Source organism: Staurois parvus, unplaced genomic scaffold (assembly GCF_062004578.1).
Source record: "Staurois parvus isolate SC_StPar_1 unplaced genomic scaffold, SC_StPar_1.0 ptg002140l, whole genome shotgun sequence".
NCBI lineage: Eukaryota > Metazoa > Chordata > Amphibia > Anura > Ranidae > Staurois > Staurois parvus.
Window position 1 is genome coordinate 6,402,855 of NW_028319936.1, and position 271,722 is coordinate 6,674,576.

Here is a 271,722-nt window from a genome sequence, read left to right on the forward strand (position 1 = left end):
TGGCGAGAGAAGTGTGGAGAGGATTGAAAAGTTGGTAGAAGGTTTTAGTGGTGTAAGGAGCGTAATTTATAAAATGGTGCTGTATGGTTATGTAAATTGGGAAAAGAGTAAATGAGTGTTGTGGTTTTTGGTGAACTGTGTAGAGAAAAGCTTGTAGGATGCAAGGAATATTTTGGTTTTTAGAAAGGAGATGGTGGATGTGAGGGAGTGTGTCCATGGAAGGTTGTACTTCTATAGATACTGGGACCTTGAAAAGCTTGGGCAGGAATAAGCACATGCTATTTCAAATTTCAAAAATGGAAACAGTGGTCTGTTTAGTTATTTAATTTTTTGTAATGCCCCAAGCTTTAATATCTAATTATTTCTTTATTTATTAAACATTAAATTATTAGGCTTTGCTTAGCTTGTTTTGTTCTAATATGTGTTTATTTTATATTCTAGGGGGAGTGGAGTGGACCGGTGAAGGAAAAGCATGAAGAGATAGAGAAAGGTTAGATTGTGTATCTTTTTGGGGAGTGCTTTTGTGTGTGGGAAGGAAGGGGTGGTTCTTTATTTATAAAGTTTGGAGACACCCTGCTATAGGGTCGCACATGTGGTAGATTACATCCCACACCCTCCCTCCTCCTCCATGCCCACTAAGCAGCTAAACACAATGGGGGTGGGATATTACAACTTGATTGATGGAGGCTTCACTGTTCTAATATGTGTTTATTTTATATTTTAGGGTGAGTGGAGCAGACCGGTGAAAGAAAAGCATGAAGGGATAGAGAAAGGTTGGATTGTGTTATTGTTGGGATAGAGTGGAAGGAAAATGTGTAGAAGAATAGGCATCTTTGCATAGATAAATGATAGTGGTTGTGGGAATAGTTGTACCTTTTTGGGGAGTGCTTTTGTGTATGGAAAGGAAGGGGTGGGACAGTTATGTATACTGTATATATTTTATGATTTTATGACATTTTAAATAAAATAATTTAAAAAAAATCAACTTTTCAACTGATGAGATGAGTTCTGCCAGCACAGTACAGACTGGAGCAATAATGGCAAGTGCAGCTTCCCAATCCCCTAATAAACAAAGAGCTGTAAGGCTGGGCATAGATGAGTCTTTTTTTTTTTTCGTTCAACCAGTGGACTGATAAAAAAAAAACTTTATTGGATTTCCACATTCACACAAGCGAGGTGGATATAGGAATCCTCTGTGATGTGCTATTGTGTTCTGACAGTGGGGACTCCTCTGCTGTCAGAATACACTGAATACCACTGCAGTCTGCAGTTATTACATTGACTTCTGATGAGTGGGTAATGGCCATAGAAGATTCAAAATTTAGCTGGTCACTGCTGAACTGGCTGATTTTTGATCCATCTATGGCCAGCATTAGTAGAATCTTTCCTTATTGATGTTTCCAGAAAAGAACATCTAAAAAGGAAAGCTGCAAATTTTATTTTTTTTTTAAAAGTATGTATGGAGATATAATACAAATGTGAAATAGGTGTTATTCTAATTTGGATGCAAAAGTGAAAATGGGTTTTAACCACTTGCCCTCCTGAGGATTTACCCCCCTTAATGACCAGGCCTCTTTTTGCTACTCGGTGCTGCACTAATTCAACTGATAATTGTGTGGTCATGCAATGCTGCACCCAAACGAAATTTACATCCTTTTTTTCACACAAATAGAGCTTTCTTTTGGTGGTATTTGATCACCTGTACGCTTTTTATTTTTCATGCTATAAACAAAAAACGACCAACAATTTTGAAGAAAAACAATATTTTTTACTTTCAGCTATAAATAATATATAGTAAACTCAAACTTGGTTATAAATTTAGGCCAAAATGTATTCTGCTACATGTTTTTGGTAAAAAAAATCCCAATAAGTGTATATTGATTTCTTTGTGTGAAAGTTATAGTGTCTACAAACTATGGTATAGATACTGCAATTTACGCCATTTTTTTGCTATACAGTGCTGTGCTAGTTTAACGGACAATTGCGCGGTCATGCAATACGGTACATAAATGAAATTTATGTCCTTTTTATCACACAAATAGAGCTTTCTTTCAGTGGTATTTGATCGCCTGTGCGTTTTTTATTTGTTGTGCTATAAAAAAAAAAGTCTGACAATTTTGAGGAAAAAAAACAATATTTTGGACATTTTGCTATAAAACATGTCCAGTAAAAAAAATGCAAAAATCAAATTTCGTCAGAAATTTCAGCCAAAATGCGTTCTGCGACATGTCTTTGCTAAAAAAAAAAACGTGTAAATTAATTGGTTTACGTGAAAGTTATAGCGTTTACAAACGGCGGGAAAGATTCTGGGATTTTTAATCTTTTTTTATACTAATAATGGCGGCGATTAGCGACTTATGGCGGCGATCAGTGATTTATGGTGGCTATCAGCAACTTATGACTTTTGGTGGGACTGCGGGACTGTGGCGGACATTCTGACACTGGGGGGGAACTGACTTGGGGTCACTGACATCCCCAGTGCAAAAAAAAAAACACTGACACTGTACTAATGGCACTGGGGAGGAAGGGGTTAACTTTTTTATTTACTGAAAGGATTAACTGTGTGAGGGGAGTGTTTTACTAGGGGGTGGGGTGTGTACTGCACAGGGACATGCTGATCGGGAGAGATAAACTCTTCTCTGCTACTGCAGCCCTGCTCTCTGTCAGTGATTGCCGCTAATCGGCAGGACACAGCCCGTAATGAACGGCTGTGACCCGGCGACTGATATCTGCGGCCGTGATCGGCGGGACAGGTAGGGCGGTGGCGTGCCTCGCGTGTGCCCCCTACCTGTTTTGCAAACACATTTTAATACGTGGTTTTGCCCAGCCGTGCCGCCCTGCCGCCGTATTTCTGCAGTGGCTGGGTGGCATGTGGTTAAGAAGTTATAAACATCTAAATATGGTGTAATTTTTTTTTCCATTTTCATGGAAAATAGGAAAGTAAAAACAATCGACCTCCCATTGTTCTTAATTTTTGTAAGCCACATAACAGCAATCCAGCAGTGATACAAGGCGTTACTTAAGAAAACAACACAATCTAAAAGCTTTGATGGTTGTAGTATAGTGAGTGTATTAATGAGTGTATTAAACAGATCCTATCCTTCAGATAATACACATAGGAACCTGTATTAATGTATTAAAAAACGTATAAAACTATTTGAAATGCTCATTATCATTAATTCAAATGGCCTCTGTGTCAGCAATAGTAAGTCTGGGATCACACCATGGCCCAGAGTCTGCAGAGTGCGTAGTCGTTAAACCCACATCATAAAGAAATTATCCCTCCTACTGACACCAACAATGGGGCACTATCCCTCCCATTGACACCAATGATGGGGCACTGTTCCTCCCACTGACACCAACGATGGGGCACTATCGCTCCCATTGACATCAACAATGGGGCACTATCGCTCCCATTGACATCAGCAAAGGGGCACTATCACTCCCATTGACATCAACAATGGGGCACTATTGCTCCCACTGACACTAATGATGGGGCATTGTCACTCCCACTGACACCAATGATGTGGCATTATCCCTCCCCCCTGACAACAATGATGAGGCACTATTCCTCCCCCTGACACCAACGATTGCACTATTTACCCCCACTGAAACAAGGACAGTTTCTACTCCCACTTGCCACAGTCTGGCCCCCCTAAAGTTTAAAGGACAGTAAACTGGTTCTTTGTTTATAATATTTGGAGACCCCTGTTATAGGATCACAAAAGTATACGTATATACAGTGGTAGATTATAGCCCACTCCCTCCTTCCTCCAACATGCCCACTAACCAGCTAAACACAATGGGGATGGGATATTACATCTTGATTGGTGGAGGCTCCACCTCCCTTTTATTCTAAGGCACAGGCTGGAGTGGTGTGACACAGTCTGTCAGTACTGCCAAAAAAATAATAAAGATTTGGTTTCAAATATATATTTGTATGACGATTTAAAACAGTTTATTGATGTTGATTATTTATTTTTACTCTGTATCCCAAAGGCTATTTTTTTATTTTGAACAGGTGACCAGCAGCTGAGGTCCAGAAGCTGAGCTCCTCCTGCCACTGTTTCCCTGCAAACAGGCTGGGAAAGAACTAGATTATATGACAGCTGTATAACGATTAGGAAAAAGGTGCTTAGATTTTTTTTATTGCAATAATTACAGTACCATCATCCATATACAGAAAGGGAAGGAATAAGTGATACTAAACAGTTTTTGTTTAGTATCACTTTAACTGCCCCCAAAGAAAGGGTTGCAAATACTTTATGGTAGCTCCTCTTCTCTCTCTAACAATTTTAGAGGGTTTTTTTTTTCTAGAGAGTGGGTACCTACATCTAGAAGGGGGACCAGCTCAAGTTCCAGCTCAGACCCCTTCTCCCTGCCTGCAACCTCCTGAAACATGTAATGGCTCCCAGGAGGCTGGGGCTCCTTTCCAAAACTCAGTGTGACTCACAGTGTGCCAGGGACCCTAGACTGGTAAGTGTATGTTTATTAAAAGCCAGCAGCTACAGTATTTTTGTAAGTTGTATATAAATGTTAGCACAAAGTTTAAAGGGTCCCAAGTTCAAAATGATAGCTTCACAATATAAACCAGTGTGATAGGCTATAAAACAGTCTAAAATGCCTTACTCCACAATACATTTGAAGGTACTCCCCTTGTATGATTGTGTGATCAGCCCTTACTGCCATTTTTCATCTTGAGATTTTATATGAATGAATAAATTTGCAGTTGGATGACTGGAGATTGAGGAAATGGTATCTACTATGTATAGCAGGTGACATCATCTTAGCATAGGCAAAGTCACATGATTAAGGCCTAAAGGTTTCTAATGATAAAAGTTTGTTATTTTCAAAAATTGTGCTGTTATTGTGATATGACAGTAATTTATTCACACTGGCTAGTAAAGCTAATGAAAAGTCTACTTTGAAAGAAGGTTTCATCTTTCCAAAAATAAGTGCTGTACAGTAAAGGAGCTTCCGTAGGTTTAAAAACATTGTGCTGCTTAGAAAAATGAAGCTTAGTTTACATGCCATACCTGTAGGTTCTTGAAACTGCCTCAAACCCTGTTAAAAAAAAACTACCCTCCTGACTGATCTGCTCCCTCCTGGAATAGAGGTTGAGAGATGTTGATAGTTCATCATTCCCCCAGCATCACAAGAACAAGCGCTCTCCTTCTTCACAGTGTAAAATGTTTGGGGGATTGCCAACACAACATAGCACACCTAAAACTGATATTATTTCTTTATTTACTGCTAATATGTGCTGAAATCACTAACAATGTGGTTTGCTATGGAATGTATGCTTTAATATTTTACCATAGACTCATCAGCCACTTTATTAGGTACACCTGTTCAATTGCTTGGGAACACAAATTGCTAATCAGCCAATCACATGGCAGCAACTCAATGCATTTAGGCATCTAGACGTGGTGAAGATGACTTGCTGAAGTTCAAACTGAGCATCAGAATTGGGAAGAAAGGGCATTTAATTGACATTGACTTTGAACATGACATGGTTGTTGGTGTCAGATGGGCTGGTCTGAGTATTTCCAAAACTGCTGATCCACTGGGATTTTCACACACAACCATCTCTAGGGTTTTCAGAGAATGGTCCGAAAAAGAGAAAATATCAAGTGAGCTGCAATTGTATGGACAAAAATGCCTTACTGATGTCAAAGGTCAATGGAGAATAGGCAGACTGGTTCAAGATGATAGAAAGTCAACAGTAACTCAAATAACCACTCGTTATAACCAAGGTATGCAGAATACCATCTCTGAATGCACAACACGTCGAACCTTGAAGTAGAAAGGCTACAGCAACAGAGGACCACACCAGTTAGCAAGGTGTACCTAATTAAGGAGTCCATGAGTGTATATAAGCAAAGCTTTGGCAAGCCTTAAATAAGGATTTGATTTCTGCAAATGTTTTTGGGTCTACATCTCTTTCACATTCATATCTTGTGTAAGAAGAAAAGGGCACAACATTAGCACTGGTATCATTCAAGGCAACTGTAAAATTAAGAAAGCCATAGTACACATCGTGGTCATAAAGCGTGCATACATTTTTCATACAGTGCTTGGAGTGGAGGTCCCAGTAATCAATGACCAAATATTAGCTGCCTCTTTTGCTCCAATAGTTTAGCAGATTTTTTTTTGACTGGCTGCTTAACTTGGCACACACACAATTCATTGCTTAGCAAACTTCTCTTAAGCCAGCCATATACATCTGAAATTTCAAATCAAGCCATAGGTGTCCCTGTCGTTCCCACTGAACAAACATTGAATCAAAATTAAGAAAGGAGAAGTAGAAAATTGTTGGCCAAACCGTGACTTCATCCAACAAGATGCAGTCAATGTTCCTCCATCCACGCTAAACAGCGTGGATGGAGGAATCTATTTTTCTTGTTCAAACTGTGGGCTGAACATGAGGAATCCATGTGTTTGTGGCTAGACTTATTTTCAGGAAAAATTTTAAAAATGGATTCCTTTGTGCACTTTTTTGGAAATGAAGGCTCGAAACCAGAAGTATTTGGATGTTCTATGTGCAGTGAAAACTAGGACCATGCTGTATGCATTAAACTTTGGTGTAACTAGGATTAAGGATCGCTATACCCGCTTGCTCATGCAAGCCCTCAGTGCAAAAGTACTCAAGTGATTATTGCCTGTTTTAGCTCATTTCCTTTATCATTTTCAATATATTATGATAGATCTGATTAAGTTATATCTATACCCAACAAAAAAATTTTATATATTGCAACTTACCATTTCTTGGATGTGGTGGCTGCATTAGCTGTCTTTTTCAGGCTAGGAACATTCTCAACAAGTACAAAATATACCTGCTGATCTTGCAATAAATGCAGAGCCCTTATCACTTTTGTGAGATCATTTCAAAAAATTTTTTATCTTTCTTCTGAAAACTACTAATTCTCCCACCACTCATCTAATGGAGATGAAGAATGACAGAAAAGTTTTAAGTGCAGCATAGGTGACACCCATGGTTTCCTTAATAGATATAGCAGGTATCTCTGATACTTTACAAGCTCTAAGGCATGTGTATTTTTAGCCAAAACTCTGGAATGGATTGGGGAAGGGTTATACCTTCTATCAGATTTTACTGATGACAAGGCCTCCATTGGAGAGATTTGCCCTTGCTTCCTGTTCTGTTGACACACAGCACGTATGTTCTTTGCTTTCAGGTATAATAAAGGTTTGTATGCACACTTTTCATATAAATGCAACTTTGCACATAGCACAGCTGTCAATTTTCAGCTTGAGAAGCATCAGTTCTGCATGTAAAATCTATTTTGTAATGTGGTTTGCCACTACATAGCTGGCAAATCATAACAAGCCTTAGGCAACACTGAACCGACACTTTAAATTTCAGTCTTTTTTATTGGATTTTCTACTTTTTTACAGAGAGAAACAATAAAATACAAAGATAATCTCTCATACACAATTGGTGTGTAGCTGCCATGTCCCTCTTCTTGTTATAAGACCTGCCCAGTCTAAAGAATCTTAGCTCAACTACCATAAAGAAGCAGCATAAGCATTGCTTATAGGGGTAGTGAATGATATCCATCGTAACAGAATTCCAAATAAGTGCAATGAACAACAAGGCCAGAAGTAAAAACAACAAAAAACAATTTAAGTGATATAATGCAAGGCTGGACACAAACACCAAATGCAAGTCACTCACACTACAAAGGTATGATAAACCAGCATAGTTTATAAGCTTTGTGAGGGACACACTACCAAGTGTAAAGCTGCCCTGGCATATCATGCAGCATTCACTCAGCACCCCAAGAAATAACAGAATCCAACTGCAGTGTTCTTGCACTGTCAAAACTTCCACTTTTATTATCACACAACACACAGGAGGATATATCTTATGGTCATCACAATCTGCATAATAACACATACCAATAGTAATGTGAGTATTGCAGCATGAAACAAACATATCATTTGACAGCCTCACAGCATAGAAATAATACATTACCAAAGCTAAGGGAAGAAGAGAAGGAAGTCCTCATCAAAACCACAGTGCACAGGAGATCATGGAGAAGCCTAGAACACGATCGATCGATGAGGTCATGCAGCTTCGGAAAAAGTCCCAGCGTCAGAGCGTCCCCCACACGCATGTGATGGCCTCTGATCTCATCGTCTCCAGGCCCCTCTTAAATATTCTGGTTCAGTGCCTCCGGCCACATTCCAAGAGCAGTTGGTGCTTTTTTCCATTCCAAGAAGTGTTATTGCCGAAAAACACCAAAAGGTTCTGTGAGGTAACAGAGTCACACCCAGTCACCTAACTGCACAAAGAAGTCTTATCTAATCTAACTTAAACATTTCTAACTACACAAACAAGTCATACTGCATAAACAAGTTTTATCTAATTTAAGCTGTTCTAATGTCTTGTGACACTGTAAGTTTCCCTTAGCCTAGAAAATGACATCAATTGCACTCCCCATGCTTCTGGCATATGGGCAACGATGCTTTATTGTAAAAATTTCCCAAGAAACCAAGGGCCCAAGGCCAACACACTTCATAGGCATTACATTCCACCCCTTGGCATTGGGCCATTGGTTTCCCGGGGTCTGCCACCACTGCGCTATCAAATACAAGCCCAGCTTCCATGTTATTATCAAAGTCAATAAACAACCCCCAATAATAAGAGCCCACATAAGTAAGGTTCCAGCCAGCCTGCTGAACATTTCTCCCAATCCAAAAGTCCAGTCAAAATCCTTAATGAAGTCTGAGATACTTCCTGCTATATTCCAGGTGGTGTCATTAATAGGCTTGAGATGGGCCTGAACCTCCTCCAATCTTTCAATTTCATGGGAGATTCGTCCAGTCTTATCCTCTATAAAAGAACAGGCATCTCCTACCACATGGCAAACTGCCTTGGGCCGCCAGGTAGTCCAGAGCCATCTGGTTCTGAACTACCACATTTGTTCTTGTTCAGCTGAAACTGCAGAAATAGCCTCACCTGTGGCACTAAAAGCTTCTTCTAGAACATTAAGCAAACAATCCATTTTTGTGTATAAATCCCCCACACCTAGCTGGGGAAAGACTGAATTCCAAAACTCTCCAGCTCCTGTGGTTCTGACATTTTGGTACTTGTCCTGGGAGCATTTCTCCCGAGGGGAGATACAGGAATACTGAGACAGTCCTCCTGGGTATTCGGGCAGGGTGTTTACCCTATAGATGGATGGAACCACAAGGTCCAAAACACAGGGGTCCTGTTGCTCACATGGGGGAGTCTTGTAAGCCCAATTTCCACACAACCAATATAAATTGCTTGCAGATGCCTTGCAACGGCTAGTATCATACTTATAGGTATAGTCCGTACGTTTTGTACCAATCCGTGCTGGCTTACGCATAGTTTGTATGTTTCCCCCACATTTATTTAATCTATCCCTTCCTCTACAGTGATATAATGGGAGAGCAAGACCTGAGCTCACTTGTACCTTATCTACATTCCCAAACCACCAATAGCACAACCAAGCATATTCCCCATCTGTCTCCTCCTTAACCCATCATAGTTCCAGTGCCAGGCACATTGCCACTGCAAAAGCACATTACAGTAGTGATATCGACTAATAGTCAATGTCACTGCAATGGGTGTAGTTCTTTTAGCTAGGCCACCTGACCCCAGGTATAGTTTGACTACCGCCTGTTCTTCTTGGATAATCCTCAGGAGGTGAAGTGGGGGAGCAAAGCGAGTCTGATGCACCATCCACCATTCTATGGTAAAATGTTCTATTATCACTTTGATCAGTTCAGGCATAGTCACCAGGTAAGGCATACCTGTCTGGTAACTCCGAGAGGCATGTGCACACATCCAGCATGGTTTGCAGTGGTCCTCAGCCAAGTACACAGCCTGCATTGATTGAATCAATTGTTCTGCGTTTCCCATTGGCTGGGGTTCCTTTGTGGCAATATAGGCCCACAGTTTCTGCTCTGCAGGATTAACACCTCTATCACCCATGGTTGTTCTATTGACCTCCCTAGCGGTCTGATTATGTCAGTACTTCTGTGTTCAAAGCGGTACATTTTTTTGTATGGAAGTATGTCTTTTTTTATTGTAGGTCTGTAATTTTTAGGAATAACTCACTGAAATCTGTCCGAATAAGAGTCTAATAAACATCCCGGGTATGATAATATTTGAAACACAAAATCATAAATTATAATTTAAAAAATAATCATAAAAAATAATAATATAATAATAAATTTATTTCAATAATGTAATCAAACCAAAAACACTGAAATTTGAAATATAGAGCCAAGTTCGCACATCGCTGAGCAAAGTCGCAAAATCGTTTTCAGTGTCTGATGACGAATTTCGCCACGAATCATTATCACTCAATTCTGCAAGTGGTTCTAATTTACTATCGCTGTTCTCTAGCTGGTCTAAAACCACTTTTGACCAAAAGGGACGCTTTTTGGACGCCATGGACATTTCTCAGTTTCCAGGCAGAAAGAACAGTAAAAATGCAGGCAGGGCACAGGACAAAGCACTAGGGACAAAAAATGTATGTGAAATGCTTTGATACAGTAATGTTTTACTATGTGATTTTAGTGATTTTAGTGAATGTCACTTTTTGAAATTTTAACATTTCCTGCCGGTTACGTCCCCCGTACATCCTGACGTCGCAGGGAACGGAACCCGGAAGACAGATGCCGGCATTGGCCGGAGGAGATGGCAGGGGACACTGCAGGAGACACATCGTGGGAGCGAAGGTCAAGGTAAGCGCAGAAGGAATCCCGGAGCAACGCTGCAGGGTATTCCCGATTGTAGCTCGGAGTTACTGTTTGTGGTGCTGAAACTTTACCCCGAGCTACACGCGGTAATACCTCCAGGGAGGTTAAGGTAGCATTAATACAAAAATACAATCCTTCGTTTTCTTTTACTTCAAACGTGTATGTTGCTTGACCCTCTAGAGTAGTGTCCATTTTCCCACCAAATGTCCCTGCATCTCCTGACTCCCAGCAATGATGGACCATCTCTACCATCCATAAGACCTCTCCATACCCTCCTGATGGCTGTGAATAACAACACACAAGGGGGTGAGAGTGCTCTGCTTGAATCAGAGGCACATCTTTCCGGAACAGGAGTCCCATTGTCAGATATCACGCTTTCCTTATTAAGCATCAGAAGTGCCAATGCAGTTCCTGTAGCAGTTCCTTCAAGAGTCTTAATGTCCAACCTCACTTGCCCTCCGACTGAGGGTGTTGATGAGCTTTGATCCGGGGCATGAGATGAACTCTTCTCTTGGTTTGCATCCTCTGTAGGCATAGGGATGTCAGGGATCTCCCCATCATCTGCTTCCACTCGCAGCCTTGGATTGCTGGACAACAGAATCAACACCAGATTTATCCATAGTAGGTGCATGGCCGTCTCCTGAATTTTCCCAATGGAGTGGCATATGCACATGCGTCAAAATAGCACGTTACAGGATGGTCTTCATTTCCTATAGAAGAAATCATTCTTGTGAATACTAGATAAAGCTTTTATCTTAACACTAACTCTAAGGGTTCATTTTACTCCTTAAACTTATTTCTATTATCTTATCTTATTGTTCCTAAAGTGAGAAAGAAACTTTTGCGTTAACGTCTTTCATTCTTATAAGAAAGGAAAAAACAAACAAGGTACCTTATTACTCTTATAAATAGTATTGTCATACAGCCGCTTACCCTTCTAACTCCTGTGAGATGCTTCCTGGAGTTTTTTAGGTCCTATAAAGCTGCCATAAGGCTGTGAGGTGGAAAGAGCCCTTACCACACCACAGTTAGTGTATCTATTCCCTGAGGAAGAATTTTCCAGATGGTACATGCCGTCACTTGTCATCCACTAAAATAATCAGGGTACTGTCATCACCGGAGGCTATGATTTCAGCTTGCAATGGGGGACCATTACCCGGGCGCCCGCTCTCCGGATTCCTTTACCTGTAACAGGTAAAGGAGCCAATGTAGGAGGCTTTTCCTCCACCCGTTGGTCACCTGTAGACAGGACTGAATGCCTGTGGTCTGTACAGTCATGGTTCAGCATCCTATGTAGCGGGTAAAACCACTAGCCAGTGGTCTGTCATTGAGTTGCTTAACTGCTAGGGGAAGGTGAGTCCTCCAAGCACGCAACTCTTCTCCTCCTAGTTTCCTCAGTTGTTGTTTACGTAGGCCTACCATGCTTTCCGCGAGGCCTGAGGCCTGTGGGTAATATGGGATATGGTATACCCACTGAATATCATTTTCCTCAGCATATAGCTTAACTTTGTTCCCTGTAAAGTGCGTACCATTATCAGATTGTACTTGCTGAGGTGATCCATACATAGCTGCTACTCTCTCCAGAGTAACAATGGTGTTATCCGGATTGGCCTTGCGGCAGGGTTGGAACACAAATAGTCCTGAAAAGCTGTCTGCAGCAACACAAATGTATTGGCAGTTTTTGCTAATGGGCAGGGGCCTGCATAGTCTATTTGCCATATCTGCGCAGGCCCTTTTCCTCTCAACAATTTACCATAGGGCTGGAGACAGGACGTTGTTGTATTGTTGACAAACAGGGCATTTAGCGATCACATTTTTAATTACATCAGTGGTGAGTCCCAACCCTCTTTGTTGCGCCCACCTGTAAGTAGCTTTTTCTCCCAGGTGTCTGCATTTCCCATGAGTCCAAGCAGCCAGCCCTTCCACCGCATCCATGTCCGAGGGGACGGCCACTTCAGCCACTTTGGCCCTTTGGTCAGCTGTAGAATTATGTTCCAATGAGTCAGTCCCACAATGGGCATCTACATGATGCACCGTGATGGTACCTAGGGATGCCAAGTCCCAAATCTGCTGCCACAATTCCTTTCCCCACACTTTTTAGAGTGAATCATAAAATCCTTAGCAGCCCACATGGGCATCCGTATGGCCAGGCCATTAGCCACTGATGATGAGTCTGTATACAGGTGACATTGACCAGGCATTTCTTTGGCAAGGGCTAAATACACTGCATACAATTCTGCATATTGGCTGCTCTTACCTTTTCTTTCTTTCTGCACAAATTGTTTGCTAATAGGCCCATAAGCCACAGCTTTCCAGTTTCGCTCTGCTCCTTTATATTTATCAGAGCCATCAGTGAACCAAGCATGGTGCTGCTCCTCAGATGTGAGTTTACTGAAAGGCTTACCCCATTTCACAGGTGATTCCACTTGCTGATGTAGATTATCTAAAGGGGTTACTAGGCCTTACGTGCTACCTGTTCATGAAGAGTAGAGAGACCTGCAGGCCCTACTTTAGCTCTATTTTGTATGTACCATTTCCATTTAATGACACTGGCCTCTTGGGCATGGCCATGGCCAATCTTGTAAGACTTTGGGGAACTTATTACCCACTGCATAATTGGGATTTCTGCTCTGTGTCTATCAGTGCCCAATAGCAAGCTAGCAATTGTTTCTCAAATGCAGTATATCTTTCTCCGACCTCTGGCAATTTACGGGTCCAAAATACCAAAGGGACCCGCTTCCTGTCCTGTTTCTGCCATAAGCTCCAGCTAGCCCACTTATCCTGCACTTATACTTGCAATGCTACATCCCCCGGGCGTAAGGACCATATGTCCAGGGCTTGCTGGACTATCTGTTTGGATGTTTCAAAAGCCAACTGTTGTTCCCTACCCCAATCAAATTCTTTCTATTTATGGATAACCTGATACAGGGGCACTAAAACCTGGCCCAAATGAGGGATGTGCTGTCTCCAAAATCCAAGAGCCCAATGTACCTTTGTGCTGTTTTATTTTGTGACTCTTTGATATCTAGTATCTTCTGTCTAGCTTTGGGGGGTATTTCTCTGTTTCCACAGTGCCATTGAATAACCAGAAACTTCACTGTTTGTGAGGGGCCTTGTATCTTATCTGGGTTAATCTCCCACTCTTTCTGTTTCATATGGTCAACTATCATGGCTAGAGTGTCTGCTACCCCTTGCTCATCTGAGACTTGAATGAGAATGTCATCTATGTAATGTTGTATCTGTTGATCTGGAGGGAGGGTTAACTCAGCCAGATGTTTTGCCACCAGCCGGTGGCAGATGGTGGGAGAATGTACATAGCATTGGGGTACCCTGGTAAAGGTAAATTGTCTGCCATTCCACGTAAAACTGAATTGTTCCTGGCTTTCTTCAGCTATAGGAATGGTGAAAACGACCTGGGCCAGATATAATGCCACATACCAAACACCAGAATGTCTTTGTATATTTTCTATGATTGTGACCACATCAGGGACCGCTGCTGTCAATGGTGGAGTCACCTTGACAGCATGTCATGTATCTCCGCTGCGGCATTATGATACTTTGTCACTTGCTCCTCTAGCTGACAACAGACAGCATGCTGTTGCTGATAAGCCATGAGCAAAATCTGCCCTCTATCTCCCGCCACCCTCCCAGGATTTTTTTAGGTGACAGGACAGCCTTCATAGCTTGCAGGAGCATAGCAGGCTTTTTAATGTCTATTGGGATCTCAGGTATGTCACTAAACCCCATTATATGTGCCCACTCCCTAGCCAGTATGGTGTATTATACCATCCTGGTATGTTAGGAGCTGGAACACAGAAAGCACACTTGCAAGCCTTTTTCTTAAACATTTTATCTGAGAGCTTTAAAACAATAATAAAACTTCGTCGCCTGACCTAAATCCAATAGAACACTTCTGGGATACTATGTTTCGGACCAACCGACACCGCCAGGTTGCACCTCAGACCGTCCAGGAGCTCAGTGATGCTCTGGTCCAGATCTGGGAGGAAATAGCCCAGGACACCATTCGTTGTCTCATTAGGCGCATGCCCCGACGTTGTCAGGCATACATACAAGCACGTAGGGGCCATACAAAACTACTGAGTACCATTTTGAGTTGCTGCAATGAAATTTCAGCAAAATGGACTAGCCTGCTGCATAATGTTTTCACTTTGACTCTGGGGTGTCTGTGATCTGATGTATTTTCAGTGTTCCTTTTATTTTTTTGAGCAGTGTATTTGCTTATGGATATATATATATATGTATATATATATATATACTGTATATATATGTGGATGTGCAGATATATGTGTACATACAGTATAGATATTTTTTTTCTTTTGTTAATAAATGTATATATATATATATATATATATAAAGGGGAGAGAGAGATCTTTATTTGTACTATTGAGAGGACAGTTGTTTTTGGATTACATCTTGGAGTTGCATAGTTGAAAAAGCAGTGTTATACCTGCACTCTATTTGCTTTAGTGGAGAGAGAGAGTGCTGCAATCATAAGATAATTCTCCTATGAGAAGTAAAGCCACTACAGTGGCTAGATTGGATTGTGAAGAGGTTTGTTAAATTGTCACTACTCTGGCAGTTTGAGAAACGCTGGCTTTTCCTTTGGTTATTTTTTTGAGTTGGAGTTCTCCACTCCTTTCACTACTTCCTTATCCATTTACAACCTGTTGAAAAAAGCCTATAGTTTGCAGATCTCAGTCGTTCACGGTTAAATTTACACTTTGCCGAATGACTCACAGCAGTCACTCATAAGCTGGCCATAGGTGGATTGAATTTGGACTGGTTCAGCAGGAATTGGCCAAATTTTGATCAATCTATGGCCATTCCCATTCAAGAACTGTCAATCTAACAATAGGCTGCTTCAATCAGCACTGCAGCAAATCAGCTGCAGGGATGACCAGTGTATTTTGACTCAGAGGAGATCCCTCTGTTAGAATAAAATGACACAGCAAGGGAGCATTCCCCATCCACTTTGGTCGTGTTGCCACGGGCTGATAAAAAAAACTGATGCGTGTATGGCCAGCTTTACTCTAAAGTCTCAGTTAGACAATGCAGATTGCTACTGTCATGCTACCTTAAATAACACATGGTGCTCTGGGAATTTTTTGTTATTATTGAATGTTTATTTGAAAAAGGAATATTGCTTACAAATAGGAGTCTATTTATCTATGTTTTCACTTAAAGGATACGTTCACCTTTGGTACCATGTTACACTAGGGTGGTACAGACAGACAGCTATGCTGAGATTCTGTGGAATCCTGATATTGCACCTTTTTAAGGCAAATTTAGTCTTTAAAATGTACACAACTTTCACCCAAGATTTATTCATTTTTTACAATAAGATTTTGTTGGATAAATAGGTGAATCTTGGATGAAATTTGTGTGAATCATGCGTAAAACATTGACAGCCCATAGTAAAACGATACAAAATAAGAGTTTAAAATTGTAAGCAAGTAAAAAGTCAATTGTTCTAAAAAGTCAAGAAAAAGTCTAAAATTGCTATAGATTTAATTTAAATTACTTCAACAGTGCTGGAGCAGCACTATAACCAAATGAATTTTATATATATATATATATATATATATATATATATATATATATATAAATATGATATGTGCTATGCAAACGTGTTCATAAATACATGAATTAGATAAAAAATGTTAATCCAATAGCCTCAAAACTTAGATAATGCAACCAAATATAAAAAGTGAAAAAAGAAAACTAGTGTTCAGTGTTGTGGGCCCATGCAGTGATCGCTCCTTTTTATAAACATATACACTCTTCAATATTCTTAGTGTGCCAGCTGGATTATAAACTGTGCATCAACAGCAATCCAAAAATGTTACAGGTAGTCAGGAAATTAGATGTGCAAAATTCATGCCCCTGGAACACCTGAAGGATTTTGGGCCCCTCTGTTCATCCAGGCTGTGAAAAAGTCTCACGCATGTGGTATCGCAATACTTAGGGGGAGTAGCAGAATATATTATGGATTGTGATTATAAGTACCTCTGTGCTTTGTGTTAGCAATATCCTATTAATTGACAATTTTGTGTAAAAAAAAAAATATATTTTCATTTTCTTGGCTGCACTTTTCCAAAAACTTGTGGCAAGAAAATTGTATTTTTATGCCTACAGTAAAAATAGATTGAAGTGTTTGCTTTTCAAAATGGGGTCCACTATCTTGGTGCTCCAGGTCCTCCAAAAATGTAATACGTAGTCAGGATATTAGATGTGCAATTTATGTCCCTGGAACGCCTGAAGGTGCTCCTTGGATGTATGGCACCTCTATACACCTAGGCTGTGAAAAAAACTTTTATACTTGGGAGGCATAGCAGAATGTGTTTTATAGTGTAATTGCAAGTGTCCCTATGCTATGTGTGAGAAAAAAACTTGTTAAAATGACAACTCAAATGACAACAAAAAAAAAAACTTAATTAAATTTCTTCATTTGCCAAAAAATTGTGACAAAAATTGCAACTTAAAAAAATTCACCCTGCCTTATACTAAATACCTTGGGCTGCCTACTTTCTAAAAAGAGTATTTGTACTGTCCTTGCATTTTAGGGCCTCAAGAAGTGAGATAGGCAGTCAGTACATCACTGATAAACTTTCAGTGTATATGTATACCACTATTTGTAGATTCTATAACTTTCACACAGACTAAATAATATACACTGATTTGAGTTATTTTTACCAAAGAAATGTAGCAGAATACATTTTGGCCCAAATTTATGAAGAAAAATTATTTATTTACAAAATTTTATAACAGTAACTAAGGAAATGTTGGGTATTTTTTTTCTTTATATCGCAAAATATAAAAAAACATTGTGGTATTAATACCACCAAAGGAATGCTCTATCCATCTCAAAAAAATGATAAACATTTGGGTGCAGTGGTACATGCCTAAGTAATTGTTATTCAAAGTGTGACAGCATTGAAAACTGAAAAATTGACTAGGCAGTAAGGGGTTGCATGTTTCTGGTCTTGAGGTGTTTAAGATTGTTAGGAAGGAGGTTTATATACTGTGTATACCTATTTAAGATGTTGATGGTTTTAATTTGTCAGTGTATATAAACACCTCTACCCCTATTCTTTGCTATCTCTATGATAAAGCCCAACAGGGTGAAATGTATTAGAGGGGCATGCGAGATTTGCTGCTTTGTTCAAAAAAGTATGCTGGACAAAATTACGCTACTGGAATGCAGCCCTTTGTGTATGGCATTTAGAAGGTGTGGAAATGGGCTCCGGTGACCAGCACTTGGTGCACCCACAGTAGAGGGTCACCTGTTTGGAGCTTGGGATCAGTTACTGTAGACCTGAGATGATCATTCTTCTTAAAATTCTAGTTTTATGGTTGCTATGCAGTGCTTGAAGCAAATATGCACATCAAACTCAAAGTAATATGGTCAGAGGGTTATCATGACAACTAGATATATAACAAAATATTAAGGATTAAGGAGGAGTATTATTTTAAGACTGCAAGCATTGCAAGGAATTATTGTTTAAAAATTAAAAAAAATAAAATTATTCTGTATGCAGTGGGTTTGAATTTCAACTGTGCAACCAGTAGAAATGCAAACTCTGGCATCAAAGGCAACTCCCCACAGCTAGTATTACAGAGAAAAGTTTCTTATTTTACTTGACCTACCTTGGTTTACTGGTTCATCCAGCCCTGACCATGTAGTTTATAGGAATGAGAATTATATTCTTAGTTTGTTTCTGATAGTACTGATTAATACATTCTCATACCAATTACAGGCAGTCATGATTCATGAACCAAATTATTCTCTACAGACAGTCAACTCTGCACATACAGCCAAAAAAGACACAACTATTGCTATTCCGTGATTCACCTAATTTTTAAACCAACTGATGAAACTTATGTTGCATACCGAGGTAAAATATAAACAATTAAAATGAGCAATGCAATATGGGAATCATTGCTTCTGTTTGAAATTGGTTGCAGCTGTGGAATATGGAAAGAATAACCAGTCTAATTGAATTTTTGCTCATTGTGGGGAAAAGGGAAAAATGTGATTGCCTATTTTTCCTATGTAAATCTCTCATTAAGAAGCAGCAGCTGCCATCTTCATAAGGCAATGCTTTAAATTCAGACTCGTGCTTCTACTTTTCATTTACCACATAACACATTTCATTATTTGTTTTTGAAGAACAGATCAAGAAGTTGACTTAGAACTTTACATTTATTTTTAATATGGCTGCAAATAACCGTGTTTCCATTTTCCAAAGAACAACTTCATAGAAAAAAAAATGTATAAATGAAATACAGGCACATTTAGCATAAAGATATATGGCAACATTTCTTCTCAACAATATTCAAATCATTTTATGGAATTCCCTACATTTCTTCAGCAAATTACCAACAGTGTGGACATTTGTAAATTGGAATTGGTGCATTTAGCAGCGATATAACAAATGCTATATGATTTAGGAAGCATTGTGCTAATGTACAGTAATTTATGACTGAAATAACAAAACACTACTTACTGCTTATTTTTTCCTGCACAATTTTTTTCAGCTTTTCTGCAAGACAAAATATTACCGTATATACTCGAGTATAAGCCGACCCGAATATAAGCCGAGGTACCTAATTTTACCACAAAAAACTGGGAAAAACTATTGACTCGAGTATAAACCGAGGGTGGGAACACCAGTGGGAAGAATCGTGCCTCATCATTGGTGTCAGTGGGAGGAATAGTGCCCCATCATTGGTGTCAGTGGGAGGAATAGTGCCCCATCATTGGTATCAGTGGGAGGAATAGTGTCTCATCATTGGTATCAGTGGGAGGAATAGTGCCCCATCATTGGTGTCAGTGGGAGGAATAGTGCCCCATCATTGGTGTCAGTGGGAGGAATAGTGCCCCATCATTGGTGTCAGTGGGAGGAATAGTGCCCCATCATTGGTATCAGTGGGAGGAATAGTGCCCCATCATTGGTGTCAGTGGGAGGAATAGTGCCCCATCATTGGTATCAGTGGGAGGAATAGTGCCCCATCATTGGTGTCAGTGGGAGGAATAGTGCCCCATCATTGGTGTCAGTGGGAGGAATAGCGCCCCATCATTGGTGTCAGTGGGAGGAATAGTGCCCCATCATTGGTATCAGTGGCAGGAATAGTGCCCCATCATTAGTATCAGTGGGGGGAATAGCACCCCATTATTGGTGTCAGTGGAATAGTGCCCCATCTTTGGTGTCAGTGGGAGGAATAGTGTCCCATCATTGGTGTCAGTGGGAGGAATAGTGTCCCAACATTGGTGTCAGTGGGAGGAATAGTATCCCATCATTGGTGTCAGTGGGGGGGTGGAGGAATAGTGCCCTATCGTTGGTGTCAGTGGGGGGGAGGAAAAGTGCCCCATCATTGGTGTCAGTGGGGGGGAGGAATAGTATCCCATGATTGGTGTCAGTGGGGGGTGGAATAGTGCTCCATGATTGGTGTCAGTGGGGGGTGGAATAGTGCCCCATCATTGGTGTCAGTGGGGGGGGGAGGAATAGTGCCCAATCATTGGTGTCAGTGGGGGGGAGGAAAAGTGCCCCATCGTTGGTGTCAGTGGGAGGAATAATGCCCCATCATTGGTATCAGTGACACCAATGATGGGGCACTATTCCTCCCACTGACACTTGCTGACCCCTGTTCCAGTATGGTGCTGCTGCAGCCAGCATATGTGGTTGCAGCAGCACCTAAGCATGGCACACTTACCTGCATCTCCTTCACTCGATTTTCGCGGGGCCGCTCAGCTCCGCCTCCTCGCCGGTGATTGGCCGCCTGTGTGCCTTTCCTGAGCTACAGTTCTGGCGGCCAATCACCGGTGAGAAGGCGGAACCAAGCAGCCGCGCGAACATCCAGTGGACGAACCAAATGAAGGAGCAGCCGCGCTTCCTGGACCAGATCGTCGTGGGACCGGAGCCAGGTAAGAGACAGCAGCTCCCTGCCCACCCCTGTACTTAGTTTCCCTTCTGTTGGAAGGGGGGGGGAGCCATCTGCAGACGTTGACTCGAGTATAAGCCGAGGGGGCGTTTTTCAGCACAAAAAATGTGCTGAAAAACTCGGCTTATACTCGAGTATATACGGTACATGTCATGTCTGCCTTATACGCACTAGTGATTAAACACACAAATTGCATAATCTTTATGCCATGCTCATGCTATTATGAAAATATGCAGAAAGATAGTTAATGCGTATGCAATCCCTAATAACAGCAGTAGTAGAGAATTGTATCATAGCCATTAATTAATGCAAAAAGTGTGGAGTTTAAAGCAGTTGTTCACTCTGGAAAAAATAAATAAATGTCAGCATCTACAAATCCTGTAACTGCTTTCTTTTAATAAAAGGATACTTACACCCATCTTGACTAGCCTTTGGGATCCCAGCATCAGCATACTAACTGTGGGCAGCTGGCTATGCTGATTTTGGCTTCAGAGCCGACTGCCTGCTGTGCAAATGGTTCCACAGTTTTCTGGGACCTGCAATGTGTCCCAGAAGATTGCGAGGATGGAGGGGGGAAAGAAAACTTTATACTAAACAATATGGTAGTGTGACAAGAGCATCACTACACAGAAAAAAGAGGTTACTAAGAAATCCACGCGGAGTAATATGGGTTCAAAAATTACAAACAGTACTTTATTTGATCACATAGATCATAGGGAGGTTAAACAAGAGCACGGTGAACATATCAGACAGATAAAATCATTTTAAAAGCACTTGGCGTCCTCATTTCTGGGTAATTTTGGCACATAGAGAACCATATAAGGCAATATAAGGAAATGGTGTGGTTTGATCCTAGGTTTCCATAAATTTCCGACTTGTATTTGAATAAACCATGTATTCATCAGGCGTGTTCTTAATAAGAGCCAGGCTATGTAGAATAGCTTCCTGGTATGTGGAAACTGGAACAAAAACTTTCCCATTTAGATCACCTAGGTGATCTGAGTGGAATTGGGAGCGGGTACCTGTCAAAACTAGATATCCACTCTCCCCTCCCCCCCCCCCCAAAGAAAAAAAAATATATGCCAAATATGATAGAGGGGGAGAGGAGGTCTTAAAGCGGACTGTCCCCTGTTGGGTGACGTTCCGCTTTAAGAAATAACTTTTATTGGTTAACTCAATTTATTAATGATACAAGCTCTCAAGATGCCTTGGATCTCCTCTTCATGCTTTATACATTTACGGAAATGAACAAAACGCTTCCATGCTAAAATAAAAATTCACCCCAATGTAAAAGTGTGAAAAACAATATTAATCAGCAGCGAAATATAAATCAAACCTCAGAAATATGTACCAGAACAGCTCCGATTATAACCAATAAGTTAACAATCTACAAATCCTTATGAGAATTTTTTTTGTGCAAATAAAACATGTAAAGAAAAAATAAATTAATTATTTGAAAAAAAAAAAATAATAATAATATAAAAATAATAAATAAATAAATAAATAAATAATTATATATATATATATATATATATATATATATATATATATATAAGCTCAATGGTGTATAGTCCATCAAGTTTCTCCACCAAAATAAATAATAATGTTGTGACAACAAAAAAGTTGTGACAACAAGAAAGTGCAATGGTGTATGATTCTTAACCCCTTTGCGCCAGTGCCTTCTGGCCTTTTAAGGCATTTTAGAAGCCAGGAGGCGTGATTTGTGATCATGTGACCACCGTGATTGGCTGTCACAGCGGTCACAGGATCAGAAAGCTCCTGATCACAAGTAGCCACCAGTAACTGTGCCGGGAGCATGCACGCTGCATGCTCTAGGCACATTTCTATTTTTTATACCACCAGCCACTGGCTGCGCCTCTGAACAAAACAGGATCCACAGATAGAAACACAGCAAAAGCAAATCTCAGCTCCCAGTGTTAGACTCCACTCCCTATGTGAGTTTCGTCGCTACTAACTTTTTCAAGGGGGATGCCTAACACTGGAAACACCTCCTAGAAATACTCTCAGACCATCCCTGCTGGATGAATCCCTTGAGCTAATCACTGTTAGATGGAACCCTGGAGTTCCAGGGATCAATCCAGCAGGGATGGGCTGAATTTTGTCTAGGCAGTGTTTCCAGTGTTGGGCATCCCCCTTGAATAAATAAGCCAGTGATCGATGGTACACTCTGCATAGCCTGACTAAGTGTTTATTTTATTGGAAAAAAGGTTCCTCCATAAAGTTGTACAAATAATAATAAAAAACATAATACTATAATAAAAAATGCTACATGAAAATTATCAAACTAAATCTTAACTAGGGGGTCAGTGACAAAGTGGAACGTGATGAAAAGCGTTGGGGCATGGCTGCGCGGCAAGCGGAGGTGATATCAGGACCAGAACTGGAAGTTATGTGGCAATGCGATACGGGTATACCAGAGGTGGTGAGACAACATAGTATTATTAGTAACATTAATCCTGATGGCTTTCCATGTAATAACAAAGATGGGCAAATTAATGATTTTAACTTTGTGAGTGGCTTTTCACTTTTATTAAAGTATTGTACTTGGATTACTGGACCATTGGAGGCATCTGTTTCTTTGTTTATGTTGATGATATATGGTGGTCTGGGTTGAGGAATGTGGTGGAAAACAGCTATCAGAGAGCAGATGTGGAATTTCTAAAGTCAGCTATGCTAACCATGAGAATACGAGGCATGGCAATTTGGTAAGTGTTTGTCCATAGGGGAGTCTGCAGGAGCACAAACAGTGTTTTGGTGGAAAAAAAGTAGTTTTTGGGAAGGAAAGAAGGAAGAAGACGAATAAGAAGGAGGAGGAGGAGAAGAAGAAGACTGTTGGTGGGGGGGTTATTGGAATCTGAGCCCCCTCATGTGTATGAGTATCAGTGGGGAACCCCGCTGACAGCTGATATATTAACGCATGTTTTCACTACTACAATACAGCATGACTTAATAAAATAACTCATGCGGTATTTTAGTAACTTTTTATAGTGAATGCCGTTTTTTTTTTTTTTTATTTATGTGCAGTATCTTTTAACATACGTGGATGCAGTAAGATACCGCTTAGTGAATTGTCCCCAGGATCACCCAATGCATTTCAGAGAGATAACTCCTTCTTCAGGAATATACAAGAGGGAGGGTATTCCAAATGCTGCAAGAAATGCAGGGATAAAAATACAGACGTCACTTTACAAGTAAAAGGTTGCCATCACCCACTGCCCGGAGCACTACTAAGGGACTACCAAATAGCCACTGGGGCCACCCACACACGTCTTCAGTGTCCATCCCCACATAATTTCTGCCCAGAAGATCTGAGAGGATGGACACTGAAGACGTGTGCGGGTGGCCCCAGTGGCTATTTGCAGCATATGGTATACCCATCCTCTTGTGCAACTCTGAAAAATGAGTTATCTCTCTGAAAATAAATAAACAATAAGCATAGATTACAATTTTGAGCAAAACGCAAGCTTCAAGACTCACTTTCACAAAAAGAAGACCTTTAGTTTTTTTACAAAGCATTGAAACAACCTCTGTAACTGATCTCCCTTCCGTCATCTTCCATTCTAGAAAAATGGCAAAGTCATCAAATAGAAGCAACACTATCAAAAGGAGTCCTAATTAGATGACAAATCTAAAATTCATGATCGTGGAGAGTGAGGTTGGACAGTTTCAAGCACATCTCTTCCATAGAATCAGTTCTGGAAATTTTATTGGTAGGCAACTCCAATCCTCATATTGATCTGTGGTTCGAAATTAATAATAACTACTGCAGTAGGTAACAGACACAAAAAGATATCCGGCATGTTTCCAAATCACTGTTCTGCTTATTCGGTGCAATTGAATTTTTTGTTTATACACATGCTTTCACACTGTAGGTATCATAATAATATTATATTTGTACTTTTAAGGTAACATGGGATGTTACATAGGCAAGCTAATTTCCTATCAGGACTCAAAAGAATGCAAATACGTAATCAAAACATTATTAGTGTTGTGTGCACAATGAATGCATTGTGCAATATATAAGCAAAGCATAAAACATTTGCAAAATTTACAATTTTTTTATAATCTCCCTCTTTTGATCAATATTTTACATTTCTCATTAACCGTATCTGCTATCACCTTTAACCTGGAGCCTCCTTACATTCAGGCAGAGCTAGTCCCGGCCTAGAAGGCTCTCTCAGCTCTCTACCTCCTCATTGTCTCAGATGCAGCTAGTGACGAGGGAGCATGGGGTGGGGCCAAACCATGCTCTGTGGGTCTTATGGATACACAGAGTGGGACTTGGGAGCGAATTGATATGGGGGCATTCATCAGAGAGGAGGAGCCAGGAGTACCAGTGGAAAACCCAAGAAGTGGAAGAGTGAGGTTGCTCTGTGCAAAACCATTGCACAGAGCAGGTAGGTATCACATGTTTATTTTAACACAAAAATTAACCTTTAATATTACTTTATCTGTAAACATACTAACTTAACAACATAGGTAAATGCAGACAATTTCTATATAACATGGAAGACATATAAAAGACACTAAGACTTAAGCATTGCTGAACTAGTTACAAACTGTTAGGACCTGGAATTGGGAAAAAAACACATAAATAAGATTGTGAAAAAACCTTTGCAGACCAGCAACATTCTTTGTAAAATCTGAGTGGAGGCCTTCAGCTGAGAAAAATGTAAGCAAGTCTAATGCACACTCCCAAACAAAAGCTTAGGGGTAAATGATCCAGTATTCCCCTTTGGGGCCATTCTAACTTAATATAAAATGTTACAAGGCATTCAGATATTTTTCTAGTTTCAGACATCACCTTAGCTGCTCTTTTTTTTCCCCATTAGGTCTTTCTATTTTTCCACTACAATGTGGACAGTAGGGGGTGTAAAAAAAAGTAAAATCTCTCCTATAACAATAGTTTCTTGTTAACTCTTTCTGCAGTATCTGTGACTCTTACTTCTAATCCTTTTTTTTTGCTGTGGCCTTTCCAGTTGCGTTTTCCACTGACCAAAGTTCTGGCTATCCAGAAAATGTGTCCACATAGACAAGTGAATATTCATAAAATCATGACCTGGGTTCCTGGAAATATCAATTTGTAATCTCTGAAAGGGATGTTCAGTTTTTGGTAACACATCTGGTAAAGTAAGAAATGGTATATTTTAAAACAACTGTGATGAACCCAGTCACTAGCTCATGCTCAATTACTAAGGTGGCCATCACTGTGTTTGACTGATGTCATTTGTCCATGCGTCAAGCTGGCCATCATGGGGAAAAAAAAGTGTCTGGGAGACATAAAAGATCACCATTTTCCCAAAGTTCTGTTTCATAAGAAGCTGCCCACAAGGCGGACCATGTGTTCTTCTCATTCTGGGGTAGTCAAAGTTTAAATATTAACCCCCGCTCTAATGACCTAGAACTAGAAGTGGAATCTGTGAGTTGCACTGACCCATCAGGTTTCCTGGGGCTGCAATGCAGCATTATTAGTCCCTGATCTATTTTATGATTTTCCCTGGCCTCTGTTTTACTCCATGTGCACATTTTATCTTTTATTTTGGCTATCTCAGCAAGATCCTGGAAGGCTGAAAACAGCCAATCAATTAACTTCGCATGTTTGGTTGGTTTGCCTGCTGAAGGAATAAAAAAAACTTCAAGCCCCCCAAATGGAACCAAAATCATGCACAGCCACAAAAGCATCTCTACTAGCTATATAAATGTATACTCTCTTGTTCACTCATAGGCATTGGGCTATGCTTCTTGAGCTGAGGCAGAATGACTTTGAATACGGAGTGCCCTCCTGAATGACAACTGCATATACACTCATTGGCCACTTTATTAGTTACACCTTGCTACCCGGTGTGGTCTTCTGCTGCTGTAGCCCATCTACTTCAAGGTTCAACGTGTTGTGTATTCAGAGATGGAAAGCAATGTAATCTTACGTTGCTTTCTATTTCGGACTGTGAACACGCCTGCTCCCCCCCTCCCACGTCGGTCCAGGGAGAGAAGAGAGAACACCACACCGAGTAAAAGCACTACATTTTACACACACAAACGTTAGATTACCACATTTAACCCTTTGATCATCCCGTCACCCAGCCAGTGCCATTAGTACAGTGTCAGTATATAGAATTTTTCACTGATCACTGTATTCCTGAGACTAGCCACAACATCAGATAGTGTCAGGGTCTTTTAGCGCCCCTCCCAGCCAAGGTCAGCTAGCATTGCCCGCACATTATCACACTCACATTATAGGTTGCTGATCACCCCCATTACTAGTATTGTGTTTGTACGGATCAATATAATGATCATGAACAAAACTATACTATTGTCTGCTTTGTATAGTGTCCCCAAAACCATAGTGTTAGCAGGATCGGCCCCATTCGCTGTCAGCACTAACGTTTAGCCCATGGAAGATTTGTACCAACTGACTGTGGGTCAAAATAATTTATACGCACAACAATACATCACTGCCCACCCAAATTCAGCTCTTGCCAGACAATTCACATGGAAACTTATCACAGTTTCTGAAATTGAAACTTTTTGAGGCCTAACTTTCAACATGGGCATAACAGAAAAGAACGAACTGCGGTCATATTGGTCCACCGACCTGCTTAATCATAAGCCCGCATTCTCTGCTGTTACATATATGAGCATATAAATATATCCAACATGGTCCACTTTAAGGAACAGGATATGCCAGGCATGTGGTTAACTTCCTTCAGGGTATTATACAGCACAGCAGAAACTCTCAGGGTTGGGTAGATGGTCAGCTCATCCAGAGGTCCCCTTTAAGGATGGATGGGTCTGCAGTGTGTATTACAGGGACTCCTTCCTCTGGGTACTTGAATGGGCCAGGCTCAAAAGTAAGCTCTGTGATGGACGCGGGACCGCTGCCACCAATATGTGACGATCCCACGATCGCTGTCACCAATATGTGACGGACGCGGCGTCAGACCCCTGACCTTCTCACCAAACTCGTTACCGAAGGACTGACCAATCTGAAGCCGCGATGTCACGTGCGTAACAATGCCACACCCAGCTGCACCCTGCACAACTAATTGGACCACAATCGATGTACCGGCAGCCTGAATGCGCTTGTTATTGGGTCAGGTTAATTACGCAATTAACCCTTCACACTGCCACCACCTCCTTTTTTATACAGAGAAAGAGGAAACTCAGCGATATCAGCTATAACGCTATAATGATTGAGGTAATCGTCTGTATAACACGGTCACTGCAGGCCGGTTATACAGAGTTAAATAAACACAGTAGCGTTCTCTTTAGAGGCAGGAATTCGTAAATTGCAATAAAGAGCTATAGAAACAGTTCAACACTTTCAGAAGGAAAGATTTATTACTAAAAGGTCAAACGGATGCACTAAAAATATTTACAGAAAAAGATGTAACTAAGATATACATATAAATATACAGAGACCAACAGCACAGCAAAGAGATATCAGAGAGAGGTGAAAGGGTTAAGGTACCAGCAAAAGCCCTGGGTTAGCAGATCCAAGTTTCAGAGCGAAAGGGCACGGGTCTCCCCAGATGGTACTGATGTTATAATGGGAGATGTCTTCAACTTAGCTCTCTTAGGCCTGACAGCCCATTTTGTAGTTCCCCAGCAGGGGGTGTCTCTGAAGGCAAGGACCAATACCCCGTTTAGGGCATGGAGGTCTGGGCGGATACCTCAACTAGAACCAAAATCTCCCATCTTTCCATCTGTACAAGTGACATTCCACCCACGGGTAGATTATAATGCAGACACGTCTGAATTATACACTGCCTGGTTCACGAGATCTACTTTTCTGCTTTCCTATGTATTCGAGACAAGGCGAGTGACCTACCAAACTGTTCGTCTTTTCGTGGCCAATCTGGCGATATGTCTAGTTTTTATGTAAGTCTCACATATTCCAAGATATGATACATAGGGAAAAAGTGGATTTTAACAAAGGTTATCTGGTCGTGTTTCCTTGGAATGTTCTTTTAACTCCAGGGAAAGCTTGCCTTATCTTATACGAGGTGTTAAATTGCACAGGTTCTTTGGACAGCTAGGCCCCGGCTCCCTTGGGGGTCCTATAGCTCATAGCCCCCCTGCTGGGCTCAGGCCTGTCACACTTTTAACACACACACTCTGCCATATGTCACTGTGCCTCTCAGAGAGGGAGGGGGGAAGAATGAGGGAATAACATGGACACTCTTAACAAAATGGAGGCTGCGTCCTTCACAGTGTGTACGCTGGTTACAGGCTCTGTGAATCAATAGCTCCATATAGGAGCCAAACAAAAAGTGCCCATAGAGTAGTATTTAAAATGAATGATAATTTATTCCATGGAAAATAGTTTAAAACAAATGGATAAAAGTGACAGTATTGCAGAGTTAACGCAGCACTGACCAAAATCAAAGATGGCTGCCGGACCTTCACGAAGCTCCGGTGGTGTGGCGTCACGGTTTGTTGGTTCCCCCTAAAGCTTTTGTGCCATGCACGTCCTCAGAGGGGAGACCAACACTGCCATGACATGTGCCGATTCAATATAATAGCAAAATGGCGCATGCACATTATCTCGCCGCCATTTTGGTGAAGAATATGAAGTGCGCATGCACTCACTATAAGTGCCATTTTGCCATGGATCAAGATCACATAAACAACAGAATGTTGTTGCTCAAGAATCACTTGCTCTGAATATGGGATGCATACTAAATAGAAACTGGAAAAACTGGCAAAAGAAGCGGCAATAGTTAAACCCTATTCCCACGGACTGGATATATAAATAAATTAATTAAGCCTTAGAGTTATGCGTTAATGCATTTCAAATGGTGATAAACAGCGGGGCAAATTTCAGAAAACATATAGGCTTAATAAGAAAATTGTAACTAAGAATAGACATATCCATAAAAAGTCACACTGGTCATGGCATAATACCAACATTATTTTAATTATGATTATTTATATCATGATCGTATCCATAATATTATATAAAAAAAGACGTATCCAAAGAATGTTAAATATTGAGGACCAGGTGAGATAAATTTGATTAAATATATCATAAAATATAATATATTGATAATGTATATAAAAAAAATATATATATAAAAAATAGATAATGATCCATAGCAAAAAATAAACGCATTAAGTCTATAATAAATAATGTTTAAAATTCATATAGCATAATAATAATGAATGATGTAAGGTCGATAAGACCAGCATAAATAAGGGTAAATATATAAAAAATCTCCATATAATAAAATTCATAAATAAATCATAAAATAGTAGAATAGAATAGGTATAGGTAGAATAGGTATGAATCATAAAAGGTCATATAACATAAAATTAGTGAATGATATAAAATCAATAAGACCAGCATAGGTAAGTATAGGTATATAAAAGACTATCCATATAATAAAATTCCATAAATAAATAGTCATTAGAAAATAGAATAGGTATGAAATATAATAAAAGCCAAATAGCATATAAAAATTGTGAAATCACATAGACAGAGATGCATAGTAATTATGAATTCATGGATTTAGCTATTGTCTATGAAGCAATTCACATTGACCTCAACATTGTTTCCTGTAGGATATAAAGTGCCAATCTTAAAGATCCATTTGGTTTCCACCTGCGAGACAGCTCGCTTTTTGTGTACACCTCTCCAGTGTGGAGTAACCATATCTATACCTACAAATTTGAGGGTGGAGGGATCTTTGTTATGACAGATCTTATAATGTTTGGATAGTGAGTGCTCCTTTTACCCCCTTCCTGCCCAGGCCATTTTTCAGGTTTCAGCGCTCTCACAATTTGAATGAAAATTGTGCAGTAATAGAACATTGTACCTAAACTTAAATTTTATCATTTTCTTCACACAAATAGAGCTTTCTTTTGGTGGTATTTAATCAAAACTGGGCTTTTTATTTTTTGCTAAATTAACAAAAAAAGACCAAAAATTTTGAAAAAAAACACATTTTTCTTTGTTTCTGTTTTAAACATTTGCAAATAAATAATTGTTCTTCATAAATTTAGGCCAAGATGTATTATGCTACATGTCTTTGGTGAAAATAACCCAAATTAGGATGTATTTTTTAGTTTGTAGGAAAGTTATAGAGTTCACAAACTATGGGATATACCTGAATATTGATCAATCCTGAAGTGCTGACAGCCAATATAATTTCTTGAGGTCCAAGAATACCAAAACAGTACAGATATCCCCCAAATGACCCCTTTTTCCAAAGTAGACAGTCCGACGTAATTCATAAGAGGCATGGCGAGATTTTTTTGTCAAAATTTTTCGGAAAATGAAAAAATTTAAAAAATTATTTTCACTAATTTTTTTTCCATACTGTCACCAGTGCAGTACAGCGTAATCATATAACTGGCATGGCGGTGATCAGGGACACTGACTGGTGAATGTATGAAAAAAAAAATATATAATTTAAAAAAATTTTTTTTATTATTTTTAATTTTTATTACTTTTTTTTTTTTTTTAAGATTTTTTTTTCATATTTCACTATGCCCAAAGTAGTACAATGTTACCATATTAACATTGTACTACTTTGGGGAAGTAATCAGTATTTTTTTTTTTTTTACATAATTTGCTTATAGCCAAGAATTACTTTGCTATAAGCAAGCATTTACCTGAATGACATCGATTCATTCAGAGTTTTTTTGTTTTTTGTGCTTAACTGTGATTTGGCCACGGCTAATCACATGACACAGCTGGGCTGTGATTGGCCCAGCATTTGCATATGATCTCTGTGACCATTCACAGCTAGACACACTAGTATACAATGGATGGCATGAATGAAGCCATCCATTGTATACAACTGTAATTTGACCTACTGTGATTGGTAAAACCAGGTCACATGGTACCGTCAACGGGACCGGTACTCAGATCTGTCATCGGCTGTGTCGACGGTACACAGCCGGTGACAGATAGCGCACTGCGCGGCTCTGCTGGAGCGCAAACTGTGCATGCCCGAAAGGAAGCCACCTGCAACGGTGAGGGTTTTTGCCGACCGCCATTCGGCCATAGGCTGGGTGGAAACCGGTTAAATCCCCTTTTAATATTATAAACATGTTCACGGAGTCTATCCCTCAAACTTCTGGTTATACGCCCAATATACTGCTTGTGGCAGGGGCATTCAAACATGTAAACAACATAGCGACTATTGCAAAAAATACATTTATCAATAGTGTAAGATCTACCGGTAGAATTAGATGAGAAGAATTTCATTTTCTGTTTCCTAATATTATTATATTTACAAAAAATACACCTATTACACAGATAAAAGCCTTTTAAATCAGAAAATACTGAGATGTTCTCAGGTGGGTCCACCACATTAGGTGCTATCTGATTCTGTAGGGCTTCCGAAAGATAAGGTTTGTCTGGAAAAACACGGGATAAAATGGGGACTGTTTTAAGAATGCCCCAATTATTCCTAATACTTCTACTGATGGCCCTGTGTTGCGTAGAAAAGGAGGTGATAAAGGGGCACTCATAGGCCCTAATCCTCAAAAATAGATTTCATGAAAAGGGCTATGCTGAAACCACCTTGACTGACACTTTAAATGCTATGGCAAACCTGAACAGAGATTAAATGTTAATGAATAGTAAAAAACAGGTACAAATCCGGATATGCCCCTATATCACCACCTTTTCTACGCCACACAAGGAAATTAGTAGAATGCCCAAGTCCTATTCTACAGAAAAAGAATATTGCAATTCTTTTCTCTCAAACCATCAAATTGATTAACACCCTTCATTGGCTACTTTGATTTTCAGACATCCTTTGGGTAACCCGAGCAAAGATTGAAAAGCACCTCACAGTCTTGTTCAGAGCGGTCACTGGCGAGACTACAACACAGATGGCGTATTTTTGTTTTCACCTCTTTTCAAAACATAATGCTATGGCAAGTTTCCTTTGGTTCCAAAAGCCTAGTTTCTCAGTGCGGACAATGTTTTCTTGGTCTTTCGAACATAGAAAACCCCCGCATCTTTCTTTGAGTTCCATGAGCGGTGTTTCCATTTGGCATTTCTTCCTAAGGCGGGAGCAAAAGAAGAAACATTGGCAGGTGACTGCCTCTCGCCCTATCAGTAATCCAGCCAATTCTTTTTTTGTTCTTACAAACAATAATCGTGTCAATTGGTTTGAACTTTTCCATCGAAGCAATTGGTAGAAAAAGGCAAGCCTCGTTGATAGTTTGGAGTAAAGCACAAGCTTGGAAACTCAGCTGTCTTGCAAACAAAAGAAGACTCTAAGTCTTCCTACAAAGCACTGAAGGAACCACTCTGAATGAGCTCTCTCCTGCCATCTTCCCATCTAGAAAGATGACCAAGTCATCCAATGGTGGCAGCAACTGCATAGAGAAGCACTACAACAGGAGTCCTAATGAGAGGAGAGCCCTACAAATCATCATCGTGGACAGTGAGTTTGGACACTTTCAAGCACATTTCTCCCATCGGCTCCTACAGAAATGTTTCCTGAAAGTATAATCTTGCCAGGACACGTCAAAGATTTCGGCAACACCTTAGGTTCTATTCCTTCAACAAATGGTGAACATGTTTGTCAAGCTCTAATGTAAACTATTTGTACAAATCAAGTAGCAATTCTTAAGAGGCCTGTTTGCCCAAGTCCTATTCGAAAGAAAAAGAATATTGCAATTCTTTTCTCTCAAACCATCAAATTGATTAACACCCTTCATTGGCTACTTTGATTTTCAGACATCCTTTTGGTAACCCGAGCAAAGATTGAAAAGCACCTCACAGTCTTGTTCAGAGCGGTCACTGGCGAGACTACAACACAGATGGCGTTTTCACCTCTTTTCAAAACGTAATGCTCTGGCAAGTTTCCTTTGGTTCCAAAAGCCTGGTTTCTCAGTGCGGACAATGTTTTCTTGGTCTTTCGAACATAGAAAACCCCCGCATCTTTCTTTGAGTTCCATGAGCGTTGTTTCCATCTGGCATTTCTTCCTAAGGCGGGAGCTAAAGAAGAAACATTGGCAGGTGACTGCCTCTCGCCCTATCAGTAATCCAGCCAATTCTTTTTTTCTTCTTACAAACAATAATCGTGTCAATTGGTTTGAACTTTTGCATCGAAGCAATTGGTAGAAAAAGGCAAGCCTCGTTGATAGTTTGGAGTAAAGCACAAGCTTGGAAACTCAGCTGTCTTGCAAACAAAAGAAGACTCTAAGTCTTCCTACAAAGCACTGAAGGAACCACTCTGAATGAGCTCTCTCCTGCCATCTTCCCATCTAGAAAGATGACCAAGTCATCCAATGGTGGCAGCAACTGCATAGAGCAGCACTACAACAGGAGTCCTAATGAGAGGAGAGCCCTACAAATCATCATCGTGGACAGTGAGTTTGGACACTTTCGAGCACATTTCTCCCATCGGCTCCTACAGAAATGTTTCCTGAAAGTATAGTCTTGCCAGGACACGTCAAAGATTTCGGCAACACCTTAGGTTCTATTCCTTCAACAAATGGTGAACATGTTTGTCAAGCTCTAATGTAAACAATTTGTACAAATCAAGTAGCAATTCTTAAGAGGCCTGTTTGCCCAAGTCCTATTCGAAAGAAAAAGAATATTGCAATTCTTTTCTCTCAAACCATCAAATTGATTAACACCCTTCATTGGCTACTTTGGTTTTCAGACATCCTTTTGGTAACCCGAGCAAAGATTGAAAAGCACCTCACAGTCTTGTTCAGAGCGGTCACTGGCGAGACTACAACACAGATGGCGTATTTTTGTTTTCACCTCTTTTCAAAACGTAATGCTCTGGCAAGTTTCCTTTGGTTCCAAAAGCCTGGTTTCTCAGTGCGGACAATGTTTTCTTGTTCTTTCGAACATAGAAAACCCCCGCATCTTTCTTTGAGTTCCATGAGCGTTGTTTCCATCTGGCATTTCTTCCTAAGGCGGGAGCTAAAGAAGAAACATTGGCAGGTGACTGCCTCTCGCCCTATCAGTAATCCAGCCAATTCTTTTTTTCTTCTTACAAACAATAATCGTGTCAATTGGTTTGAACTTTTCCATCTAAGTAATTGGTAGAAAAAGGCAAGCCTCGTTGATAGTTTGGAGTAAAGCACAAGCTTGGAAACTCAGCTGTCTTGCAAACAAAAGAAGACTCTAAGTCTTCCTACAAAGCACTGAAGGAACCACTCTGAATGAGCTCTCTCCTGCCATCTTCCCATCTAGAAAAATGATAAAGTCATCCAATGGTGTCAGCAACTGCATAGAGCAGCACTAAAACAGGAGTCCTAATGAGAGGAGAGCCCTACAAATCATCATCGTGGACAGTGAGTTTGGACACTTTCAAGCCCATTTCTCCCATCGGCTCCTACAGAAATGATCCCTGAAAGTCTAGTCTTGCCAGGACACGTCAAAGATTTCGGCAACACCTTAGGTTCTATTCCTTCAACAAATGGTGAACATGTTTGTCAAGCTCTAATGTAAACTATTTGTACAAATCAAGTAGCAATTCTTAAGAGGCCTGTTTGCCCAAGTCCTATTCGAAAGAAAAAGAATATTGCAATTCTTTTCTCTCAGACCATCAAATTGATTAACACCCTTCATTGGCTACTTTGATTTTCAGACATCCTTTTGGTAACCCGAGCAAAGATTGAAAAGCACCTCACAGTCTTGTTCAGAGCGGTCACTGGCGAGACTACAACACAGATGGCGTATTTTTGTTTTCACCTCTTTTCAAAACGTAATGCTCTGGCAAGTTTCCTTTGGTTCCAAAAGCCTGGTTTCTCAGTACGGACAATGTTTTCTTGGTCTTTCGAACATAGAAAACCCCTGCATCTTTCTTTGAGTTCCATGAGCGTTGTTTCCATCTGGCATTTCTTCCTAAGGCGGGAGCTAAAGAAGAAACATTGGCAGGTGACTGCCTCTCGCCCTATCAGTAATCCAGCCAATTCTTTTTTTCTTCTTACAAACAATAATCGTGTCAATTGGTTTGAACTTTTCCATCGAAGCAATTGGTAGAAAAAGGCAAGCCTCGTTGATAGTTTGGAGTAAAGCACAAGCTTGGAAACTCAGCTGTCTTGCAAACAAAAGAAGACTCTAAGTCTTCCTACAAAGCACTGAAGGAACCACTCTGAATGAGCTCTCTCCTGCCATCTTCCCATCTAAAAAGATGACCAAGTCACCCAATGGTGGCAGCAACTGCATAGAGCAGCACTATAACAGGAGTCCTAATGAGAGGAGAGCCCTACAAATCATCATTGTGGACAGTGAGTTTGGACACTTTCGAGCACATTTCTCCCATCCGCTCCTACAGAAATGATCCCTGAAAGTATCGTCTTGCCAGGACACGTCAAAGATTTCGGCAACAACTTGGGTTCTATTCCTTCAACAAATGGTGAACATGTTTGTCAAGCTCTAATGTAAACAATTTGTACAAATCAAGTAGCAATTCTTAAGAGGCCTGTTTGCCCAAGTCCTATTCAAAAGAAAAAGAATATTGCAATTCTTTTCTCTCAAACCATCAAATTGATTAACACCCTTCATTGGCTACTTTGATTTTCAGACATCCTTTTGGTAACCCGAGCAAAGATTGAAAAGCACCTCACAGTCTTGTTCAGAGCGGTCACTGGCGAGACTACAACACAGATGGCGTATTTTTGTTTTTTTCCTCTTTTCAAAACGTAATGCTCTGGCAAGTTTCCTTTGGTTCCAAAAGCCTGGTTTCTCAGTACGGACAATGTTTTCTTGGTCTTTCGAACATAGAAAACCCCCGCATCTTTCTTTGAGTTCCATGAGCGTTGTTTCCATCTGGCATTTCTTCCTAAGGCGGGAGCTAAAGAAGAAACATTGGCAGGTGACTGCCTCTCGCCCTATCAGTAATCCAGCCAATTCTTTTTTTCTTCTTACAAACAATAATCGTGTCAATTGGTTTGAACTTTTCCATCTAAGCAATTGGTAGAAAAAGGCAAGCCTCGTTGATAGTTTGGAGTAAAGCACAAGCTTGGAAACTCAGCTGTCTTGCAAACAAAAGAAGACTCTAAGTCTTTCTAAAAAGCACTGAAGGAACCACTCTGAATGAGCTCTCTCCTGCCATCTTCCCATCTAGAAAGATGACCAAGTCATCCAATGGTGGCAGCAACCGCATAGAGCAGCACTACAACAGGAGTCCTAATGAGAGGAGAGCCCTACAAATCATCATTGTGGACAGTGAGTTTGGACACTTTCGAGAACATTTCTCCCATCGGCTCCTACAGAAATGATCCCTGAAAGTATTGTCTTGCCAGGACACGTCAAAGATTTCGGCAACACCTTAGGTTCTATTCCTTCAACAAATGGTGAACATGTTTGTCAAGCTCTAATGTAAACTATTTGTACAAATCAAGTAGCAATTCTTAAGAGGCCTGTTTGCCCAAGTCCTATTCGAAAGAAAAAGAATATTGCAATTCTTTTCTCTCAAACCATCAAATTGATTAACACCCTTCATTGGCTACTTTGATTTTCAGACATCCTTTTGGTAACCCGAGCAAAGATTGAAAAGCACCTCACAGTCTTGTTCAGAGCGGTCACTGGCGAGACTACAACACAGATGGCGTATTTTTGTTTTCACCTCTTTTCAAAACGTAATGCTCTGGCAAGTTTCCTTTGGTTCCAAAAGCCTGGTTTCTCAGTGCGGACAATGTTTTCTTGGTCTTTCGAACATAGAAAACCCCCGCATCTTTCTTTGAGTTCCATGAGCGTTGTTTCCATCTGGCATTTCTTCCTAAGGCGGGAGCTAAAGAAGAAACATTGGCAGGTGACTGCCTCTCTCCCTATCAGTAATCCAGCCAATTCTTTTTTTCTTCTTACAAACAATAATCGTGTCAATTGGTTTGAACTTTTGCATCGAAGCAATTGGTAGAAAAAGGCAAGCCTCGTTGATAGTTTGGAGTAAAGCACAAGCTTGGAAACTCAGCTGTCTTGCAAACAAAAGAAGACTCTAAGTCTTCCTACAAAGCACTGAAGGAACCACTCTGAATGAGCTCTCTCCTGCCATCTTCCCATCTAAAAAGATGACCAAGTCATCCAATGGTGGCAGCAACTGCATAGAGCAGCACTACAACAGGAGTCCTAATGAGAGGAGAGCCCTACAAATCATCATCGTGGACAGTGAGTTTGGACACTTTCAAGCACATTTCTCCCATCGGCTCCTACAGAAATGATCCCTGAAAGTATCGTCTTGCCAGGACACGTCAAAGATTTCGGCAACACCTTAGGTTCTATTCCTTCAACAAACATGTTGGACCCTGAGGGAGGAGCCTGAACATGGCGGCAGTGGGGAGTGAGCGGCACTAGCTATCGGCTAGGTTCCGCTCCCCGACCTCCCTAGTGACCTTTAGGACCTGACTCACCGGAGTCTGGAGGGACGCTGAATAGAGCCCGGAGAGCCGGTGATGGAAGCCGGACGAAGGTTGCAGTGAAGCGCCAGCCCCTCCGGAGCTTCACGAGAGAGAGACCCGGACCGCTGGAGGACGAGGTGACGTGGCGGGGGCGTGTGGTAGCCGCGGAGGATCTCTGGGAGAAGAGGAAGCCAGCTGGCCGCCTGACTGACAGGGAGACGCCGGCTTGGGTTACCGGCTCTCTGTCGCCCACAACCCCCTGGCCAACTGCTGCCCATAAACTCCGGTTACTTACTGTCTGCAGCCCCCCGGTTCACTGCTGCCTGGAGCCCCCGGCCAGCTGACTGCTCGATCTTGGGCCAGGTAGACCCGGGAGTGCCAGGAGACCCACCCTGCATCCCTTGGACGAAATCCTGACAGAGAAAAAGAGCTACAGCGTTGGAAGCCCAGAGGAACCCCCCCCCAGGACAGAGCTGTTGTGAAGGCCCTCCACCCAAACTTGGAGCTACCGTCCTGGGAAGAGAAGGGTGAGTGAGAGCTGCTGGGGGTCTATTGTCTGGTTGACTCCTGAGTGACATTGGGGTCCAAGGGGTTAAGGAGGAGAGGGGAGGATTCCCTGGGTTCAGAAGAGAAGAGTCCCACACACCCCTAGGAGAGCATAAGCAAAAGTAGTAAACCCGTCTGGATCATAAATCATAAGAGAGAGGTACAATTTCCATCTAGAGAATATAGAAGGCAAAAGACTAAAAGAGGATATGAAGAATAAAGGTCCTAAGGGAGCAGGGCTCAAAGGGTCCCAATCAGGCACGATAAAGAAATTTACATCATATGGAAACATTACGCCAGAAAGGGCCCAAGGTACAAGCGCTAAAGGGGAAATGGACACTAGCTCAGGAAACAGCCCGAGACTATCACTGGGTATGAACAGCAGTTGTAGCCAACAAATAGCGGATGGCCCGGGAAAAAAAGAACTTGATGGTGAACTACAAGTACCGAATAAGAAGGAGATGATAGAAATGTTTCAAAGTTTGGAGAAAATGATAAAACATGAAATGACAGCTATTCGAAACGACTTAGGCCATCTGCTATCGAGAATGGAAGAAACAGAGGAGAAAGTCAAAACCCAGGCCCAAACCATAGATAATCTAAGGAAAAAAATAATCCATTTGGAGAAAACCCAGAAAAAATTGTTTTATAGGATGGAAATTCAAGAAAATAAAGAAAGAAGGTGTAACCTTAGGGTGCGAGGAATTCCAGAATCTGCAAAAGGGGAAATATTATATGAACTAGTTAATAAAATCTTAAACTCCATAAGAAACAGACCTGAAACAGAAGTGATTGAACTGGATAGAGTGTTCAGAATAGGAAAATTTAAACAAGATACTGAGAGGGAAAGATCGAGAGATATAGTTGTCCAGTTCCAGAAGTTTGGGGTCAAAAATGAGATTTGGGAAAAGATCAAGGGAAGATCGTTAATTAAGTATGGAGACTTGACTATTCAAATTTTTGCGGATTTAACATCAGAGACTCTATGGAGAAGGAGATCCCTGAGACTTCTATTAGAGCAAATGAGAAAACAGAATGTGCAATATAGATGGGGTACTTCGGCATCTCTAATTGGCTGGAAAAATGGGGTCACAGCATACCTGAGATTCCCGGAGGAACTGAGAGATTTTTGTGATAGACTGGACTTGCAAAGAATGGAGATAATTGGGTGGGAAGAAGAAAAAGAAGATACGGATGATACAAGACAGGGGGACTGGCAGCGGGTCGGGGGGAGGGGGAGGGAGGTTCTGGCGTTGGGGAGAAAGGGGAGGGAGAATTAAGTAAAATATATGCTTTTTCTTTTCTCTATCTTTTCCCTAGCCCCTTTTGTAGCCCCCTTGTTGAAGTGGAAGTCCATCTGGAAGCTCCGGTTAAGGGAGGGAAGTAAAGGGTATTGTTGAGCCCAGTTGATAGAGAAAGGGGAGCTAGGGAGTTCGGAGGAGAGGTGAGCAGTCCATGGGCGGAGCTTAATCCCAGTATTTTAAATCAACCGTGGAAATAGTTCCACAAATGATTTATAGGCAGTTTATAAGCCTAAATATGGGTAGGGGAAAAACAAGAGAGGGGGGGTGGGGGCGGGGGGGGGGGGGAGACAGGGATTGGGTGGGGGGAAGGGGGGGGAGGGGCCGTGGGGCTAATATTCTGCAAGATATTCGGGCCTAATAGGAAGAGACGAATTAGAAGAGAGAGAGACAGAATTAAGAAGGATGGAAGAAATACAGTTTATAACATATAATGTGAATGGGTTGAATTGTCCTGGGAAAAGATTTAAAATGTTTAAAGAGTTACATCACAGGGCAACGTCAGTGGTATTTCTACAGGAGACACATTTTGAGATAGAATCAAATGTGAAATTAAAATCCAAATATTATCCAACATGGTATTATGCTGACTCTCCAATCAAAAGAGCAAAGGGGGTGGCAATAGGATTGGCAAAGAACATGAGATTTGAGTTGGAAGATAGAAAGACTGACCCGGAAGGGAGATTCCTGTTTTTGAAGGGTAAACTTCAGGGAATTGAATGTACACTAGCCAATATATACTGCCCCAACAAGAAACCTGAGATCTTTTTGAAGGGTTTGTTGAAAAAATTAATAGACTTTAAAAAAGGGCATTTGATAATAGCAGGAGATTTAAATCTTTGTATGGACCCACAAAAGGATGCAACCTCCCTTGTGCAGAGAGAGGGGGGTAGGTCTCTGAGAGCCTTGAAGAAGGCGATCCACGAGTACCAACTGGTGGACACCTGGAGAATGATGCATATGAAAGACAGAGACTATACCTTCTTCTCTAATGCACACGAGATATACTCGAGACTGGATTATATTCTAATAGATCATCAACTCATTGAAATGCTGGTTAAAATAGAAATAGAGACAAGAACTTTTTCGGACCATGCCCCAGTCATAATGAAAATAGGATGGGGGAAAAGGTGGACGGGAGGTCTAGGATGGAGATTAAATGAGGCTCTTCTCTTTGATGAGGATATTGTGCAGAAGATCAAGGAAGAGATTAAGGTATATTTCAAAGAGAATGAGACAGAGGAAGTATCGACAGCTACAGTATGGGAAAGTCATAAGGTATATATAAGAGGAATCTTGATTGCGATGGGAGCAAGGAAAAAAAAAGAAAGAAGAGAGAGGGTTAGTGGACTTTTAAAGGAAATCCTGGAGTTGGAGCAGATACATAAGAAGAAAATAACAATAGAAACAAGACAGAAGCTAATGGATAAAAGAGATGAATTAGAGAGATTGATGGAGGAGGAGAGGAGAAGAGTATATAACAAGGTATTGGGTGAAAGATATAGATGGGGCGATCGACCAGGAAAAAACTTAATGAGAGCCCTGAATAAAAAGAAAAACAGGAATTATATAGAAAAGATAAAAAGCCCTAAGGGGGAGTTGGTCCACTCAACTAAAGAAATCATTAAAGTATTCACAGAGTACTATAGAAAGTTGTACAACATCAGCCACCAAGGTTCACCAAAAGAAAATAGAGAAGGTATTAATGAAAAAAGGATGATATATTTAAAAAATGCGGGATTGCCAAAGCTCAGTGAAACACTATTGAACTCCTTGGAATCAGAAATTTCTCAGGAAGAAATAGAAGTAGCATTAAGAAATACAGGGGGAGGGAAAAGCCCAGGCCCGGATGGTTATACAATTAAGTACTATAAAAAATTTTGTGAAGTACTGTTACCAAAGTTAAAGAAATATATGAATGACTTGGGAGGTGGGATGGAGGGGAGGAGGGAATCCCTTCAGGCCCATGTTGTTCTCATTCACAAGGAGGGAAAAGATCCTTCTCAGTGCTCTAGCTACAGACCAATTTCATTATTGAACACTGATACCAAGTTGTACACAAAGGTCCTAGCAAACAGGATGAAAGAGCTAATGCCCGAATGGATCCATGGAGACCAGGTGGGATTTGTCCGGGGAAGAGAGGGTAGAGACAATGGGTTGAGAACTTTGATGCTTATTCAGAAAAGCAGAAAAGGGAAAGCCCCGGTGGTGCTCTTGTCAATTGATGCCGAAAAGGCGTTTGATAGAGTGGACTGGGGCTTTATGATGGACAACTTGGAAGTGTTGGGGATTGGAGAGAGAATGCGTGAGTGGATAGGTAAATTATATAGGGAGCCCACCGCAATCATCACGGTAAATGGGGAGAGGTCGGAATCCATCGGGATGTCCAATGGAACAAGACAAGGATGTCCATTGTCCCCCTTGCTGTATGTTTTGACATTGGAACCCCTGCTATCAATAATAAGGAATAGTGGAGCGATAAAGGGAATACAGATAGAAAACATAGAACATAAAGTAGCGGCCTTTGCGGACGACCTTCTGTTTTATGTAGGCAACCCCTGAATAACACTACCAAGTATAATGAAGATCTTGAAGGAATATGGTGAACTATCAAATCTAAAAATTAACCCAACAAAAACAGAGATTCTGAACATTAATATACCAAAGAGCGAAAAAGAAAAACTACAAAAAGAATTCCCCTTTATTTGGAGAGAAAAAGATATAAAATACCTAGGAATAAAACTTGCTACCTCACATAAACAACTGTATAGATTAAACTATATTTCTCTGATAAATGAGACGAAGGACGAACTAAAAAGATTAGAAGGAGGAAACCCATCATGGCTAGGACGTATAAACCTAATTAAAATGGTAATTATACCTAAAATACTCTATAGATTTCAAATGATCCCAATCAAACTCCCAGAGGCGTTTTTTAAGATAATGAGAAGAATGCTAACAAGATATATATGGAGGAATAAAAAACCAAGAATATCATATGAAACACTAAGTAGGACTAAAGAGAAAGGGGGGATGGGACTACCTGATGTTAAGAGATATTACAAAGCTGTAATTTTAGCAAGAATTTATGATTGGACTTTAAACTATAAGGGGAAAAGTTGGGTAAAAATAGAAAACGAACTGAGTGGAATTAAGTTGAGTAAGATGATATGGGTTCCAGCACATCATAGAACAATTAAAGAAAGCACAAGCACTTACACTTTAAATGTGTTAAAGCTATGGGATAATTTACACAAACATATGAAATGGGAATTCAATTCTATATTAATGCCTCTTGCAAACACGGAATTTTTCCCTCCAGGAAAAGAGGAGATATCAGGGAGATGGTTTAAAAAGGAAGATATCCAATTGAGAGACGTATTGATAGAGGGGGAACTGAAAACATTTAAAGAACTAAAAGAGAGGGGAGGAGATATGTTTACTAAAATAGATGAGTGGAAATATCAACAATTAAAATGTTTTATTGGAACTCTCCCAAAACCCTTGAGATTAAAAAATGAGTGGAATATGTTTGAAAGGCTACTAGAAACACGGCGAGATGGGAAACACGGTGTTACAAAAATGTATAAAATACTCACAGAATTAGACACAGACACAAAGTTAATTTTTATAACAAATTGGGAAAGAGACATGGAGGTGGAGATAGATGAAGATCAACAGAATAAGATATTTAGATTAGTTCACGAGAGTGTTAGTATGAGAGACGTTGAGATCAACTATAAATGTCTGACGCGATGGCATATTACACCGAGCACTGAGCACAGGATGAGGGGGGAGAAGTCAAAAATGTGTTGGAGAGGATGTGGGGAGGAGGGCACGGTGTTTCATATTTGGTGGCAATGTCCAAAAATTCAGGATTTCTGGAAGACAATAGTCAATTTAATAGAAATAATAACTGGAAATAACATAGGATTAGACCCAAACATGTGTCTCCTACATAATGTTGAGACAGCAGTAAATAGATACAAAGAATCAGGAGTATGGTACTACTTAAGTGCTGCAAAAGGGTTGATCCCCAAGTTTTGGTGGAAGACAGAGGTGCCGACGGAGGAGGATTGGATCAATAGGGTAAACCAGATCAGTAGAATGGAAAAATCTTATTATACTCAGGAAGACAGGTTGAAATTATACTACTCGCGATGGGAAAAATGGGAAAAATGGGAAAAATCAGGACTAAAAGAGAAATATAGAAAACTCTAAACTAGGAAAGTTATTTAAAGTTATCGGGCCTTGAGAGATTGGAGATCTTGCAGAGGGGAGGGAGGGGGGAAGGGGGGAAAAGGTGGGTTGGGAGGGAAGGGAAAGAAAAGAGGTAAATAGGAAGGACAAAGTAGAAATGTATGGATTATTTATATGTATTGTGTTTCTTCTTATGGAATTTTTGTAATAACATGAAAAAATTAATAAATATTTAAATTTAAAAAAAAAAAAAAAAAATGGTGAACATGTTTGTCAAGCTCTAATGTAAACTATTTGTACAAATCAAGTAGCAATTCTTAAGAGGCCTGTTTGCCCAAGTCCTATTCGAAAGAAAAAGAATATTGCAATTCTTTTCTCTCAAACCATCAAATTGATTAACACCCTTCATTGGCTACTTTGATTTTCAGACATCCTTTTGGTAACCCGAGCAAAGATTGAAAAGCACCTCACAGTCTTGTTCAGAGCGGTCACTGGCGAGACTACAACACAGATGGCGTATTTTTGTTTTCACCTCTTTTCAAAACGTAATGCTCTGGCAAGTTTCCTTTGGTTCCAAAAGCCTGGTTTCTCAGTGCGGACAATGTTTTCTTGGTCTTTCGAACATAGAAAACCCCCGCATCTTTCTTTGAGTTCCATGAGCGTTGTTTCCATCTGGCATTTCTTCCTAAGGCGGGAGCTAAAGAAGAAACATTGGCAGGTGACTGCCTCTCGCCCTATCAGTAATCCAGCCAATTCTTTTTTTCTTCTTACAAACAATAATCATGTCAATTGGTTTGAACTTTTCCATCGAAGCAATTGGTAGAAAAAGGCAAGCCTCGTTGATAGTTTGGAGTAAAGCACAAGCTTGGAAACTCAGCTGTCTTGCAAACAAAAGAAGACTCTAAGTCTTCCTACAAAGCACTGAAGGAACCACTCTGAATGAGCTCTCTTCTGCCATCTTCCCATCTAGAAAGATGACCAAGTCATCCAATAGTGACAGCAACTGCATAGAGCAGCACTACAACAGGAGTCCTAATGAGAGGAGAGCCCTACAAATCATCATCATCATGGACAGGGAGTTTGGGCACTTTCGAGCACATTTCTCCCATCGGCTCCTACAGAAAAGATCCCTGAAAGTATCATCTAGCCAGGACACGTCAAAGATTTCGGCAACACCTTAGGTTCTATTCCTTCAACAAATGGTGAACATGTTTGTCAAGCTCTAATTAGAGATGAGCGAATTATTCAAAAATTCGATTCGGCTGATTCGGCGAATTTGCGGAATAAATTTGATTCGAGTCGAATATATTCGCTGCGAATTTAACTTATAAAAAGGGTGTTTCTAGGCTTCAGAGAGCCTTTATATTAGTGCAGAACACTGTACCTTTAATTTAAATGCCCTTGGAGTCTGCTGGGGAAGAGAAATAATACTGTCAGTCAGTATGACATGCAGATGAGTGCCTTCGATCTTAGAATCACCGCACACTTCACTCATTTGGGCAGTCACGGGGCCAAAACCAGAGTGTGGAGCCACAGTGTGGCGGTGGAGGCAGCAGCAATGGGAGGCCATACAGCACCCTATGAAAAAATGGAACCCACCAGCAGTGTGAGGAGACCTGAAAGTGGCACATGGCAGAGTGTGGCGATGGAGACAGCAGCAATGGGAGGCCGTACAGGGACCCATGACACACATGGTACGGGGGCCCATGGCAGATTACGGGCCTGGCAGCAGCAATGGGAGGCCCGTAATCTGCCAGCACCCTATGACAAAATGGAACCCACCAGCAGTGTGAGGAGACCTGAAAGTGGCACATGGCACATGGCAGAGTGTGGCGATGGAGACAGCAGCAATGGGAGACCGTACAGGGACCCATGACACACTCTGGACCTGGCAGCAGCATGAGGAGGCGGTACAGGGGCCCATGACAGACTACGGGCCTGGCAGCAGCATGAGGAGTCGGTACGGGGGCCCATGGCAGATTACGGGCCTGGCAGCAGCAATGGGATGCCCGTAATCTGCCAGCACCCTATGACAAAATGGAACCCACCAGCAGTGTGAGGAGACCTGAAGTGGCACATGGCAGAGTGTGGCGATGGAGACAGCAGCAATGGGAGGCCGTACAGGGACCCATGACACACTCTGGACCTGGCAGCAGCATGAGGAGGCGGTACAGGGGCCCATGACAGATTACGGGCCTGGCAGCAGCATGAGGAGTTGGTACGGGGGCCCATGGCAGATTACGGGCCTGGCAGCAGCATTGGGAGGCTGTACAGGGACCCATGACACACTCTGGACCTGGCAGCAGCATGAGGAGGTGGTACAGGGGCCCATGACAGATTACGGGCCTGGCAGCAGCATGAGGAGTCGGTACGGGGGCCCATGGCAGATTACGGGCCTGGCAGATGACGACAAGGCAGCCTCATCATCATCAATTAGGGTCTCCGCCTCACTACTTGCCCCCTCGGCTGTGTGTGGGTCAGGAGACAGACCTGTCTCTAGACTGGCTACCGAGCCACTCTCCTCGCCAGTACTTCTTCGCCTGGCTGCTGAAGAGGCGGCTGTCTCCCCCCGTTCCTGACCGCCCTCTGTTAGCTCTTCCTCACTGTACAGTGGGGCTGAGCCCACAGCATGCAATACTTCGCTTGGTGAGGGAACACCAAAGGACAGGGGCAGGTAGAGGACACGTGATTTCAGTGGGCTTACTCCCGGGCCATGCCAACTAACGGTTGTGTCTGACGTACCCACCGACCGTTGGCTGTAGGTGTCAGAGGTGGCCTGGGAAGAGGAAGACGACCAAGCCAACCAATCGATGACAGCAGGGTTGTCGGTGGAGACACGACCGCTGGATGACACCGGATGACTAGTGCTGCCTCGACCCCTTCCTCTGCTGCCACGTCTGCTCGCTCCTGAAACATTGCCTCCTCTGCCACTCCTCTGCGTGTTGTCTGACATACTCTTTAATTCAACGATTCTGTGTCCCTGAGTAACGATTCTGTGTCCCTGAGTAACAATTCTGTGTCCCTGAGTAACAATTCTGTGTCCCTGAGTAACTATTCTGTGTCCCTGAGTAACAATTCTGTGTCCCTGAGTAACAATTCTGTGTCCCTCAGTAACGATTCTGTGTCCCTCAGTAACGATTCTGTGTCCCTCAGTAACGATTCTGTGTCCCTCAGTATCGATTCTGTGTCCCTGAGTAACAATTCTGTGTCCCTCAGTAACGATTCTGTGTCCCTCAGTAACGATTCTGTGTCCCTGAGTAACGATTCTGTGTTCCTGAGTAACAATTCTGTGTCCCTGAGTAACGATTTTGTGTCCCTGAGTAACGATTCTGTGTCCCTCAGTAACGATTCTGTGTCCCTGAGTAACAATTCTGTGTCTGTCCCTGAGTAACAATTCTGTGTCCCTGAGTAACAATTCTGTGTCCCTAAGTAACAATTCTGTGTCCCTCAGTAACGATTCTGTGTCCCTCAGTAACAATTCTGTGTCCCTGAGTAACAATTCTGTGTCCCTGAGTAACGATTCTGTGTCCCTGAGTAACAATTCTGTGTCCCTGAGTAACGATTCTATGTCCCTGAGTAACGATTCTGTGTCCCTCAGTAACAATTCTTTGTCCCGAGTAACAATTCTGTGTCCCTGAGTAACAATTCTGTGTCCCTGAGTAACGATTCTGTGTCCCTCAGTAACAATTATGTGTCCCTGAGTAACAATTTTGTGTCCCTGAGTAACGATTCTGTGTCCCTCAGTAACAATTCTGTGTCCCTGAGTAACAATTCTGTGTCCCTGAGTAACGATTCTGTGTCCCTCAGTAACAATTCTGTGTCCCTGAGTAACAATTCTGTGTCCCTGAGTAACAATTCTGTGTCTGTCCCTGAGTAACAATTCTGTGTCCCTGAGTAACGATTCTGTGTCCCTGAGTAACAATTCAGTGTCCCTAACGATTCTGTGTCCCTCAGTAACAATTCTGTGTCCCTGAGTAACAATTCTGTGTCTGTCCCTGGGTAACGAATCTGTGTCCCTGAGTAACAATTCTGTGTCCTTGAGTAACAATTCTGTGTCCCTGAGTAACGATTCTGTGTCCCTAAGTAACGATTCTGTGTCCCTAAGTAACGATTCTGTGGCCCTAAAGTCTCTCTGGCCCTAACTCTGTCCCTAATACAGACAGGTCTGTCTCTCTTGAATGACCGGAGGCTAATGGAGAATTGTAAGATGGCCGCAATTTATAGCTCCACCATTACACAATGCTGGCTGGCTGGATGCTGATTGGCTAATGCTATCACATGTCATGAATGAATGCATTATGGGTCAGCGCGCCTTGTCTGTGCGCCTTCCCAGAGATCCCCGCTCCGTCGCCACACATGTCGCCACCATTTTTGGGAAAATTCGATTCGTGCATCCGATGTTTGCTAATTTTCGGATTCGGCGCGAATCGAATTTTTCCTGATCTTTGAAACGAATTCCACTTCGCCATGTTCGATTCGCTCATCTCTAGCTCTAATGTAAACTATTTGTACAAATCAAGTAGCAGTTCTTAAGAGGCCTGTTTGCCCAAGTCCTATTCGAAAGAAAAAGAATATTGCAATTCTTTTCTCTCAAACCATCAAATTGATTAACACCCTTCATTGGCTACTTTGATTTTCAGACATCCTTTTGGTAACCCGAGCAAAGATTGAAAAGCACCTCACAGTCTTGTTCAGAGCGCTCACTGGCAAGACTACAACACAGATGGCGTATTTTTGTTTTCACCTCTTTTCAAAACGTAATGCTCTGGCAAGTTTCCTTTGGTTCCAAAAGCCTGGTTTCTCAGTGTGGACAATGTTTTCTTGGTCTTTCGAACATAGAAAACCCCTGCATCTTTCTTTGAGTTCCATGAGCGTTGTTTCCATCTGGCATTTCTTCCTAAGGCGGGAGCTAAAGAAGAAACATTGGCAGGTGACTGCCTCTCGCCCTATCAGTAATCCAGCCAATTCTTTTTTTCTTCTTACAAACAATAATCGTGTCAATTGGTTTGAACTTTTCCATCGAAGCAATTGGTAGAAAAAGGCAAGCCTCGTTGATAGTTTGGAGTAAAGCACAAGCTTGGAAACTCAGCTGTCTTGCAAACAAAAGAAGACTCTAAGTCTTCCTACAAAGCACTGAAGGAACCACTCTGAATGAGCTCTCTCCTGCCATCTTCCCATCTAGAAAGATGACCAAGTCATCCAATGGTGGCAGCAACTGCATAGAGCAGCACTACAACAGGAGTCCTAATGAGAGGAGAGCCCTACAAATCATCATCGTGGACACTGAGTTTGGACACTTTCGAGCACATTTCTCCCATCGGCTCCTACAGAAATGATCCCTGAAATTCTCTTCTTGCCAGGACACGTCAAAGATTTCGGCAACACCTTAGGTTCTATTCCTTCAACAAATGGTGAACATGTTTGTCAAGTTCTAATGTAAACTATTTGTACAAATCAAGTAGCAATTCTTAAGAGGCCTGTTTGCCCAAGTCCTATTCGAAAGAAAAAGAATATTGCAATTCTTTTCTCTCAAACCATCAAATTGATTAACACCCTTTATTGGCTACTTTGGTTTTCAGACATCCTTTTGGTAACCCGAGCAAAGATTGAAAAGCACCTCACAGTCTTGTTCAGAGCGGTCACTGGCGAGACTACAACACAGATGGCGTATTTTTGTTTTCACCTCTTTTCAAAACGTAATGCTCTGGCAAGTTTCCTTTGGTTCCAAAAGCCTGGTTTCTCAGTGCGGACAATGTTTTCTTGGTCTTTCGAACATAGAAAACCCCCGCATCTTTCTTTGAGTTCCATGAGCGTTGTTTCCATCTGGCATTTCTTCCTAAGGCGGGAGCTAAAGAAGAAACATTGGCAGGTGACTGCCTCTCGCCCTATCAGTAATCCAGCCAATTCTTTTTTTCTTCTTGCAAACAATAATCGTGTCAATTGGTTTGAACTTTTCCATCAAAGCAATTGGTAGAAAAAGGCAAGCCTCGTTGATAGTTTGGAGTAAAGCACAAGCTTGGAAACTCAGCTGTCTTGCAAACAAAAGAAGACTCTAAGTCTTCCTACAAAGCACTGAAGGAACCACTCTGAATGAGCTCTCTCCTGCCATCTTCCCATCTAGAAAGATGACCAAGTCATCCAATGGTGGCAGCAACTGCATAGAGCAGCACTACAACAGGAGTCCTAATGAGAGGAGAGCCCTACAAATCATCATCGTGGACAGTGAGTTTGGACACTTTCGAGCACATTTCTCCCATCGGCTCCTACAGAAATGTTTCCTGAAAGTATAGTCTTGCCAGGACACGTCAAAGATTTCGGCAACACCTTAGGTTCTATTCCTTCAACAAATGGTGAACATGTTTGTCAAGCTCTAATGTAAACAATTTGTACAAATCAAGTAGCAATTCTTAAGAGGCCTGTTTGCCCAAGTCCTATTCGAAAGAAAAAGAATATTGCAATTCTTTTCTCTCAAACCATCAAATTGATTAACACCCTTCATTGGCTACTTTGGTTTTCAGACATCCTTTTGGTAACCCGAGCAAAGATTGAAAAGCACCTCACAGTCTTGTTCAGAGCGGTCACTGGCGAGACTACAACACAGATGGCGTATTTTTGTTTTCACCTCTTTTCAAAACGTAATGCTCTGGCAAGTTTCCTTTGGTTCCAAAAGCCTGGTTTCTCAGTGCGGACAATGTTTTCTTGTTCTTTCGAACATAGAAAACCCCCGCATCTTTCTTTGAGTTCCATGAGCGTTGTTTCCATCTGGCATTTCTTCCTAAGGCGGGAGCTAAAGAAGAAACATTGGCAGGTGACTGCCTCTCGCCCTATCAGTAATCCAGCCAATTCTTTTTTTCTTCTTACAAACAATAATCGTGTCAATTGGTTTGAACTTTTCCATCTAAGTAATTGGTAGAAAAAGGCAAGCCTCGTTGATAGTTTGGAGTAAAGCACAAGCTTGGAAACTCAGCTGTCTTGCAAACAAAAGAAGACTCTAAGTCTTCCTACAAAGCACTGAAGGAACCACTCTGAATGAGCTCTCTCCTGCCATCTTCCCATCTAGAAAAATGATAAAGTCATCCAATGGTGTCAGCAACTGCATAGAGCAGCACTAAAACAGGAGTCCTAATGAGAGGAGAGCCCTACAAATCATCATCGTGGACAGTGAGTTTGGACACTTTCAAGCCCATTTCTCCCATCGGCTCCTACAGAAATGATCCCTGAAAGTCTAGTCTTGCCAGGACACGTCAAAGATTTCGGCAACACCTTAGGTTCTATTCCTTCAACAAATGGTGAACATGTTTGTCAAGCTCTAATGTAAACTATTTGTACAAATCAAGTAGCAATTCTTAAGAGGCCTGTTTGCCCAAGTCCTATTCGAAAGAAAAAGAATATTGCAATTCTTTTCTCTCAGACCATCAAATTGATTAACACCCTTCATTGGCTACTTTGATTTTCAGACATCCTTTTGGTAACCCGAGCAAAGATTGAAAAGCACCTCACAGTCTTGTTCAGAGCGGTCACTGGCGAGACTACAACACAGATGGCGTATTTTTGTTTTCACCTCTTTTCAAAACGTAATGCTCTGGCAAGTTTCCTTTGGTTCCAAAAGCCTGGTTTCTCAGTACGGACAATGTTTTCTTGGTCTTTCGAACATAGAAAACCCCTGCATCTTTCTTTGAGTTCCATGAGCGTTGTTTCCATCTGGCATTTCTTCCTAAGGCGGGAGCTAAAGAAGAAACATTGGCAGGTGACTGCCTCTCGCCCTATCAGTAATCCAGCCAATTCTTTTTTTCTTCTTACAAACAATAATCGTGTCAATTGGTTTGAACTTTTCCATCGAAGCAATTGGTAGAAAAAGGCAAGCCTCGTTGATAGTTTGGAGTAAAGCACAAGCTTGGAAACTCAGCTGTCTTGCAAACAAAAGAAGACTCTAAGTCTTCCTACAAAGCACTGAAGGAACCACTCTGAATGAGCTCTCTCCTGCCATCTTCCCATCTAAAAAGATGACCAAGTCACCCAATGGTGGCAGCAACTGCATAGAGCAGCACTATAACAGGAGTCCTAATGAGAGGAGAGCCCTACAAATCATCATTGTGGACAGTGAGTTTGGACACTTTCGAGCACATTTCTCCCATCCGCTCCTACAGAAATGATCCCTGAAAGTATCGTCTTGCCAGGACACGTCAAAGATTTCGGCAACAACTTGGGTTCTATTCCTTCAACAAATGGTGAACATGTTTGTCAAGCTCTAATGTAAACAATTTGTACAAATCAAGTAGCAATTCTTAAGAGGCCTGTTTGCCCAAGTCCTATTCAAAAGAAAAAGAATATTGCAATTCTTTTCTCTCAAACCATCAAATTGATTAACACCCTTCATTGGCTACTTTGATTTTCAGACATCCTTTTGGTAACCCGAGCAAAGATTGAAAAGCACCTCACAGTCTTGTTCAGAGCGGTCACTGGCGAGACTACAACACAGATGGCGTATTTTTGTTTTTTTCCTCTTTTCAAAACGTAATGCTCTGGCAAGTTTCCTTTGGTTCCAAAAGCCTGGTTTCTCAGTACGGACAATGTTTTCTTGGTCTTTCGAACATAGAAAACCCCCGCATCTTTCTTTGAGTTCCATGAGCGTTGTTTCCATCTGGCATTTCTTCCTAAGGCGGGAGCTAAAGAAGAAACATTGGCAGGTGACTGCCTCTCGCCCTATCAGTAATCCAGCCAATTCTTTTTTTCTTCTTACAAACAATAATCGTGTCAATTGGTTTGAACTTTTCCATCTAAGCAATTTGTAGAAAAAGGCAAGCCTCGTTGATAGTTTGGAGTAAAGCACAAGCTTGGAAACTCAGCTGTCTTGCAAACAAAAGAAGACTCTAAGTCTTTCTAAAAAGCACTGAAGGAACCACTCTGAATGAGCTCTCTCCTGCCATCTTCCCATCTAGAAAGATGACCAAGTCATCCAATGGTGGCAGCAACCGCATAGAGCAGCACTACAACAGGAGTCCTAATGAGAGGAGAGCCCTACAAATCATCATTGTGGACAGTGAGTTTGGACACTTTCGAGAACATTTCTCCCATCGGCTCCTACAGAAATGATCCCTGAAAGTATTGTCTTGCCAGGACACGTCAAAGATTTCGGCAACACCTTAGGTTCTATTCCTTCAACAAATGGTGAACATGTTTGTCAAGCTCTAATGTAAACTATTTGTACAAATCAAGTAGCAATTCTTAAGAGGCCTGTTTGCCCAAGTCCTATTCGAAAGAAAAAGAATATTGCAATTCTTTTCTCTCAAACCATCAAATTGATTAACACCCTTCATTGGCTACTTTGATTTTCAGACATCCTTTTGGTAACCCGAGCAAAGATTGAAAAGCACCTCACAGTCTTGTTCAGAGCGGTCACTGGCGAGACTACAACACAGATGGCGTATTTTTGTTTTCACCTCTTTTCAAAACGTAATGCTCTGGCAAGTTTCCTTTGGTTCCAAAAGCCTGGTTTCTCAGTGCGGACAATGTTTTCTTGGTCTTTCGAACATAGAAAACCCCCGCATCTTTCTTTGAGTTCCATGAGCGTTGTTTCCATCTGGCATTTCTTCCTAAGGCGGGAGCTAAAGAAGAAACATTGGCAGGTGACTGCCTCTCTCCCTATCAGTAATCCAGCCAATTCTTTTTTTCTTCTTACAAACAATAATCGTGTCAATTGGTTTGAACTTTTGCATCGAAGCAATTGGTAGAAAAAGGCAAGCCTCGTTGATAGTTTGGAGTAAAGCACAAGCTTGGAAACTCAGCTGTCTTGCAAACAAAAGAAGACTCTAAGTCTTCCTACAAAGCACTGAAGGAACCACTCTGAATGAGCTCTCTCCTGCCATCTTCCCATCTAAAAAGATGACCAAGTCATCCAATGGTGGCAGCAACTGCATAGAGCAGCACTACAACAGGAGTCCTAATGAGAGGAGAGCCCTACAAATCATCATCGTGGACAGTGAGTTTGGACACTTTCAAGCACATTTCTCCCATCGGCTCCTACAGAAATGATCCCTGAAAGTATCGTCTTGCCAGGACACGTCAAAGATTTCGGCAACACCTTAGGTTCTATTCCTTCAACAAACATGTTGGACCCTGAGGGAGGAGCCTGAACATGGCGGCAGTGGGGAGTGAGCGGCACTAGCTATCGGCTAGGTTCCGCTCCCCGACCTCCCTAGTGACCTTTAGGACCTGACTCACCGGAGTCTGGAGGGACGCTGAATAGAGCCCGGAGAGCCGGTGATGGAAGCCGGACGAAGGTTGCAGTGAAGCGCCAGCCCCTCCGGAGCTTCACGAGAGAGAGACCCGGACCGCTGGAGGACGAGGTGACGTGGCGGGGGCGTGTGGTAGCCGCGGAGGATCTCTGGGAGAAGAGGAAGCCAGCTGGCCGCCTGACTGACAGGGAGACGCCGGCTTGGGTTACCGGCTCTCTGTCGCCCACAACCCCCTGGCCAACTGCTGCCCATAAACTCCGGTTACTTACTGTCTGCAGCCCCCCGGTTCACTGCTGCCTGGAGCCCCCGGCCAGCTGACTGCTCGATCTTGGGCCAGGTAGACCCGGGAGTGCCAGGAGACCCACCCTGCATCCCTTGGACGAAATCCTGACAGAGAAAAAGAGCTACAGCGTTGGAAGCCCAGAGGAACCCCCCCCCAGGACAGAGCTGTTGTGAAGGCCCTCCACCCAAACTTGGAGCTACCGTCCTGGGAAGAGAAGGGTGAGTGAGAGCTGCTGGGGGTCTATTGTCTGGTTGACTCCTGAGTGACATTGGGGTCCAAGGGGTTAAGGAGGAGAGGGGAGGATTCCCTGGGTTCAGAAGAGAAGAGTCCCACACACCCCTAGGAGAGCATAAGCAAAAGTAGTAAACCCGTCTGGATCATAAATCATAAGAGAGAGGTACAATTTCCATCTAGAGAATATAGAAGGCAAAAGACTAAAAGAGGATATGAAGAATAAAGGTCCTAAGGGAGCAGGGCTCAAAGGGTCCCAATCAGGCACGATAAAGAAATTTACATCATATGGAAACATTACGCCAGAAAGGGCCCAAGGTACAAGCGCTAAAGGGGAAATGGACACTAGCTCAGGAAACAGCCCGAGACTATCACTGGGTATGAACAGCAGTTGTAGCCAACAAATAGCGGATGGCCCGGGAAAAAAAGAACTTGATGGTGAACTACAAGTACCGAATAAGAAGGAGATGATAGAAATGTTTCAAAGTTTGGAGAAAATGATAAAACATGAAATGACAGCTATTCGAAACGACTTAGGCCATCTGCTATCGAGAATGGAAGAAACAGAGGAGAAAGTCAAAACCCAGGCCCAAACCATAGATAATCTAAGGAAAAAAATAATCCATTTGGAGAAAACCCAGAAAAAATTGTTTTATAGGATGGAAATTCAAGAAAATAAAGAAAGAAGGTGTAACCTTAGGGTGCGAGGAATTCCAGAATCTGCAAAAGGGGAAATATTATATGAACTAGTTAATAAAATCTTAAACTCCATAAGAAACAGACCTGAAACAGAAGTGATTGAACTGGATAGAGTGTTCAGAATAGGAAAATTTAAACAAGATACTGAGAGGGAAAGATCGAGAGATATAGTTGTCCAGTTCCAGAAGTTTGGGGTCAAAAATGAGATTTGGGAAAAGATCAAGGGAAGATCGTTAATTAAGTATGGAGACTTGACTATTCAAATTTTTGCGGATTTAACATCAGAGACTCTATGGAGAAGGAGATCCCTGAGACTTCTATTAGAGCAAATGAGAAAACAGAATGTGCAATATAGATGGGGTACTTCGGCATCTCTAATTGGCTGGAAAAATGGGGTCACAGCATACCTGAGATTCCCGGAGGAACTGAGAGATTTTTGTGATAGACTGGACTTGCAAAGAATGGAGATAATTGGGTGGGAAGAAGAAAAAGAAGATACGGATGATACAAGACAGGGGGACTGGCAGCGGGTCGGGGGGAGGGGGAGGGAGGTTCTGGCGTTGGGGAGAAAGGGGAGGGAGAATTAAGTAAAATATATGCTTTTTCTTTTCTCTATCTTTTCCCTAGCCCCTTTTGTAGCCCCCTTGTTGAAGTGGAAGTCCATCTGGAAGCTCCGGTTAAGGGAGGGAAGTAAAGGGTATTGTTGAGCCCAGTTGATAGAGAAAGGGGAGCTAGGGAGTTCGGAGGAGAGGTGAGCAGTCCATGGGCGGAGCTTAATCCCAGTATTTTAAATCAACCGTGGAAATAGTTCCACAAATGATTTATAGGCAGTTTATAAGCCTAAATATGGGTAGGGGAAAAACAAGAGAGGGGGGGTGGGGGCGGGGGGGGGGGGGGAGACAGGGATTGGGTGGGGGGAAGGGGGGGGAGGGGCCGTGGGGCTAATATTCTGCAAGATATTCGGGCCTAATAGGAAGAGACGAATTAGAAGAGAGAGAGACAGAATTAAGAAGGATGGAAGAAATACAGTTTATAACATATAATGTGAATGGGTTGAATTGTCCTGGGAAAAGATTTAAAATGTTTAAAGAGTTACATCACAGGGCAACGTCAGTGGTATTTCTACAGGAGACACATTTTGAGATAGAATCAAATGTGAAATTAAAATCCAAATATTATCCAACATGGTATTATGCTGACTCTCCAATCAAAAGAGCAAAGGGGGTGGCAATAGGATTGGCAAAGAACATGAGATTTGAGTTGGAAGATAGAAAGACTGACCCGGAAGGGAGATTCCTGTTTTTGAAGGGTAAACTTCAGGGAATTGAATGTACACTAGCCAATATATACTGCCCCAACAAGAAACCTGAGATCTTTTTGAAGGGTTTGTTGAAAAAATTAATAGACTTTAAAAAAGGGCATTTGATAATAGCAGGAGATTTAAATCTTTGTATGGACCCACAAAAGGATGCAACCTCCCTTGTGCAGAGAGAGGGGGGTAGGTCTCTGAGAGCCTTGAAGAAGGCGATCCACGAGTACCAACTGGTGGACACCTGGAGAATGATGCATATGAAAGACAGAGACTATACCTTCTTCTCTAATGCACACGAGATATACTCGAGACTGGATTATATTCTAATAGATCATCAACTCATTGAAATGCTGGTTAAAATAGAAATAGAGACAAGAACTTTTTCGGACCATGCCCCAGTCATAATGAAAATAGGATGGGGGAAAAGGTGGACGGGAGGTCTAGGATGGAGGTTAAATGAGGCTCTTCTCTTTGATGAGGATATTGTGCAGAAGATCAAGGAAGAGATTAAGGTATATTTCAAAGAGAATGAGACAGAGGAAGTATCGACAGCTACAGTATGGGAAAGTCATAAGGTATATATAAGAGGAATCTTGATTGCGATGGGAGCAAGGAAAAAAAAAGAAAGAAGAGAGAGGGTTAGTGGACTTTTAAAGGAAATCCTGGAGTTGGAGCAGATACATAAGAAGAAAATAACAATAGAAACAAGACAGAAGCTAATGGATAAAAGAGATGAATTAGAGAGATTGATGGAGGAGGAGAGGAGAAGAGTATATAACAAGGTATTGGGTGAAAGATATAGATGGGGCGATCGACCAGGAAAAAACTTAATGAGAGCCCTGAATAAAAAGAAAAACAGGAATTATATAGAAAAGATAAAAAGCCCTAAGGGGGAGTTGGTCCACTCAACTAAAGAAATCATTAAAGTATTCACAGAGTACTATAGAAAGTTGTACAACATCAGCCACCAAGGTTCACCAAAAGAAAATAGAGAAGGTATTAATGAAAAAAGGATGATATATTTAAAAAATGCGGGATTGCCAAAGCTCAGTGAAACACTATTGAACTCCTTGGAATCAGAAATTTCTCAGGAAGAAATAGAAGTAGCATTAAGAAATACAGGGGGAGGGAAAAGCCCAGGCCCGGATGGTTATACAATTAAGTACTATAAAAAATTTTGTGAAGTACTGTTACCAAAGTTAAAGAAATATATGAATGACTTGGGAGGTGGGATGGAGGGGAGGAGGGAATCCCTTCAGGCCCATGTTGTTCTCATTCACAAGGAGGGAAAAGATCCTTCTCAGTGCTCTAGCTACAGACCAATTTCATTATTGAACACTGATACCAAGTTGTACACAAAGGTCCTAGCAAACAGGATGAAAGAGCTAATGCCCGAATGGATCCATGGAGACCAGGTGGGATTTGTCCGGGGAAGAGAGGGTAGAGACAATGGGTTGAGAACTTTGATGCTTATTCAGAAAAGCAGAAAAGGGAAAGCCCCGGTGGTGCTCTTGTCAATTGATGCCGAAAAGGCGTTTGATAGAGTGGACTGGGGCTTTATGATGGACAACTTGGAAGTGTTGGGGATTGGAGAGAGAATGCGTGAGTGGATAGGTAAATTATATAGGGAGCCCACCGCAATCATCACGGTAAATGGGGAGAGGTCGGAATCCATCGGGATGTCCAATGGAACAAGACAAGGATGTCCATTGTCCCCCTTGCTGTATGTTTTGACATTGGAACCCCTGCTATCAATAATAAGGAATAGTGGAGCGATAAAGGGAATACAGATAGAAAACATAGAACATAAAGTAGCGGCCTTTGCGGACGACCTTCTGTTTTATGTAGGCAACCCCTGAATAACACTACCAAGTATAATGAAGATCTTGAAGGAATATGGTGAACTATCAAATCTAAAAATTAACCCAACAAAAACAGAGATTCTGAACATTAATATACCAAAGAGCGAAAAAGAAAAACTACAAAAAGAATTCCCCTTTATTTGGAGAGAAAAAGATATAAAATACCTAGGAATAAAACTTGCTACCTCACATAAACAACTGTATAGATTAAACTATATTTCTCTGATAAATGAGACGAAGGACGAACTAAAAAGATTAGAAGGAGGAAACCCATCATGGCTAGGACGTATAAACCTAATTAAAATGGTAATTATACCTAAAATACTCTATAAATTTCAAATGATCCCAATCAAACTCCCAGAGGCGTTTTTTAAGATAATGAGAAGAATGCTAACAAGATATATATGGAGGAATAAAAAACCAAGAATATCATATGAAACACTAAGTAGGACTAAAGAGAAAGGGGGGATGGGACTACCTGATGTTAAGAGATATTACAAAGCTGTAATTTTAGCAAGAATTTATGATTGGACTTTAAACTATAAGGGGAAAAGTTGGGTAAAAATAGAAAACGAACTGAGTGGAATTAAGTTGAGTAAGATGATATGGGTTCCAGCACATCATAGAACAATTAAAGAAAGCACAAGCACTTACACTTTAAATGTGTTAAAGCTATGGGATAATTTACACAAACATATGAAATGGGAATTCAATTCTATATTAATGCCTCTTGCAAACACGGAATTTTTCCCTCCAGGAAAAGAGGAGATATCAGGGAGATGGTTTAAAAAGGAAGATATCCAATTGAGAGACGTATTGATAGAGGGGGAACTGAAAACATTTAAAGAACTAAAAGAGAGGGGAGGAGATATGTTTACTAAAATAGATGAGTGGAAATATCAACAATTAAAATGTTTTATTGGAACTCTCCCAAAACCCTTGAGATTAAAAAATGAGTGGAATATGTTTGAAAGGCTACTAGAAACACGGCGAGATGGGAAACACGGTGTTACAAAAATGTATAAAATACTCACAGAATTAGACACAGACACAAAGTTAATTTTTATAACAAATTGGGAAAGAGACATGGAGGTGGAGATAGATGAAGATCAACAGAATAAGATATTTAGATTAGTTCACGAGAGTGTTAGTATGAGAGACGTTGAGATCAACTATAAATGTCTGACGCGATGGCATATTACACCGAGCACTGAGCACAGGATGAGGGGGGAGAAGTCAAAAATGTGTTGGAGAGGATGTGGGGAGGAGGGCACGGTGTTTCATATTTGGTGGCAATGTCCAAAAATTCAGGATTTCTGGAAGACAATAGTCAATTTAATAGAAATAATAACTGGAAATAACATAGGATTAGACCCAAACATGTGTCTCCTACATAATGTTGAGACAGCAGTAAATAGATACAAAGAATCAGGAGTATGGTACTACTTAAGTGCTGCAAAAGGGTTGATCCCCAAGTTTTGGTGGAAGACAGAGGTGCCGACGGAGGAGGATTGGATCAATAGGGTAAACCAGATCAGTAGAATGGAAAAATCTTATTATACTCAGGAAGACAGGTTGAAATTATACTACTCGCGATGGGAAAAATGGGAAAAATGGGAAAAATCAGGACTAAAAGAGAAATATAGAAAACTCTAAACTAGGAAAGTTATTTAAAGTTATCGGGCCTTGAGAGATTGGAGATCTTGCAGAGGGGAGGGAGGGGGGAAGGGGGGAAAAGGTGGGTTGGGAGGGAAGGGAAAGAAAAGAGGTAAATAGGAAGGACAAAGTAGAAATGTATGGATTATTTATATGTATTGTGTTTCTTCTTATGGAATTTTTGTAATAACATGAAAAAATTAATAAATATTTAAATTTAAAAAAAAAAAAAAAAAATGGTGAACATGTTTGTCAAGCTCTAATGTAAACTATTTGTACAAATCAAGTAGCAATTCTTAAGAGGCCTGTTTGCCCAAGTCCTATTCGAAAGAAAAAGAATATTGCAATTCTTTTCTCTCAAACCATCAAATTGATTAACACCCTTCATTGGCTACTTTGATTTTCAGACATCCTTTTGGTAACCCGAGCAAAGATTGAAAAGCACCTCACAGTCTTGTTCAGAGCGGTCACTGGCGAGACTACAACACAGATGGCGTATTTTTGTTTTCACCTCTTTTCAAAACGTAATGCTCTGGCAAGTTTCCTTTGGTTCCAAAAGCCTGGTTTCTCAGTGCGGACAATGTTTTCTTGGTCTTTCGAACATAGAAAACCCCCGCATCTTTCTTTGAGTTCCATGAGCGTTGTTTCCATCTGGCATTTCTTCCTAAGGCGGGAGCTAAAGAAGAAACATTGGCAGGTGACTGCCTCTCGCCCTATCAGTAATCCAGCCAATTCTTTTTTTCTTCTTACAAACAATAATCATGTCAATTGGTTTGAACTTTTCCATCGAAGCAATTGGTAGAAAAAGGCAAGCCTCGTTGATAGTTTGGAGTAAAGCACAAGCTTGGAAACTCAGCTGTCTTGCAAACAAAAGAAGACTCTAAGTCTTCCTACAAAGCACTGAAGGAACCACTCTGAATGAGCTCTCTTCTGCCATCTTCCCATCTAGAAAGATGACCAAGTCATCCAATAGTGACAGCAACTGCATAGAGCAGCACTACAACAGGAGTCCTAATGAGAGGAGAGCCCTACAAATCATCATCATCATGGACAGGGAGTTTGGGCACTTTCGAGCACATTTCTCCCATCGGCTCCTACAGAAAAGATCCCTGAAAGTATCATCTAGCCAGGACACGTCAAAGATTTCGGCAACACCTTAGGTTCTATTCCTTCAACAAATGGTGAACATGTTTGTCAAGCTCTAATTAGAGATGAGCGAATTATTCAAAAATTCGATTCGGCTGATTCAGCGAATTTGCGGAATAAATTTGATTCGAGTCGAATATATTCGCTGCGAATTTAACTTATAAAAAGGGTGTTTCTAGGCTTCAGAGAGCCTTTATATTAGTGCAGAACACTGTACCTTTAATTTAAATGCCCTTGGAGTCTGCTGGGGAAGAGAAATAATACTGTCAGTCAGTATGACATGCAGATGAGTGCCTTCGATCTTAGAATCACCGCACACTTCACTCATTTGGGCAGTCACGGGGCCAAAACCAGAGTGTGGAGCCACAGTGTGGCGGTGGAGGCAGCAGCAATGGGAGGCCATACAGCACCCTATGAAAAAATGGAACCCACCAGCAGTGTGAGGAGACCTGAAAGTGGCACATGGCAGAGTGTGGCGATGGAGACAGCAGCAATGGGAGGCCGTACAGGGACCCATGACACACATGGTACGGGGGCCCATGGCAGATTACGGGCCTGGCAGCAGCAATGGGAGGCCCGTAATCTGCCAGCACCCTATGACAAAATGGAACCCACCAGCAGTGTGAGGAGACCTGAAAGTGGCACATGGCACATGGCAGAGTGTGGCGATGAAGACAGCAGCAATGGGAGACCGTACAGGGACCCATGACACACTCTGGACCTGGCAGCAGCATGAGGAGGCGGTACAGGGGCCCATGACAGACTACGGGCCTGGCAGCAGCATGAGGAGTCGGTACGGGGGCCCATGGCAGATTACGGGCCTGGCAGCAGCAATGGGATGCCCGTAATCTGCCAGCACCCTATGACAAAATGGAACCCACCAGCAGTGTGAGGAGACCTGAAGTGGCACATGGCAGAGTGTGGCGATGGAGACAGCAGCAATGGGAGGCCGTACAGGGACCCATGACACACTCTGGACCTGGCAGCAGCATGAGGAGGCGGTACAGGGGCCCATGACAGATTACGGGCCTGGCAGCAGCATGAGGAGTCGGTACGGGGGCCCATGGCAGATTACGGGCCTGGCAGCAGCATTGGGAGGCTGTACAGGGACCCATGACACACTCTGGACCTGGCAGCAGCATGAGGAGGTGGTACAGGGGCCCATGACAGATTACGGGCCTGGCAGCAGCATGAGGAGTCGGTACGGGGGCCCATGGCAGATTACGGGCCTGGCAGATGACGACAAGGCAGCCTCATCATCATCAATTAGGGTCTCCGCCTCACTACTTGCCCCCTCGGCTGTGTGTGGGTCAGGAGACAGACCTGTCTCTAGACTGGCTACCGAGCCACTCTCCTCGCCAGTACTTCTTCGCCTGGCTGCTGAAGAGGCGGCTGTCTCCCCCCGTTCCTGACCGCCCTCTGTTAGCTCTTCCTCACTGTACAGTGGGGCTGAGCCCACAGCATGCAATACTTCGCTTGGTGAGGGAACACCAAAGGACAGGGGCAGGTAGAGGACACGTGATTTCAGTGGGCTTACTCCCGGGCCATGCCAACTAACGGTTGTGTCTGACGTACCCACCGACCGTTGGCTGTAGGTGTCAGAGGTGACCTGGGAAGAGGAAGACGACCAAGCCAACCAATCGATGACAGCAGGGTTGTCGGTGGAGACACGACCGCTGGATGACACCGGATGACTAGTGCTGCCTCGACCCCTTCCTCTGCTGCCACGTCTGCTCGCTCCTGAAACATTGCCTCCTCTGCCACTCCTCTGCGTGTTGTCTGACATACTCTTTAATTCAACGATTCTGTGTCCCTGAGTAACGATTCTGTGTCCCTGAGTAACAATTCTGTGTCCCTGAGTAACAATTCTGTGTCCCTGAGTAACTATTCTGTGTCCCTGAGTAACAATTCTGTGTCCCTGAGTAACAATTCTGTGTCCCTCAGTAACGATTCTGTGTCCCTCAGTAACGATTCTGTGTCCCTCAGTAACGATTCTGTGTCCCTCAGTAACGATTCTGTGTCCCTCAGTATCGATTCTGTGTCCCTGAGTAACAATTCTGTGTCCCTCAGTAACGATTCTGTGTCCCTCAGTAACGATTCTGTGTCCCTGAGTAACGATTCTGTGTTCCTGAGTAACAATTCTGTGTCCCTGAGTAACGATTTTGTGTCCCTGAGTAACGATTCTGTGTCCCTCAGTAACGATTCTGTGTCCCTGAGTAACAATTCTGTGTCTGTCCCTGAGTAACAATTCTGTGTCCCTGAGTAACAATTCTGTGTCCCTGAGTAACAATTCTGTGTCCCTCAGTAACGATTCTGTGTCCCTCAGTAACAATTCTGTGTCCCTGAGTAACAATTCTGTGTCCCTGAGTAACGATTCTGTGTCCCTGAGTAACAATTCTGTGTCCCTGAGTAACGATTCTATGTCCCTGAGTAACGATTCTGTGTCCCTCAGTAACAATTCTTTGTCCCGAGTAACAATTCTGTGTCCCTGAGTAACAATTCTGTGTCCCTGAGTAACGATTCTGTGTCCCTCAGTAACAATTATGTGTCCCTGAGTAACAATTTTGTGTCCCTGAGTAACGATTCTGTGTCCCTCAGTAACAATTCTGTGTCCCTGAGTAACAATTCTGTGTCCCTGAGTAACGATTCTGTGTCCCTCAGTAACAATTCTGTGTCCCTGAGTAACAATTCTGTGTCCCTGAGTAACAATTCTGTGTCTGTCCCTGAGTAACAATTCTGTGTCCCTGAGTAACGATTCTGTGTCCCTGAGTAACAATTCAGTGTCCCTAACGATTCTGTGTCCCTCAGTAACAATTCTGTGTCCCTGAGTAACAATTCTGTGTCTGTCCCTGGGTAACGAATCTGTGTCCCTGAGTAACAATTCTGTGTCCTTGAGTAACAATTCTGTGTCCCTGAGTAACGATTCTGTGTCCCTAAGTAACGATTCTGTGTCCCTAAGTAACGATTCTGTGGCCCTAAAGTCTCTCTGGCCCTAACTCTGTCCCTAATACAGACAGGTCTGTCTCTCTTGAATGACCGGAGGCTAATGGAGAATTGTAAGATGGCCGCAATTTATAGCTCCACCATTACACAATGCTGGCTGGCTGGATGCTGATTGGCTAATGCTATCACATGTCATGAATGAATGCATTATGGGTCAGCGCGCCTTGTCTGTGCGCCTTCCCAGAGATCCCCGCTCCGTCGCCACACATGTCGCCACCATTTTTGGGAAAATTCGATTCGTGCATCCGATGTTTGCTAATTTTCGGATTCGGCGCGAATCGAATTTTTCCTGATCTTTGAAACGAATTCCACTTCGCCATGTTCGATTCGCTCATCTCTAGCTCTAATGTAAACTATTTGTACAAATCAAGTAGCAGTTCTTAAGAGGCCTGTTTGCCCAAGTCCTATTCGAAAGAAAAAGAATATTGCAATTCTTTTCTCTCAAACCATCAAATTGATTAACACCCTTCATTGGCTACTTTGATTTTCAGACATCCTTTTGGTAACCCGAGCAAAGATTGAAAAGCACCTCACAGTCTTGTTCAGAGCGCTCACTGGCAAGACTACAACACAGATGGCGTATTTTTGTTTTCACCTCTTTTCAAAACGTAATGCTCTGGCAAGTTTCCTTTGGTTCCAAAAGCCTGGTTTCTCAGTGTGGACAATGTTTTCTTGGTCTTTCGAACATAGAAAACCCCTGCATCTTTCTTTGAGTTCCATGAGCGTTGTTTCCATCTGGCATTTCTTCCTAAGGCGGGAGCTAAAGAAGAAACATTGGCAGGTGACTGCCTCTCGCCCTATCAGTAATCCAGCCAATTCTTTTTTTCTTCTTACAAACAATAATCGTGTCAATTGGTTTGAACTTTTCCATCGAAGCAATTGGTAGAAAAAGGCAAGCCTCGTTGATAGTTTGGAGTAAAGCACAAGCTTGGAAACTCAGCTGTCTTGCAAACAAAAGAAGACTCTAAGTCTTCCTACAAAGCACTGAAGGAACCACTCTGAATGAGCTCTCTCCTGCCATCTTCCCATCTAGAAAGATGACCAAGTCATCCAATGGTGGCAGCAACTGCATAGAGCAGCACTACAACAGGAGTCCTAATGAGAGGAGAGCCCTACAAATCATCATCGTGGACACTGAGTTTGGACACTTTCGAGCACATTTCTCCCATCGGCTCCTACAGAAATGATCCCTGAAATTATCTTCTTGCCAGGACACGTCAAAGATTTCGGCAACACCTTAGGTTCTATTCCTTCAACAAATGGTGAACATGTTTGTCAAGTTCTAATGTAAACTATTTGTACAAATCAAGTAGCAATTCTTAAGAGGCCTGTTTGCCCAAGTCCTATTCGAAAGAAAAAGAATATTGCAATTCTTTTCTCTCAAACCATCAAATTGATTAACACCCTTTATTGGCTACTTTTATTTTCAGACATCCTTTTGGTAACCCGAGCAAAGATTGAAAAGCACCTCACAGTCTTGTTCAGAGCGGTCACTGGCGAGACTACAACACAGATGGCGTATTTTTGTTTTCACCTCTTTTCAAAACGTAATGCTCTGGCAAGTTTCCTTTGGTTCCAAAAGCCTGGTTTCTCAGTGCGGACAATGTTTTCTTGGTCTTTCGAACATAGAAAACCCCCGCATCTTTCTTTGAGTTCCATGAGCGTTGTTTCCATCTGGCATTTCTTCCTAAGGCGGGAGCTAAAGAAGAAACATTGGCAGGTGACTGCCTCTCGCCCTATCAGTAATCCAGCCAATTCTTTTTTTCTTCTTGCAAACAATAATCGTGTCAATTGGTTTGAACTTTTCCATCAAAGCAATTGGTAGAAAAAGGCAAGCCTCGTTGATAGTTTGGAGTAAAGCACAAGCTTGGAAACTCAGCTGTCTTGCAAACAAAAGAAGACTCTAAGTCTTCCTACAAAGCACTGAAGGAACCACTCTGAATGAGCTCTCTCCTGCCATCTTCCCATCTAGAAAGATGACCAAGTCATCCAATGGTGGCAGCAACTGCATAGAGCAGCACTACAACAGGAGTCCTAATGAGAGGAGAGCCCTACAAATCATCATCATGGACACTGAGTTTGGACACTTTCGAGCACATTTCTCCCATCGGCTCCTACAGAAATGATCCCTGAAAGTATCGTCTTGCCAGGACACGTCAAAGATTTCGGCAACACCTTAGGTTCTATTCCCTCAACAAATGGTGAACATGTTTGTCAAGCTCTAATGTAAACTATTTGTACAAATCAAGTAGCAATTCTTAAGAGGCCTGTTTGCCCAAGTCCTATTCGAAAGAAAAAGAATATTGCAATTCTTTTCTCTCAAACCATCAAATTGATTAACACCCTTCATTGGCTACTTTGATTTTCAGACATCCTTTTGGTAACCCGAGCAAAGATTGAAAAGCACCTCACAGTCTTGTTCAGAGCGGTCACTGGCGAGACTACAACACAGATGGCGTATTTTTGTTTTCACCTCTTTTCAAAACGTAATGCTCCGGCAAGTTTCCTTTGGTTCCAAAAGCCTGGTTTCTCAGTGCGGACAATGTTTTCTTGGTCTTTCGAACATAGAAAACCCCCGCATCTTTCTTTGAGTTACATGAGCGTTGTTTCCATCTGGCATTTCTTCCTAAGGCGGGAGCTAAAGAAGAAACATTGGCAGGTGACTGCCTCTCGCCCTATCAGTAATCCAGCCAATTCTTTTTTTCTTCTTTCAAACAATAATCGTGTCAATTGGTTTGAACTTTTCCATCGAAGCAATTGGTAGAAAAAGGCAAGCCTCGTTGATAGTTTGGAGTAAAGCACAAGCTTGGAAACTCAGCTGTCTTGCAAACAAAAGAAGACTCTAAGACTTCCTACAAAGCACTGAAGGAACCACTCTGAATGAGCTCTCTCCTGCCATCTTCCCATCTAGAAAGATGACCAAGTCATCCAATGGTGGCAGCAACTGCATAGAGCAGCACTACAACAGGAGTCCTAATGAGAGGAGAGCCCTACAAATCATCATCGTGGACAGTGAGTTTGTTTTTTTTTTTTTTTTCTTTTTTTTGCCGTCAGACTGAATCATAAACCCGGGCTGTACACACCCAACCACTAGTTCACGTTCCTTGCATCATACTGGCAAAGCGTAGTATCAAAACACACACATTAAAAACATTACATATATACACTACTATCCAACCCCCCCCCACCCTCCCCCCACATTCCAAATCCCATCAGCCACCTCCTCCCCCAACCTCCGTCTATCAAGCGCTAATACATATGTGAGCTTCGCCATACACCACCTCACACAACCCTCCTCGGTTAACAACACCTTCTTTCTATACCATACACACCGTGCATCCCATACCACTTCCTTCACCACAGCAGAAACCACATACATTTTCCTCTTCACTTCCCGATCACCACCCACCAACCCCAACACTCCAGCCTCAAAATTAACTCTCCGCACCCCCACCACCTTTAGCACAAACTTATTCAACAACCTCCACACCTCTATTACAAAGCTGCATTCCCAAAACACATGTCTCACTGTTTCACACCCACCACACCCCTCTCTTGGGCACCGTTCACTCCTAACCAAGTCTCTCGCCTTTAAGAAGGCCAAAGAGGACAGGCAGTTATGGTAAGTCTGCCACGTAATCTCTTTCTGTCTATTTGTTACTCCCTTGACAGCCAAATTCCTCCAACACAAGTCCGCCACCCTAGTCCTCAAACCGCAAATGTTAGTCACTAGTTCCCCTCTCCGTAGCCACTTCCATAGCAATCCTTTATTTACAGCACCAAGCCCCAACTCACCCAACCTATTCTGCTCAAAAAAGGTCCTCATGCCTAAATAATAAGCGGGGGATACCAACGACAGTGGCTTCCTCAATCGTGTCAATTGGTTTGAACTTTTCCATCGAAGCAATTGGTAGAAAAAGGCAAGCCTCGTTGATAGTTTGGAGTAAAGCACAAGCTTGGAAACTCAGCTGTCTTGCAAACAAAAGAAGACTCTAAGTCTTCCTACAAAGCACTGAAGGAACCACTCTGAATGAGCTCTCTCCTGCCATCTTCCCATCTAGAAAGATGACCAAGTCATCCAATGGTGGCAGCAACTGCATAGAGCAGCACTACAACAGGAGTCCTAATGAGAGGAGAGCCCTACAAATCATCATCGTGGACACTGAGTTTGGACACTTTCGAGCACATTTCTCCCATTGGCTCCTACAGAAACGATCCCTGAAAGTATCGTCTTGCCAGGACACGTCAAAGATTTCGGCAACACCTTAGGTTCTATTCCTTCAACAAATGGTGAACATGTTTGTCAAGCTCTAATGTAAACTATTTGTACAAATCAAGTAGCAATTCTTAAGAGGCCTGTTTTCCCAAGTCCTATTCGAAAGAAAAAGAATATTGCAATTCTTTTCTCTCAAACCATCAAATTGATTAACACCCTTCATTGGCTACTTTGATTTTCAGACATCCTTTTGGTAACCCGAGCAAAGATTGAAAAGCACCTCACAGTCTTGTTCAGAGCGGTCACTGGCGAGACTACAACACAGATGGCGTATTTTTGTTTTCACCTCTTTTCAAAACGTAATGCTCCGGCAAGTTTCCTTTGGTTCCAAAAGCCTGGTTTCTCAGTGCGGACAATGTTTTCTTGGTCTTTCGAACATAGAAAACCCCCGCATCTTTCTTTGAGTTACATGAGCGTTGTTTCCATCTGGCATTTCTTCCTAAGGCGGGAGCTAAAGAAGAAACATTGGCAGGTGACTGCCTCTCGCCCTATCAGTAATCCAGCCAATTCTTTTTTTCTTCTTTCAAACAATAATCGTGTCAATTGGTTTGAACTTTTCCATCGAAGCAATTGGTAGAAAAAGGCAAGCCTCGTTGATAGTTTGGAGTAAAGCACAAGCTTGGAAACTCAGCTGTCTTGCAAACAAAAGAAGACTCTAAGTCTTCCTACAAAGCACTGAAGGAACCACTCTGAATGAGCTCTCTCCTGCCATCTTCCCATCTAGAAAGATGACCAAGTCATCCAATGGTGGCAGCAACTGCATAGAGCAGCACTACAACAGGAGTCCTAATGAGAGGAGAGCCCTACAAATCATCATCGTGGACAGTGCGTTTGGACACTTTCGAGCACATTTCTCCCATCAGCTCCTACAGAATTGATCCCTGAAAGTATCATCTTGCCAGGACACGTCAAAGATTTCGGCAACACCTTAGGTTCTATTCCTTCAACAAATGGTGAACATGTTTGTCAAGTTCTAATGTAAACTATTTGTACAAATCAAGTAGCAATTCTTAAGAGGCCTGTTTGCCCAAGTCCTATTCAAAAGAAAAAGAATATTGCAATTCTTTTCTCTCAAACCATCAAATTGATTAACACCCTTCATTGGCTACTTTGATTTTCAGACATCCTTTTGGTAATCCGAGCAAAGATTGAAAAGCACCTCACAGTCTTGTTCAGAGCGGTCACTGGCGAGACTACAACACAGATGGCGTATTTTTGTTTTCACCTCTTTTCAAAACGTAATGCTCTGGCAAGTTTCCTTTGGTTCCAAAAGCCTGGTTTCTCAGTGCGGACAATGTTTTCTTGGTCTTTCGAACATAGAAAACCCCCGCATCTTTCTTTGAGTTCCATGAGCGTTGTTTCCATCTGGCATTTCTTCCTAAGGCGGGAGCTAAAGAAGAAACATTGGCAGGTGACTGCCTCTCGCCCTATCAGTAATCCAGCCAATTCTTTTTTTCTTCTTGCAAACAATAATCGTGTCAATTGGTTTGAACTTTTCCATCGAAACAATTGGTAGAAAAAGGCAAGCCTCGTTGATAGTTTGGAGTAAAGCACAAGCTTGGAAACTCAGCTGTCTTGCAAACAAAGAAGACTCTAAGTCTTCCTACAAAGCACTGAAGAAACCACTCTGAATGAGCTCTCTCCTGCCATCTTCCCATCTAGAAAGATGACCAAGTCATCCAATGGTGGCAGCAACTGCATAGAGCAGCACTACAACAGGAGTACTAATTAGAGGAGAGTCCTACAAATCATCATCGTGGACAGTGAGTTTGGACACTTTCGAGCACATTTCTCCCATCGGCTCCTACAGAAATGATCCATGAAAGTATCGTCTTGCCAGGACACGTCAAAGATTTCGGCAACACCTTAGGTTCTATTCCTTCAACAAATGGTGAACATGTTTGTCAAGCTCTAATGTAAACTATTTGTACAAATCAAGTAGCAATTCTTAAGAGGCCTGTTTGCCCAAGTCCTATTCGAAAGAAAAAGAATATTGCAATTCTTTTCTCTCAAACCATCAAATTGATTAACACCCTTCATTGGCTACTTTGATTTTCAGACATCCTTTTGGTAACCCGAGCAAAGATTGAAAAGCACCTCACAGTCTTGTTCAGAGCGGTCACTGGCGAGACTACAACACAGATGGCGTATTTTTGTTTTCACCTCTTTTCAAAACGTAATGCTCTGGCAAGTTTCCTTTGGTTCCAAAAGCCTGGTTTCTCAGTGCGGACAATGTTTTCTTGGTCTTTCGAACATAGAAAACCCCCGCATCTTTCTTTGAGTTCCATGAGCGTTGTTTCCATCTGGCATTTCTTCCTAAGGTCGGGAGCTAAAGAAGAAACATTGGCAGGTGACTGCCTCTCGCCCTATCAGTAATCCAGCCAATTCTTTTTTTCTTCTTACAAACAATAATCGTGTCAGTTGGTTTGAACTTTTCCATCGAAGCAATTGGTAGAAAAAGGCAAGCCTCGTTGATAGTTTGGAGTAAAGCACAAGCTTGGAAACTCAGCTGTCTTGCAAACAAAAGAAGACTCTAAGGCCCTGATTCACTATTGGGCGTGGGCGCATATTTATGGGCTTAAGCCCAATTTTCATGGGCGTCCGTCCATTTTTGACCCTGCAACCTAATTCACTATTGAGCAGAGCCCATAAGCAGACGCCCAATCTAATTCACAAAAAGACACACGCCCGGAATCAGACTCACAAAAGCAGACTTGCTAAGAAGCACGTCTAACACCATGAAAAATCACTGTAGAGACATGTTCACTTAGAAATTTGCTTTGCCAAATATCAGGACTTCACTTTAAACAATATCTGCTATTTCCAAAAAAATTAAGAATGTGTTAAAAAACGTTTTTCTCAAGGAAATCGACACAGTAAAAATCTAGATGCCCGTGCAGTGTCTTTGGCAGATAGAACTGAGCATGTGCAGAACACATTTTAGTCCTCTGCCATGGGCGTTTGCTTTTTAGCCACTGACTAATAGTGAATCTGATTGTGGATTCCTCTGACAGCCGGCACTCGGTCGCGACTACTGTGTTTAATAAACAGCATTAAGCATATCTTCATGTAATCTAATTAGATTTCCTTCGTTTTAGTGATTATATTTTTGTTTCTTATCCTTTATAATTATTTCTGTTATGATTTTACTTATTTTGAAGGTCTAGATAAAATTTATTTTGAAAGCTGAATGTAAAAATAAAGGTCCGCAATAAAAAAAAAATAAAATAAAAATAACAGCGTGGGTCCCCCCTCTCATCCATACCAAGCCCTTCGGGTCTGGTATGGATATCAAGGGGGAACTCCATGCTGAAATTTTAAAAAAAAACAGCGTGGGTCCCCCTCAATATCTATACCAGACCTTTATCCGAGCATGCAGCCCGGCAGGTCAGGAAAGGGGGGGGGGGACGAGCGAGCGCCCCCCCCTCCTGAACCATACCAGGCCACATGCCCTCAACATGGGGGGGGTGCTTTGGGGCAGGGGGGCTCCCCCCCCCAAAGCACCTTGTCCCCATGTTGATGAGGACAAGGGCCTCTTCCCCACAACCCTGGCCGGTGGTTGTGGGGGTCTGCGGGCGGGGGGCTTATCAGAATCTGGAAGCCCCCTTTAACAAGGGGGCCCCCAGATCCCGCCCCCCCCCCCTACGTGAATGATTCTGCGGTACACGGTCCGCAGACTCATTCACAAAAAAACTAAGTGTGGTGTAAAAAAAACACAGTACAGGGTCTTTGACAAGTCCTTTATTAAAACAATGTCCCCCGAAGTAGATCCAACGTCAATCACGGCGGCGGCGGCGGCGGCAGGGACCCGAAAAAAGAAAAAAAAAAAAAGGTTCCGCTCCAGTCTGAGGCTTCCAGCCTAGTGAAGAAGAGGCTAGCTGACAGTTCTTATATAGGTATGGGGCGGGGCCAGCCAGGCACATCATCCCCGCCCCTTACCTATTTGAGAAATGTCACCCTGTCTCTCCACTGAGGCTAACTAGCTGAATGCAGGAGACAGTCTGACATTTCTTATATAGGTATGGGGCGGGGCCAGCCGGGAACAGCAAGCATGTGACATGGGGCGGGTCACTCAGATGATGTCCCCGGCTGGCCCCGCCCCATACCTATATAAGAACTGTCAGCTAGCCTCTTCTTCACTAGGCTGGAAGCCTCCGACGGGAGCGGAACTTTTATTTTTTTTTCGGGTCCCTGCCGCCGCCGCGATTGACGTTGGATCTACTTCGGGGGACATTGTTTTAATAAAGGACTTGTCAAAGACCCTGTACTGTGTTTTTTTTACACCACACTTAGTTTTTTTGTGAATGAGTCTGCGGACCGTGTACCGCAGAATCATTCACGTAGGGGGGGGGGCGGGATCTGGGGGCCCCCTTGTTAAAGGGGGCTTCCAGATTCTGATAAGCCCCCCGCCCGCAGACCCCCACAACCACCGGCCAGGGTTGTGGGGAAGAGGCCCTTGTCCTCATCAACATGGGGACAAGGTGCTTTGGGGGGGGAGCCCCCCCTGCCCCAAAGCACCCCCCCCATGTTGAGGGCATGTGGCCTGGTATGGTTCAGGAGGGGGGGTGCTCGCTCGTCCCCCCCCCCCTTCCCTGACCTGCCGGGCTGCATGCTTGGATAAGGGTCTGGTATGGATATTGAGGGGACCCACGCTGTTTTTTTTTTTACATTTCGACGTGGAGTTCCCCCTTAATATCCATACTAGATCCGAAGGGCTTGGTACAGATGGGAGGGGGGACCCACGCTTTTTTTCTATTATTTATGCAATAAAGGGAATTATTTTACATTCAGCTGTCAGTGGGGAACCCCGCTGACAGATGAAACATTAACTCATGGCTGTCGCTCCTACAATCCCGCATGAGTTATGTTATCAACTCATGCGGCGTTTTAGTAGTGAAAACCAATGCAGCGCTCATGTTTCAGCTGTCGGCGGATTTCCCCACTGACAGTTGAATGTCAAAGTATTGCAGGGATTTAGAAACAGTTCTTTAAATAACTGGCGTGGGGTCCCCCCTCCCATCCATACTAAGCCCTTCGGGTCTCGTATGGATGTTAAGGGGTACCTCCACGCTGAAATTAAATAAAAAACAGCATGGGGTACCCCCCAAAATCCATAACACATACTTATCCGAGCATGCAGCCCGGCAGGTCAGGAAAGGGGGGGGGGACGAGCGAGCGCCTCCCCCCCTCCTGAACCATACCAGGCCACATGCCCATACCAAATTATTCAAACATTTGTAAACAGACCAATTAACTGAAATGGTTTGGCATTTGTACCCCAAATATGACGTTCCCTGAGGCGTTGGTAAACCGAGGTACGCCTGTATTAGTATTGCAATCCTTTGTATTGGGATACATAGAACCATCATACATGTGAATTGGCAACATAGCACAACATTTGTGTCACATTGGAGATATCTGGCTAGTTAAACTGACCATGCCCAGGGACCTAGGATTGATTCACAGCACAGAAATACAGGCTGGGTTAGCAATGTAGCTCCGTGGGTTAGTGGTTAGCACTGCTGCCTCACAACTCTAGGGTTGTCGGTTCGAATCCCAACCCCGGCGAGGTAGTAGCATGATCTCCGTGTGTGGCTGTCTTCACATACATGTTCTGGCAACATCTTTGCATTCTGTCTAAATGATCCCTAAAATGTGAATTAGAATGAGGCCTTGTCTGTTGAAACACCTTCAAAGCTGCACCTTATGTGAATGTCATACAATGGTATAAGATAAGGGCCTGAATCACTAATAGATTTGATAATGATGGTTTACACTCCACCCACTTTTGTGAAGGATTTGGCAAGCAAAGAGCTGACAGAGAGAGAGAAGAGTGAGACGAAGAAGAGTGAGCAAGAGATACATATGAAGAGTGATAAAGAGAGACATTCAGAAGAGTGAGCGAGAGAGAAGAGCGAGCCAGTGAGACGAAGAAGAGTGAGCGAGAGAGAAGAGCGAGCCAGTGAGACGAAGAAGAGTGAGCGAGAGATACATACTGAGGAGTGATAAAGAGAGACATTCAGAAGAGTGAGCGAGAGAGAAAAGACTCGGTTGGTGAATCCACACATCAAACTTGTCACAAATCCTGGCGTGCATTTTTCCCCCAAATGCATAGCAGACCCTTATCCCAGCAGGCAGGTACCGCACGCCTTCAAAGATTTATTTCCTTTGTTGATTTTCCTGCTTCGCTCACACTATATGCAATTGAAAATTACTCTTTAAGTTGCCAATTTTACTGTGTTTTCTAGAGAATTACTAACTAGTTGTGTTTTCAATTGTGTGTAGCATTGCGATTTCTATTTGAGTCTAGATGTTAAATTGCTAATAAATGGCCACAATTCTCAAATACCTTAGAACTCTCGCTGCAACAAATGGTGTATGTTAATACACTCACATTCATTATATCCAATATCAGGTATGATGTCAATGCACAAATCGCACCTGAAATTGCACACCCTGGATGTGACTTGTCATGTGATTGGCATGGCCAGCAGCTTGCTCTTTGCATGGCAAATTGCACCCAATGTTACTGGGGGCCAACACCACTGTCACATCTAATCCGATGCGGCAATTGTCCAACTTACAGTGAAGTTGCACGAGTTCACAATCCAATTGGATGTGAACAGAGCCTACAGTGGCCAATAGGGTGCGACTTGGTCTACGATTTGCAAGTCGCCTGTCATGCCAATTGCATGGCAATCGCAAACAATGTTACTGGGGGCTACCCGGTCACATTAAAGCAGATTTCTAAGTGGTGTTATTGACACCACAGTCACATCATGTGACTTGCATAGAAGTTGCATGATTTCAAAGTCGGGGTACATGGTGATTTCAAGTGCAATTTGCAAGACATTCGACATCGATCTCTCAGCAAATTGCATGAAAAGTAGTGTATTCATTACTCTATTATTACTTGCGGCTCCTACCAAGTTTGAACCACAACAATATGAACGCTCCAATAGCGTGCTCATTGAGTGGGACTTGGCATGTGATTTGCACAACATGCAAGCTGTAAATCATCTGCAAAGTCGCACCCTATTGTCTGCTATTAGAGTGACCACATGGGTGCGTTTCAAACACTGATTTCTATAGTAGTACATGTACTACTTTAGTGGCAATTTGCATAGAGATCTGTGTCAGATGTCTTGAAAATTGCATTGAAATGGTCAACTTTACTGTAAGTTGCATGATTTGTAAATCAGCTTTGCCCAGAGTGTAATGTTTGGTGATGTTTGATTTCTGGAGTGTTTTACAAATTGATGGGAAATTCACCATACTAGTCAAATCGATTTGTCATTTTCAGTATTGCATACAAGATGTGGTCATGTGACTGTCTTAACTCATGCGAGAATCTGGAGGGAATTGTGACCATAGTAGCAATAAAGGTTCCAATTGGGGTTCCCTTTCACATCCCTGCTCAATGTTCTGTTGTATGCTGCACACGTACATTTCACTGTATATATCTTTCTGATTTGTGGGGCCTGTATACCAAGGGTTAATGCAGGTAGGAAGCGGATTCATCAGGTGAAAACACTTTCACTGACCAAACTAAGGTCAGTGGTGGGTGTGGCTTCATTGGGTGTGGGGCCTTGTTTTGGCACGCTCCAAATACAACCTAGCTTATATAAAGATGTGCAGTAGGGAGTGATTTGGCCTGTTACTAGGCCGGGTGGTTTGTGACTAAGTCCTTGCTTGTAGTGGTTTGGGGGAGGAAGAGATTTTGTGCTGAATTGCCCCAGACACCACTCAGGCTGTGTTTGGAAGTGGGCTGGAAATGTTTGCATATTTTTGGCCTTGTAAAGTGTGTTTGTGTGTTATTGCACAATGATTGTGTTTTTTTCTCTTTGCATTGAAAGCCTCACACATGTCAATCGTTTTGTTTAAAATCTGCTCTTGTTTTTAATTTTGCTTGCTTATTTAGACTCAAATGCTTTTTTCTTACAAACCTGCTGACAAATGTATGTGTAGGGTGTTTGTAGAGGTGGGAGGGGTTTTTCACATATGTCTTGTTTTCTTTATATTTTGATGTGTAGACTTTTTTTGTGAATGGATCTTTATACTAAATGATTGTGTAAGTAAACCTTATGTGCACGAAAATGTTACTTGATTCATCTTCCCCTTTGTTTCCTGCTATAACCTGAGCACACACAGTTCATTAGAAGTATCTTTAGATTGTAAGCTCTTATGAGCAGGAGTGTTTTATTTTTGCCACATCAATCCTATTTTTGTGACTCACCAAGATATTGACTGTACCTACTTGTTCCTGCTGACCAAATAAATGAAGATATATTTGATCAATAAATGTTTCACCGATGTTTTTGTGTTTATTTTATGTTCAATATATGAACAACCTTAATAGTTACTTTGTATACTTATATAATCTGCTCAAATGTAGCTTGTAAGAGCGTGAATATGCAAGTGGGTGCAAACTGGCTTTTTCAAAACCAAACAAAAAAATAAAAAACCTGCTTGCACCACAATATTGTTATGTACTAATGAATATGTCACATTCACTGTGCAGCCAGCTACAGGTTCTCTACAATTTGATTTACAGTAATAAAATAGTCCCCACTGTATGTTGATTTTTGGCCTTTGGCAACAAATATATATTAGCCAAGGTTTAAAAAGAAAAAAATCACTAAAACACACATTCGCGAAAGCTATCATAGCCGTGCATAGAAATGAGCGATCGTGCATAGATATGCGCGATCGTGCACAAATAAACGCCAAACAGGTGTCCCCCATGGCGCACGAGCAGCTATCCTCCTGGAAGTCCGTCATCTGGTGCGCGCGCACCCGGAAGTGGTTGTTGGGAGTGTAAGTGGATGAGAAGTGGTTGGAGGTTTTGTGTTGGTTGAAAATTTTGATAACTTTATTGGCATTTGGACATGGCGAGAGCACAGTTCTCAACTGAGGAGATGATCCTTATATGTAAAGTAACTGTGGCCATTGCAAATATGTTTATAACATGTGAGGGACAAGTAATTGTAATTTTGTGGGTGGGGCCTAGCAGAATCTCACTTGGTGCACATGCTACTTATCTGTACATTAGCTCCTGGGTATTGATGGGTCAATTATATTAACCACTTGCCTACTGGGTACTCATACCCCCTTCCTGGCCAATTTTCATCTTTCTGCACTGTTACCCTTTGAATGACAATTGTGCGGTCATGCCACATTGTACCCATCTTAAATTTGTATCAGTTTTTTCAGACAAATAGAGCTTTCTTTGGGTGGTATTGACTTGCTGCTGTGAGTTTCACTTTTTGCTCGATAAACCACAAAATAGCTCATAATGAATAAAAGTCTGTTTATATTATAACATTTGGTAAACTGGTAATTTAGCAACACTGATGTGCGTTGATGAGGCGGCACTGCTGGCCACAGGTGGGCGGAACTGTTGGGTGGCACTGGTGGGCACTGATCATCGGGGCCGACCCCTGCTTTGATAACTGCTGGTTCTCGGCAGTACTTTCCACACATTCTGACAGCGTGATGAAAGTGCAGCCAAGACCCGGCAAATGCATTTCCCGGTGATCAGCGTGTCATTGGACATGGCTGATCACATGGTAAAAAGCCGCTGTGATTGGTCTTTACCACATCACGTGATCAGCTGTGTCCTTAGGACACAGCAATCATGGAGAGCGCGTTCTGCCAGGATGTCATATGACACCCTCCCAGAGCTGCCTGGATGCAGTGTAGCATTATTCGGCTATCTGCGGTCGCCAAATAGGTAACCAGCTAGGCCTTCATGGCTAATCTTTGAATATCTGGACATGTATACTGCGTATAATGCATTACATTCTACAATGTGTTGGTGTACATGGTATAACAGTGTGCAATGCGTTGCTGGATTCTGCATGACAGTGGACAGCGTATCACAGTGTGCAATGCGTAGCTCCAGCCTGCATGACAGTGTACAGTGCATTACAGTCTACAATGTGTGGGTGTACACGGTATCACAGTGTGCAATGCGTTGCTCCATCCTGCATGACAGAGTACAGTGCATTACAGTCTACAATGTGTGGGTGTACACGGTATTACTTTGTACAGAGTATTACAGTGTGCAATGCGTTGTACACTGCAGTGTGCACTAAAGCATTTTACACTCATGCACTGTACACACTAACGCATTTGACATTTCTAGTGTGCAATGCGTTAGTGTGCAATGCCTTGGACAGTACAATGCATTTGCAGTATTGGTGTATGTTTATTAAGCACAGATAATTCATCTGATTTTAGTTATCAAGGAGAAGTCTTCTCTGTCCCCCTGTTTATGAGGTGGAGGACAATTGTTTTCCGAAGAGGAGAGGAGACTTTTTTTCAAGGAGATCTGTATAGATTTCCAGAGATATGTGTAGATGGTTGAGGGGCTGCATGTGATCTCCGGAGATAATTGTGATTAATGATCACCTGAGTTAAACCAGTGAATGAAAAGTGTAAAAAAACATGGATTGAAAATAATCTGCACTGACCACTGTGCTTTGTCAAGCCACATATTGGCACATTCTGGTGTCACACAGATGCGATGTGAAATTTGCAGTGTTTTCTGTGCAAGCGCTGCACCGCATCACAACCGCAACCCCTTCATGCCACCTGCTGCGGCTTTCTAGGTGAAGTTACCAACACACCAATATTGGTACACAAAGCGTATTGCGATTTGCCAAATTGGATGGCATGCCTATTCACACCCATGTGCATACCCTGAAAAAGGGTCCTGCACATTTTTGGCCCGGATGCGGTGCAATTTGAGGTGTACAAAATGTTTGTCTCTAATTGCAACGCACACAAATTGCATGTGATTTGCCCAGGAGTGCGGTGTTAGACCACAATGCATGTATGTGAAGCCAGAATAAAAGGATGTGGATTTTGTCTATTTTTACTTGCGCATGTTAACATTATGGAAGTGCGTTATTCTTCTGTTTAACATGCTATAGAAATGCAACATGCATTTGGATGTAGTGTTTTTGTATGTGCATTTTGGAAGTATTCTAAACACACATTGACCCTAGGGCCACACCATATCTTATGCAGGCCATAGATGGGTCGAAAATCGGCCGATTTTTCGGCCGAAAATAAAATCGGCCGATTTTCGGATCGTTAGTGGGCTATTTGTTCGGCCGTTTTTCGGTATTTTGGCAGATTTTTTTTTTTGGTAAAGTTGGAAAAAAACGGCCGAATTTGCCGATCGGCCGATTTTCGCGGCAATGATGGGCAAATCGGCCGATTTTTTTACTGATAAAAAATCTGCACATGAGCAGTGACCTGCAAGAGGAAGACAAAAAGAAGAAAAAGAAGAAGAGGATGATGATGATGAAGAAGAAGAAGAAGAAGATGATGAAGAGGAAGAAGAGGATGATGATGAAGAAGAAGAGGAAGAAGAAGAGGAAGAAGAAGGATGAAAAATGAGAGGAATTCCAGTATGGCAAAAAGTGTCCCTGCAGAGAGCTCCGCTATTTCTTTGACAGTTCCTTGACATTTACAGCGGTTGCAACATTGTATCTATTTGTTTCCGAATAAAAACATCTGTATCCGAAATGGATACAAATACATTGTTGCAACCGCTATAAATGTCAAAGAACTGTCAAAGAAATAGCGGAGCTCTCTGCAGGGACACTTTTTGCCGGCTGTAGACGGGATGAAAATCGGCCGATTTTTTTTTTACCATTGCTGGTAACGTCGGCCGCTTGAACAACCGATTTTTCATTTTTTAAAAGAAAAATCGGCTGTTTTTCTCCCCGTCTATGGCCTGCATAAGCATTAGTGTGCCTGGGGGAGGGGGGGGCCTTTGGCCTTTCCAAACACAGTAGATGCTCCAAGAATGTTTCCTTGAACTCTTGAAATGGTTAAAAAGGAAAGACACTCTAGATAGCCTGCACTGAGAATTGACTGTCATGATGACGTGTCAATGATTATTTGCTCTCATTTTTCAGGAGTGGTACTGCTTGCGGTTGAAGCTGGTAGAAATCCACCTTCACGTCCTCCACTCACCTTCACTTGTGGCCAGTGGATATTTTGTGGCCGCAGGCAAGAACTGGCATCGAGGACCTGCATAATGACCCTGGCATGCCAGAGGTGGTTTGGAAGCAGCACAGCAATTTGACCATCCCTTTCCTCTATGTTGGTTTTAGGGTGCAGAATTGCTTCTCGTTCGTGAACGGACTGTCGCCGGATATCAGAGTCCCCATATTTTCAAGATATGTTTTAGCCATGTTGGCTTATTTTTATGTTATTTTCCAAGTGTGTCGCACCTAACCGCACAATAGTGTGGTGCCATGCGTATTTGTGGCTGTGAATGGGGCTGTTTTTAATAGACGTGTGTAGGTGCAACAACGTTTTCATCATGGTACCTGCGCACATCTACATAGGGCATTGCATTTCTTTGCTGTGCTGGAAAATGTGTGTTCTTGCATGCGTTTCTGCACCACCAATGGTGTGAACAAGTCCTAAGGGCTGGTTCACACTATAGAAACAGTCTAGATGTGTTCCTGATGGGGTTTTTTCATGCCCTTTTGGCATGCATGTTTAGTGTGTTCCAGTACATTTTGGATGCGTTTTGGACATGTTTACATTGCATTTTTGTATCCCTTCCACTTATTTTTTTCTATTTTCTTTGTATTCAATGTAGTTAGGGACATGTGCGTTTTAGTACATTCAAGGACGTTTCAATGTGTTCCAGTACAGTTCTGTGCAGAAACAATGCAGCGCTGATGTGAACTATGACATTGACAACCATATAACCTTCTTTCTGTGCGTTTGTGATGCTGAAAAAGCAACTGAAACACATGTAGTGTGAACTGGCCCTAAAGGTTATTAGAGGTCAGGGAACAGGACTGACCAGGAATTGTGAATTCAATCAGACTAGTGGTGAGATACAATCAGCAATTGTATAATAATGTGAGATCTGAGCTGTAGCTGATAGAAAATGAGACACATTCACTTGATCAGTAAATAGATAGTTAAAGAGTGGGGCGGTGATCCATAGATTTGCATATGGGACAGGTGATGATGGGGTGGGGGAGGGGGTCAAGTTGTATAAGGAGACAGATTTAAAAGAGAAAAAAATTACAATGAAATATACACGGCATGAAACTTGCACATGACCTAATTGGCAGAAGAACAGTACGCAAGTAACATTCATCCACTTTCTAGTCACTAGGCAAAATCATAATTGATTGATCAATATTCCTGCCACAACCCAGAAAATTGATCTCCATTTTTTTGGGATGTTGCTAAGACTGGGATTAGAACCCATGACCCAAGTGCTGTAAGTTCTGAGCTCTAACCACTAAACCACTGTGGGAAACACAGTTTGAGCTATAATGTAGAATAGTTACATTGTTTAAAAATGATAAAGCGAGCGCTGGTCAAATGATATAGACTAGTAAAATGGTATTACACAAGATAAATATAACCACGAACAGTAGTGCATGAACTCGTGAAAGGTCATCCACCCCTGTGACAGTGTACTACACTATTGAGCACCTTTCTGGCTCCTGTGGCTGAGGTAATTCCTCCCCAGGACCATTTGGGCACCCACCCTGATGGATGGATGGATGGAGCTGGATGACTAACCCATAGCTGCCAGCATACCGCTGCACCCCCAGATGTGCGATGTGTATAACCCATGCACATTAATACTTTTTTTCTGGTGAGTGTAGACCAGTCCCAAGGGTGGTTTACCTTTCACGAGTTCATGCACTACTGTCCGTCACGGAGAGACCACACGTGCCATTCATAGGCACTCTCTGAGTTGGTACTCTCACACGAAGGACATTCCATTATTCAGGAATGATTCTATGAACTTATTTTAGCACGATTTACCAGTTTACATCATTATTGCAATTCTTTGCACTTTTTGGTTTTTACATGCGTTCATTATTGATCACATGCATTTATAGCGCTGCACTTGTCTTTAACATAGAATAGTTATGTGATTAAAGAGAATGAAGATATATAACTATATTGGGAAATTAGAAGTATATAAATTATTTGAGATATAAGTGTGAAAATGTTTAACATTTGAATATAGAATGTATGACATTCATTAGTAAATGCAATACTTTCCTGATCATTTTGGAGAAACAGCAAAAAAAAAAAAATAGCAAAAGAGAATTTTCAGAATGTAATAGTACAGCTGTATTAGAATTTTCTATCAGGAAAACGCCAATGTTAATAAAGCCCGCGCTTATGCGCCATCTAGCGAATATATCCGGTATTGCACCTAAAGATGTGCCAGACGGGATACCTCATTCACTAATGGCAAAGTAGTCAGTAGACGCTCGTTAATGAGCTTGCTAGACGCTGGTCAGACGACTGATTGATTGACCGGAGTCTGCCTGAATGGTCAGACTCTGCTGATAGACTCACATCTTAGTGAATCAGGGCCCAAGTCTTCCTACAAAGCACTGAAGGAACCACTCTGAATGAGCTCTCTCCTGCCATCTTCCCATCTAGAAAGATGACCAAGTCATCCAATGGTGGCAGCAACTGCATAGAGCAGCACTACAACAGGAGTCCTAATGAGAGGAGAGCCCTACAAATCATCATCGTGGACAGTGAGTTTGGACACTTTCGAGCACATTTCTCCCATCGGCTCCTACAGAAACGATCCCTGACAGTATCGTCTTGCCAGGACACGTCAAAGATTTCGGCAACACCTTAGGTTCTATTCCTTCAACAAATGGTGAACATGTTTGTCAAGCTCTAATGTAAACTATTTGTACAAATCAAGTAGCAATTCTTAAGAGGCCTGTTTGCCCAAGTCCTATTCGAAAGAAAAAGAATATTGCAATTCTTTTCTCTCAAACCATCAAATTGATTAACACCCTTCATTGGCTACTTTGATTTTCAGACATCCTTTTGGTAACCCGAGCAAAGATTGAAAAGCACCTCACAGTCTTGTTCAGAGCGGTCACTGGCGAGACTACAACACAGATGGCGTATTTTTGTTTTCACCTCTTTTCAAAACGTAATGCTCTGGCAAGTTTCCTTTGGTTCCAAAAGCCTGGTTTCTCAGTGCGGACAATGTTTTCTTGGTCTTTCGAACATAGAAAACCCCCGCATCTTTCGTTGAGTTCCATGAGCGTTGTTTCCATCTGGCATTTCTTCCTAAGGCGGGAGCTAAAGAAGAAACATTGGCAGGTGACTGCCTCTCGCCCTATCAGTAATCCAGCCAATTCTTTTTTTCTTCTTACAAACAATAATCGTGTCAATTGGTTTGAACTTTTCCATCGAAGCAATTGGTAGAAAAAGGCAAGCCTCGTTGATAGTTTGGAGTAAAGCACAAGCTTGGAAACTCAGCTGTCTTGCAAACAAAAGAAGACTCTAAGTCTTCCTACAAAGCACTGAAGGAACCACTCTGAATGAGCTCTCTCCTGCCATCTTCCCATCTAGAAAGATGACCAAGTCATCCAATGGTGGCAGCAACTGCATAGAGCAGCACTACAACAGGAGTCCTAATAAGAGGAGAGCCCTACAAATCATCATCGTGGACAGTGAGTTTGGACACTTTCGAGCACATTTCTCCCATCGGCTCCTACAGAAATGATCACTGAAAGTATCGTCTTGCCAGGACACGTCAAAGATTTCGGCAACACCTTAGGTTCTATTCCTTCAACAAATGGTGAACATGTTTGTCAAGCTCTAATGTAAACTATTTGTACAAATCAAGTAGCAATTCTTAAGAGGCCTGTTTGCCCAAGTCCTATTCGAAAGAAAAAGAATATTGCAATTCTTTTCTCTCAAACCATCAAATTGATTAACACCCTTCATTGGCTACTTTGATTTTCAGACATCCTTTTGGTAACCCGAGCAAAGATTGAAAAGCACCTCACAGTCTTGTTCAGAGCGGTCACTGGCGAGACTACAACACAGATGGCGTATTTTTGTTTTCACCTCTTTTCAAAACGTAATGCTCTGGCAAGTTTCCTTTGGTTCCAAAAGCCTGGTTTCACAGTGCGGACAATGTTTTCTTGGTCTTTCGAACATAGAAAACCCCCGCATCTTTCTTTGAGTTCCATGAGCGTTGTTTCTATCTGGCATTTCTTCCTAAGGCGGGAGCTAAAGAAGAAACATTGGCAGGTGACTGCCTCTCGCCCTATCAGTAATCCAGCCAATTCTTTTTTTCTTCTTACAAACAATAATCATGTCAATTGGTTTGAACTTTTCCATCGAAGCAATTGGTAGAAAAAGGCAAGCCTCGTTGATAGTTTGGAGTAAAGCACAAGCTTGGAAACTCAGCTGTCTTGCAAACAAAAGAAGACTCTAAGTCTTCCTACAAAGCACTGAAGGAACCACTCTGAATGAGCTCTCTCCTGCCATCTTCCCATCTAGAAAGATGACCAAGTCATCCAATGGTGGCAGCAACTGCATAGAGCAGCACTACAACAGGAGTCCTAATGAGAGGAGAACCCTACAAATCATCATCATGGACAGTGAGTTTGGACACTTTCGAGCACATTTCTCCCATCGGCTCCTACAGAAATGATCCCTGAAAGTATCGTCTTGCCAGGACACGTCAAAGATTTCGGCAACACCTTAGGTTCTATTCCTTCAACAAATGGTGAACATGTTTGTCAAGCTCTAATGTAAACTATTTGTACAAATCAAGTAGCAATTCTTAAGAGGCCTGTTTGCCCAAGTCCTATTCGAAAGAAAAAGAATATTGCAATTCTTTTCTCTCAAACCATCAAATTGATTAACACCCTTCATTGGCTACTTTGATTTTCAGACATCCTTTTGGTAACCCGAGCAAAGATTGAAAAGCACCTCACAGTCTTGTTCAGAGCGGTCACTGGCGAGACTACAACACAGATGGCGTATTTTTGTTTTCACCTCTTTTCAAAACGTAATGCTCTGGCAAGTTTCCTTTGGTTCCAAAAGCCTGGTTTCTCAGTGCGGACAATGTTTTCTTGGTCTTTCGAACATAGAAAACCCCCGCATCTTTCTTTGAGTTCCATGAACGTTGTTTCCATCTGGCATTTCTTCCTAAGGCGGGAGCTAAAGAAGAAACATTGGCAGGTGACTGCCTCTCGCCCTATCAGTAATCCAGCCAATTCTTTTCTTCCTCTTACAAACAATAATCGTGTCAATTGGTTTGAACTTTTCCATCGAAGCAATTGGTAGAAAAAGGCAAGCCTCGTTGATAGTTTGGAGTAAAGCACAAGCTTGGAAACTCAGCTGTCTTGCAAACAAAAGAAGACTCTAAGTCTTCCTACAAAGCACTGAAGGAACCACTCTGAATGAGCTCTCTCCTGCCATCTTCCCATCTAGAAAGATGACCAAGTCATCCAATGGTGGCAGCAACTGCATAGAGCAGCACTACAACAGGAGTCCTAATGAGAGGAGAGCCCTACAAATCATCATCGTGGACAGTGAGTTTGGCCACTTTCGAGCACATTTCTCCCATCGGCTCCTACAGAAATGATCCCTGAAAGTATCGTCTTGCCAGGACACGTCAAAGATTTCGGCAACACCTTAGGTTCTATTCCTTCAACAAATGGTGAACATGTTTGTCAAGCTCTAATGTAAACTATTTGTACAAATCAACTAGCAATTCTTAAGAGGCCTGTTTGCCCAAGTCCTATTCGAAAGAAAAAGAATATTGCAATTCTTTTCTCTCAAACCATCAAATTGATTAACACCCTTCATTGGCTACTTTGATTTTCAGACATCCTTTTGGTAACCCGAGCAAAGATTGAAAAGCACCTCACAGTCTTGTTCAGAGCGGTCACTGGCGAGACTACAACACAGATGGCGTATTTTTGTTTTCACCTCTTTTCAAAACGTAATGCTCTGGCAAGTTTCCTTTGGTTCCAAAAGCCTGGTTTCTCAGTGCGGACAATGTTTTCTTGGTCTTTCGAACATAGAAAACCCCCGCATCTTTCTTTGAGTTCCATGAGCGTTGTTTCCATCTGGCATTTCTTCCTAAGGCGGGAGCTAAAGAAGAAACATTGGCAGGTGACTGCCTCTCGCCCTATCAGTAATCCAGCCAATTCTTTTTTTCTTCTTACAAACAATAATCGTGTCAATTGGTTTGAACTTTTCCATCGAAGCAATTGGTAGAAAAAGGCAAGCCTCGTTGATAGTTTGGAGTAAAGCACAAGCTTGGAAACTCAGCTGTCTTGCAAACAAAAGAAGACTCTAAGTCTTCCTACAAAGCACTGAAGGAACCACTCTGAATGAGCTCTCTCCTGCCATCTTCCCATCTAGAAAGATGACCAAGTCATCCAATGGTGGCAGCAACTGCATAGAGCAGCACTACAACAGGAGTCCTAATGAGAGGAGAGCCCTACAAATCATCATCGTGGACAGTGAGTTTGGACACTTTCGAGCACGTTTCTCCCATCGGCTCCTACAGAAATGATCCCTGAAAGTATCATCTTGCCAGGACACGTCAAAGATTTCGGCAACACCTTAGGTTCTATTCCTTCAACAAATGGTGAACATGTTTGTCAAGCTCTAATGTAAACTATTTGTACAAATCAAGTAGCAATTCTTAAGAGGCCTGTTTGCCCAAGTCCTATTCGAAAGAAAAAGAATATTGCAATTCTTTTCTCTCAAACCATCAAATTGATTAACACCCTTCATTGGCTACTTTGATTTTCAGACATCCTTTTGGTAACCCGAGCAAAGATTGAAAAGCACCTCACAGTCTTGTTCAGAGCGGTCACTGGCGAGACTACAACACAGATGGCGTATTTTTGTTTTCACCTCTTTTCAAAACGTAATGCTCTGGCAAGTTTCCTTTGGTTCCAAAAGCCTGGTTTCTCAGTGCGGACAATGTTTTCTTGGTCTTTCGAACATAGAAAACCCCCGCATCTTTCTTTGAGTTCCATGAGCGTTGTTTCCATCTGGCATTTCTTCCTAAGGCGGGAGCTAAAGAAGAAACATTAGCAGGTGACTGCCTCTCGCCCTATCAGTAATCCAGCCAATTCTTTTTTTCTTCTTACAAACAATAATCGTATCAATTGGTTTGAACTTTTCCATCAAAGCAATTGGTAGAAAAAGGCAAGCCTCGTTGATAGTTTGGAGTAAAGCACAAGCTTGGAAACTCAGCTGTCTTGCAAACAAAAGAAGACTCTAAGTCTTCCTACAAAGCACTGAAGGAACCACTCTGAATGAGCTCTCTCCTGCCATCTTCCCATCTAGAAAGATGACCAAGTCATCCAATGGTGGCAGCAACTGCATAGAGCAGCACTACAACAGGAGTCCTAATGAGAGGAGAGCCCTACAAATCATCATCGTGGACAGTGAGTTTGGACACTTCCAAGCACATTTCTCCCATCAGCTCCTACAGAAATGATCCCTGAAAGTATCGTCTTGCCAGGACACGTCAAAGATTTCGGCAACACCTTAGGTTCTATTCCTTCAACAAATGGTGAACATGTTTGTCAAGCTCTAATGTAAACTATTTGTACAAATCAAGTAGCAATTCTTAAGAGGCCTGTTTGCCCAAGTCCTATTCGAAAGAAAAAGAATATTGCAATTCTTTTCTCTCAAACCATCAAATTGATTAACACCCTTCATTGGCTACTTTGATTTTCAGACATCCTTTTGGTAACCCGAGCAAAGATTGAAAAGCACCTCACAGTCTTGTTCAGAGCGGTCACTGGCGAGACTACAACACAGATGGCGTATTTTTGTTTTCACCTCTTTTCAAAACGTAATGCTCTGGCAAGTTTCCTTTGGTTCCAAAAGCCTGGTTTCTCAGTGCGGACAATGTTTTCTTGGTCTTTCGAACATAGAAAACCCCCGCATCTTTCTTTGAGTTCCATGAGCGTTGTTTCCATCTGGCATTTCTTCCTAAGGCGGGAGCTAAAGAAGAAACATTGGCAGGTGACTGCCTCTCGCCCTATCAGTAATCCAGCCAATTCTTTTTTTCTTCTTACAAACAATAATCGTGTCAATTGGTTTGAACTTTTCCATCGAAGCAATTGGTAGAAAAAGGCAAGCCTCGTTGATAGTTTGGAGTAAAGCACAAGCTTGGAAACTCAGCTGTCTTGCAAACAAAAGAAGACTCTAAGTCTTCCTACAAAGCACTGAAGGAACCACTCTGAATGAGCTCTCTCCTGCCATCTTCCCATCTAGAAAGATGACCAAGTCATCCAATGGTGGCTGCAACTGCATAGAGCAGCACTACAACAGGAGTCCTAATGAGAGGAGAGCCCTACAAATCATCATCGTGGACAGTGAGTTTGGCCACTTTCGAGCACATTTCTCCCATCGGCTCCTACAGAAATGATCCCTGACAGTATCGTCTCGCCAGGACACGTCAAAGATTTCGGCAACACCTTAGGTTCTATTCCTTCAACAAATGGTGAACATGTTTGTCAAGCTCTAATGTAAACTATTTGTACAAATCAAGTAGCAATTCTTAAGAGGCCTGTTTGCCCAAGTCCTATTCGAAAGAAAAAGAATATTGCAATTCTTTTCTCTCAAACCATCAAATTGATTAACACCCTTCATTGGCTACTTTGATTTTCAGACATCCTTTTGGTAACCCGAGCAAAGATTGAAAAGCACCTCACAGTCTTGTTCAGAGCGGTCACTGGCGAGACTACAACACAGATGGCGTATTTTTGTTTTCACCTCTTTTCAAAACGTAATGCTCTGGCAAGTTTCCTTTGGTTCCAAAAGCCTGGTTTCTCAGTGCGGACAATGTTTTCTTGGTCTTTCGAACATAGAAAACCCCCGCATCTTTCTTTGAGTTCCATGAGCGTTGTTTCCATCTGGCATTTCTTCCTAAGGCGGGAGCTAAAGAAGAAACATTGGCAGGTGACTGCCTCTCGCCCTATCAGTAATCCAGCCAATTCTTTTTTTCTTCTTACAAACAATAATCGTGTCAATTGGTTTGAACTTTTCCATCGAAGCAATTGGTAGAAAAAGGCAAGCCTCGTTGATAGTTTGGAGTAAAGCACAAGCTTGGAAACTCAGCTGTCTTGCAAACAAAAGAAGACTCTAAGTCTTCCTACAAAGCACTGAAGGAACCACTCTGAATGAGCTCTCTCCTGCCATCTTCCCATCTAGAAAGATGACCAAGTCATCCAATGGTGGCAGCAACTGCATAGAGCAGCACTACAACAGGAGTCCTAATGAGAGGAGAGCCCTACAAATCATCATCGTGGACAGTGAGTTTGGACACTTTCGAGCACATTTCTCCCATCGGCTCCTACAGAAATGATCCCTGAAAGTATCGTCTTGCCAGGACACGTCAAAGATTTCGGCAACACCTTAGGTTCTATTCCTTCAACAAATGGTGAACATGTTTGTCAAGCTCTAATGTAAACTATTTGTACAAATCAAGTAGCAATTCTTAAGAGGCCTGTTTGCCCAAGTCCTATTCGAAAGAAAAAGAATATTGCAATTCTTTTCTCTCAAACCATCAAATTGATTAACACCCTTCATTGGCTACTTTGATTTTCAGACATCCTTTTGGTAACCCGAGCAAAGATTGAAAAGCACCTCACAGTCTTGTTCAGAGCGGTCACTGGCGAGACTACAACACAGATGGCGTATTTTTGTTTTCACCTCTTTTCAAAACGTAATGCTCTGGCAAGTTTCCTTTGGTTCCAAAAGCCTGGTTTCTCAGTGCGGACAATGTTTTCTTGGTCTTTCGAACATAGAAAACCCCCGCATCTTTCTTTGAGTTCCATGAGCGTTGTTTCCATCTGGCATTTCTTCCTAAGGCGGGAGCTAAAGAAGAAACATTGGCAGGTGACTGCCTCTCGCCCTATCAGTAATCCAGCCAATTCTTTTTTTCTTCTTACAAACAATAATCGTGTCAATTGGTTTGAACTTTTCCATCGAAGCAATTGGTAGAAAAAGGCAAGCCTCGTTGATAGTTTGGAGTAAAGCACAAGCTTGGAAACTCAGCTGTCTTGCAAACAAAAGAAGACTCTAAGTCTTCCTACAAAGCACTGAAGGAACCACTCTGAATGAGCTCTCTCCTGCCATCTTCCCATCTAGAAAGATGACCAAGTCATCCAATGGTGGCAGCAACTGCATAGAGCAGCACTACAACAGGAGTCCTAATGAGAGGAGAGCCCTACAAATCATCATCGTGGACAGTGAGTTTGGCCACTTTCAAGCACATTTCTCCCATCGGCTCCTACAGAAATGATCCCTGAAAGTATCGTCTTGCCAGGACACGTCAAAGATTTCGGCAACACCTTAGGTTCTATTCCTTCAACAAATGGTGAACATGTTTGTCAAGCTCTAATGTAAACTATTTGTACAAATCAAGTAGCAATTCTTAAGAGGCCTGTTTGCCCAAGTCCTATTCGAAAGAAAAAGAATATTGCAATTCTTTTCTCTCAAACCATCAAATTGATTAACACCCTTCATTGGCTACTTTGATTTTCAGACATCCTTTTGGTAACCCGAGCAAAGATTGAAAAGCACCTCACAGTCTTGTTCAGAGCGGTCACTGGCGAGACTACAACACAGATGGCGTATTTTTGTTTTCACCTCTTTTCAAAACGTAATGCTCTGGCAAGTTTCCTTTGGTTCCAAAAGCCTGGTTTCTCAGTGCGGACAATGTTTTCTTGGTCTTTCGAACATAGAAAACCCCCGCATCTTTCTTTGAGTTCCATGAGCGTTGTTTCCATCTGGCATTTCTTCCTAAGGCGGGAGCTAAAGAAGAAACATTGGCAGGTGACTGCCTCTCGCCCTATCAGTAATCCAGCCAATTCTTTTTTTCTTCTTACAAACAATAATCGTGTCAATTGGTTTGAACTTTTCCATCGAAGCAATTGGTAGAAAAAGGCAAGCCTCGTTGATAGTTTGGAGTAAAGCACAAGCTTGGAAACTCAGCTGTCTTGCAAACAAAAGAAGACTCTAAGTCTTCCTACAAAGCACTGAAGGAACCACTCTGAATGAGCTCTCTCCTGCCATCTTCCCATCTAGAAAGATGACCAAGTCATCCAATGGTGGCAGCAACTGCATAGAGCAGCACTACAACAGGAGTCCTAATGAGAGGAGAGCCCTACAAATCATCATCGTGGACAGTGAGTTTGGACACTTCCAAGCACATTTCTCCCATCGGCTCCTACAGAAATGATCCCTGAAAGTATCGTCTTGCCAGGACACGTCAAAGATTTCGGCAACACCTTAGGTTCTATTCCTTCAACAAATGGTGAACATGTTTGTCAAGCTCTAATGTAAACTATTTGTACAAATCAAGTAGCAATTCTTAAGAGGCCTGTTTGCCCAAGTCCTATTCGAAAGAAAAAGAATATTGCAATTCTTTTCTCTCAAACCATCAAATTGATTAACACCCTTCATTGGCTACTTTGATTTTCAGACATCCTTTTGGTAACCCGAGCAAAGATTGAAAAGCACCTCACAGTCTTGTTCAGAGCGGTCACTGGCGAGACTACAACACAGATGGCGTATTTTTGTTTTCACCTCTTTTCAAAACGTAATGCTCTGGCAAGTTTCCTTTGGTTCCAAAAGCCTGGTTTCTCAGTGCGGACAATGTTTTCTTGGTCTTTCGAACATAGAAAACCCCCGCATCTTTCTTTGAGTTCCATGAGCGTTGTTTCCATCTGGCATTTCTTCCTAAGGCGGGAGCTAAAGAAGAAACATTGGCAGGTGACTGCCTCTCGCCCTATCAGTAATCCAGCCAATTCTTTTTTTCTTCTTACAAACAATAATCGTGTCAATTGGTTTGAACTTTTCCATCGAAGCAATTGGTAGAAAAAGGCAAGCCTCGTTGATAGTTTGGAGTAAAGCACAAGCTTGGAAACTCAGCTGTCTTGCAAACAAAAGAAGACTCTAAGTCTTCCTACAAAGCACTGAAGGAACCACTCTGAATGAGCTCTCTCCTGCCATCTTCCCATCTAGAAAGATGACCAAGTCATCCAATGGTGGCAGCAACTGCATAGAGCAGCACTACAACAGGAGTCCTAATGAGAGGAGAGCCCTACAAATCATCATCGTGGACAGTGAGTTTGGCCACTTTCAAGCACATTTCTCCCATCGGCTCCTACAGAAATGATCCCTGAAAGTATCGTCTTGCCAGGACACGTCAAAGATTTCGGCAACACCTTAGGTTCTATTCCTTCAACAAATGGTGAACATGTTTGTCAAGCTCTAATGTAAACTATTTGTACAAATCAAGTAGCAATTCTTAAGAGGCCTGTTTGCCCAAGTCCTATTCGAAAGAAAAAGAATATTGCAATTCTTTTCTCTCAAACCATCAAATTGATTAACACCCTTCATTGGCTACTTTGATTTTCAGACATCCTTTTGGTAACCCGAGCAAAGATTGAAAAGCACCTCACAGTCTTGTTCAGAGCGGTCACTGGCGAGACTACAACACAGATGGCGTATTTTTGTTTTCACCTCTTTTCAAAACGTAATGCTCTGGCAAGTTTCCTTTGGTTCCAAAAGCCTGGTTTCTCAGTGCGGACAATGTTTTCTTGGTCTTTCGAACATAGAAAACCCCCGCATCTTTCTTTGAGTTCCATGAGCGTTGTTTCCATCTGGCATTTCTTCCTAAGGCGGGAGCTAAAGAAGAAACATTGGCAGGTGACTGCCTCTCGCCCTATCAGTAATCCAGCCAATTCTTTTTTTCTTCTTACAAACAATAATCGTGTCAATTGGTTTGAACTTTTCCATCGAAGCAATTGGTAGAAAAAGGCAAGCCTCGTTGATAGTTTGGAGTAAAGCACAAGCTTGGAAACTCAGCTGTCTTGCAAACAAAAGAAGACTCTAAGTCTTCCTACAAAGCACTGAAGGAACCACTCTGAATGAGCTCTCTCCTGCCATCTTCCCATCTAGAAAGATGACCAAGTCATCCAATGGTGGCAGCAACTGCATAGAGCAGCACTACAACAGGAGTCCTAATGAGAGGAGAGCCCTACAAATCATCATCGTGGACAGTGAGTTTGGCCACTTTCAAGCACATTTCTCCCATCGGCTCCTACAGAAATGATCCCTGAAAGTATCGTCTTGCCAGGACACGTCAAAGATTTCGGCAACACCTTAGGTTCTATTCCTTCAACAAATGGTGAACATGTTTGTCAAGCTCTAATGTAAACTATTTGTACAAATCAAGTAGCAATTCTTAAGAGGCCTGTTTGCCCAAGTCCTATTCGAAAGAAAAAGAATATTGCAATTCTTTTCTCTCAAACCATCAAATTGATTAACACCCTTCATTGGCTACTTTGATTTTCAGACATCCTTTTGGTAACCCGAGCAAAGATTGAAAAGCACCTCACAGTCTTGTTCAGAGCGGTCACTGGCGAGACTACAACACAGATGGCGTATTTTTGTTTTCACCTCTTTTCAAAACGTAATGCTCTGGCAAGTTTCCTTTGGTTCCAAAAGCCTGGTTTCTCAGTGCGGACAATGTTTTCTTGGTCTTTCGAACATAGAAAACCCCCGCATCTTTCTTTGAGTTCCATGAGCGTTGTTTCCATCTGGCATTTCTTCCTAAGGCGGGAGCTAAAGAAGAAACATTGGCAGGTGACTGCCTCTCGCCCTATCAGTAATCCAGCCAATTCTTTTTTTCTTCTTACAAACAATAATCGTGTCAATTGGTTTGAACTTTTCCATCGAAGCAATTGGTAGAAAAAGGCAAGCCTCGTTGATAGTTTGGAGTAAAGCACAAGCTTGGAAACTCAGCTGTCTTGCAAACAAAAGAAGACTCTAAGTCTTCCTACAAAGCACTGAAGGAACCACTCTGAATGAGCTCTCTCCTGCCATCTTCCCATCTAGAAAGATGACCAAGTCATCCAATGGTGGCAGCAACTGCATAGAGCAGCACTACAACAGGAGTCCTAATGAGAGGAGAGCCCTACAAATCATCATCGTGGACAGTGAGTTTGGCCACTTTCAAGCACATTTCTCCCATCGGCTCCTACAGAAATGATCCCTGAAAGTATCGTCTTGCCAGGACACGTCAAAGATTTCGGCAACACCTTAGGTTCTATTCCTTCAACAAATGGTGAACATGTTTGTCAAGCTCTAATGTAAACTATTTGTACAAATCAAGTAGCAATTCTTAAGAGGCCTGTTTGCCCAAGTCCTATTCGAAAGAAAAAGAATATTGCAATTCTTTTCTCTCAAACCATCAAATTGATTAACACCCTTCATTGGCTACTTTGATTTTCAGACATCCTTTTGGTAACCCGAGCAAAGATTGAAAAGCACCTCACAGTCTTGTTCAGAGCGGTCACTGGCGAGACTACAACACAGATGGCGTATTTTTGTTTTCACCTCTTTTCAAAACGTAATGCTCTGGCAAGTTTCCTTTGGTTCCAAAAGCCTGGTTTCTCAGTGCGGACAATGTTTTCTTGGTCTTTCGAACATAGAAAACCCCCGCATCTTTCTTTGAGTTCCATGAGCGTTGTTTCCATCTGGCATTTCTTCCTAAGGCGGGAGCTAAAGAAGAAACATTGGCAGGTGACTGCCTCTCGCCCTATCAGTAATCCAGCCAATTCTTTTTTTCTTCTTACAAACAATAATCGTGTCAATTGGTTTGAACTTTTCCATCGAAGCAATTGGTAGAAAAAGGCAAGCCTCGTTGATAGTTTGGAGTAAAGCACAAGCTTGGAAACTCAGCTGTCTTGCAAACAAAAGAAGACTCTAAGTCTTCCTACAAAGCACTGAAGGAACCACTCTGAATGAGCTCTCTCCTGCCATCTTCCCATCTAGAAAGATGACCAAGTCATCCAATGGTGGCAGCAACTGCATAGAGCAGCACTACAACAGGAGTCCTAATGAGAGGAGAGCCCTACAAATCATCATCGTGGACAGTGAGTTTGGACACTTCCGAGCACATTTCTCCCATCGGCTCCTACAGAAATGATCCCTGAAAGTATCGTCTTGCCAGGACACGTCAAAGATTTCGGCAACACCTTAGGTTCTATTCCTTCAACAAATGGTGAACATGTTTGTCAAGCTCTAATGTAAACTATTTGTACAAATCAAGTAGCAATTCTTAAGAGGCCTGTTTGCCCAAGTCCTATTCGAAAGAAAAAGAATATTGCAATTCTTTTCTCTCAAACCATCAAATTGATTAACACCCTTCATTGGCTACTTTGATTTTCAGACATCCTTTTGGTAACCCGAGCAAAGATTGAAAAGCACCTCACAGTCTTGTTCAGAGCGGTCACTGGCGAGACTACAACACAGATGGCGTATTTTTGTTTTCACCTCTTTTCAAAACGTAATGCTCTGGCAAGTTTCCTTTGGTTCCAAAAGCCTGGTTTCTCAGTGCGGACAATGTTTTCTTGGTCTTTCGAACATAGAAAACCCCCGCATCTTTCTTTGAGTTCCATGAGCGTTGTTTCCATCTGGCATTTCTTCCTAAGGCGGGAGCTAAAGAAGAAACATTGGCAGGTGACTGCCTCTCGCCCTATCAGTAATCCAGCCAATTCTTTTTTTCTTCTTACAAACAATAATCGTGTCAATTGGTTTGAACTTTTCCATCGAAGCAATTGGTAGAAAAAGGCAAGCCTCGTTGATAGTTTGGAGTAAAGCACAAGCTTGGAAACTCAGCTGTCTTGCAAACAAAAGAAGACTCTAAGTCTTCCTACAAAGCACTGAAGGAACCACTCTGAATGAGCTCTCTCCTGCCATCTTCCCATCTAGAAAGATGACCAAGTCATCCAATGGTGGCAGCAACTGCATAGAGCAGCACTACAACAGGAGTCCTAATGAGAGGAGAGCCCTACAAATCATCATCGTGGACAGTGAGTTTGGCCACTTTCAAGCACATTTCTCCCATCGGCTCCTACAGAAATGATCCCTGAAAGTATCGTCTTGCCAGGACACGTCAAAGATTTCGGCAACACCTTAGGTTCTATTCCTTCAACAAATGGTGAACATGTTTGTCAAGCTCTAATGTAAACTATTTGTACAAATCAAGTAGCAATTCTTAAGAGGCCTGTTTGCCCAAGTCCTATTCGAAAGAAAAAGAATATTGCAATTCTTTTCTCTCAAACCATCAAATTGATTAACACCCTTCATTGGCTACTTTGATTTTCAGACATCCTTTTGGTAACCCGAGCAAAGATTGAAAAGCACCTCACAGTCTTGTTCAGAGCGGTCACTGGCGAGACTACAACACAGATGGCGTATTTTTGTTTTCACCTCTTTTCAAAACGTAATGCTCTGGCAAGTTTCCTTTGGTTCCAAAAGCCTGGTTTCTCAGTGCGGACAATGTTTTCTTGGTCTTTCGAACATAGAAAACCCCCGCATCTTTCTTTGAGTTCCATGAGCGTTGTTTCCATCTGGCATTTCTTCCTAAGGCGGGAGCTAAAGAAGAAACATTGGCAGGTGACTGCCTCTCGCCCTATCAGTAATCCAGCCAATTCTTTTTTTCTTCTTACAAACAATAATCGTGTCAATTGGTTTGAACTTTTCCATCGAAGCAATTGGTAGAAAAAGGCAAGCCTCGTTGATAGTTTGGAGTAAAGCACAAGCTTGGAAACTCAGCTGTCTTGCAAACAAAAGAAGACTCTAAGTCTTCCTACAAAGCACTGAAGGAACCACTCTGAATGAGCTCTCTCCTGCCATCTTCCCATCTAGAAAGATGACCAAGTCATCCAATGGTGGCAGCAACTGCATAGAGCAGCACTACAACAGGAGTCCTAATGAGAGGAGAGCCCTACAAATCATCATCGTGGACAGTGAGTTTGGCCACTTTCAAGCACATTTCTCCCATCGGCTCCTACAGAAATGATCCCTGAAAGTATCGTCTTGCCAGGACACGTCAAAGATTTCGGCAACACCTTAGGTTCTATTCCTTCAACAAATGGTGAACATGTTTGTCAAGCTCTAATGTAAACTATTTGTACAAATCAAGTAGCAATTCTTAAGAGGCCTGTTTGCCCAAGTCCTATTCGAAAGAAAAAGAATATTGCAATTCTTTTCTCTCAAACCATCAAATTGATTAACACCCTTCATTGGCTACTTTGATTTTCAGACATCCTTTTGGTAACCCGAGCAAAGATTGAAAAGCACCTCACAGTCTTGTTCAGAGCGGTCACTGGCGAGACTACAACACAGATGGCGTATTTTTGTTTTCACCTCTTTTCAAAACGTAATGCTCTGGCAAGTTTCCTTTGGTTCCAAAAGCCTGGTTTCTCAGTGCGGACAATGTTTTCTTGGTCTTTCGAACATAGAAAACCCCCGCATCTTTCTTTGAGTTCCATGAGCGTTGTTTCCATCTGGCATTTCTTCCTAAGGCGGGAGCTAAAGAAGAAACATTGGCAGGTGACTGCCTCTCGCCCTATCAGTAATCCAGCCAATTCTTTTTTTCTTCTTACAAACAATAATCGTGTCAATTGGTTTGAACTTTTCCATCGAAGCAATTGGTAGAAAAAGGCAAGCCTCGTTGATAGTTTGGAGTAAAGCACAAGCTTGGAAACTCAGCTGTCTTGCAAACAAAAGAAGACTCTAAGTCTTCCTACAAAGCACTGAAGGAACCACTCTGAATGAGCTCTCTCCTGCCATCTTCCCATCTAGAAAGATGACCAAGTCATCCAATGGTGGCAGCAACTGCATAGAGCAGCACTACAACAGGAGTCCTAATGAGAGGAGAGCCCTACAAATCATCATCGTGGACAGTGAGTTTGGCCACTTTCAAGCACATTTCTCCCATCGGCTCCTACAGAAATGATCCCTGAAAGTATCGTCTTGCCAGGACACGTCAAAGATTTCGGCAACACCTTAGGTTCTATTCCTTCAACAAATGGTGAACATGTTTGTCAAGCTCTAATGTAAACTATTTGTACAAATCAAGTAGCAATTCTTAAGAGGCCTGTTTGCCCAAGTCCTATTCGAAAGAAAAAGAATATTGCAATTCTTTTCTCTCAAACCATCAAATTGATTAACACCCTTCATTGGCTACTTTGATTTTCAGACATCCTTTTGGTAACCCGAGCAAAGATTGAAAAGCACCTCACAGTCTTGTTCAGAGCGGTCACTGGCGAGACTACAACACAGATGGCGTATTTTTGTTTTCACCTCTTTTCAAAACGTAATGCTCTGGCAAGTTTCCTTTGGTTCCAAAAGCCTGGTTTCTCAGTGCGGACAATGTTTTCTTGGTCTTTCGAACATAGAAAACCCCCGCATCTTTCTTTGAGTTCCATGAGCGTTGTTTCCATCTGGCATTTCTTCCTAAGGCGGGAGCTAAAGAAGAAACATTGGCAGGTGACTGCCTCTCGCCCTATCAGTAATCCAGCCAATTCTTTTTTTCTTCTTACAAACAATAATCGTGTCAATTGGTTTGAACTTTTCCATCGAAGCAATTGGTAGAAAAAGGCAAGCCTCGTTGATAGTTTGGAGTAAAGCACAAGCTTGGAAACTCAGCTGTCTTGCAAACAAAAGAAGACTCTAAGTCTTCCTACAAAGCACTGAAGGAACCACTCTGAATGAGCTCTCTCCTGCCATCTTCCCATCTAGAAAGATGACCAAGTCATCCAATGGTGGCAGCAACTGCATAGAGCAGCACTACAACAGGAGTCCTAATGAGAGGAGAGCCCTACAAATCATCATCGTGGACAGTGAGTTTGGACACTTTCAAGCACATTTCTCCCATCGGCTCCTACAGAAATGATCCCTGAAAGTATCGTCTTGCCAGGACACGTCAAAGATTTCGGCAACACCTTAGGTTCTATTCCTTCAACAAATGGTGAACATGTTTGTCAAGCTCTAATGTAAACTATTTGTACAAATCAAGTAGCAATTCTTAAGAGGCCTGTTTGCCCAAGTCCTATTCGAAAGAAAAAGAATATTGCAATTCTTTTCTCTCAAACCATCAAATTGATTAACACCCTTCATTGGCTACTTTGATTTTCAGACATCCTTTTGGTAACCCGAGCAAAGATTGAAAAGCACCTCACAGTCTTGTTCAGAGCGGTCACTGGCGAGACTACAACACAGATGGCGTATTTTTGTTTTCACCTCTTTTCAAAACGTAATGCTCTGGCAAGTTTCCTTTGGTTCCAAAAGCCTGGTTTCTCAGTGCGGACAATGTTTTCTTGGTCTTTCGAACATAGAAAACCCCCGCATCTTTCTTTGAGTTCCATGAGCGTTGTTTCCATCTGGCATTTCTTCCTAAGGCGGGAGCTAAAGAAGAAACATTGGCAGGTGACTGCCTCTCGCCCTATCAGTAATCCAGCCAATTCTTTTTTTCTTCTTACAAACAATAATCGTGTCAATTGGTTTGAACTTTTCCATCGAAGCAATTGGTAGAAAAAGGCAAGCCTCGTTGATAGTTTGGAGTAAAGCACAAGCTTGGAAACTCAGCTGTCTTGCAAACAAAAGAAGACTCTAAGTCTTCCTACAAAGCACTGAAGGAACCACTCTGAATGAGCTCTCTCCTGCCATCTTCCCATCTAGAAAGATGACCAAGTCATCCAATGGTGGCAGCAACTGCATAGAGCAGCACTACAACAGGAGTCCTAATGAGAGGAGAGCCCTACAAATCATCATCGTGGACAGTGAGTTTGGCCACTTTCAAGCACATTTCTCCCATCGGCTCCTACAGAAATGATCCCTGAAAGTATCGTCTTGCCAGGACACGTCAAAGATTTCGGCAACACCTTAGGTTCTATTCCTTCAACAAATGGTGAACATGTTTGTCAAGCTCTAATGTAAACTATTTGTACAAATCAAGTAGCAATTCTTAAGAGGCCTGTTTGCCCAAGTCCTATTCGAAAGAAAAAGAATATTGCAATTCTTTTCTCTCAAACCATCAAATTGATTAACACCCTTCATTGGCTACTTTGATTTTCAGACATCCTTTTGGTAACCCGAGCAAAGATTGAAAAGCACCTCACAGTCTTGTTCAGAGCGGTCACTGGCGAGACTACAACACAGATGGCGTATTTTTGTTTTCACCTCTTTTCAAAACGTAATGCTCTGGCAAGTTTCCTTTGGTTCCAAAAGCCTGGTTTCTCAGTGCGGACAATGTTTTCTTGGTCTTTCGAACATAGAAAACCCCCGCATCTTTCTTTGAGTTCCATGAGCGTTGTTTCCATCTGGCATTTCTTCCTAAGGCGGGAGCTAAAGAAGAAACATTGGCAGGTGACTGCCTCTCGCCCTATCAGTAATCCAGCCAATTCTTTTTTTCTTCTTACAAACAATAATCGTGTCAATTGGTTTGAACTTTTCCATCGAAGCAATTGGTAGAAAAAGGCAAGCCTCGTTGATAGTTTGGAGTAAAGCACAAGCTTGGAAACTCAGCTGTCTTGCAAACAAAAGAAGACTCTAAGTCTTCCTACAAAGCACTGAAGGAACCACTCTGAATGAGCTCTCTCCTGCCATCTTCCCATCTAGAAAGATGACCAAGTCATCCAATGGTGGCAGCAACTGCATAGAGCAGCACTACAACAGGAGTCCTAATGAGAGGAGAGCCCTACAAATCATCATCGTGGACAGTGAGTTTGGCCACTTTCAAGCACATTTCTCCCATCGGCTCCTACAGAAATGATCCCTGAAAGTATCGTCTTGCCAGGACACGTCAAAGATTTCGGCAACACCTTAGGTTCTATTCCTTCAACAAATGGTGAACATGTTTGTCAAGCTCTAATGTAAACTATTTGTACAAATCAAGTAGCAATTCTTAAGAGGCCTGTTTGCCCAAGTCCTATTCGAAAGAAAAAGAATATTGCAATTCTTTTCTCTCAAACCATCAAATTGATTAACACCCTTCATTGGCTACTTTGATTTTCAGACATCCTTTTGGTAACCCGAGCAAAGATTGAAAAGCACCTCACAGTCTTGTTCAGAGCGGTCACTGGCGAGACTACAACACAGATGGCGTATTTTTGTTTTCACCTCTTTTCAAAACGTAATGCTCTGGCAAGTTTCCTTTGGTTCCAAAAGCCTGGTTTCTCAGTGCGGACAATGTTTTCTTGGTCTTTCGAACATAGAAAACCCCCGCATCTTTCTTTGAGTTCCATGAGCGTTGTTTCCATCTGGCATTTCTTCCTAAGGCGGGAGCTAAAGAAGAAACATTGGCAGGTGACTGCCTCTCGCCCTATCAGTAATCCAGCCAATTCTTTTTTTCTTCTTACAAACAATAATCGTGTCAATTGGTTTGAACTTTTCCATCGAAGCAATTGGTAGAAAAAGGCAAGCCTCGTTGATAGTTTGGAGTAAAGCACAAGCTTGGAAACTCAGCTGTCTTGCAAACAAAAGAAGACTCTAAGTCTTCCTACAAAGCACTGAAGGAACCACTCTGAATGAGCTCTCTCCTGCCATCTTCCCATCTAGAAAGATGACCAAGTCATCCAATGGTGGCAGCAACTGCATAGAGCAGCACTACAACAGGAGTCCTAATGAGAGGAGAGCCCTACAAATCATCATCGTGGACAGTGAGTTTGGCCACTTTCAAGCACATTTCTCCCATCGGCTCCTACAGAAATGATCCCTGAAAGTATCGTCTTGCCAGGACACGTCAAAGATTTCGGCAACACCTTAGGTTCTATTCCTTCAACAAATGGTGAACATGTTTGTCAAGCTCTAATGTAAACTATTTGTACAAATCAAGTAGCAATTCTTAAGAGGCCTGTTTGCCCAAGTCCTATTCGAAAGAAAAAGAATATTGCAATTCTTTTCTCTCAAACCATCAAATTGATTAACACCCTTCATTGGCTACTTTGATTTTCAGACATCCTTTTGGTAACCCGAGCAAAGATTGAAAAGCACCTCACAGTCTTGTTCAGAGCGGTCACTGGCGAGACTACAACACAGATGGCGTATTTTTGTTTTCACCTCTTTTCAAAACGTAATGCTCTGGCAAGTTTCCTTTGGTTCCAAAAGCCTGGTTTCTCAGTGCGGACAATGTTTTCTTGGTCTTTCGAACATAGAAAACCCCCGCATCTTTCTTTGAGTTCCATGAGCGTTGTTTCCATCTGGCATTTCTTCCTAAGGCGGGAGCTAAAGAAGAAACATTGGCAGGTGACTGCCTCTCGCCCTATCAGTAATCCAGCCAATTCTTTTTTTCTTCTTACAAACAATAATCGTGTCAATTGGTTTGAACTTTTCCATCGAAGCAATTGGTAGAAAAAGGCAAGCCTCGTTGATAGTTTGGAGTAAAGCACAAGCTTGGAAACTCAGCTGTCTTGCAAACAAAAGAAGACTCTAAGTCTTCCTACAAAGCACTGAAGGAACCACTCTGAATGAGCTCTCTCCTGCCATCTTCCCATCTAGAAAGATGACCAAGTCATCCAATGGTGGCAGCAACTGCATAGAGCAGCACTACAACAGGAGTCCTAATGAGAGGAGAGCCCTACAAATCATCATCGTGGACAGTGAGTTTGGACACTTCCGAGCACATTTCTCCCATCGGCTCCTACAGAAATGATCCCTGAAAGTATCGTCTTGCCAGGACACGTCAAAGATTTCGGCAACACCTTAGGTTCTATTCCTTCAACAAATGGTGAACATGTTTGTCAAGCTCTAATGTAAACTATTTGTACAAATCAAGTAGCAATTCTTAAGAGGCCTGTTTGCCCAAGTCCTATTCGAAAGAAAAAGAATATTGCAATTCTTTTCTCTCAAACCATCAAATTGATTAACACCCTTCATTGGCTACTTTGATTTTCAGACATCCTTTTGGTAACCCGAGCAAAGATTGAAAAGCACCTCACAGTCTTGTTCAGAGCGGTCACTGGCGAGACTACAACACAGATGGCGTATTTTTGTTTTCACCTCTTTTCAAAACGTAATGCTCTGGCAAGTTTCCTTTGGTTCCAAAAGCCTGGTTTCTCAGTGCGGACAATGTTTTCTTGGTCTTTCGAACATAGAAAACCCCCGCATCTTTCTTTGAGTTCCATGAGCGTTGTTTCCATCTGGCATTTCTTCCTAAGGCGGGAGCTAAAGAAGAAACATTGGCAGGTGACTGCCTCTCGCCCTATCAGTAATCCAGCCAATTCTTTTTTTCTTCTTACAAACAATAATCGTGTCAATTGGTTTGAACTTTTCCATCGAAGCAATTGGTAGAAAAAGGCAAGCCTCGTTGATAGTTTGGAGTAAAGCACAAGCTTGGAAACTCAGCTGTCTTGCAAACAAAAGAAGACTCTAAGTCTTCCTACAAAGCACTGAAGGAACCACTCTGAATGAGCTCTCTCCTGCCATCTTCCCATCTAGAAAGATGACCAAGTCATCCAATGGTGGCAGCAACTGCATAGAGCAGCACTACAACAGGAGTCCTAATGAGAGGAGAGCCCTACAAATCATCATCGTGGACAGTGAGTTTGGCCACTTTCAAGCACATTTCTCCCATCGGCTCCTACAGAAATGATCCCTGAAAGTATCGTCTTGCCAGGACACGTCAAAGATTTCGGCAACACCTTAGGTTCTATTCCTTCAACAAATGGTGAACATGTTTGTCAAGCTCTAATGTAAACTATTTGTACAAATCAAGTAGCAATTCTTAAGAGGCCTGTTTGCCCAAGTCCTATTCGAAAGAAAAAGAATATTGCAATTCTTTTCTCTCAAACCATCAAATTGATTAACACCCTTCATTGGCTACTTTGATTTTCAGACATCCTTTTGGTAACCCGAGCAAAGATTGAAAAGCACCTCACAGTCTTGTTCAGAGCGGTCACTGGCGAGACTACAACACAGATGGCGTATTTTTGTTTTCACCTCTTTTCAAAACGTAATGCTCTGGCAAGTTTCCTTTGGTTCCAAAAGCCTGGTTTCTCAGTGCGGACAATGTTTTCTTGGTCTTTCGAACATAGAAAACCCCCGCATCTTTCTTTGAGTTCCATGAGCGTTGTTTCCATCTGGCATTTCTTCCTAAGGCGGGAGCTAAAGAAGAAACATTGGCAGGTGACTGCCTCTCGCCCTATCAGTAATCCAGCCAATTCTTTTTTTCTTCTTACAAACAATAATCGTGTCAATTGGTTTGAACTTTTCCATCGAAGCAATTGGTAGAAAAAGGCAAGCCTCGTTGATAGTTTGGAGTAAAGCACAAGCTTGGAAACTCAGCTGTCTTGCAAACAAAAGAAGACTCTAAGTCTTCCTACAAAGCACTGAAGGAACCACTCTGAATGAGCTCTCTCCTGCCATCTTCCCATCTAGAAAGATGACCAAGTCATCCAATGGTGGCAGCAACTGCATAGAGCAGCACTACAACAGGAGTCCTAATGAGAGGAGAGCCCTACAAATCATCATCGTGGACAGTGAGTTTGGCCACTTTCAAGCACATTTCTCCCATCGGCTCCTACAGAAATGATCCCTGAAAGTATCGTCTTGCCAGGACACGTCAAAGATTTCGGCAACACCTTAGGTTCTATTCCTTCAACAAATGGTGAACATGTTTGTCAAGCTCTAATGTAAACTATTTGTACAAATCAAGTAGCAATTCTTAAGAGGCCTGTTTGCCCAAGTCCTATTCGAAAGAAAAAGAATATTGCAATTCTTTTCTCTCAAACCATCAAATTGATTAACACCCTTCATTGGCTACTTTGATTTTCAGACATCCTTTTGGTAACCCGAGCAAAGATTGAAAAGCACCTCACAGTCTTGTTCAGAGCGGTCACTGGCGAGACTACAACACAGATGGCGTATTTTTGTTTTCACCTCTTTTCAAAACGTAATGCTCTGGCAAGTTTCCTTTGGTTCCAAAAGCCTGGTTTCTCAGTGCGGACAATGTTTTCTTGGTCTTTCGAACATAGAAAACCCCCGCATCTTTCTTTGAGTTCCATGAGCGTTGTTTCCATCTGGCATTTCTTCCTAAGGCGGGAGCTAAAGAAGAAACATTGGCAGGTGACTGCCTCTCGCCCTATCAGTAATCCAGCCAATTCTTTTTTTCTTCTTACAAACAATAATCGTGTCAATTGGTTTGAACTTTTCCATCGAAGCAATTGGTAGAAAAAGGCAAGCCTCGTTGATAGTTTGGAGTAAAGCACAAGCTTGGAAACTCAGCTGTCTTGCAAACAAAAGAAGACTCTAAGTCTTCCTACAAAGCACTGAAGGAACCACTCTGAATGAGCTCTCTCCTGCCATCTTCCCATCTAGAAAGATGACCAAGTCATCCAATGGTGGCAGCAACTGCATAGAGCAGCACTACAACAGGAGTCCTAATGAGAGGAGAGCCCTACAAATCATCATCGTGGACAGTGAGTTTGGACACTTTCAAGCACATTTCTCCCATCGGCTCCTACAGAAATGATCCCTGAAAGTATCGTCTTGCCAGGACACGTCAAAGATTTCGGCAACACCTTAGGTTCTATTCCTTCAACAAATGGTGAACATGTTTGTCAAGCTCTAATGTAAACTATTTGTACAAATCAAGTAGCAATTCTTAAGAGGCCTGTTTGCCCAAGTCCTATTCGAAAGAAAAAGAATATTGCAATTCTTTTCTCTCAAACCATCAAATTGATTAACACCCTTCATTGGCTACTTTGATTTTCAGACATCCTTTTGGTAACCCGAGCAAAGATTGAAAAGCACCTCACAGTCTTGTTCAGAGCGGTCACTGGCGAGACTACAACACAGATGGCGTATTTTTGTTTTCACCTCTTTTCAAAACGTAATGCTCTGGCAAGTTTCCTTTGGTTCCAAAAGCCTGGTTTCTCAGTGCGGACAATGTTTTCTTGGTCTTTCGAACATAGAAAACCCCCGCATCTTTCTTTGAGTTCCATGAGCGTTGTTTCCATCTGGCATTTCTTCCTAAGGCGGGAGCTAAAGAAGAAACATTGGCAGGTGACTGCCTCTCGCCCTATCAGTAATCCAGCCAATTCTTTTTTTCTTCTTACAAACAATAATCGTGTCAATTGGTTTGAACTTTTCCATCGAAGCAATTGGTAGAAAAAGGCAAGCCTCGTTGATAGTTTGGAGTAAAGCACAAGCTTGGAAACTCAGCTGTCTTGCAAACAAAAGAAGACTCTAAGTCTTCCTACAAAGCACTGAAGGAACCACTCTGAATGAGCTCTCTCCTGCCATCTTCCCATCTAGAAAGATGACCAAGTCATCCAATGGTGGCTGCAACTGCATAGAGCAGCACTACAACAGGAGTCCTAATGAGAGGAGAGCCCTACAAATCATCATCGTGGACAGTGAGTTTGGACACTTTCGAGCACATTTCTCCCATCGGCTCCTACAGAAATGATCCCTGAAAGTATCGTCTTGCCAGGACACGTCAAAGATTTCGGCAACACCTTAGGTTCTATTCCTTCAACAAATGGTGAACATGTTTGTCAAGCTCTAATGTAAACTATTTGTACAAATCAAGTAGCAATTCTTAAGAGGCCTGTTTGCCCAAGTCCTATTCGAAAGAAAAAGAATATTGCAATTCTTTTCTCTCAAACCATCAAATTGATTAACACCCTTCATTGGCTACTTTGATTTTCAGACATCCTTTTGGTAACCCGAGCAAAGATTGAAAAGCACCTCACAGTCTTGTTCAGAGCGGTCACTGGCGAGACTACAACACAGATGGCGTATTTTTGTTTTCACCTCTTTTCAAAACGTAATGCTCTGGCAAGTTTCCTTTGGTTCCAAAAGCCTGGTTTCTCAGTGCGGACAATGTTTTCTTGGTCTTTCGAACATAGAAAACCCCCGCATCTTTCTTTGAGTTCCATGAGCGTTGTTTCCATCTGGCATTTCTTCCTAAGGCGGGAGCTAAAGAAGAAACATTGGCAGGTGACTGCCTCTCGCCCTATCAGTAATCCAGCCAATTCTTTTTTTCTTCTTACAAACAATAATCGTGTCAATTGGTTTGAACTTTTCCATCGAAGCAATTGGTAGAAAAAGGCAAGCCTCGTTGATAGTTTGGAGTAAAGCACAAGCTTGGAAACTCAGCTGTCTTGCAAACAAAAGAAGACTCTAAGTCTTCCTACAAAGCACTGAAGGAACCACTCTGAATGAGCTCTCTCCTGCCATCTTCCCATCTAGAAAGATGACCAAGTCATCCAATGGTGGCAGCAACTGCATAGAGCAGCACTACAACAGGAGTCCTAATGAGAGGAGAGCCCTACAAATCATCATCGTGGACAGTGAGTTTGGCCACTTTCGAGCACATTTCTCCCATCGGCTCCTACAGAAATGATCCCTGAAAGTATCGTCTTGCCAGGACACGTCAAAGATTTCGGCAACACCTTAGGTTCTATTCCTTCAACAAATGGTGAACATGTTTGTCAAGCTCTAATGTAAACTATTTGTACAAATCAAGTAGCAATTCTTAAGAGGCCTGTTTGCCCAAGTCCTATTCGAAAGAAAAAGAATATTGCAATTCTTTTCTCTCAAACCATCAAATTGATTAACACCCTTCATTGGCTACTTTGATTTTCAGACATCCTTTTGGTAACCCGAGCAAAGATTGAAAAGCACCTCACAGTCTTGTTCAGAGCGGTCACTGGCGAGACTACAACACAGATGGCGTATTTTTGTTTTCACCTCTTTTCAAAACGTAATGCTCTGGCAAGTTTCCTTTGGTTCCAAAAGCCTGGTTTCTCAGTGCGGACAATGTTTTCTTGGTCTTTCGAACATAGAAAACCCCCGCATCTTTCTTTGAGTTCCATGAACGTTGTTTCCATCTGGCATTTCTTCCTAAGGCGGGAGCTAAAGAAGAAACATTGGCAGGTGACTGCCTCTCGCCCTATCAGTAATCCAGCCAATTCTTTTCTTCTTCTTACAAACAATAATCGTGTCAATTGGTTTGAACTTTTCCATCGAAGCAATTGGTAGAAAAAGGCAAGCCTCGTTGATAGTTTGGAGTAAAGCACAAGCTTGGAAACTCAGCTGTCTTGCAAACAAAAGAAGACTCTAAGTCTTCCTACAAAGCACTGAAGGAACCACTCTGAATGAGCTCTCTCCTGCCATCTTCCCATCTAGAAAGATGACCAAGTCATCCAATGGTGGCAGCAACTGCATAGAGCAGCACTACAACAGGAGTCCTAATGAGAGGAGAGCCCTACAAATCATCATCGTGGACAGTGAGTTTGGCCACTTTCGAGCACATTTCTCCCATCGGCTCCTACAGAAATGATCCCTGAAAGTATCGTCTTGCCAGGACACGTCAAAGATTTCGGCAACACCTTAGGTTCTATTCCTTCAACAAATGGTGAACATGTTTGTCAAGCTCTAATGTAAACTATTTGTACAAATCAACTAGCAATTCTTAAGAGGCCTGTTTGCCCAAGTCCTATTCGAAAGAAAAAGAATATTGCAATTCTTTTCTCTCAAACCATCAAATTGATTAACACCCTTCATTGGCTACTTTGATTTTCAGACATCCTTTTGGTAACCCGAGCAAAGATTGAAAAGCACCTCACAGTCTTGTTCAGAGCGGTCACTGGCGAGACTACAACACAGATGGCGTATTTTTGTTTTCACCTCTTTTCAAAACGTAATGCTCTGGCAAGTTTCCTTTGGTTCCAAAAGCCTGGTTTCTCAGTGCGGACAATGTTTTCTTGGTCTTTCGAACATAGAAAACCCCCGCATCTTTCTTTGAGTTCCATGAGCGTTGTTTCCATCTGGCATTTCTTCCTAAGGCGGGAGCTAAAGAAGAAACATTGGCAGGTGACTGCCTCTCGCCCTATCAGTAATCCAGCCAATTCTTTTTTTCTTCTTACAAACAATAATCGTGTCAATTGGTTTGAACTTTTCCATCAAAGCAATTGGTAGAAAAAGGCAAGCCTCGTTGATAGTTTGGAGTAAAGCACAAGCTTGGAAACTCAGCTGTCTTGCAAACAAAAGAAGACTCTAAGTCTTCCTACAAAGCACTGAAGGAACCACTCTGAATGAGCTCTCTCCTGCCATCTTCCCATCTAGAAAGATGACCAAGTCATCCAATGGTGGCAGCAACTGCATAGAGCAGCACTACAACAGGAGTCCTAATGAGAAGAGAGCCCTACAAATCATCATCGTGGACAGTGAGTTTGGACACTTTCGAGCACGTTTCTCCCATCGGCTCCTACAGAAATGATCCCTGAAAGTATCGTCTTGCCAGGACACGTCAAAGATTTCGGCAACACCTTAGGTTCTATTCCTTCAACAAATGGTGAACATGTTTGTCAAGCTCTAATGTAAACTATTTGTACAAATCAAGTAGCAATTCTTAAGAGGCCTGTTTGCCCAAGTCCTATTCGAAAGAAAAAGAATATTGCAATTCTTTTCTCTCAAACCATCAAATTGATTAACACCCTTCATTGGCTACTTTGATTTTCAGACATCCTTTTGGTAACCCGAGCAAAGATTGAAAAGCACCTCACAGTCTTGTTCAGAGCGGTCACTGGCGAGACTACAACACAGATGGCGTATTTTTGTTTTCACCTCTTTTCAAAACGTAATGCTCTGGCAAGTTTCCTTTGGTTCCAAAAGCCTGGTTTCTCAGTGCGGACAATGTTTTCTTGGTCTTTCGAACATAGAAAACCCCCGCATCTTTCTTTGAGTTCCATGAGCGTTGTTTCCATCTGGCATTTCTTCCTAAGGCGGGAGCTAAAGAAGAAACATTAGCAGGTGACTGCCTCTCGCCCTATCAGTAATCCAGCCAATTCTTTTTTTCTTCTTACAAACAATAATCGTATCAATTGGTTTGAACTTTTCCATCAAAGCAATTGGTAGAAAAAGGCAAGCCTCGTTGATAGTTTGGAGTAAAGCACAAACTTGGAAACTCAGCTGTCTTGCAAACAAAAGAAGACTCTAAGTCTTCCTACAAAGCACTGAAGGAACCACTCTGAATGAGCTCTCTCCTGCCATCTTCCCATCTAGAAAGATGACCAAGTCATCCAATGGTGGCAGCAACTGCATAGAGCAGCACTACAACAGGAGTCCTAATGAGAGGAGAGCCCTAAAAATCATCATCGTGGACAGTGAGTTTGGCCACTTTCGAGCACATTTCTCCCATGGGCTCCTACAGAAATGATCCCTGAAAGTATCGTCTTGCCAGGACACGTCAAAGATTTCGGCAACACCTTAGGTTCTATTCCTTCAACAAATGGTGAACATGTTTGTCAAGCTCTAATGTAAACTATTTGTACAAATCAAGTAGCAATTCTTAAGAGGCCTGTTTGCCCAAGTCCTATTCGAAAGAAAAAGAATATTGCAATTCTTTTCTCTCAAACCATCAAATTGATTAACACCCTTCATTGGCTACTTTGATTTTCAGACATCCTTTTGGTAACCCGAGCAAAGATTGAAAAGCACCTCACAGTCTTGTTCAGAGCGGTCACTGGCGAGACTACAACACAGATGGCGTATTTTTGTTTTCACCTCTTTTCAAAACGTAATGCTCTGGCAAGTTTCCTTTGGTTCCAAAAGCCTGGTTTCTCAGTGCGGACAATGTTTTCTTGGTCTTTCGAACATAGAAAACCCCCGCATCTTTCTTTGAGTTCCATGAGCGTTGTTTCCATCTGGCATTTCTTCCTAAGGCGGGAGCTAAAGAAGAAACATTGGCAGGTGACTGCCTCTCGCCCTATCAGTAATCCAGCCAATTCTTTTTTTCTTCTTACAAACAATAATCGTGTCAATTGGTTTGAACTTTTCCATCGAAGCAATTGGTAGAAAAAGGCAAGCCTCGTTGATAGTTTGGAGTAAAGCACAAGCTTGGAAACTCAGCTGTCTTGCAAACAAAAGAAGACTCTAAGTCTTCCTACAAAGCACTGAAGGAACCACTCTGAATGAGCTCTCTCCTGCCATCTTCCCATCTAGAAAGATGACCAAGTCATCCAATGGTGGCTGCAACTGCATAGAGCAGCACTACAACAGGAGTCCTAATGAGAGGAGAGCCCTACAAATCATCATCGTGGACAGTGAGTTTGGACACTTTCGAGCACATTTCTCCCATCGGCTCCTACAGAAATGATCCCTGAAAGTATCGTCTTGCCAGGACACGTCAAAGATTTCGGCAACACCTTAGGTTCTATTCCTTCAACAAATGGTGAACATGTTTGTCAAGCTCTAATGTAAACTATTTGTACAAATCAAGTAGCAATTCTTAAGAGGCCTGTTTGCCCAAGTCCTATTCGAAAGAAAAAGAATATTGCAATTCTTTTCTCTCAAACCATCAAATTGATTAACACCCTTCATTGGCTACTTTGATTTTCAGACATCCTTTTGGTAACCCGAGCAAAGATTGAAAAGCACCTCACAGTCTTGTTCAGAGCGGTCACTGGCGAGACTACAACACAGATGGCGTATTTTTGTTTTCACCTCTTTTCAAAACGTAATGCTCTGGCAAGTTTCCTTTGGTTCCAAAAGCCTGGTTTCTCAGTGCGGACAATGTTTTCTTGGTCTTTCGAACATAGAAAACCCCCGCATCTTTCTTTGAGTTCCATGAGCGTTGTTTCCATCTGGCATTTCTTCCTAAGGCGGGAGCTAAAGAAGAAACATTGGCAGGTGACTGCCTCTCGCCCTATCAGTAATCCAGCCAATTCTTTTTTTCTTCTTACAAACAATAATCGTGTCAATTGGTTTGAACTTTTCCATCGAAGCAATTGGTAGAAAAAGGCAAGCCTCGTTGATAGTTTGGAGTAAAGCACAAGCTTGGAAACTCAGCTGTCTTGCAAACAAAAGAAGACTCTAAGTCTTCCTACAAAGCACTGAAGGAACCACTCTGAATGAGCTCTCTCCTGCCATCTTCCCATCTAGAAAGATGACCAAGTCATCCAATGGTGGCAGCAACTGCATAGAGCAGCACTACAACAGGAGTCCTAATGAGAGGAGAGCCCTACAAATCATCATCGTGGACAGTGAGTTTGGCCACTTTCGAGCACATTTCTCCCATCGGCTCCTACAGAAATGATCCCTGAAAGTATCGTCTTGCCAGGACACGTCAAAGATTTCGGCAACACCTTAGGTTCTATTCCTTCAACAAATGGTGAACATGTTTGTCAAGCTCTAATGTAAACTATTTGTACAAATCAAGTAGCAATTCTTAAGAGGCCTGTTTGCCCAAGTCCTATTCGAAAGAAAAAGAATATTGCAATTCTTTTCTCTCAAACCATCAAATTGATTAACACCCTTCATTGGCTACTTTGATTTTCAGACATCCTTTTGGTAACCCGAGCAAAGATTGAAAAGCACCTCACAGTCTTGTTCAGAGCGGTCACTGGCGAGACTACAACACAGATGGCGTATTTTTGTTTTCACCTCTTTTCAAAACGTAATGCTCTGGCAAGTTTCCTTTGGTTCCAAAAGCCTGGTTTCTCAGTGCGGACAATGTTTTCTTGGTCTTTCGAACATAGAAAACCCCCGCATCTTTCTTTGAGTTCCATGAACGTTGTTTCCATCTGGCATTTCTTCCTAAGGCGGGAGCTAAAGAAGAAACATTGGCAGGTGACTGCCTCTCGCCCTATCAGTAATCCAGCCAATTCTTTTCTTCTTCTTACAAACAATAATCGTGTCAATTGGTTTGAACTTTTCCATCGAAGCAATTGGTAGAAAAAGGCAAGCCTCGTTGATAGTTTGGAGTAAAGCACAAGCTTGGAAACTCAGCTGTATTGCAAACAAAAGAAGACTCTAAGTCTTCCTACAAAGCACTGAAGGAACCACTCTGAATGAGCTCTCTCCTGCCATCTTCCCATCTAGAAAGATGACCAAGTCATCCAATGGTGGCAGCAACTGCATAGAGCAGCACTACAACAGGAGTCCTAATGAGAGGAGAGCCCTACAAATCATCATCGTGGACAGTGAGTTTGGACACTTTCGAGCACGTTTCTCCCATCGGCTCCTACAGAAATGATCCCTGAAAGTATCGTCTTGCCAGGACACGTCAAAGATTTCGGCAACACCTTAGGTTCTATTCCTTCAACAAATGGTGAACATGTTTGTCAAGCTCTAATGTAAACTATTTGTACAAATCAAGTAGCAATTCTTAAGAGGCCTGTTTGCCCAAGTCCTATTCGAAAGAAAAAGAATATTGCAATTCTTTTCTCTCAAACCATCAAATTGATTAACACCCTTCATTGGCTACTTTGATTTTCAGACATCCTTTTGGTAACCCGAGCAAAGATTGAAAAGCACCTCACAGTCTTGTTCAGAGCGGTCACTGGCGAGACTACAACACAGATGGCGTATTTTTGTTTTCACCTCTTTTCAAAACGTAATGCTCTGGCAAGTTTCCTTTGGTTCCAAAAGCCTGGTTTCTCAGTGCGGACAATGTTTTCTTGGTCTTTCGAACATAGAAAACCCCCGCATCTTTCTTTGAGTTCCATGAGCGTTGTTTCCATCTGGCATTTCTTCCTAAGGCGGGAGCTAAAGAAGAAACATTAGCAGGTGACTGCCTCTCGCCCTATCAGTAATCCAGCCAATTCTTTTTTTCTTCTTACAAACAATAATCGTATCAATTGGTTTGAACTTTTCCATCAAAGCAATTGGTAGAAAAAGGCAAGCCTCGTTGATAGTTTGGAGTAAAGCACAAGCTTGGAAACTCAGCTGTCTTGCAAACAAAAGAAGACTCTAAGTCTTCCTACAAAGCACTGAAGGAACCACTCTGAATGAGCTCTCTCCTGCCATCTTCCCATCTAGAAAGATGACCAAGTCATCCAATGGTGGCAGCAACTGCATAGAGCAGCACTACAACAGGAGTCCTAATGAGAGGAGAGCCCTACAAATCATCATCGTGGACAGTGAGTTTGGACACTTTCGAGCACATTTCTCCCATGGGCTCCTACAGAAATGATCCCTGAAAGTATCGTCTTGCCAGGACACGTCAAAGATTTCGGCAACACCTTAGGTTCTATTCCTTCAACAAATGGTGAACATGTTTGTCAAGCTCTAATGTAAACTATTTGTACAAATCAAGCAGCAATTCTTAAGAGGCCTGTTTGCCCAAGTCCTATTCGAAAGAAAAAGAATATTGCAATTCTTTTCTCTCAAACCATCAAATTGATTAACACCCTTCATTGGCTACTTTGATTTTCAGACATCCTTTTGGTAACCCGAGCAAAGATTGAAAAGCACCTCACAGTCTTGTTCAGAGCGGTCACTGGCGAGACTACAACACAGATGGCGTATTTTTGTTTTCACCTCTTTTCAAAACGTAATGCTCTGGCAAGTTTCCTTTGGTTCCAAAAGCCTGGTTTCTCAGTGCGGACAATGTTTTCTTGGTCTTTCGAACATAGAAAACCCCCGCATCTTTCTTTGAGTTCCATGAGCGTTGTTTCCATCTGGCATTTCTTCCTAAGGCGGGAGCTAAAGAAGAAACATTGGCAGGTGACTGCCTCTCGCCCTATCAGTAATCCAGCCAATTCTTTTTTTCTTCTTACAAACAATAATCGTGTCAATTGGTTTGAATTTTTCCATCGAAGCAATTGGTAGAAAAAGGCAAGCCTCATTGATAGTTTGGAGTAAAGCACAAGCTTGGAAACTCAGCTGTCTTGCAAACAAAAGAAGACTCTAAGTCTTCCTACAAAGCACTGAAGGAACCACTCTGAATGAGCTCTCTCCTGCCATCTTCCCATCTAGAAAGATGACCAAGTCATCCAATGGTGGCAGCAACTGCATAGAGCAGCACTACAACAGGAGTCCTAATGAGAGGAGAGCCCTACAAATCATCATCGTGGACAGTGAGTTTGGACACTTTCGAGCACATTTCTCCCATCAGCTCCTACAGAAATGATCCCTGAAAGTATCATCTTGCCAGGACACGTCAAAGATTTCGGCAACACCTTAGGTTCTATTCCTTCAACAAATGGTGAACATGTTTGTCAAGCTCTAATGTAAACTATTTGTACAAATCAAGTAGCAATTCTTAAGAGGCCTGTTTGCCCAAGTCCTATTCGAAAGAAAAAGAATATTGCAATTCTTTTCTCTCAAACCATCAAATTGATTAACACCCTTCATTGGCTACTTTGATTTTCAGACATCCTTTTGGTAACCCGAGCAAAGATTGAAAAGCACCTCACAGTCTTGTTCAGAGCGGTCACTGGCGAGACTACAACACAGATGGCGTATTTTTGTTTTCACCTCTTTTCAAAACGTAATGCTCTGGCAAGTTTCCTTTGGTTCCAAAAGCCTGGTTTCTCAGTGCGGACAATGTTTTCTTGGTCTTTTGAACATAGAAAACCCCCGCATCTTTCTTTGAGTTCCATGAGCGTTGTTTCCATCTGGCATTTCTTCCTAAGGCGGGAGCTAAAGAAGAAACATTGGCAGGTGACTGCCTCTCGCCCTATCAGTAATCCAGCCAATTCTTTTTTTCTTCTTACAAACAATAATCGTGTCAATTGGTTTGAACTTTTCCATCGAAGCAATTGGTAGAAAAAGGCAAGCCTCGTTGATAGTTTGGAGTAAAGCACAAGCTTGGAAACTCAGCTGTCTTGCAAACAAAAGAAGACTCTAAGTCTTCCTACAAAGCACTGAAGGAACCACTCTGAATGAGCTCTCTCCTGCCATCTTCCCATCTAGAAAGATGACCAAGTCATCCAATGGTGGCAGCAACTGCATAGAGCAGCACTACAACAGGAGTCCTAATGAGAGGAGAGCCCTACAAATCATCATCGTGGACAGTGAGTTTGGCCACTTTCAAGCACATTTCTCCCATCGGCTCCTACAGAAATGATCCCTGAAAGTATCGTCTTGCCAGGACACGTCAAAGATTTCGGCAACACCTTAGGTTCTATTCCTTCAACAAATGGTGAACATGTTTGTCAAGCTCTAATGTAAACTATTTGTACAAATCAAGTAGCAATTCTTAAGAGGCCTGTTTGCCCAAGTCCTATTCGAAAGAAAAAGAATATTGCAATTCTTTTCTCTCAAACCATCAAATTGATTAACACCCTTCATTGGCTACTTTGATTTTCAGACATCCTTTTGGTAACCCGAGCAAAGATTGAAAAGCACCTCACAGTCTTGTTCAGAGCGGTCACTGGCGAGACTACAACACAGATGGCGTATTTTTGTTTTCACCTCTTTTCAAAACGTAATGCTCTGGCAGGTTTCCTTTGGTTCCAAAAGCCTGGTTTCTCAGTGCGGACAATGTTTTCTTGGTCTTTCGAACATAGAAAACCCCCGCATCTTTCTTTGAGTTCCATGAGCGTTGTTTCCATCTGGCATTTCTTCCTAAGGCGGGAGCTAAAGAAGAAACATTGGCAGGTGACTGCCTCTCGCCCTATCAGTAATCCAGCCAATTCTTTTTTTCTTCTTACAAACAATAATCGTGTCAATTGGTTTGAACTTTTCCATCGAAGCAATTGGTAGAAAAAGGCAAGCCTCGTTGATAGTTTGGAGTAAAGCACAAGCTTGGAAACTCAGCTGTCTTGCAAACAAAAGAAGACTCTAAGTCTTCCTACAAAGCACTGAAGGAACCACTCTGAATGAGCTCTCTCCTGCCATCTTCCCATCTAGAAAGATGACCAAGTCATCCAATGGTGGCAGCAACTGCATAGAGCAGCACTACAACAGGAGTCCTAATGAGAGGAGAGCCCTACAAATCATCATCGTGGACAGTGAGTTTGGCCACTTTCGAGCACATTTCTCCCATCGGCTCCTACAGAAATGATCCCTGAAAGTATCGTCTTGCCAGGACACGTCAAAGATTTCGGCAACACCTTAGGTTCTATTCCTTCAACAAATGGTGAACATGTTTGTCAAGCTCTAATGTAAACTATTTGTACAAATCAAGTAGCAATTCTTAAGAGGCCTGTTTGCCCAAGTCCTATTCGAAAGAAAAAGAATATTGCAATTCTTTTCTCTCAAACCATCAAATTGATTAACACCCTTCATTGGCTACTTTGATTTTCAGACATCCTTTTGGTAACCCGAGCAAAGATTGAAAAGCACCTCACAGTCTTGTTCAGAGCGGTCACTGGCGAGACTACAACACAGATGGCGTATTTTTGTTTTCACCTCTTTTCAAAACGTAATGCTCTGGCAAGTTTCCTTTGGTTCCAAAAGCCTGGTTTCTCAGTGCGGACAATGTTTTCTTGGTCTTTCGAACATAGAAAACCCCCGCATCTTTCTTTGAGTTCCATGAGCGTTGTTTCCATCTGGCATTTCTTCCTAAGGCGGGAGCTAAAGAAGAAACATTGGCAGGTGACTGCCTCTCGCCCTATCAGTAATCCAGCCAATTCTTTTTTTCTTCTTACAAACAATAATCGTGTCAATTGGTTTGAACTTTTCCATCGAAGCAATTGGTAGAAAAAGGCAAGCCTCGTTGATAGTTTGGAGTAAAGCACAAGCTTGGAAACTCAGCTGTCTTGCAAACAAAAGAAGACTCTAAGTCTTCCTACAAAGCACTGAAGGAACCACTCTGAATGAGCTCTCTCCTGCCATCTTCCCATCTAGAAAGATGACCAAGTCATCCAATGGTGGCAGCAACTGCATAGAGCAGCACTACAACAGGAGTCCTAATGAGAGGAGAGCCCTACAAATCATCATCGTGGACAGTGAGTTTGGACACTTTCGAGCACATTTCTCCCATCGGCTCCTACAGAAATGATCCCTGAAAGTATCGTCTCGCCAGGACACGTCAAAGATTTCGGCAACACCTTAGGTTCTATTCCTTCAACAAATGGTGAACATGTTTGTCAAGCTCTAATGTAAACTATTTGTACAAATCAAGTAGCAATTCTTAAGAGGCCTGTTTGCCCAAGTCCTATTCGAAAGAAAAAGAATATTGCAATTCTTTTCTCTCAAACCATCAAATTGATTAACACCCTTCATTGGCTACTTTGATTTTCAGACATCCTTTTGGTAACCCGAGCAAAGATTGAAAAGCACCTCACAGTCTTGTTCAGAGCGGTCACTGGCGAGACTACAACACAGATGGCGTATTTTTGTTTTCACCTCTTTTCAAAACGTAATGCTCTGGCAAGTTTCCTTTGGTTCCAAAAGCCTGGTTTCTCAGTGCGGACAATGTTTTCTTGGTCTTTCGAACATAGAAAACCCCCGCATCTTTCTTTGAGTTCCATGAGCGTTGTTTCCATCTGGCATTTCTTCCTAAGGCGGGAGCTAAAGAAGAAACATTGGCAGGTGACTGCCTCTCGCCCTATCAGTAATCCAGCCAATTCTTTTTTTCTTCTTACAAACAATAATCGTGTCAATTGGTTTGAACTTTTCCATCGAAGCAATTGGTAGAAAAAGGCAAGCCTCGTTGATAGTTTGGAGTAAAGCACAAGCTTGGAAACTCAGCTGTCTTGCAAACAAAAGAAGACTCTAAGTCTTCCTACAAAGCACTGAAGGAACCACTCTGAATGAGCTCTCTCCTGCCATCTTCCCATCTAGAAAGATGACCAAGTCATCCAATGGTGGCTGCAACTGCATAGAGCAGCACTACAACAGGAGTCCTAATGAGAGGAGAGCCCTACAAATCATCATCGTGGACAGTGAGTTTGGACACTTTAGAGCACATTTCTCCCATCGGCTCCTACAGAAATGATCCCTGAAAGTATCGTCTTGCCAGGACACGTCAAAGATTTCGGCAACACCTTAGGTTCTATTCCTTCAACAAATGGTGAACATGTTTGTCAAGCTCTAATGTAAACTATTTGTACAAATCAAGTAGCAATTCTTAAGAGGCCTGTTTGCCCAAGTCCTATTCGAAAGAAAAAGAATATTGCAATTCTTTTCTCTCAAACCATCAAATTGATTAACACCCTTCATTGGCTACTTTGATTTTCAGACATCCTTTTGGTAACCCGAGCAAAGATTGAAAAGCACCTCACAGTCTTGTTCAGAGCGGTCACTGGCGAGACTACAACACAGATGGCGTATTTTTGTTTTCACCTCTTTTCAAAACGTAATGCTCTGGCAAGTTTCCTTTGGTTCCAAAAGCCTGGTTTCTCAGTGCGGACAATGTTTTCTTGGTCTTTCGAACATAGAAAACCCCCGCATCTTTCTTTGAGTTCCATGAGCGTTGTTTCCATCTGGCATTTCTTCCTAAGGCGGGAGCTAAAGAAGAAACATTGGCAGGTGACTGCCTCTCGCCCTATCAGTAATCCAGCCAATTCTTTTTTTCTTCTTACAAACAATAATCGTGTCAATTGGTTTGAACTTTTCCATCGAAGCAATTGGTAGAAAAAGGCAAGCCTCGTTGATAGTTTGGAGTAAAGCACAAGCTTGGAAACTCAGCTGTCTTGCAAACAAAAGAAGACTCTAAGTCTTCCTACAAAGCACTGAAGGAACCACTCTGAATGAGCTCTCTCCTGCCATCTTCCCATCTAGAAAGATGACCAAGTCATCCAATGGTGGCAGCAACTGCATAGAGCAGCACTACAACAGGAGTCCTAATGAGAGGAGAGCCCTACAAATCATCATCGTGGACAGTGAGTTTGGCCACTTTCAAGCACATTTCTCCCATCGGCTCCTACAGAAATGATCCCTGAAAGTATCGTCTTGCCAGGACACGTCAAAGATTTCGGCAACACCTTAGGTTCTATTCCTTCAACAAATGGTGAACATGTTTGTCAAGCTCTAATGTAAACTATTTGTACAAATCAAGTAGCAATTCTTAAGAGGCCTGTTTGCCCAAGTCCTATTCGAAAGAAAAAGAATATTGCAATTCTTTTCTCTCAAACCATCAAATTGATTAACACCCTTCATTGGCTACTTTGATTTTCAGACATCCTTTTGGTAACCCGAGCAAAGATTGAAAAGCACCTCACAGTCTTGTTCAGAGCGGTCACTGGCGAGACTACAACACAGATGGCGTATTTTTGTTTTCACCTCTTTTCAAAACGTAATGCTCTGGCAAGTTTCCTTTGGTTCCAAAAGCCTGGTTTCTCAGTGCGGACAATGTTTTCTTGGTCTTTCGAACATAGAAAACCCCCGCATCTTTCTTTGAGTTCCATGAGCGTTGTTTCCATCTGGCATTTCTTCCTAAGGCGGGAGCTAAAGAAGAAACATTGGCAGGTGACTGCCTCTCGCCCTATCAGTAATCCAGCCAATTCTTTTTTTCTTCTTACAAACAATAATCGTGTCAATTGGTTTGAACTTTTCCATCGAAGCAATTGGTAGAAAAAGGCAAGCCTCGTTGATAGTTTGGAGTAAAGCACAAGCTTGGAAACTCAGCTGTCTTGCAAACAAAAGAAGACTCTAAGTCTTCCTACAAAGCACTGAAGGAACCACTCTGAATGAGCTCTCTCCTGCCATCTTCCCATCTAGAAAGATGACCAAGTCATCCAATGGTGGCAGCAACTGCATAGAGCAGCACTACAACAGGAGTCCTAATGAGAGGAGAGCCCTACAAATCATCATCGTGGACAGTGAGTTTGGACACTTCCAAGCACATTTCTCCCATCGGCTCCTACAGAAATGATCCCTGAAAGTATCGTCTTGCCAGGACACGTCAAAGATTTCGGCAACACCTTAGGTTCTATTCCTTCAACAAATGGTGAACATGTTTGTCAAGCTCTAATGTAAACTATTTGTACAAATCAAGTAGCAATTCTTAAGAGGCCTGTTTGCCCAAGTCCTATTCGAAAGAAAAAGAATATTGCAATTCTTTTCTCTCAAACCATCAAATTGATTAACACCCTTCATTGGCTACTTTGATTTTCAGACATCCTTTTGGTAACCCGAGCAAAGATTGAAAAGCACCTCACAGTCTTGTTCAGAGCGGTCACTGGCGAGACTACAACACAGATGGCGTATTTTTGTTTTCACCTCTTTTCAAAACGTAATGCTCTGGCAAGTTTCCTTTGGTTCCAAAAGCCTGGTTTCTCAGTGCGGACAATGTTTTCTTGGTCTTTCGAACATAGAAAACCCCCGCATCTTTCTTTGAGTTCCATGAGCGTTGTTTCCATCTGGCATTTCTTCCTAAGGCGGGAGCTAAAGAAGAAACATTGGCAGGTGACTGCCTCTCGCCCTATCAGTAATCCAGCCAATTCTTTTTTTCTTCTTACAAACAATAATCGTGTCAATTGGTTTGAACTTTTCCATCGAAGCAATTGGTAGAAAAAGGCAAGCCTCGTTGATAGTTTGGAGTAAAGCACAAGCTTGGAAACTCAGCAGTCTTGCAAACAAAAGAAGACTCTAAGTCTTCCTACAAAGCACTGAAGGAACCACTCTGAATGAGCTCTCTCCTGCCATCTTCCCATCTAGAAAGATGACCAAGTCATCCAATGGTGGCAGCAACTGCATAGAGCAGCACTACAACAGGAGTCCTAATGAGAGGAGAGCCCTACAAATCATCATCGTGGACAGTGAGTTTGGACACTTTCGAGCACATTTCTCCCATCGGCTCCTACAGAAATGATCCCTGAAAGTATCGTCTTGCCAGGACACGTCAAAGATTTCGGCAACACCTTAGGTTCTATTCCTTCAACAAATGGTGAACATGTTTGTCAAGCTCTAATGTAAACTATTTGTACAAATCAAGTAGCAATTCTTAAGAGGCCTGTTTGCCCAAGTCCTATTCGAAAGAAAAAGAATATTGCAATTCTTTTCTCTCAAACCATCAAATTGATTAACACCCTTCATTGGCTACTTTGATTTTCAGACATCCTTTTGGTAACCCGAGCAAAGATTGAAAAGCACCTCACAGTCTTGTTCAGAGCGGTCACTGGCGAGACTACAACACAGATGGCGTATTTTTGTTTTCACCTCTTTTCAAAACGTAATGCTCTGGCAAGTTTCCTTTGGTTCCAAAAGCCTGGTTTCTCAGTGCGGACAATGTTTTCTTGGTCTTTCGAACATAGAAAACCCCCGCATCTTTCTTTGAGTTCCATGAGCGTTGTTTCCATCTGGCATTTCTTCCTAAGGCGGGAGCTAAAGAAGAAACATTGGCAGGTGACTGCCTCTCGCCCTATCAGTAATCCAGCCAATTCTTTTTTTCTTCTTACAAACAATAATCGTGTCAATTGGTTTGAACTTTTCCATCGAAGCAATTGGTAGAAAAAGGCAAGCCTCGTTGATAGTTTGGAGTAAAGCACAAGCTTGGAAACTCAGCTGTCTTGCAAACAAAAGAAGACTCTAAGTCTTCCTACAAAGCACTGAAGGAACCACTCTGAATGAGCTCTCTCCTGCCATCTTCCCATCTAGAAAGATGACCAAGTCATCCAATGGTGGCAGCAACTGCATAGAGCAGCACTACAACAGGAGTCCTAATGAGAGGAGAGCCCTACAAATCATCATCGTGGACAGTGAGTTTGGCCACTTTCAAGCACATTTCTCCCATCGGCTCCTACAGAAATGATCCCTGAAAGTATCGTCTTGCCAGGACACGTCAAAGATTTCGGCAACACCTTAGGTTCTATTCCTTCAACAAATGGTGAACATGTTTGTCAAGCTCTAATGTAAACTATTTGTACAAATCAAGTAGCAATTCTTAAGAGGCCTGTTTGCCCAAGTCCTATTCGAAAGAAAAAGAATATTGCAATTCTTTTCTCTCAAACCATCAAATTGATTAACACCCTTCATTGGCTACTTTGATTTTCAGACATCCTTTTGGTAACCCGAGCAAAGATTGAAAAGCACCTCACAGTCTTGTTCAGAGCGGTCACTGGCGAGACTACAACACAGATGGCGTATTTTTGTTTTCACCTCTTTTCAAAACGTAATGCTCTGGCAAGTTTCCTTTGGTTCCAAAAGCCTGGTTTCTCAGTGCGGACAATGTTTTCTTGGTCTTTCGAACATAGAAAACCCCCGCATCTTTCTTTGAGTTCCATGAGCGTTGTTTCCATCTGGCATTTCTTCCTAAGGCGGGAGCTAAAGAAGAAACATTGGCAGGTGACTGCCTCTCGCCCTATCAGTAATCCAGCCAATTCTTTTTTTCTTCTTACAAACAATAATCGTGTCAATTGGTTTGAACTTTTCCATCGAAGCAATTGGTAGAAAAAGGCAAGCCTCGTTGATAGTTTGGAGTAAAGCACAAGCTTGGAAACTCAGCTGTCTTGCAAACAAAAGAAGACTCTAAGTCTTCCTACAAAGCACTGAAGGAACCACTCTGAATGAGCTCTCTCCTGCCATCTTCCCATCTAGAAAGATGACCAAGTCATCCAATGGTGGCAGCAACTGCATAGAGCAGCACTACAACAGGAGTCCTAATGAGAGGAGAGCCCTACAAATCATCATCGTGGACAGTGAGTTTGGCCACTTTCGAGCACATTTCTCCCATCGGCTCCTACAGAAATGATCCCTGAAAGTATCGTCTTGCCAGGACACGTCAAAGATTTCGGCAACACCTTAGGTTCTATTCCTTCAACAAATGGTGAACATGTTTGTCAAGCTCTAATGTAAACTATTTGTACAAATCAAGTAGCAATTCTTAAGAGGCCTGTTTGCCCAAGTCCTATTCGAAAGAAAAAGAATATTGCAATTCTTTTCTCTCAAACCATCAAATTGATTAACACCCTTCATTGGCTACTTTGATTTTCAGACATCCTTTTGGTAACCCGAGCAAAGATTGAAAAGCACCTCACAGTCTTGTTCAGAGCGGTCACTGGCGAGACTACAACACAGATGGCGTATTTTTGTTTTCACCTCTTTTCAAAACGTAATGCTCTGGCAAGTTTCCTTTGGTTCCAAAAGCCTGGTTTCTCAGTGCGGACAATGTTTTCTTGGTCTTTTGAACATAGAAAACCCCCGCATCTTTCTTTGAGTTCCATGAGCGTTGTTTCCATCTGGCATTTCTTCCTAAGGCGGGAGCTAAAGAAGAAACATTGGCAGGTGACTGCCTCTCGCCCTATCAGTAATCCAGCCAATTCTTTTTTTCTTCTTACAAACAATAATCGTGTCAATTGGTTTGAACTTTTCCATCGAAGCAATTGGTAGAAAAAGGCAAGCCTCGTTGATAGTTTGGAGTAAAGCACAAGCTTGGAAACTCAGCTGTCTTGCAAACAAAAGAAGACTCTAAGTCTTCCTACAAAGCACTGAAGGAACCACTCTGAATGAGCTCTCTCCTGCCATCTTCCCATCTAGAAAGATGACCAAGTCATCCAATGGTGGCAGCAACTGCATAGAGCAGCACTACAACAGGAGTCCTAATGAGAGGAGAGCCCTACAAATCATCATCGTGGACAGTGAGTTTGGCCACTTTCGAGCACATTTCTCCCATCGGCTCCTACAGAAATGATCCCTGAAAGTATCGTCTTGCCAGGACACGTCAAAGATTTCGGCAACACCTTAGGTTCTATTCCTTCAACAAATGGTGAACATGTTTGTCAAGCTCTAATGTAAACTATTTGTACAAATCAAGTAGCAATTCTTAAGAGGCCTGTTTGCCCAAGTCCTATTCGAAAGAAAAAGAATATTGCAATTCTTTTCTCTCAAACCATCAAATTGATTAACACCCTTCATTGGCTACTTTGATTTTCAGACATCCTTTTGGTAACCCGAGCAAAGATTGAAAAGCACCTCACAGTCTTGTTCAGAGCGGTCACTGGCGAGACTACAACACAGATGGCGTATTTTTGTTTTCACCTCTTTTCAAAACGTAATGCTCTGGCAAGTTTCCTTTGGTTCCAAAAGCCTGGTTTCTCAGTGCGGACAATGTTTTCTTGGTCTTTTGAACATAGAAAACCCCCGCATCTTTCTTTGAGTTCCATGAGCGTTGTTTCCATCTGGCATTTCTTCCTAAGGCGGGAGCTAAAGAAGAAACATTGGCAGGTGACTGCCTCTCGCCCTATCAGTAATCCAGCCAATTCTTTTTTTCTTCTTACAAACAATAATCGTGTCAATTGGTTTGAACTTTTCCATCTAAGCAATTGGTAGAAAAAGGCAAGCCTCATTGATAGTTTGGAGTAAAGCACAAGCTTGGAAACTCAGCTGTCTTGCAAACAAAAGAAGACTCTAAGTCTTCCTACAAAGCACTGAAGGAACCACTCTGAATGAGCTCTCTCCTGCCATCTTCCCATCTAGAAAGATGACCAAGTCATCCAATGGTGGCAGCAACTGCATAGAGCAGCACTACAACAGGAGTCCTAATGAGAGGAGAGCCCTACAAATCATCATCGTGGACAGTGAGTTTGGCCACTTTCAAGCACATTTCTCCCATCGGCTCCTACAGAAATGATCCCTGAAAGTATCGTCTTGCCAGGACACGTCAAAGATTTCGGCAACACCTTAGGTTCTATTCCTTCAACAAATGGTGAACATGTTTGTCAAGCTCTAATGTAAACTATTTGTACAAATCAAGTAGCAATTCTTAAGAGGCCTGTTTGCCCAAGTCCTATTCGAAAGAAAAAGAATATTGCAATTCTTTTCTCTCAAACCATCAAATTGATTAACACCCTTCATTGGCTACTTTGATTTTCAGACATCCTTTTGGTAACCCGAGCAAAGATTGAAAAGCACCTCACAGTCTTGTTCAGAGCGGTCACTGGCGAGACTACAACACAGATGGCGTATTTTTGTTTTCACCTCTTTTCAAAACGTAATGCTCTGGCAAGTTTCCTTTGGTTCCAAAAGCCTGGTTTCTCAGTGCGGACAATGTTTTCTTGGTCTTTCGAACATAGAAAACCCCCGCATCTTTCTTTGAGTTCCATGAGCGTTGTTTCCATCTGGCATTTCTTCCTAAGGCGGGAGCTAAAGAAGAAACATTGGCAGGTGACTGCCTCTCGCCCTATCAGTAATCCAGCCAATTCTTTTTTTCTTCTTACAAACAATAATCGTGTCAATTGGTTTGAACTTTTCCATCGAAGCAATTGGTAGAAAAAGGCAAGCCTCGTTGATAGTTTGGAGTAAAGCACAAGCTTGGAAACTCAGCTGTCTTGCAAACAAAAGAAGACTCTAAGTCTTCCTACAAAGCACTGAAGGAACCACTCTGAATGAGCTCTCTCCTGCCATCTTCCCATCTAGAAAGATGACCAAGTCATCCAATGGTGGCAGCAACTGCATAGAGCAGTACTACAACAGGAGTCCTAATGAGAGGAGAGCCCTACAAATCATCATCGTGTACAGTGAGTTTGGCCACTTTCAAGCACATTTCTCCCATCGGCTCCTACAGAAATGATCCCTGAAAGTATCGTCTTGCCAGGACACGTCAAAGATTTCGGCAACACCTTAGGTTCTATTCCTTCAACAAATGGTGAACATGTTTGTCAAGCTCTAATGTAAACTATTTGTACAAATCAAGTAGCAATTCTTAAGAGGCCTGTTTGCCCAAGTCCTATTCGAAAGAAAAAGAATATTGCAATTCTTTTCTCTCAAACCATCAAATTGATTAACACCCTTCATTGGCTACTTTGATTTTCAGACATCCTTTTGGTAACCCGAGCAAAGATTGAAAAGCACCTCACAGTCTTGTTCAGAGCGGTCACTGGCGAGACTACAACACAGATGGCGTATTTTTGTTTTCACCTCTTTTCAAAACGTAATGCTCTGGCAAGTTTCCTTTGGTTCCAAAAGCCTGGTTTCTCAGTGCGGACAATGTTTTCTTGGTCTTTCGAACATAGAAAACCCCCGCATCTTTCTTTGAGTTCCATGAGCGTTGTTTCCATCTGGCATTTCTTCCTAAGGCGGGAGCTAAAGAAGAAACATTGGCAGGTGACTGCCTCTCGCCCTATCAGTAATCCAGCCAATTCTTTTTTTCTTCTTACAAACAATAATCGTGTCAATTGGTTTGAACTTTTCCATCGAAGCAATTGGTAGAAAAAGGCAAGCCTCGTTGATAGTTTGGAGTAAAGCACAAGCTTGGAAACTCAGCTGTCTTGCAAACAAAAGAAGACTCTAAGTCTTCCTACAAAGCACTGAAGGAACCACTCTGAATGAGCTCTCTCCTGCCATCTTCCCATCTAGAAAGATGACCAAGTCATCCAATGGTGGCAGCAACTGCATAGAGCAGCACTACAACAGGAGTCCTAATGAGAGGAGAGCCCTACAAATCATCATCGTGGACAGTGCGTTTGGACACTTTCGAGCACATTTCTCCCATCGGCTCCTACAGAAATGATCCCTGAAAGTATCGTCTTGCCAGGACACGTCAAAGATTTCGGCAACACCTTAGGTTCTATTCCTTCAACAAATGGTGAACATGTTTGTCAAGCTCTAATGTAAACTATTTGTACAAATCAAGTAGCAATTCTTAAGAGGCCTGTTTGCCCAAGTCCTATTCGAAAGAAAAAGAATATTGCAATTCTTTTCTCTCAAACCATCAAATTGATTAACACCCTTCATTGGCTACTTTGATTTTCAGACATCCTTTTGGTAACCCGAGCAAAGATTGAAAAGCACCTCACAGTCTTGTTCAGAGCGGTCACTGGCGAGACTACAACACAGATGGCGTATTTTTGTTTTCACCTCTTTTCAAAACGTAATGCTCTGGCAAGTTTCCTTTGGTTCCAAAAGCCTGGTTTCTCAGTGCGGACAATGTTTTCTTGGTCTTTCGAACATAGAAAACCCCCGCATCTTTCTTTGAGTTCCATGAGCGTTGTTTCCATCTGGCATTTCTTCCTAAGGCGGGAGCTAAAGAAGAAACATTGGCAGGTGACTGCCTCTCGCCCTATCAGTAATCCAGCCAATTCTTTTTTTCTTCTTACAAACAATAATCGTGTCAATTGGTTTGAACTTTTCCATCGAAGCAATTGGTAGAAAAAGGCAAGCCTCGTTGATAGTTTGGAGTAAAGCACAAGCTTGGAAACTCAGCTGTCTTGCAAACAAAAGAAGACTCTAAGTCTTCCTACAAAGCACTGAAGGAACCACTCTGAATGAGCTCTCTCCTGCCATCTTCCCATCTAGAAAGATGACCAAGTCATCCAATGGTAGCAGCAACTGCATAGAGCAGCACTACAACAGGAGTCCTAATGAGAGGAGAGCCCTACAAATCATCATCGTGGACAGTGAGTTTGGCCACTTTCGAGCACATTTCTCCCATCGGCTCCTACAGAAATGATCCCTGAAAGTATCGTCTTGCCAGGACACGTCAAAGATTTCGGCAACACCTTAGGTTCTATTCCTTCAACAAATGGTGAACATGTTTGTCAAGCTCTAATGTAAACTATTTGTACAAATCAAGTAGCAATTCTTAAGAGGCCTGTTTGCCCAAGTCCTATTCGAAAGAAAAAGAATATTGCAATTCTTTTCTCTCAAACCATCAAATTGATTAACACCCTTCATTGGCTACTTTGATTTTCAGACATCCTTTTGGTAACCCGAGCAAAGATTGAAAAGCACCTCACAGTCTTGTTCAGAGCGGTCACTGGCGAGACTACAACACAGATGGCGTATTTTTGTTTTCACCTCTTTTCAAAACGTAATGCTCTGGCAAGTTTCCTTTGGTTCCAAAAGCCTGGTTTCTCAGTGCGGACAATGTTTTCTTGGTCTTTCGAACATAGAAAACCCCCGCATCTTTCTTTGAGTTCCATGAGCGTTGTTTCCATCTGGCATTTCTTCCTAAGGCGGGAGCTAAAGAAGAAACATTGGCAGGTGACTGCCTCTCGCCCTATCAGTAATCCAGCCAATTCTTTTTTTCTTCTTACAAACAATAATCGTGTCAATTGGTTTGAACTTTTCCATCAAAGCAATTGGTAGAAAAAGGCAAGCCTCGTTGATAGTTTGGAGTAAAGCACAAGCTTGGAAACTCAGCTGTCTTGAAAACAAAAGAAGACTCTAAGTCTTCCTACAAAGAACTGAAGGAACCACTCTGAATGAGCTCTCTCCTGCCATCTTCCCATCTAGAAAGATGACCAAGTCATCCAATGGTGGCAGCAACTGCATAGAGCAGCACTACAACAGGAGTCCTAATGAGAGGAGAGCCCTACAAATCATCATCGTGGACAGTGAGTTTGGCCACTTTCGAGCACATTTCTCCCATGGGCTCCTACAGAAATGATCCCTGAAAGTATCGTCTTGCCAGGACACGTCAAAGATTTCGGCAACACCTTAGGTTCTATTCCTTCAACAAATGGTGAACATGTTTGTCAAGCTCTAATGTAAACTATTTGTACAAATCAAGTAGCAATTCTTAAGAGGCCTGTTTGCCCAAGTCCTATTCGAAAGAAAAAGAATATTGCAATTCTTTTCTCTCAAACCATCAAATTGATTAACACCCTTCATTGGCTACTTTGATTTTCAGACATCCTTTTGGTAACCCGAGCAAAGATTGAAAAGCACCTCACAGTCTTGTTCAGAGCGGTCACTGGCGAGACTACAACACAGATGGCGTATTTTTGTTTTCACCTCTTTTCAAAACGTAATGCTCTGGCAAGTTTCCTTTGGTTCCAAAAGCCTGGTTTCTCAGTGCGGACAATGTTTTCTTGGTATTTCGAACATAGAAAACCCCCGCATCTTTCTTTGAGTTCCATGAGCGTTGTTTCCATCTGGCATTTCTTCCTAAGGCGGGAGCTAAAGAAGAAACATTGGCAGGTGACTGCCTCTCGCCCTATCAGTAATCCAGCCAATTCTTTTTTTCTTCTTACAAACAATAATCGTGTCAATTGGTTTGAACTTTTCCATCGAAGCAATTGGTAGAAAAAGGCAAGCCTCGTTGATAGTTTGGAGTAAAGCACAAGCTTGGAAACTCAGCTGTCTTGCAAACAAAAGAAGACTCTAAGTCTTCCTACAAAGCACTGAAGGAACCACTCTGAATGAGCTCTCTCCTGCCATCTTCCCATCTAGAAAGATGACCAAGTCATCCAATGGTGGCAGCAACTGCATAGAGCAGCACTACAACAGGAGTCCTAATGAGAGGAGAACCCTACAAATCATCATCGTGGACAGTGAGTTTGGACACTTTCAAGCACATTTCTCCCATCGGCTCCTACAGAAATGATCCCTGAAAGTATCGTCTTGCCAGGACACGTCAAAGATTTCGGCAACACCTTAGGTTCTATTCCTTCAACAAATGGTGAACATGTTTGTCAAGCTCTAATGTAAACTATTTGTACAAATCAAGTAGCAATTCTTAAGAGGCCTGTTTGCCCAAGTCCTATTCGAAAGAAAAAGAATATTGCAATTCTTTTCTCTCAAACCATCAAATTGATTAACACCCTTCATTGGCTACTTTGATTTTCAGACATCCTTTTGGTAACCCGAGCAAAGATTGAAAAGCACCTCACAGTCTTGTTCAGAGCGGTCACTGGCGAGACTACAACACAGATGGCGTATTTTTGTTTTCACCTCTTTTCAAAACGTAATGCTCTGGCAAGTTTCCTTTGGTTCCAAAAGCCTGGTTTCTCAGTGCGGACAATGTTTTCTTGGTCTTTCGAACATAGAAAACCCCCGCATCTTTCTTTGAGTTCCATGAGCGTTGTTTCCATCTGGCATTTCTTCCTAAGGCGGGAGCTAAAGAAGAAACATTGGCAGGTGACTGCCTCTCGCCCTATCAGTAATCCAGCCAATTCTTTTTTTCTTCTTACAAACAATAATCGTGTCAATTGGTTTGAACTTTTCCATCGAAGCAATTGGTTGAAAAAGGCAAGCCTCGTTGATAGTTTGGAGTAAAGCACAAGCTTGGAAACTCAGCTGTCTTGCAAACAAAAGAAGACTCTAAGTCTTCCTACAAAGCACTGAAGGAACCACTCTGAATGAGCTCTCTCCTGCCATCTTCCCATCTAGAAAGATGACCAAGTCATCCAATGGTGGCAGCAACTGCATAGAGCAGCACTACAACAGGAGTCCTAATGAGAGGAGAGCCCTACAAATCATCATCGTGGACATGGAGTTTGGCCACTTTCGAGCACATTTCTCCCATGGGCTCCTACAGATATGATCCCTGAAAGTATCGTCTTGCCAGGACACGTCAAAGATTTCGGCAACACCTTAGGTTCTATTCCTTCAACAAATGGTGAACATGTTTGTCAAGCTCTAATGTAAACTATTTGTACAAATCAAGTAGCAATTCTTAAGAGGCCTGTTTGCCCAAGTCCTATTCGAAAGAAAAAGAATATTGCAATTCTTTTCTCTCAAACCATCAAATTGATTAACACCCTTCATTGGCTACTTTGATTTTCAGACATCCTTTTGGTAACCCGAGCAAAGATTGAAAAGCACCTCACAGTCTTGTTCAGAGCGGTCACTGGCAAGACTACAACACAGATGGCGTATTTTTGTTTTCACCTCTTTTCAAAACGTAATGCTCTGGCAAGTTTCCTTTGGTTCCAAAAGCCTGGTTTCTCAGTGCGGACAATGTTTTCTTGGTATTTCGAACATAGAAAACCCCCGCATCTTTCTTTGAGTTCCATGAGCGTTGTTTCCATCTGGCATTTCTTCCTAAGGCGGGAGCTAAAGAAGAAACATTGGCAGGTGACTGCCTCTCGCCCTATCAGTAATCCAGCCAATTCTTTTTTTCTTCTTACAAACAATAATCGTGTCAATTGGTTTGAACTTTTCCATCGAAGCAATTGGTAGAAAAAGGCAAGCCTCGTTGATAGTTTGGAGTAAAGCACAAGCTTGGAAACTCAGCTGTCTTGCAAACAAAAGAAGACTCTAAGTCTTCCTTCAAAGCACTGAAGGAACCACTCTGAATGAGCTCTCTCCTGCCATCTTCCCATCTAGAAAGATGACCAAGTCATCCAATGGTGGCAGCAACTGCATAGAGCAGCACTACAACAGGAGTCCTAATGAGAGGAGAGCCCTACAAATCATCATCGTGGACAGTGAGTTTGGACACTTTCGAGCACATTTCTCCCATCGGCCCCTACAGAAATGATCCCTGAAAGTATCGTCTTGCCAGGACACGTCAAAGATTTCAGGAACACCTTAGGTTCTATTCCTTCAACAAATGGTGAACATGTTTGTCAAGCTCTAATGTAAACTATTTGTACAAATCAAGTAGCAATTCTTAAGAGGCCTGTTTGCCCAAGTCCTATTCGAAAGAAAAAGAATATTGCAATTCTTTTCTCTCAAACCATCAAATTGATTAACACCCTTCATTGGCTACTTTGATTTTCAGACATCCTTTTGGTAACCCGAGCAAAGATTGAAAAGCACCTCACAGTCTTGTTCAGAGCGGTCACTGGCGAGACTACAACACAGATGGCGTATTTTTGTTTTCACCTCTTTTCAAAACGTAATGCTCTGGCAAGTTTCCTTTGGTTCCAAAAGCCTGGTTTCTCAGTGCGGACAATGTTTTCTTGGTCTTTCGAACATAGAAAACCCCCGCATCTTTCTTTGAGTTCCATGAGCGTTGTTTCCATCTGGCATTTCTTCCTAAGGCGGGAGCTAAAGAAGAAACATTGGCAGGTGACTGCCTCTCGCCCTATCAGTAATCCAGCCAATTCTTTTTTTCTTCTTACAAACAATAATCGTGTCAATTGGTTTGAACTTTTCCATCGAAGCAATTGGTAGAAAAAGGCAAGCCTCGTTGATAGTTTGGAGTAAAGCACAAGCTTGGAAACTCAGCTGTCTTGCAAACAAAAGAAGACTCTAAGTCTTCCTACAAAGCACTGAAGGAACCACTCTGAATGAGCTCTCTCCTGCCATCTTCCCATCTAGAAAGATGACCAAATCATCCAATGGTGGCAGCAACTGCATAGAGCAGCACTACAACAGGAGTCCTAATGAGAGGAGAGCCCTACAAATCATCATCGTGGACAGTGAGTTTGGCCACTTTCGAGCACATTTCTCCCATCGGCTCCTACAGAAATGATCCCTGAAAGTATCGTCTTGCCAGGACACGTCAAAGATTTCGGCAACACCTTAGGTTCTATTCCTTCAACAAATGGTGAACATGTTTGTCAAGCTCTAATGTAAACTATTTGTACAAATCAAGTAGCAATTCTTAAGAGGCCTGTTTGCCCAAGTCCTATTCGAAAGAAAAAGAATATTGCAATTCTTTTCTCTCAAACCATCAAATTGATTAACACCCTTCATTGGCTACTTTGATTTTCAGACATCCTTTTGGTAACCCGAGCAAAGATTGAAAAGCACCTCACAGTCTTGTTCAGAGCGGTCACTGGCGAGACTACAACACAGATGGCGTATTTTTGTTTTCACCTCTTTTCAAAACGTAATGCTCTGGCAAGTTTCCTTTGGTTCCAAAAGCCTGGTTTCTCAGTGCGGACAATGTTTTCTTGGTCTTTCGAACATAGAAAACCCCCGCATCTTTCTTTGAGTTCCATGAGCGTTGTTTCCATCTGGCATTTCTTCCTAAGGCGGGAGCTAAAGAAGAAACATTGACAGGTGACTGCCTCTCGCCCTATCAGTAATCCAGCCAATTCTTTTTTTCTTCTTACAAACAATAATCGTGTCAATTGGTTTGAACTTTTCCATCGAAGCAATTGGTAGAAAAAGGCAAGCCTCGTTGATAGTTTGGAGTAAAGCACAAGCTTGGAAACTCAGCTGTCTTGCAAACAAAAGAAGACTCTAAGTCTTCCTACAAAGCACTGAAGGAACCACTCTGAATGAGCTCTCTCCTGCCATCTTCCCATCTAGAAAGATGACCAAGTCATCCAATGGTGGCAGCAACTGCATAGAGCAGCACTACAACAGGAGTCCTAATGAGAGGAGAGCCCTACAAATCATCATCGTGGACAGTGAGTTTGGACACTTTCGAGCACATTTCTCCCATCGGCTCCTACAGAAATGATCCCTGAAAGTATCGTCTTGCCAGGACACGTCAAAGATTTCGGCAACACCTTAGGTTCTATTCCTTCAACAAATGGTGAACATGTTTGTCAAGCTCTAATGTAAACTATTTGTACAAATCAAGTAGCAATTCTTAAGAGGCCTGTTTGCCCAAGTCCTATTCGAAAGAAAAAGAATATTGCAATTCTTTTCTCTCAAACCATCAAATTGATTAACACCCTTCATTGGCTACTTTGATTTTCAGACATCCTTTTGGTAACCCGAGCAAAGATTGAAAAGCACCTCACAGTCTTGTTCAGAGCGGTCACTGGCGAGACTACAACACAGATGGCGTATTTTTGTTTTCACCTCTTTTCAAAACGTAATGCTCTGGCAAGTTTCCTTTGGTTCCAAAAGCCTGGTTTCTCAGTGCGGACAATGTTTTCTTGGTCTTTCGAACATAGAAAACCCCCGCATCTTTCTTTGAGTTCCATGAGCGTTGTTTCCATCTGGCATTTCTTCCTAAGGCGGGAGCTAAAGAAGAAACATTGGCAGGTGACTGCCTCTCGCCCTATCAGTAATCCAGCCAATTCTTTTCTTCTTCTTACAAACAATAATCGTGTCAATTGGTTTGAACTTTTCCATCGAAGCAATTGGTAGAAAAAGGCAAGCCTCGTTGATAGTTTGGAGTAAAGCACAAGCTTGGAAACTCAGCTGTCTTGCAAACAAAAGAAGACTCTAAGTCTTCCTACAAAGCACTGAAGGAACCACTCTGAATGAGCTCTCTCCTGCCATCTTCCCATCTAGAAAGATGACCAAGTCATCCAATGGTGGCAGCAACTGCATAGAGCAGCACTACAACAGGAGTCCTAATGAGAGGAGAGCCCTACAAATCATCATCGTGGACAGTGAGTTTGGCCACTTTCGAGCACATTTCTCCCATCGGCTCCTACAGAAATGATCCCTGAAAGTATCGTCTTGCCAGGACACGTCAAAGATTTCGGCAACACCTTAGGTTCTATTCCTTCAACAAATGGTGAACATGTTTGTCAAGCTCTAATGTAAACTATTTGTACAAATCAAGTAGCAATTCTTAAGAGGCCTGTTTGCCCAAGTCCTATTCGAAAGAAAAAGAATATTGCAATTCTTTTCTCTCAAACCATCAAATTGATTAACACCCTTCATTGGCTACTTTGATTTTCAGACATCCTTTTGGTAACCCGAGCAAAGATTGAAAAGCACCTCACAGTCTTGTTCAGAGCGGTCACTGGCGAGACTACAACACAGATGGCGTATTTTTGTTTTCACCTCTTTTCAAAACGTAATGCTCTGGCAAGTTTCCTTTGGTTCCAAAAGCCTGGTTTCTCAGTGCGGACAATGTTTTCTTGGTCTTTCGAACATAGAAAACCCCCGCATCTTTCTTTGAGTTCCATGAGCGTTGTTTCCATCTGGCATTTCTTCCTAAGGCGGGAGCTAAAGAAGAAACATTGGCAGGTGACTGCCTCTCGCCCTATCAGTAATCCAGCCAATTCTTTTTTTCTTCTTACAAACAATAATCGTGTCAATTGGTTTGAACTTTTCCATCGAAGCAATTGGTAGAAAAAGGCAAGCCTCGTTGATAGTTTGGAGTAAAGCACAAGCTTGGAAACTCAGCTGTCTTGCAAACAAAAGAAGACTCTAAGTCTTCCTACAAAGCACTGAAGGAACCACTCTGAATGAGCTCTCTCCTGCCATCTTCCCATCTAGAAAGATGACCAAGTCATCCAATGGTGGCAGCAACTGCATAGAGCAGCACTACAACAGGAGTCCTAATGAGAGGAGAGCCCTACAAATCATCATCGTGGACAGTGAGTTTGGACACTTTCGAGCACATTTCTCCCATCGGCTCCTACAGAAATGATCCCTGAAAGTATCGTCTTGCCAGGACACGTCAAAGATTTCGGCAACACCTTAGGTTCTATTCCTTCAACAAATGGTGAACATGTTTGTCAAGCTCTAATGTAAACTATTTGTACAAATCAAGTAGCAATTCTTAAGAGGCCTGTTTGCCCAAGTCCTATTCGAAAGAAAAAGAATATTGCAATTCTTTTCTCTCAAACCATCAAATTGATTAACACCCTTCATTGGCTACTTTGATTTTCAGACATCCTTTTGGTAACCCGAGCAAAGATTGAAAAGCACCTCACAGTCTTGTTCAGAGCGGTCACTGGCGAGACTACAACACAGATGGCGTATTTTTGTTTTCACCTCTTTTCAAAACGTAATGCTCTGGCAAGTTTCCTTTGGTTCCAAAAGCCTGGTTTCTCAGTGCGGACAATGTTTTCTTGGTCTTTCGAACATAGAAAACCCCCGCATCTTTCTTTGAGTTCCATGAGCGTTGTTTCCATCTGGCATTTCTTCCTAAGGCGGGAGCTAAAGAAGAAACATTGACAGGTGACTGCCTCTCGCCCTATCAGTAATCCAGCCAATTCTTTTTTTCTTCTTACAAACAATAATCGTGTCAATTGGTTTGAACTTTTCCATCGAAGCAATTGGTAGAAAAAGGCAAGCCTCGTTGATAGTTTGGAGTAAAGCACAAGCTTGGAAACTCAGCTGTCTTGCAAACAAAAGAAGACTCTAAGTCTTCCTACAAAGCACTGAAGGAACCACTCTGAATGAGCTCTCTCCTGCCATCTTCCCATCTAGAAAGATGACCAAGTCATCCAATGGTGGCAGCAACTGCATAGAGCAGCACTACAACAGGAGTCCTAATGAGAGGAGAGCCCTACAAATCATCATCGTGGACAGTGAGTTTGGACACTTTCGAGCACATTTCTCCCATCGGCTCCTACAGAAATGATCCCTGAAAGTATCGTCTTGCCAGGACACGTCAAAGATTTCGGCAACACCTTAGGTTCTATTCCTTCAACAAATGGTGAACATGTTTGTCAAGCTCTAATGTAAACTATTTGTACAAATCAAGTAGCAATTCTTAAGAGGCCTGTTTGCCCAAGTCCTATTCGAAAGAAAAAGAATATTGCAATTCTTTTCTCTCAAACCATCAAATTGATTAACACCCTTCATTGGCTACTTTGATTTTCAGACATCCTTTTGGTAACCCGAGCAAAGATTGAAAAGCACCTCACAGTCTTGTTCAGAGCGGTCACTGGCGAGACTACAACACAGATGGCGTATTTTTGTTTTCACCTCTTTTCAAAACGTAATGCTCTGGCAAGTTTCCTTTGGTTCCAAAAGCCTGGTTTCTCAGTGCGGACAATGTTTTCTTGGTCTTTCGAACATAGAAAACCCCCGCATCTTTCTTTGAGTTCCATGAGCGTTGTTTCCATCTGGCATTTCTTCCTAAGGCGGGAGCTAAAGAAGAAACATTGGCAGGTGACTGCCTCTCGCCCTATCAGTAATCCAGCCAATTCTTTTTTTCTTCTTACAAACAATAATCGTGTCAATTGGTTTGAACTTTTCCATCAAAGCAATTGGTAGAAAAAGGCAAGCCTCGTTGATAGTTTGGAGTAAAGCACAAGCTTGGAAACTCAGCTGTCTTGAAAACAAAAGAAGACTCTAAGTCTTCCTACAAAGAACTGAAGGAACCACTCTGAATGAGCTCTCTCCTGCCATCTTCCCATCTAGAAAGATGACCAAGTCATCCAATGGTGGCAGCAACTGCATAGAGCAGCACTACAACAGGAGTCCTAATGAGAGGAGAGCCCTACAAATCATCATCGTGGACAGTGAGTTTGGCCACTTTCGAGCACATTTCTCCCATGGGCTCCTACAGAAATGATCCCTGAAAGTATCGTCTTGCCAGGACACGTCAAAGATTTCGGCAACACCTTAGGTTCTATTCCTTCAACAAATGGTGAACATGTTTGTCAAGCTCTAATGTAAACTATTTGTACAAATCAAGTAGCAATTCTTAAGAGGCCTGTTTGCCCAAGTCCTATTCGAAAGAAAAAGAATATTGCAATTCTTTTCTCTCAAACCATCAAATTGATTAACACCCTTCATTGGCTACTTTGATTTTCAGACATCCTTTTGGTAACCCGAGCAAAGATTGAAAAGCACCTCACAGTCTTGTTCAGAGCGGTCACTGGCGAGACTACAACACAGATGGCGTATTTTTGTTTTCACCTCTTTTCAAAACGTAATGCTCTGGCAAGTTTCCTTTGGTTCCAAAAGCCTGGTTTCTCAGTGCGGACAATGTTTTCTTGGTCTTTCGAACATAGAAAACCCCCGCATCTTTCTTTGAGTTCCATGAGCGTTGTTTCCATCTGGCATTTCTTCCTAAGGCGGGAGCTAAAGAAGAAACATTGGCAGGTGACTGCCTCTCGCCCTATCAGTAATCCAGCCAATTCTTTTTTTCTTCTTACAAACAATAATCGTGTCAATTGGTTTGAACTTTTCCATCGAAGCAATTGGTAGAAAAAGGCAAGCCTCGTTGATAGTTTGGAGTAAAGCACAAGCTTGGAAACTCAGCTGTCTTGCAAACAAAAGAAGACTCTAAGTCTTCCTACAAAGCACTGAAGGAACCACTCTGAATGAGCTCTCTCCTGCCATCTTCCCATCTAGAAAGATGACCAAGTCATCCAATGGTGGCAGCAACTGCATAGAGCAGCACTACAACAGGAGTCCTAATGAGAGGAGAGCCCTACAAATCATCATCGTGGACAGTGAGTTTGGCCACTTTCGAGCACATTTCTCCCATCGGCTCCTACAGAAATGATCCCTGAAAGTATCGTCTTGCCAGGACACGTCAAAGATTTCGGCAACACCTTAGGTTCTATTCCTTCAACAAATGGTGAACATGTTTGTCAAGCTCTAATGTAAACTATTTGTACAAATCAAGTAGCAATTCTTAAGAGGCCTGTTTGCCCAAGTCCTATTCGAAAGAAAAAGAATATTGCAATTCTTTTCTCTCAAACCATCAAATTGATTAACACCCTTCATTGGCTACTTTGATTTTCAGACATCCTTTTGGTAACCCGAGCAAAGATTGAAAAGCACCTCACAGTCTTGTTCAGAGCGGTCACTGGCGAGACTACAACACAGATGGCGTATTTTTGTTTTCACCTCTTTTCAAAACGTAATGCTCTGGCAAGTTTCCTTTGGTTCCAAAAGCCTGGTTTCTCAGTGCGGACAATGTTTTCTTGGTCTTTCGAACATAGAAAACCCCCGCATCTTTCTTTGAGTTCCATGAGCGTTGTTTCCATCTGGCATTTCTTCCTAAGGCGGGAGCTAAAGAAGAAACATTGGCAGGTGACTGCCTCTCGCCCTATCAGTAATCCAGCCAATTCTTTTTTTCTTCTTACAAACAATAATCGTGTCAATTGGTTTGAACTTTTCCATCGAAGCAATTGGTAGAAAAAGGCAAGCCTCGTTGATAGTTTGGAGTAAAGCACAAGCTTGGAAACTCAGCTGTCTTGCAAACAAAAGAAGACTCTAAGTCTTCCTACAAAGCACTGAAGGAACCACTCTGAATGAGCTCTCTCCTGCCATCTTCCCATCTAGAAAGATGACCAAGTCATCCAATGGTGGCAGCAACTGCATAGAGCAGTACTACAACAGGAGTCCTAATGAGAGGAGAGCCCTACAAATCATCATCGTGGACAGTGAGTTTGGACACTTTCGAGCACATTTCTCCCATCGGCTCCTACAGAAATGATCCCTGAAAGTATCGTCTTGCCAGGACACGTCAAAGATTTCGGCAACACCTTAGGTTCTATTCCTTCAACAAATGGTGAACATGTTTGTCAAGCTCTAATGTAAACTATTTGTACAAATCAAGTAGCAATTCTTAAGAGGCCTGTTTGCCCAAGTCCTATTCGAAAGAAAAAGAATATTGCAATTCTTTTCTCTCAAACCATCAAATTGATTAACACCCTTCATTGGCTACTTTGATTTTCAGACATCCTTTTGGTAACCCGAGCAAAGATTGAAGAGCACCTCACAGTCTTGTTCAGAGCGGTCACTGGCGAGACTACAACACAGATGGCGTATTTTTGTTTTCACCTCTTTTCAAAACGTAATGCTCTGGCAAGTTTCCTTTGGTTCCAAAAGCCTGGTTTCTCAGTGCGGACAATGTTTTCTTGGTCTTTCGAACATAGAAAACCCCCGCATCTTTCTTTGAGTTCCATGAGCGTTGTTTCCATCTGGCATTTCTTCCTAAGGCGGGAGCTAAAGAAGAAACATTGGCAGGTGACTGCCTCTCGCCCTATCAGTAATCCAGCCAATTCTTTTTTTCTTCTTACAAACAATAATCGTGTCAATTGGTTTGAACTTTTCCATCGAAGCAATTGGTAGAAAAAGGCAAGCCTCGTTGATAGTTTGGAGTAAAGCACAAGCTTGGAAACTCAGCTGTCTTGCAAACAAAAGAAGACTCTAAGTCTTCCTACAAAGCACTGAAGGAACCACTCTGAATGAGCTCTCTCCTGCCATCTTCCCATCTAGAAAGATGACCAAGTCATCCAATGGTGGCAGCAACTGCATAGGGCAGCACTACAACAGGAGTCCTAATGAGAGAAGAGCCCTACAAATCATCATCGTGGACAGTGAGTTTGGCCACTTTCAAGCACATTTCTCCCATCGGCTCCTACAGAAATGATCCCTGAAAGTATCGTCTTGCCAGGACACGTCAAAGATTTCGGCAACACCTTAGGTTCTATTCCTTCAACAAATGGTGAACATGTTTGTCAAGCTCTAATGTAAACTATTTGTACAAATCAAGTAGCAATTCTTAAGAGGCCTGTTTGCCCAAGTCCTATTCGAAAGAAAAAGAATATTGCAATTCTTTTCTCTCAAACCATCAAATTGATTAACACCCTTCATTGGCTACTTTGATTTTCAGACATCCTTTTGGTAACCCGAGCAAAGATTGAAAAGCACCTCACAGTCTTGTTCAGAGCGGTCACTGGCGAGACTACAACACAGATGGCGTATTTTTGTTTTCACCTCTTTTCAAAACGTAATGCTCTGGCAAGTTTCCTTTGGTTCCAAAAGCCTGGTTTCTCAGTGCGGACAATGTTTTCTTGGTCTTTCGAACATAGAAAACCCCCGCATCTTTCTTTGAGTTCCATGAGCGTTGTTTCCATCTGGCATTTCTTCCTAAGGCGGGAGCTAAAGAAGAAACATTGGCAGGTGACTGCCTCTCGCCCTATCAGTAATCCAGCCAATTCTTTTTTTCTTCTTACAAACAATAATCGTGTCAATTGGTTTGAACTTTTCCATCGAAGCAATTGGTAGAAAAAGGCAAGCCTCGTTGATAGTTTGGAGTAAAGCACAAGCTTGGAAACTCAGCTGTCTTGCAAACAAAAGAAGACTCTAAGTCTTCCTACAAAGCACTGAAGGAACCACTCTGAATGAGCTCTCTCCTGCCATCTTCCCATCTAGAAAGATGACCAAGTCATCCAATGGTGGCAGCAACTGCATAGAGCAGCACTACAACAGGAGTCCTAATGAGAGTAGAGCCCTACAAATCATCATCGTGGACAGTGAGTTTGGACACTTTCAAGCACATTTCTCCCATCGGCTCCTACAGAAATGATCCCTGAAAGTATCGTCTTGCCAGGACACGTCAAAGATTTCGGCAACACCTTAGGTTCTATTCCTTCAACAAATGGTGAACATGTTTGTCAAGCTCTAATGTAAACTATTTGTACAAATCAAGTAGCAATTCTTAAGAGGCCTGTTTGCCCAAGTCCTATTCGAAAGAAAAAGAATATTGCAATTCTTTTCTCTCAAACCATCAAATTGATTAACACCCTTCATTGGCTACTTTGATTTTCAGACATCCTTTTGGTAACCCGAGCAAAGATTGAAAAGCACCTCACAGTCTTGTTCAGAGCGGTCACTGGCGAGACTACAACACAGATGGCGTATTTTTGTTTTCACCTCTTTTCAAAACGTAATGCTCTGGCAAGTTTCCTTTGGTTCCAAAAGCCTGGTTTCTCAGTGCGGACAATGTTTTCTTGGTCTTTCGAACATAGAAAACCCCCGCATCTTTCTTTGAGTTCCATGAGCGTTGTTTCCATCTGGCATTTCTTCCTAAGGCGGGAGCTAAAGAAGAAACATTGGCAGGTGACTGCCTCTCGCCCTATCAGTAATCCAGCCAATTCTTTTTTTCTTCTTACAAACAATAATCGTGTCAATTGGTTTGAACTTTTCCATCAAAGCAATTGGTAGAAAAAGGCAAGCCTCGTTGATAGTTTGGAGTAAAGCACAAGCTTGGAAACTCAGCTGTCTTGCAAACAAAAGAAGACTCTAAGTCTTCCTACAAAGCACTGAAGGAACCACTCTGAATGAGCTCTCTCCTGCCATCTTCCCATCTAGAAAGATGACCAAGTCATCCAATGGTGGCAGCAACTGCATAGAGCAGTACTACAACAGGAGTCCTAATGAGAGGAGAGCCCTACAAATCATCATCGTGGACAGTGAGTTTGGACACTTTCGAGCACATTTCTCCCATCAGCTCCTACAGAAATGATCCCTGAAAGTATCGTCTTGCCAGGACACGTCAAAGATTTCGGCAACACCTTAGGTTCTATTCCTTCAACAAATGGTGAACATGTTTGTCAAGCTCTAATGTAAACTATTTGTACAAATCAAGTAGCAATTCTTAAGAGGCCTGTTTGCCCAAGTCCTATTCGAAAGAAAAAGAATATTGCAATTCTTTTCTCTCAAACCATCAAATTGATTAACACCCTTCATTGGCTACTTTGATTTTCAGACATCCTTTTGGTAACCCGAGCAAAGATTGAAAAGCACCTCACAGTCTTGTTCAGAGCGGTCACTGGCGAGACTACAACACAGATGGCGTATTTTTGTTTTCACCTCTTTTCAAAACGTAATGCTCTGGCAAGTTTCCTTTGGTTCCAAAAGCCTGGTTTCTCAGTGCGGACAATGTTTTCTTGGTCTTTCGAACATAGAAAACCCCCGCATCTTTCTTTGAGTTCCATGAGCGTTGTTTCCATCTGGCATTTCTTCCTAAGGCGGGAGCTAAAGAAGAAACATTGGCAGGTGACTGCCTCTCGCCCTATCAGTAATCCAGCCAATTCTTTTTTTCTTCTTACAAACAATAATCGTGTCAATTGGTTTGAACTTTTCCATCGAAGCAATTGGTAGAAAAAGGCAAGCCTCGTTGATAGTTTGGAGTAAAGCACAAGCTTGGAAACTCAGCTGTCTTGCAAACAAAAGAAGACTCTAAGTCTTCCTACAAAGCACTGAAGGAACCACTCTGAATGAGCTCTCTCCTGCCATCTTCCCATCTAGAAAGATGACCAAGTCATCCAATGGTGGCAGCAACTGCATAGAGCAGCACTACAACAGGAGTCCTAATGAGAGGAGAGCCCTACAAATCATCATCGTGGACAGTGAGTTTGGACACTTTCAAGCACATTTCTCCCATCGGCTCCTACAGAAATGATCCCTGAAAGTATCGTCTTGCCAGGACACGTCAAAGATTTCGGCAACACCTTAGGTTCTATTCCTTCAACAAATGGTGAACATGTTTGTCAAGCTCTAATGTAAACTATTTGTACAAATCAAGTAGCAATTCTTAAGAGGCCTGTTTGCCCAAGTCCTATTCGAAAGAAAAAGAATATTGCAATTCTTTTCTCTCAAACCATCAAATTGATTAACACCCTTCATTGGCTACTTTGATTTTCAGACATCCTTTTGGTAACCCGAGCAAAGATTGAAAAGCACCTCACAGTCTTGTTCAGAGCGGTCACTGGCGAGACTACAACACAGATGGCGTATTTTTGTTTTCACCTCTTTTCAAAACGTAATGCTCTGGCAAGTTTCCTTTGGTTCCAAAAGCCTGGTTTCTCAGTGCGGACAATGTTTTCTTGGTCTTTCGAACATAGAAAACCCCCGCATCTTTCTTTGAGTTCCATGAGCGTTGTTTCCATCTGGCATTTCTTCCTAAGGCGGGAGCTAAAGAAGAAACATTGGCAGGTGACTGCCTCTCGCCCTATCAGTAATCCAGCCAATTCTTTTTTTCTTCTTACAAACAATAATCGTGTCAATTGGTTTGAACTTTTCCATCGAAGCAATTGGTAGAAAAAGGCAAGCCTCGTTGATAGTTTGGAGTAAAGCACAAGCTTGGAAACTCAGCTGTCTTGCAAACAAAAGAAGACTCTAAGTCTTCCTACAAAGCACTGAAGGAACCACTCTGAATGAGCTCTCTCCTGCCATCTTCCCATCTAGAAAGATGACCAAGTCATCCAATGGTGGCAGCAACTGCATAGAGCAGCACTACAACAGGAGCCCTAATGAGAGGAGAGCCCTACAAATCATCATCGTGGACAGTGAGTTTGGACACTTTCGAGCACATTTCTCCCATCGGCTCCTACAGAAATGATTCCTGAAAGTATCGTCTTGCCAGGACATGTCAAAGATTTCGGCAACACCTTAGGTTCTATTCCTTCAACAAATGGTGAACATGTTTGTCAAGCTCTAATGTAAACTATTTGTACAAATCAAGTAGCAATTCTTAAGAGGCCTGTTTGCCCAAGTCCTATTCGAAAGAAAAAGAATATTGCAATTCTTTTCTCTCAAACCATCAAATTGATTAACACCCTTCATTGGCTACTTTGATTTTCAGACATCCTTTTGGTAACCCGAGCAAAGATTGAAAAGCACCTCACAGTCTTGTTCAGAGCGGTCACTGGCGAGACTACAACACAGATGGCGTATTTTTGTTTTCACCTCTTTTCAAAACGTAATGCTCTGGCAAGTTTCCTTTGGTTCCAAAAGCCTGGTTTCTCAGTGCGGACAATGTTTTCTTGGTCTTTCGAACATAGAAAACCCCCGCATCTTTCTTTGAGTTCCATGAGCGTTGTTTCCATCTGGCATTTCTTCCTAAGGCGGGAGCTAAAGAAGAAACATTGGCAGGTGACTGCCTCTCGCCCTATCAGTAATCCAGCCAATTCTTTTTTTCTTCTTACAAACAATAATCGTGTCAATTGGTTTGAACTTTTCCATCGAAGCAATTGGTAGAAAAAGGCAAGCCTCGTTGATAGTTTGGAGTAAAGCACAAGCTTGGAAACTCAGCTGTCTTGCAAACAAAAGAAGACTCTAAGTCTTCCTACAAAGCACTGAAGGAACCACTCTGAATGAGCTCTCTCCTGCCATCTTCCCATCTAGAAAGATGACCAAGTCATCCAATGGCGGCAGCAACTGCATAGAGCAGCACTACAACAGGAGTCCTAATGAGAGGAGAGCCCTACAAATCATCATCGTGGACAGTGAGTTTGGCCACTTTCGAGCACATTTCTCCCATGGGCTCCTACAGAAATGATCCCTGAAAGTATCGTCTTGCCAGGACACGTCAAAGATTTCGGCAACACCTTAGGTTCTATTCCTTCAACAAATGGTGAACATGTTTGTCAAGCTCTAATGTAAACTATTTGTACAAATCAAGTAGCAATTCTTAAGAGGCCTGTTTGCCCAAGTCCTATTCGAAAGAAAAAGAATATTGCAATTCTTTTCTCTCAAACCATCAAATTGATTAACACCCTTCATTGGCTACTTTGATTTTCAGACATCCTTTTGGTAACCCGAGCAAAGATTGAAAAGCACCTCACAGTCTTGTTCAGAGCGGTCACTGGCGAGACTACAACACAGATGGCGTATTTTTGTTTTCACCTCTTTTCAAAACGTAATGCTCTGGCAAGTTTCCTTTGGTTCCAAAAGCCTGGTTTCTCAGTGCGGACAATGTTTTCTTGGTCTTTCGAACATAGAAAACCCCCGCATCTTTCTTTGAGTTCCATGAGCGTTGTTTCCATCTGGCATTTCTTCCTAAGGCGGGAGCTAAAGAAGAAACATTGGCAGGTGACTGCCTCTCGCCCTATCAGTAATCCAGCCAATTCTTTTTTTCTTCTTACAAACAATAATCGTGTCAATTGGTTTGAACTTTTCCATCGAAGCAATTGGTAGAAAAAGGCAAGCCTCGTTGATAGTTTGGAGTAAAGCACAAGCTTGGAAACTCAGCTGTCTTGCAAACAAAAGAAGACTCTAAGTCTTCCTACAAAGCACTGAAGGAACCACTCTGAATGAGCTCTCTCCTGCCATCTTCCCATCTAGAAAGATGACCAAGTCATCCAATGGTGGCAGCAACTGCATAGAGCAGCACTACAACAGGAGTCCTAATGAGAGGAGAGCCCTACAAATCATCATCGTGGACAGTGAGTTTGGCCACTTTCGAGCACATTTCTCCCATCGGCTCCTACAGAAATGATCCCTGAAAGTATCGTCTTGCCAGGACACGTCAAAGATTTCGGCAACACCTTAGGTTCTATTCCTTCAACAAATGGTGAACATGTTTGTCAAGCTCTAATGTAAACTATTTGTACAAATCAAGTAGCAATTCTTAAGAGGCCTGTTTGCCCAAGTCCTATTCGAAAGAAAAAGAATATTGCAATTCTTTTCTCTCAAACCATCAAATTGATTAACACCCTTCATTGGCTACTTTGATTTTCAGACATCCTTTTGGTAACCCGAGCAAAGATTGAAAAGCACCTCACAGTCTTGTTCAGAGCGGTCACTGGCGAGACTACAACACAGATGGCGTATTTTTGTTTTCACCTCTTTTCAAAACGTAATGCTCTGGCAAGTTTCCTTTGGTTCCAAAAGCCTGGTTTCTCAGTGCGGACAATGTTTTCTTGGTCTTTCGAACATAGAAAACCCCCGCATCTTTCTTTGAGTTCCATGAGCGTTGTTTCCATCTGGCATTTCTTCCTAAGGCGGGAGCTAAAGAAGAAACATTGGCAGGTGACTGCCTCTCGCCCTATCAGTAATCCAGCCAATTCTTTTTTTCTTCTTACAAACAATAATCGTGTCAATTGGTTTGAACTTTTCCATCGAAGCAATTGGTAGAAAAAGGCAAGCCTCGTTGATAGTTTGGAGTAAAGCACAAGCTTAGAAACTCAGCTGTCTTGCAAACAAAAGAAGACTCTAAGTCTTCCTACAAAGCACTGAAGGAACCACTCTGAATGAGCTCTCTCCTGCCATCTTCCCATCTAGAAAGATGACCAAGTCATCCAATGGTGGCAGCAACTGCATAGAGCAGCACTACAACAGGAGTCCTAATGAGAGGAGAGCCCTACAAATCATCATCGTGGACAGTGAGTTTGGCCACTTTCGAGCACATTTCTCCCATCGGCTCCTACAGAAATGATCCCTGAAAGTATCGTCTTGCCAGGACACGTCAAAGATTTCGGCAACACCTTAGGTTCTATTCCTTCAACAAATGGTGAACATGTTTGTCAAGCTCTAATGTAAACTATTTGTACAAATCAAGTAGCAATTCTTAAGAGGCCTGTTTGCCCAAGTCCTATTCGAAAGAAAAAGAATATTGCAATTCTTTTCTCTCAAACCATCAAATTGATTAACACCCTTCATTGGCTACTTTGATTTTCAGACATCCTTTTGGTAACCCGAGCAAAGATTGAAAAGCACCTCACAGTCTTGTTCAGAGCGGTCACTGGCAAGACTACAACACAGATGGCGTATTTTTGTTTTCACCTCTTTTCAAAACGTAATGCTCTGGCAAGTTTCCTTTGGTTCCAAAAGCCTGGTTTCTCAGTGCGGACAATGTTTTCTTGGTCTTTCGAACATAGAAAACCCCCGCATCTTTCTTTGAGTTCCATGAGCGTTGTTTCCATCTGGCATTTCTTCCTAAGGCGGGAGCTAAAGAAGAAACATTGGCAGGTGACTGCCTCTCGCCCTATCAGTAATCCAGCCTATTCTTTTTTTCTTCTTACAAACAATAATCGTGTCAATTGGTTTGAACTTTTCCATCGAAGCAATTGGTAGAAAAAGGCAAGCCTCGTTGATAGTTTGGAGTAAAGCACAAGCTTGGAAACTCAGCTGTCTTGCAAACAAAAGAAGACTCTAAGTCTTCCTACAAAGCACTGAAGGAACCACTCTGAATGAGCTCTCTCCTGCCATCTTCCCATCTAGAAAGATGACCAAGTCATCCAATGGTGGCAGCAACTGCATAGAGCAGCACTACAACAGGAGTCCTAATGAGAGGAGAGCCCTACAAATCATCATCGTGGACAGTGAGTTTGGACACTTTCGAGCACATTTCTCCCATCGGCTCCTACAGAAATGACCCCTGAAAGTATCGTCTTGCCAGGACACGTCAAAGATTTCGGCAACACCTTAGGTTCTATTCCTTCAACAAATGGTGAACATGTTTGTCAAGCTCTAATGTAAACTATTTGTACAAATCAAGTAGCAATTCTTAAGAGGCCTGTTTGCCCAAGTCCTATTCGAAAGAAAAAGAATATTGCAATTCTTTTCTCTCAAACCATCAAATTGATTAACACCCTTCATTGGCTACTTTGATTTTCAGACATCCTTTTGGTAACCCGAGCAAAGATTGAAAAGCACCTCACAGTCTTGTTCAGAGCGGTCACTGGCGAGACTACAACACAGATGGCGTATTTTTGTTTTCACCTCCTTTCAAAATGTAATGCTCTGGCAAGTTTCCTTTGGTTCCAAAAGCCTGGTTTCTCAGTGCGGACAATGTTTTCTTGGTATTTCGAACATAGAAAACCCCCGCATCTTTCTTTGAGTTCCATGAGCGCTGTTTCCATCTGGCATTTCTTCCTAAGGCGGGAGCTAAAGAAGAAACATTGGCAGGTGACTGCCTCTCGCCCTATCAGTAATCCAGCCAATTCTTTTTTTCTTCTTACAAACAATAATCGTGTCAATTGGTTTGAACTTTTCCATCGAAGCAATTGGTAGAAAAAGGCAAGCCTCGTTGATAGTTTGGAGTAAAGCACAAGCTTGGAAACTCAGCTGTCTTGCAAACAAAAGAAGACTCTAAGTCTTCCTACAAAGCACTGAAGGAACCACTCTGAATGAGCTCTCTCCTGCCATCTTCCCATCTAGAAAGATGACCAAGTCATCCAATGGTGGCAGCAACTGCATAGAGCAGCACTACAACAGGAGTCCTAATGAGAGGAGAGCCCTACAAATCATCATCGTGGACAGGGAGTTTGGCCACTTTCGAGCACATTTCTCCCATGGGCTCCTACAGATATGATCCCTGAAAGTATCGTCTTGCCAGGACACGTCAAAGATTTCGGCAACACCTTAGGTTCTATTCCTTCAACAAATGGTGAACATGTTTGTCAAGCTCTAATGTAAACTATTTGTACAAATCAAGTAGCAATTCTTAAGAGGCCTGTTTGCCCAAGTCCTATTCGAAAGAAAAAGAATATTGCAATTCTTTTCTCTCAAACCATCAAATTGATTAACACCCTTCATTGGCTACTTTGATTTTCAGACATCCTTTTGGTAACCCGAGCAAAGATTGAAAAGCACCTCACAGTCTTGTTCAGAGCGGTCACTGGCGAGACTACAACACAGATGGCGTATTTTTGTTTTCACCTCTTTTCAAAACGTAATGCTCTGGCAAGTTTCCTTTGGTTCCAAAAGCCTGGTTTCTCAGTGCGGACAATGTTTTCTTGGTATTTCGAACATAGAAAACCCCCGCATCTTTCTTTGAGTTCCATGAGCGTTGTTTCCATCTGGCATTTCTTCCTAAGGCGGGAGCTAAAGAAGAAACATTGGCAGGTGACTGCCTCTCGCCCTATCAGTAATCCAGCCAATTCTTTTTTTCTTCTTACAAACAATAATCGTGTCAATTGGTTTGAACTTTTCCATCGAAGCAATTGGTAGAAAAAGGCAAGCCTCGTTGATAGTTTGGAGTAAAGCACAAGCTTGGAAACTCAGCTGTCTTGCAAACAAAAGAAGACTCTAAGTCTTCCTTCAAAGCACTGAAGGAACCACTCTGAATGAGCTCTCTCCTGCCATCTTCCCATCTAGAAAGATGACCAAGTCATCCAATGGTGGCAGCAACTGCATAGAGCAGCACTACAACAGGAGTCCTAATGAGAGGAGAGCCCTACAAATCATCATCGTGGACAGTGAGTTTGGACACTTTCGAGCACATTTCTCCCATCGGCTCCTACAGAAATGATCCCTGAAAGTATCGTCTTGCCAGGACACGTCAAAGATTTCAGGAACACCTTAGGTTCTATTCTTTCAACAAATGGTGAACATGTTTGTCAAGCTCTAATGTAAACTATTTGTACAAATCAAGTAGCAATTCTTAAGAGGCCTGTTTGCCCAAGTCCTATTCGAAAGAAAAAGAATATTGCAATTCTTTTCTCTCAAACCATCAAATTGATTAACACCCTTCATTGGCTACTTTGATTTTCAGACATCCTTTTGGTAACCCGAGCAAAGATTGAAAAGCACCTCACAGTCTTGTTCAGAGCGGTCACTGGCGAGACTACAACACAGATGGCGTATTTTTGTTTTCACCTCTTTTCAAAACGTAATGCTCTGGCAAGTTTCCTTTGGTTCCAAAAGCCTGGTTTCTCAGTGCGGACAATGTTTTCTTGGTCTTTCGAACATAGAAAACCCCCGCATCTTTCTTTGAGTTCCATGAGCGTTGTTTCCATCTGGCATTTCTTCCTAAGGCGGGAGCTAAAGAAGAAACATTGGCAGGTGACTGCCTCTCGCCCTATCAGTAATCCAGCCAATTCTTTTTTTCTTCTTACAAACAATAATCGTGTCAATTGGTTTGAACTTTTCCATCGAAGCAATTGGTAGAAAAAGGCAAGCCTCGTTGATAGTTTGGAGTAAAGCACAAGCTTGGAAACTCAGCTGTCTTGCAAACAAAGAAGACTCTAAGTCTTCCTACAAAGCACTGAAGGAACCACTCTGAATGAGCTCTCTCCTGCCATCTTCCCATCTAGAAAGATGACCAAGTCATCCAATGGTGGCAGCAACTGCATAGAGCAGCACTACAACAGGAGTCCTAATGAGAGGAGAGCCCTACAAATCATCATCGTGGACAGTGAGTTTGGCCACTTTCGAGCACATTTCTCCCATCGGCTCCTACAGAAATGATCCCTGAAAGTATCGTCTTGCCAGGACACGTCAAAGATTTCGGCAACACCTTAGGTTCTATTCCTTCAACAAATGGTGAACATGTTTGTCAAGCTCTAATGTAAACTATTTGTACAAATCAAGTAGCAATTCTTAAGAGGCCTGTTTGCCCAAGTCCTATTCGAAAGAAAAAGAATATTGCAATTCTTTTCTCTCAAACCATCAAATTGATTAACACCCTTCATTGGCTACTTTGATTTTCAGACATCCTTTTGGTAACCCGAGCAAAGATTGAAAAGCACCTCACAGTCTTGTTCAGAGCGGTCACTGGCGAGACTACAACACAGATGGCGTATTTTTGTTTTCACCTCTTTTCAAAACGTAATGCTCTGGCAAGTTTCCTTTGGTTCCAAAAGCCTGGTTTCTCAGTGCGGACAATGTTTTCTTGGTCTTTCGAACATAGAAAACCCCCGCATCTTTCTTTGAGTTCCATGAGCGTTGTTTCCATCTGGCATTTCTTCCTAAGGCGGGAGCTAAAGAAGAAACATTGACAGGTGACTGCCTCTCGCCCTATCAGTAATCCAGCCAATTCTTTTTTTCTTCTTACAAACAATAATCGTGTCAATTGGTTTGAACTTTTCCATCGAAGCAATTGGTAGAAAAAGGCAAGCCTCGTTGATAGTTTGGAGTAAAGCACAAGCTTGGAAACTCAGCTGTCTTGCAAACAAAAGAAGACTCTAAGTCTTCCTACAAAGCACTGAAGGAACCACTCTGAATGAGCTCTCTCCTGCCATCTTCCCATCTAGAAAGATGACCAAGTCATCCAATGGTGGCAGCAACTGCATAGAGCAGCACTACAACAGGAGTCCTAATGAGAGGAGAGCCCTACAAATCATCATCGTGGACAGTGAGTTTGGCCACTTTCGAGCACATTTCTCCCATGGGCTCCTACAGAAATGATCCCTGAAAGTATCGTCTTGCCAGGACACGTCAAAGATTTCGGCAACACCTTAGGTTCTATTCCTTCAACAAATGGTGAACATGTTTGTCAAGCTCTAATGTAAACTATTTGTACAAATCAAGTAGCAATTCTTAAGAGGCCTGTTTGCCCAAGTCCTATTCGAAAGAAAAAGAATATTGCAATTCTTTTCTCTCAAACCATCAAATTGATTAACACCCTTCATTGGCTACTTTGATTTTCAGACATCCTTTTGGTAACCCGAGCAAAGATTGAAAAGCACCTCACAGTCTTGTTCAGAGCGGTCACTGGCGAGACTACAACACAGATGGCGTATTTTTGTTTTCACCTCTTTTCAAAACGTAATGCTCTGGCAAGTTTCCTTTGGTTCCAAAAGCCTGGTTTCTCAGTGCGGACAATGTTTTCTTGGTCTTTCGAACATAGAAAACCCCCGCATCTTTCTTTGAGTTCCATGAGCGTTGTTTCCATCTGGCATTTCTTCCTAAGGCGGGAGCTAAAGAAGAAACATTGGCAGGTGACTGCCTCTCGCCCTATCAGTAATCCAGCCAATTCTTTTTTTCTTCTTACAAACAATAATCGTGTCAATTGGTTTGAACTTTTCCATCGAAGCAATTGGTAGAAAAAGGCAAGCCTCGTTGATAGTTTGGAGTAAAGCACAAGCTTGGAAACTCAGCTGTCTTGCAAACAAAAGAAGACTCTAAGTCTTCCTACAAAGCACTGAAGGAACCACTCTGAATGAGCTCTCTCCTGCCATCTTCCCATCTAGAAAGATGACCAAGTCATCCAATGGTGGCAGCAACTGCATAGAGCAGCACTACAACAGGAGTCCTAATGAGAGGAGAGCCCTACAAATCATCATCGTGGACAGTGAGTTTGGCCACTTTCGAGCACATTTCTCCCATCGGCTCCTACAGAAATGATCCCTGAAAGTATCGTCTTGCCAGGACACGTCAAAGATTTCGGCAACACCTTAGGTTCTATTCCTTCAACAAATGGTGAACATGTTTGTCAAGCTCTAATGTAAACTATTTGTACAAATCAAGTAGCAATTCTTAAGAGGCCTGTTTGCCCAAGTCCTATTCGAAAGAAAAAGAATATTGCAATTCTTTTCTCTCAAACCATCAAATTGATTAACACCCTTCATTGGCTACTTTGATTTTCAGACATCCTTTTGGTAACCCGAGCAAAGATTGAAAAGCACCTCACAGTCTTGTTCAGAGCGGTCACTGGCGAGACTACAACACAGATGGCGTATTTTTGTTTTCACCTCTTTTCAAAACGTAATGCTCTGGCAAGTTTCCTTTGGTTCCAAAAGCCTGGTTTCTCAGTGCGGACAATGTTTTCTTGGTCTTTCGAACATAGAAAACCCCCGCATCTTTCTTTGAGTTCCATGAGCGTTGTTTCCATCTGGCATTTCTTCCTAAGGCGGGAGCTAAAGAAGAAACATTGGCAGGTGACTGCCTCTCGCCCTATCAGTAATCCAGCCAATTCTTTTTTTCTTCTTACAAACAATAATCGTGTCAATTGGTTTGAACTTTTCCATCGAAGCAATTGGTAGAAAAAGGCAAGCCTCGTTGATAGTTTGGAGTAAAGCACAAGCTTGGAAGCTCAGCTGTCTTGCAAACAAAAGAAGACTCTAAGTCTTCCTACAAAGCACTGAAGGAACCACTCTGAATGAGCTCTCTCCTGCCATCTTCCCATCTAGAAAGATGACCAAGTCATCCAATGGTGGCAGCAACTGCATAGAGCAGCACTACAACAGGAGTCCTAATGAGAGGAGAGCCCTACAAATCATCATCGTGGACAGTGAGTTTGGCCACTTTCGAGCACATTTCTCCCATGGGCTCCTACAGAAATGATCCCTGAAAGTATCGTCTTGCCAGGACACGTCAAAGATTTCGGCAACACCTTAGGTTCTATTCCTTCAACAAATGGTGAACATGTTTGTCAAGCTCTAATGTAAACTATTTGTACAAATCAAGTAGCAATTCTTAAGAGGCCTGTTTGCCCAAGTCCTATTCGAAAGAAAAAGAATATTGCAATTCTTTTCTCTCAAACCATCAAATTGATTAACACCCTTCATTGGCTACTTTGATTTTCAGACATCCTTTTGGTAACCCGAGCAAAGATTGAAAAGCACCTCACAGTCTTGTTCAGAGCGGTCACTGGCGAGACTACAACACAGATGGCGTATTTTTGTTTTCACCTCTTTTCAAAACGTAATGCTCTGGCAAGTTTCCTTTGGTTCCAAAAGCCTGGTTTCTCAGTGCGGACAATGTTTTCTTGGTCTTTCGAACATAGAAAACCCCCGCATCTTTCTTTGAGTTCCATGAGCGTTGTTTCCATCTGGCATTTCTTCCTAAGGCGGGAGCTAAAGAAGAAACATTGGCAGGTGACTGCCTCTCGCCCTATCAGTAATCCAGCCAATTCTTTTTTTCTTCTTACAAACAATAATCGTGTCAATTGGTTTGAACTTTTCCATCGAAGCAATTGGTAGAAAAAGGCAAGCCTCGTTGATAGTTTGGAGTAAAGCACAAGCTTGGAAACTCAGCTGTCTTGCAAACAAAAGAAGACTCTAAGTCTTCCTACAAAGCACTGAAGGAACCACTCTGAATGAGCTCTCTCCTGCCATCTTCCCATCTAGAAAGATGACCAAGTCATCCAATGGTGGCAGCAACTGCATAGAGCAGCACTACAACAGGAGTCCTAATGAGAGGAGAGCCCTACAAATCATCATCGTGGACAGTGAGTTTGGACACTTTCGAGCACATTTCTCCCATCGGCTCCTACAGAAATGATCCCTGAAAGTATCGTCTTGCCAGGACACGTCAAAGATTTCGGCAACACCTTAGGTTCTATTCCTTCAACAAATGGTGAACATGTTTGTCAAGCTCTAATGTAAACTATTTGTACAAATCAAGTAGCAATTCTTAAGAGGCCTGTTTGCCCAAGTCCTATTCGAAAGAAAAAGAATATTGCAATTCTTTTCTCTCAAACCATCAAATTGATTAACACCCTTCATTGGCTACTTTGATTTTCAGACATCCTTTTGGTAACCCGAGCAAAGATTGAAGAGCACCTCACAGTCTTGTTCAGAGCGGTCACTGGCGAGACTACAACACAGATGGCGTATTTTTGTTTTCACCTCTTTTCAAAACGTAATGCTCTGGCAAGTTTCCTTTGGTTCCAAAAGCCTGGTTTCTCAGTGCGGACAATGTTTTCTTGGTCTTTCGAACATAGAAAACCCCCGCATCTTTCTTTGAGTTCCATGAGCGTTGTTTCCATCTGGCATTTCTTCCTAAGGCGGGAGCTAAAGAAGAAACATTGGCAGGTGACTGCCTCTCGCCCTATCAGTAATCCAGCCAATTCTTTTTTTCTTCTTACAAACAATAATCGTGTCAATTGGTTTGAACTTTTCCATCGAAGCAATTGGTAGAAAAAGGCAAGCCTCGTTGATAGTTTGGAGTAAAGCACAAGCTTGGAAACTCAGCTGTCTTGCAAACAAAAGAAGACTCTAAGTCTTCCTACAAAGCACTGAAGGAACCACTCTGAATGAGCTCTCTTCTGCCATCTTCCCATCTAGAAAGATGACCAAGTCATCCAATGGTGGCAGCAACTGCATAGAGCAGCACTACAACAGGAGTCCTAATGAGAGGAGAGCCCTACAAATCATCATCGTGGACAGTGAGTTTGGACACTTTCGAGCACATTTCTCCCATCGGCTCCTACAGAAATGATCCCTGAAAGTATCATCTTGCCAGGACACGTCAAAGATTTCGGCAACACCTTAGGTTCTATTCCTTCAACAAATGGTGAACATGTTTGTCAAGCTCTAATGTAAACTATTTGTACAAATCAAGTAGCAATTCTTAAGAGGCCTGTTTGCCCAAGTCCTATTCGAAAGAAAAAGAATATTGCAATTCTTTTCTCTCAAACCATCAAATTGATTAACACCCTTCATTGGCTACTTTGATTTTCAGACATCCTTTTGGTAACCCGAGCAAAGATTGAAAAGCACCTCACAGTCTTGTTCAGAGCGGTCACTGGCGAGACTACAACACAGATGGCGTATTTTTGTTTTCACCTCTTTTCAAAACGTAATGCTCTGGCAAGTTTCCTTTGGTTCCAAAAGCCTGGTTTCTCAGTGCGGACAATGTTTTCTTGGTCTTTCGAACATAGAAAACCCCCGCATCTTTCTTTGAGTTCCATGAGCGTTGTTTCCATCTGGCATTTCTTCCTAAGGCGGGAGCTAAAGAAGAAACATTGGCAGGTGACTGCCTCTCGCCCTATCAGTAATCCAGCCAATTCTTTTTTTCTTCTTACAAACAATAATCGTGTCAATTGGTTTGAACTTTTCCATCGAAGCAATTGGTAGAAAAAGGCAAGCCTCGTTGATAGTTTGGAGTAAAGCACAAGCTTGGAAACTCAGCTGTCTTGCAAACAAAAGAAGACTCTAAGTCTTCCTACAAAGCACTGAAGGAACCACTCTGAATGAGCTCTCTCCTGCCATCTTCCCATCTAGAAAGATGACCAAGTCATCCAATGACGGCAGCAACTGCATAGAGCAGCACTACAACAGGAGTCCTAATAAGAGGAGAGCCCTACAAATCATCATCGTGGACAGTGAGTTTGGCCACTTTCGAGCACATTTCTCCCATCGGCTCCTACAGAAATGATCCCTGAAAGTATCGTCTTGCCAGGACACGTCAAAGATTTCGGCAACACCTTAGGTTCTATTCCTTCAACAAATGGTGAACATGTTTGTCAAGCTCTAATGTAAACTATTTGTACAAATCAAGTAGCAATTCTTAAGAGGCCTGTTTGCCCAAGTCCTATTCGAAAGAAAAAGAATATTGCAATTCTTTTCTCTCAAACCATCAAATTGATTAACACCCTTCATTGGCTACTTTGATTTTCAGACATCCTTTTGGTAACCCGAGCAAAGATTGAAAAGCACCTCACAGTCTTGTTCAGAGCGGTCACTGGCGAGACTACAACACAGATGGCGTATTTTTGTTTTCACCTCTTTTCAAAACGTAATGCTCTGGCAAGTTTCCTTTGGTTCCAAAAGCCTGGTTTCTCAGTGCGGACAATGTTTTCTTGGTCTTTCGAACATAGAAAACCCCCGCATCTTTCTTTGAGTTCCATGAGCGTTGTTTCCATCTGGCATTTCTTCCTAAGGCGGGAGCTAAAGAAGAAACATTGGCAGGTGACTGCCTCTCGCCCTATCAGTAATCCAGCCAATTCTTTTTTTCTTCTTACAAACAATAATCGTGTCAATTGGTTTGAACTTTTCCATCAAAGCAATTGGTAGAAAAAGGCAAGCCTCGTTGATAGTTTGGAGTAAAGCACAAGCTTGGAAACTCAGCTGTCTTGCAAACAAAAGAAGACTCTAAGTCTTCCTACAAAGCACTGAAGGAACCACTCTGAATGAGCTCTCTCCTGCCATCTTCCCATCTAGAAAGATGACCAAGTCATCCAATGGTGGCAGCAACTGCATAGAGCAGCACTACAACAGGAGTCCTAATGAGAGGAGAGCCCTACAAATCATCATCGTGGACAGTGAGTTTGGCCACTTTCGAGCACATTTCTCCCATCGGCTCCTACAGAAATGATCCCTGAAAGTATCGTCTTGCCAGGACACGTCAAAGATTTCGGCAACACCTTAGGTTCTATTCCTTCAACAAATGGTGAACATGTTTGTCAAGCTCTAATGTAAACTATTTGTACAAATCAAGTAGCAATTCTTAAGAGGCCTGATTGCCCAAGTCCTATTCGAAAGAAAAAGAATATTGCAATTCTTTTCTCTCAAACCATCAAATTGATTAACACCCTTCATTGGCTACTTTGATTTTCAGACATCCTTTTGGTAACCCGAGCAAAGATTGAAAAGCACCTCACAGTCTTGTTCAGAGCGGTCACTGGCGAGACTACAACACAGATGGCGTATTTTTGTTTTCACCTCTTTTCAAAACGTAATGCTCTGGCAAGTTTCCTTTGGTTCCAAAAGCCTGGTTTCTCAGTGCAGACAATGTTTTCTTGGTCTTTCGAACATAGAAAACCCCCGCATCTTTCTTTGAGTTCCATGAGCGTTGTTTCCATCTGGCATTTCTTCCTAAGGCGGGAGCTAAAGAAGAAACATTGGCAGGTGACTGCCTCTCGCCCTATCAGTAATCCAGCCAATTCTTTTTTTCTTCTTACAAACAATAATCGTGTCAATTGGTTTGAACTTTTCCATCGAAGCAATTGGTAGAAAAAGGCAAGCCTCGTTGATAGTTTGGAGTAAAGCACAAGCTTGGAAACTCAGCTGTCTTGCAAACAAAAGAAGACTCTAAGTCTTCCTACAAAGCACTGAAGGAACCACTCTGAATGAGCTCTCTCCTGCCATCTTCCCATCTAGAAAGATGACCAAGTCATCCAATGGTGGCAGCAACTGCATAGAGCAGCACTACAACAGGAGTCCTAATGAGAGGAGAGCCCTACAAATCATCATCGTAGACAGTGAGTTTGGCCACTTTCGAGCACATTTCTCCCATCGGCTCCTACAGAAATGATCCCTGAAAGTATCGTCTTGCCAGGACACGTCAAAGATTTCGGCAACACCTTAGGTTCTATTCCTTCAACAAATGGTGAACATGTTTGTCAAGCTCTAATGTAAACTATTTGTACAAATCAAGTAGCAATTCTTAAGAGGCCTGTTTGCCCAAGTCCTATTCGAAAGAAAAAGAATATTGCAATTCTTTTCTCTCAAACCATCAAATTGATTAACACCCTTCATTGGCTACTTTGATTTTCAGACATCCTTTTGGTAACCCGAGCAAAGATTGAAAAGCACCTCACAGTCTTGTTCAGAGCGGTCACTGGCGAGACTACAACACAGATGGCGTATTTTTGTTTTCACCTCTTTTCAAAACGTAATGCTCTGGCAAGTTTCCTTTGGTTCCAAAAGCCTGGTTTCTCAGTGCGGACAATGTTTTCTTGGTCTTTCGAACATAGAAAACCCCCGCATCTTTCTTTGAGTTCCATGAGCGTTGTTTCCATCTGGCATTTCTTCCTAAGGCGGGAGCTAAAGAAGAAACATTGGCAGGTGACTGCCTCTCGCCCTATCAGTAATCCAGCCAATTCTTTTTTTCTTCTTACAAACAATAATCGTGTCAATTGGTTTGAACTTTTCCATCGAAGCAATTGGTAGAAAAAGGCAAGCCTCGTTGATAGTTTGGAGTAAAGCACAAGCTTAGAAACTCAGCTGTCTTGCAAACAAAAGAAGACTCTAAGTCTTCCTACAAAGCACTGAAGGAACCACTCTGAATGAGCTCTCTCCTGCCATCTTCCCATCTAGAAAGATGACCAAGTCATCCAATGGTGGCAGCAACTGCATAGAGCAGCACTACAACAGGAGTCCTAATGAGAGGAGAGCCCTACAAATCATCATCGTGGACAGTGAGTTTGGCCACTTTCGAGCACATTTCTCCCATCGGCTCCTACAGAAATGATCCCTGAAAGTATCGTCTTGCCAGGACACGTCAAAGATTTCGGCAACACCTTAGGTTCTATTCCTTCAACAAATGGTGAACATGTTTGTCAAGCTCTAATGTAAACTATTTGTACAAATCAAGTAGCAATTCTTAAGAGGCCTGTTTGCCCAAGTCCTATTCGAAAGAAAAAGAATATTGCAATTCTTTTCTCTCAAACCATCAAATTGATTAACACCCTTCATTGGCTACTTTGATTTTCAGACATCCTTTTGGTAACCCGAGCAAAGATTGAAAAGCACCTCACAGTCTTGTTCAGAGCGGTCACTGGCAAGACTACAACACAGATGGCGTATTTTTGTTTTCACCTCTTTTCAAAACGTAATGCTCTGGCAAGTTTCCTTTGGTTCCAAAAGCCTGGTTTCTCAGTGCGGACAATGTTTTCTTGGTCTTTCGAACATAGAAAACCCCCGCATCTTTCTTTGAGTTCCATGAGCGTTGTTTCCATCTGGCATTTCTTCCTAAGGCGGGAGCTAAAGAAGAAACATTGGCAGGTGACTGCCTCTCGCCCTATCAGTAATCCAGCCAATTCTTTTTTTCTTCTTACAAACAATAATCGTGTCAATTGGTTTGAACTTTTCCATCGAAGCAATTGGTAGAAAAAGGCAAGCCTCGTTGATAGTTTGGAGTAAAGCACAAGCTTGGAAACTCAGCTGTCTTGCAAACAAAAGAAGACTCTAAGTCTTCCTACAAAGCACTGAAGGAACCACTCTGAATGAGCTCTCTCCTGCCATCTTCCCATCTAGAAAGATGACCAAGTCATCCAATGGTGGCAGCAACTGCATAGAGCAGCACTACAACAGGAGTCCTAATGAGAGGAGAGCCCTACAAATCATCATCGTGGACAGTGAGTTTGGACACTTTCGAGCACATTTCTCCCATCGGCTCCTACAGAAATGACCCCTGAAAGTATCGTCTTGCCAGGACACGTCAAAGATTTCGGCAACACCTTAGGTTCTATTCCTTCAACAAATGGTGAACATGTTTGTCAAGCTCTAATGTAAACTATTTGTACAAATCAAGTAGCAATTCTTAAGAGGCCTGTTTGCCCAAGTCCTATTCGAAAGAAAAAGAATATTGCAATTCTTTTCTCTCAAACCATCAAATTGATTAACACCCTTCATTGGCTACTTTGATTTTCAGACATCCTTTTGGTAACCCGAGCAAAGATTGAAAAGCACCTCACAGTCTTGTTCAGAGCGGTCACTGGCGAGACTACAACACAGATGGCGTATTTTTGTTTTCACCTCTTTTCAAAACGTAATGCTCTGGCAAGTTTCCTTTGGTTCCAAAAGCCTGGTTTCTCAGTGCGGACAATGTTTTCTTGGTCTTTCGAACATAGAAAACCCCCGCATCTTTCTTTGAGTTCCATGAGCGTTGTTTCCATCTGGCATTTCTTCCTAAGGCGGGAGCTAAAGAAGAAACATTGGCAGGTGACTGCCTCTCGCCCTATCAGTAATCCAGCCAATTCTTTTTTTCTTCTTACAAACAATAATCGTGTCAATTGGTTTGAACTTTTCCATCGAAGCAATTGGTAGAAAAAGGCAAGCCTCGTTGATAGTTTGGAGTAAAGCACAAGCTTGGAAACTCAGCTGTCTTGCAAACAAAAGAAGACTCTAAGTCTTCCTACAAAGCACTGAAGGAACCACTCTGAATGAGCTCTCTCCTGCCATCTTCCCATCTAGAAAGATGACCAAGTCATCCAATGGTGGCAGCAACTGCATAGAGCAGCACTACAACAGGAGTCCTAATGAGAGGAGAGCCCTACAAATCATCATCGTGGACAGTGAGTTTGGCCACTTTCGAGCACATTTCTCCCATCGGCTCCTACAGAAATGATCCCTGAAAGTATCGTCTTGCCAGGACACGTCAAAGATTTCGGCAACACCTTAGGTTCTATTCCTTCAACAAATGGTGAACATGTTTGTCAAGCTCTAATGTAAACTATTTGTACAAATCAAGTAGCAATTCTTAAGAGGCCTGTTTGCCCAAGTCCTATTCGAAAGAAAAAGAATATTGCAATTCTTTTCTCTCAAACCATCAAATTGATTAACACCCTTCATTGGCTACTTTGATTTTCAGACATCCTTTTGGTAACCCGAGCAAAGATTGAAAAGCACCTCACAGTCTTGTTCAGAGCGGTCACTGGCGAGACTACAACACAGATGGCGTATTTTTGTTTTCACCTCTTTTCAAAACGTAATGCTCTGGCAAGTTTCCTTTGGTTCCAAAAGCCTGGTTTCTCAGTGCGGACAATGTTTTCTTGGTCTTTCGAACATAGAAAACCCCCGCATCTTTCTTTGAGTTCCATGAGCGTTGTTTCCATCTGGCATTTCTTCCTAAGGCGGGAGCTAAAGAAGAAACATTGGCAGGTGACTGCCTCTCGCCCTATCAGTAATCCAGCCAATTCTTTTTTTCTTCTTACAAACAATAATCGTGTCAATTGGTTTGAACTTTTCCATCGAAGCAATTGGTAGAAAAAGGCAAGCCTCGTTGATAGTTTGGAGTAAAGCACAAGCTTGGAAACTCAGCTGTCTTGCAAACAAAAGAAGACTCTAAGTCTTCCTACAAAGCACTGAAGGAACCACTCTGAATGAGCTCTCTCCTGCCATCTTCCCATCTAGAAAGATGACCAAGTCATCCAATGGTGGCAGCAACTGCATAGAGCAGTACTACAACAGGAGTCCTAATGAGAGGAGAGCCCTACAAATCATCATCGTGGACAGTGAGTTTGGACACTTTCGAGCACATTTCTCCCATCGGCTCCTACAGAAATGATCCCTGAAAGTATCGTCTTGCCAGGACACGTCAAAGATTTCGGCAACACCTTAGGTTCTATTCCTTCAACAAATGGTGAACATGTTTGTCAAGCTCTAATGTAAACTATTTGTACAAATCAAGTAGCAATTCTTAAGAGGCCTGTTTGCCCAAGTCCTATTCGAAAGAAAAAGAATATTGCAATTCTTTTCTCTCAAACCATCAAATTGATTAACACCCTTCATTGGCTACTTTGATTTTCAGACATCCTTTTGGTAACCCGAGCAAAGATTGAAAAGCACCTCACAGTCTTGTTCAGAGCGGTCACTGGCGAGACTACAACACAGATGGCGTATTTTTGTTTTCACCTCTTTTCAAAACGTAATGCTCTGGCAAGTTTCCTTTGGTTCCAAAAGCCTGGTTTCTCAGTGCGGACAATGTTTTCTTGGTCTTTCGAACATAGAAAACCCCCGCATCTTTCTTTGAGTTCCATGAGCGTTGTTTCCATCTGGCATTTCTTCCTAAGGCGGGAGCTAAAGAAGAAACATTGGCAGGTGACTGCCTCTCGCCCTATCAGTAATCCAGCCAATTCTTTTTTTCTTCTTACAAACAATAATCGTGTCAATTGGTTTGAACTTTTCCATCGAAGCAATTGGTAGAAAAAGGCAAGCCTCGTTGATAGTTTGGAGTAAAGCACAAGCTTGGAAACTCAGCTGTCTTGCAAACAAAAGAAGACTCTAAGTCTTCCTACAAAGCACTGAAGGAACCACTCTGAATGAGCTCTCTCCTGCCATCTTCCCATCTAGAAAGATGACCAAGTCATCCAATGGTGGCAGCAACTGCATAGAGCAGCACTACAACAGGAGTCCTAATGAGAGGAGAGCCCTACAAATCATCATCGTGGCCAGTGAGTTTGGCCACTTTCGAGCACATTTCTCCCATCGGCTTCTACAGAAATGATCCCTGAAAGTACCATCTCGCCAGGACACGTCAAAGATTTCGGCAACACCTTAGGTTCTATTCCTTCAACAAATGGTGAACATGTTTGTCAAGCTCTAATGTAAACTATTTGTACAAATCAAGTAGCAATTCTTAAGAGGCCTGTTTGCCCAAGTCCTATTCGAAAGAAAAAGAATATTGCAATTCTTTTCTCTCAAACCATCAAATTGATTAACACCCTTCATTGGCTACTTTGATTTTCAGACATCCTTTTGGTAACCCGAGCAAAGATTGAAAAGCACCTCACAGTCTTGTTCAGAGCGGTCACTGGCGAGACTACAACACAGATGGCGTATTTTTGTTTTCACCTCTTTTCAAAACGTAATGCTCTGGCAAGTTTCCTTTGGTTCCAAAAGCCTGGTTTCTCAGTGCGGACAATGTTTTCTTGGTCTTTCGAACATAGAAAACCCCCGCATCTTTCTTTGAGTTCCATGAGCGTTGTTTCCATCTGGCATTTCTTCCTAAGGCGGGAGCTAAAGAAGAAACATTGGCAGGTGACTGCCTCTCGCCCTATCAGTAATCCAGCCAATTCTTTTTTTCTTCTTACAAACAATAATCGTGTCAATTGGTTTGAACTTTTCCATCGAAGCAATTGGTAGAAAAAGGCAAGCCTCGTTGATAGTTTGGAGTAAAGCACAAGCTTGGAAACTCAGCTGTCTTGCAAACAAAAGAAGACTCTAAGTCTTCCTACAAAGCACTGAAGGAACCACTCTGAATGAGCTCTCTCCTGCCATCTTCCCATCTAGAAAGATGACCAAGTCATCCAATGGTGGCAGCAACTGCATAGAGCAGCACTACAACAGGAGTCCTAATGAGAGGAGAGCCCTACAAATCATCATCGTGGACAGTGAGTTTGGCCACTTTCGAGCACATTTCTCCCATCGGCTCCTACAGAAATGATCCCTGAAAGTATCGTCTTACCAGGACACGTCAAAGATTTCGGCAACACCTTAGGTTCTATTCCTTCAACAAATGGTGAACATGTTTGTCAAGCTCTAATGTAAACTATTTGTACAAATCAAGTAGCAATTCTTAAGAGGCCTGTTTGCCCAAGTCCTATTCGAAAGAAAAAGAATATTGCAATTCTTTTCTCTCAAACCATCAAATTGATTAACACCCTTCATTGGCTACTTTGATTTTCAGACATCCTTTTGGTAACCCGAGCAAAGATTGAAAAGCACCTCACAGTCTTGTTCAGAGCGGTCACTGGCGAGACTACAACACAGATGGCGTATTTTTGTTTTCACCTCTTTTCAAAACGTAATGCTCTGGCAAGTTTCCTTTGGTTCCAAAAGCCTGGTTTCTCAGTGCGGACAATGTTTTCTTGGTCTTTCGAACATAGAAAACCCCCGCATCTTTCTTTGAGTTCCATGAGCGTTGTTTCCATCTGGCATTTCTTCCTAAGGCGGGAGCTAAAGAAGAAACATTGGCAGGTGACTGCCTCTCGCCCTATCAGTAATCCAGCCAATTCTTTTTTTCTTCTTACAAACAATAATCGTGTCAATTGGTTTGAACTTTTCCATCGAAGCAATTGGTAGAAAAAGGCAAGCCTCGTTGATAGTTTGGAGTAAAGCACAAGCTTGGAAACTCAGCTGTCTTGCAAACAAAAGAAGACTCTAAGTCTTCCTACAAAGCACTGAAGGAACCACTCTGAATGAGCTCTCTCCTGCCATCTTCCCATCTAGAAAGATGACCAAGTCATCCAATGGTGGCAGCAACTGCATAGAGCAGCACTACAACAGGAGTCCTAATGAGAGGAGAGCCCTACAAATCATCATCGTGGACAGTGAGTTTGGACACTTTCGAGCACATTTCTCCCATCGGCTCCTACAGAAATGATCCCTGAAAGTATCGTCTTGCCAGGACACGTCAAAGATTTCGGCAACACCTTAGGTTCTATTCCTTCAACAAATGGTGAACATGTTTGTCAAGCTCTAATGTAAACTATTTGTACAAATCAAGTAGCAATTCTTAAGAGGCCTGTTTGCCCAAGTCCTATTCGAAAGAAAAAGAATATTGCAATTCTTTTCTCTCAAACCATCAAATTGATTAACACCCTTCATTGGCTACTTTGATTTTCAGACATCCTTTTGGTAACCCGAGCAAAGATTGAAAAGCACCTCACAGTCTTGTTCAGAGCGGTCACTGGCGAGACTACAACACAGATGGCGTATTTTTGTTTTCACCTCTTTTCAAAACGTAATGCTCTGGCAAGTTTCCTTTGGTTCCAAAAGCCTGGTTTCTCAGTGCGGACAATGTTTTCTTGGTCTTTCGAACATAGAAAACCCCCGCATCTTTCTTTGAGTTCCATGAGCGTTGTTTCCATCTGGCATTTCTTCCTAAGGCGGGAGCTAAAGAAGAAACATTGGCAGGTGACTGCCTCTCGCCCTATCAGTAATCCAGCCAATTCTTTTTTTCTTCTTACAAACAATAATCGTGTCAATTGGTTTGAACTTTTCCATCGAAGCAATTGGTAGAAAAAGGCAAGCCTCGTTGATAGTTTGGAGTAAAGCACAAGCTTGGAAACTCAGCTGTCTTGCAAACAAAAGAAGACTCTAAGTCTTCCTACAAAGCACTGAAGGAACCACTCTGAATGAGCTCTCTCCTGCCATCTTCCCATCTAGAAAGATGACCAAGTCATCCAATGGTGGCAGCAACTGCATAGAGCAGCACTACAACAGGAGTCCTAATGAGAGGAGAGCCCTACAAATCATCATCGTGGACAGTGAGTTTGGACACTTTCGAGCACATTTCTCCCATCGGCTCCTACAGAAATGATCCCTGAAAGTATCGTCTTGCCAGGACACGTCAAAGATTTCGGCAACACCTTAGGTTCTATTCCTTCAACAAATGGTGAACATGTTTGTCAAGCTCTAATGTAAACTATTTGTACAAATCAAGTAGCAATTCTTAAGAGGCCTGTTTGCCCAAGTCCTATTCGAAAGAAAAAGAATATTGCAATTCTTTTCTCTCAAACCATCAAATTGATTAACACCCTTCATTGGCTACTTTGATTTTCAGACATCCTTTTGGTAACCCGAGCAAAGATTGAAAAGCACCTCACAGTCTTGTTCAGAGCGGTCACTGGCGAGACTACAACACAGATGGCGTATTTTTGTTTTCACCTCTTTTCAAAACGTAATGCTCTGGCAAGTTTCCTTTGGTTCCAAAAGCCTGGTTTCTCAGTGCGGACAATGTTTTCTTGGTCTTTCGAACATAGAAAACCCCCGCATCTTTCTTTGAGTTCCATGAGCGTTGTTTCCATCTGGCATTTCTTCCTAAGGCGGGAGCTAAAGAAGAAACATTGGCAGGTGACTGCCTCTCGCCCTATCAGTAATCCAGCCAATTCTTTTTTTCTTCTTACAAACAATAATCGTGTCAATTGGTTTGAACTTTTCCATCGAAGCAATTGGTAGAAAAAGGCAAGCCTCGTTGATAGTTTGGAGTAAAGCACAAGCTTGGAAACTCAGCTGTCTTGCAAACAAAAGAAGACTCTAAGTCTTCCTACAAAGCACTGAAGGAACCACTCTGAATGAGCTCTCTCCTGCCATCTTCCCATCTAGAAAGATGACCAAGTCATCCAATGGTGGCAGCAACTGCATAGAGCAGCACTACAACAGGAGTCCTAATGAGAGGAGAGCCCTACAAATAATCATCGTGGACAGTGAGTTTGGACACTTTCGAGCACATTTCTCCCATCGGCTCCTACAGAAATGATCCCTGAAAGTATCGTCTTGCCAGGACACGTCAAAGATTTCGGCAACACCTTAGGTTCTATTCCTTCAACAAATGGTGAACATGTTTGTCAAGCTCTAATGTAAACTATTTGTACAAATCAAGTAGCAATTCTTAAGAGGCCTGTTTGCCCAAGTCCTATTCGAAAGAAAAAGAATATTGCAATTCTTTTCTCTCAAACCATCAAATTGATTAACACCCTTCATTGGCTACTTTGATTTTCAGACATCCTTTTGGTAACCCGAGCAAAGATTGAAAAGCACCTCACAGTCTTGTTCAGAGCGGTCACTGGCGAGACTACAACACAGATGGCGTATTTTTGTTTTCACCTCTTTTCAAAACGTAATGCTCTGGCAAGTTTCCTTTGGTTCCAAAAGCCTGGTTTCTCAGTGCGGACAATGTTTTCTTGGTCTTTCGAACATAGAAAACCCCCGCATCTTTCTTTGAGTTCCATGAGCGTTGTTTCCATCTGGCATTTCTTCCTAAGGCGGGAGCTAAAGAAGAAACATTGGCAGGTGACTGCCTCTCGCCCTATCAGTAATCCAGCCAATTCTTTTTTTCTTCTTACAAACAATAATCGTGTCAATTGGTTTGAACTTTTCCATCGAAGCAATTGGTAGAAAAAGGCAAGCCTCGTTGATAGTTTGGAGTAAAGCACAAGCTTGGAAACTCAGCTGTCTTGCAAACAAAAGAAGACTCTAAGTCTTCCTACAAAGCACTGAAGGAACCACTCTGAATGAGCTCTCTCCTGCCATCTTCCCATCTAGAAAGATGACCAAGTCATCCAATGGTGGCAGCAACTGCATAGAGCAGCACTACAACAGGAGTCCTAATGAGAGGAGAGCCCTACAAATCATCATCGTGGACAGTGAGTTTGGACACTTTCGAGCACATTTCTCCCATCGGCTCCTACAGAAATGATCCCTGAAAGTATCGTCTTGCCAGGACACGTCAAAGATTTCGGCAACACCTTAGGTTCTATTCCTTCAACAAATGGTGAACATGTTTGTCAAGCTCTAATGTAAACTATTTGTACAAATCAAGTAGCAATTCTTAAGAGGCCTGTTTGCCCAAGTCCTATTCGAAAGAAAAAGAATATTGCAATTCTTTTCTCTCAAACCATCAAATTGATTAACACCCTTCATTGGCTACTTTGATTTTCAGACATCCTTTTGGTAACCCGAGCAAAGATTGAAAAGCACCTCACAGTCTTGTTCAGAGCGGTCACTGGCGAGACTACAACACAGATGGCGTATTTTTGTTTTCACCTCTTTTCAAAACGTAATGCTCTGGCAAGTTTCCTTTGGTTCCAAAAGCCTGGTTTCTCAGTGCGGACAATGTTTTCTTGGTCTTTCGAACATAGAAAACCCCCGCATCTTTCTTTGAGTTCCATGAGCGTTGTTTCCATCTGGCATTTCTTCCTAAGGCGGGAGCTAAAGAAGAAACATTGGCAGGTGACTGCCTCTCGCCCTATCAGTAATCCAGCCAATTCTTTTTTTCTTCTTACAAACAATAATCGTGTCAATTGGTTTGAACTTTTCCATCGAAGCAATTGGTAGAAAAAGGCAAGCCTCGTTGATAGTTTGGAGTAAAGCACAAGCTTAGAAACTCAGCTGTCTTGCAAACAAAAGAAGACTCTAAGTCTTCCTACAAAGCACTGAAGGAACCACTCTGAATGAGCTCTCTCCTGCCATCTTCCCATCTAGAAAGATGACCAAGTCATCCAATGGTGGCAGCAACTGCATAGAGCAGCACTACAACAGGAGTCCTAATGAGAGGAGAGCCCTACAAATCATCATCGTGGACAGTGAGTTTGGCCACTTTCGAGCACATTTCTCCCATCTGCTCCTACAGAAATGATCCCTGAAAGTATCGTCTTGCCAGGACACGTCAAAGATTTCGGCAACACCTTAGGTTCTATTCCTTCAACAAATGGTGAACATGTTTGTCAAGCTCTAATGTAAACTATTTGTACAAATCAAGTAGCAATTCTTAAGAGGCCTGTTTGCCCAAGTCCTATTCGAAAGAAAAAGAATATTGCAATTCTTTTCTCTCAAACCATCAAATTGATTAACACCCTTCATTGGCTACTTTGATTTTCAGACATCCTTTTGGTAACCCGAGCAAAGATTGAAAAGCACCTCACAGTCTTGTTCAGAGCGGTCACTGGCAAGACTACAACACAGATGGCGTATTTTTGTTTTCACCTCTTTTCAAAACGTAATGCTCTGGCAAGTTTCCTTTGGTTCCAAAAGCCTGGTTTCTCAGTGCGGACAATGTTTTCTTGGTCTTTCGAACATAGAAAACCCCCGCATCTTTCTTTGAGTTCCATGAGCGTTGTTTCCATCTGGCATTTCTTCCTAAGGCGGGAGCTAAAGAAGAAACATTGGCAGGTGACTGCCTCTCGCCCTATCAGTAATCCAGCCAATTCTTTTTTTCTTCTTACAAACAATAATCGTGTCAATTGGTTTGAACTTTTCCATCGAAGCAATTGGTAGAAAAAGGCAAGCCTCGTTGATAGTTTGGAGTAAAGCACAAGCTTGGAAACTCAGCTGTCTTGCAAACAAAAGAAGACTCTAAGTCTTCCTACAAAGCACTGAAGGAACCACTCTGAATGAGCTCTCTCCTGCCATCTTCCCATCTAGAAAGATGACCAAGTCATCCAATGGTGGCAGCAACTGCATAGAGCAGCACTACAACAGGAGTCCTAATGAGAGGAGAGCCCTACAAATCATCATCGTGGACAGTGAGTTTGGACACTTTCGAGCACATTTCTCCCATCGGCTCCTACAGAAATGACCCCTGAAAGTATCGTCTTGCCAGGACACGTCAAAGATTTCGGCAACACCTTAGGTTCTATTCCTTCAACAAATGGTGAACATGTTTGTCAAGCTCTAATGTAAACTATTTGTACAAATCAAGTAGCAATTCTTAAGAGGCCTGTTTGCCCAAGTCCTATTCGAAAGAAAAAGAATATTGCAATTCTTTTCTCTCAAACCATCAAATTGATTAACACCCTTCATTGGCTACTTTGATTTTCAGACATCCTTTTGGTAACCCGAGCAAAGATTGAAAAGCACCTCACAGTCTTGTTCAGAGCGGTCACTGGCGAGACTACAACACAGATGGCGTATTTTTGTTTTCACCTCTTTTCAAAACGTAATGCTCTGGCAAGTTTCCTTTGGTTCCAAAAGCCTGGTTTCTCAGTGCGGACAATGTTTTCTTGGTCTTTCGAACATAGAAAACCCCCGCATCTTTCTTTGAGTTCCATGAGCGTTGTTTCCATCTGGCATTTCTTCCTAAGGCGGGAGCTAAAGAAGAAACATTGGCAGGTGACTGCCTCTCGCCCTATCAGTAATCCAGCCAATTCTTTTTTTCTTCTTACAAACAATAATCGTGTCAATTGGTTTGAACTTTTCCATCGAAGCAATTGGTAGAAAAAGGCAAGCCTCGTTGATAGTTTGGAGTAAAGCACAAGCTTGGAAACTCAGCTGTCTTGCAAACAAAAGAAGACTCTAAGTCTTCCTACAAAGCACTGAAGGAACCACTCTGAATGAGCTCTCTCCTGCCATCTTCCCATCTAGAAAGATGACCAAGTCATCCAATGGTGGCAGCAACTGCATAGAGCAGCACTACAACAGGAGTCCTAATGAGAGGAGAGCCCTACAAATCATCATCGTGGACAGTGAGTTTGGCCACTTTCGAGCACATTTCTCCCATCGGCTCCTACAGAAATGATCCCTGAAAGTATCGTCTTGCCAGGACACGTCAAAGATTTCGGCAACACCTTAGGTTCTATTCCTTCAACAAATGGTGAACATGTTTGTCAAGCTCTAATGTAAACTATTTGTACAAATCAAGTAGCAATTCTTAAGAGGCCTGTTTGCCCAAGTCCTATTCGAAAGAAAAAGAATATTGCAATTCTTTTCTCTCAAACCATCAAATTGATTAACACCCTTCATTGGCTACTTTGATTTTCAGACATCCTTTTGGTAACCCGAGCAAAGATTGAAAAGCACCTCACAGTCTTGTTCAGAGCGGTCACTGGCGAGACTACAACACAGATGGCGTATTTTTGTTTTCACCTCTTTTCAAAACGTAATGCTCTGGCAAGTTTCCTTTGGTTCCAAAAGCCTGGTTTCTCAGTGCGGACAATGTTTTCTTGGTCTTTCGAACATAGAAAACCCCCGCATCTTTCTTTGAGTTCCATGAGCGTTGTTTCCATCTGGCATTTCTTCCTAAGGCGGGAGCTAAAGAAGAAACATTGGCAGGTGACTGCCTCTCGCCCTATCAGTAATCCAGCCAATTCTTTTTTTCTTCTTACAAACAATAATCGTGTCAATTGGTTTGAACTTTTCCATCGAAGCAATTGGTAGAAAAAGGCAAGCCTCGTTGATAGTTTGGAGTAAAGCACAAGCTTGGAAACTCAGCTGTCTTGCAAACAAAAGAAGACTCTAAGTCTTCCTACAAAGCACTGAAGGAACCACTCTGAATGAGCTCTCTCCTGCCATCTTCCCATCTAGAAAGATGACCAAGTCATCCAATGGTGGCAGCAACTGCATAGAGCAGTACTACAACAGGAGTCCTAATGAGAGGAGAGCCCTACAAATCATCATCGTGGACAGTGAGTTTGGACACTTTCGAGCACATTTCTCCCATCGGCTCCTACAGAAATGATCCCTGAAAGTATCGTCTTGCCAGGACACGTCAAAGATTTCGGCAACACCTTAGGTTCTATTCCTTCAACAAATGGTGAACATGTTTGTCAAGCTCTAATGTAAACTATTTGTACAAATCAAGTAGCAATTCTTAAGAGGCCTGTTTGCCCAAGTCCTATTCGAAAGAAAAAGAATATTGCAATTCTTTTCTCTCAAACCATCAAATTGATTAACACCCTTCATTGGCTACTTTGATTTTCAGACATCCTTTTGGTAACCCGAGCAAAGATTGAAGAGCACCTCACAGTCTTGTTCAGAGCGGTCACTGGCGAGACTACAACACAGATGGCGTATTTTTGTTTTCACCTCTTTTCAAAACGTAATGCTCTGGCAAGTTTCCTTTGGTTCCAAAAGCCTGGTTTCTCAGTGCGGACAATGTTTTCTTGGTCTTTCGAACATAGAAAACCCCCGCATCTTTCTTTGAGTTCCATGAGCGTTGTTTCCATCTGGCATTTCTTCCTAAGGCGGGAGCTAAAGAAGAAACATTGGCAGGTGACTGCCTCTCGCCCTATCAGTAATCCAGCCAATTCTTTTTTTCTTCTTACAAACAATAATCGTGTCAATTGGTTTGAACTTTTCCATCGAAGCAATTGGTAGAAAAAGGCAAGCCTCGTTGATAGTTTGGAGTAAAGCACAAGCTTGGAAACTCAGCTGTCTTGCAAACAAAAGAAGACTCTAAGTCTTCCTACAAAGCACTGAAGGAACCACTCTGAATGAGCTCTCTCCTGCCATCTTCCCATCTAGAAAGATGACCAAGTCATCCAATGGTGGCAGCAACTGCATAGAGCAGCACTACAACAGGAGTCCTAATGAGAGAAGAGCCCTACAAATCATCATCGTGGACAGTGAGTTTGGCCACTTTCAAGCACATTTCTCCCATCGGCTCCTACAGAAATGATCCCTGAAAGTATCGTCTTGCCAGGACACGTCAAAGATTTCGGCAACACCTTAGGTTCTATTCCTTCAACAAATGGTGAACATGTTTGTCAAGCTCTAATGTAAACTATTTGTACAAATCAAGTAGCAATTCTTAAGAGGCCTGTTTGCCCAAGTCCTATTCGAAAGAAAAAGAATATTGCAATTCTTTTCTCTCAAACCATCAAATTGATTAACACCCTTCATTGGCTACTTTGATTTTCAGACATCCTTTTGGTAACCCGAGCAAAGATTGAAAAGCACCTCACAGTCTTGTTCAGAGCGGTCACTGGCGAGACTACAACACAGATGGCGTATTTTTGTTTTCACCTCTTTTCAAAACGTAATGCTCTGGCAAGTTTCCTTTGGTTCCAAAAGCCTGGTTTCTCAGTGCGGACAATGTTTTCTTGGTCTTTCGAACATAGAAAACCCCCGCATCTTTCTTTGAGTTCCATGAGCGTTGTTTCCATCTGGCATTTCTTCCTAAGGCGGGAGCTAAAGAAGAAACATTGGCAGGTGACTGCCTCTCGCCCTATCAGTAATCCAGCCAATTCTTTTTTTCTTCTTACAAACAATAATCGTGTCAATTGGTTTGAACTTTTCCATCGAAGCAATTGGTAGAAAAAGGCAAGCCTCGTTGATAGTTTGGAGTAAAGCACAAGCTTGGAAACTCAGCTGTCTTGCAAACAAAAGAAGACTCTAAGTCTTCCTACAAAGCACTGAAGGAACCACTCTGAATGAGCTCTCTCCTGCCATCTTCCCATCTAGAAAGATGACCAAGTCATCCAATGGTGGCAGCAACTGCATAGAGCAGCACTACAACAGGAGTCCTAATGAGAGGAGAGCCCTACAAATCATCATCGTGGACAGTGAGTTTGGCCACTTTCGAGCACATTTCTCCCATCGGCTCCTACAGAAATGATCCCTGAAAGTATCGTCTTGCCAGGACACGTCAAAGATTTCGGCAACACCTTAGGTTCTATTCCTTCAACAAATGGTGAACATGTTTGTCAAGCTCTAATGTAAACTATTTGTACAAATCAAGTAGCAATTCTTAAGAGGCCTGTTTGCCCAAGTCCTATTCGAAAGAAAAAGAATATTGCAATTCTTTTCTCTCAAACCATCAAATTGATTAACACCCTTCATTGGCTACTTTGATTTTCAGACATCCTTTTGGTAACCCGAGCAAAGATTGAAAAGCACCTCACAGTCTTGTTCAGAGCGGTCACTGGCGAGACTACAACACAGATGGCGTATTTTTGTTTTCACCTCTTTTCAAAACGTAATGCTCTGGCAAGTTTCCTTTGGTTCCAAAAGCCTGGTTTCTCAGTGCGGACAATGTTTTCTTGGTCTTTCGAACATAGAAAACCCCCGCATCTTTCTTTGAGTTCCATGAGCGTTGTTTCCATCTGGCATTTCTTCCTAAGGCGGGAGCTAAAGAAGAAACATTGGCAGGTGACTGCCTCTCGCCCTATCAGTAATCCAGCCAATTCTTTTTTTCTTCTTACAAACAATAATCGTGTCAATTGGTTTGAACTTTTCCATCGAAGCAATTGGTAGAAAAAGGCAAGCCTCGTTGATAGTTTGGAGTAAAGCACAAGCTTGGAAACTCAGCTGTCTTGCAAACAAAAGAAGACTCTAAGTCTTCCTACAAAGCACTGAAGGAACCACTCTGAATGAGCTCTCTCCTGCCATCTTCCCATCTAGAAAGATGACCAAGTCATCCAATGGTGGCAGCAACTGCATAGAGCAGCACTACAACAGGAGTCCTAATGAGAGGAGAGCCCTACAAATCATCATCGTGGACAGTGAGTTTGGCCACTTTCGAGCACATTTCTCCCATCGGCTCCTACAGAAATGATCCCTGAAAGTATCGTCTTGCCAGGACACGTCAAAGATTTCGGCAACACCTTAGGTTCTATTCCTTCAACAAATGGTGAACATGTTTGTCAAGCTCTAATGTAAACTATTTGTACAAATCAAGTAGCAATTCTTAAGAGGCCTGTTTGCCCAAGTCCTATTCGAAAGAAAAAGAATATTGCAATTCTTTTCTCTCAAACCATCAAATTGATTAACACCCTTCATTGGCTACTTTGATTTTCAGACATCCTTTTGGTAACCCGAGCAAAGATTGAAAAGCACCTCACAGTCTTGTTCAGAGCGGTCACTGGCGAGACTACAACACAGATGGCGTATTTTTGTTTTCACCTCTTTTCAAAACGTAATGCTCTGGCAAGTTTCCTTTGGTTCCAAAAGCCTGGTTTCTCAGTGCGGACAATGTTTTCTTGGTCTTTCGAACATAGAAAACCCCCGCATCTTTCTTTGAGTTCCATGAGCGTTGTTTCCATCTGGCATTTCTTCCTAAGGCGGGAGCTAAAGAAGAAACATTGGCAGGTGACTGCCTCTCGCCCTATCAGTAATCCAGCCAATTCTTTTTTTCTTCTTACAAACAATAATCGTGTCAATTGGTTTGAACTTTTCCATCGAAGCAATTGGTAGAAAAAGGCAAGCCTCGTTGATAGTTTGGAGTAAAGCACAAGCTTGGAAACTCAGCTGTCTTGCAAACAAAAGAAGACTCTAAGTCTTCCTACAAAGCACTGAAGGAACCACTCTGAATGAGCTCTCTCCTGCCATCTTCCCATCTAGAAAGATGACCAAGTCATCCAATGGTGGCAGCAACTGCATAGAGCAGCACTACAACAGGAGTCCTAATGAGAGGAGAGCCCTACAAATCATCATCGTGGACAGTGAGTTTGGCCACTTTCGAGCACATTTCTCCCATCGGCTCCTACAGAAATGATCCCTGAAAGTATCGTCTTGCCAGGACACGTCAAAGATTTCGGCAACACCTTAGGTTCTATTCCTTCAACAAATGGTGAACATGTTTGTCAAGCTCTAATGTAAACTATTTGTACAAATCAAGTAGCAATTCTTAAGAGGCCTGTTTGCCCAAGTCCTATTCGAAAGAAAAAGAATATTGCAATTCTTTTCTCTCAAACCATCAAATTGATTAACACCCTTCATTGGCTACTTTGATTTTCAGACATCCTTTTGGTAACCCGAGCAAAGATTGAAAAGCACCTCACAGTCTTGTTCAGAGCGGTCACTGGCGAGACTACAACACAGATGGCGTATTTTTGTTTTCACCTCTTTTCAAAACGTAATGCTCTGGCAAGTTTCCTTTGGTTCCAAAAGCCTGGTTTCTCAGTGCGGACAATGTTTTCTTGGTCTTTCGAACATAGAAAACCCCCGCATCTTTCTTTGAGTTCCATGAGCGTTGTTTCCATCTGGCATTTCTTCCTAAGGCGGGAGCTAAAGAAGAAACATTGGCAGGTGACTGCCTCTCGCCCTATCAGTAATCCAGCCAATTCTTTTTTTCTTCTTACAAACAATAATCGTGTCAATTGGTTTGAACTTTTCCATCGAAGCAATTGGTAGAAAAAGGCAAGCCTCGTTGATAGTTTGGAGTAAAGCACAAGCTTGGAAACTCAGCTGTCTTGCAAACAAAAGAAGACTCTAAGTCTTCCTACAAAGCACTGAAGGAACCACTCTGAATGAGCTCTCTCCTGCCATCTTCCCATCTAGAAAGATGACCAAGTCATCCAATGGTGGCAGCAACTGCATAGAGCAGCACTACAACAGGAGTCCTAATGAGAGGAGAGCCCTACAAATCATCATCGTGGACAGTGAGTTTGGCCACTTTCGAGCACATTTCTCCCATCGGCTCCTACAGAAATGATCCCTGAAAGTATCGTCTTGCCAGGACACGTCAAAGATTTCGGCAACACCTTAGGTTCTATTCCTTCAACAAATGGTGAACATGTTTGTCAAGCTCTAATGTAAACTATTTGTACAAATCAAGTAGCAATTCTTAAGAGGCCTGTTTGCCCAAGTCCTATTCGAAAGAAAAAGAATATTGCAATTCTTTTCTCTCAAACCATCAAATTGATTAACACCCTTCATTGGCTACTTTGATTTTCAGACATCCTTTTGGTAACCCGAGCAAAGATTGAAAAGCACCTCACAGTCTTGTTCAGAGCGGTCACTGGCGAGACTACAACACAGATGGCGTATTTTTGTTTTCACCTCTTTTCAAAACGTAATGCTCTGGCAAGTTTCCTTTGGTTCCAAAAGCCTGGTTTCTCAGTGCGGACAATGTTTTCTTGGTCTTTCGAACATAGAAAACCCCCGCATCTTTCTTTGAGTTCCATGAGCGTTGTTTCCATCTGGCATTTCTTCCTAAGGCGGGAGCTAAAGAAGAAACATTGGCAGGTGACTGCCTCTCGCCCTATCAGTAATCCAGCCAATTCTTTTTTTCTTCTTACAAACAATAATCGTGTCAATTGGTTTGAACTTTTCCATCGAAGCAATTGGTAGAAAAAGGCAAGCCTCGTTGATAGTTTGGAGTAAAGCACAAGCTTGGAAACTCAGCTGTCTTGCAAACAAAAGAAGACTCTAAGTCTTCCTACAAAGCACTGAAGGAACCACTCTGAATGAGCTCTCTCCTGCCATCTTCCCATCTAGAAAGATGACCAAGTCATCCAATGGTGGCAGCAACTGCATAGAGCAGCACTACAACAGGAGTCCTAATGAGAGGAGAGCCCTACAAATCATCATCGTGGACAGTGAGTTTGGCCACTTTCGAGCACATTTCTCCCATCGGCTCCTACAGAAATGATCCCTGAAAGTATCGTCTTGCCAGGACACGTCAAAGATTTCGGCAACACCTTAGGTTCTATTCCTTCAACAAATGGTGAACATGTTTGTCAAGCTCTAATGTAAACTATTTGTACAAATCAAGTAGCAATTCTTAAGAGGCCTGTTTGCCCAAGTCCTATTCGAAAGAAAAAGAATATTGCAATTCTTTTCTCTCAAACCATCAAATTGATTAACACCCTTCATTGGCTACTTTGATTTTCAGACATCCTTTTGGTAACCCGAGCAAAGATTGAAAAGCACCTCACAGTCTTGTTCAGAGCGGTCACTGGCGAGACTACAACACAGATGGCGTATTTTTGTTTTCACCTCTTTTCAAAACGTAATGCTCTGGCAAGTTTCCTTTGGTTCCAAAAGCCTGGTTTCTCAGTGCGGACAATGTTTTCTTGGTCTTTCGAACATAGAAAACCCCCGCATCTTTCTTTGAGTTCCATGAGCGTTGTTTCCATCTGGCATTTCTTCCTAAGGCGGGAGCTAAAGAAGAAACATTGGCAGGTGACTGCCTCTCGCCCTATCAGTAATCCAGCCAATTCTTTTTTTCTTCTTACAAACAATAATCGTGTCAATTGGTTTGAACTTTTCCATCGAAGCAATTGGTAGAAAAAGGCAAGCCTCGTTGATAGTTTGGAGTAAAGCACAAGCTTGGAAACTCAGCTGTCTTGCAAACAAAAGAAGACTCTAAGTCTTCCTACAAAGCACTGAAGGAACCACTCTGAATGAGCTCTCTCCTGCCATCTTCCCATCTAGAAAGATGACCAAGTCATCCAATGGTGGCAGCAACTGCATAGAGCAGCACTACAACAGGAGTCCTAATGAGAGGAGAGCCCTACAAATCATCATCGTGGACAGTGAGTTTGGCCACTTTCGAGCACATTTCTCCCATCGGCTCCTACAGAAATGATCCCTGAAAGTATCGTCTTGCCAGGACACGTCAAAGATTTCGGCAACACCTTAGGTTCTATTCCTTCAACAAATGGTGAACATGTTTGTCAAGCTCTAATGTAAACTATTTGTACAAATCAAGTAGCAATTCTTAAGAGGCCTGTTTGCCCAAGTCCTATTCGAAAGAAAAAGAATATTGCAATTCTTTTCTCTCAAACCATCAAATTGATTAACACCCTTCATTGGCTACTTTGATTTTCAGACATCCTTTTGGTAACCCGAGCAAAGATTGAAAAGCACCTCACAGTCTTGTTCAGAGCGGTCACTGGCGAGACTACAACACAGATGGCGTATTTTTGTTTTCACCTCTTTTCAAAACGTAATGCTCTGGCAAGTTTCCTTTGGTTCCAAAAGCCTGGTTTCTCAGTGCGGACAATGTTTTCTTGGTCTTTCGAACATAGAAAACCCCCGCATCTTTCTTTGAGTTCCATGAGCGTTGTTTCCATCTGGCATTTCTTCCTAAGGCGGGAGCTAAAGAAGAAACATTGGCAGGTGACTGCCTCTCGCCCTATCAGTAATCCAGCCAATTCTTTTTTTCTTCTTACAAACAATAATCGTGTCAATTGGTTTGAACTTTTCCATCGAAGCAATTGGTAGAAAAAGGCAAGCCTCGTTGATAGTTTGGAGTAAAGCACAAGCTTGGAAACTCAGCTGTCTTGCAAACAAAAGAAGACTCTAAGTCTTCCTACAAAGCACTGAAGGAACCACTCTGAATGAGCTCTCTCCTGCCATCTTCCCATCTAGAAAGATGACCAAGTCATCCAATGGTGGCAGCAACTGCATAGAGCAGCACTACAACAGGAGTCCTAATGAGAGGAGAGCCCTACAAATCATCATCGTGGACAGTGAGTTTGGACACTTTCGAGCACATTTCTCCCATCGGCTCCTACAGAAATGATCCCTGAAAGTATCATCTTGCCAGGACACGTCAAAGATTTCGGCAACACCTTAGGTTCTATTCCTTCAACAAATGGTGAACATGTTTGTCAAGCTCTAATGTAAACTATTTGTACAAATCAAGTAGCAATTCTTAAGAGGCCTGTTTGCCCAAGTCCTATTCGAAAGAAAAAGAATATTGCAATTCTTTTCTCTCAAACCATCAAATTGATTAACACCCTTCATTGGCCTCAAGACCATGGTTTTGGGAGGGGGGCGGAGCCTAAACATGGCGGCGTCGGAGAGCACGATGTGAGTGCTCTCCGATAAACCTCCAAACTAACCTCCCGAGACCCTCATGGAGTGAAGCCCTACCTGCTTGAGGAGGGCTCCAAGTGGGGAGAGACTGGCGCGGGGAGAGGAGAGCGGGCACGGACCTCCGGAAGGTGATCTCGCTGTGGAGACTCCAGTGCAGCTGTCGGGTTGCCGGGGAGACGAAGCAGGGCGGTGTGAGCACGCTGCTCACCGCAAGGCATCACTGGGAGGCAGAGATGCCGGCCGGCTCCCTGTCAGAGCGGCAGTGACACGACGGCTACCCCTGTGCTACAGGACTGGAAAGCCGTGCGGCCAGTGGAGGAGTGAAGCAGGAGAAAGGGACCAGCTGAGGAGGACCTCGGAGGGAAAGAGGAGGCTGGTTGGTGCTTAAATAAAATAAAGTGCCGCCAGCTTATAGTTGACTGCATCCCCCGGGCCGGCTGTTTGATCCTGGGTCAGGGAGACCCACAAATATCAGAACATTTATTCTTCTTCCCCAAGACCATCCTCAAGGAGAGAGAAAGGAGGTGGAAAGAAAGAAACAAAGTATCGGATACCCCGAGGAATCCCCCCCAGGACTGAGCAGCAGTGAAGGCCCTCCACATAAGCCTGGAACCACCGTCCTGAGAAGAGAAGGGTGAGTGAAAACTGTTGGGGGCTTATTGCATGGTGAACCCCTGAGTGATACAGGTGTCCAAGGGGTCAAAGAGGGGAGGATTCCCAGGGGATAGAAGAGAAGAAGAAAGGAGGCCCAGGTGTCCCAGGAGAGTAAAGGATATAGGAAAAATCGCAAGGCTATCAAGACATATAGAAGATATGAAGAACAAAGGTCCCAAGGGAGCAGGGCCCAAAGGGGCCCAAACAGGAACAATAAAGAAATTTACATCATATGGAAATACTACGCCAGAAAGGGCCCAAGGTGCAAAGGGGGAAATGGACACTAGTTCAGGAAATAGCCCTAGATTATCATGGAGCACGAACAGCAGCGGTAGCCAACAAATAGTGGAGGGCTTGGGAAAAAAAGAATTAGATGGTGAACTACAATTACCAAATAAGAAGGAGATGGCAGAAATGTTTCAAAATTTGGAAAAAACGATAAAACAGGAAATGACAGCTATTCGAAATGATTTAGGTCACCTTCTATTAAGAGTGGAAGAAACGGAGGAGAAAGTTAAAATCCAGGCCCAGAAAATAGATAATTTAAGGGAAAGAATAAGTCAATTAGAAAATAACCAGAAAAAAATGATCTTTAGGATGGAAGTTCAAGAAAATAAAGAAAGAAGGAGTAATCTTAGAATACGAGGAATCCCAGAGACCGCTAAAGGGGAAATACTATATGAACTAGTTAAAAAAACCCTAAACTCCATAAGAGATAAACCGGAATCTGATGGGATCGATTTGGACGGAGTGTTTAGGGTAGGAAAGTTCAAACGGGCTAATGAGAAGGAAAGACCGAGGGACATAATTGTCCAGTTCCAAAATTTTGGAGCCAAAGACGAGATCTGGAAGAAGATCAAGGGAAGATCATTAATTAAGTGTGGAGACTTGACTATCCAAATCTATGCGGACTTAACAGTAGAGACCCTAAGGAGAAGGAGATCCCTGAAACCCCTGTTGGAGCAAATGAGAAAACAGAATGTACAGTATAGATGGGGTACCTCAGCATTTCTGATTGGCTGGAAAAATGGGGTCACAGCGTATTTGAGATTTCCGGATGAATTAAGAGATTTCTGTGATAGACTGGACTTGCAAAGAATGGAGATACCTGGGTGGGAAGAAGAAAAAGAAGATATAGGAAACATAAATGTTATAAGAAAAGAGGACTGGCAACAGGTCGGGCTGAGGGAGGCCCCGGGGGTGGAGGGGGAGGGGAGGGAGAATTAAGTGGAAAATGAATTTTTTTTTTTTTTTTTTTTTTTTTCCCTCTTACTTCTCTCTCTCGCCTCTGGCCTTCCCCCTCCAGATGCTGAGACCTGCTTGGAGGCTCCGATTAAGGCAGGGAGGTAAAGAGTAAAGACTCTTGTTGAATCTAGATGACAGAGAGAGGGAATCGGGGCGGCTGGAGGAGAGGTGAACCGTACATAGGCGGAGCTGACGCCCCAAATTTTAAATCAATGGTGGAAATAGATCCACAAATGATTTGTAGGCAGTTTATAGGCCTAAAAACGGGTAGGGGAAAGGGAGGGGAGGATGGGAGGGGTGGTGGGAGAGGGGGGAGGGAGGGAGGGGGGGGGATGAGAGTTGGATGGGAGGAAGGGAGGGGAGGAGGTATTGGGTCAATACTCTGCAGGACAGAAGAGATAAAGAGGAAGAGGCAATCTGGAAGAGAGATGGACTTAATTGGGAAAGATGGAAGAATTACAGTTTATAACCTATAATGTGAACGGGCTGAGTTGTCCAGGGAAGAGATTTAGGTTGTTTAACGAGTTACATCACAGGGCTACGTCAGTGGTATTTTTACAGGAGACGCATTTTGAGATAGAGGCAAACGTGAAATTGAAATCCAAATACTATCCAACATGGTACTATGCAGATTCTCCAATTAAAAGAGCAAAAGGGGTTGCAATAGGTTTGGCAAAGAGCATGAGATTTGAGTTGGAGGATAGAAGAACCGACCCGGAGGGGAGGTTCTTATTTTTAAAAGGTAGACTTCAGGGGATTGAGTGTACTTTAGCCAATATATATTGTCCCAATAAAAACTCGGAGAAGTATATGAAGGGCTTGTTGAAAAAATTAATGGACTTTAAAAAAGGGCGCTTGATAGTAGCTGGTGACCTAAACTTCTGTATGGACCCACAAAAGGATAATACCTCTCCTGTGCAAAGAGAGGGGAGTAGGTCTCTGAGAGCTTTGAAAAAAGAGATGCATGAATATCAACTGGTGGATACCTGGAGAATAATGCATATGAAAGACAGAGACTATACCTTCTTCTCTAATACACATGAGACTTACTCGAGGTTAGATTACATCTTAATAGAACATCAACTAATAGATCATCTGGTAAAAATTGACATAGAGACAAGGACGTTCTCGGATCATGCTCCGGTCGCGATGAAGTTGAGATGGGGAAGAAGGTGGACGGGAGGATTAGGGTGGAGGTTAAATGAGGTTCTTCTACTGGATGAGGATATAGTTCAGAAAATTGAGAAAGAGATTAAGGTATACTTTAAGGAGAACGAAACAGAGGAAGTATCGATAGCTACAGTCTGGGAAAGTCATAAGGTATTCATAAGAGGAATCTTGATTGCGGCTGGAGCAAGGAAGAAAAAGGAAAGAAGAGAGAGGGTCAGTGGGCTCTTAAAAGAAATATTGGACTTGGAGCAGATCCATAAGAAGAAAATAACAAAAGATACGAGACAGAATTTACTGGATAAAAAAGAGGAGCTAGAGAGGTTGATGGATGAGGAGAAGAGAAGAGTATACAACAGGGTTTTGAACGAGAGGTATAGATGGGGAGACAGACCAGGAAGATATCTAATGAGAGCTTTGAATAAAAAGAAAAATAGGAATTATATAGAAAAGATAAAAAGTTCAAAGGGGGAGCTGGTCCACTCAAATAAAGAGATTATTAAAGTGTTTACGGAGTATTACAAAAAGTTATATAATATTAGCCCCCAAGACCCTCTAAAAGAAGCCCAAGAGGGAATGAAGGAAAAAAAGAAGACATACTTAAAAAATGCGGGATTACCAAAACTAAGTGAGGCACAGTTGAACTCCCTAGACGCAGAAATCTCCCAGGAAGAAATTAAAATAGCATTAAGAAGTACAGGAGGGGGAAAAAGTCCAGGTCCGGATGGCTATACAGTTAGGTACTATAAGAAATTTAGTGAAGTATTGTTACCCAAGCTGGAGAAATATATGAATGCTCTGGGAGGTGGGATGGAAGTGAGGAGAGAATCCCTACAGGCACATGTAGTACTTATTCACAAGGAGGGAAAGGATCCATCGCAGTGCTCCAGCTATAGACCTATCTCACTATTGAACACAGACACTAAATTGTATGCAAAGGTGTTAGCAAACAGGCTGAGAGATCTGATGCCTGAATGGATCCACGGAGATCAGGTGGGCTTTGTACCGGGGAGAGAAGGTAGAGATAACGGCTTGAGAACCCTGATGCTTATTCAGAAGAGTAGAAGAGGGAAAGCCCCGGTGGTGCTCTTGTCAATTGATGCGGAGAAGGCATTTGATAGAGTGGACTGGGGCTTTATGATGGATAACTTAAAAGTGTTGGGGATAGGAGATAGAATGCGAGAGTGGATAAGTAAACTATATAGGGAGCCTACTGCAATCATCACGGTAAATGGGGAGAGATCAGAACCCATTGGAATGTCAAATGGTACAAGACAGGGCTGTCCTCTGTCCCCCCTGCTGTATGTATTGTCACTCGAACCTCTGTTGTCAATAATAAGAAATAGCGGATCGGTAAAGGGAATTCAGATAGAATCCATAGAACATAGAGTAGCGGCCTTTGCGGACGACTTATTGTTCTACGTGGGGAATCCCCGAATAACTCTCCCAAATATAATGAAGATTCTGAAGGAGTACGGTGAACTATCAAATTTAAAAATTAATCCAACGAAAACAGAGATTCTGAATATTAATATATCAAAGAACGAAAAAGAAAAATTACAAAAAGAATTCCCCTTTATATGGAGAGAAAAAGAGATAAAATACCTAGGAATAAAACTCACTACCTCATCTAAGCATTTGTATAGATTAAACTATATCTCATTGATAAATGAGATCAGGGAAGATTTAAAAAGACTAGAAGGAGGAAATCCATCCTGGATAGGACGTATAAACTTAGTCAAAATGGTAATTATGCCTAAAATACTGTATAGATTTCAAATGGTACCAATTAAAATTCCAGAAGCCTTCTTTAAGATAATGAAAAAAATGTTAACAAGATACATATGGAAGAATAAAAAACCTAGAATAGCATATGAAACATTGAGTAGGACTAAAGAGAAAGGGGGATTGGGTTTACCAGATGTCAAGAGATACTATAAAGCAGTGGTTTTGGCAAGAATATATGACTGGACATTTAACCATAAGGGGAAAAGTTGGGTAACAATTGAAAATGATCTTAGTGGCATTAGATTGAGTCAGATGATATGGGTCCCACCACAGTTCAGGGGAACTAAAGAAACCACAAGTATTTACACTTTAAATGTTTTTAGGGTATGGGACAATTTACATAAAAATATGAAATGGGAATTTAATTCAATATTAATGCCTCTCACGAATTCTGAGTACTTTCCTCCGGGAAAGAACAAGATATCGGGGAGATGGTTTAGAAAGGAGGATACCCAACTGAGAGATGTATTGGTGGAGGGAGAATTGAGACCACTTAAAGAGTTAATAGAGAAGAAGGGAGACATTTTTATTAGAATGGATGAGTGGAAATACCATCAATTGAAAAGTTTTATTGGAAAACTACCGAAACCTTTGAGAATAAAACAGGAGTGGAATATGTTTGAAAGGTTGTTGGAGACACGAAGGGATGGGAAACACGGTATTTCAAAAGTGTATAGAATACTCACAGAATTAGACACAAACACAAAGTTAAACTTTATGACAAAATGGGAAAGAGATATGGGAGTTGGGTTTGATGAAGATAGACAGAGAAAGATGTTTAGATTGATACACGATAATGTTAGTATGAGAGAGGTGGAGGTTAATTATAAGTGCGTGACACGATGGCACATCACACCGAGTGTAGAACACAAGATGAATGGGGAAAGTTCAAATAAGTGTTGGAGAGGATGTGGAGATATAGGCACGGTGTTTCACATATGGTGGGAATGTCCGAAAATCCAGGCTTTTTGGAAGACAATAGTCAAGTTGATTAAAGAAATAACGGAAATTGACATAGGATTAGACCCAACGACGTGTCTTCTACACAATGTGGAGACATCTGTAAATAAATATAAAGATTCAGGTATTTGGTACCTCTTGAATGCGGCGAAAGGGTTGATACCCAAGTTTTGGCGGAGAGTCGAGGTACCGAAGGAGGTGGACTGGATTAACAGAGTAAACCAGATAAGTAGAATGGAAAGATCATATCATATGCAGGAAGATAGAATGAGAGTTTATCTCAGGAGATGGGAAAAGTGGGAAAGAGCAGGAATGAAAGAGAAATATAGGAAAACATGAACTAGGATGTTAACAAAAAATTAAAAAGCCTCAAGAGAATAGAATGGGTTAGAGTCTGCAGAGGGGGAGGAGGGGTGGGAAGAAGGGGTAGTGGGATGGGAAAGAAAAGAGTTTTTAGTAAGGGAAAGGCAGAAATGTTATAAATGTCTATCTGTATGAGAATTACTTCCCTTTTTGGAGTTTTTGTATTAATATGAAAAATTTAATAAATATTTAAATTAAAAAAAAAAACAAAAAAAAAAAACACCCTTCATTGGCTACTTTGATTTTCAGACATCCTTTTGGTAACCCGAGCAAAGATTGAAAAGCACCTCACAGTCTTGTTCAGAGCGGTCACTGGCGAGACTACAACACAGATGGCGTATTTTTGTTTTCACCTCTTTTCAAAACGTAATGCTCTGGCAAGTTTCCTTTGGTTCCAAAAGCCTGGTTTCTCAGTGCGGACAATGTTTTCTTGGTCTTTCGAACATAGAAAACCCCCGCATCTTTCTTTGAGTTCCATGAGCGTTGTTTCCATCTGGCATTTCTTCCTAAGGCGGGAGCTAAAGAAGAAACATTGGCAGGTGACTGCCTCTCGCCCTATCAGTAATCCAGCCAATTCTTTTTTTCTTCTTACAAACAATAATCGTGTCAATTGGTTTGAACTTTTCCATCGAAGCAATTGGTAGAAAAAGGCAAGCCTCGTTGATAGTTTGGAGTAAAGCACAAGCTTGGAAACTCAGCTGTCTTGCAAACAAAAGAAGACTCTAAGTCTTCCTACAAAGCACTGAAGGAACCACTCTGAATGAGCTCTCTCCTGCCATCTTCCCATCTAGAAAGATGACCAAGTCATCCAATGGTGGCAGCAACTGCATAGAGCAGCACTACAACAGGAGTCCTAATGAGAGGCGAGCCCTACAAATCATCATCGTGGACAGTGAGTTTGGCCACTTTCGAGCACATTTCTCCCATCGGCTCCTACAGAAATGATCCCTGAAAGTATCGTCTTGCCAGGACACGTCAAAGATTTCGGCAACACCTTAGGTTCTATTCCTTCAACAAATGGTGAACATGTTTGTCAAGCTCTAATGTAAACTATTTGTACAAATCAAGATAGCAATTCTTAAGAGGCCTGATTGCCCAAGTCCTATTCGAAAGAAAAAGAATATTGCAATTCTTTTCTCTCAAACCATCAAATTGATTAACACCCTTCATTGGCTACTTTGATTTTCAGACATCCTTTTGGTAACCCGAGCAAAGATTAAAAAGCACCTCACAGTCTTGTTCAGAGCGGTCACTGGCGAGACTACAACACAGATGGCGTATTTTTGTTTTCACCTCTTTTCAAAACGTAATGCTCTGGCAAGTTTCCTTTGGTTCCAAAAGCCTGGTTTCTCAGTGCGGACAATGTTTTCTTGGTCTTTCGAACATAGAAAACCCCCGCATCTTTCTTTGAGTTCCATGAGCGTTGTTTCCATCTGGCATTTCTTCCTAAGGCGGGAGCTAAAGAAGAAACATTGGCAGGTGACTGCCTCTCGCCCTATCAGTAATCCAGCCAATTCTTTTTTTCTTCTTACAAACAATAATCGTGTCAATTGGTTTGAACTTTTCCATCGAAGCAATTGGTAGAAAAAGGCAAGCCTCGTTGATAGTTTGGAGTAAAGCACAAGCTTGGAAACTCAGCTGTCTTGCAAACAAAAGAAGACTCTAAGTCTTCCTACAAAGCACTGAAGGAACCACTCTGAATGAGCTCTCTCCTGCCATCTTCCCATCTAGAAAGATGACCAAGTCATCCAATGGTGGCAGCAACTGCATAGAGCAGCACTACAACAGGAGTCCTAATGAGAGGAGAGCCCTACAAATCATCATCGTGGACAGTGAGTTTGGACACTTTCGAGCACATTTCTCCCATCGGCTCCTACAGAAATGATCCCTGAAAGTATCGTCTTGCCAGGACACGTCAAAGATTTCGGCAACACCTTAGGTTCTATTCCTTCAACAAATGGTGAACATGTTTGTCAAGCTCTAATGTAAACTATTTGTACAAATCAAGTAGCAATTCTTAAGAGGCCTGTTTGCCCAAGTCCTATTCGAAAGAAAAAGAATATTGCAATTCTTTTCTCTCAAACCATCAAATTGATTAACACCCTTCATTGGCTACTTTGATTTTCAGACATCCTTTTGGTAACCCGAGCAAAGATTGAAAAGCACCTCACAGTCTTGTTCAGAGCGGTCACTGGCGAGACTACAACACAGATGGCGTATTTTTGTTTTCACCTCTTTTCAAAACGTAATGCTCTGGCAAGTTTCCTTTGGTTCCAAAAGCCTGGTTTCTCAGTGCGGACAATGTTTTCTTGGTCTTTCGAACATAGAAAACCCCTGCATCTTTCTTTGAGTTCCATGAGCGTTGTTTCCATCTGGCATTTCTTCCTAAGGCGGGATCTAAAGAAGAAACATTGGCAGGTGACTGCCTCTCGCCCTATCAGTAATCCAGCCAATTCTTTTTTTCTTCTTACAAACAATAATCGTGTCAATTGGTTTGAACTTTTCCATCGAAGCAATTGGTAGAAAAAGGCAAGCCTCGTTGATAGTTTGGAGTAAAGCACAAGCTTGGAAACTCAGCTGTCTTGCAAACAAAAGAAGACTCTAAGTCTTCCTACAAAGCACTGAAGGAACCACTCTGAATGAGCTCTCTCCTGCCATCTTCCCATCTAGAAAGATGACCAAGTCATCCAATGGTGGCAGCAACTGCATAGAGCAGCACTACAACAGGAGTCCTAATGAGAGGAGAGCCCTACAAATCATCATCGTGGACAGTGAGTTTGGCCACTTTCGAGCACATTTCTCCCATCGGCTCCTACAGAAATGATCCCTGAAAGTATCGTCTTGCCAGGACACGTCAAAGATTTCGGCAACACCTTAGGTTCTATTCCTTCAACAAATGGTGAACATGTTTGTCAAGCTCTAATGTAAACTATTTGTACAAATCAAGTAGCAATTCTTAAGAGGCCTGTTTGCCCAAGTCCTATTCGAAAGAAAAAGAATATTGCAATTCTTTTCTCTCAAACCATCAAATTGATTAACACCCTTCATTGGCTACTTTGATTTTCAGACATCCTTTTGGTAACCCGAGCAAAGATTGAAAAGCACCTCACAGTCTTGTTCAGAGCGGTCACTGGCGAGACTACAACACAGATGGCGTATTTTTGTTTTCACCTCTTTTCAAAACGTAATGCTCTGGCAAGTTTCCTTTGGTTCCAAAAGCCTGGTTTCTCAGTGCGGACAATGTTTTCTTGGTCTTTCGAACATAGAAAACCCCCGCATCTTTCTTTGAGTTCCATGAGCGTTGTTTCCATCTGGCATTTCTTCCTAAGGCGGGAGCTAAAGAAGAAACATTGGCAGGTGACTGCCTCTCGCCCTATCAGTAATCCAGCCAATTCTTTTTTTCTTCTTACAAACAATAATCGTGTCAATTGGTTTGAACTTTTCCATCGAAGCAATTGGTAGAAAAAGGCAAGCCTCGTTGATAGTTTGGAGTAAAGCACAAGCTTGGAAACTCAGCTGTCTTGCAAACAAAAGAAGACTCTAAGTCTTCCTACAAAGCACTGAAGGAACCACTCTGAATGAGCTCTCTCCTGCCATCTTCCCATCTAGAAAGATGACCAAGTCATCCAATGGTGGCTGCAACTGCATAGAGCAGCACTACAACAGGAGTCCTAATGAGAGGAGAGCCCTACAAATCATCATCGTGGACAGTGAGTTTGGCCACTTTCGAGCACATTTCTCCCATCGGCTCCTACAGAAATGATCCCTGAAAGTATCGTCTTGCCAGGACATGTCAAAGATTTCGGCAACACCTTAGGTTCTATTCCTTCAACAAATGGTGAACATGTTTGTCAAGCTCTAATGTAAACTATTTGTACAAATCAAGTAGCAATTCTTAAGAGGCCTGTTTGCCCAAGTCCTATTCGAAAGAAAAAGAATATTGCAATTCTTTTCTCTCAAACCATCAAATTGATTAACACCCTTCATTGGCTACTTTGATTTTCAGACATCCTTTTGGTAACCCGAGCAAAGATTGAAAAGCACCTCACAGTCTTGTTCAGAGCGGTCACTGGCGAGACTACAACACAGATGGCGTATTTTTGTTTTCACCTCTTTTCAAAACGTAATGCTCTGGCAAGTTTCCTTTGGTTCCAAAAGCCTGGTTTCTCAGTGCGGACAATGTTTTCTTGGTCTTTCGAACATAGAAAACCCCCGCATCTTTCTTTGAGTTCCATGAGCGTTGTTTCCATCTGGCATTTCTTCCTAAGGCGGGAGCTAAAGAAGAAACATTGGCAGGTGACTGCCTCTCGCCCTATCAGTAATCCAGCCAATTCTTTTTTTCTTCTTACAAACAATAATCGTGTCAATTGGTTTGAACTTTTCCATCGAAGCAATTGGTAGAAAAAGGCAAGCCTCGTTGATAGTTTGGAGTAAAGCACAAGCTTGGAAACTCAGCTGTCTTGCAAACAAAAGAAGACTCTAAGTCTTCCTACAAAGCACTGAAGGAACCACTCTGAATGAGCTCTCTCCTGCCATCTTCCCATCTAGAAAGATGACCAAGTCATCCAATGGTGGCAGCAACTGCATAGAGCAGCACTACAACAGGAGTCCTAATGAGAGGAGAGCCCTACAAATCATCATCGTGGACAGTGAGTTTGGCCACTTTCGAGCACATTTCTCCCATCGGCTCCTACAGAAATGATCCCTGAAAGTATCGTCTTGCCAGGACACGTCAAAGATTTCGGCAACACCTTAGGTTCTATTCCTTCAACAAATGGTGAACATGTTTGTCAAGCTCTAATGTAAACTATTTGTACAAATCAAGTAGCAATTCTTAAGAGGCCTGTTTGCCCAAGTCCTATTCGAAAGAAAAAGAATATTGCAATTCTTTTCTCTCAAACCATCAAATTGATTAACACCCTTCATTGGCTACTTTGATTTTCAGACATCCTTTTGGTAACCCGAGCAAAGATTGAAAAGCACCTCACAGTCTTGTTCAGAGCGGTCACTGGCGAGACTACAACACAGATGGCGTATTTTTGTTTTCACCTCTTTTCAAAACGTAATGCTCTGGCAAGTTTCCTTTGGTTCCAAAAGCCTGGTTTCTCAGTGCGGACAATGTTTTCTTGGTCTTTCGAACATAGAAAACCCCCGCATCTTTCTTTGAGTTCCATGAGCGTTGTTTCCATCTGGCATTTCTTCCTAAGGCGGGAGCTAAAGAAGAAACATTGGCAGGTGACTGCCTCTCGCCCTATCAGTAATCCAGCCAATTCTTTTTTTCTTCTTACAAACAATAATCGTGTCAATTGGTTTGAACTTTTCCATCGAAGCAATTGGTAGAAAAAGGCAAGCCTCGTTGATAGTTTGGAGTAAAGCACAAGCTTGGAAACTCAGCTGTCTTGCAAACAAAAGAAGACTCTAAGTCTTCCTACAAAGCACTGAAGGAACCACTCTGAATGAGCTCTCTCCTGCCATCTTCCCATCTAGAAAGATGACCAAGTCATCCAATGGTGGCAGCAACTGCATAGAGCAGCACTACAACAGGAGTCCTAATGAGAGGAGAGCCCTACAAATCATCATCGTGGACAGTGAGTTTGGCCACTTTCGAGCACATTTCTCCCATCGGCTCCTACAGAAATGATCCCTGAAAGTATCGTCTTGCCAGGACACGTCAAAGATTTCGGCAACACCTTAGGTTCTATTCCTTCAACAAATGGTGAACATGTTTGTCAAGCTCTAATGTAAACTATTTGTACAAATCAAGTAGCAATTCTTAAGAGGCCTGTTTGCCCAAGTCCTATTCGAAAGAAAAAGAATATTGCAATTCTTTTCTCTCAAACCATCAAATTGATTAACACCCTTCATTGGCTACTTTGATTTTCAGACATCCTTTTGGTAACCCGAGCAAAGATTGAAGAGCACCTCACAGTCTTGTTCAGAGCGGTCACTGGCGAGACTACAACACAGATGGCGAATTTTTGTTTTCACCTCTTTTCAAAACGTAATGCTCTGGCAAGTTTCCTTTGGTTCCAAAAGCCTGGTTTCTCAGTGCGGACAATGTTTTCTTGGTATTTCGAACATAGAAAACCCCCGCATCTTTCTTTGAGTTCCATGAGCGTTGTTTCCATCTGGCATTTCTTCCTAAGGCGGGAGCTAAAGAAGAAACATTGGCAGGTGACTGCCTCTCGCCCTATCAGTAATCCAGCCAATTCTTTTTTTCTTCTTACAAACAATAATCGTGTCAATTGGTTTGAACTTTTCCATCGAAGCAATTGGTAGAAAAAGGCAAGCCTCGTTGATAGTTTGGAGTAAAGCACAAGCTTGGAAACTCAGCTGTCTTGCAAACAAAAGAAGACTCTAAGTCTTCCTACAAAGCACTGAAGGAACCACTCTAAATGAGCTCTCTCCTGCCATCTTCCCATCTAGAAAGATGACCAAGTCATCCAATGGTGGCAGCAACTGCATAGAGCAGCACTACAACAGGAGTCCTAATGAGAGAAGAGCCCTACAAATCATCATCGTGGACAGTGAGTTTGGCCACTTTCGAGCACATTTCTCCCATTGGCTCCTACAGAAATGATCCCTGAAAGTATCGTCTTGCCAGGACACGTCAAAGATTTCGGCAACACCTTAGGTTCTATTCCTTCAACAAATGGTGAACATGTTTGTCAAGCTCTAATGTAAACTATTTGTACAAATCAAGTAGCAATTCTTAAGAGGCCTGTTTGCCCAAGTCCTATTCGAAAGAAAAAGAATATTGCAATTCTTTTCTCTCAAACCATCAAATTGATTAACACCCTTCATTGGCTACTTTGATTTTCAGACATCCTTTTGGTAACCCGAGCAAAGATTGAAGAGCACCTCACAGTCTTGTTCAGAGCGGTCACTGGCGAGACTACAACACAGATGGCGTATTTTTGTTTTCACCTCTTTTCAAAACGTAATGCTCTGGCAAGTTTCCTTTGGTTCCAAAAGCCTGGTTTCTCAGTGCGGACAATGTTTTCTTGGTCTTTCGAACATAGAAAACCCCCGCATCTTTCTTTGAGTTCCATGAGCGTTGTTTCCATCTGGCATTTCTTCCTAAGGCGGGAGCTAAAGAAGAAACATTGGCAGGTGACTGCCTCTCGCCCTATCAGTAATCCAGCCAATTCTTTTTTTCTTCTTACAAACAATAATCGTGTCAATTGGTTTGAACTTTTCCATCGAAGCAATTGGTAGAAAAAGGCAAGCCTCGTTGATAGTTTGGAGTAAAGCACAAGCTTGGAAACTCAGCTGTCTTGCAAACAAAAGAAGACTCTAAGTCTTCCTACAAAGCACTGAAGGAACCACTCTGAATGAGCTCTCTCCTGCCATCTTCCCATCTAGAAAGATGACCAAGTCATCCAATGGTGGCAGCAACTGCATAGAGCAGCACTACAACAGGAGTCCTAATGAGAGGAGAGCCCTACAAATCATCATCGTGGACAGTGAGTTTGGCCACTTTCGAGCACATTTCTCCCATCGGCTCCTACAGAAATGATCCCTGAAAGTATCGTCTTGCCAGGACACGTCAAAGATTTCGGCAACACCTTAGGTTCTATTCCTTCAACAAATGGTGAACATGTTTGTCAAGCTCTAATGTAAACTATTTGTACAAATCAAGTAGCAATTCTTAAGAGGCCTGTTTGCCCAAGTCCTATTCGAAAGAAAAAGAATATTGCAATTCTTTTCTCTCAAACCATCAAATTGATTAACACCCTTCATTGGCTACTTTGATTTTCAGACATCCTTTTGGTAACCCGAGCAAAGATTGAAAAGCACCTCACAGTCTTGTTCAGAGCGGTCACTGGCGAGACTACAACACAGATGGCGTATTTTTGTTTTCACCTCTTTTCAAAACGTAATGCTCTGGCAAGTTTCCTTTGGTTCCAAAAGCCTGGTTTCTCAGTGCGGACAATGTTTTCTTGGTCTTTCGAACATAGAAAACCCCCGCATCTTTCTTTGAGTTCCATGAGCGTTGTTTCCATCTGGCATTTCTTCCTAAGGCGGGAGCTAAAGAAGAAACATTGGCAGGTGACTGCCTCTCGCCCTATCAGTAATCCAGCCAATTCTTTTTTTCTTCTTACAAACAATAATCGTGTCAATTGGTTTGAACTTTTCCATCGAAGCAATTGGTAGAAAAAGGCAAGCCTCGTTGATAGTTTGGAGTAAAGCACAAGCTTGGAAACTCAGCTGTCTTGCAAACAAAAGAAGACTCTAAGTCTTCCTACAAAGCACTGAAGGAACCACTCTGAATGAGCTCTCTCCTGCCATCTTCCCATCTAGAAAGATGACCAAGTCATCCAATGGTGGCAGCAACTGCATAGAGCAGCACTACAACAGGAGTCCTAATGAGAGGAGAGCCCTACAAATCATCATCGTGGACAGTGAGTTTGGCCACTTTCGAGCACATTTCTCCCATCGGCTCCTACAGAAATGATCCCTGAAAGTATCGTCTTGCCAGGACACGTCAAAGATTTCGGCAACACCTTAGGTTCTATTCCTTCAACAAATGGTGAACATGTTTGTCAAGCTCTAATGTAAACTATTTGTACAAATCAAGTAGCAATTCTTAAGAGGCCTGTTTGCCCAAGTCCTATTCGAAAGAAAAAGAATATTGCAATTCTTTTCTCTCAAACCATCAAATTGATTAACACCCTTCATTGGCTACTTTGATTTTCAGACATCCTTTTGGTAACCCGAGCAAAGATTGAAAAGCACCTCACAGTCTTGTTCAGAGCGGTCACTGGCGAGACTACAACACAGATGGCGTATTTTTGTTTTCACCTCTTTTCAAAACGTAATGCTCTGGCAAGTTTCCTTTGGTTCCAAAAGCCTGGTTTCTCAGTGCGGACAATGTTTTCTTGGTCTTTCGAACATAGAAAACCCCCGCATCTTTCTTTGAGTTCCATGAGCGTTGTTTCCATCTGGCATTTCTTCCTAAGGCGGGAGCTAAAGAAGAAACATTGGCAGGTGACTGCCTCTCGCCCTATCAGTAATCCAGCCAATTCTTTTTTTCTTCTTACAAACAATAATCGTGTCAATTGGTTTGAACTTTTCCATCGAAGCAATTGGTAGAAAAAGGCAAGCCTCGTTGATAGTTTGGAGTAAAGCACAAGCTTGGAAACTCAGCTGTCTTGCAAACAAAAGAAGACTCTAAGTCTTCCTACAAAGCACTGAAGGAACCACTCTGAATGAGCTCTCTCCTGCCATCTTCCCATCTAGAAAGATGACCAAGTCATCCAATGGTGGCAGCAACTGCATAGAGCAGCACTACAACAGGAGTCCTAATGAGAGGAGAGCCCTACAAATCATCATCGTGGACAGTGAGTTTGGCCACTTTCGAGCACATTTCTCCCATCGGCTCCTACAGAAATGATCCCTGAAAGTATCGTCTTGCCAGGACACGTCAAAGATTTCGGCAACACCTTAGGTTCTATTCCTTCAACAAATGGTGAACATGTTTGTCAAGCTCTAATGTAAACTATTTGTACAAATCAAGTAGCAATTCTTAAGAGGCCTGTTTGCCCAAGTCCTATTCGAAAGAAAAAGAATATTGCAATTCTTTTCTCTCAAACCATCAAATTGATTAACACCCTTCATTGGCTACTTTGATTTTCAGACATCCTTTTGGTAACCCGAGCAAAGATTGAAAAGCACCTCACAGTCTTGTTCAGAGCGGTCACTGGCGAGACTACAACACAGATGGCGTATTTTTGTTTTCACCTCTTTTCAAAACGTAATGCTCTGGCAAGTTTCCTTTGGTTCCAAAAGCCTGGTTTCTCAGTGCGGACAATGTTTTCTTGGTCTTTCGAACATAGAAAACCCCCGCATCTTTCTTTGAGTTCCATGAGCGTTGTTTCCATCTGGCATTTCTTCCTAAGGCGGGAGCTAAAGAAGAAACATTGGCAGGTGACTGCCTCTCGCCCTATCAGTAATCCAGCCAATTCTTTTTTTCTTCTTACAAACAATAATCGTGTCAATTGGTTTGAACTTTTCCATCGAAGCAATTGGTAGAAAAAGGCAAGCCTCGTTGATAGTTTGGAGTAAAGCACAAGCTTGGAAACTCAGCTGTCTTGCAAACAAAAGAAGACTCTAAGTCTTCCTACAAAGCACTGAAGGAACCACTCTGAATGAGCTCTCTCCTGCCATCTTCCCATCTAGAAAGATGACCAAGTCATCCAATGGTGGCAGCAACTGCATAGAGCAGCACTACAACAGGAGTCCTAATGAGAGGAGAGCCCTACAAATCATCATCGTGGACAGTGAGTTTGGCCACTTTCGAGCACATTTCTCCCATCGGCTCCTACAGAAATGATCCCTGAAAGTATCGTCTTGCCAGGACACGTCAAAGATTTCGGCAACACCTTAGGTTCTATTCCTTCAACAAATGGTGAACATGTTTGTCAAGCTCTAATGTAAACTATTTGTACAAATCAAGTAGCAATTCTTAAGAGGCCTGTTTGCCCAAGTCCTATTCGAAAGAAAAAGAATATTGCAATTCTTTTCTCTCAAACCATCAAATTGATTAACACCCTTCATTGGCTACTTTGATTTTCAGACATCCTTTTGGTAACCCGAGCAAAGATTGAAGAGCACCTCACAGTCTTGTTCAGAGCGGTCACTGGCGAGACTACAACACAGATGGCGTATTTTTGTTTTCACCTCTTTTCAAAACGTAATGCTCTGGCAAGTTTCCTTTGGTTCCAAAAGCCTGGTTTCTCAGTGCGGACAATGTTTTCTTGGTATTTCGAACATAGAAAACCCCCGCATCTTTCTTTGAGTTCCATGAGCGTTGTTTCCATCTGGCATTTCTTCCTAAGGCGGGAGCTAAAGAAGAAACATTGGCAGGTGACTGCCTCTCGCCCTATCAGTAATCCAGCCAATTCTTTTTTTCTTCTTACAAACAATAATCGTGTCAATTGGTTTGAACTTTTCCATCGAAGCAATTGGTAGAAAAAGGCAAGCCTCGTTGATAGTTTGGAGTAAAGCACAAGCTTGGAAACTCAGCTGTCTTGCAAACAAAAGAAGACTCTAAGTCTTCCTACAAAGCACTGAAGGAACCACTCTAAATGAGCTCTCTCCTGCCATCTTCCCATCTAGAAAGATGACCAAGTCATCCAATGGTGGCAGCAACTGCATAGAGCAGCACTACAACAGGAGTCCTAATGAGAGAAGAGCCCTACAAATCATCATCGTGGACAGTGAGTTTGGCCACTTTCGAGCACATTTCTCCCATCGGCTCCTACAGAAATGATCCCTGAAAGTATCGTCTTGCCAGGACACGTCAAAGATTTCGGCAACACCTTAGGTTCTATTCCTTCAACAAATGGTGAACATGTTTGTCAAGCTCTAATGTAAACTATTTGTACAAATCAAGTAGCAATTCTTAAGAGGCCTGTTTGCCCAAGTCCTATTCGAAAGAAAAAGAATATTGCAATTCTTTTCTCTCAAACCATCAAATTGATTAACACCCTTCATTGGCTACTTTGATTTTCAGACATCCTTTTGGTAACCCGAGCAAAGATTGAAAAGCACCTCACAGTCTTGTTCAGAGCGGTCACTGGCGAGACTACAACACAGATGGCGTATTTTTGTTTTCACCTCTTTTCAAAACGTAATGCTCTGGCAAGTTTCCTTTGGTTCCAAAAGCCTGGTTTCTCAGTGCGGACAATGTTTTCTTGGTCTTTCGAACATAGAAAACCCCCGCATCTTTCTTTGAGTTCCATGAGCGTTGTTTCCATCTGGCATTTCTTCCTAAGGCGGGAGCTAAAGAAGAAACATTGGCAGGTGACTGCCTCTCGCCCTATCAGTAATCCAGCCAATTCTTTTTTTCTTCTTACAAACAATAATCGTGTCAATTGGTTTGAACTTTTCCATCGAAGCAATTGGTAGAAAAAGGCAAGCCTCGTTGATAGTTTGGAGTAAAGCACAAGCTTGGAAACTCAGCTGTCTTGCAAACAAAAGAAGACTCTAAGTCTTCCTACAAAGCACTGAAGGAACCACTCTGAATGAGCTCTCTCCTGCCATCTTCCCATCTAGAAAGATGACCAAGTCATCCAATGGTGGCAGCAACTGCATAGAGCAGCACTACAACAGGAGTCCTAATGAGAGGAGAGCCCTACAAATCATCATCGTGGACAGTGAGTTTGGCCACTTTCGAGCACATTTCTCCCATCGGCTCCTACAGAAATGATCCCTGAAAGTATCGTCTTGCCAGGACACGCCAAAGATTTCGGCAACACCTTAGGTTCTATTCCTTCAACAAATGGTGAACATGTTTGTCAAGCTCTAATGTAAACTATTTGTACAAATCAAGTAGCAATTCTTAAGAGGCCTGTTTGCCCAAGTCCTATTCGAAAGAAAAAGAATATTGCAATTCTTTTCTCTCAAACCATCAAATTGATTAACACCCTTCATTGGCTACTTTGATTTTCAGACATCCTTTTGGTAACCCGAGCAAAGATTGAAAAGCACCTCACAGTCTTGTTCAGAGCGGTCACTGGCGAGACTACAACACAGATGGCGTATTTTTGTTTTCACCTCTTTTCAAAACGTAATGCTCTGGCAAGTTTCCTTTGGTTCCAAAAGCCTGGTTTCTCAGTGCGGACAATGTTTTCTTGGTCTTTCGAACATAGAAAACCCCCGCATCTTTCTTTGAGTTCCATGAGCGTTGTTTCCATCTGGCATTTCTTCCTAAGGCGGGAGCTAAAGAAGAAACATTGGCAGGTGACTGCCTCTCGCCCTATCAGTAATCCAGCCAATTCTTTTTTTCTTCTTACAAACAATAATCGTGTCAATTGGTTTGAACTTTTCCATCGAAGCAATTGGTAGAAAAAGGCAAGCCTCGTTGATAGTTTGGAGTAAAGCACAAGCTTGGAAACTCAGCTGTCTTGCAAACAAAAGAAGACTCTAAGTCTTCCTACAAAGCACTGAAGGAACCACTCTGAATGAGCTCTCTCCTGCCATCTTCCCATCTAGAAAGATGACCAAGTCATCCAATGGTGGCAGCAACTGCATAGAGCAGCACTACAACAGGAGTCCTAATGAGAGGAGAGCCCTACAAATCATCATCGTGGACAGTGAGTTTGGCCACTTTCGAGCACATTTCTCCCATCGGCTCCTACAGAAATGATCCCTGAAAGTATCGTCTTGCCAGGACACGTCAAAGATTTCGGCAACACCTTAGGTTCTATTCCTTCAACAAATGGTGAACATGTTTGTCAAGCTCTAATGTAAACTATTTGTACAAATCAAGTAGCAATTCTTAAGAGGCCTGTTTGCCCAAGTCCTATTCGAAAGAAAAAGAATATTGCAATTCTTTTCTCTCAAACCATCAAATTGATTAACACCCTTCATTGGCTACTTTGATTTTCAGACATCCTTTTGGTAACCCGAGCAAAGATTGAAAAGCACCTCACAGTCTTGTTCAGAGCGGTCACTGGCGAGACTACAACACAGATGGCGTATTTTTGTTTTCACCTCTTTTCAAAACGTAATGCTCTGGCAAGTTTCCTTTGGTTCCAAAAGCCTGGTTTCTCAGTGCGGACAATGTTTTCTTGGTCTTTCGAACATAGAAAACCCCCGCATCTTTCTTTGAGTTCCATGAGCGTTGTTTCCATCTGGCATTTCTTCCTAAGGCGGGAGCTAAAGAAGAAACATTGGCAGGTGACTGCCTCTCGCCCTATCAGTAATCCAGCCAATTCTTTTTTTCTTCTTACAAACAATAATCGTGTCAATTGGTTTGAACTTTTCCATCGAAGCAATTGGTAGAAAAAGGCAAGCCTCGTTGATAGTTTGGAGTAAAGCACAAGCTTGGAAACTCAGCTGTCTTGCAAACAAAAGAAGACTCTAAGTCTTCCTACAAAGCACTGAAGGAACCACTCTGAATGAGCTCTCTCCTGCCATCTTCCCATCTAGAAAGATGACCAAGTCATCCAATGGTGGCAGCAACTGCATAGAGCAGCACTACAACAGGAGTCCTAATGAGAGGAGAGCCCTACAAATCATCATCGTGGACAGTGAGTTTGGCCACTTTCGAGCACATTTCTCCCATCGGCTCCTACAGAAATGATCCCTGAAAGTATCGTCTTGCCAGGACACGTCAAAGATTTCGGCAACACCTTAGGTTCTATTCCTTCAACAAATGGTGAACATGTTTGTCAAGCTCTAATGTAAACTATTTGTACAAATCAAGTAGCAATTCTTAAGAGGCCTGTTTGCCCAAGTCCTATTCGAAAGAAAAAGAATATTGCAATTCTTTTCTCTCAAACCATCAAATTGATTAACACCCTTCATTGGCTACTTTGATTTTCAGACATCCTTTTGGTAACCCGAGCAAAGATTGAAGAGCACCTCACAGTCTTGTTCAGAGCGGTCACTGGCGAGACTACAACACAGATGGCGTATTTTTGTTTTCACCTCTTTTCAAAACGTAATGCTCTGGCAAGTTTCCTTTGGTTCCAAAAGCCTGGTTTCTCAGTGCGGACAATGTTTTCTTGGTATTTCGAACATAGAAAACCCCCGCATCTTTCTTTGAGTTCCATGAGCGTTGTTTCCATCTGGCATTTCTTCCTAAGGCGGGAGCTAAAGAAGAAACATTGGCAGGTGACTGCCTCTCGCCCTATCAGTAATCCAGCCAATTCTTTTTTTCTTCTTACAAACAATAATCGTGTCAATTGGTTTGAACTTTTCCATCGAAGCAATTGGTAGAAAAAGGCAAGCCTCGTTGATAGTTTGGAGTAAAGCACAAGCTTGGAAACTCAGCTGTCTTGCAAACAAAAGAAGACTCTAAGTCTTCCTACAAAGCACTGAAGGAACCACTCTGAATGAGCTCTCTCCTGCCATCTTCCCATCTAGAAAGATGACCAAGTCATCCAATGGTGGCAGCAACTGCATAGAGCAGCACTACAACAGGAGTCCTAATGAGAGGAGAGCCCTACAAATCATCATCGTGGACAGTGAGTTTGGCCACTTTCGAGCACATTTCTCCCATCGGCTCCTACAGAAATGATCCCTGAAAGTATCGTCTTGCCAGGACACGTCAAAGATTTCGGCAACACCTTAGGTTCTATTCCTTCAACAAATGGTGAACATGTTTGTCAAGCTCTAATGTAAACTATTTGTACAAATCAAGTAGCAATTCTTAAGAGGCCTGTTTGCCCAAGTCCTATTCGAAAGAAAAAGAATATTGCAATTCTTTTCTCTCAAACCATCAAATTGATTAACACCCTTCATTGGCTACTTTGATTTTCAGACATCCTTTTGGTAACCCGAGCAAAGATTGAAAAGCACCTCACAGTCTTGTTCAGAGCGGTCACTGGCGAGACTACAACACAGATGGCGTATTTTTGTTTTCACCTCTTTTCAAAACGTAATGCTCTGGCAAGTTTCCTTTGGTTCCAAAAGCCTGGTTTCTCAGTGCGGACAATGTTTTCTTGGTCTTTTGAACATAGAAAACCCCCGCATCTTTCTTTGAGTTCCATGAGCGTTGTTTCCATCTGGCATTTCTTCCTAAGGCGGGAGCTAAAGAAGAAACATTGGCAGGTGACTGCCTCTCGCCCTATCAGTAATCCAGCCAATTCTTTTTTTCTTCTTACAAACAATAATCGTGTCAATTGGTTTGAACTTTTCCATCGAAGCAATTGGTAGAAAAAGGCAAGCCTCGTTGATAGTTTGGAGTAAAGCACAAGCTTGGAAACTCAGCTGTCTTGCAAACAAAAGAAGACTCTAAGTCTTCCTACAAAGCACTGAAGGAACCACTCTGAATGAGCTCTCTCCTGCCATCTTCCCATCTAGAAAGATGACCAAGTCATCCAATGGTGGCAGCAACTGCATAGAGCAGCACTACAACAGGAGTCCTAATGAGAGGAGAGCCCTACAAATCATCATCGTGGACAGTGAGTTTGGCCACTTTCGAGCACATTTCTCCCATCGGCTCCTACAGAAATGATCCCTGAAAGTATCGTCTTGCCAGGACACGTCAAAGATTTCGGCAACACCTTAGGTTCTATTCCTTCAACAAATGGTGAACATGTTTGTCAAGCTCTAATGTAAACTATTTGTACAAATCAAGTAGCAATTCTTAAGAGGCCTGTTTGCCCAAGTCCTATTCGAAAGAAAAAGAATATTGCAATTCTTTTCTCTCAAACCATCAAATTGATTAACACCCTTCATTGGCTACTTTGATTTTCAGACATCCTTTTGGTAACCCGAGCAAAGATTGAAAAGCACCTCACAGTCTTGTTCAGAGCGGTCACTGGCGAGACTACAACACAGATGGCGTATTTTTGTTTTCACCTCTTTTCAAAACGTAATGCTCTGGCAAGTTTCCTTTGGTTCCAAAAGCCTGGTTTCTCAGTGCGGACAATGTTTTCTTGGTCTTTCGAACATAGAAAACCCCCGCATCTTTCTTTGAGTTCCATGAGCGTTGTTTCCATCTGGCATTTCTTCCTAAGGCGGGAGCTAAAGAAGAAACATTGGCAGGTGACTGCCTCTCGCCCTATCAGTAATCCAGCCAATTCTTTTTTTCTTCTTACAAACAATAATCGTGTCAATTGGTTTGAACTTTTCCATCGAAGCAATTGGTAGAAAAAGGCAAGCCTCGTTGATAGTTTGGAGTAAAGCACAAGCTTGGAAACTCAGCTGTCTTGCAAACAAAAGAAGACTCTAAGTCTTCCTACAAAGCACTGAAGGAACCACTCTGAATGAGCTCTCTCCTGCCATCTTCCCATCTAGAAAGATGACCAAGTCATCCAATGGTGGCAGCAACTGCATAGAGCAGCACTACAACAGGAGTCCTAATGAGAGGAGAGCCCTACAAATCATCATCGTGGACAGTGAGTTTGGCCACTTTCGAGCACATTTCTCCCATCGGCTCCTACAGAAATGATCCCTGAAAGTATCGTCTTGCCAGGACACGTCAAAGATTTCGGCAACACCTTAGGTTCTATTCCTTCAACAAATGGTGAACATGTTTGTCAAGCTCTAATGTAAACTATTTGTACAAATCAAGTAGCAATTCTTAAGAGGCCTGTTTGCCCAAGTCCTATTCGAAAGAAAAAGAATATTGCAATTCTTTTCTCTCAAACCATCAAATTGATTAACACCCTTCATTGGCTACTTTGATTTTCAGACATCCTTTTGGTAACCCGAGCAAAGATTGAAAAGCACCTCACAGTCTTGTTCAGAGCGGTCACTGGCGAGACTACAACACAGATGGCGTATTTTTGTTTTCACCTCTTTTCAAAACGTAATGCTCTGGCAAGTTTCCTTTGGTTCCAAAAGCCTGGTTTCTCAGTGCGGACAATGTTTTCTTGGTCTTTCGAACATAGAAAACCCCCGCATCTTTCTTTGAGTTCCATGAGCGTTGTTTCCATCTGGCATTTCTTCCTAAGGCGGGAGCTAAAGAAGAAACATTGGCAGGTGACTGCCTCTCGCCCTATCAGTAATCCAGCCAATTCTTTTTTTCTTCTTACAAACAATAATCGTGTCAATTGGTTTGAACTTTTCCATCGAAGCAATTGGTAGAAAAAGGCAAGCCTCGTTGATAGTTTGGAGTAAAGCACAAGCTTGGAAACTCAGCTGTCTTGCAAACAAAAGAAGACTCTAAGTCTTCCTACAAAGCACTGAAGGAACCACTCTGAATGAGCTCTCTCCTGCCATCTTCCCATCTAGAAAGATGACCAAGTCATCCAATGGTGGCAGCAACTGCATAGAGCAGCACTACAACAGGAGTCCTAATGAGAGGAGAGCCCTACAAATCATCATCGTGGACAGTGAGTTTGGCCACTTTCGAGCACATTTCTCCCATGGGCTCCTACAGAAATGATCCCTGAAAGTATCGTCTTGCCAGGACACGTCAAAGATTTCGGCAACACCTTAGGTTCTATTCCTTCAACAAATGGTGAACATGTTTGTCAAGCTCTAATGTAAACTATTTGTACAAATCAAGTAGCAATTCTTAAGAGGCCTGTTTGCCCAAGTCCTATTCGAAAGAAAAAGAATATTGCAATTCTTTTCTCTCAAACCATCAAATCGATTAACACCCTTCATTGGCTTTAGTCTTCCTACAAAGCACTGAAAAATAAGGAAAATCTTAAATACTTCACCAATTCTTTTGATCCAATTCAGTGGGTTCAGCCAAGTCACCCAAGATAGATATCATCCTCCCCAGTCAGATAAATCCAACATATGGTTAATTGTATCATGTACATTCCCCTGTAACCTTTGGACTGCTTCTAAGTGTGCATTTATTTTTTAGCTATTGTTAACCATACTGGTGCAACATTCTTGGTCTATCACAGCACACAGTCCCCCTTGGGAGGCAAATATAATTGGCAATAGCTCGTTCTTGCATTTCTACCAATTCTTCTGCCTCCTCTTTCAAGGCTTTCAGAACATGACCCATCATTATATTTAGAGATGAGCGAATCGAAGTATCCGAAGTGGAATTCGAGTCGAATTTCGGAAAAATTTCGATTCGTGCCGAATCCGAAAAACAGCCTAATTCGGACGCGCGAATCGAAATTTTTCCGAAAATGGCGGCTGACATGTGCGGCGACGGAGCGGGGATGTCGGGGAAGGCGCGCAGACAAGGCGCGCTGCCCCATAATGCATTCCTCAACGACATGTGATCGCATCAGCCAATCAGCAGCCAGCCAGCCAGCACTGTGTAATGGTCGAGGTATATATAGCGGCCATTTTGGAAATCTTCATTTGCCTGCAGTCATTGAACAGAGGCAGACCGCTCTGTACTAGGGACAGGGACAGAGTTAGGGCCACAGAAACGAGAATTGGGGACAGAGAGAAGTTACTTAGGGACAGAGAACCATTACTCAGGGACACAGACTTGTTAATGAGGGCCACAGAATCGTTATTTAGGGACAAAGAAACGCTAGTTAGGGCCACAGAATTCATACTCAGGGACAGACAGAATTGTTACTCAGTGCCAGAGAATTGTTACTTAGGGCCACAGAAACGTTATTAGGGCCACAGAATTTTTACTCAGGGACAGACAGAATTGTTACTGAGTGCCAGAGAATTGTTACTCAGGGACAGACAGAATTGTTACTGAGTGCCAGAGAATTCTTACTCAGGGCCACAGAATTCATTCTCAGGGACAGACAGAATTGTTACTCAGGGACAGACAGAATTGTTACTGAGTGCCAGAGAATTGTTACTCAGGGACAGACAGAATTGTTACTGAGTGCCAGAGAATTGTTACTCAGGGACAGACAGAATTGTTACTGAGTGCCAGAGAATTGTTACTCAGGGACAGACAGAATTGTTACTGAGTGCCAGAGAATTGTTACTCTCACAGACACAAAATTGTTACTTGCACAGACACAGAATTGTTACTTGCACAGACACACAATTGTTACTCAGGGCCACAGAATTCATACTCAGGGACAGACAGAATTGTTACTGAGTGCCAGAGAATTCTTACTCAGGGCCACAGAATTCATACTCAGGGACAGACAGAATTGTTACTCAGGGACAGACAGAATTGTTACTGAGTGCCAGAGAATTGTTACTCAGGGACAGACAGAATTGTTACTGAGTGCCAGAGAATTCTTACTCAGGGACAGACAGAATTGTTACTGAGTGCCAGAGAATTGTTACTCTCACAGACACAAAATTGTTACTTGCACAGACACAGAATTGTTACTCGCACAGAGACAGAATTGTTACTCAGGGCCACAGAATTCATACTCAGGGACAGACAGAATTGTTACTGAGTGCCAGAGAATTGTTACTCAGGGACAGACAGAATTGTTACTGAGTGCCAGAGAATTGTTACTCTCACAGACACAAAATTGTTACTTGCACAGACACAGAATTGTTACTTGCACAGACACACAATTGTTACTCAGGGCCACAGAATTCATACTCAGGGACAGACAGAATTGTTACTGAGTGCCAGAGAATTCTTACTCAGGGCCACAGAATTCATACTCAGGGACAGACAGAATTGTTACTCAGGGACAGACAGAATTGTTACTGAGTGCCAGAGAATTGTTACTCAGGGACAGACAGAATTGTTACTGAGTGCCAGAGAATTGTTACTCTCACAGACACAAAATTGTTACTTGCACAGACACAGAATTGTTACTTGCACAGACACACAATTGTTACTCAGGGCCACAGAATTCATACTCAGGGACAGACAGAATTGTTACTGAGTGCCAGAGAATTGTTACTCAGGGACAGACAGAATTGTTACTGAGTGCCAGAGAATTGTTACTCTCACAGACACAAAATTGTTACTTGCACAGACACAGAATTGTTACTCGCACAGAGACAGAATTGTTACTCAGGGCCACAGAATTCATACTCAGGGACAGACAGAATTGTTACTGAGTGCCAGAGAATTGTTACTCAGGGAAGACAGAATTGTTACTGAGTGCCATAGAATTGTTACTCAGGGACAGACAGAATTGTTACTGAGTGCCAGAGAATTGTTACTCTCACAGACACAAAATTGTTACTTGCACAGACACAGAATTGTTACTCGCACAGAGACAGAATTGTTACTCAGGGCCACAGAATTCATACTCAGGGACAGACAGAATTGTTACTGAGTGCCAGAGAATTGTTACTCAGGGACAGACAGAATTGTTACTGAGTGCCAGAGAATTGTTACTCTCACAGACACAAAATTGTTACTTGCACAGACACAGAATTGTTACTTGCACAGACACACAATTGTTACTGAGTGCCAGAGAATTGTTACTCAGGGACAGACAGAATTGTTACTGAGTGCCAGAGAATTGTTACTCAGGGACAGACAGAATTGTTACTGAGTGCCAGAGAATTGTTACTCAGGGACAGACAGAATTGTTACTGAGTGCCAGAGAATTGTTACTCTCACAGACACAAAATTGTTACTTGCACAGACACAGAATTGTTACTCGCACAGAGACAGAATTGTTACTCAGGGCCACAGAATTCATACTCAGGGACAGACAGAATTGTTACTGAGTGCCAGAGAATTGTTACTCAGGGACAGACAGAATTGTTACTGAGTGCCAGAGAATTGTTACTCTCACAGACACAAAATTGTTACTTGCACAGACACAGAATTGTTACTTGCACAGACACACAATTGTTACTCAGGGCCACAGAATTCATACTCAGGGACAGACAGAATTGTTACTGAGTGCCAGAGAATTGTTACTCAGGGACAGACAGAATTGTTACTGAGTGCCAGAGAATTGTTACTCAGGGACAGACAGAATTGTTACTGAGTGCCAGAGAATTGTTACTCTCACAGACACAAAATTGTTACTTGCACAGACACAGAATTGTTACTCGCACAGAGACAGAATTGTTACTCAGGGCCACAGAATTCATACTCAGGGACAGACAGAATTGTTACTGAGTGCCAGAGAATTGTTACTCAGGGACAGACAGAATTGTTACTGAGTGCCAGAGAATTGTTACTCTCACAGACACAAAATTGTTACTTGCACAGACACAGAATTGTTACTTGCACAGACACACAATTGTTACTCAGGGCCACAGAATTCATACTCAGGGACAGACAGAATTGTTACTGAGTGCCAGAGAATTGTTACTCAGGGACAGACAGAATTGTTACTGAGTGCCAGAGAATTGTTACTCTCACAGACACAAAATTGTTACTTGCACAGACACAGAATTGTTACTCGCACAGAGACAGAATTGTTACTCAGGGCCACAGAATTCATACTCAGGGACAGACAGAATTGTTACTGAGTGCCAGAGAATTGTTACTCAGGGAAGACAGAATTGTTACTGAGTGCCATAGAATTGTTACTCAGGGACAGACAGAATTGTTACTGAGTGCCAGAGAATTGTTACTCTCACAGACACAAAATTGTTACTTGCACAGACACAGAATTGTTACTCGCACAGAGACAGAATTGTTACTCAGGGCCACAGAATTCATACTCAGGGACAGACAGAATTGTTACTGAGTGCCAGAGAATTGTTACTCAGGGACAGACAGAATTGTTACTGAGTGCCAGAGAATTGTTACTCTCACAGACACAAAATTGTTACTTGCACAGACACAGAATTGTTACTTGCACAGACACACAATTGTTACTGAGTGCCAGAGAATTGTTACTCAGGGACAGACAGAATTGTTACTGAGTGCCAGAGAATTGTTACTCAGGGACAGACAGAATTGTTACTGAGTGCCAGAGAATTGTTACTCAGGGACAGACAGAATTGTTACTGAGTGCCAGAGAATTGTTACTCTCACAGACACAAAATTGTTACTTGCACAGACACAGAATTGTTACTCGCACAGAGACAGAATTGTTACTCAGGGCCACAGAATTCATACTCAGGGACAGACAGAATTGTTACTGAGTGCCAGAGAATTGTTACTCAGGGACAGACAGAATTGTTACTGAGTGCCAGAGAATTGTTACTCTCACAGACACAAAATTGTTACTTGCACAGACACAGAATTGTTACTTGCACAGACACACAATTGTTACTCAGGGCCACAGAATTCATACTCAGGGACAGACAGAATTGTTACTGAGTGCCAGAGAATTCTTACTCAGGGCCACAGAATTCATACTCAGGGACAGACAGAATTGTTACTCAGGGACAGACAGAATTGTTACTGAGTGCCAGAGAATTGTTACTCAGGGACAGACAGAATTGTTACTGAGTGCCAGAGAATTGTTACTCTCACAGACACAAAATTGTTACTTGCACAGACACAGAATTGTTACTTGCACAGACACACAATTGTTACTCAGGGCCACAGAATTCATACTCAGGGACAGACAGAATTGTTACTGAGTGCCAGAGAATTGTTACTCAGGGACACCTAATCGTTGAATTAAATAGTATGTCAGACAACATGCAGAGGAGTGGCAGAGGAGGCAATGTTTTAGGAGCGAGCAGACGTGGCAGCAGAGGAAGGGGTCGAGGCAGCAGTATTCGCAGCCAGAGGCCAGTGCTCCCGGTGTCATCCAGCGGTCGTGTCTCCACCGACAACCCTGCCGTCATTGATTGGTTGGCTCGGTCGTCTTCCTCTTCCCAGGTCACCTCTGACACCTACAGCCAACGGTCGGTGGGTACGTCAGACACAACCGTTAGTTGGCATGGCCCGGGACCAAGCCCACTGAAATCACGTGTCCTCTACCTGCCCCTGTCCTTTGCTGTTCCCTCACCAAGCGAAGTATCGCATGCTGTGGGCTCAGCCCCACTGTACAGTGAGGAAGAGCTAACAGAGGGCGGTCAGGAACGGGGGGAGACATCGGCCTTTTCAGCAGCCAAGCGAACAAGTACTGGCGAGGAGAGTGGCTCGGTAGCCGGTCTAGAGACAGGTCTGTCTCCTGACCCAGACGCAGCCGAGGGGGCTAGTAGTGAGGCGGAGACCCTACTTGATGATGAGGAGGTTGATCGCACTTGGCAGCCTCGTCGTCATCAGGCAATTTCTTCCGCATCATCAGGAGAAGAGGGTGGCAGCTTGGCAGCGAGCAAAACAGTCGGTGGGTTGCCCAGGAGACAGCAGCAGGGTCGCATCAGTGTCAGTGGAGCCAAACGTCCACGGAGTAGAGCACCAGCTCCACTGCAGCCTACCACCACGGCCAGTAGTGGTGCCGGTGCGCACGGAGGAAGTAGCAGTCAGCCAGTGAAGAGTAGCGGGGGCAAAGTTTCCTACTCGGTGGTGTGGCAATTTTTCCTCAAGCCGCCCGAGGAAGTAAACGTAGCCGTATGTCGACTATGTGGCCAGAAATGCAAGCGTGGCCAGGGGGCCCATGTTGGGACTACAGCGTTGCGTCAGCATATGCAGCGTCACCATTCGGTGGCCTGGGAAAACCGTGATAAACATACGGCGGTTCTGCCTGCCCCAGCCCCCGCTCCATCACCCGCTCCGTTACTTGCTCCGTCACCCGACGTCGTCAATCGCCCTCTATCAGCCAGTCAAGGCTCCAACACCTCTGCTGAGGGGAGTTGTCGCTCATTGGCATCTTCCGCTCGTTCAGATGCTCCTTCTCCTGCTACTCCTCTTCTCGGATTCCGTCAACAGTCTTTCTTGGAATCCGTATCCAAGAGACAACAGTTTGCGAGCACGCACCCGACGGTGCAAAAGCTGAACGTCCTCCTGTCCAAGTTGCTGGTGCTGCAGTCCCTCCCTTTCCAACTGGTGGACTCAGCACCTTTCCGAGAAATGATGGCTTGTGCCGCGCCGCGGTGGAGAGTGCCAAGCCGTCATTTCTTTGCCCAAAAGGCAGTGCCAGCCCTGCATTCACATGTAGAAGAGATGGTGGGCCAGTCTTTGAGCATGTCGGTCTCTGCCAAAGTGCACGGCAGCGCCGACGTGTGGAGCTGTAACTACGGTCAGGGACAGTACATGTCATTTACGGCCCACTGGGTGAACGTGGTGCCGGCACAGCCGCACCAGCAACTTGGACAGGTCACGACGCTTTTGCCTCCACGTTTGCACGTCCTTGGTCCAGCAAGCATGTCCGCCTCTACCACCTCTTTTTCCGCCGTGTCCTCAGCCGCCACCCCCGTGCCAAGTCCCATTACCCGACCGGCATATCACATGTGCAGGGCGCAACGGTGTCACGCTGTGCTGCACCTGGTATGCCTTGGCGAACGTAGTCACACAGGGGAGGAACTGCTGAGTGTAATGAACAGAGAAATCGACAGATGGCTGTCTCCGCGCAAACTAAAAATCGGAACCATGTTGACTGACAACGGAAAGAACATGGTGTCTGCTCTGCGTCAAGGAAGGTTGTGCCATGCGCCATGCATGGCTCACGTGTTCAATCTGGTTGTCAAGCGGTTCCTAAAATCCACCATCCCACTGCAAGACATCCTTAAAATGTCACGTAAACTGTGCATGCATTTCAGCCATTCCTACACCGCAAAGAACACCCTCATTGAGCTGCAGCGGCAGAACGGAATTCCACAGCATCGCCTGATCTGCGACGTTGCAACAAGGTGGAATTCAACCCTACACATGTTAGACCGCCTTTACGAGCAGCGAAAGGCCATCACCGATTTCCTGATGTTACAAGCGGATAAAGGTACTCCCCTGTGTAACTTAGATGTCAGCCATTGGCAGCTCATGCGTGACACCTGCCGCTTGCTCAGGCCCTTTGAGGAGGCCACGCTATTCGTGAGTCGGCAGGACTATGGGATGAACGACGTCATTCCTCTGTTGCACGTCCTGGAACAAATGCTGTTAACAATGGCTGGTCAGGGTGCGGTAGACGTGGCGCACAGATCTCAACGCCACATGACCCCTGTGGGGGCAGGACAGGAAGAAGAGGAGGAGGTAGAGGAGGACATTTGTGCTCAGGAATTATTGAGTGAAATGGGTGGTTTTTCCACTCAGCGGACAGGAGTGGAGGAGCAGGAGCATCTGGTAGAGGAGGAGGAGGAGGAGACAGAGGACCCAGACGCACCGTGGCAGTATGCTGTGGAGATGGAGGCAGGGAGTCCCTCGCATTCCTTGGCACAAATGGCCCATAGCATGCTCGGTTGCTTGCGTAGCGACAGCCGAATAATAACCATCAGACAGAGGGATGACTTTTGGCTGTCCACCTTGTTGGACCCTCGCTACCGGTCCAAAATGGTGGCCTTTTTCACACCTGCTGAGAGGGAGGCCAAAATTACGTACTATAAAAACCACCTATGTAGTCAGTTGGTCTCTGCCTTTGTGCGCCAACGTCCATCCTCAGACACTGTGGGCCCTGTGCGCTCGCGTTCCGCTGGCATGGCAGCAGGGGAGGGGTGGGGTGGTAGGAGCAGTGGCAGCTCCACCAGCAGCGGCTGCCTCAGTCTGCAGTCGATGATGAGTAGCTTTCTTCACCAGCGCAGTGAGGAAACTACTAACCAGCCGCAGCAGCAGCAGCAGCATCAGGTGGACCTGGAGCAGGAGCTCAAACAACAGGCTTGGGCCTACTTGGACAGCACCCTGCCAACCGAGGTAGACAATCCCCTTGACTACTGGGCAACGAAACTTGACCTTTGGCCCCAACTAGCTGAATTTGCCCTTGAAAGGCTGTCATGCCCGGCCAGTAGCGTGGCATCGGAGCGCGTGTTTAGTGCGGCAGGAGGTATTGTAACTCCGCGGAGGACACGACTGTCCACCCAAAGTGTGGAGAGACTCACGTTTGTGAAAATGAATCAGGCGTGGATTAGTCTGGATTTCAAACCACCAGTTCCTGACACAACTGACTAAATCCGCCATGAATCATGCCTCAAACATGTGCCACTTTCAGGTCTCCTCACACTGCTGGTGTGTTGAATTTTTTGACATAGGGTGCTGGCAGATTACGGGCCTCCTATAGCTGCTGCCAGGCCCCTAATCTGCCATAGGCCCCTATATACCGCCTCCTCCTGCTGCTGCCAGGTCCAGAGTCTCTCATGGGTCCCTGTACGGCCTCCCATTGCTGCTGTCTCCATCGCCACACTCTGCTGCCATGTGCCACTTTCAGGTCTCTTCACACTGCTGGTGTGTTAAATTTTTTGACATAGGGTGCAGGCAGATTACGGGCCTCACATAGCTGCTGCCAGGCCCCTAATCTGCCATGGGCCCCTATATACCGCCTCCTCATGCTGCTGCCAAGTCTAGAGTCTCTCATGGGTCCCTGTACGGCCTCCCATTGCTGCTGTCTCCATCGCCACACTCTGCTGCCATGTGCCACTTTCAGGTCTCTTCACACTGCTGGTGTGTTAAATTTTTTGACATAGGGTGCAGGCAGATTACGGGCCTCACATAGCTGCTGCCAGGCCCCTAATCTGCCATGGGCCCCTATATACCACCTCCTCCTGCTGCTGCCAGGTCCAGAGTCTCTCATGGGTCCCTGTACGGCCTCCCATTGCTGCTGTCTCCATCGCCACACTCTGCTGCCATGTGCCACTTTCAGGTCTCTTCACACTGCTGGTGTGTTAAATTTTTTGACATAGGGTGCTGCAAGATAACGGGCCTCACATAGCTGCTGCCAGGCCCCTAATCTGCCATGGGCCCCTATATACCGCCTCCTCATGCTGCTGCCAAGTCCAGAGTCTGTCATGGTCCCTGTACGGCCTCCCATTGCTGCTGTCTCCATCGCCACACTCTGCTGCCATGTGCCACTTTCAGGTCTCTTCACACTGCTGGTGTGTTAAATTTTTTGACATAGGGTGCAGGCAGATTACGGGCCTCACATAGCTGCTGCCAGGCCCCTAATCTGCCATGGGCCCCTATATACCGCCTCCTCATGCTGCTGCCAAGTCTAGAGTCTCTCATGGGTCCCTGTACGGCCTCCCATTGCTGCTGTCTCCATCGCCACACTCTGCTGCCATGTGCCACTTTCAGGTCTCTTCACACTGCTGGTGTGTTAAATTTTTTGACATAGGGTGCAGGCAGATTACGGGCCTCACATAGCTGCTGCCAGGCCCCTAATCTGCCATGGGCCCCTATATACCACCTCCTCCTGCTGCTGCCAGGTCCAGAGTCTCTCATGGGTCCCTGTACGGCCTCCCATTGCTGCTGTCTCCATCGCCACACTCTGCTGCCATGTGCCACTTTCAGGTCTCTTCACACTGCTGGTGTGTTAAATTTTTTGACATAGGGTGCTGCAAGATAACGGGCCTCACATAGCTGCTGCCAGGCCCCTAATCTGCCATGGGCCCCTATATACCGCCTCCTCATGCTGCTGCCAAGTCCAGAGTCTGTCATGGTCCCTGTACGGCCTCCCATTGCTGCTGTCTCCATCGCCACACTCTGCTGCCATGTGCCACTTTCAGGTCTCTTCACACTGCTGGTGTGTTAAATTTTTTGACATAGGGTGCAGGCAGATTACGGGCCTCACATAGCTGCTGCCAGGCCCCTAATCTGCCATGGGCCCCTATATACCGCCTCCTCATGCTGCTGCCAAGTCTAGAGTCTCTCATGGGTCCCTGTACGGCCTCCCATTGCTGCTGTCTCCATCGCCACACTCTGCTGCCATGTGCCACTTTCAGGTCTCTTCACACTGCTGGTGTGTTAAATTTTTTGACATAGGGTGCAGGCAGATTACGGGCCTCACATAGCTGCTGCCAGGCCCCTAATCTGCCATGGGCCCCTATATACCGCCTCCTCATGCTGCTGCCAAGTCTAGAGTCTCTCATGGGTCCCTGTACGGCCTCCCATTGCTGCTGTCTCCATCGCCACACTCTGCTGCCATGTGCCACTTTCAGGTCTCTTCACACTGCTGGTGTGTTAAATTTTTTGACATAGGGTGCAGGCAGATTACGGGCCTCACATAGCTGCTGCCAGGCCCCTAATCTGCCATGGGCCCCTATATACCGCCTCCTCATGCTGCTGCCAAGTCCAGAGTCTGTCATGGTCCCTGTACGGCCTCCCATTGCTGCTGTCTCCATCGCCACACTCTGCTGCCATGTGCCACTTTCAGGTCTCTTCACACTGCTGGTGTGTTAAATTTTTTGACATAGGGTGCAGGCAGATTACGGGCCTCACATAGCTGCTGCCAGGCCCCTAATCTGCCATGGGCCCCTATATACCGCCTCCTCATGCTGCTGCCAAGTCTAGAGTCTCTCATGGGTCCCTGTACGGCCTCCCATTGCTGCTGTCTCCATCGCCACACTCTGCTGCCATGTGCCACTTTCAGGTCTCTTCACACTGCTGGTGTGTTAAATTTTTTGACATAGGGTGCAGGCAGATTACGGGCCTCACATAGCTGCTGCCAGGCCCCTAATCTGCCATGGGCCCCTATATACCGCCTCCTCATGCTGCTGCCAAGTCTAGAGTCTCTCATGGGTCCCTGTACGGCCTCCCATTGCTGCTGTCTCCATCGCCACACTCTGCTGCCATGTGCCACTTTCAGGTCTCTTCACACTGCTGGTGTGTTAAATTTTTTGACATAGGGTGCAGGCAGATTACGGGCCTCACATAGCTGCTGCCAGGCCCCTAATCTGCCATGGGCCCCTATATACCGCCTCCTCATGCTGCTGCCAAGTCTAGAGTCTCTCATGGGTCCCTGTACGGCCTCCCATTGCTGCTGTCTCCATCGCCACACTCTGCTGCCATGTGCCACTTTCAGGTCTCTTCACACTGCTGGTGTGTTAAATTTTTTGACATAGGGTGCAGGCAGATTACGGGCCTCACATAGCTGCTGCCAGGCCCCTAATCTGCCATGGGCCCCTATATACCGCCTCCTCCTGCTGCTGCCAGGTCCAGAGTCTCTCATGGGTCCCTGTACGGCCTCCCATTGCTGCTGTCTCCATCGCCACACTCTGCTGCCATGTGCCACTTTCAGGTCTCTTCACACTGCTGGTGTGTTAAATTTTTTGACATAGGGTGCTGCAAGATAACGGGCCTCACATAGCTGCTGCCAGGCCCCTAATCTGCCATGGGCCCCTATATACCGCCTCCTCATGCTGCTGCCAAGTCCAGAGTCTGTCATGGTCCCTGTACGGCCTCCCATTGCTGCTGTCTCCATCGCCACACTCTGCTGCCATGTGCCACTTTCAGGTCTCTTCACACTGCTGGTGTGTTAAATTTTTTGACATAGGGTGCAGGCAGATTACGGGCCTCACATAGCTGCTGCCAGGCCCCTAATCTGCCATGGGCCCCTATATACCACCTCCTCCTGCTGCTGCCAGGTCCAGAGTCTCTCATGGGTCCCTGTACGGCCTCCCATTGCTGCTGTCTCCATCGCCACACTCTGCTGCCATGTGCCACTTTCAGGTCTCTTCACACTGCTGGTGTGTTAAATTTTTTGACATAGGGTGCTGCAAGATAACGGGCCTCACATAGCTGCTGCCAGGCCCCTAATCTGCCATGGGCCCCTATATACCGCCTCCTCATGCTGCTGCCAAGTCCAGAGTCTGTCATGGTCCCTGTACGGCCTCCCATTGCTGCTGTCTCCATCGCCACACTCTGCTGCCATGTGCCACTTTCAGGTCTCTTCACACTGCTGGTGTGTTAAATTTTTTGACATAGGGTGCAGGCAGATTACGGGCCTCACATAGCTGCTGCCAGGCCCCTAATCTGCCATGGGCCCCTATATACCGCCTCCTCATGCTGCTGCCAAGTCTAGAGTCTCTCATGGGTCCCTGTACGGCCTCCCATTGCTGCTGTCTCCATCGCCACACTCTGCTGCCATGTGCCACTTTCAGGTCTCTTCACACTGCTGGTGTGTTAAATTTTTTGACATAGGGTGCAGGCAGATTACGGGCCTCACATAGCTGCTGCCAGGCCCCTAATCTGCCATGGGCCCCTATATACCGCCTCCTCATGCTGCTGCCAAGTCTAGAGTCTCTCATGGGTCCCTGTACGGCCTCCCATTGCTGCTGTCTCCATCGCCACACTCTGCTGCCATGTGCCACTTTCAGGTCTCTTCACACTGCTGGTGTGTTAAATTTTTTGACATAGGGTGCAGGCAGATTACGGGCCTCACATAGCTGCTGCCAGGCCCCTAATCTGCCATGGGCCCCTATATACCGCCTCCTCATGCTGCTGCCAAGTCCAGAGTCTGTCATGGTCCCTGTACGGCCTCCCATTGCTGCTGTCTCCATCGCCACACTCTGCTGCCATGTGCCACTTTCAGGTCTCTTCACACTGCTGGTGTGTTAAATTTTTTGACATAGGGTGCAGGCAGATTACGGGCCTCACATAGCTGCTGCCAGGCCCCTAATCTGCCATGGGCCCCTATATACCGCCTCCTCATGCTGCTGCCAAGTCTAGAGTCTCTCATGGGTCCCTGTACGGCCTCCCATTGCTGCTGTCTCCATCGCCACACTCTGCTGCCATGTGCCACTTTCAGGTCTCTTCACACTGCTGGTGTGTTAAATTTTTTGACATAGGGTGCAGGCAGATTACGGGCCTCACATAGCTGCTGCCAGGCCCCTAATCTGCCATGGGCCCCTATATACCGCCTCCTCATGCTGCTGCCAAGTCTAGAGTCTCTCATGGGTCCCTGTACGGCCTCCCATTGCTGCTGTCTCCATCGCCACACTCTGCTGCCATGTGCCACTTTCAGGTCTCTTCACACTGCTGGTGTGTTAAATTTTTTGACATAGGGTGCAGGCAGATTACGGGCCTCACATAGCTGCTGCCAGGCCCCTAATCTGCCATGGGCCCCTATATACCGCCTCCTCCTGCTGCTGCCAGGTCCAGAGTCTCTCATGGGTCCCTGTACGGCCTCCCATTGCTGCTGTCTCCATCGCCACACTCTGCTGCCATGTGCCACTTTCAGGTCTCTTCACACTGCTGGTGTGTTAAATTTTTTGACATAGGGTGCTGCAAGATAACGGGCCTCACATAGCTGCTGCCAGGCCCCTAATCTGCCATGGGCCCCTATATACCGCCTCCTCATGCTGCTGCCAAGTCCAGAGTCTGTCATGGTCCCTGTACGGCCTCCCATTGCTGCTGTCTCCATCGCCACACTCTGCTGCCATGTGCCACTTTCAGGTCTCTTCACACTGCTGGTGTGTTAAATTTTTTGACATAGGGTGCAGGCAGATTACGGGCCTCACATAGCTGCTGCCAGGCCCCTAATCTGCCATGGGCCCCTATATACCGCCTCCTCATGCTGCTGCCAAGTCTAGAGTCTCTCATGGGTCCCTGTACGGCCTCCCATTGCTGCTGTCTCCATCGCCACACTCTGCTGCCATGTGCCACTTTCAGGTCTCTTCACACTGCTGGTGTGTTAAATTTTTTGACATAGGGTGCAGGCAGATTACGGGCCTCACATAGCTGCTGCCAGGCCCCTAATCTGCCATGGGCCCCTATATACCACCTCCTCCTGCTGCTGCCAGGTCCAGAGTCTCTCATGGGTCCCTGTACGGCCTCCCATTGCTGCTGTCTCCATCGCCACACTCTGCTGCCATGTGCCACTTTCAGGTCTCTTCACACTGCTGGTGTGTTAAATTTTTTGACATAGGGTGCTGCAAGATAACGGGCCTCACATAGCTGCTGCCAGGCCCCTAATCTGCCATGGGCCCCTATATACCGCCTCCTCATGCTGCTGCCAAGTCCAGAGTCTGTCATGGTCCCTGTACGGCCTCCCATTGCTGCTGTCTCCATCGCCACACTCTGCTGCCATGTGCCACTTTCAGGTCTCTTCACACTGCTGGTGTGTTAAATTTTTTGACATAGGGTGCTGCAAGATAACGGGCCTCACATAGCTGCTGCCAGGCCCCTAATCAGCCATGGGCCCCTATACCGCCTCCTCCTGCTGCTGCCAGGTCCAGAGTCTCTCATGCCATGTGCCACTTTCAGGTCTCTTCACACTGCTGGTGTGTTTAATTTTTTGACATAGGGTGCAGGCAGATTACGGGCCTCACATAGCTGCTGCCAGGCCCCTAATCTGCCATGGGCCCCTATATACCGCCTCCTCATGCTGCTGCCAAGTCTAGAGTCTCTCATGGGTCCCTGTACGGCCTCCCATTGCTGCTGTCTCCATTGCCACACTCTGCTGCCATGTGCCACTTTCAGGTCTCTTCACACTGCTGGTGTGTTAAATTTTTTGACATAGGGTGCTGGCAGATTACGGGCCTCCTATAGCTGCTGCCAGGCCCCTAATCTGCCATGGGCCCCTATATACCGCCTCCTCATGCTGCTGCCAAGTTCAGAGTCTGTCATGGGTCCCTGTACGGCCTCCCATTGCTGCTGTCTCCATCGCCACACTCTGCCATGTGCCACTTTCAGGTCTCCTCACACTGCTGGTGTGTTGAATTTTTTGACATAGGGTGCTGGCAGATTACGGGCCTCCTATAGCTGCTGCCAGGCCCCTAATCTGCCATAAGCCCCTATATACCGCCTCCTCATGCTGCTGCCAAGTCCAGAGTCTGTCATGGGTCCCTGTACGGCCTCCCATTGCTGCTGTCTCCATCGCCACACTCTGCCATGTGCCACTTTCAGGTCTCCTCACACACTGCTGGTGTGTTGAATTTTTTGACATAGGGTGCTGGCAGATTACGGGCCTCCTATAGCTGCTGCCAGGCCCCTAATCTGCCGTAGGCCCCTATATACCGCCTCCTCATGCTGCTGCCAGGTCCAGAGTCTCTCATGGGTCCCTGTACGGCCTCCCATTGCTGCTGTCTCCATCGCCACACTCTGCCATGTGCCACTTTCAGGTCTCCTCACACTGCTGGTGTGTTCCATTTTTTGTCATAGGGTGCTGGCAGATTATGGGCCTCCCATAACTGCTGCCAGGCCCCTAATCTGCCATGGGCCCCTATACCGACTCCTCATGCTGTGACGTTGCAACAAGGTGGAATTCAACCCTACATATGTTAGACCGCCTTTACGAACAGCAAAAGGCCATCACAGATTTCCTGATGTTAAAAGCAGATAAAGGTACTCCCTGTGTAACTTAGATGTCAGCCATTGGCAGCTCATGCGTGACACCTGCGCTTGCTCAGGCCCTTTGAGGAGGCCACGCTATTCGTGAGTCGGCAGGACTATGGGATGAACGACGTCATTCCTCTGTTGCACGTCCTGGAACAAATGCTGTTAACAATGGCTGGTCAGGGTGCGGTAGACGTGGCGCACAGATCTCAACGCCACATGGCCCCTGTGGGGGCAGGACTGGAAGAAGAGGAGGAGGTAGAGGAGGACATTGGTGCTCAGGAATTATTGAGTGAAATGGGTGGTTTTTCCACTCAGCGGACAGGAGTGGAGGAGCAGGAGCATCTGGTAGAGGAGGAGGAAGAGGAGACAGAGGACCTAGACGCACCGTGGCAGTATGCTGTGGAGATGGAGGCAGGGAGTCCCTCGCATTCCTTGGCACAAATGGCCCATAGCATGCTCGGTTGCTTGCGTAGCGACAGCCGAATAATAACCATCAGACAGAGGGATGACTTTTGGCTGTCCACCTTGTTGGACCCTCGCTACCGTTCAAAAATGGTGGCCTTTTTCACACCTGCTGAGAGGGAGGCCAAAATAACGTACTATAAAAAACACCTATGTAGTCAGCTGGTCTCTGCCTGTCTGCGCCAACGTCCATCCTCAGACACTGTGGGCCCTGTGCGCTCGTGTTCCGCTGCCATGGCAGCAGGGGAGGGGTGGGGTGGTAGGAGCAGTGGCAGCTCCACCAGCAGCGGCTGCCTCAGTCTGCAGTCGATGATGAGTAGCTTTCTTCACCAGCGCAGTGAGGAAACTACTAACCAGCCGCAGCAGCAGCAGCAGCATCAGGTGGACCTGGAGCAGGACCTCAAACAACAGGCTTAGGCCTACTTGGACAGCACCCTGCCAACCGAGGTAGACAATCCCCTTGACTACTGGGCAACGAAACTTGACCTTTGGCCCCAACTAGCTGAATTTGCCCTTGAAAGGCTGTCATGCCCGGCCAGTAGCGTGGCATCGGAGCGCGTGTTTAGTGCGGCAGGAGGTATTGCAACTCCGCGGAGGACACGACTGTCCACCCAAAGTGTGGAGAGACTCACGTTTGTGAAAATGAATCAGGCGTGGATTAGTCTGGATTTCAAACCACCAGTTCCTGACACAACTGACTAAATCCGCCATGAATCATGCCCCAAACATGTGCCACTTTCAGGTCTCCTCACACTGCTGGTGTGTTCCATTTTTTGTCATAGGGTGCTGGCAGATTACGGGCCTCCCATAGCTGCTGCCAGGCCCCTAATCTGCCATGGGCCCCTATACCGCCTCCTCATGCTGCTGCCAAGTCCAGAGTCTCTCATGGGTCCCTGTACGGCCTCCCATTGCTGCTGCCTCCATCGCCACACTCTGCCATGTGCCACTTTCAGGTCTCCTCACACTGCTGGTGTGTTCCATTTTTTGTCATAGGGTGCTGGCAGATTACGGGCCTCCCATAGCTGCTGCCAGGCCCCTAATCTGCCATGGGCCCCTATACCGCCTCCTCATGCTGCTGCCAGGTCCAGAGTCTCTCATGGGTCCCTGTACGGCCTCCCATTGCTGCTGTCTCCATCGCCACACTCTGCCATGTGCCACTTTCAGGTCTCCTCACACTGCTGGTGGGTTCCATTTTTTGTCATAGGGTGCTGGCAGATTACGGGCCTCCCATAGCTGCTGCCAGGCCCGTAATCTGCCATGGGCCCCCGTACCGACTCCTCATGCTGCTGCCAGGCCCGTAATCTGTCATGGGCCACTGTTGTCGCTTGTTGGCATATTCCGCTCGTTCAGATGCTCCTTCTCCTGCTACTCCTCTTCACGGATTCCGTCAGCAGTCTTTCTTGGAATCCGTTTCCAAGAGACAACAGTTTGCGAGCACGCACCCGACGGTGCAGAAGCTGAACGTCCTCCTGTCCAAGTTGCTGCTGCCAGGCTCGTAATCTGTCATGCGCCCCTGTACCGCCTCCTCATGCTGCTGCCAGGTCCAGAGTGTGTCATGGGCCCCCGTACCGACTCCTCATGCTGCTGCCAGGCCCGTAATCTGTCATGGGCCCCTGTACCGCCTCCCCATGCTGCTGCCAGGTCCAGAGTGTGTCATGGGTCCCTGTACGGCCTCCCATTGCTGCTGCCAGGCCCGTAATCTGCCATGGGCCCCTGTACCGACTCCTCATGCTGCTGCCAGGCCCGTAATCTGTCATGGGCCCCTGTACCGCCTCCTCATGCTGCTGCCAGGTCCAGAGTGTGTCATGGGTCCCTGTACGGCCTCCCATTGCTGCTGTCTCTATCGCCACACTCTGCCATGTGCCACTTTCAGGTCTCCTCACACTGCTGGTGGTTTCCATTTTTGTCATAGGGTGCTGTATGGCCTCCCATTGCTGCTGCCTCCACCGCCACACTGTGGCTCCACACTCTGGTTTTGGCCCCGTGACTGCCCAAATGAGTGAAGTGTGCGGTGATTCTAAGATCGACGGCACTCATCTGCATGTCATACTGACTGACAGTATTATTTCTCTTCCCCAGCAGACTCCAAGGGCATTTAAATTAAAGGTACAGTGTTCTGCACTAATATTAAGTCTCTCTGAAGCCTAGAAACACCCTTTTTTAAGTTAAATTCACAGCGAATTTATTCGACTCGAATCGAATATTGTCCACGAATTCGCCGAATCAGTCGAATCGAATTTTTCATTTCTTCGCTCATCTCTAATTATATTAGTAATATTTGCAAAACTATTTAGTCTAGTTACCATTTCATGTCTCCATTCTTTAAATTAGGGAGCATAAGTCAATGCTTTAAATGATTTCACAAATAAAGATAGGTTATATTTCTGTTCAATTTGAGTTATTGTATCTGAAGCATCATTGAGGGATTGCATTTTATTATCTACAGACTTTCTGGCCCTGATTTGCTAATGTACATATACAGCGTCTAGGCCCACGACTGTAGGCTAAAGTCTATTTATCTTTGGAATCCATCTACTTTTAGATGGCAAGGACATTTACTAAAGAAAGAGTCTAACATATAGATGCGAATGCAAATTTTCTCATTGACACAATAAAGGAATCCGTCTAAAAAGGCAGACATCCTAGAAGCACATCTAAAGGAACGTACAATCGCTGTAGAAACATGTTCACATTGAAATTTGCTTTCCCAAATATCTGGAATATATTCCTTTGCAAAAAAAATTTTCAGTGGGTAAAATATAGATTTTTTAGGGATTTCATGATTGTCAAGAAATAGACGCCTTTCCAACATCTATGCACTGATAGAAATGCGCATGTGCAGAACAAAGTATAACCATCTGCCGCACGCGTTTTTCTTTTAGACTGTGTCTTATAGTAAATCTCTGTGTGGAGTCCTCTGGAAGATGGAAATCGCGAACGTCAACTGAGTTTGAGAAACAGCACTATTTTTAGCTAGGCATATCTTTCTGTATTCTAATTTGTTTTCCATAGTTCTATTGATTCTATTTTTGTTTCTTATCCTTTATAATGATTTTCTGTAATGGTTTTACATGACATTTATTCATATTTCTGTATATTTTGCTTGAAATGTTGTGAATTTTATATATCATATTTTGAAGATCTAGATAATATATATTGACAGCTGAATCTAAAAATAAAGGTCAGCAATCAAAAAAAAAAGTTTGGGGTACCCCCTCCCATTCATACCAAACCCTTCGGGTCTGGTTCTGATTATGAGGGGAAGCCCCATGCCAAAATTAATTTAGAAAATGGTGTAGGGTCCCCCCCAAAATCCTTACCAGACCCTTATCCGAGCATGCAGGTCAGGAAAGGGAGGGACAAGCGAGCGCCCCCCCCTCTTGAACCATACCAGACCACATGCCCTCAACATGGGAGGGTGCTTTGGGGCATGGGGGTGCTTTGGAGCATGGGGGCGCTCCCCTCCACAAAGCACCTTGTCCCCTTGCTGATGGGGACAAGGGCTTTTTCCCCTCAACCCTGGTCTGTGGTTGTGGGGGTCCGTGGGGGTATGTGGGGGTCTGCGGGCCGAGGGCTTATCGGTATCTGGAAGCCCCCTTTAGCAAGGGGGCCCCCACATCCCACCTCCCCATGTGAATGATTATGGGGTACATGGTACTGCTACCCATTCACCAAAAAACAAAAAGTGTAGTCTGAAAAAAAACAGGACACGGTCTTTGACAAGTCCTTTATTAAAAGCATGAGTAAAAGAATGTCCCCCGAAGTAGATCCAATATCAATCACGATGCCCACCGTCATCACTTGAAAAAAGACTAAAAAGAATTGACTCCGCTCCTGACGCTTGCTCCAGGTCGTCTGTCTGCGCCACTGGCTTGACAGTTCTTAAATATGTAAGGGGCAGGGCCTCCCGGGGACATCACCTGTGTGACCCCGCCCCATGTAACATCATCAACCGTGGAATGCTGGCTCATCGATGTCACATGGGGTGGGGTCACATGCGTGATGTCCCTGGGTGGCTCCACCCCTTACATATTTAAGAACAGTCAAGCCAGCAGAGCAGACAGATGGCCTGGAGCGAGCGTCAGGAGCGGAGCCTTTTTTTTTAGTCTTCTTTTGGGTGGCGGCAGCAGCAGCAGCGGCGGACATCGTGAATTACGTTGGATCTACTTCTGGGGACATTCTTTTAGTTTTCTTCTTTTAATAAAGGACTTGTCAAAGACCATCTCCTGTCTTTTTTACACTACACTTTTTTTTGTGAATGGGTAGCGGTACCATGTACCCCATACTCAATCACATGGGGGGGCAGGATCTGGGGGCTAAAGGGGGCTTCCAGATTCCGATAAGCCACCCGTCTACAGACCCCCACAACCACAGGCCATGGTTGTGGGGAAGAGGCCCTTGTCCCCATCAACATGGGGACAAGGTGCTTTGGGGAGGGGAGCCCCACTGCCCCAAAGCACCCCCCCATGTTGAGGGCATTTTTTCCTTTACGGTTCAGGGCGGGGCGCTCGCTCGTCCCCCCCTTTCCTGACCTGCTGGGCTGCATTCTCAGATAAGGGTCTGGTATGGATTTTGGGGGGGACTCCATGGCATTTTTTTAATTAATTTTGGCATGGGGCTTCCCCTCAAAATCCGAACCAGACCTGAATGGACCCCACGCTGTTCCTAAAAAAAATTTGAATTGCCGGCAATTCTTTGTTTTATATTCAGCTGTCAGTGGGGAACTCCACTGACAACTGCAACATGAACGCATGCTTTTCATTACTAAAAGGCCGCATGACTAGATAAAATAACTCATGCTGTATTTTAGTAGCATTTGTTTAGGGAATGCAAACTTTTTTTTTAAAAAATGCTGTGCGGGATCCTACCGCATATTGGAATGTGGTAAGGTACCGCGTAGGGAATTGTGCCCATTGTGTGTCTTTGCCCAAAGGGCACTCCCCCCCCCCCCCCCCACACACACACACTCTTTTACTCTCTTTTTCTTTGGAATCTCAGCTCTTGGCTTGACAAACCCTTCCCAAAAGGGGCAGCGTGCACACCAGTAGTATCAAATAAATCATTAGTCCAGGCCCTTATCTTTCTTCTTATCCTTTATAATGATTTTCTGAGATGTTTTTACATGACATTTATTCATATTTCTGTATATTTTGCTCGAAATGTTGTGAATTTGATATATCATATTTTGAAAATATAGATAATATATATTATTGTGCCTTAAATATATGTCCTCGTATACCTCCCCAATTAGAACTGTTGAAATTTGGCGACAGATAAATCTCCACAATGATAATCTCATAACTTGTGTTTCCCATCATCATAGTCATTTGTAAGCAGCATTTCAGTGTTTCTACTGTAATACATTCATTTTCTTTGTGAGATATTTATATTCTCAACATTATATATACTTCTGTCTGTACTGTCCTTTACATTGATCATGCACAGGAACTTAGACATGTCTGGCATATATCTTTCTACACTGAGCATGCCCCGCGAATTAGTCATTTGAGACATTTTTCTTGTTACACTGAGCATGCCCAGGGACTTCACCATTTCCGAGTTTGTGCCATCCATTTCTGAGTTTGTGCCTTGTGTAACTGAGAGATATTACCAAAATGGTTGTCCAATGGTACTTTTTTAGCAACATATAAAAATATGCTTAAGCAAAACATCCTCAGCTGTCCACACGCAGCACACACCAAATCAACACCACACACCAAATCAACGCTGCTGGAAAACTCAAACTTAAAATGAAAAGAAATACAAATGTTATGCTGTGTTACTAAATGAGACGTGTTGAGTGTATGTATTGCAATCCCAAATGTCCCAAATATTATCTCCCAAAATGTATTTGCCCCTGTCAATGTGTGTTTATTTTACTTTGCAATAGTGGTGTCACCCTCCCCCTTTTTTACAGCTTTTTTCACTATGATTTTGGTACACATAGCACATTTTGGAGGATAATAGGACAATATTAGTATTACAATCCTTTGTATTGGAATACATAGAACCAACACACATCTGAACTGGCAACATAGCACAACATTTGTGTCACAGTTGAGATATCTGGCTTGTTACACTTACCATACCCAGGGACATAGGGTTGATTCACACCACAGAAATGCAGTCAGGATGTGTGTGACAGCACAGTGGTTAAGTGGTTAGCACTGCTCCCTCAGAGCATTAGGGTTGTCGGTTTGAATCCCAACCATGGCAATAAAGTTGCATGTTCTCCGTGGGGGGTTGCCCTCACACAGACATGCTGGCAGTATCTTTGGCTTCTGTTTAAACAATCCCTAGTATGTGAATTAAAATGAGGAGTTGTCCATGTTTAAGCTCCATCTAGGTTGGGCCTTATGTGAAAGTCAAACAATGGTGCAAGATAAGGGCATGGATTAATGACTTATTTCATGTTGCTGGTTTGCAATTATCCCTTTTGGGAAGGGTTTGTCAAGCTAACAGTAAGAGAGTGTGTGATAATTCGGGGGAAATGCCCTTTGGGCTAAGTCACACAATGAGCACAATTCACTAAGCAGTATCTTACCACATCCAAGTATGCCGTAGGATCCTGCACAGCATTTAAAAAAAACAGTTGCATTCCCTAAAAAACACTACTAAAATACTGCATGAGTTATTTTATCAAGTCATGCGGCCTTTAATAGTGACAACCATGTGTTTTTGTTGCAGCAGTCAGTGGAGTTCCCCACTGACATCTAAATATAAAAGAAAGAATTGCCGGCAATTAAAATTTTTATTAAAAAATGGCATGGGGTCCCCCTTCCATCCATACCAAGCTCTTCGAGTCTGGTTCGGATTTTGAGGGGAATCCTCATACAGGGGTGTATTTACCACTAGACAAACAAGGCATTTGCCTAGGGCAGCATTTTTCAGGGGGGCAGCACCGCTCCCAAGAAGAAGGGACACATGAGGCATGCGAACCAGGTGGGATCCGAGAGAGGCTTCGGGCTGCTTGACAGTGTATGCAGAGCCTGACTCTCATTCCAGGGGATGTCTGGAGCTGTGAAGGTGAGTGTCTTTTTCCCTCTTGCTGGGGGTGGGGTGGGGTGGGATGGCCGGTGTATGGAGGGTGATGGTAGTGGAAGGGGGTGGGGGGGTGTTGGTTGGTGTCAGGCTCTCTCTGTGGGGGGGAGGGGTAGCTGATTTTTTTGTTGCCTAGGGCAGCACAAAACCTAAATACACCACTGGCCCCACGCCAAAATTATTATAAAAAATGGAGTGGGGATCCCCCTAAAATCTGTACCAGACCCTTATCCAAGCATGCAGCCTGGCAGGTCAGGAAAGGGGGGGGGGGCGAGCGAGCACCCCCCCCCCACTCCTGAACCATACCAGACAACATGCCCTCAGCATAATGGGGACAAGGGCCTCTTACCCACAACCCTGGCCTGTGGTTGTGGGGGGTCTGCGGGTGGGTGGCTTATCAGAATCTAGAAGCCCCAAGATCCCCTCATGTGAATGAGTATGGGGTACATGGTACCTCTACCCATTCACAAAAACAAAAAGTAGAGTGTAAAAAAAGACAGGAGTCAGTCTTAGACAAGTACTCTATTAAAAGGAGAAAACTAAAATAGTGTCCCCTGCAGTAGATCCAACGTCAATCATGATGTCCACCGCCACTGTCACAAAGCACCCCCCCATGTGAGGGCATGTGGCCTAGAATAGTTCAGGAGGGGGAGGCACTCACTCGCCCCCCCTCTTTCCCGACCTGACAGGCTGCATGCTCAAATAAAGGTCTGGTAGGGAATATTTTTGTTTTAATTTTGGAGTGAGGCTTCCCCTGAAAATCCAAACCAGACCCAAAGGGCTTGGAATGGATGGAAGGGGGACTCCACACCATTTTTTTTTCTTAATTGCTGACCTTTGTTTATTTTTAGATTCAGCTGTCAGGGGGGAACCCTGCTGACAGCTGATGGCCCATAGTTTTTGGAGGACTCCATTGCTCCCCCATTCCTTAACAACCCATGACAGTACTGACAGATACCAGTACATACTGCATGCTTTGACGACTACATAAATACCGCATGCCTTTAAAGATTTATTTCCTTTGGTGAATTGACTTTAGCCCCCAGTCACAACGGGTGTGATTTGGCATGTGATTTGCATCCCAGGCAACTTGCAAATCGCAACCTATTGTCCATGATTACAGTGGTCAAATCAGTATGGTTCCAACTTGGTCGGAGCCGCACTGATTTCTAAAGTAGTACATGCACTACTTTTCAATCAATTTGCATAGACATCTGTGTCAGATTGTTTTTATTACTTGAGGCACAAGATAACACTAAAAACAAAATTTCTCTATATTTTAAATAGCCTTCATTAACTGAAGTTATATTATAGCCTATTGATCTGTGTTAGACTGATAGCATTTCGGCTTTGTCACCATATATCCTTGAATGTTATTGTAAGATTGTATGCTGTGAATTCTTCAATAAAAGTTTTATGGAACTAACATATAGATTTATCCATTCCAAAAGCACATTGCGTTTCTTGGAAAGTTTCCACTTTATCAGGAGATATAAGCGGGATAGATGAAACGTTTCTAGATACAAAAGTACAGAATTACCAAATGTTAAACATTTCAGCAAATGCTTCTACACACATGCAAACAGCAGGGCTATAGATATTGTTTTGTTCTCATCCAGTATCCAAACATGTGCATGGGCAAAATCATGGTTGTCGAGGATCAAGGGCCAGTTTGTCTTTTTTGTTTTTATTTCATACAAATACACTAAAGTTTGGTTTAAATGACAGCTTTCTTTTATGTCACTGTAAATGCCCCTGCACATTATGTGGTATGTTCCCTGATCATTCACAAATGCTAATTAATGGGGTTGAGTAAATCAGACTGAAGCAAGCATTTGTGGTTTATCAAGCCCAAGCCTAATGCCTGAAGTCTTGTAGCCTTAGCTTTTTTTCTTAAACTTGGTAGCCCAAGATTAGTTGCCATAAACTTAATGCACTAATTAACAGAATCACAAGTTAGTGAGGAACACATATTCAGGTCTTATGACCTGAATTTGGTATTTCAATTGTGGACTTTTAAAGAACTAATAGGAAAAGTAAGTTAAAAAAAGAGAACATGGTTAGCTAGTCAGTGTTATGTTCATACCATATAAATAACTGTAGCACTCACCAAAGGAGGGGCCACTTAGAAAATGCTTAGGTCTCCCCTGCTAGTTACCTGCCACAGACACAGTTCCATGCACACCGACATCACAGGCTCTGTTTAGGAGATGTTTTTGTGGATTTCATTTGTAGAAACTTAAACAGGAGTGGACTCAAGGCTTCAGAATACTCCAAAGGATACCATAAAACCAGAAAAAAAAACTACCAGAAAACAAACTTGAAACAGCCTTGACTGGAAGTAATGATAAATGGCCAGCAATTCTAGGGCTCTGTAGGAGCAGACCCAGTCCATCCAGTGACCTCTAGCACATGCACACCAGAGAGTCCAAAGCCAGTTGTAACTCACAACATCTAAGGCCAGCGGCTACCACCAAGCTTCCATGTGACACTTTTCATTGAGGGAGACAAAGATCCTTCTCCTGACTAGATTCTAAGGTGATGCCCTTCGACAAAAATCCTTTTAACATATTTTCTCCAGGCCCTCAGGCCAGCGCTTGCAGAGGACCAAACAGCAACTCTAGTACAGAGGCTGCATCTCAGAGGAACAAGCTCCTGGACAAGAACACTCTGAGCAGGCCTCTCAAACATTTATCACCAGCCTATAGACAAATGTCAGATGAGATTGGACACTGTTACTCTATGAGGACATCATATGACATCCTCCCAGTTGTGCACCTAGTTCACACCCTAGTGGCTGTGTTGCAGTGCAATCTGTCAGCCACTGTGTCCCCCCACACAAGGGAAGACTGATCGCTGTACAGGGCTGGCCCTAGTCCAGTGTGATTGCTGTCATCAATCACAGTGATCACATAACAGCTGTACACAATGAATGGCTTTAATTCATAGCCATTCATTGTGCACTACTGTGATGATCTCTGTGATTAGTCAGAGTGATCACATTGTACAGACAGGACCAATCACAGCCCATCTGTTCCATGTGATAATTGTGGCCAATCACAGCTGTCACAATAGTACTCACTGCCAATGAATGGATGCCATTCATACAAAAGATTTCTTATAACAGTTATCATCACTGTTATGAGCAATAATAGTGCAAAAAAATCCTGATCACTTCCCCAGAGTAGTACAGTGTTTAAAAAGTACATTTTGTTACCAGGCAGTATCCCTAATCACCGCCACACATTTTATTTTATTTGTTCATTTTCCAAAAATGTGATGAAAAATTACAACTTCGAAACACTCATTGTGCCTCTTATTAAATACCTCAAGCTGTCTTCTTTCCAAAAAGTTCTACTATCCTGGCATTTCAGGGACTCAAGAAATGAGATAGGCAGTTAGTACATCAAGATTGATCTGTTTTCAAATATATGCAGTATACCATAGTTTGTAGACTCTATAACATTCCCACAGACTAAGTAATATACACTGATTTTGGGTTATTTTTTACCAAAGAAATGAAGCAGAAAACATTTATGAAGAAAGATTATTTCTTTGCAAAATGATATAACAGAAACAAAGAAAATGCTTTTTTTTTTTCAAAACTTTCCATATTTTTTTATTTATATATTTAAAACATTATAAAAAGCCAGTGGTGATTAAATTGCACCAAAAGAAAGCTATTTCTGTCTCAAAAAATTATAACAATTTCATTTGTGTACAGTGTTGCATGAATGAGTAATTGTTATTCAAAATGTGACAGTGCTGAAATCTGAAAATTGTCCTGAAAAATAAGGGGGTGAAAGTTTCCGGTATTGAAGTAGTTAAACACGCTATGCAAAGTAACAGGCTTTTGGAAAGCAATATTGGAAAACAACTCCAGAAAATATCAGGTGGCAACAAAATCCTTGTGCTACAGTATACCAATATACTATAGGTAGGTAAGAAAGGAAACACGCATTCTTACAAATACATTCATTTTTTAATATTAATTTTTTTTTTAGTGAGTGATAAAATAGTTTATGCTAAAACTCAGCGAATAAACTAGCAGTCACTAAATGTAGGAAAATGGTAAAATTAAAACGTAGAACAATGGAACAGAAATAGTGCAATACTTTCTTTCAATGATTGCTCAGAATCATAATAACACACAGCAATTGAATCAATTAGAATGGGAACTGGAGGATTATTTACATGCTTAAAGGGCATTGTAAACATTGCTTTTCATGCAAAGTCATACCCTCTCTTTGTTCACTATATTGCTGTCACTATTACTGCTTCTGTGACACCTCATAGTTTTTTTTTTATTATGATACTGTTACTTTAACCACTTGCCCTCCAGAAGATTTACCCCCCTTTCTAACCAGGCCGTTTGTTGTGTTACGGCGCTGCGTTATTTTAACTGACAATTGCGCGGTCATGCAACGCTGCACCCGAATGAAATTTACATCCTTTTTTTCCCATGAGTTGAGCTTTCTTTTGGTGGTATTTGATCACCTCTGTGGTTTTTATTTTTTGTGCTATAAAACAAATACCAACAATTTTGAGAAAAAAACTATAGTTTTGACTTTTTGCTATTAAACGTATCCAGTAAAAGAATTTTAAAAATCAAATTTCGTCATAAATTTAGGCCAAAATGTATTCTGCTACATGTTTTTGCTTAAAAAAATCCCAATACGTGTAAATTAATTGGTTTACGTCAAAGTTATATCGCTTACAAATGGCAGTATAGATACTGGAATTTTTGTTTAAATTTTTACTAGTAATAGCGGTGATCAGCGACTTATAGGGGGACTGCAGTGGGCTTTCTGACACTGGGGGGAACTGACTTGGTGTCACTGACATCCCCAGGGACACCAATACAGTGATCACTGCTAATAAAAAGCACTGACACTGTACTAATGGCACTGTGCAGGGAGGGGGTTAACATGAGGGGCGATCAAAGGGTTAACTGTGTTCTGGGTGTGTTTTACTATGGGGCTGTGTGTTTGAGCTTCACTGTAATCACACTGCTTTGCATGGCTGTGCTGTGCGTAGCCATCCAAAGCAGTGTGCTCACGCTCACAGGGAGGAGAACTGTATTGTTTAGAAACAGTTCTCCTCCCCGTCGGAGATGCTTGGCAATCACCGATCACCAGGTGCTGGCAAGTAATCACCAGCTGGGACCCAGTGATTGACAGCCACAGCCGCGCGCACGTCTGGCGCAAGACCCCTACCCAGAAATGCGAAATCAAGTATATATACGTGATTTTGTGCACAAGTGCCCCCCATAGCAGTATATCTGCTATAGGGCAGTCAGGAAGCAATTAAAGAAACCATATGGGCATGTGCATTTTTGACACCTGCCTGACATTGTTTAGTCTTTACATGGTATGGCAGTGTGTTGACTTTCCAGGTTCTAAAAAGAGTTGTGGTTCCAGGATTCTCATCTAGGCAGGTTGAGGGGCTCCAGGGAGCTTTTGTAATGCAGAGGAAACTGGCTTTTCAGTTTCCACATTGTTTAGTAAAGTCCATTTTGGGCCTGAAGCCCGGATTTTTCAAAGTGATCTGAGAGGGATGAAATATCCAATCCTGGGTCCAGGTTTTTGAAACCACCATCACACTTATTGGTCAGGTGTGTGCTGGGCTTTTATAAGTGACCTGACCATGGTTCTGGGCTCCACACTGGCAGACAGGAGGTCTTTGCCCAGGAGTCATGAGGGCTCTACCTAGGAGAGACAGGTGGGAACCAGAGCAGCAAGGGGATGCACTTAACTGTGAGGTATGTGTGAAGACTTAAAGGGTAAGGCCATACCAGGAGTGCAACATGTGTTAGCCAAGAGGCTGAGTGCTGGTTCACATACATGCGGTTTGAACCGCATCCAATCCGCATGACATGTGAAATAACATTGCTCCCAATGATGCCTGTTCACATATGTCCGGTGCAGGGGCGGACTGACAATTCATGGGGCCCCTGTGTCCTCACCCACACTCAAACCACACCCAAAAAAGCCTATGAAAGGTTCAAAGGGCATCTCATGGGGCCCCCTACTGACCCCGGGCCCTTGGGCAGTTCCCGAGTTCCCAAATGATCAGTCCGCCCCTGGTCCGGTGCATTGGTAGTGGGGATTGAAAAAGAGTGCTCTCCTTTATCTGAGCAGTGCGGTCCGGTTCAGGTGTGGATTACAGGTTATCAACTTCTGTGGGAACCATTTCTAAACCATACAGTGGGGCAAAAAAGTATTTAGTCAGCCACCAATTGTGCAAGTTCTCCCACTTAACACGGCAACACGGACTTTCAACTCCCTCCAAAGGTTTTCTATGGGGTTGAGATCTGGAGACTGGCTAGGCCACTCCAGGACTTTGAAATGCTTCTTACAAAGCCACTCCTTCGTTGCCCGGGCGGTATGTTTGGGATCATTGTCATGTTGGAAGACCCAGCCACGTTTCATCTTCAATGCCTTTGCTGATGGAAGGAGGTTTGCACTCAAAATCTCACGATACATGAGCCCATTCATTCTGTCCTGTACATGGATCAGTCGTCCTGGTCCCTTTGCGGAGAAACAGCCCCAAAGCATGATGTTGCCACCCCCATGATTCACAGTAGGTATGGTGTTCTTTGGATGCAACTCAGCATTCTCTCTCCTCCAAACACGACGAGTTGTGTTTCTACCAAACAGTTCTATTTTGGTTTCATCTGACCATATGACATTCTCCCAATCCTCTTCTGGATCATCCAAATGCTCTCTAGCAAACGGCCCGGACATATACTTGCTTAAGCAGGGGGACACGTCTGGCACTGCAGGATCTGAGTCCGTGGTGGCATAGTGTGTTACTGATGGTAGCCTTTGTTACGTTGGTCCCAGCTCTCTGCAGGTCATTCACTAGGTCCCCCCGCGTGGTCCTGGGATTTTTGCTCACCGTTCTTGTGATCATTTTGACCCCATGGGGTGAGATCTTGTGTGGAGCCCCAGATCGAGGGAGATTATCAGTGGTCTTTTATGTCTTCCATTTTCTAATTATTGCTCCCACAGTTGATTTGTTCACACCAAGCTGCTTGGCTATTGCAGATTCAGTCTTCCCAGCCTGGTGCAGGTCTACAATTTTGTTTCTGGTGTCCTTTGACAGCTCTTTAATCTTCACCTTAGTGAAGTTTGGAGTGTGACGGTTTGAGGTTGTGGACAGGTGTCTTTTAAACTGATAACAAGTTCAAACAGGTGCTATTGATACAGGTAATGAGTGCAGGACAAAGGAGCCTTTTAACCTCCCAGGCGGTATGATTATTTCAGATTTTTGGTGCTGAAAGTGGTACCAATTTTTTTGCATGGAAATATGTATTTTTTTTTTATTATAGGCCTGTAATTTAGGAATAACTCACTGAAATCTGTCCGAACAAGAGTCTAGTAAACATTCCAGATATGATAAAACTTGAAACACAAAATTATAAATTATAATTTAATAAATAATCATAAAAAATAATAATATAATAATAATTAATTTAATTAAATGATATAATCAAACCAAAAACACTGAAATTTGAAATATAGCGCCAAGTTCGCACATCGCTGAGCAAAGTCGCAGAATCGTTTTCAGTGTCTGATGACGAATTTCCCCACAAATCATTATCACTCAATTCTGCAAGTGGTTCTGATTTACTATCGCTGTTCTCTAGCCGGTCTAAAACCGATTTTGACCTAAAGGGACGCTTTTTGGACACCATCGACTTTTCTAAGTTTCCAGGCAGAAAGAACAGTCAAAATGCAGGCAGGGGACAGGACAAAGCAGTAGGGACAAAATGTATGTGAAATGTTTTGAAACAGCAATGTTTTAGTATGTAATAATAATCATTTTCAAAAAAATGACATTTTTTAAAAAATTTCAAATTTGCTGCCGGTTCCGGTGCCCGTACGTCCCGACGTCACAGGGACCGGAACACGGAAGCCAGAATCGGCCGGAGGAGATGGCCGGGGACGCTGCAAGGGACGCATCGCGGGAGCGAAGGACAAGGTAAGCGCTGCAGGGACTCCCTATGCAACGGTGCATGGTAAGCCCGAGTGTAGCTTGGGGTTACCGCTTTTGGTACTGAAACTTTACCCCGAGCTACACTCGGGAATACCGCCAGGGAGGTTAAAGAAGAAGGTAGAGGTCTGTGAGAACCAGAAATCTTGCTTGTTTGTAGGTGACCAAATACTTATTTTCCACCATAATTTGCAAATAAATTCTTTCCAAATTAGCCAATGCGATTGTCTGGATTTTTTTTCTCATTTTGTCTCTCATAGTTGAGGTCTACCTATGATGCCAATTACAGGCCTCTCTCATCTTTTTAAGTGGGAGAACTTGTACAATTGGTGGCTGACTAAATACTTTTTTGCCCCACTGTATATGTGTGAACAGGATAAAATCCTGACCTGAACAACTCTGTGTCAGTTAGCTGTGACACCTGACCTTCAATCAGCACTGCACATATGTAAATCCACTCTGAATGTGAATTTCTTTGGATGGAAAAGCTGAAAACCTGCTGATTTTGATTTCTGGAATGTTGAACTCTATTTTAATCAAAAAGGGTAAAAGAAGACAATCAAGTAGTAGTGTCCTTTAAAGCTCTGCCTTTTGATGTTAGTTCTCACTTAGGTTACTGTTTGTATTTTTTCTTATGCTTTGTGACTATGAATAAACATATATTTTCCCATAAAAGTGCATTGTATTGTTATTATAAACTTAGATTAAATAGGGTGTAGGCTAAAGTTTTTTTAAGCAAGAGCTTTGTGTTTTGTTAGAGCAGCTTGAATTCAACCATGAGCATGCAAGTTGGTGAACACGTGGTTGGTGTACATTTTCATTTGGTAATTGCAGTCCCTTGTGGCTAGCATTTATTTACAAAGGCATAGTTGTTATATAAATTTTCAGAACTCATGAGCACACTAAACACCCAACGAAACACTGTTTCTGCATTGTTCTGACGAAGTCTGCGGTGATTGGCGGACGAAACGCGTCAACGTATTGACGTCACTACGCTCGGCGTCTTCACAGGGTGCGGCGCCCACGAGGCGGGAAGGAACGGCGGTGTCACAGCTCCCTGCTAGGTAGGCCCAAGACCTTTTGAGAACTACCAGTGGGCTATTATCACAGCGGTTCGCAAACGGCAATCCCTCAGGGAAATATATCTTCCACCGGTGGCAAGTTATTGAAAAGCTTACGGCTGTTGAGACTTACAGAGCCTACATGGTGTTCATAGGGCATGTTATATGGGCCTAATTTACCCTGTATACTCGGGGAATTTTTTGGAAATCCTCTCAGGAGGAGAATCTACACATATATATATATATACATATATACGCTACCCTATTCAGGTATTTTTTTGCTGTGACATAGCCATATCCTTATAAAACCGCAATTAACCTTCTCAAATTGAGCAATTTTTGGAAACCCTTTACTGGGTATATTAACCACTTGCCTACCAGGCACTTATACCCCCTTCCTTACCAGGCCAATTTTCAGCTTTCAGCGCTGCCGCAGTTTGATTGACAATTGCGCGGTCATGCAACATTGTACCCATATGAAATTTTGATCATTTTTTTCTCACAAATAGAGCTTTCTTTTGGTGGTATTTAATCGCCACTGGGCGCTTTACTTTTTGCGCTATAAATTAAAAAAAGTGCAAAAAATTTGAAAAAAAAAAAAAAGTTTATTTGTTTCTTTTATAAAATTTTTCAAACAGGTATTTTTTCTCCTTCACTGATTTGCGTTGATGAGGCGGCACTGATGGGCACTGATAGGCGGCACTGATGGACACTGATAGGCAGCACTAAAGGGCACTGATAGGCAGTACTAATGAGGTGGCACGGATAGGCGGCACTGATAGACAGCACTAATTAGGGGTCACGGATAGGCGGCACTGATATGCAGCACTGATAGGCGGCACTGATAGGTGACACTGATGATGGGTACTGATAGACGGCACTGACTGGCATCACTTCTGGGCACTGACTGGCGGCACTGACTGGCACAACCCCTGGGCACTGACTGGTGGCACTGACTGGCAGCACTGCTGGGCTGCACTGGTGGGTGGCACTGGTGGACAGCACTGGTGGGTGGGCACAGGTGGGTGGCACTGGTGGGCACAGGTGGGTGGCACTGGTGGGCACAGGTGGGTGGGCACAGGTGGGTGGCACTGCTGGGCACATGTAGGTGGCACTTCTGGGCACAGGTAGGTGGCACTGCAGAGTGGCACAGGTGGGTGCACTGCTGGGCACAGGTGGGGGCACTGCTGGGCACAGGTGGGGGCACTGCTGGGAATGGGTGGGCGGGGCTAGTGGGCGCACTGCTGATCGGAACTTGCGGGGGTCACTGCTGGGCACCGATCATCAGGGCACTGATCATCAGTGCCCTGATGATCGGTGCCGATCCCCGCTCTGACAACTGCCGGTTCTCGGCAGTACTTTCCTCACGATCTGACAGCGTGAGGAAAGTGCAGCCGAGAACCGGCACTTGCATTTTCCTGTGATCAGCGTGTCATTGGACACCGCTGATCACGTGGTAAAAGGCCGGTGGGATCGGCCTTTCACCACATCACGTGATCAGCTGTGTCCGTAGGACACAGCGATCACGGAGATCGCCGGGTGCGCGCCCCCTGGGGCGCGCAGGAGAGCGCGTTCTGGGAGGACGTCATATGACGTCCACTCAGAACTGGCCGGCCGCGGTGAAGCCGTCTTTCGGCTATGCGCGGTCGGCAAGTGGTTAAATTCAGGTATTTACGGCCTGCTATATGCTATATACACACTATATGTGTTTGAAATCTACGCATCGTGTATACCTGGTCCCTCACCCCCATATGCATTTTTGGAAAAGCATCAAGGACCTGATCTTAGTTCAAGTCGACAGGAGTCTCCTTGATCCTAATTGATGAATCATTTGGTACTGTGGACCTTGTTCCATTTGGGGTGGCTATCCAGGAAGTCCCTACATTTGAGAGGCGGGTATGATAGTCTCACCTCTGAGAAGGTAACAGCAGTATCCATTGACTACTGTGAAGGGAGGCCTGGTAAATTTTGGATGTGATTTGGTTTCCATATTGCTAGATACATACTATGTATTTTTGTGTTCCAGCTTGTACATTCCAGGAGGTCCCCGACATATACTGGGAACACACCCACTGAATATATGGTTCACACAAATATTAAGCAGGAAACCTACGGAAATCCAGGAAAACTATTCCATCATTACACTACTCTGCCTTATATGGTGCTCTGTTGGCTAAGATGACCCTAAATTGAAGACGCTAAGTGTTTTTAAACATGATTTTATTTTTTTCATATGTACACCGTGCTCATGTTTAACCTCCCCATGATCTATGTGATCAAATAAAGTATTGTTAAATTCATTTGAATTCATACTACTCCGCGTGGATCTTTTAGAAACCTTCTTTTTCAGATAGGCGTGTTCTTGTCACACTATCATATTGTTTAGTATGCTGTCCCCTGGGTTTATGTATCCACACTTGTATAAGTGAGTCGGAGAGGTGTTTATGACATTAACAATTAGTGTCATTTTTGGTGGCTTGCTTTTGCTTTATTGTTGTAAAGTTTTTTTAAGCAAGAGCTTTGTGTTTTGTTAGAGCAGCTTGAATTCAACCATGAGCATGCAAGTTGGTGAACACGTGGTTGGTGTACATTTTCATTTGGTAATTGCAGTCCCTTGTGGCTAGCATTTATTTACAAAGGCATAGTTGTTATATAAATTTTCAGAACTCATGAGCACACTAAACACCCAACGAAACACTGTTTCTGCATTAGATATGAAAATAACAGAGTACTAGACTTAAGGACATATACTGGCAGCTGCTTGCAGCAAAACTGCCATGTCCTAATCTGAATTATTTATGTGGATTTAGCAGAATGATACAAGTTGATATACTGTCAAGACTCCATATTTTTGAACATTTGCTAGGCAATCACTAAGCCAGTGATTCTGTCAGTGTCCTATTTTGTATTTGTAATTTTGGAAGGACACTATCTGACAAATACTTTTGGGGCTCTACTGCCATAATCTTCTTTAACAGGTACAAAATTGTTTATTCACAGTCATTTTGGCACATACAGGTTTTGTCATACCAGTTTGCTTGGTTGATGGAAACTTATACTGGGCAATATATGCATATTTAACAGCCTTAATGGCGCCTTTTCATAAATGTGCATTGTAGATACATTGCCTAATCTTTCTTAAAAATGTAGGTGGCAGTTGGTCTTTATGGGGGAAACAACAGCTCTACAGGGCAATTCAATGTTACCATGGTTTTTAACAAGTACACTGCTGAAAACAATTAAAGCAATACTTTGAAAACATATCAGATCTCAATGGGGAAAATATCATGCTGGATATCTATACTGAAATGGACTGGGTAATGCGTTAAGAACGTGAAGATGTCCCATCACTTGATGGAAATTAAAATTGTCAACCTACAGAGGACTGGATTCAAAGACACCCTGAAAATCAAAGTGAAAAAATGATGCAGCAGGCTAGTCCATTTTGCTGAAATTTCATTGCAGCACATCAAAATGGTACTCACTAGTTTGTATGGCCCCCACGTGCTTGTATGCATGTCTGACAATATCAGGGCATACTCCTAATGAGAAAACAGACGGTGTCCTGGGGTATTTCCTTCCAGATCTGGACCAGGGCATCACTGAACTCCAGGACAGTCTGAGCCGCAACCTGGCGGTGTCACATGAACGGAAACATGATATCCCAGAGGTGTTCTTTTGGATTTAGATCAGGAGAGCATGGGGGCCATTCAATGGTATACATTTCTTCATCCTCTAGCAACTGCCTGCATGCTCTCGCCACATGAGGCCGGGCATTGTCATGCACCAGGAGGAACAGAGGACACACTGCACCAGTGTAGGGTCTGACAATGGGTCCAAGGATTTTATCCAGATACCACCAAAATGGTCATGCTGAACGATGTTAGAGGCAGCATAACATTCTCCACGGCTTCTCCAGACCCTTTCACGTCTGTCACATGTGCTCAGGGTGAACCTGCTCTCATCTGTGAAAAGCACAGGGCGCAGGTGGCGGACCTGCCAATTCTGGTGTTCAATGGCAAATGCCAATCAAGCTCTATAGTGCTTGGCAGTGATCACAGGGCCCACTAAAGGATGTGGGGCCCTCAGGCCACCTTTATGAAGTCTGTTTCGGATTGTTTGGTCAGAGACATTCACACCAGTGGCCTGCTAGAGGTCATTTTGTAGGGCTCTGGCAGTGCTCATCCTGTTCCTCCTTGCACAATGGAGCAGATACCGGTCCTGCTGATGGGTTAAGGACATTCTATGGCCCTGTCCAGCTCTCCTAGAGTAACTGTCTGTCTCCTGGAATTTCCTCCATGCTCTTGAGACTGTGCTGGGAGACACTTACCAGATCAATATCCCAAGAGTTTAATTGACTTGGCACTATACTCTGATTAAAAAGTGTTCCTTTAAATTTTTTGAGCAGTGTATATTCTTGGTTCTGTATAATGTATATTACATAATAGCAAAAATATAAAGGACAGCTTTAGATTTATTTTCTTTAAAAAAAAATTAGTAATATGAACTTTAACTTTTTGTTTTTCTGAGTGCATCTGTTACATATTCACATGATTTCTGAGCAATAAGCACAGTTTTTTCATTATATAAAGGAATTATTAATTTGATTACACACAAAAAAAACATTATTCTGAGCTCAAGTATGTTACGAGTCAATTTAGAAGAGAAAACAAAAGGTGACAGGCTTCCTTGCTACCTTCAGCAATATATGCTAAGCCAGGTGCATCTCAAGCCTTGCTGCTCTCTTTAGATATGGGGGAAACTGAATGAAAGAACAAAAGAAGGGCACAACAGCCTTGTGCATTATCTTAGGTACCATTTATTTGAATATATAAAAACAATGCAATATGCTCACAAATAGAGATGAGCGAATTATTCAAAAATTCGATTCGGCTGATTCGGCGAATTCGCGGAATAAATTCGATTCGAGTCGAATATATTTGCTGCAAATTTAACATATAAAAAGGGTGTTTCTAGGCTTCAGAGAACCTTTATATTAGTGCAGAACACTGTACCTTTAATTTAAATGCCCTTGGAGTCTGCTGGGGAAGAGAAATAATACTGTCAGTCAGTATGACATGCAGATGAGTGCCGTCGATCTTAGAATCACCACACACTTCACTCATTTGGGCAGTCACGGGGCCAAAACCAGAGTGTGGAGCCACAGTGTGGCGGTGGAGGCAGCAGCAATGGGAGGCCATACAGCACCCTATGAAAAAATGGAACCCACCAGCAGTGTGAGGAGACCTGAAAGTGGCACATGGCAGAGTGTGGCGATGGAGACAGCAGCAATGGGAGGCCGTACAGGGACCCATGACACACTCTGGACCTGGCAGCAGCATGAGGAGGCGGTACAGGGGCCCATGACAGATTACGGGCCTGGCAGCAGCATGAGGAGTCGGTACGGGGGCCCATGGCAGTTTACGGGCCTGGCAGCAGCAATGGGAGGCCGTACAGGGACCCATGACACACTCTGGACCTGGCAGCAGCATGAGGAGGCGGTACAGGGGCCCATGACAGATTACGGGCCTGGCAGCAGCATGAGGAGTCGGTACGGGGGCCCATGGCAGATTACGGGCCTGGCAGCAGCAATGGGAGGCCCGTAATCTGCCAGCACCCTATGACAAAATGGAACCCACCAGCAGTGTGAGGAGACCTGAAAGGGGCACATGGCAGAGTGTGGCGATGGAGACAGCAGCAATGGGAGGCCGTACAGGGACCCATGACACACTCTGGACCTGGCAGCAGCATGAGGAGGCGGTACAGGGGCCCATGACAGATTACGGGCCTGGCAGCAGCATGAGGAGTTGGTACGGGGGCCCATGGCAGATTACGCACCTGGCAGCAGCAATGGGAGGCCCGTAATCTGCCAGCACCCTATGACAAAATGGAACCCACCAGCAGTGTGAGGAGACCTGAAAGTGGCACATGGCAGAGTGTGGCGATGGAGACAGCAGCAATGGGAGGCCGTACAGGGACCCATGACACACTCTGGACCTGGCAGCAGCATGAGGAGGCGGCACAGGGGCCCATGACAGATTACGGGCCTGGCAGCAGCATGAGGAGTCGGTACGGGGGCCCATGGCAGATTACGGGCCTGGCAGCAGCAATGGGAGGCCCGTAATCTGCCAGCACCCTCTGACAAAATGGAACCCACCAGCAGTGTGAGGAGACCTGAAAGTGGCACATGGCAGAGTGTGGCGATGGAGACAGCAGCAATGGGAGGCCGTACAGGGACCCATGACACACTCTGGACCTGGCAGCAGCAAGAGGAGGCGGTACAGGGGCCCATGGCAGAGTGGCGAAGCGTAAGCAGCTTAAATTGAAGGCCATACAGAGGCCTATGTTAAAAATAATAACATGTTTGGGGCATGATTCATGGCGGATTTAGTCAGTTGTGTCAGTAACTGGTGGTTTGAAATCCAGACTAATCCACGCCTGATTCATTTTCACAAACGTGAGTCTCTCCACACTTTGGGTGGACAGTCGTGTCCTCCGCGGAGTTACAATACCTCCTGCCGCACTAAACACGCGCTCCGATGCCATGCTACTGGCCGGGCATGACAGCCTTTCAAGGGCAAATTCAGCTAGTTGGGGCCAAAGGTCAAGTTTCGTTGCCCAGTAGTCAAGGGGATTGTCTACCTCGGTTGGCAGGGTGCTGTCCAAGTAGGCCCAAGCCTGTTGTTTGAGGTCCTGCTCCAGGTCCACCTGATGCTGCTGCTGCTGCGGCTGGTTAGTAGTTTCCTCACTGCGCTGGTGAAGAAAGCTACTCATCATCGACTGCAGACTGAGGCAGCCGCTGCTGGTGGAGCTGCCACTGCTCCTACCACCCCACCCCTCCCCTGCTGCCATGGCAGCGGAACGCGAGCGCACAGGGCCCACAGTGTCTGAGGGTGGACGTTGGCGCAGAAAGGCAGAGACCAACTGACTACATAGGTGGTTTTTATAGTACGTTATTTTGGCCTCCCTCTCAGCAGGTGTGAAAAAGGCCACCATTTTTGAACGGTAGCGAGGGTCCAACAAGGTGGACAGCCAAAAGTCATCCCTCTGTCTGATGGTTATTATTCGGCTGTCGCTACGCAAGCAACCGAGCATGCTATGGGCCATTTGTGCCAAGGAATGCGAGGGACTCCCTGCCTCCATCTCCACAGCAAACTGCCACGGTGCGTCTGGGTCCTCTGTCTCCTCCTCCTCTACCAGATGCTCCTGCTCCTCCACTCCTGTCCGCTGAGTGGAAAAACCACCCATTTCACTCAATAATTCCTGAGCACCAATGTCCTCCTCTACCTCCTCCTCTTCTTCCTGTCCTGCCCCCACAGGGGTCATGTGGCGTTGAGATCTGTGCGCCACGTCTACCGCACCCTGACCAGCCATTGTTAACAGCATTTGTTCCAGGACGTGCAACAGAGGAATGACGTCGTTCATCCCATAGTCCTGCCGACTCACGAATAGCGTGGCCTCCTCAAAGGGCCTGAGCAAACGGCAGGTGTCACGCATGAGCTGCCAATGGCTGACATCTAAGTTACACAGGGGAGTACCTTTATCCGCTTGTAACATCAGGAAATCGGTGATGGCCTTTCGCTGTTCGTAAAGGCGGTCTAACATATGTAGGGTTGAATTCCACCTTGTTGCAACGTCACAGCATGAGGAGTCGGTACGGGGGCCCATGGCAGATTACGCACCTGGCAGCAGCAATGGGAGGCCCGTAATCTGCCAGCACCCTATGACAAAATGGAACCCACCAGCAGTGTGAGGAGACCTGAAAGTGGCACATGGCAGAGTGTGGCGATGGAGACAGCAGCAATGGGAGGCCGTACAGGGACCCATGACACACTCTGGACCTGGCAGCAGCATGAGGAGGCGGCACAGGGGCCCATGACAGATTACGGGCCTGGCAGCAGCATGAGGAGTCGGTACGGGGGCCCATGGCAGATTACGGGCCTGGCAGCAGCAATGGGAGGCCCGTAATCTGCCAGCACCCTCTGACAAAATGGAACCCACCAGCAGTGTGAGGAGACCTGAAAGTGGCACATGGCAGAGTGTGGCGATGGAGACAGCAGCAATGGGAGGCCGTACAGGGACCCATGACACACTCTGGACCTGGCAGCAGCAAGAGGAGGCGGTACAGGGGCCCATGGCAGAGTGGCGAAGCGTAAGCAGCTTAAATTGAAGGCCATACAGAGGCCTATGTTAAAAATAATAACATGTTTGGGGCATGATTCATGGCGGATTTAGTCAGTTGTGTCAGGAACTGGTGGTTTGAAATCCAGACTAATCCACGCCTGATTCATTTTCACAAACGTGAGTCTCTCCACACTTTGGGTGGACAGTCGTGTCCTCCGCGGAGTTACAATACCTCCTGCCGCACTAAACACGCGCTCCGATGCCATGCTACTGGCCGGGCATGACAGCCTTTCAAGGGCAAATTCAGCTAGTTGGGGCCAAAGGTCAAGTTTCGTTGCCCAGTAGTCAAGGGGATTGTCTACCTCGGTTGGCAGGGTGCTGTCCAAGTAGGCCCAAGCCTGTTGTTTGAGGTCCTGCTCCAGGTCCACCTGATGCTGCTGCTGCTGCGGCTGGTTAGTAGTTTCCTCACTGCGCTGGTGAAGAAAGCTACTCATCATCGACTGCAGACTGAGGCAGCCGCTGCTGGTGGAGCTGCCACTGCTCCTACCACCCCACCCCTCCCCTGCTGCCATGGCAGCGGAACGCGAGCGCACAGGGCCCACAGTGTCTGAGGATGGACGTTGGCGCAGAAAGGCAGAGACCAACTGACTACATAGGTGGTTTTTATAGTACGTTATTTTGGCCTCCCTCTCAGCAGGTGTGAAAAAGGCCACCATTTTTGAACGGTAGCGAGGGTCCAACAAGGTGGACAGCCAAAAGTCATCCCTCTGTCTGATGGTTATTATTCGGCTGTCGCTACGCAAGCAACCGAGCATGCTATGGGCCATTTGTGCCAAGGAATGCGAGGGACTCCCTGCCTCCATCTCCACAGCATACTGCCACGGTGCGTCTGGGTCCTCTGTCTCCTCCTCCTCTACCAGATGCTCCTGCTCCTCCACTCCTGTCCGCTGAGTGGAAAAACCACCCATTTCACTCAATAATTCCTGAGCACCAATGTCCTCCTCTACCTCCTCCTCTTCTTCCTGTCCTGCCCCCACAGGGGTCATGTGGCGTTGAGATCTGTGCGCCACGTCTACCGCACCCTGACCAGCCATTGTTAACAGCATTTGTTCCAGGACGTGCAACAGAGGAATGACGTCGTTCATCCCATAGTCCTGCCGACTCACGAATAGCGTGGCCTCCTCAAAGGGCCTGAGCAAGCGGCAGGTGTCACGCATGAGCTGCCAATGGCTGACATCTAAGTTACACAGGGGAGTACCTTTATCCGCTTGTAACATCAGGAAATCGGTGATGGCCTTTCGCTGTTCGTAAAGGCGGTCTAACATATGTAGGGTTGAATTCCACCTTGTTGCAACGTCACAGCATGAGGAGTCGGTACGGGGGCCCATGGCAGATTACGGGCCTGGCAGCAGCAATGGGAGGCCCGTAATCTGCCAGCACCCTATGACAAAATGGAACCCACCAGCAGTGTGAGGAGACCTGAAAGTGGCACATGGCAGAGTGTGGCGATGGAGACAGCAGCAATGGGAGGCCGTACAGGGACCCATGACACACTCTGGACCTGGCAGCAGCATGAGGAGGCGGTACAGGGGCCCATGACAGATTACGGGCCTGGCAGCAGCATGAGGAGTCGGTACGGGGGCCCATGGCAGATTACGGGCCTGGCAGCAGCAATGGGAGGCCCGTAATCTGCCAGCACCCTCTGACAAAATGGAACCCACCAGCAGTGTGAGGAGACCTGAAAGTGGCACATGGCAGAGTGTGGCGATGGAGACAGCAGCAATGGGAGGCCGTACAGGGACCCATGACACACTCTGGACCTGGCAGCAGCAAGAGGAGGCGGTACAGGGGCCCATGGCAGAGTGGCGAAGCGTAAGCAGCTTAAATTGAAGGCCATACAGAGGCCTATGTTAAAAATAATAACATGTTTGGGGCATGATTCATGGCGGATTTAGTCAGTTGTGTCAGGAACTGGTGGTTTGAAATCCAGACTAATCCACGCCTGATTCATTTTCACAAACGTGAGTCTCTCCACACTTTGGGTGGACAGTCGTGTCCTCCGCGGAGTTACAATACCTCCTGCCGCACTAAACACGCGCTCCGATGCCATGCTACTGGCCGGGCATGACAGCCTTTCAAGGGCAAATTCAGCTAGTTGGGGCCAAAGGTCAAGTTTCGTTGCCCAGTAGTCAAGGGGATTGTCTACCTCGGTTGGCAGGGTGCTGTCCAAGTAGGCCCAAGCCTGTTGTTTGAGGTCCTGCTCCAGGTCCACCTGATGCTGCTGCTGCTGCGGCTGGTTAGTAGTTTCCTCACTGCGCTGGTGAAGAAAGCTACTCATCATCGACTGCAGACTGAGGCAGCCGCTGCTGGTGGAGCTGCCACTGCTCCTACCACCCCACCCCTCCCCTGCTGCCATGGCAGCGGAACGCGAGCGCACAGGGCCCACAGTGTCTGAGGATGGACGTTGGCGCAGAAAGGCAGAGACCAACTGACTACATAGGTGGTTTTTATAGTACGTTATTTTGGCCTCCCTCTCAGCAGGTGTGAAAAAGGCCACCATTTTTGAACGGTAGCGAGGGTCCAACAAGGTGGACAGCCAAAAGTCATCCCTCTGTCTGATGGTTATTATTCGGCTGTCGCTACGCAAGCAACCGAGCATGCTATGGGCCATTTGTGCCAAGGAATGCGAGGGACTCCCTGACTCCATCTCCACAGCATACTGCCACGGTGCGTCTGGGTCCTCTGTCTCCTCCTCCTCTACCAGATGCTCCTGCTCCTCCACTCCTGTCCGCTGAGTGGAAAAACCACCCATTTCACTCAATAATTCCTGAGCACCAATGTCCTCCTCTACCTCCTCCTCTTCTTCCTGTCCTGCCCCCACAGGGGTCATGTGGCGTTGAGATCTGTGCGCCACGTCTACCGCACCCTGACCAGCCATTGTTAACAGCATTTGTTCCAGGACGTGCAACAGAGGAATGACGTCGTTCATCCCATAGTCCTGCCGACTCACGAATAGCGTGGCCTCCTCAAAGGGCCTGAGCAAGCGGCAGGTGTCACGCATGAGCTGCCAATCGCTGACATCTAAGTTACACAGGGGAGTACCTTTATCCGCTTGTAACATCAGGAAATCGGTGATGGCCTTTCGCTGTTCGTAAAGGCGGTCTAACATATGTAGGGTTGAATTCCACCTTGTTGCAACGTCACAGCATGAGGAGTCGGTACGGGGGCCCATGGCAGATTACGGGCCTGGCAGCAGCAATGGGAGGCCCGTAATCTGCCAGCACCCTATGACAAAATGGAACCCACCAGCAGTGTGAGGAGACCTGAAAGGGGCACATGGCAGAGTGTGGCGATGGAGACAGCAGCAATGGGAGGCCGTACAGGGACCCATGACACACTCTGGACCTGGCAGCAGCATGAGGAGGCGGCACAGGGGCCCATGACAGATTACGGGCCTGGCAGCAGCATGAGGAGTCGGTACGGGGGCCCATGGCAGATTACGGGCCTGGCAGCAGCAATGGGAGGCCCGTAATCTGCCAGCACCCTATGACAAAATGGAACCCACCAGCAGTGTGAGGAGACCTGAAAGTGGCACATGGCAGAGTGTGGCGATGGAGACAGCAGCAATGGGAGGCCGTACAGGGACCCATGACACACTCTGGACCTGGCAGCAGCATGAGGAGGCGGTACAGGGGCCCATGACAGATTACGGGCCTGGCAGCAGCATGAGGAGTCGGTACGGGGGCCCATGGCAGATTACGGGCCTGGCAGCAGCAATGGGAGGCCCAAAATCTGCCAGCACCCTATGACAAAATGGAACCCACCAGCAGTGTGAGGAGACCTGAAAGTGGCACATGGCAGAGTGTGGCGATGGAGACAGCAGAAATGGGAGGCCGTACAGGGACCCATGACACACTCAGGACCTGGCAGCAGCATGAGGAGGCGGTACAGGGGCCCATGACAGATTATGGGCCTGGCAGCAGCATGAGGAGTCGGTACGGGGGCCCATGGCAGATTATGGGCCTGGCAGCAGCAATGGGAGGCCCGTAATCTGCCAGCACCCTATGACAAAATGGAACCCACCAGCAGTGTGAGGAGACCTGAAAGTGGCACATGGCAGAGTGTGGCGATGGAGACAGCAGCAATGGGAGGCCGTACAGGGACCCATGACACACTCTGGACCTGGCAGCAGCATGAGGAGGCGGTACAGGGGCCCATGACAGATTACGGGCCTGGCAGCAGCATGAGGAGTCGGTACGGGGGCCCATGGCAGATTACGGGCCTGGCAGATGACGACGAGGCTGCCAAGTGCGATCAGCCTCATCATCATCAATTAGGGTCTCCGCCTCACTACTAGCCCCCTCGGCTGCGTGTGGGTCAGGAGACAGACCTGTCTCTAGACCGGCTACCGAGCCACTCTCCTCGCCAGTACTTCTTCGCCTGGCTGCTGAAGAGGCGGATGTCTCCCCCCGTTCCTGACCGCCCTCTGTTAGCTCTTCCTCACTGTACAGTGGGGCTGAGCCCACAGCATGCGATACTTTGCTTGGTGAGGGAACACCAAAGGACAGGGGCAGGTAGAGGACACGTGATTTCAGTGGGCTTGCTCCCGGGCCATGCCAACTAACGGTTGTGTCTGACGTACCCACTGACCGTTGGCTGTAGGTGTCAGAGGTGACCTGGGAAGAGGAAGACGACCGAGCCAACCAATCGATGATGGCAGGGTTGTCGGTGGAGACACGACCGCTGGATGACACCGGGAGCACTGGCCTCTGGCTGCGACTAGTGCTGCCTCGACCCCTTCCTCTGCTGCCACGTCTGCTCGCTCCTGAAACATTGCCTCCTCTGCCACTCCTCTGCGTGTTGTCTGACATACTCTTTAATTCAACGATTCTGTGTCCCTGAGTAACGATTCTGTGTCCCTGAGTAACAATTCTGTGTCCCTGAGTAACTATTCTGTGTCCCTGAGTAACAATTCTGTGTCCCTGAGTAACAATTCTGTGTCCCTCAGTAACGATTCTGTGTCGCTCAGTAACAATTCTGTGTCCCTGAGTAACAATTCTGTGTCCCTGAGTAACAATTCTGTGTCCCTGAGTAATGATTCTGTGTCCCTCAGTAACAATTCTGTGTCCCTGAGTAACGATTCTGTGTCCCTCAGTAACGATTCTGTGTCCCTCAGTAACGATTCTGTGTCCCTGAGTAACAATTCTGTGTCCCTGAGTAACAATTCTGTGTCTGTCCCTGAGTAACAGTTCTGTGTCCCTGAGTAACGATTCTGTGTCCCTGAGTAACGATTCTGTGTCCCTCAGTAACGATTCTGTGTCCCTCAGTAACAATTCTGTGTCCCTGAGTAACAATTCTGTGTCTGTCCCTGAGTATCGATTGTGTCCCTGAGTAACAATTCTGTGTCCCTGAGTAACAATTCTGTGTCCCTGAGTAACGATTCTGTGTCCCTAAGTAACGATTCTGTGGCCCTAAAGTCTCTGTGGCCCTAATTCTGTCCCTAATACACAGAGGTCTGTCTCTTTTGAATGACCGGAGGCTAATGGAGAATTCTAAGATGGCCGCAATTTATAGCTCCACCATTACACAGTGCTGGCTGGCTGGCTGCTGATTGGCTAATGCGATCACATGTCATGAATGAATGCATTATGGGTCAGCGCGCCTTGTCTGCGCGCCTTCCCAGAGATCCCCGCTCCGTCGCCACACATGTTGCCGCCATTTTTGGGAAAATTCGATTCGTGCATCTGAAGTTTGCTAATTTTCGGATTCGGCGCGAATCGAATTTTTCCTGATCTTCGAAACGAATTCCACTTCGCCATGTTCGATTCGCTCATCTCTACTCACAAACCATTTTGGTATCAGGCTTAAACTCCAACAAGAGACTTGAAACACAAGTCTAGTTTAGTAAAGCAGCCTCCTTGGTGTAAGCAGAAGCCGTTTTCTTAAACATCAGTAACGTCTTGGTGAAAATACAACAAAATTATATTTCCTTTCATTTTTAAAACATTATCTACCTTTATGTATAATTCATGTGGTGCATGCAATTTTATATGGAAAAAGTAGTGAGACATGCTAACTACTTGATAATTATTTGCTTGTAGACATCTAACCTCACACTCACAGACTTAGATTCCCACAACAGACAGATGTCAAGACTGTTCCAATTAAGAAATTATATTTAAAGTGGGTTTCCAGCTGAAAAAATAAAAATAAAAATCAGCAGCTACAAAAACTGTAGCTGCTGACTTTTAAAATACAGACACTTACCTGTCCCTCGGTCCAGCTGTGTCCTCACAACAGCTGGTTTCCCTGGCCATCTTCTCTCCACAGCGCCGACATCTTCAGTGTGGGCACCTGGCTGTGACAGCTTGCGGCTTCTCAGCCGGGTGCCCACTGTGCATGCGTGAGAAACGCTGCGCTTTGTGAATGGCCCCATAGTCTTCTGAGACCTGTCACAGAAGACTACAGGAAGAGAGGGGGGGGGGGACAACTTCCACTGCTGATCATAGCAGAAGTGGGAGCGGGTACCTGTCAAGTTCAGGTACCTGCTTCCCCCACTCCCCAAAGGTGCCAATCCTTAATGGGGAGCGGGGAAACTTCCTATTTTGGGTGGAGCTCTGCATTAAATGGTTTGCATATGGGGAGCTGGCTCAAGAGGCACTAGTTTTTCTTTGCTTTACAAATCCTCAATTTAATACTTGATACTATCATTGAAATATTTTTTTCTCATGATACTTGAAAATAAAGTAAATACAGCATCACTTGAACATGTGGCTGCATTACAGAAATTAAACAAACATAAGAGAAAACAAAGCATAAAAATGAAACTATTGGTAAAACACATATTTTCAAATTATGGATGTGTTTACCTTTTTAAAATAATGTTATTTAGTTGTAATAGGAACATATAAAATGTACATACAGTTGTGTTCAAAATAATAGCAGTGTGTTGAAAAAAGTGAATAAAGCTCAAAATCCTTCTAATAGATTTTATTTCCATACACACAAATGCATTGGGAACACTACACATTCTATTCCAAGTCAAAACATGAAGAAAAATATATCAAATTTGTGTTGTTCCTCTAAAAAAATTGAAGAAAAGTGAATATTAGACTGTTCAAAATATAGCAGTGTTTGTATTCTTCTTTACAAACTCAAACATTCACTATATAAACTGAAAAATGTTTGAAGATTTTGTTTTCCTTTGAATCACTTAATGAATATTTAGTTGTATAAGCACTGTTTCTGAGAACTGCTGTACATCTGTGTTGCATGGAGTCAACCAACTTCTGGTACCCGTGAACAGGTATTCCAGCCTAGGATGATTGGACTACATTCCACAGTTCTTCTCTATTTCTTGGTTTTGCCTCAGAAACTGCATTTTTAATATCACCCCACAAGTTTTCTATTGGATTAAGATCCGGGGATTGGGCTGGCCACTCCATAACGTCAATCTTGTTGGTCTGGAACCAAGATGTTGCACGTTTACTGGTGTGTTTGGGGTCGTTGTCTTGTTGGAACACCCATTTCAAGAGCATTTCCTCTTCAACATAAGGCAGCATGACCTCTTCAAGTATTCTGATGTATTCAAACTGATCCATGATCCCTGGTATGCGATAAATAGGCCCAGCACCGTAGTATGATAAACATTCCCATATCATGATGCTTGCGCAACCATGCTTCACTGTCTTCACAGTGTACTGTGACTTGAATTCAGTGTTTGGGGATCGTCTGGCAAACTGTCTCCGGCCACTAGACCCAAAAAGAACAATCCTACTTTCATCAGTCCACAAAATGTTGCGCCATTTCTCTTTAGGCCAGTCAATGTGCTCTTTGGCAAATTGTAACCTCTTCAGCACATGTATTTTTTTCAACAATGGGACTTTGTGGGGGCTTCTTGCAGATAGCTTGGCTTCACATAGGCAGCTTCTAATTGTAACAGTACTCACAGGTAACTTTAGACCTTCTTTGATCTTCCTGGAGCTGATTGTTGGCTGAGTCCTTGCCATTTTAGCTATTTTTCTATCCATTCGAATGGTAGTTTTTCGCTTTCTTCCACATCTTTCAGGTTTTGGTTGCCATTTTAAAGCATTTGTGATCATTTTAGCTGAGCAGCCTATCATTTTCTGCACTTCTTTATATGTTTCCCCCTGTCCAATCAACTTTTTAATCAAGGTACGCTGTTCTTCTGAACAATGTCTGGAACGACCCATTTTCCTCAGAATTTCAGAGAGAAATGCACTGTAACCAGCATGTACAACATTTGCTGCCTTCCTTCCTTAAATAAGGGCAATAATTGCCACCTGTTTTTCAAAGAATGAATGACCTCACTAATAGAACTCCACACTGCTATTATTTTGAACATGCCCCATTCAATTAGAGTTCAATTACACAGAATCAGCAGCATGCATGTCATGACTGTTGGGTCTGTTGGATTTCTATTACTCTATTACACCTGCTAGTAAATTATTTGCTATGTAGAAATATAATTTCTACCAAAAACAGTGATTGATCAGGTTAGTGATTTCTGACTGCTATTATTTTGAACACAACTGTATATTATGTATTTAAAGATAATCTGTAATGAAAGAACAGATCTCCTTGAGTGTTACATTTAATGTGTACAAATTAGATTGCACATTTCACCAAAGAGTAAAATGTAGGCATTTTTATTGTATATAATTTTCTTTTACAAAGTGTTTATTAAAATTTAAAAAAAGTAACATACAGACAGCAAATTACAATGGTGCTGAAAGTAGTGGATACCAATAAGACAATAGGAAAAATATTAAACAGGCCAACTACCACAACAAAACTGTCACAACTAGGATATGAGCGCTTAAGCACACATAAAGGCACTGAACTACCAGAGATCTACATTTCATGCATGATCAAAGCCACCCAAAACTTGGAAGGAGAGGGTGGCCATGTTCTCCATACAAGCCAGCAAAAAAAACAGAGGCAATGGAGGCCCAAAAACAAAAAATAATTGGTAGGATGGAGAATAAAAAGAAATAAATAAAGAGAAGAGAAGAAGGAGGGGGGGAAACCTGCAGGATACAACTGTTGATCCGTGATGGCGAGCCAAATTAATATCAAGTCGAGAGCAAGGAGTGGTCCAGGTTCAAACTGTCATGACAGGCCATCCGTGGATCCCTAACCTTCAGATACTGAGCATGTGTTTAATTCAAAGTAGAGGTGAGCTTCTCGTGGACCATGCCCCCATGAGGAGAATTTTAACCTCAGGTGGAGATATTGCTGATGCCAGGCTTTGACCAGTGTCTGGTGGGCCTCCAGGAAACCAAAGCCCACCCACTTCCACTGGTGTTTAGAGTCATTATCGGCTTATGAAGAAAAGCCTACCACAGATTGGGAATACGGGCATGTTCAGCACAGTTCTGATTAGGTGTGCATACTTGAGTCCAAAAATAAATGACCTTGGGAGCAAGTCCACCAAATGTGGAGCAATGTGCCCCATTCTCTGCAACCCTGAAAGCACATAGGGGAAGTGTTATGGACAAACCCAGAAATGCGATCAAGGGTCAGATACCACCAAGGGAGCAGTTTAATAGCATTCTCTTGAGCAAATATGTTTTATATAATTTTACCAGCTAGCAACAGAATACATCAACATTCACCTAGCTGTTTTTTCTATACTAGTCTCCAGGTAGAAGACCTCAGACAATTTTTCTAAACAAGTGCACTGCTAAAAGCCAGGTCTATACAAGAATCTGAGTCGTGTGGGGCCAAAAGTGCTGCGAATACTGAGGTACCCAGATGTTTCCACCTCAAGCGCTCAGTGAGAGTAAAAGTATGCATCCAGTTCTGTAGATCTGAGAAGGTAGTGTGTTGCAGATTGGAGGTGTCAAGATCCAGGTCAAGAATGGAATTAAAATTGCCTCCAATCAGGAGATGAGTGGTCTGATATGGGGCCAATTTCTCAAAGGTAGTGTATAGCAAGGAGTGGTCTACTGAAGCAGGCAGATACACATTTACAAAAGCCCAGAGGATGGCATGTACTGTATATCTAGGAGAAAATAATGTATCTGCCACCAGGATCTGGTGACATGCTCCTCCTTATAGAGAAGGGATTTATTCAATAAAATAGCAACTCCACGTGCGTAAGTGGAATATGTGGCATGGAAAGCCTGATGAACCCATGCCCAATGCAGGGTCAATATTGTGTTACCAGTTAGATGTGTTTCCTGCAGAAACAATATATGTATATTATGAGAGTTTAAATATAAGGGAAAACTTATTTTATTTATCGTTGATGTTCCATAATACTTTACAATACTTGTAAACATATTAACTAGGATAGGACTCTCAGACATATGAAGGTCTTTACAGGCAGTGAGGAAGGAGCTCCAAAAGATAGAATGAGGAGGGAGAGGCAGTAGAAGAAGAAGGAAGAACGGAACATCAATGACAGAAAGACAAGGTGGGTGGTAGCCAAGCAGGTATGACACAATAGAACAATTATAAAAGCCCTACCACTCCACCTGTACCCCAACATGAATTCTGCTGGAGCGGTTTTAGTCCCAAGAACTGTAACTCAAAAGTCTGCTACTCAAACAGAATCAGTTTATAACATCCAAGAAGACCTCTGGAAGTGCAAAATCTTCTTGAGTAGACAAACGGGGGTGGGGGTGGGGGGTTCTGAAAACTCTGGAAGCATCCTCAGGCTCATGGAATGGAGCGTCCCGGGATCAGGAGAGAGTCCCCTTACACATCGTGGGCAGAGGTAACATTGCATCCCAGGGGACAACCCAGAGCATCAGGAAGATCATAACTAGGTTACACCATAAGACACCTCTGAAGCATGGACTCAGAGGGAAGGGACAGGATAGGGCTCACCAAGTAGAGAAAAACAGACTCACAGGGTAGAGAATCTTCACTGGAGCTAGTCCTCAACTTCTTCAGGAGAATCAAAGAATCTTACCATGCCTCCACATGGAATGGGAAGGTGATTCACTTAGATCATGCTGTTGGGAATTCCCCACTTAAGGTGCTTTTTATGCACTTCCATAAAGGTTTTCTGTTTCTTTTGGAGTTCCTCTGAGAAATCCATTAAGAGATGGACTGTAGAATCCAGATATGGCAAGGTGGGATCTTTCCTGGCTTCAGTAAGGATTCAATCCCGGTCCCAAAAATTAAAAATTCAGACAAGGAAAGGTTTAGGAGGTGCTCCTGGTGTGTGCTTCCCTGTGGGCACCCTTTACGATCGTTCCACAACAGAGGTTGGAGAGACTTCGGTCAAACCGAGTAGCTCTTTAAAGAAAAGCTCCACAGGGCGATTACCTTCAGCCCACTCCAAGAGGTCCAGCACCCATGCATTGTTGCAGCGTAGCTGTTTTTTTGGCATCCTCAGCCTTAGCTACTAGAGCCTGCACTGTTTGCTGAAGAGATTGCAGGAGATGAAAGTGTTGAGCAGTGGTGTCCTCTGTGGCCCAGATGCTGGATTCTGTCTCAGTCAGCCTGTCCCAGATCTTAACAAAGTCATTAAATTACATTCTTCCACCAGATGGTCAATCCTGACCAGGTATAGCCAGGGAAGACACAGCTCTCACACTAAGTAGGATACGGAGCCTTGAACCGGTGTGAAGGGAAAAGATTTAGCAGGAGTTCTCTGGAGCTTCTCTCTAAGGCATCTGTCCTGCACTACATCCAGTCACGCCCCCTTCAGTCATGTTTTTTAATGGAATCAATCACATTTTTGTAGGCAAGTAGATTATGGTTTTGATTTTGGTAATTGGATAATACACAGGGCTCAGGAATAAATTTGTCATTCAGTAAGCTCATGGCTGTACATTCAACTAGGGAGAAAAAAAATGTATATAGTGAAGTAGCAGTGTAGTGTTAATGTTAGGTGGATTTGCAGGAATACCAATGAGAAAGGATGGGCTGAAGATTGGGGGGGGGTTGTTGAGAAATATAGTCAGAATGAGGAAATGAGCCCAAACTATCCAGTCTATCAAAATAACTTTAAGTTTTCAGTGAAATGCTGAATAAACTTTCCAAATCTTATATGACAAACTATATATGTGCCTAAAAGAATACTAGATAATATTACATAATCCACCATAGTCTGCATTTATCTTAATTAGAAATGATGCTATTTTCCAAAATCAAGTAAAACTTCTATCTAGGCTTTTGGGATGTTATGATCAGGAAGTTTTACAATAAGATTCTATTCATGATCCAAAACTCTATATTGGACCTATATCCATTAAATGAAGTATGATATAAGAAAGTATTTTCCATTTTACAGACTACAGTAGGTACTGGCCAAAGAGGGATTGTTTTGATGTATTTGTCCAGCTTGAACAAGTATTGCAATGTACAGTATTGAACCAAAAATCCCTTTGTTATGCAAAGTTTGCTAAGAAATGTTTAAGAGTGTGTAGCCGTGTTAATTCTGAACTGTCAATGTTAACATGGGGTCACACCCCTTTAGCACTTGACGGGTTATATATACAATATGTATAAGTCATATGGATTTAAGCACAGACATATCTTACTTCTAGTGCCAGCAGAACCCTTCTGCTTCCTAACATGGAAGTAAAATTTCAAAACTCAGGGTATAAATTAAACAAGGCTAGTAGACATCACGTACTATTGCATAATCACTTCTGTCATCCACAAAGATATATAGAATCATATATAGTAGGTACTTATTTCCCAGTCGGTTTAGTTTTAAATCTAGTTTAACTCTTGATGGATTGATTTTCTTAAACTGTTCCTTAAAAATGAGGTGTATGAATCAAATTGACATTCTCCATAATATTTATATTAGTTGTTTTCAGAACATGAAAAGTTTGGAAAGAAGAAAAAAACATAATACCTTAACTGACTGGTATATTTTAGAAATACACCATATAGATGCTTATAAAAACCGAAAAAAGCATACAAGTAATAAAAGATTTATATATATAAAAAAAAGAATTTCATGACATTGCATTTAGTATAAATTTTGCTATTTTTCTTGATTAATTCACTCACATATTTTAGTAAAACATTATGTTGGACTTGGGCACATTATGCTGAAATGCTATACTGTTCAGCAACCATGTTAATGTTAAAGTAGGATAGAAGTGGAGATCAGCAGGGCACCATTTCATAAAGCAGATGCTTCTCTTTCTCCAGCAGTTTTTTCACAGAATGTTCTCATCTTCATTTTTTTGTAATTATTTTGGAACCATTTTAGAAACTATATGTAGAGTTGGCTTATCAAACTAATGGCATTGAAAATTAAAACATCATTAAAATACAGACACCACATATTGCCTTCATTTGATTTAGAATCTACAGGCCTGATATGCAAAAATATGCTTTAAATACATCAACAAGATCATCAGTTCTTGTTTTTCTTCTTATTTGAAATACATACAGTACATGGCCATGTGGCCATATTGGGGAAATGATGTCACTAGAATCCCTGCCCCTTTGTTACTTACAGGCAGACGGCCTGCTAACATCTGACAGTTTGTCCAACCTTAGCTCATCCTTAGTTGTAATGAAGATTGACTATCCTGTTATGAAATAGATGGAGAAAGCAATTCCATAACAAGCAAAATTGTATAAATGAGCAATTGCAATGTACACTGTTCTGCCCATATTGTTGAAAATAATGTATGTAATGTGCTGTAATGGATTATACTGCAATGTTATGTAATGTTGCTGCCATCTAGAGGTCAGAGTTAGTTATTATGCCTAGTTATATCAGGACTTGACTGGAAGTGGTAATTTTCACATAGAGACAGTAACCTTTAACCTGGAACTTCCTATCTTCCATTTTGTGACTGCTTCTGGATCTAGCAAGCAGCATACAGTGGAGCTCTGCGCTATTCCTGGACTTATGATGGAATTGTCCGTGAGCACACTCACTGATGGGATGAAGCTGTTGTATGATGTTTAATGTACTGACACATGTGTTTTGTTTGTGCTTATGTTGTAGTTTTACAAAGTTATTCAGAACAAAGAATACATACAGATCTGATGTCGCACGTTTCTTGACTTCTGAATTATTGTTAGACTGTCTAACTAGTGTTATACAACAGTTCAATAACGCGAAGCAGAACATACACTATATGATCAAAAGTTTGTGGACACCTGATAATCTCTGGGGCTTTATACCAAAATGCTTGTGACACCCCCTCCTACAGTAAATATTGAGTGCAGGTATTTCCAATGAAGGTTCTTGTTAATGTTACAGCATACAAAGAAATATTAAACAACCGTGTGCTTTCAACCTTATGATGACAGTTTTAAGATGTGACTGTGCCCAAAAGTCAGGTCCAAAATGATATGGTTTGATGAGCTTGGTGTGGAGGAACCTGAGTTGCCTTCACAGAGCCTTGATTTCAACCCTATTGAAAATCTTTGGGATATGCTCAAATGCTTATTGTGTGCCAGACCTTCTCATTCAACATCAGTACTAGACCTCACAAATGCTGTTTTTACTAAATGGGCCAAATTCCCACAGACACACTTTCCAGAGGAACCTCTTATAGCCCAAGAGTGTTGTTCAGTTGTATATCAATGCTCATGGTTTTGGAATGGCATATTTAACAAACTTGTACATTGTAGGTGTGATGGTTGGTGTGTCCACAAACTTTTGATCATAAAGTGTATATAGTTTACCTAGAGGTGATTGTTTTCATACCTCAGCAAAGTGGAGTTTACACTTTGACCACCAATCCTAAAAGGTTTTATTTTTGGCTAATCAGGGACAACTCAGAGCATAGTCTTTTTTCATATCCTACTTATTTTTATAACTGGCAAAAAAGAAAAGCATGCTCAGTTTCTAGGAAAATACTTTGATATAATGAGACATTTCCTTTTTAAATAGGAAAAAGAGATTCTAATTTTTAAAGGAGCCTATGCTGAGAAAATAAGTAGGCTGACATTGCTGAGCTCTTCTCTTGAAAAGGCTATTTCTCTGGCTGCTACGCTGATCCAAAGACTTTGTGATTGATTTACTAAAGGCAAAAAAAGGAAGCATTTTTGCTTGCAAATGATTGTATGAAGGAAATCAAATAGTGAAAAATCTGACAAAGTCAGAGCTATCCAGCAAAAACAAAAAATTGCAATCAGTGGGTATAGATGTACAATAAACAACTTAAAACACATGTATATTAGCTCTGCAATTATTATACACGATTGACAGCAGCACATTTCATTGTTTACTAAGCTCTGGAGCAACTACACTTGTGTAATTTGCCTTTAGTACCCTTTTATTACTTTCTGAATCACATAAAGTGTATCCAGATAAGGAGTTCGGACTTTCCTTTGACCTAACTAACTGCATGCTTGTTGTTGTTGTTACTTGTGTTCATTGACTATATGGAAAATGCTACAGCTGAACAGCAGACTATAAAGTGTGTAAATATAAGGACTATATGTATTTTTACTTGAACCTTGGTCTTCATAGCATATTTCTTCTAGATCTAGGCTAGATCTTCAGCAGAAACCAACTCTCACACCGTGTCTTTGTGCAGGGGTTTCCTGTAATAAAGACTGGTTCCTGTTGTTCTCTCTCATTTTGTAGTTCCCCCTGTACACTGCTCAAAAAAAGTTAAAGGAACACTTTTTAATCAGTTAATCAGTTTCAGCTGCTTTGGTGTTAATGAAATTAAAAACAGGTGCACAACAATGAGACAACCCCCAAAACAGGAATGGTTTTACAGGTGGAGGCCACTGACATTTGTTTCCCTACTCATCTTTTCTGACTGCTTTTCAATAGTTTTGCACATGGCTAGGGTCAGTGTCACTACTGGTAGCACAAGGCGATATCTGGACCCTACAGAGGTTGCACTGGCAGTCCAGCTCCTCCAGAATGGCACATCAATACGTGCCATTGCCAGAAGGTTTGCTGTGTCTCCCAGCACAGTCTTAAGAGCATGGAGGAGATTTCAGGAGACAGACAGTTACTCTAGGAGAGTCGGAGGGGGCCATAAAAGGTCCCTAACCCATCAGCAGGACCGGTATCTGCTCCTTTGTGCAAGGAGGAACAGGATGAGCACTGTCAGAGCCCTACAAAATGACCTCCAGCAGGCCACTGGTGTGAATATCTCTGACCAAACAATCAGAAACAGACTTCATGAGTAGAGATGAGCGAAGAAATGAAAAATTCGATTCGACTGATTCGGCGAATTCGTGGACAATATTCGATTCGAGTCGAATAAATTCGCTGTGAATTTAACTTAAAAAAGGGTGTTTCTAGGCTTCAGAGAGACTTAATATTAGTGCAGAACACTGTACCTTTAATTTAAATGCCCTTGGAGTCTGCTGGGGAAGAGAAATAATACTGTCAGTCAGTATGACATGCAGATGAGTGCCGTCGATCTTAGAATCACCGCACACTTCACTCATTTGGGCAGTCACGGGGCCAAAACCAGAGTGTGGAGCCACAGTGTGGCGGTGGAGGCAGCAGCAATGGGAGGCCATACAGCACCCTATGACAAAAATGGAAACCACCAGCAGTGTGAGGAGACCTGAAAGTGGCACATGGCAGAGTGTGGCGATAGAGACAGCAGCAATGGGAGGCCGTACAGGGACCCATGACACACTCTGGACCTGGCAGCAGCATGAGGAGGCGGTACAGGGGCCCATGACAGATTACGGGCCTGGCAGCAGCATGAGGAGTCGGTACAGGGGCCCATGGCAGATTACGGGCCTGGCAGCAGCAATGGGAGGCCGTACAGGGACCCATGACACACTCTGGACCTGGCAGCAGCATGGGGAGGCGGTACAGGGGCCCATGACAGATTACGGGCCTGGCAGCAGCATGAGGAGTCGGTACGGGGGCCCATGACACACTCTGGACCTGGCAGCAGCATGAGGAGGCGGTACAGGGGCGCATGACAGATTACGAGCCTGGCAGCAGCAACTTGGACAGGAGGACGTTCAGCTTCTGCACCGTCGGGTGCGTGCTCGCAAACTGTTGTCTCTTGGAAACGGATTCCAAGAAAGACTGCTGACGGAATCCGTGAAGAGGAGTAGCAGGAGAAGGAGCATCTGAACGAGCGGAATATGCCAACAAGCGACAACAGTGGCCCATGACAGATTACGGGCCTGGCAGCAGCATGAGGAGTCGGTACGGGGGCCCATGGCAGATTACGGGCCTGGCAGCAGCTATGGGAGGCCCGTAATCTGCCAGCACCCTATGACAAAAAATGGAACCCACCAGCAGTGTGAGGAGACCTGAAAGTGGCACATGGCAGAGTGTGGCGATGGAGACAGCAGCAATGGGAGGCCGTACAGGGACCCATGAGAGACTCTGGACCTGGCAGCAGCATGAGGAGGCGGTATAGGGGCCCATGGCAGATTAGGGGCCTGGCAGCAGCTATGGGAGGCCCGTAATCTGCCAGCACCCTATGACAAAAAATGGAACACACCAGCAGTGTGAGGAGACCTGAAAGTGGCACATGGCAGAGTGTGGCGATGGAGGCAGCAGCAATGGGAGGCCGTACAGGGACCCATGAGAGACTCTGGACTTGGCAGCAGCATGAGGAGGCGGTATAGGGGCCCATGGCAGATTAGGGGCCTGGCAGCAGCTATGGGAGGCCCGTAATCTGCCAGCACCCTATGACAAAAAATGGAACACACCAGCAGTGTGAGGAGACCTGAAAGTGGCACATGTTTGGGGCATGATTCATGGCGGATTTAGTCAGTTGTGTCAGGAACTGGTGGTTTGAAATCCAGACTAATCCACGCCTGATTCATTTTCACAAACGTGAGTCTCTCCACACTTTGGGTGGACAGTCGTGTCCTCCGCGGAGTTGCAATACCTCCTGCCGCACTAAACACGCGCTCCGATGCCACGCTACTGGCCGGGCATGACAGCCTTTCAAGGGCAAATTCAGCTAGTTGGGGCCAAAGGTCAAGTTTCGTTGCCCAGTAGTCAAGGGGATTGTCTACCTCGGTTGGCAGGGTGCTGTCCAAGTAGGCCTAAGCCTGTTGTTTGAGGTCCTGCTCCAGGTCCACCTGATGCTGCTGCTGCTGCTGCGGCTGGTTAGTAGTTTCCTCACTGCGCTGGTGAAGAAAGCTACTCATCATCGACTGCAGACTGAGGCAGCCGCTGCTGGTGGAGCTGCCACTGCTCCTACCACCCCACCCCTCCCCTGCTGCCATGGCAGCGGAACACGAGCGCACAGGGCCCACAGTGTCTGAGGATGGACGTTGGCGCAGACAGGCAGAGACCAGCTGACTACATAGGTGTTTTTTATAGTACGTTATTTTGGCCTCCCTCTCAGCAGGTGTGAAAAAGGCCACCATTTTTGAACGGTAGCGAGGGTCCAACAAGGTGGACAGCCAAAAGTCATCCCTCTGTCTGATGGTTATTATTCGGCTGTCGCTACGCAAGCAACCGAGCATGCTATGGGCCATTTGTGCCAAGGAATGCGAGGGACTCCCTGCCTCCATCTCCACAGCATACTGCCACGGTGCGTCTAGGTCCTCTGTCTCCTCTTCCTCCTCCTCTACCAGATGCTCCTGCTCCTCCACTCCTGTCCGCTGAGTGGAAAAACCACCCATTTCACTCAATAATTCCTGAGCACCAATGTCCTCCTCTACCTCCTCCTCTTCTTCCAGTCCTGCCCCCACAGGGGCCATGTGGCGTTGAGATCTGTGCGCCACGTCTACCGCACCCTGACCAGCCATTGTTAACAGCATTTGTTCCAGGACGTGCAACAGAGGAATGACGTCGTTCATCCCATAGTCCTGCCGACTCACGAATAGCGTGGCCTCCTCAAAGGGCCTGAGCAAGCGCAGGTGTCACGCATGAGCTGCCAATGGCTGACATCTAAGTTACACAGGGAGTACCTTTATCTGCTTTTAACATCAGGAAATCTGTGATGGCCTTTTGCTGTTCGTAAAGGCGGTCTAACATATGTAGGGTTGAATTCCACCTTGTTGCAACGTCACAGCATGAGGAGTCGGTATAGGGGCCCATGGCAGATTAGGGGCCTGGCAGCAGTTATGGGAGGCCCATAATCTGCCAGCACCCTATGACAAAAAATGGAACACACCAGCAGTGTGAGGAGACCTGAAAGTGGCACATGGCAGAGTGTGGCGATGGAGACAGCAGCAATGGGAGGCCGTACAGGGACCCATGAGAGACTCTGGACCTGGCAGCAGCATGAGGAGGCGGTATATAGGGGCCTACGGCAGATTAGGGGCCTGGCAGCAGCTATAGGAGGCCCGTAATCTGCCAGCACCCTATGTCAAAAAATTCAACACACCAGCAGTGTGTGAGGAGACCTGAAAGTGGCACATGGCAGAGTGTGGCGATGGAGACAGCAGCAATGGGAGGCCGTACAGGGACCCATGACAGACTCTGGACTTGGCAGCAGCATGAGGAGGCGGTATATAGGGGCTTATGGCAGATTAGGGGCCTGGCAGCAGCTATAGGAGGCCCGTAATCTGCCAGCACCCTATGTCAAAAAATTCAACACACCAGCAGTGTGAGGAGACCTGAAAGTGGCACATGGCAGAGTGTGGCGATGGAGACAGCAGCAATGGGAGGCCGTACAGGGACCCATGACAGACTCTGAACTTGGCAGCAGCATGAGGAGGCGGTATATAGGGGCCCATGGCAGATTAGGGGCCTGGCAGCAGCTATAGGAGGCCCGTAATCTGCCAGCACCCTATGTCAAAAAATTTAACACACCAGCAGTGTGAAGAGACCTGAAAGTGGCACATGGCAGCAGAGTGTGGCGATGGAGACAGCAGCAATGGGAGGCCGTACAGGGACCCATGAGAGACTCTAGACTTGGCAGCAGCATGAGGAGGCGGTATATAGGGGCCCATGGCAGATTAGGGGCCTGGCAGCAGCTATGTGAGGCCCGTAATCTGCCTGCACCCTATGTCAAAAAATTAAACACACCAGCAGTGTGAAGAGACCTGAAAGTGGCACATGGCATGAGAGACTCTGGACCTGGCAGCAGCAGGAGGAGGCGGTATAGGGGCCCATGGCTGATTAGGGGCCTGGCAGCAGCTATGTGAGGCCCGTTATCTTGCAGCACCCTATGTCAAAAAATTTAACACACCAGCAGTGTGAAGAGACCTGAAAGTGGCACATGGCAGCAGAGTGTGGCGATGGAGACAGCAGCAATGGGAGGCCGTACAGGGACCATGACAGACTCTGGACTTGGCAGCAGCATGAGGAGGCGGTATATAGGGGCCCATGGCAGATTAGGGGCCTGGCAGCAGCTATGTGAGGCCCGTTATCTTGCAGCACCCTATGTCAAAAAATTTAACACACCAGCAGTGTGAAGAGACCTGAAAGTGGCACATGGCAGCAGAGTGTGGCGATGGAGACAGCAGCAATGGGAGGCCGTACAGGGACCCATGAGAGACTCTGGACCTGGCAGCAGCAGGAGGAGGTGGTATATAGGGGCCCATGGCAGATTAGGGGCCTGGCAGCAGCTATGTGAGGCCCGTAATCTGCCTGCACCCTATGTCAAAAAATTTAACACACCAGCAGTGTGAAGAGACCTGAAAGTGGCACATGGCAGCAGAGTGTGGCGATGGAGACAGCAGCAATGGGAGGCCGTACAGGGACCATGACAGACTCTGGACTTGGCAGCAGCATGAGGAGGCGGTATATAGGGGCCCATGGCAGATTAGGGGCCTGGCAGCAGCTATGTGAGGCCCGTAATCTGCCTGCACCCTATGTCAAAAAATTTAACACACCAGCAGTGTGAAGAGACCTGAAAGTGGCACATGGCAGCAGAGTGTGGCGATGGAGACAGCAGCAATGGGAGGCCGTACAGGGACCATGACAGACTCTGGACTTGGCAGCAGCATGAGGAGGCGGTATATAGGGGCCCATGGCAGATTAGGGGCCTGGCAGCAGCTATGTGAGGCCCGTTATCTTGCAGCACCCTATGTCAAAAAATTTAACACACCAGCAGTGTGAAGAGACCTGAAAGTGGCACATGGCAGCAGAGTGTGGCGATGGAGACAGCAGCAATGGGAGGCCGTACAGGGACCCATGAGAGACTCTAGACTTGGCAGCAGCATGAGGAGGCGGTATATAGGGGCCCATGGCAGATTAGGGGCCTGGCAGCAGCTATGTGAGGCCCGTAATCTGCCTGCACCCTATGTCAAAAAATTTAACACACCAGCAGTGTGAAGAGACCTGAAAGTGGCACATGGCAGCAGAGTGTGGCGATGGAGACAGCAGCAATGGGAGGCCGTACAGGGACCATGACAGACTCTGGACTTGGCAGCAGCATGAGGAGGCGGTATATAGGGGCCCATGGCAGATTAGGGGCCTGGCAGCAGCTATGTGAGGCCCGTTATCTTGCAGCACCCTATGTCAAAAAATTTAACACACCAGCAGTGTGAAGAGACCTGAAAGTGGCACATGGCAGCAGAGTGTGGCGATGGAGACAGCAGCAATGGGAGGCCGTACAGGGACCCATGAGAGACTCTGGACCTGGCAGCAGCAGGAGGAGGCGGTATATAGGGGCCCATGGCAGATTAGGGGCCTGGCAGCAGCTATGTGAGGCCCGTAATCTGCCTGCACCCTATGTCAAAAAATTTAACACACCAGCAGTGTGAAGAGACCTGAAAGTGGCACATGGCAGCAGAGTGTGGCGATGGAGACAGCAGCAATGGGAGGCCGTACAGGGACCCATGAGAGACTCTAGACTTGGCAGCAGCATGAGGAGGCGGTATATAGGGGCCCATGGCAGATTAGGGGCCTGGCAGCAGCTATGTGAGGCCCGTAATCTGCCTGCACCCTATGTCAAAAAATTTAACACACCAGCAGTGTGAAGAGACCTGAAAGTGGCACATGGCAGCAGAGTGTGGCGATGGAGACAGCAGCAATGGGAGGCCGTACAGGGACCATGACAGACTCTGGACTTGGCAGCAGCATGAGGAGGCGGTATATAGGGGCCCATGGCAGATTAGGGGCCTGGCAGCAGCTATGTGAGGCCCGTTATCTTGCAGCACCCTATGTCAAAAAATTTAACACACCAGCAGTGTGAAGAGACCTGAAAGTGGCACATGGCAGCAGAGTGTGGCGATGGAGACAGCAGCAATGGGAGGCCGTACAGGGACCCATGAGAGACTCTGGACCTGGCAGCAGCAGGAGGAGGTGGTATATAGGGGCCCATGGCAGATTAGGGGCCTGGCAGCAGCTATGTGAGGCCCGTAATCTGCCTGCACCCTATGTCAAAAAATTTAACACACCAGCAGTGTGAAGAGACCTGAAAGTGGCACATGGCAGCAGAGTGTGGCGATGGAGACAGCAGCAATGGGAGGCCGTACAGGGACCCATGAGAGACTCTAGACTTGGCAGCAGCATGAGGAGGCGGTATATAGGGGCCCATGGCAGATTAGGGGCCTGGCAGCAGCTATGTGAGGCCCGTAATCTGCCTGCACCCTATGTCAAAAAATTTAACACACCAGCAGTGTGAAGAGACCTGAAAGTGGCACATGGCAGCAGAGTGTGGCGATGGAGACAGCAGCAATGGGAGGCCGTACAGGGACCCATGAGAGACTCTGGACCTGGCAGCAGCAGGAGGAGGCGGTATATAGGGGCCTATGGCAGATTAGGGGCCTGGCAGCAGCTATAGGAGGCCCGTAATCTGCCAGCACCCTATGTCAAAAAATTCAACACACCAGCAGTGTGAGGAGACCTGAAAGTGGCACATGTTTGAGGCATGATTCATGGCGGATTTAGTCAGTTGTGTCAGGAACTGGTGGTTTGAAATCCAGACTAATCCACGCCTGATTCATTTTCACAAACGTGAGTCTCTCCACACTTTGGGTGGACAGTCGTGTCCTCCGCGGAGTTACAATACCTCCTGCCGCACTAAACACGCGCTCCGATGCCACGCTACTGGCCGGGCATGACAGCCTTTCAAGGGCAAATTCAGCTAGTTGGGGCCAAAGGTCAAGTTTCGTTGCCCAGTAGTCAAGGGGATTGTCTACCTCGGTTGGCAGGGTGCTGTCCAAGTAGGCCCAAGCCTGTTGTTTGAGCTCCTGCTCCAGGTCCACCTGATGCTGCTGCTGCTGCTGCGGCTGGTTAGTAGTTTCCTCACTGCGCTGGTGAAGAAAGCTACTCATCATCGACTGCAGACTGAGGCAGCCGCTGCTGGTGGAGCTGCCACTGCTCCTACCACCCCACCCCTCCCCTGCTGCCATGCCAGCGGAACGCGAGCGCACAGGGCCCACAGTGTCTGAGGATGGACGTTGGCGCACAAAGGCAGAGACCAACTGACTACATAGGTGGTTTTTATAGTACGTAATTTTGGCCTCCCTCTCAGCAGGTGTGAAAAAGGCCACCATTTTGGACCGGTAGCGAGGGTCCAACAAGGTGGACAGCCAAAAGTCATCCCTCTGTCTGATGGTTATTATTCGGCTGTCGCTACGCAAGCAACCGAGCATGCTATGGGCCATTTGTGCCAAGGAATGCGAGGGACTCCCTGCCTCCATCTCCACAGCATACTGCCACGGTGCGTCTGGGTCCTCTGTCTCCTCCTCCTCCTCCTCTACCAGATGCTCCTGCTCCTCCACTCCTGTCCGCTGAGTGGAAAAACCACCCATTTCACTCAATAATTCCTGAGCACAAATGTCCTCCTCTACCTCCTCCTCTTCTTCCTGTCCTGCCCCCACAGGGGTCATGTGGCGTTGAGATCTGTGCGCCACGTCTACCGCACCCTGACCAGCCATTGTTAACAGCATTTGTTCCAGGACGTGCAACAGAGGAATGACGTCGTTCATCCCATAGTCCTGCCGACTCACGAATAGCGTGGCCTCCTCAAAGGGCCTGAGCAAGCGGCAGGTGTCACGCATGAGCTGCCAATGGCTGACATCTAAGTTACACAGGGGAGTACCTTTATCCGCTTGTAACATCAGGAAATCGGTGATGGCCTTTCGCTGCTCGTAAAGGCGGTCTAACATGTGTAGGGTTGAATTCCACCTTGTTGCAACGTCGCAGATCAGGCGATGCTGTGGAATTCCGTTCTGCCGCTGCAGCTCAATGAGGGTGTTCTTTGCGGTGTAGGAATGGCTGAAATGCATGCACAGTTTACGTGACATTTTAAGGATGTCTTGCAGTGGGATGGTGGATTTTAGGAACCGCTTGACAACCAGATTGAACACGTGAGCCATGCATGGCGCATGGCACAACCTTCCTTGACGCAGAGCAGACACCATGTTCTTTCCGTTGTCAGTCAACATGGTTCCGATTTTTAGTTTGCGCGGAGACAGCCATCTGTCGATTTCTCTGTTCATTACACTCAGCAGTTCCTCCCCTGTGTGACTACGTTCGCCAAGGCATACCAGGTGCAGCACAGCGTGACACCGTTGCGCCCTGCACATGTGATATGCCGGTCGGGTAATGGGACTTGGCACGGGGGTGGCGGCTGAGGACACGGCGGAAAAAGAGGTGGTAGAGGCGGACATGCTTGCTGGACCAAGGACGTGCAAACGTGGAGGCAAAAGCGTCGTGACCTGTCCAAGTTGCTGGTGCGGCTGTGCCGGCACCACGTTCACCCAGTGGGCCGTAAATGACATGTACTGTCCCTGACCGTAGTTACAGCTCCACACGTCGGCGCTGCCGTGCACTTTGGCAGAGACCGACATGCTCAAAGACTGGCCCACCATCTCTTCTACATGTGAATGCAGGGCTGGCACTGCCTTTTGGGCAAAGAAATGACGGCTTGGCACTCTCCACCGCGGCGCGGCACAAGCCATCATTTCTCGGAAAGGTGCTGAGTCCACCAGTTGGAAAGGGAGGGACTGCAGCACCAGCAACTTGGACAGGAGGACGTTCAGCTTTTGCACCGTCGGGTGCGTGCTCGCAAACTGTTGTCTCTTGGATACGGATTCCAAGAAAGACTGTTGACGGAATCCGAGAAGAGGAGTAGCAGGAGAAGGAGCATCTGAACGAGCGGAAGATGCCAATGAGCGACAACTCCCCTCAGCAGAGGTGTTGGAGCCTTGACTGGCTGATAGAGGGCGATTGACGACGTCGGGTGACGGAGCAAGTAACGGAGCGGGTGATGGAGCGGGGGCTGGGGCAGGCAGAACCGCCGTATGTTTATCACGGTTTTCCCAGGCCACCGAATGGTGACGCTGCATATGCTGACGCAACGCTGTAGTCCCAACATGGGCCCCCTGGCCACGCTTGCATTTCTGGCCACATAGTCGACATACGGCTACGTTTACTTCCTCGGGCGGCTTGAGGAAAAATTGCCACACCACCGAGTAGGAAACTTTGCCCCCGCTACTCTTCACTGGCTGACTGCTACTTCCTCCGTGCGCACCGGCACCACTACTGGCCGTGGTGGTAGGCTGCAGTGGAGCTGGTGCTCTACTCCGTGGACGTTTGGCTCCACTGACACTGATGCGACCCTGCTGCTGTCTCCTGGGCAACCCACCGACTGTTTTGCTCGCTGCCAAGCTGCCACCCTCTTCTCCTGATGATGCGGAAGAAATTGCCTGATGACGACGAGGCTGCCAAGTGCGATCAACCTCCTCATCATCAAGTAGGGTCTCCGCCTCACTACTAGCCCCCTCGGCTGCGTCTGGGTCAGGAGACAGACCTGTCTCTAGACCGGCTACCGAGCCACTCTCCTCGCCAGTACTTGTTCGCTTGGCTGCTGAAAAGGCCGATGTCTCCCCCCGTTCCTGACCGCCCTCTGTTAGCTCTTCCTCACTGTACAGTGGGGCTGAGCCCACAGCATGCGATACTTCGCTTGGTGAGGGAACAGCAAAGGACAGGGGCAGGTAGAGGACACGTGATTTCAGTGGGCTTGGTCCCGGGCCATGCCAACTAACGGTTGTGTCTGACGTACCCACCGACCGTTGGCTGTAGGTGTCAGAGGTGACCTGGGAAGAGGAAGACGACCGAGCCAACCAATCAATGACGGCAGGGTTGTCGGTGGAGACACGACCGCTGGATGACACCGGGAGCACTGGCCTCTGGCTGCGAATACTGCTGCCTCGACCCCTTCCTCTGCTGCCACGTCTGCTCGCTCCTAAAACATTGCCTCCTCTGCCACTCCTCTGCATGTTGTCTGACATACTATTTAATTCAACGATTAGGTGTCCCTGAGTAACAATTCTCTGGCACTCAGTAACAATTCTGTCTGTCCCTGAGTATGAATTCTGTGGCCCTGAGTAACAATTGTGTGTCTGTGCAAGTAACAATTCTGTGTCTGTGCAAGTAACAATTTTGTGTCTGTGAGAGTAACAATTCTCTGGCACTCAGTAACAATTCTGTCTGTCCCTGAGTAACAATTCTCTGGCACTCAGTAACAATTCTGTCTGTCCCTGAGTAACAATTCTGTCTGTCCCTGAGTATGAATTCTGTGGCCCTGAGTAAGAATTCTCTGGCACTCAGTAACAATTCTGTCTGTCCCTGAGTATGAATTCTGTGGCCCTGAGTAACAATTGTGTGTCTGTGCAAGTAACAATTCTGTGTCTGTGCAAGTAACAATTTTGTGTCTGTGAGAGTAACAATTCTCTGGCACTCAGTAACAATTCTGTCTGTCCCTGAGTAACAATTCTCTGGCACTCAGTAACAATTCTGTCTGTCCCTGAGTATGAATTCTGTGGCCCTGAGTAACAATTCTGTCTCTGTGCGAGTAACAATTCTGTGTCTGTGCAAGTAACAATTTTGTGTCTGTGAGAGTAACAATTCTCTGGCACTCAGTAACAATTCTGTCTGTCCCTGAGTAACAATTCTCTGGCACTCAGTAACAATTCTGTCTGTCCCTGAGTAACAATTCTCTGGCACTCAGTAACAATTCTGTCTGTCCCTGAGTAACAATTCTCTGGCACTCAGTAACAATTGTGTGTCTGTGCAAGTAACAATTCTGTGTCTGTGCAAGTAACAATTTTGTGTCTGTGAGAGTAACAATTCTCTGGCACTCAGTAACAATTCTGTCTGTCCCTGAGTAACAATTCTCTGGCACTCAGTAACAATTCTGTCTGTCCCTGAGTATGAATTCTGTGGCCCTGAGTAACAATTCTGTCTCTGTGCGAGTAACAATTCTGTGTCTGTGCAAGTAACAATTTTGTGTCTGTGAGAGTAACAATTCTCTGGCACTCAGTAACAATTCTGTCTGTCCCTGAGTAACAATTCTATGGCACTCAGTAACAATTCTGTCTTCCCTGAGTAACAATTCTCTGGCACTCAGTAACAATTCTGTCTGTCCCTGAGTATGAATTCTGTGGCCCTGAGTAACAATTCTGTCTCTGTGCGAGTAACAATTCTGTGTCTGTGCAAGTAACAATTTTGTGTCTGTGAGAGTAACAATTCTCTGGCACTCAGTAACAATTCTGTCTGTCCCTGAGTAACAATTCTCTGGCACTCAGTAACAATTCTGTCTGTCCCTGAGTATGAATTCTGTGGCCCTGAGTAACAATTGTGTGTCTGTGCAAGTAACAATTCTGTGTCTGTGCAAGTAACAATTTTGTGTCTGTGAGAGTAACAATTCTCTGGCACTCAGTAACAATTCTGTCTGTCCCTGAGTAACAATTCTCTGGCACTCAGTAACAATTCTGTCTGTCCCTGAGTATGAATTCTGTGGCCCTGAGTAACAATTCTGTCTCTGTGCGAGTAACAATTCTGTGTCTGTGCAAGTAACAATTTTGTGTCTGTGAGAGTAACAATTCTCTGGCACTCAGTAACAATTCTGTCTGTCCCTGAGTAACAATTCTCTGGCACTCAGTAACAATTCTGTCTGTCCCTGAGTAACAATTCTCTGGCACTCAGTAACAATTCTGTCTGTCCCTGAGTATGAATTCTGTGGCCCTGAGTAACAATTGTGTGTCTGTGCAAGTAACAATTCTGTGTCTGTGCAAGTAACAATTTTGTGTCTGTGAGAGTAACAATTCTCTGGCACTCAGTAACAATTCTGTCTGTCCCTGAGTAACAATTCTCTGGCACTCAGTAACAATTCTGTCTGTCCCTGAGTATGAATTCTGTGGCCCTGAGTAACAATTCTGTCTCTGTGCGAGTAACAATTCTGTGTCTGTGCAAGTAACAATTTTGTGTCTGTGAGAG

The 271,722-nt window shown here is 43.8% G+C and overlaps 141 non-coding genes and 1 pseudogene across 141 annotated transcripts; all 142 read right to left on the reverse strand.

Annotated features, from left to right (window-relative positions):
• Positions 1–33,004: 33,004 nt before the first annotated feature.
• On the reverse strand, positions 33,005–33,218 carry LOC149432484 (small nucleolar RNA U3). Its single transcript, XR_016309095.1, has one exon. It is a non-coding gene; the product is annotated as a small nucleolar RNA U3 (small nucleolar RNA).
• Positions 33,219–33,935: 717 nt separating this feature from the next.
• LOC149432485 (small nucleolar RNA U3) lies at positions 33,936–34,149 on the reverse strand. Its single transcript, XR_016309078.1, has one exon. It is a non-coding gene; the product is annotated as a small nucleolar RNA U3 (small nucleolar RNA).
• A 725-nt stretch (positions 34,150–34,874) lies between these two features.
• On the reverse strand, positions 34,875–35,088 carry LOC149432486 (small nucleolar RNA U3). The gene has a single exon (XR_016309057.1). It is a non-coding gene; the product is annotated as a small nucleolar RNA U3 (small nucleolar RNA).
• A 725-nt stretch (positions 35,089–35,813) lies between these two features.
• LOC149432487 (small nucleolar RNA U3) lies at positions 35,814–36,027 on the reverse strand. Its single transcript, XR_016309088.1, has one exon. It is a non-coding gene; the product is annotated as a small nucleolar RNA U3 (small nucleolar RNA).
• A 726-nt stretch (positions 36,028–36,753) lies between these two features.
• Positions 36,754–36,967, reverse strand: LOC149432488 (small nucleolar RNA U3). Its single transcript, XR_016309090.1, has one exon. It is a non-coding gene; the product is annotated as a small nucleolar RNA U3 (small nucleolar RNA).
• Positions 36,968–37,692: 725 nt separating this feature from the next.
• Positions 37,693–37,906, reverse strand: LOC149432489 (small nucleolar RNA U3). The gene has a single exon (XR_016309034.1). It is a non-coding gene; the product is annotated as a small nucleolar RNA U3 (small nucleolar RNA).
• Positions 37,907–45,040: 7,134 nt separating this feature from the next.
• On the reverse strand, positions 45,041–45,257 carry LOC149432490 (small nucleolar RNA U3). The gene has a single exon (XR_016309093.1). It is a non-coding gene; the product is annotated as a small nucleolar RNA U3 (small nucleolar RNA).
• A 3,995-nt stretch (positions 45,258–49,252) lies between these two features.
• LOC149432491 (small nucleolar RNA U3) lies at positions 49,253–49,466 on the reverse strand. The gene has a single exon (XR_016309096.1). It is a non-coding gene; the product is annotated as a small nucleolar RNA U3 (small nucleolar RNA).
• Positions 49,467–50,191: 725 nt separating this feature from the next.
• LOC149432492 (small nucleolar RNA U3) lies at positions 50,192–50,405 on the reverse strand. The gene has a single exon (XR_016309079.1). It is a non-coding gene; the product is annotated as a small nucleolar RNA U3 (small nucleolar RNA).
• A 725-nt stretch (positions 50,406–51,130) lies between these two features.
• On the reverse strand, positions 51,131–51,344 carry LOC149432493 (small nucleolar RNA U3). The gene has a single exon (XR_016309058.1). It is a non-coding gene; the product is annotated as a small nucleolar RNA U3 (small nucleolar RNA).
• A 725-nt stretch (positions 51,345–52,069) lies between these two features.
• LOC149432494 (small nucleolar RNA U3) lies at positions 52,070–52,283 on the reverse strand. The gene has a single exon (XR_016309089.1). It is a non-coding gene; the product is annotated as a small nucleolar RNA U3 (small nucleolar RNA).
• Positions 52,284–53,009: 726 nt separating this feature from the next.
• Positions 53,010–53,223, reverse strand: LOC149432495 (small nucleolar RNA U3). Its single transcript, XR_016309091.1, has one exon. It is a non-coding gene; the product is annotated as a small nucleolar RNA U3 (small nucleolar RNA).
• Positions 53,224–53,948: 725 nt separating this feature from the next.
• LOC149432496 (small nucleolar RNA U3) lies at positions 53,949–54,162 on the reverse strand. Its single transcript, XR_016309035.1, has one exon. It is a non-coding gene; the product is annotated as a small nucleolar RNA U3 (small nucleolar RNA).
• A 7,135-nt stretch (positions 54,163–61,297) lies between these two features.
• On the reverse strand, positions 61,298–61,514 carry LOC149432497 (small nucleolar RNA U3). Its single transcript, XR_016309094.1, has one exon. It is a non-coding gene; the product is annotated as a small nucleolar RNA U3 (small nucleolar RNA).
• A 4,016-nt stretch (positions 61,515–65,530) lies between these two features.
• On the reverse strand, positions 65,531–65,744 carry LOC149432498 (small nucleolar RNA U3). The gene has a single exon (XR_016309092.1). It is a non-coding gene; the product is annotated as a small nucleolar RNA U3 (small nucleolar RNA).
• A 725-nt stretch (positions 65,745–66,469) lies between these two features.
• LOC149432499 (small nucleolar RNA U3) lies at positions 66,470–66,683 on the reverse strand. Its single transcript, XR_016309045.1, has one exon. It is a non-coding gene; the product is annotated as a small nucleolar RNA U3 (small nucleolar RNA).
• Positions 66,684–67,409: 726 nt separating this feature from the next.
• Positions 67,410–67,547, reverse strand: LOC149432500 (small nucleolar RNA U3; annotated as a pseudogene).
• Positions 67,548–68,558: 1,011 nt separating this feature from the next.
• On the reverse strand, positions 68,559–68,772 carry LOC149432501 (small nucleolar RNA U3). The gene has a single exon (XR_016309080.1). It is a non-coding gene; the product is annotated as a small nucleolar RNA U3 (small nucleolar RNA).
• Positions 68,773–69,497: 725 nt separating this feature from the next.
• LOC149432502 (small nucleolar RNA U3) lies at positions 69,498–69,711 on the reverse strand. The gene has a single exon (XR_016309063.1). It is a non-coding gene; the product is annotated as a small nucleolar RNA U3 (small nucleolar RNA).
• Positions 69,712–70,435: 724 nt separating this feature from the next.
• On the reverse strand, positions 70,436–70,649 carry LOC149432503 (small nucleolar RNA U3). Its single transcript, XR_016309097.1, has one exon. It is a non-coding gene; the product is annotated as a small nucleolar RNA U3 (small nucleolar RNA).
• Positions 70,650–83,230: 12,581 nt separating this feature from the next.
• Positions 83,231–83,444, reverse strand: LOC149432504 (small nucleolar RNA U3). The gene has a single exon (XR_016309085.1). It is a non-coding gene; the product is annotated as a small nucleolar RNA U3 (small nucleolar RNA).
• Positions 83,445–84,169: 725 nt separating this feature from the next.
• Positions 84,170–84,383, reverse strand: LOC149432505 (small nucleolar RNA U3). Its single transcript, XR_016309081.1, has one exon. It is a non-coding gene; the product is annotated as a small nucleolar RNA U3 (small nucleolar RNA).
• A 725-nt stretch (positions 84,384–85,108) lies between these two features.
• Positions 85,109–85,322, reverse strand: LOC149432506 (small nucleolar RNA U3). The gene has a single exon (XR_016309072.1). It is a non-coding gene; the product is annotated as a small nucleolar RNA U3 (small nucleolar RNA).
• A 725-nt stretch (positions 85,323–86,047) lies between these two features.
• Positions 86,048–86,261, reverse strand: LOC149432507 (small nucleolar RNA U3). The gene has a single exon (XR_016309065.1). It is a non-coding gene; the product is annotated as a small nucleolar RNA U3 (small nucleolar RNA).
• A 725-nt stretch (positions 86,262–86,986) lies between these two features.
• LOC149432508 (small nucleolar RNA U3) lies at positions 86,987–87,200 on the reverse strand. Its single transcript, XR_016309060.1, has one exon. It is a non-coding gene; the product is annotated as a small nucleolar RNA U3 (small nucleolar RNA).
• A 725-nt stretch (positions 87,201–87,925) lies between these two features.
• Positions 87,926–88,139, reverse strand: LOC149432509 (small nucleolar RNA U3). The gene has a single exon (XR_016309024.1). It is a non-coding gene; the product is annotated as a small nucleolar RNA U3 (small nucleolar RNA).
• Positions 88,140–88,864: 725 nt separating this feature from the next.
• On the reverse strand, positions 88,865–89,078 carry LOC149432510 (small nucleolar RNA U3). Its single transcript, XR_016309084.1, has one exon. It is a non-coding gene; the product is annotated as a small nucleolar RNA U3 (small nucleolar RNA).
• A 725-nt stretch (positions 89,079–89,803) lies between these two features.
• LOC149432511 (small nucleolar RNA U3) lies at positions 89,804–90,017 on the reverse strand. The gene has a single exon (XR_016309012.1). It is a non-coding gene; the product is annotated as a small nucleolar RNA U3 (small nucleolar RNA).
• A 725-nt stretch (positions 90,018–90,742) lies between these two features.
• Positions 90,743–90,956, reverse strand: LOC149432512 (small nucleolar RNA U3). Its single transcript, XR_016308994.1, has one exon. It is a non-coding gene; the product is annotated as a small nucleolar RNA U3 (small nucleolar RNA).
• A 725-nt stretch (positions 90,957–91,681) lies between these two features.
• Positions 91,682–91,895, reverse strand: LOC149432513 (small nucleolar RNA U3). Its single transcript, XR_016309042.1, has one exon. It is a non-coding gene; the product is annotated as a small nucleolar RNA U3 (small nucleolar RNA).
• A 725-nt stretch (positions 91,896–92,620) lies between these two features.
• LOC149432514 (small nucleolar RNA U3) lies at positions 92,621–92,834 on the reverse strand. Its single transcript, XR_016308995.1, has one exon. It is a non-coding gene; the product is annotated as a small nucleolar RNA U3 (small nucleolar RNA).
• Positions 92,835–93,559: 725 nt separating this feature from the next.
• LOC149432515 (small nucleolar RNA U3) lies at positions 93,560–93,773 on the reverse strand. The gene has a single exon (XR_016308996.1). It is a non-coding gene; the product is annotated as a small nucleolar RNA U3 (small nucleolar RNA).
• Positions 93,774–94,498: 725 nt separating this feature from the next.
• LOC149432516 (small nucleolar RNA U3) lies at positions 94,499–94,712 on the reverse strand. The gene has a single exon (XR_016308997.1). It is a non-coding gene; the product is annotated as a small nucleolar RNA U3 (small nucleolar RNA).
• Positions 94,713–95,437: 725 nt separating this feature from the next.
• LOC149432517 (small nucleolar RNA U3) lies at positions 95,438–95,651 on the reverse strand. Its single transcript, XR_016309037.1, has one exon. It is a non-coding gene; the product is annotated as a small nucleolar RNA U3 (small nucleolar RNA).
• Positions 95,652–96,376: 725 nt separating this feature from the next.
• On the reverse strand, positions 96,377–96,590 carry LOC149432518 (small nucleolar RNA U3). Its single transcript, XR_016308998.1, has one exon. It is a non-coding gene; the product is annotated as a small nucleolar RNA U3 (small nucleolar RNA).
• Positions 96,591–97,315: 725 nt separating this feature from the next.
• LOC149432519 (small nucleolar RNA U3) lies at positions 97,316–97,529 on the reverse strand. The gene has a single exon (XR_016309000.1). It is a non-coding gene; the product is annotated as a small nucleolar RNA U3 (small nucleolar RNA).
• A 725-nt stretch (positions 97,530–98,254) lies between these two features.
• On the reverse strand, positions 98,255–98,468 carry LOC149432520 (small nucleolar RNA U3). Its single transcript, XR_016309001.1, has one exon. It is a non-coding gene; the product is annotated as a small nucleolar RNA U3 (small nucleolar RNA).
• Positions 98,469–99,193: 725 nt separating this feature from the next.
• Positions 99,194–99,407, reverse strand: LOC149432521 (small nucleolar RNA U3). The gene has a single exon (XR_016309025.1). It is a non-coding gene; the product is annotated as a small nucleolar RNA U3 (small nucleolar RNA).
• A 725-nt stretch (positions 99,408–100,132) lies between these two features.
• LOC149432522 (small nucleolar RNA U3) lies at positions 100,133–100,346 on the reverse strand. Its single transcript, XR_016309002.1, has one exon. It is a non-coding gene; the product is annotated as a small nucleolar RNA U3 (small nucleolar RNA).
• A 725-nt stretch (positions 100,347–101,071) lies between these two features.
• LOC149432523 (small nucleolar RNA U3) lies at positions 101,072–101,285 on the reverse strand. Its single transcript, XR_016309003.1, has one exon. It is a non-coding gene; the product is annotated as a small nucleolar RNA U3 (small nucleolar RNA).
• Positions 101,286–102,010: 725 nt separating this feature from the next.
• On the reverse strand, positions 102,011–102,224 carry LOC149432524 (small nucleolar RNA U3). The gene has a single exon (XR_016309004.1). It is a non-coding gene; the product is annotated as a small nucleolar RNA U3 (small nucleolar RNA).
• A 725-nt stretch (positions 102,225–102,949) lies between these two features.
• Positions 102,950–103,163, reverse strand: LOC149432525 (small nucleolar RNA U3). The gene has a single exon (XR_016309038.1). It is a non-coding gene; the product is annotated as a small nucleolar RNA U3 (small nucleolar RNA).
• Positions 103,164–103,888: 725 nt separating this feature from the next.
• On the reverse strand, positions 103,889–104,102 carry LOC149432526 (small nucleolar RNA U3). Its single transcript, XR_016309005.1, has one exon. It is a non-coding gene; the product is annotated as a small nucleolar RNA U3 (small nucleolar RNA).
• A 725-nt stretch (positions 104,103–104,827) lies between these two features.
• On the reverse strand, positions 104,828–105,041 carry LOC149432527 (small nucleolar RNA U3). Its single transcript, XR_016309006.1, has one exon. It is a non-coding gene; the product is annotated as a small nucleolar RNA U3 (small nucleolar RNA).
• A 725-nt stretch (positions 105,042–105,766) lies between these two features.
• On the reverse strand, positions 105,767–105,980 carry LOC149432528 (small nucleolar RNA U3). The gene has a single exon (XR_016309026.1). It is a non-coding gene; the product is annotated as a small nucleolar RNA U3 (small nucleolar RNA).
• Positions 105,981–106,705: 725 nt separating this feature from the next.
• Positions 106,706–106,919, reverse strand: LOC149432529 (small nucleolar RNA U3). Its single transcript, XR_016309061.1, has one exon. It is a non-coding gene; the product is annotated as a small nucleolar RNA U3 (small nucleolar RNA).
• Positions 106,920–107,644: 725 nt separating this feature from the next.
• Positions 107,645–107,858, reverse strand: LOC149432530 (small nucleolar RNA U3). Its single transcript, XR_016309076.1, has one exon. It is a non-coding gene; the product is annotated as a small nucleolar RNA U3 (small nucleolar RNA).
• Positions 107,859–108,583: 725 nt separating this feature from the next.
• Positions 108,584–108,797, reverse strand: LOC149432531 (small nucleolar RNA U3). The gene has a single exon (XR_016309087.1). It is a non-coding gene; the product is annotated as a small nucleolar RNA U3 (small nucleolar RNA).
• A 725-nt stretch (positions 108,798–109,522) lies between these two features.
• On the reverse strand, positions 109,523–109,736 carry LOC149432532 (small nucleolar RNA U3). The gene has a single exon (XR_016309134.1). It is a non-coding gene; the product is annotated as a small nucleolar RNA U3 (small nucleolar RNA).
• A 725-nt stretch (positions 109,737–110,461) lies between these two features.
• On the reverse strand, positions 110,462–110,675 carry LOC149432533 (small nucleolar RNA U3). Its single transcript, XR_016309056.1, has one exon. It is a non-coding gene; the product is annotated as a small nucleolar RNA U3 (small nucleolar RNA).
• Positions 110,676–111,400: 725 nt separating this feature from the next.
• On the reverse strand, positions 111,401–111,614 carry LOC149432534 (small nucleolar RNA U3). Its single transcript, XR_016309062.1, has one exon. It is a non-coding gene; the product is annotated as a small nucleolar RNA U3 (small nucleolar RNA).
• A 725-nt stretch (positions 111,615–112,339) lies between these two features.
• On the reverse strand, positions 112,340–112,553 carry LOC149432535 (small nucleolar RNA U3). Its single transcript, XR_016309098.1, has one exon. It is a non-coding gene; the product is annotated as a small nucleolar RNA U3 (small nucleolar RNA).
• A 725-nt stretch (positions 112,554–113,278) lies between these two features.
• On the reverse strand, positions 113,279–113,492 carry LOC149432536 (small nucleolar RNA U3). The gene has a single exon (XR_016309036.1). It is a non-coding gene; the product is annotated as a small nucleolar RNA U3 (small nucleolar RNA).
• Positions 113,493–114,217: 725 nt separating this feature from the next.
• On the reverse strand, positions 114,218–114,431 carry LOC149432537 (small nucleolar RNA U3). Its single transcript, XR_016309053.1, has one exon. It is a non-coding gene; the product is annotated as a small nucleolar RNA U3 (small nucleolar RNA).
• Positions 114,432–115,156: 725 nt separating this feature from the next.
• On the reverse strand, positions 115,157–115,370 carry LOC149432538 (small nucleolar RNA U3). Its single transcript, XR_016309138.1, has one exon. It is a non-coding gene; the product is annotated as a small nucleolar RNA U3 (small nucleolar RNA).
• A 725-nt stretch (positions 115,371–116,095) lies between these two features.
• LOC149432539 (small nucleolar RNA U3) lies at positions 116,096–116,309 on the reverse strand. Its single transcript, XR_016309007.1, has one exon. It is a non-coding gene; the product is annotated as a small nucleolar RNA U3 (small nucleolar RNA).
• A 725-nt stretch (positions 116,310–117,034) lies between these two features.
• LOC149432540 (small nucleolar RNA U3) lies at positions 117,035–117,248 on the reverse strand. The gene has a single exon (XR_016309104.1). It is a non-coding gene; the product is annotated as a small nucleolar RNA U3 (small nucleolar RNA).
• Positions 117,249–117,973: 725 nt separating this feature from the next.
• On the reverse strand, positions 117,974–118,187 carry LOC149432541 (small nucleolar RNA U3). Its single transcript, XR_016309031.1, has one exon. It is a non-coding gene; the product is annotated as a small nucleolar RNA U3 (small nucleolar RNA).
• Positions 118,188–118,912: 725 nt separating this feature from the next.
• Positions 118,913–119,126, reverse strand: LOC149432542 (small nucleolar RNA U3). The gene has a single exon (XR_016309071.1). It is a non-coding gene; the product is annotated as a small nucleolar RNA U3 (small nucleolar RNA).
• A 725-nt stretch (positions 119,127–119,851) lies between these two features.
• On the reverse strand, positions 119,852–120,065 carry LOC149432543 (small nucleolar RNA U3). The gene has a single exon (XR_016309008.1). It is a non-coding gene; the product is annotated as a small nucleolar RNA U3 (small nucleolar RNA).
• Positions 120,066–120,790: 725 nt separating this feature from the next.
• Positions 120,791–121,004, reverse strand: LOC149432544 (small nucleolar RNA U3). Its single transcript, XR_016309044.1, has one exon. It is a non-coding gene; the product is annotated as a small nucleolar RNA U3 (small nucleolar RNA).
• Positions 121,005–121,729: 725 nt separating this feature from the next.
• Positions 121,730–121,943, reverse strand: LOC149432545 (small nucleolar RNA U3). Its single transcript, XR_016309013.1, has one exon. It is a non-coding gene; the product is annotated as a small nucleolar RNA U3 (small nucleolar RNA).
• Positions 121,944–122,668: 725 nt separating this feature from the next.
• Positions 122,669–122,882, reverse strand: LOC149432546 (small nucleolar RNA U3). The gene has a single exon (XR_016309009.1). It is a non-coding gene; the product is annotated as a small nucleolar RNA U3 (small nucleolar RNA).
• Positions 122,883–123,607: 725 nt separating this feature from the next.
• On the reverse strand, positions 123,608–123,821 carry LOC149432547 (small nucleolar RNA U3). Its single transcript, XR_016309105.1, has one exon. It is a non-coding gene; the product is annotated as a small nucleolar RNA U3 (small nucleolar RNA).
• Positions 123,822–124,546: 725 nt separating this feature from the next.
• On the reverse strand, positions 124,547–124,760 carry LOC149432548 (small nucleolar RNA U3). The gene has a single exon (XR_016309106.1). It is a non-coding gene; the product is annotated as a small nucleolar RNA U3 (small nucleolar RNA).
• A 725-nt stretch (positions 124,761–125,485) lies between these two features.
• Positions 125,486–125,699, reverse strand: LOC149432549 (small nucleolar RNA U3). The gene has a single exon (XR_016309011.1). It is a non-coding gene; the product is annotated as a small nucleolar RNA U3 (small nucleolar RNA).
• A 725-nt stretch (positions 125,700–126,424) lies between these two features.
• LOC149432550 (small nucleolar RNA U3) lies at positions 126,425–126,638 on the reverse strand. Its single transcript, XR_016309074.1, has one exon. It is a non-coding gene; the product is annotated as a small nucleolar RNA U3 (small nucleolar RNA).
• A 725-nt stretch (positions 126,639–127,363) lies between these two features.
• Positions 127,364–127,577, reverse strand: LOC149432551 (small nucleolar RNA U3). Its single transcript, XR_016309029.1, has one exon. It is a non-coding gene; the product is annotated as a small nucleolar RNA U3 (small nucleolar RNA).
• Positions 127,578–128,302: 725 nt separating this feature from the next.
• Positions 128,303–128,516, reverse strand: LOC149432552 (small nucleolar RNA U3). Its single transcript, XR_016309021.1, has one exon. It is a non-coding gene; the product is annotated as a small nucleolar RNA U3 (small nucleolar RNA).
• A 725-nt stretch (positions 128,517–129,241) lies between these two features.
• On the reverse strand, positions 129,242–129,455 carry LOC149432553 (small nucleolar RNA U3). Its single transcript, XR_016309047.1, has one exon. It is a non-coding gene; the product is annotated as a small nucleolar RNA U3 (small nucleolar RNA).
• A 725-nt stretch (positions 129,456–130,180) lies between these two features.
• Positions 130,181–130,394, reverse strand: LOC149432554 (small nucleolar RNA U3). Its single transcript, XR_016309040.1, has one exon. It is a non-coding gene; the product is annotated as a small nucleolar RNA U3 (small nucleolar RNA).
• Positions 130,395–131,119: 725 nt separating this feature from the next.
• On the reverse strand, positions 131,120–131,333 carry LOC149432555 (small nucleolar RNA U3). Its single transcript, XR_016309083.1, has one exon. It is a non-coding gene; the product is annotated as a small nucleolar RNA U3 (small nucleolar RNA).
• Positions 131,334–132,058: 725 nt separating this feature from the next.
• Positions 132,059–132,272, reverse strand: LOC149432556 (small nucleolar RNA U3). Its single transcript, XR_016309033.1, has one exon. It is a non-coding gene; the product is annotated as a small nucleolar RNA U3 (small nucleolar RNA).
• Positions 132,273–132,997: 725 nt separating this feature from the next.
• On the reverse strand, positions 132,998–133,211 carry LOC149432557 (small nucleolar RNA U3). Its single transcript, XR_016309010.1, has one exon. It is a non-coding gene; the product is annotated as a small nucleolar RNA U3 (small nucleolar RNA).
• A 725-nt stretch (positions 133,212–133,936) lies between these two features.
• Positions 133,937–134,150, reverse strand: LOC149432558 (small nucleolar RNA U3). The gene has a single exon (XR_016309014.1). It is a non-coding gene; the product is annotated as a small nucleolar RNA U3 (small nucleolar RNA).
• Positions 134,151–134,875: 725 nt separating this feature from the next.
• LOC149432559 (small nucleolar RNA U3) lies at positions 134,876–135,089 on the reverse strand. The gene has a single exon (XR_016309107.1). It is a non-coding gene; the product is annotated as a small nucleolar RNA U3 (small nucleolar RNA).
• Positions 135,090–135,814: 725 nt separating this feature from the next.
• Positions 135,815–136,028, reverse strand: LOC149432560 (small nucleolar RNA U3). The gene has a single exon (XR_016309015.1). It is a non-coding gene; the product is annotated as a small nucleolar RNA U3 (small nucleolar RNA).
• A 725-nt stretch (positions 136,029–136,753) lies between these two features.
• LOC149432561 (small nucleolar RNA U3) lies at positions 136,754–136,967 on the reverse strand. Its single transcript, XR_016309016.1, has one exon. It is a non-coding gene; the product is annotated as a small nucleolar RNA U3 (small nucleolar RNA).
• A 725-nt stretch (positions 136,968–137,692) lies between these two features.
• On the reverse strand, positions 137,693–137,906 carry LOC149432562 (small nucleolar RNA U3). Its single transcript, XR_016309048.1, has one exon. It is a non-coding gene; the product is annotated as a small nucleolar RNA U3 (small nucleolar RNA).
• Positions 137,907–138,631: 725 nt separating this feature from the next.
• LOC149432563 (small nucleolar RNA U3) lies at positions 138,632–138,845 on the reverse strand. Its single transcript, XR_016309108.1, has one exon. It is a non-coding gene; the product is annotated as a small nucleolar RNA U3 (small nucleolar RNA).
• Positions 138,846–139,570: 725 nt separating this feature from the next.
• LOC149432564 (small nucleolar RNA U3) lies at positions 139,571–139,784 on the reverse strand. The gene has a single exon (XR_016309032.1). It is a non-coding gene; the product is annotated as a small nucleolar RNA U3 (small nucleolar RNA).
• A 725-nt stretch (positions 139,785–140,509) lies between these two features.
• On the reverse strand, positions 140,510–140,723 carry LOC149432565 (small nucleolar RNA U3). Its single transcript, XR_016309059.1, has one exon. It is a non-coding gene; the product is annotated as a small nucleolar RNA U3 (small nucleolar RNA).
• Positions 140,724–141,448: 725 nt separating this feature from the next.
• LOC149432566 (small nucleolar RNA U3) lies at positions 141,449–141,662 on the reverse strand. The gene has a single exon (XR_016309077.1). It is a non-coding gene; the product is annotated as a small nucleolar RNA U3 (small nucleolar RNA).
• Positions 141,663–142,387: 725 nt separating this feature from the next.
• On the reverse strand, positions 142,388–142,601 carry LOC149432567 (small nucleolar RNA U3). Its single transcript, XR_016308999.1, has one exon. It is a non-coding gene; the product is annotated as a small nucleolar RNA U3 (small nucleolar RNA).
• Positions 142,602–143,326: 725 nt separating this feature from the next.
• Positions 143,327–143,540, reverse strand: LOC149432568 (small nucleolar RNA U3). The gene has a single exon (XR_016309027.1). It is a non-coding gene; the product is annotated as a small nucleolar RNA U3 (small nucleolar RNA).
• A 725-nt stretch (positions 143,541–144,265) lies between these two features.
• On the reverse strand, positions 144,266–144,479 carry LOC149432569 (small nucleolar RNA U3). The gene has a single exon (XR_016309073.1). It is a non-coding gene; the product is annotated as a small nucleolar RNA U3 (small nucleolar RNA).
• A 725-nt stretch (positions 144,480–145,204) lies between these two features.
• Positions 145,205–145,418, reverse strand: LOC149432570 (small nucleolar RNA U3). The gene has a single exon (XR_016309064.1). It is a non-coding gene; the product is annotated as a small nucleolar RNA U3 (small nucleolar RNA).
• A 725-nt stretch (positions 145,419–146,143) lies between these two features.
• LOC149432571 (small nucleolar RNA U3) lies at positions 146,144–146,357 on the reverse strand. Its single transcript, XR_016309109.1, has one exon. It is a non-coding gene; the product is annotated as a small nucleolar RNA U3 (small nucleolar RNA).
• A 725-nt stretch (positions 146,358–147,082) lies between these two features.
• On the reverse strand, positions 147,083–147,296 carry LOC149432572 (small nucleolar RNA U3). The gene has a single exon (XR_016309110.1). It is a non-coding gene; the product is annotated as a small nucleolar RNA U3 (small nucleolar RNA).
• A 725-nt stretch (positions 147,297–148,021) lies between these two features.
• LOC149432573 (small nucleolar RNA U3) lies at positions 148,022–148,235 on the reverse strand. The gene has a single exon (XR_016309068.1). It is a non-coding gene; the product is annotated as a small nucleolar RNA U3 (small nucleolar RNA).
• Positions 148,236–148,960: 725 nt separating this feature from the next.
• On the reverse strand, positions 148,961–149,174 carry LOC149432574 (small nucleolar RNA U3). Its single transcript, XR_016309086.1, has one exon. It is a non-coding gene; the product is annotated as a small nucleolar RNA U3 (small nucleolar RNA).
• A 725-nt stretch (positions 149,175–149,899) lies between these two features.
• On the reverse strand, positions 149,900–150,113 carry LOC149432575 (small nucleolar RNA U3). The gene has a single exon (XR_016309017.1). It is a non-coding gene; the product is annotated as a small nucleolar RNA U3 (small nucleolar RNA).
• Positions 150,114–150,837: 724 nt separating this feature from the next.
• LOC149432576 (small nucleolar RNA U3) lies at positions 150,838–151,051 on the reverse strand. The gene has a single exon (XR_016309111.1). It is a non-coding gene; the product is annotated as a small nucleolar RNA U3 (small nucleolar RNA).
• Positions 151,052–151,776: 725 nt separating this feature from the next.
• LOC149432577 (small nucleolar RNA U3) lies at positions 151,777–151,990 on the reverse strand. Its single transcript, XR_016309049.1, has one exon. It is a non-coding gene; the product is annotated as a small nucleolar RNA U3 (small nucleolar RNA).
• Positions 151,991–152,715: 725 nt separating this feature from the next.
• On the reverse strand, positions 152,716–152,929 carry LOC149432578 (small nucleolar RNA U3). Its single transcript, XR_016309112.1, has one exon. It is a non-coding gene; the product is annotated as a small nucleolar RNA U3 (small nucleolar RNA).
• Positions 152,930–153,654: 725 nt separating this feature from the next.
• On the reverse strand, positions 153,655–153,868 carry LOC149432579 (small nucleolar RNA U3). The gene has a single exon (XR_016309050.1). It is a non-coding gene; the product is annotated as a small nucleolar RNA U3 (small nucleolar RNA).
• A 725-nt stretch (positions 153,869–154,593) lies between these two features.
• LOC149432580 (small nucleolar RNA U3) lies at positions 154,594–154,807 on the reverse strand. Its single transcript, XR_016309018.1, has one exon. It is a non-coding gene; the product is annotated as a small nucleolar RNA U3 (small nucleolar RNA).
• Positions 154,808–155,532: 725 nt separating this feature from the next.
• On the reverse strand, positions 155,533–155,746 carry LOC149432581 (small nucleolar RNA U3). Its single transcript, XR_016309030.1, has one exon. It is a non-coding gene; the product is annotated as a small nucleolar RNA U3 (small nucleolar RNA).
• Positions 155,747–156,471: 725 nt separating this feature from the next.
• Positions 156,472–156,685, reverse strand: LOC149432582 (small nucleolar RNA U3). The gene has a single exon (XR_016309028.1). It is a non-coding gene; the product is annotated as a small nucleolar RNA U3 (small nucleolar RNA).
• A 725-nt stretch (positions 156,686–157,410) lies between these two features.
• Positions 157,411–157,624, reverse strand: LOC149432583 (small nucleolar RNA U3). The gene has a single exon (XR_016309113.1). It is a non-coding gene; the product is annotated as a small nucleolar RNA U3 (small nucleolar RNA).
• Positions 157,625–158,349: 725 nt separating this feature from the next.
• LOC149432584 (small nucleolar RNA U3) lies at positions 158,350–158,563 on the reverse strand. Its single transcript, XR_016309052.1, has one exon. It is a non-coding gene; the product is annotated as a small nucleolar RNA U3 (small nucleolar RNA).
• A 725-nt stretch (positions 158,564–159,288) lies between these two features.
• On the reverse strand, positions 159,289–159,502 carry LOC149432585 (small nucleolar RNA U3). The gene has a single exon (XR_016309114.1). It is a non-coding gene; the product is annotated as a small nucleolar RNA U3 (small nucleolar RNA).
• Positions 159,503–160,227: 725 nt separating this feature from the next.
• LOC149432586 (small nucleolar RNA U3) lies at positions 160,228–160,441 on the reverse strand. Its single transcript, XR_016309069.1, has one exon. It is a non-coding gene; the product is annotated as a small nucleolar RNA U3 (small nucleolar RNA).
• Positions 160,442–161,166: 725 nt separating this feature from the next.
• On the reverse strand, positions 161,167–161,380 carry LOC149432587 (small nucleolar RNA U3). The gene has a single exon (XR_016309115.1). It is a non-coding gene; the product is annotated as a small nucleolar RNA U3 (small nucleolar RNA).
• Positions 161,381–162,105: 725 nt separating this feature from the next.
• LOC149432588 (small nucleolar RNA U3) lies at positions 162,106–162,319 on the reverse strand. Its single transcript, XR_016309043.1, has one exon. It is a non-coding gene; the product is annotated as a small nucleolar RNA U3 (small nucleolar RNA).
• Positions 162,320–163,044: 725 nt separating this feature from the next.
• Positions 163,045–163,258, reverse strand: LOC149432589 (small nucleolar RNA U3). Its single transcript, XR_016309067.1, has one exon. It is a non-coding gene; the product is annotated as a small nucleolar RNA U3 (small nucleolar RNA).
• Positions 163,259–163,983: 725 nt separating this feature from the next.
• On the reverse strand, positions 163,984–164,197 carry LOC149432590 (small nucleolar RNA U3). Its single transcript, XR_016309116.1, has one exon. It is a non-coding gene; the product is annotated as a small nucleolar RNA U3 (small nucleolar RNA).
• Positions 164,198–164,922: 725 nt separating this feature from the next.
• On the reverse strand, positions 164,923–165,136 carry LOC149432591 (small nucleolar RNA U3). The gene has a single exon (XR_016309019.1). It is a non-coding gene; the product is annotated as a small nucleolar RNA U3 (small nucleolar RNA).
• Positions 165,137–165,861: 725 nt separating this feature from the next.
• On the reverse strand, positions 165,862–166,075 carry LOC149432592 (small nucleolar RNA U3). The gene has a single exon (XR_016309020.1). It is a non-coding gene; the product is annotated as a small nucleolar RNA U3 (small nucleolar RNA).
• Positions 166,076–166,800: 725 nt separating this feature from the next.
• LOC149432593 (small nucleolar RNA U3) lies at positions 166,801–167,014 on the reverse strand. The gene has a single exon (XR_016309046.1). It is a non-coding gene; the product is annotated as a small nucleolar RNA U3 (small nucleolar RNA).
• Positions 167,015–167,739: 725 nt separating this feature from the next.
• Positions 167,740–167,953, reverse strand: LOC149432594 (small nucleolar RNA U3). The gene has a single exon (XR_016309022.1). It is a non-coding gene; the product is annotated as a small nucleolar RNA U3 (small nucleolar RNA).
• Positions 167,954–168,678: 725 nt separating this feature from the next.
• Positions 168,679–168,892, reverse strand: LOC149432595 (small nucleolar RNA U3). The gene has a single exon (XR_016309139.1). It is a non-coding gene; the product is annotated as a small nucleolar RNA U3 (small nucleolar RNA).
• Positions 168,893–169,617: 725 nt separating this feature from the next.
• LOC149432596 (small nucleolar RNA U3) lies at positions 169,618–169,831 on the reverse strand. Its single transcript, XR_016309070.1, has one exon. It is a non-coding gene; the product is annotated as a small nucleolar RNA U3 (small nucleolar RNA).
• Positions 169,832–170,556: 725 nt separating this feature from the next.
• Positions 170,557–170,770, reverse strand: LOC149432597 (small nucleolar RNA U3). The gene has a single exon (XR_016309117.1). It is a non-coding gene; the product is annotated as a small nucleolar RNA U3 (small nucleolar RNA).
• A 725-nt stretch (positions 170,771–171,495) lies between these two features.
• Positions 171,496–171,709, reverse strand: LOC149432598 (small nucleolar RNA U3). The gene has a single exon (XR_016309054.1). It is a non-coding gene; the product is annotated as a small nucleolar RNA U3 (small nucleolar RNA).
• A 725-nt stretch (positions 171,710–172,434) lies between these two features.
• Positions 172,435–172,648, reverse strand: LOC149432599 (small nucleolar RNA U3). Its single transcript, XR_016309041.1, has one exon. It is a non-coding gene; the product is annotated as a small nucleolar RNA U3 (small nucleolar RNA).
• Positions 172,649–173,373: 725 nt separating this feature from the next.
• Positions 173,374–173,587, reverse strand: LOC149432600 (small nucleolar RNA U3). Its single transcript, XR_016309118.1, has one exon. It is a non-coding gene; the product is annotated as a small nucleolar RNA U3 (small nucleolar RNA).
• Positions 173,588–174,312: 725 nt separating this feature from the next.
• On the reverse strand, positions 174,313–174,526 carry LOC149432601 (small nucleolar RNA U3). Its single transcript, XR_016309119.1, has one exon. It is a non-coding gene; the product is annotated as a small nucleolar RNA U3 (small nucleolar RNA).
• Positions 174,527–175,251: 725 nt separating this feature from the next.
• On the reverse strand, positions 175,252–175,465 carry LOC149432602 (small nucleolar RNA U3). Its single transcript, XR_016309120.1, has one exon. It is a non-coding gene; the product is annotated as a small nucleolar RNA U3 (small nucleolar RNA).
• A 725-nt stretch (positions 175,466–176,190) lies between these two features.
• LOC149432603 (small nucleolar RNA U3) lies at positions 176,191–176,404 on the reverse strand. Its single transcript, XR_016309121.1, has one exon. It is a non-coding gene; the product is annotated as a small nucleolar RNA U3 (small nucleolar RNA).
• A 725-nt stretch (positions 176,405–177,129) lies between these two features.
• LOC149432604 (small nucleolar RNA U3) lies at positions 177,130–177,343 on the reverse strand. Its single transcript, XR_016309122.1, has one exon. It is a non-coding gene; the product is annotated as a small nucleolar RNA U3 (small nucleolar RNA).
• Positions 177,344–178,068: 725 nt separating this feature from the next.
• On the reverse strand, positions 178,069–178,282 carry LOC149432605 (small nucleolar RNA U3). The gene has a single exon (XR_016309123.1). It is a non-coding gene; the product is annotated as a small nucleolar RNA U3 (small nucleolar RNA).
• Positions 178,283–179,007: 725 nt separating this feature from the next.
• Positions 179,008–179,221, reverse strand: LOC149432606 (small nucleolar RNA U3). The gene has a single exon (XR_016309039.1). It is a non-coding gene; the product is annotated as a small nucleolar RNA U3 (small nucleolar RNA).
• Positions 179,222–186,425: 7,204 nt separating this feature from the next.
• LOC149432607 (small nucleolar RNA U3) lies at positions 186,426–186,639 on the reverse strand. The gene has a single exon (XR_016309066.1). It is a non-coding gene; the product is annotated as a small nucleolar RNA U3 (small nucleolar RNA).
• Positions 186,640–187,365: 726 nt separating this feature from the next.
• Positions 187,366–187,579, reverse strand: LOC149432608 (small nucleolar RNA U3). The gene has a single exon (XR_016309023.1). It is a non-coding gene; the product is annotated as a small nucleolar RNA U3 (small nucleolar RNA).
• Positions 187,580–188,304: 725 nt separating this feature from the next.
• Positions 188,305–188,518, reverse strand: LOC149432609 (small nucleolar RNA U3). Its single transcript, XR_016309124.1, has one exon. It is a non-coding gene; the product is annotated as a small nucleolar RNA U3 (small nucleolar RNA).
• A 725-nt stretch (positions 188,519–189,243) lies between these two features.
• LOC149432610 (small nucleolar RNA U3) lies at positions 189,244–189,457 on the reverse strand. The gene has a single exon (XR_016309055.1). It is a non-coding gene; the product is annotated as a small nucleolar RNA U3 (small nucleolar RNA).
• Positions 189,458–190,182: 725 nt separating this feature from the next.
• Positions 190,183–190,396, reverse strand: LOC149432611 (small nucleolar RNA U3). The gene has a single exon (XR_016309125.1). It is a non-coding gene; the product is annotated as a small nucleolar RNA U3 (small nucleolar RNA).
• Positions 190,397–191,121: 725 nt separating this feature from the next.
• On the reverse strand, positions 191,122–191,335 carry LOC149432612 (small nucleolar RNA U3). The gene has a single exon (XR_016309126.1). It is a non-coding gene; the product is annotated as a small nucleolar RNA U3 (small nucleolar RNA).
• A 725-nt stretch (positions 191,336–192,060) lies between these two features.
• On the reverse strand, positions 192,061–192,274 carry LOC149432613 (small nucleolar RNA U3). The gene has a single exon (XR_016309082.1). It is a non-coding gene; the product is annotated as a small nucleolar RNA U3 (small nucleolar RNA).
• A 725-nt stretch (positions 192,275–192,999) lies between these two features.
• Positions 193,000–193,213, reverse strand: LOC149432614 (small nucleolar RNA U3). Its single transcript, XR_016309127.1, has one exon. It is a non-coding gene; the product is annotated as a small nucleolar RNA U3 (small nucleolar RNA).
• A 725-nt stretch (positions 193,214–193,938) lies between these two features.
• LOC149432615 (small nucleolar RNA U3) lies at positions 193,939–194,152 on the reverse strand. Its single transcript, XR_016309128.1, has one exon. It is a non-coding gene; the product is annotated as a small nucleolar RNA U3 (small nucleolar RNA).
• Positions 194,153–194,877: 725 nt separating this feature from the next.
• On the reverse strand, positions 194,878–195,091 carry LOC149432616 (small nucleolar RNA U3). Its single transcript, XR_016309129.1, has one exon. It is a non-coding gene; the product is annotated as a small nucleolar RNA U3 (small nucleolar RNA).
• A 725-nt stretch (positions 195,092–195,816) lies between these two features.
• Positions 195,817–196,030, reverse strand: LOC149432617 (small nucleolar RNA U3). The gene has a single exon (XR_016309130.1). It is a non-coding gene; the product is annotated as a small nucleolar RNA U3 (small nucleolar RNA).
• A 725-nt stretch (positions 196,031–196,755) lies between these two features.
• Positions 196,756–196,969, reverse strand: LOC149432618 (small nucleolar RNA U3). The gene has a single exon (XR_016309075.1). It is a non-coding gene; the product is annotated as a small nucleolar RNA U3 (small nucleolar RNA).
• A 725-nt stretch (positions 196,970–197,694) lies between these two features.
• LOC149432619 (small nucleolar RNA U3) lies at positions 197,695–197,908 on the reverse strand. Its single transcript, XR_016309131.1, has one exon. It is a non-coding gene; the product is annotated as a small nucleolar RNA U3 (small nucleolar RNA).
• A 725-nt stretch (positions 197,909–198,633) lies between these two features.
• LOC149432620 (small nucleolar RNA U3) lies at positions 198,634–198,847 on the reverse strand. Its single transcript, XR_016309132.1, has one exon. It is a non-coding gene; the product is annotated as a small nucleolar RNA U3 (small nucleolar RNA).
• Positions 198,848–199,572: 725 nt separating this feature from the next.
• Positions 199,573–199,786, reverse strand: LOC149432621 (small nucleolar RNA U3). Its single transcript, XR_016309133.1, has one exon. It is a non-coding gene; the product is annotated as a small nucleolar RNA U3 (small nucleolar RNA).
• Positions 199,787–200,511: 725 nt separating this feature from the next.
• LOC149432622 (small nucleolar RNA U3) lies at positions 200,512–200,725 on the reverse strand. Its single transcript, XR_016309135.1, has one exon. It is a non-coding gene; the product is annotated as a small nucleolar RNA U3 (small nucleolar RNA).
• Positions 200,726–201,450: 725 nt separating this feature from the next.
• On the reverse strand, positions 201,451–201,664 carry LOC149432623 (small nucleolar RNA U3). Its single transcript, XR_016309136.1, has one exon. It is a non-coding gene; the product is annotated as a small nucleolar RNA U3 (small nucleolar RNA).
• A 725-nt stretch (positions 201,665–202,389) lies between these two features.
• Positions 202,390–202,603, reverse strand: LOC149432624 (small nucleolar RNA U3). Its single transcript, XR_016309137.1, has one exon. It is a non-coding gene; the product is annotated as a small nucleolar RNA U3 (small nucleolar RNA).
• Positions 202,604–203,328: 725 nt separating this feature from the next.
• LOC149432625 (small nucleolar RNA U3) lies at positions 203,329–203,542 on the reverse strand. Its single transcript, XR_016309051.1, has one exon. It is a non-coding gene; the product is annotated as a small nucleolar RNA U3 (small nucleolar RNA).
• Positions 203,543–271,722: the final 68,180 nt, after the last annotated feature.